At 44.1% G+C, this 288,358-nt stretch overlaps 2 protein-coding genes and 1 non-coding gene across 7 annotated transcripts; 2 read left to right on the top strand and 1 right to left on the bottom strand.

Moving 5' to 3' along the window:
- Positions 1–107,137: 107,137 nt before the first annotated feature.
- Csgalnact1 (chondroitin sulfate N-acetylgalactosaminyltransferase 1) lies at positions 107,138–283,334 on the top strand. 5 transcript variants are annotated; one of them, XM_045131863.1, is made up of 10 exons: positions 107,138–107,584; positions 107,689–107,784; positions 136,240–136,280; positions 192,825–193,769; positions 238,201–238,417; positions 254,739–254,840; positions 267,441–267,619; positions 268,772–268,866; positions 279,623–279,704; positions 281,344–283,334. In XM_045131863.1, exons 4-10 carry the CDS (start codon positions 193,136–193,138, stop codon positions 281,631–281,633), a joined length of 1,599 nt encoding a protein of 532 aa, XP_044987798.1. In that variant the 5' UTR covers positions 107,138–107,584; positions 107,689–107,784; positions 136,240–136,280; positions 192,825–193,135; the 3' UTR covers positions 281,634–283,334. The 5 variants fall into 5 exon arrangements, with proteins under 5 accessions (XP_044987798.1, XP_044987801.1, XP_044987797.1 ...); XM_045131866.1 differs by lacking the exon at positions 107,689–107,784; XM_045131862.1 differs by lacking the exon at positions 107,689–107,784 and having other exon boundaries at positions 107,138–107,608.
- On the bottom strand, positions 137,083–138,489 carry LOC123453778 (TSC22 domain family protein 1-like). Its single transcript, XM_045131867.1, has one exon. It carries the CDS (start codon positions 138,427–138,429, stop codon positions 138,169–138,171), a length of 261 nt encoding a protein of 86 aa, XP_044987802.1. The 5' UTR covers positions 138,430–138,489; the 3' UTR covers positions 137,083–138,168.
- LOC123453960 lies at positions 210,124–210,192 on the top strand. The gene has a single exon (XR_006633121.1). It is a non-coding gene; the product is annotated as a small nucleolar RNA SNORD2 (small nucleolar RNA).
- Positions 283,335–288,358: the final 5,024 nt, after the last annotated feature.

Raw genomic sequence — 288,358 nt, 5'->3', positions numbered from 1 at the left:
CACGCCCCAGCTGATCTTTCTGTCTCTGCCCTCCTCACCACTGGGGTCACTGGTATGCACAGTCACGCTTGGCTGTTTATGTGTGTGCTTGGGACTGAGCTCGGGTCTTCATGCTCGCACGAAAAGCACTGTTGTCTGCTGAGCCATCTCCCCAACTGGCCCCTCTCAATGTCCACACAGCAGAAGGGGTCCGGAGGAAGCAAGAGCCGCAGAACTGGTCTCCTGAAGATGGCTAGACTATCTTATTCCTCCTCATTTCTGGCAGAGCTGCTGAGATACATATTCCAAGAGATGCTTGCAGCCATGCAGTGAGATGAGGGAGAGTAATAGGAAACAGACAATTGAGAAGGCATCCTGCAGCGCCCTTGCTGGCTCTCAAGTATTAATATAACAGCGCAAATGCTAATGATGAACTCAAGAGCATTGCCTCGGAAACTGGCACACAGTAATGGGAAGGAGTAATTATAGGGTTTCTACCCAATTTAACACATTATCCAAGAAGTGTTAAAGAAAGATTCCCCCCCAACAGAAAAAAAATTTCTTGGATTTTTTTCCCCCTCTGGAAAAGTACAGAGAGATATACAACAGGCATTTATGTCCCACTCCTTAGAATTAATATATATTAGCATTGTGTCCTGTTTGCTATAAATTGTTTTAAAACGAAAGAAATGACATAGTCTTGATAAATGAATGCTTTGCTCTCCCTTCGTCCCTCCTTCCCAGCCTCCCTCCCTCATTCCTCCCTTCCTTCCTTTGCTCCCTCCCTCTCTAAAGACACCTGAACAATTACGTGCCGGGTGACAGAAGGCACACCAAGTTCACCACGAGGTGTCTTTCTGCAGGACATCCCTTTTACAGATGATCTTGCTGCATTATGATACATGCTCTAAAATAAACCAGATGTCTGACTGCAGCAAACTTACTGAACTGACTCTCAACTGGCAATTATTCCTGACACATAGATTAGAAACCCTGTCCACTCCCTAAATATAGTCAAACTGTGTTAATTTTTAATTTGCACTTTATGGAATGACAGAGGCAATTATAATTAATTAATGCCTTTTTGGAGGCTTTAAAAAGATAATTTAAGGGCTGGAGAGATGGCTTAGCAGTTAAGGCACTTGCTTGCAAAGCCTAAGGACCCATGTTTGACTCCCCAGATCCCATATAAGCCAGACACACAAGATGATGCATGTGCAAGGTCACAGATGTGCACAAGGTGGTTCACACATGTGGGGTTTGATTATAGTGGCTGGAGGCCCTGCTGCGCCAATGCTGTCTCCCTCTCATGTATATATGTAAGTAGAATGATTGAGATGGGGAGGGGATACGATGGAGAATGGAGTTTCAAAAGGGAAAGCTGGGGGGAGATGGAGGGTATTACCATGAGATATTTTTTTATAATCATGGAAAATGTTAATAAAAATTGAGAAAAAAATAAAAAAATAAGCCAGTCTGTTGGGCTTACCTCAAAAAAATAATTTAAAACCAGAAGTCATTGGTCATTTTCAGGGGTTATGGATTAAGTTGGCTAATTAAGATATTTTCTTAGAAGTATTCCTTATGGAGGAAGAATCAAGCCAAGGGGGCATAAATGGTTCACATTCAAGTGTCATGTCTCATTATGATCTCTAAAGGAAAATAAGAAAGGACAAGTTATTCACCTTGACTGGCGACCTCACCCAGCCCTCATTATGAATTTGGTCTGGCTGCTGGCTGGAGCACCTGTTGTCCAGAGGCCTTTACAAAAGACAGGGCTCCTCCTTGAATCCCTCACTCCCGGACTCTGTTTTAGCTTGTGTGAATTTTCACTGAGCTATGCATTCAGAATACCCAAGGAGGGCTGGAGCGATGGCCCAGCAGCTAAAGGTGCATGCTTATAAGAGATGACCTGGGTTCTATTCCCTAGTGCCCACGTAAAGCTAGATGCACAAAGTGCCACACGGGAGGTGGTTTGTACTCATTTTCTCTTACAAATAAATGAATAAAATTTAGAAAGGTAAAGTGGCTCAAAATACCAAGCAATGTTGGTGATTCCCCATGCCCAAGCCCTCCATGCGGTCAATCTGGAGTGTCTGGGGACAGACTGAACTCGGCAGGCCCCAGGTTCTCCTGGTGAGGGTGCTGAGCCCCCGGCAGGGAAGCTCTTCTTTAGGCACCCAGCCCTCTCGCCCTTCTTCCAGCTTCTTCAGTTCAGCAGGTGCTCCCCAACCTCAGGAACACTTGACCTTTCATTTAAAGGACACTCAAATCTCCTTAATTCAAACCTCATCTCGGAAAGTTTATCCCTATCTTTCTCAAATGGTCCCTACCTAGTGCTAGAGAGGTCGTAGCATTGCCCTATTGCCTTCCAGTACTAGCGTCATCCGAAATTCCTTGTTAAATTGTTTGCTTTTCTTGTTTTTTCCTGAGGGTGAGACCTTGCCTTTGGACACTATATTCCTGGCTCCTAGGATAGTACTTGGTACGATGTGCATAGTCACCCACCACAAACAGATGTTTCAGCCAGTGCGAGGCTGTGCACATGATGATGCCGTCATAGTTCTGTAACCTAATGAGGTTTATTTAGCCTTCCGAGGCTGGCTCAGTACATCAAATGATGTAGAGGTTTGTGCAACAATGAAGTCACCTAATGATGCATTTCTAGAGTAGGTCCCTGTCATGAAGGGACCCATGCCTACACATATAACACACTAGTTAAGGGAGAATGAGTAATAATATCAAGATTGTTTGAGAGGCCATCAAGCTTTCTTTCAGAGACCTAAACATGAGCTAACATCTTCCTTACAAAGGTGTATGTATATGTTTGCAAAGATTTAATCAATATATGACAACAAGCATATCCTTGAATCTATCCTGAATTCTCACTCTGTTTCCTTATCCTGTCTCCAATCTCTCTGAAAATGATGATAACAAAAACGTAGAGATCAACATGAACGCAACCACAGTCACGCCCGCTCCCCACGCTGAGACGGCGCTTCGCTCTGTAGCCCTGCGGTGTCTTCAAGCTGTGGCGCTTCGGCCTCCAGCGCCCAAGCGCTAGGATTACAAGCGTGCCGCGCCGCGCCGGGCTAATGCTTAGCTTTAACATGCAGTCTCATGCTTCCAGGCTTTCTTTCCTACGGGATGGGCATGATTGGGCCCAAAGGAAGACACAGGTCAGGCCCACTAAAAGTCACGTCCAAGTCTGCTCATGGGGAGGTGATGAAATTAGATGCTGTACTTTTGGGACACGGCACAAACAGGATGAGAGAGGGATCGCTTGCCTGCACCCCCCTCCACACTGCGTCTTTCCTCTTCAGCCTTTCTGTGTCCCTTGGTTTAGAAACATGCAGGGAAAAGAGTGAGTGGAATGGAAATGGAGGAAGGATGGGAGGTGAGGAGGGAAAATCGTCCTGAGTGTGTGTTGAACGCTCAGTTGTGACTGATTGTGACTAAGTGTTTTTGGCTTATAGGTACTCAGTACTTTTTCTTTTTTCAGTCAAGCCCAATAGACTGACTTTGTTTTTTTTTTTTTTTTTTTAAATGAGAGAGAGAGAAAGAAAGAGAGAGAGAGAATTGGCACACCAGGGCCTCCAGCCACTGCACTCAAACTCCAGACGCGTGTGCCACCCGTGTGCATGTGCCACCTTGCACGCTTGTGTAACTTTGTGTGTCTGGCTTATGTGGGACTTGGAGAGTCAAACATGGGTCCTTAGGCTTTGCAGGCCAGCGCCTTAGCCACTAAGCCATCTCTCCAGCCCATGCTCAGTACTTCTAATGCCCATGTTCACAAACACCTGTGGATGTGGCCTTCCAAACTCATTCACGAGCCAGTGGGTAACGGGTTTTGTAGCTGAGGAGTTGGAGCTGTTCAGCTTAGTTTGATTTGGTTTTCATAGGAGGAAAGCATGCCAGCCTCCTGCTGTGAGTAATCTAATAATGCTAGACCTCATTCATGTGAATTTTGGGGTGAGATTCTGAGATCTGGAGTAGTCATCAATCAGTGGTTGGCTTTCAAAGTGCTTGACTGCTGGAGATTAAGGCATCTCACCTGGACGGAATGGACCTGGTGCTGCTCTGGCTGTGTGAGGGGTGGGGGGTTATGGATGACGGATTTCACAGGATGCTTCTGGCTTTATTCTTTTCCTGTTACAATAAGAGAGTATTGTAGTTTGTTTAATTTGTGAAGGAAAGAGGGTTTCTTTGCTTATTGTTCTAGAGGCTGGACAGTTTAAAAGCATGGTGCTAGCCTGTGTGGGTATTCTGGGCTTCTGGAAAGGACCACAGCTAGGTTATAATCTGGTGTAGGACAGAATGGGGCCACGTGGAAAGAAGGAAGCAAAAATAAATAAATAAATAAATAAATAAATAAATAAATAAATAAATAACAAATAAACAGAAATCCGAGGAAGGCCTGAGGGGATTTATCACTGGATAAAGTGCTTTCCATGTAAACTTAGAGGACCTGTGTTCAGATCTGCAGAAGCCTTGTAAATTGTAGGGCGTGACGATGCATGTCTGTAATGATCCCAGGGCTGGGAGGTAGAGACAGGGGTCCCGAGGGCTTGCTGGCTAGCTAGTCTAGCACAATCAGTGAACTCTAGGTTCAGTGAGAGACCTTGCCTCAGAGTAAGAGGGGCAGCAGTCGAGGAAGACATCTGATGTTGACCTCTGACCTCCACACACATGTGCATGTGTACCTGCATACTTGTGCACCTACATGCACAGAAACACGCTCACACACATTCATGCACACCACACATGTATACACATGCAAAATAATAGAAAAGACAGCTGAACTGATATAGGCTACCCAACTGACTGTCTGCCTAAGTGAGCTAATGCCCTACCAGGAGAAGGGCGTGAGTCCCCACGTGAGAATGCAGTCATATGACCCAGACGCTGCTTGAAGTTTTCACCATCTCTTCACACTGTTACATCAGGACTAAATTTCCAAATGAGGTGTTGGGGTGACAAACCACATCCATAATTCATATCACAGCGTCTCATAGCTCATATGTATGTGCTCTGCATGCAGCAAACCATTTGCATAATTAAACTATTATAAACAAAAAAGAGAGGCATGTGAGCGGTTAGCTTGACCTCAGAGCCAAATGACCTGCTTTCCTTCAGTCCCACCTCATTTCCTTCCTCCCCAGTACATGGAACACATCTTAGTTCCTTTCTTTGTTTAAGCTTTTTCTCAGTATAGAGTTAGAGAGGACCCCACACAAGAATGATGTCTCCCCCTTCTTATTTGTAGAGAGAATGTGTGTGTGTGTGTGTGTGTGTGTGTGTGTGTGAATAAGCTTGCCTGGCTTATCTGTGGTGCCAGTGTATCTGGTATCCCAGTCCATCGCTCTTCCACCCAGTCCTGTTTGGAGCTGGAGTCTCTTTTACCGATTGCATGCTTGAAGGGCTCCAGAGATTCTCAAGGTCTCTGCTCCGCTGCAGGCCTTGGGTTACAGGCACACGTGGTCAAGCCCAGCTGCCTACCTGGGACCTGGGAATTCGAACTCTGGCTCCCAGGCACCCTTCTGGCCCTTGTGCCTTTGTACACGAAGCACACCGAGTCGCTGAGGCAAATCTGCAGCCCTGTTCTCCCTTTTGGGCAATGTCTCTTTAAGTAAAAATGAATCCCCCTTCTGATAGTATATTAGATACAGAAGAAGATTCCTTCCTAAGTTTACCTATGCTCACGCATGCTATTATCTCGCATTGGGCAATGGTAAAGGAAATAATGGGTAAATAGGTGGGCTGTTGTAACTTTATTGAGTCCCTGAGTTCACAGAGCTGTTCACTGGGATTCAACATTGTAAGTTGTTGAGCTTAATTATAACAGTGTATTTGGACAGAGAACTGCTCCATCTGTCAAGCCACCAGGAACTTCCTGGCTTCAGCACCCATATTTCCATCGACACTGATGATGTTGCCACGTCGTATTTAACCTCTTGGGAGATTTTGCTTAAGCTGTCTTCTGGGTTACCTGACTTGGCTTGTTTTGGTCCGTAGATGAGAAAGATCTCCTACAATGGAGACCCCTAGGTCCAGGCAAGATTTCCCCCGCCTCCTCCCTCTTGTCTCACACATCCTTGTTTTGTGCAATATTTTTAGCCTGGGGGCTGTCCTTTTGTTGAGAGGAAGGGGAAACGTGTCACACATGCTTCTTCTGTAGGGCTTCAAATCCTGTGACCTTGACCTCTATGTGGCCCAGCTGCCTGCCAGTGACGTTCATTACTGCGGTTAACTCGTCACCCACTAAAGTGGTTCCTCTTCTTTCCTTGTGGCTAGAGGGTCAGTTGAGGTGCTTCTAGGTGGTTTGTGGGCTTCAGGCTGAGACAAAGACGCCCCTTCAAGCCGACCCAGTACCTTCCGGCCTCTGTCTTTCACACCTGCATTTTGCAGCGTGGGCGCTCCTGCTCTGCGGTGGCCCCCCCGGGGGGGGGGGGCGGTGTTCACTGGCAACAGCAGCACTTTCCTCTCAGGAAGCAATGTTTCCCTGGAGGATGTGGAGGAAATTCTGCTGTGACAACACACACAGGGACTGAGCCAGGCTTCTGTTGCATACCACAGGGGTGAATGGCTACTGTTTTGCAGAATCCATGAAGCAGAATTCTCCTTATTTTAAATGAACTGACTGCTTTCTTTAGTTGCTCATCACTACCTAGTAATTATGGGTAATGAATTTCATTATGACACTTTCATACAGGCATATGATGTCTTCTGATCCTATTCAACCCCCATTGCCTTCTCCGACCCACCTTCCAGTCCTGACGACCCAATTCTTCCTCTTCCCACCTAGGCGTCCTCCAGTGAGCTAGCTGTTGGATCGGGGACAGGCTGATGTGCGTGAGGCAGACCCACAGCTGCCTCAGTTGGACTTCTTGCCTGTCTTCCTTCCTGCGTGAGTCCTGTGTGGCTGGGGCAGAGAAACCGTTCTGCTTTGATTTTATTGTTAATTCCTGAGTGTGAGACTTTGTAGCTTCATCACTTAGAGACATTTTGCCTTTGTTGCCATGGTGAAGGGACAACGTGAGGTTGAAGAAATTCACTTAGGACAAGGTAGTTGTTGATGATTTAGGCAGTGGAATAAAATGGAAAGCCATTAGGCTTTGCCATTCAACCCTGGACAGTATCGACATTTTGCATTGCTTCCCTGGTGATTTTATATATTGAGTGTGTAACAATGATATATAATGTATATACTTATCTATTTTATTTACTTGTGTGTGTGTGTAGTGCGGGCATGCACATGCCATGGTCCACGCGTGCAAGTCAGAGGACAACCTCCTGTGTTGGTCTTTGCCTTCTGCTGAATCTGAGGCAGGCTCTCTGTGACTCACGGTTAGGAATGCAAGGTTAGCTGGCCCACGGGCTTCCCAGAACTTTACAAGTGCGCTTATGTAGCGCACTACTGCGTCTGGCGCCCCCTGGGTCCTAAAGGTCTTAGCTCCTGCCCCCCGTGTCCGTGTGCTGAGTGCTTCCTCCGCTGAGCTATCTCCCCAAACCATAACACGCGCTTTTTGAAAACTTCCCATTAAAATTTCCTCAGGAGTTTTAAGGTTATCACATAAGCTCCTCTTTTCTACAAATTCTTCCAAATGTCCAAAAATATACCACAAAGTAGTTTTGGACATCTAAATTGTATTGTTTTCCCCAAGTCAATGGAATTCTTATATCTAAATATTAGCATAAAATGATACTTAAGATTCCACTGACTTAAATGGTCTCTCCTCCTTGTCTTCCTTCATTTCCCTTTGAACCCAGGACCTTATGTATGTAAGCATAAGCTCCACCCCCAACCCAAATACCTGCATTTCCACTTTTCTTATCCCAGCTTTATTGGGCATTATTGTCAAATAAAAATCACATATAGTTAGGATGTCTGGTGTTATGTTTCACCTGTTTATACTGTGAGCAGTGCTGTCTCAATCAAGCTAATGAATGTTCCCATCACCTCACTTAGTACCTTGTGTGTGAGATGTAGATTTTTAGATCTACCACTCTCTTAGCAGGTTTCCCATGGGCCATGTGTTACAGTTAACTGCGGTCACTACAATGTATGTCAGACCTCCAGAACTTACTCATCTGCTAATTGAGAGTTGACTCTCCTTGTCCAACATCTCATTTCCCTATCTCTGATCTCACCAGGTAACAACCTTTCTGTTTCTCATTTCTTTGAGTTTGACTCTTGGGTTCCAAATACATAAGGGCAATTATGCAGCATTGGTTGGTCTTTCTGCCCTTGGCTTGTTTCTTTTAGCATAATGTCCCTCAAGTTCATCCATGTTAGTCACGAATAGCAGAACTTCTTTCTTCTTTGCTGATAAATAATATTTTTGTTAACTGTGCATATTCCATTGTGTGTATAGACTATACTTTCCTTCTTCATTCATCTGTCCAGGGACACATATTTGTAAGTTGTATTTGTATCTTAGGTATTGCAAATAATTCTATAGTGAACCTAGGAGTATGAATTTCTTCTTTGAGCAAATATTTGATTTTATTTGAATATATACCCAGAAGTGGGAGTGCTGGATCATATGGTAGTTCTATTTTAATTTCTTGAGGACTCTTGACCTGTTTTCATTATGCCTGCCCCAGTTCCCATTTGTACCAGCAATGTGCACTAATTCCCTTTTCTTCTAGTGGACAACACGTGCTATTTGTGATTTTTTCATAATAACACCTAATAGGTATGAGGCTATTCCTCATTCTAGTTTTGACTGGCAAAAAATTTAAACGAGTATTAGTGGAATACTGAACTTTCAGGAATGCAAAAATATCCCTTTCACTTAACACTACAACAGGGCATCCAGGAGGGTGTGTGGCTCAAACGCCCTATTACATTTTCTCTCTCCTTGGTAACACATTCGCCCGGTCTTTTCAAGATTTGGGGAGAATGGGTGGAGAGGAAAGGAGAGAGGGAAGTGAATGAGAATGATGGGCCAAATGGCCTAATTAACCATGCAATGTGCTCAATTCTTTTATGCACTCAAAACTCAAAAAGAATAAAATCTCCCAGACGCAAAATAAAAACTGGCTCCAGCCGTGCGTGGTGGCACACGCCTTTAATCTCAGCACTCGGGAGGCAGAGGTAGGAGGATTGCCATGAGTTTAAGGCCACCCTGAGACTCGATGGTGAATTCCAGGTCAGCCTGGGATAGAGTGAGACCCTACCTCGAAACCACCCCCCCAAAAAAAAAGTAGCTCCAGTATAGATTCTGCCCTCGCGTGACTGATGGGCATTGGGACCGGTGAGGCGGCACATGTGTGGAAGGGGTCTGAGGGTCGTGTGCAAGCTAAGGGAAGAAGGTAAATGAATGCGTGGTTTCCCAAGGAGCACTGTTTGATAGAACTTTCCTTGGTGGAACTAAAATTAATCCTATGGACTAGCTCTGGTTTTGGATATGGCCCACGGCTTGGTTGAGAAGATTTTGTTTGGAGCAAATGAAGCAGATAACTTTGTTTCCATTAGTGAGAGGATGTCTTGGATCAGCTAAACCATCTTCCCATGCATGCTACATAGTCAGTAGTAATTAATTCTCATGGTATCTGATGCTCTTGGGAGTCTTCAAAACCAAGAAGTCAGCTCCTTTCAATGATGTAGCAATCTTGGGCCAGTTATCTTCTGGATTGATCTGGCTTGGCTCATTGTGGCCAATAGACCAGAAGGTCAGTGACCACATATTGGATGAACTCAGGCATGAAAATATTTCCCCATGGCGTCTCTTCGTCCTCCTTTTGGTGCATGTAAGTGTTTGTGTTGTGAACCATGATTTTTTTTCTTCTTTTTTGGTTTGGAAAAGTGGTCATGGGTCTCTTTTGGTCAGATGAGAGATAGGAGGAGAAAAAGCACACTGGGAAAGAGGCTGAAGGGGAGGGAGAGGTGAGGGACCCTTCCTGCCCTGACCTATGGAGAAGCTGCTCAGAGCTTAGTCTCCCTGGGGAGACCCTGAAGCCCAGCCAGTGCTTTTCCTCCTGCATAAGACCTGTGCCAGCCCAGCCTTGGTGAGTCCGAGGAGTGACTAATGGTATATGACTTCAGCTTTTCTTCATAGGAATTCCATTTTCACATTTTATTACACCATAAAAAGAATAATCATTTTAATAGGACAGTTTGAATAGCAAGTTAACTAGAAGAATGTGTTCATTTTCAGATTAAGCATTCTATTATACATTTGACATGCCCTTAATATATTGATCCAAAATAATTTTCTTCAATTTGACTTTGTAAAAAATATATTTACTTTTTAGTTGACATATAAACATTTTTACATATTTATGGGTTAACATGTGATGTTTTGATACATGTTGAGATTATGTAATGCTTATATTAGGGGAGACATATTTATCTCCTCAAAACTTCATTTTATTGTGGTGAAAACATGAAATCTTTTCTTGTCACTTCATTGTGAGTTAGCATACCAGATTTTATCTCTTTTATGTCTTTTTAAAATTTATTTTATTTATGAGAGAGAGAGAAAGAGGCAGATGGAATGGGTGGGCCAGGGCCTTTAGCCACTGCAAACAAACTCCACACACATGCGCTACCTTGTGTATCTGGCTTATGTGGGTCCTAGGGAATCAAACCTGGGTCCTTTGGCTTTGCAGGCAAGTACCTTAGCCACTAAGCCATCTCTCCAGCCCCTCTTTTATCTCTTTTATTTACCTATAACTAAGTACTTATTGACTTGAGTTTATGTATATATATTATTGACAACTTCCATAATTGTAAAAAATATCTCATGGTCATTCCCTCCCTTTCCCCACTTTCCCCTTTGGAACTCCACTCTCTATCATATCCCCTCCCCCTCTCCATCAGTCTCTCTTTTATTTTGTTGTCATGATCTTTTCCTCCTATTATGATGGTCTTGTGTAGGTAGAGTATTGACTTGAGATTTGAGGACCCATTCTGTAGTGAACAGATGGCTGGAGATGAGAGAAGAAGATGGAAGGTTCCAGGAAAGAGCAAGACACAATGACTTAAGTTGTTTGCCAGGTTTGGAATATGCAGGGAGTACTGAGAAGGTATTAGAACAGATGCAGGGTGAAGATTGCAGACTTCATTCAGGCAACAAGGACCCACAAAGGACTTTTGGGAAGGGCTGTGATGTGATCAGAGTTCTGTTGTGGTGACATTCATCTCACATCATAGGGAATATTTCAAAGTGGTGAGGAGGGACCAGAAACAAGGACTTATGTCAGGAGGCTGTGATAATGAACCAAGCAGCATTTCATGTAATGAAGCAATGAAATATTTTGTCAGGCCTACAGGAAATAATTCTTCAAATAGAAGAGCAGGGATGATGTGTAAGAATTTCCATTAATAGGCTGAGGGTTTGGGACAGTGACTAAAGGTGCTTGCTGGCCCAGGTTCAATTCCCCAGTACCCATGTAAAGCCAGATGCACAAAGTGGCCCATGAACCTGGAGTTCATTTGCAGCAGTAAGAGGCTCTGGCCAGCCCATTTTCTCTCTCTTTAGGAAATAAAAATGTTTTTTAAAATGATTTTTATTAGTAAGTCAATAAAGTCACTTTAAGATTAGTGAATTTGTGTGAAGTAGTTTGTATAGTATATATTAGCCTTTCATGTTTGTTATGATATTCTTTTTAAAAATTATTTATTTATTTATTTTGAGAGTGACAGACAGACAAAGAGAGAAAGAGGCAGATAGAGAGAAAGAGAGAGAATGGGCATGCCACGGAATCCAGCCACTGCAAACGAACTCCAGATGCATGTGCCCCCTTGTGCATCTGGCTAACGTGGGTCCTGGGGAGTCGAGCCTCGAACCAGGGTCCTTAGGCTTCACAGGCAAGTGCTTAACTGCTAAGCTATCTCTCCAGCCCATGTTATGATATTCTTACAGTTAATGAAAATGAAGGCTCTAGATCCATACTACCTGAGTTCAACTGGAGGTAGATACTTTGGTGGCTTTGATTTAGTGTCTTAGATATAAGAGGGGAGCTGACATTCTCTTGGGCTCCTTGGTTCACAGGCTCCAGACGCTGAGACAGCTGTGTTTGTTTCAGAGGCGGAAGGAAGAGGAAGCCGCCAGCTGGGTAAAGAAAAAAATTCCCATTTGGAAACCCAGCTGAAGGACTTCCTCTGACATCTTGTTGGCCATCACTGCTTTCAGTGGGATGTTGGGAAAGGTGATTTTCTCCAGAAAAATTTCTTCCAGTTTGACAACTTCTCATGGCGTAATCATTTACTCTTTAGCATATGTCGAGACTTTATAAATTTGTTCAACAAACAAAGATAGTTATACAAAGAGATGGGATCATAGGGTGTTTTAAATTAATGAATGCATTGCTTTCATTAAATTAATTCTATACAGGTAACATTGTCATCTGGTCCCTGCCCTGTTTGTTCTATCTGTAGACACGTTGACAGTAATGTGAGAACGTTCTATAGTTACCATCCTGAGATGCAGAGGAAGAAGGTGGCTAGCCTAGTTCTGAGGAGAGAAACAGCATCAGCCGCTACCACCCCATCCTTCACCCATCTCCAGAATGCTTCACCCTGCAAAACTGAAACTGTCCCCATTCAATCATAGCTCCCTCCTTTCTTCCCCCAGCCCCTGGTGACCACTGTTCTACTTCCTGACTCTTTTTAAAAAATATTTTGTTTTTATTTATTTTTTTGGGAGAGATACAGAAATAGGTAGGGAGAGATACAGAAATAGGTAGGGAGAGAGAGAAAGAATGGGTGCACCAGGGCCTCCAAGCCACTGCAAATGAACTTTAGATGCGTGCGCCTCCTTGTGTATCTGGCTTACGTGGGTCCTGGGGAGTCGAACCTGGGTCCTTTGGCTTTGAAGACAAGCACCCTAACTGCTAAGCCATTTCTCCAGCCCTACTTTCTGACTCTTTATGGCTGTGTGCCTTACATATGACACAGCGTTTGTCTTCGTGTGACTGGCTTGTTTCACTTAACACAGTGTCCTCAGAGTTTATCCATGTTGAAGCACATGTCAGAATGTCTTTCCTTTGTAAGGGTGAATGTTGTTTCATTGTATGTATCTACCACATTTTGAGTATCCACATATTTATCAACAGGTATTTCAGTGCTATGATTTAATACTGCTGTGAACTTGGATGTTTAAATATTTTGTTGAGAGAGCCTGCTTTCACTACATGTGGGTAGAATTTTGAGATTCATCGTGGTATTCATATGCTCTGTTCAAATTATGTATTGAATACCACTCAATGCTGTAGTGAACAGTGAACCTTTGAGGGCAGCCTGATTTCAGTACATTCTCACGTCTGAGGTGTGGGCAACCTACTTGTCCACTCTGTGTCCTGATGATTCCGTGAAGCACCTATGCATCTCATAGTTTTGAAAGCAGTGGAATGAACATTATTATTCACTGAATGACCTATTAGTGAAAGTATCCTAACATCTGAAGCAGTGGGCAACCAACTATGTTCCAGTCGGGTCTGTTGTCCATTGTTGAGTAGCCTACCAGCTAAGAATGGCCTTTAAGATGGGCATGTGCAATCTGACAACAGGGAACACTAATTTTGAATCCCAGTGAAGTGAAATGTTGTTCCTCCACAGAGAATCCCCTTCTTCCTCATTCATTGGCCTGTAATATAAAATATTTCACTCAGTTGTTGTTGTCTTGCATTTCATGCATAACATTTTAGGAATTTATTTGTTTTTGTTGTCTAAAGATCTATGTACAATCCTTAATTTTGCTACTTGGCCCATAAAACTTAGAATATTTGTTTTCTTTTTTTACTGGTACTCCAAAGTGTTGACCAAGTCACAGCAGTACTATCATTACTATTATGTCAAGTGACAGATCAGCAATTCCAAAAATGTAAAATTTGTAGAACCCATTTGTCTGATTAAATGGGGTATGTTTTGCAAAGCACTGCTCACAGTGGGTGCTTAACAAATGATATTTCCTCTTTCCTATTCTTAAACCCAGTTTAATGGAATGAATAGTTGTTTGGTTTGAGGGTAGTGACTTAAAATTACTCTGCTTCATTAAGTTGATAGATACTGAGGTTAGTCAGTGGACTGTAAGACAGTGTGAACTGTAAGTTGTGCTGGGGACAGAATCTATTTGACATTGTGAGGCTCCAGTATTCCTTATGATAGTAGCACAGGCCAACTAATTATTCATGATATCATAGAGAAAGGAAAACTTAACAGTTGTTATAAGCCATCCTTTTAAAAAGTTTTCTGAGAGAGAGAGAGGGAGAGAGAGAGAAACCCGAAGGGTGCATCAGGGCCTCTTTCTGCTACAGATGAAGTTCAGATACATGTGCCACTTTGTGCATCTGGCTTGATGTAAGTGCTGAGGAATCAAACCCAGACTGGCAGGCTTTGCAATAAGGTACTTTTAACTACTGAGCCATCTCCCCAGCCCAAGCCACCCTTTTTATACATTAAAAAAAGCACTATTTGTAGTCCTGGCTATGTATGTATACATATATATATATATTTTTTTTTTTTCCTACTTGTCTTGGATTTTTAAAGTCTTTCAAAATTATTATGCAGAGTGTTTTTCTGTTCATTTTTCATTTTATTAAGAAGAAACTATAAATAAAAGTTAACAGTGCCATCATTTATTATCATCACTAATGGTTTCGTGACAGCATGAAATTGTAGGCAGTGTACTGCTGGAGATTTTTTCTTCCTTGAGTGCTGTCAGGTAAGATCATTTAGAAATATCACTGATTGTGTTGTACCGGAGGAAAGAGCTTTTATTTTTTATTTATTTTTTTTTCAAATGTGCATTACATCGTGTGAGAAGTCTTAGTAACTTGTGGAGGTAATTCTGCATCATCTACTCTTTTGTCTCGTCACTGTTGTTTCTTCTTAGTTCATAATTTCTGCCCCAAACTATGGTGTGTCATCCATAAGAGACATAAATACTAGTGTTTTCATGGCATTAAATCTGCATTGCTGAGGTGAGTGTGAAATGAGTTGTGCAGTTAATTTAATCGGAGCTCTTTAAACTTGGAAGAGACCTTTGACTTTAATCCAACTTCTTCACCTTACAAGGAGAAGCTGCAGCCCGGGCAAGGAGTGAGTGGCAGAGCAGAGCTGGGACCCAGGACGAGGCTGGAGCGCGAAGCCTTTTTCCTTGAGTTGTTTCTCCCTGTGGGTGAAATCTTCTAGATCCTTGAGTGGGAAGAGGTAACAGGAGTCCAAGTTAAAGTGTGGTGGTTCCAATCATCCCTGATTGTGTGGAAATTTGAAATTAAGTCAGTGTTCTTGGGAAATTAACAATGTTGAGCCCATACTGAAATTTATACTGCTGTTTATTTAGAGAGATTTTGCTGGATCTCTACCTCACTGTGAACAATGCTAGATGCTGGTCAAGCGCTAGAACCTCTCAGCATGCAAAAGTAAAGGAGCAAAGGGATAGCAGGCTTTAGGTGGAGGATGTTTAGGGTCACTTAAGTGTCACCTTGGGTGGGGGGACTTGTTGCATAAAGGGAGTTCTGATGATTTTGCAGACTTGGTGGCTTTGTTTGCCATCTTCTCTACCCAATATTCTTGGCACAGACTCTTAGGGACCTTGTACATTTCTGCAACGAATCTTTATAAAGTGATCTGCAAATGTGACTGTTTCTCATCATTCAGTCATTTATTCTATTCATTCATTCATTCTTCTTCTTTTTTTATCCAACGGCTTTTTCATAAGGTAGGTGCCTGCATTGCCTTCAGGGGAAACTGGGAATAGCTGAGCAAGTACCTAAGGGCACGCAAGCCCACCTGAAGGTAGGGGGATTACTTCTAGCAGTTTATTTAACATTTATAGAAGCCCGTACCCCTCCCTAGTCTCGAAGATCTCATGGGATATAACTGAATATTTCCACCAGTCATAGGGCAGTGTGCACCATGTATAAACACAGAGCTGTCTGCCCAGGAAAGTGTGTGCATTTGCCAGCATTGGCTCCAGTCCCAAGTCAGCAACACCACATTCTTCATTATATGCAGTTGTCTCTATTTTTTCTTAACTTTTTGAACCATTAAAAGAGTTGAGCTTTCTAAGGTTGGTTGTTAAGGGTAATTCAACGATATATGTGTGTATGTATATATATATATATATATATATATATATATATATATTTTTTTTTTTTTTTTTTTTTTTCAGATTGAAAGACTTGAGACAGGGCCAATCTCTCCACAAAACAAGAGCCACCCAGGGAGGATTGTCATTATACTGTACTCACTGCACTTATGTGGGCAGTTGCCAAAGGCATAATCACTTTGGGGAACGCTGTGTTCTGTCTTCGTTTTATGCATCTGCTTTGTGTTTGTAGCCAAAAAGAAGTAGAAAGTTGTGAGAATATCAGGTGAGTTTGAGCCAGTTACTCGGTGTGGCAGACAGCATCAGGCTGCTGAGATGAACTTGCAAACCAGGCACAGTTATGGTAGAAGGGAATCATTGACAATAGATGGGAAGTTCCATAATGACAGAAGAAGCTGGCCTGCTTTCACGGGTCCAAGCAAAGAGAGAGAGAAACAACAAGCCCAAAAAACCCCCAAAACCACACCACACACCAACACTCGTAGGACTTCCAGGTGGAACTCAGACACTTTGCATATCATTAGATGGGAATTCCAAATCCACCACCACACCTTAGGGCTGGACCCTAAGATCAGCCCAGTGACACCTCTAGCCAGGTAGCTGGAAATCTAAGAAGCTTTTATAATACTCCTGAATCTTATTGGGGGTCATTTATTCAAACTGCCATGCTTGGTGATCTCAAAAATGTCCTGTAGTCGTTCTGTTAATGGCATGTGCTGCGCTCAAGGTGACGTGCATGGAAGATACCAGTAGGGACTGGCCTGTCCCAGGAGAGTTGGATTTGGATGGTTGTCAAGTCTGGGTGGCCAGAGCTTCGGCGGGCAGTGGGGCACGGTTGCTACTGCCAACACTGGTTGAAAATAAGCAGGAAGAACTGAAAATCTCTATGTGCACAGGGGCTCCCTGGAAGAGAGTGTAGGCTCAAGAGATGCCTGGAATGGAGAGCTGAGTCAGTTGGGTAGGTAGCAGGTAAGGTATGGTCAAGACATGATAGACAGCTATATTGGTCATGGCCTGTAGGATCAAACAGAGAAGTACCTTACAACAGATGATGAGATCACTCTTATATTATCAACTATTACCACAAAGGCTGGTGGAACAAAGAGTGTGTGTGTGTGTGTGTGTGTGTGTGTGTGTATGTGTGGTGGGGGGTTGTCACAAGAGATCAAGAGCTAGATCTGCATGGAGGGTTCCATGGAGGGGCCACTTGTCTGGTGGAGATGAAATCATGGAGAAGGCAAAGTCATTTGATTGAGTCTGTCTTGTGTCACTGTAACAGAATTTGCTATTTATCTGATGGCTCTGATAGCTGGGAAATCAAAGGTGGGGGCACTTAGTATCCTGTAATAGGAGACAGTAGAAGACCAGAAGGTGGGAGGGAGCTGAACTCAAACTTTAAGAAAATATTTTTATGTGTGTGTGTGTGTGTGTGTGTGTGTGTGTGTGTGTGTGTATGAGAGAAAGAGAGAGAGAGAGAAATAGAGCATGTATGGGTGTACCAAGGCTTTTTGCCATTGTGAATGAACTCAGATGTATGCACCACATTGTACTTCTGGATTTATGTGGGTACTGGGGATTTGACCCCAGACAGGCAGGCTTTGCAAACAAGTATCTTTAACCATTGAGATAGCTCCTCAGTCATCAATCTTAATTTTTAAAAAATTACTGACAATTTTTATACATGAATATAATGTATTCTGATCATAATCCCCTCCATTGCCTGATTTTTCCCCCCTTCTCATCACCTTTTCACCAAACCTCTTCTTCTTTCCAAGTAGTCACTCTTTTACTTTGATGTCTTCTTCCCTTCCCTTCCCTTCTCTTCCCTTCCCTTCCCTTCCCTTCCCTTCCCTTCCCTTCCCTTCCCTTCCCTTCCCTTCCCTTCCCTTCCCTTCCCTTCCCTTCCCTTCCCTTCCCTTCCCTTCCCTTCCCCTTTCCTTTAATTTCTTTTCTTTTCGTTTTTTCTCTTCTCTTTTTTTTGCCTCCTCCACCATCCATGATATAATATTGATGGGACTTATCTTGTGCAGATCTCGTACAGGAAGTGATAGTTGCTATGATGTCATGAATGCAACAGCCTGTTCATGTCCAGAAGAAAGTCTTCCAAAGTTCTCCTCCATATCCTCTGGCTCTTACATCATTTCTATTGTCTCTTCTGCAGTGTTCCTTGAGCCTTGGAGGGGGTGATCTAGGTGGGTGATTTAGCTCTCAGCACTGTATGCTCACTTGTTCTCTGCACTTTGATGGGGTTTGAGTTTCCCCAGTCGTCATCACCAACTGTAAAAGGAAACTTCACTAACTAAAGGTGAGAACAGTAGCATAAACATAAATATTTAGAGGGCAATGTGACAGACACAAAATATCCATTTAGCCAATTAGTGGTAGCTTCCTTCCTAGGGCCTATGACCTCCCCAGCCATAGACTTTTGACTTTATTTTCAGTACCAGGCATGACTTCCCACCTTTGAACCAGACCTCAATATATAATCAGATAGCACTTGGTTACCGTAATAACAATCATGGCACTATTGCAACAATGGGCGCATCTTGCCTGGCTGGTCAATTGTACAGCTTGTAGGGTCTACTGCTGGGTAAGACTGCTGATAACATTTCTCCCTTAGAGGCCTGCATAGCACTTTCTAGCATTATAACAATTTAAAGTAAACCTTTACAATGGATCCCCTGCCATGCTAATGGTATTGATCCACTACTGAGGTCTCTGACCTAATCACCTCTTAGAAACTCTGCCTCTCAGTTCATGCATTGTCGATGAAGTTTCCAGAGCAAGGACTTTGGAGCCACATTCAAACCATATGAGCTCTGTTGAAGGTCCTCTGAAGCAGAGATGGAGAGGAAGAAAGATTGTGGCTTCTTCCTGCGTGTCATCCCCCAGGCCTCAACCTGAACACAGCTGGATCTAGTTGATAAGTGAGCCTAGAAACATTGGCCTGCAGAAAAGGGATCAAAGCAAACAGACACATGAGCAGCGTATAGACACAGGGCAAGGTCAGAGGTAAGGAGATTCTTCCAAGGGTGCTTATGGGAGGAAGTGGTGCAATGGAGCTCCTTGGGACAAGGCAAGTTTTCCATGGGATGTTGAGGAACTCAGCCTGACATCCACTGGACTTTCCAAGGCTTTAGCTTGGGTCTTAGCAGTCTAGAGCCCCTCCCACGTTAGATGATTACTGACTCTGAGCTTGTTGAAAGCTCAGCTCGATTTGGGGGTGGTGGGTCCTTTACAGAATGCAGGTACTTTTTTGTGACATTCTTCCTGCCCTGTAAAGTCTCGGTGACTATGCTTTTGGCCAGATCTCCTAAATCTGCTTTAAATGACTGAAGCTTTCTGGATGAGCAATGGAAAATTCCATTACTATGAATATCAAATACAGTTCTGTATTATAGAAAGCCTCCTGTTTTATGCTTTCATGTCCTGGATGCCTTCAGAAGTGACACTTTTCTGAGTTAGTTATATAAATTTCAAGCTATGAATTAGGGCATCTTCTGCTTTCTGTCCCCGTTTCAGTCACTCTAGATAGAAAAATTGCCACGTGAGTGAGCCCCTTCGTCGTGATCACCAGTCGTACTCTTGGCCACAGACATGGAACACGCTGTGAGGAGAAGGTTGTATCACTATATCGCAGAGAAGAGACAAGGCGAGTGTAGCAGCCACCTTCATTTTCAATAAGATTCTAGGAAAATATATTTTGTTTACTTACTTATTTGCATTCATAGAGAGTGACATGGAGAAGAAGGAGAGAGAGAGAGAGAGAGAGAGAGAGAGAGAGAGAGAGAGAGAGAGAGAGAGAGGAGCACCAGCGCCTCTAGCCACACTGAAAATGAACTCCAAATATATGCGCTACTTTGTGTAGCTGGCTTTATGTGGGTGGGTACAGGGGAATTGAACCCATGTTGTTAGGCTTTGCAGGCAAGCATCTTAACCATTGAGCTGTCTCTCCAGCCTAACAGAAATCTTCATGTTGTTGTAGGAAAAAAAAAAAAAAAAACTGACCAGAAGCAGCTTATGGGAGGAAAGGGCTTATTTTTGGTTTAGTTTTGAGGGTCAGGCAGCTTCACCATGGCAAGGAAAGCCTGGCATGAACAGGAAGCTGGCGCCCTGTGTCACACATCCGCAGTGAGGGGGAATGGGCAAGCACCGCTAGCTGTGGACAGCCCGTGCGCGTGGGGAGCTGGGTGAGCAAGCCTCACGGCACACGGACACACCTCCTCCAGCAGAGCTCCGCTTCCCCAAAGCTCCAACAGCTGGCAAATAAGCTGGGGGCATAATCACAACCCTTGAAGGTGTGGGGGATATTTTACATGAAAACCACCACGGTAAGCTGGTCTAACAGTGGTAGCAAGACTTTCAAACAGCAGCAGAGTGGTTCACAAGTGTGAAATACATGAATCAGACTCACCCATATGGCTGGTAAAATCCAGATGGACATTACCCCCAGTCCTGATATCCACTTAGGACTTAGCAGGTGTATCAGTCAACTTCTAGCTGCTGGGACAAAATACTTCACAAAATTCAGTTTAAGAGAGAAAAGACATTTTTTCTTTTCTTCTCTCTCTCTCTCTCTCTCTCTTTTTTTTTTTTTTTTTGGTTTTCTGAGATAGGGTCTTACTGTGACCCAGGCTGACGTGGAATTCACTCTGTAGTCTCAGGGTGGCCTAGAACTCATAGTGATCCTCCTACCTCTGCCTTCCGAGTGCTGGGACTAAAGGCATGTGTCATCATACCCGGCAAGAGAGCAAAGGCTTCTTTTAGCTCATAATTCCATGTTGCAGTCCCTCATGGCAGAGAAGGCAGCAGGAACTTGAAGCAGAGCTGTACACGTTAACCTGCAGCGAGGCAAGATCAATCAGTGCTCTTCTGCTCGGCCAGCTCTCCCTTATGTACGGCTCAGGACCCCAGCCCGTGAAGGGTGCTGCCCCGGGTTAAGGTGGGTCTTTCCACTTGAATTCACCTAATCAAGACAATCCCTCACAAGAATGCACACAGGCTGACATAAACTACACAATCCCACCCAGATGCAGGGAAGTGCTAGCAAGCTGATAGTACTAACCATCACAGCTGGCCTTGGTGAGCCCTCAGACTTGGCATTTTACACTAGGTCACCGATGGCACCATGAGTCCAGGACACACTTAGAGAGTCACTTACGTTAGCATGTTGGCTGCTGCATTCCAGGTAAGTGCTGTTTCTGTCCTGCCATGGAGGACCCGAGGCTTCAGGAGGCCAAGTCGCTAGTTCACAGCCACATGGCTGCAAAGCAGGACTGCAAACTCATCACTATAGGATGTTGGAGTCTCTTTGCGTCATCTGGGCCTGTCAGGACTGTAATGCTCTAGGGACTGGGTGCCACCATGCTTAAGGGTCTAGGCCATGGGAAACCTGTATGATCTGTCGTTTGTAACCCCATGATTTTTTTTTAAAATTTTTATTTATTTATTTGAGAGCGACAGACAGAGAGAAAGACAGATAGGGGGAGAGAGAGAGAATGGGCACGCCAGGGCTTCCAGCCACTGCAAACGAACTCCAGACGCGTGTGCCCTCTTGTGCATCTGGCTAATGTGGGACCTGGGGAACCGAGCCTCGAACCAGGGTCCTTAGGCTTCACAGGCAAGCACTTAACTGCTAAGCCATCTCTCCAGCCCATGATTTTTTAAAAAGCGAAATGTAAACTCTGCTCTTTCCCTTTCTTCTTCCCTCCCTGCCTCCTTGCCCCCCTCCATTCCTGTCTCCCTTTCTTTGCAGTGTTGAGACAGGCCCTCGTGAAGCCAAATCTGTCCTAAACTCACAATATAGACCTGGCTAGATTTAAACTCATGGAAATCCACCTGCCTCATCCTCCTGAGTGTGGAGATTTACAGACAGGAATTACCATGCCTGGCTCTCCATGATTGTTTTTCTTGAACTGTGTGTGGGTTACGCATTTTAAAAAGTTGATCCTTTTTGTTTAGTGGTCATTTACTTCATGGTACAAGTGCGGTGATCCTGGCTGGGCTAATGGAAGCTGTGATGGAGAATCCTCACTCAGCAGTGTGCGTGTAGACAGACCTTGCACAAGGCTGGCTGAGCTGTTTGAGCCCTGCCCAGGGCCTGGCTGGACACCTGGGGACGCTCCCTGAAGTGTGCGACATTTGCCTCCAAACTCAGCTCTCTGTTCTTCCTGCTCAGGATGTGCCCACGGCATGACGTTTTGTTTTATAATAAACCATCAGAATGGCTGTAAGTCAGTTGACCACCAGTGACCTCAGCAGAGAAGAGCCTTCTCTTCATTTGTCATCTCACACCCTTACAAACCAGCCCAACTCTCCCTCACCCATTTTCCCAAATCACCCATTGAACAAGGAAAACACGCGTGAGGCTTGGCAGATAAAGTAGAAAGGGTAGGACACTGCGGGTAGCGTCCTGCCTCCTTCTCCACTGAATTTAAATCACATATTAATTATTAATTCAGAATGTTTTTATTGTTCCATCTGCAAACTGCAAATGTGAATTTTAGCCATGTATTTTTAAACACCTCTATTATGATGGAGCATATTTGAATATCTTAGGTAGTTTATTACAAGTGAGCTTTGTTTATAGAGGAAAAAAGTCTGTTTTATGTATGGTTTCTAGATTTTCATTTTTTAAAACTGTAGCCAAATTCTGAGTTAGGAGAAACATGAGCTGTTTTACTATTTAATAGCTCCATATATCACACTTGCAAAAGTTTCTATCTTGTTTGCAGAAATAGAAAATTAAGACCAAATGTAGAGGAAACTATGTCCTGGGTCTAGATTAGATTATAGAAATTGATGAATTTATAATAATACAGATTAGTTTTAGATAATTTTATCTGGATAATAAAATTTGAAAGCAGCTTTACATGGCTATCAACTCAATTAGCGTTCCCTTCTGAAAGGAATAAAGATAAACTTACATTTTCTATAATTTGAGAAAATAGTTCCAGACGCCTTCATATGTTAACTGTCTAATCAGTTTTAGGAAATATGTTAGAAAATAACTGCTTGCAACATTTACTTCAAGGTGCAGTTTTATTAAGATTCTGAAAAATTTATTCCTGCTATTTTCTAGTTTACTTTGAAATATCGTGTTCTATTTTATATGCTGTTTTCATTAAAGGGCAAAATTTCAGTCTGAGAATGGTGATTCACACCTACATAACCACAACTTGGGTTGGGGCTGAGGCCAAAGGATTGTGAGTTTGAGGCCAGCCTAAGCTTTATGGTGTGATCTTCTCTCACAAATATAGAAGCAAAAAACAAAGAATCCCCCCCCCCCACCAAACCTCACCCCCTGAACTCAATCACACATTTAGTCTAATGATATTACTGACTCTAATCAAATTACTGACTTGCGAGCTGGGAAGCATTTCTTATATAGAGTAATAGAAGGTGCTATGCTGGGCATGGCAGAACTTGTTTGGTTTTTATGAGTATCCTGAGCCACAGCAAGAAAACAGCACAATACAAAAAGTGGACTGATTAATATCGGGTCACTTCACTCTTCTTTCCTTGTGAGAGTTTAGGCAAGGGGGACTTGTCACTTTAGCCACATTGGGCTATTTGGGGTTTTGTCTGTCATCTCTCCTATTTCTGGGAAGGTCAGGTAAATAAATTTGTTTTGATTTTATAATATGGAAATTGAATACCTCTGTTTTGGTTTGGTCTGTTGGGGCCTGATGCAGGAAGTTAGTCTAAATCAATGATTTCCCATAAAGTAAATCTTGTTTAACATTTTCTCACATAACTACCTTATTTTATATAATTTGTTCTAGAAATTTTTTTTAAATAGAGTCTTGTATAACTGCCTAAACGAGTTGTCTACTGCTGCACAGCAAACTTCCCCAAAACAATGGCTCAAAACAAATGGTCAGCAAGTGCCTTTAACAGCTGAGCCATCTCTTCAGCCCCAGCAAGTCGTATGTTGAGCCCAGTTCGCTATGGAAGATGTGGGGTCTGTGTCAGGATTTAGATTACCGTGGCAACATCTCTGGTCATGTTCTTGAGGGATTTTCTCAGTTTGATTAATTAACATGGGATTTCTCACCCTACCTGTGTGTGGTGCCATTCCATAGGCTGATGTCCTAGATTGCACACAAAGAAGAGAGCTAGGCGAACCCCAGCGTTCATCACCGTGCTTCCTGACTGTGACCAAATGTGAGCAGCTGCTCCACGTTTCTGCCGCCGTGGCTTCCCCGCCATGCCTTCCCGAGCATGAGGCACTGTATCCCCTTGACCTGAAAGAAACCTCCTTTTTATTATCATTATTATTTTTGGTTTTTCGAGGTCTCACTCTGGTCCAGGCTGACCTGGAACTCACTATGTAGTCTCAGGTGGTGTCAAACTCAGGGCCATGATCCTCCTACCTCTGCCTCCCGAGTGCTGGGATTAAAGGCTTGCACCACCACACCTGGCTTAAACCTCCTTTTTATTTTTTTTTTTTAATTTGAAAGAGAGAGAGAGAGAATATGAATGGCATGCCAGAGCTGTTGCAAATGAACTGTAGACATAAGTACCACTTGGTGCATCTATACAACGTGTATAGGCTGAAGAGAGTGCTCAGTAATTAAAGGCACTTGCTGATCACTTGTTTTACACGGGTACTGGGCAATCAAACCTGGATGTCAGGCTTTGCAAGCAAGTGCATTTAACAGCTGAGCTGTTTTCCCAGCCCTAAGTTTCTTTGCTTCAAGTTGCTTTAGTGAGTTCTTTTGTCACAGTAACTAGAAAGGTAATTAACACAGGTTCCAGGTATGCTCAGTTGGGAAGTTCAGCGGGGGGGGGGGGGGGGGGAGAGGGGGGGGGGCTGGCAACTCCATTTCCAAGATGGTCACTCATATGGATATTCAGTTAGTAAAGGATGATGGCTGAGGATCAAATGGACACACCATGGGTTGCCGTGATAGCTGGGTTCTGAGAAGAACAGTTCCCAAAAACTAGGTGAAGAGATAAAATATGCCAATATATGGTAACATTTCTCCTGTGCCATATTGATGGGCCCGGATTGTGAGGGAGGGGACATTCGGCACTAGACTGAGAAACAAGTCAAAGATATTGACAGGTTCTATTTTGTAAAGACATTTTATGTATTTATTTATGAGAAGGAAAGAGAGAGAGAGAGAGGGAGGGAGAGGGAAAGAGAGAGAGGGAGAGAGAAAGAGAGAGAGAGAGAGAGTGGGAGAGCATATCTGGGCCTCCTATAAACAAACTCTAGATGTATGCACCACTTTGTGCATCTGGCTTTATGTGAATCAAACCCAGTCTGCTAGACTTTGCAAGAAAGTGCCTTTAACCTCTGACCCATCTCTCCAGCCCCGTTGATACGTTTTAAATGTCACCCTCATGAGGTGATTCTGATTAGCATTTAACAGAGCCAAACTGTGGCTTCTAAATAATGCCTCCTGACCACTGGCGGGGTGGGCAGGGTGTGGCTGCACTCCATGGAAATTTTGTAGCCTCGTCGGAGTCAGACTTGGCCTGCACAGGGAAGACTTGCAGGTGTTCATGGCGGGCATGGAGGAACGTGGCAAGGCCAGCTCCTGGGAGTAGTTGAGAGCGTGGACAGACTGTGAGCCTGCCAGGCACAATGAGAAGATGGTGAAGCGGGGGAGCGCAGGGCTAGAGAGTGCTTTGAGAAAGCTGAGTTGAGACAAGGCAGAGAAAGGGCAGTGACAAGAGGGAGGTGAGGAGAGTCTCATGTTCTTTTCTATCTCTTGCTTCTTTTTGTACAGAATGGGTGAATTTGTAGGGTAAAGGAAGGACCTACCAAAATATAAGGCAGTCGAGCGCATTACATCTGCAACCAGAAAGCATGCAGAGATGAGTGTCCGTGCAAAACTTGCTTCCTCCCTTTGATTCGTTCCAGGCACCCCAGTCCATGGAGTGATATGACCAACACACACGGAGGGTGGGTCTTCCTACCTCACCTTACTGCATCTGGAAACTCACTCACAGATAAGCCCAGAAGTTTGTGTCCACAGTGATTTTAAATCCCATTGAGTTGACAAGCAAGATTAACCATCACAGTGACTTAATATCTCTTGGATGTTTTGTTAGGTGCAGAAATCCTATCACAGTGATATGATAAGCACTTGATAAGGGTTTAATTTGCAACATGTGAGATTACTTGGTATCTTCTGTAGCCTTCCTCATTCCTCTTCAGGTTGTGGCCCCCTATCTGTCATTTTATTTCTCAAGTATCAAGAGGATTTAAAAATATTTATTTATTTGCAAAAATAGAAGAAAGGCAGAGCGGGCGAAGAGAGAGTGAGAGACAGAAAGATAGTGATAGAGATAGAGATAGAGAGAGATAGAGATAGAGAGAGATAGAGATAGAGAGAGAGAGAAAGAGAGAGAGAGAGAGAGGGAGGGAGAGAGGGAGAGAGAGAAGGTGCATTAGGGCCTCTTGCTGCTGCAAATGAACTCCAAATGCATGAGTCATTTGGTGAATCTGGTATTATGTAGGTACTGGGGAATTGAAATGGGGCCATCCAGCATTGCAAACAAGTACCTTAACTGCTGAGCTATCTCTCCAGCCCGACCAAGGAGACTGTTTTATGAAACTGATCTCCCATATTGATGGATAGATAGTATGACCTTCCCCAGTGATCTTCATACAGCTATGGATTCCTCAAATCACCCTTATTTCCAAGACCTGACCAACACACACAAAACAGCTTAGGGCTTGGAGGATTTCAAGATTTCCCTGGTGGCCCCAGGCACCAAACAGTAAATCCAGTTGGAATTGTTTGCTCTCAGAGCATCCACTGATCATCCACAAAGTACAGAGCAAACTACCTTGGAGGGATGTTCTGAGGTAAATTTGTCAGATCCTTCACTCTTTAACTCTTGATTCTCTAGCCTTCCAAGGTCTGAAATCGCTGCCATACAGACCATTCACTAAAACTGTAAAAATTGTTGATTGCAAAGGATGGAAGAAAGGGAAGGAGGTGATGATTTGTAGGTTGCTATGCCACCGCTATGAATGCTGATGCTTAATCAGAAACTTGCCTTTCCCTTTTGGACCATACGACATCTTTCTCAGCCACCCCCCCCCCTTTTTTTTTTTTTTGCTAAAATAAGAAGTTAGTTAGGAAGTGTCAGCGATTGAAAAATTACAATTATTATTATTTTTGCTTCAGGGCCTACAGCTCTAACAGACAGAGTAATAATAGAGCTTTTTTATATAGTCATTTTCTTTCTAAGGAGCGAAAGCCCCTGAGTACAGTAAATAATAAGAGTGAAGTTTCATCTCAGGAACTGTGCGTCTTCAGAAGCCACATTTTTGCTGACACATGAGGAATAATGAAAGATATTTCAGGAAATGCTTATTTTTGTGTAGAAGTGGCCTGAACCACATAGTGTGGAGAGAGGACTATAATCTAGTTTATAATGTTGCTAATTAACTGCTCTGTAAAGAGAATGTCAGCTTAGTTAATTTCATCCTCCAGTAATGTGTACCATATCTGTAGGTTACTGTGCATGTAGATTATTGCTGTAACATACCCTTATATAAAGATTTTCAGCAGGGCCCCTCTCTGCGAGTAACTGTACTATTTTTCTTAAATAAAACTTTTCATTGACAAGTTCCATAAATATAGACAACATCCCATGACCATAATGCCCTCCCACCGGCCTCTTTGTCCCTCTCTCCAAACCACTCTCCACTTTCTCCTTTCTAACTAGTCTTTTTTCTATTTTGATGTCATTATATGTTTCCTCTTTTTTTTAAAAAATTTTTTTATTTTCATTCATTTATTTGAGAGTGACAGAGCAAGAGAGAAAGAGGCAGATAGAATGGGCGCTCCAGGGCCTCCAGCCAACTGCAGACGAACTCCAGACGCATGCATCCCCTTGTGCATCTGGCTAACGTGGGTCCTGGGGAATCAAACCTGGGTCCTTTGGCTTTGCAGGCAAATTCCTTAATCGCTAAGCCATTCCTGCAGCCCATATGTTTCCTCTTATTATGCCGGTCTTATTATGCAGGTCTTGCATAGGTAGGAATAGCCATTGTAAGCTCATGAATATCGAAGCCATGTTGTGTCTGGAGAATGGTATTAAAAGCATCCCTTCCCTTCTTTTGGCTCTTATTTCTTTCCACCACCTCTTCTGCAGTGGTGTCTGAGCCTTAGAGGGTGCAACAGAGATGTCTCCATTAGAATGGCACTTTTTATTTTTGAAATAGGGTCTCACTATAGTCCAGGCTGACCCGAAACTCACTCTGTAGGCCCACACTGACCTCAAACTCACAGTAATCCTCCATCTTTGCCTCCTGAGTGCTGGGATTAAAGGTATGCACCATCATTCTTGACAGAACTCACTCTTTTTTGTTGTTTTTTATTTTTTGAGGTAAGGTCTCATTCTAGCCCAGGCTGACCTGGAATTCACTCTGCAGTCTCAGGGGTTCCTTGAACACACTGTAGGATCCTCCTACCTCTGTCTCCTGAGTGTAGGAGTTTTAAAGGTGTGTGTCACCATGGCTGGGAGAACTCATTCTTTTCTGAAGCAAAACTTACAATGGGCACAAAGAGTGAGGCTGGAATTGGGCATGTGTTTCCTCTGTCTCTACTTACTAGGTGGAATGTGTGCATACAACTGATCATATAGGGAGCTGATATCCAATATTTTGCTGAGACATTTGTCCAGGGGTGTTTAGGAAGAGCAACTAGAGATGAGTTGTTTTGAGGCTCCAATAAGTCCTATTGCTTTCTTTTACAGCAAGAGTTGCAAGCACTGTCATACTGTATACATTTTTAAAAAATATATTTATTTTTGTTTGAAACACACAGAGAGAAAGAGGAAGGGAGGGAGGGAGGAAGGGAGAGAGAGAGGAAGAGAGGGAATGGCCTTCAGTCACTGTAAAGAAACTCTCCAGACATACGCACCACCTTGTACATCTGGCTTAGGTGGGTCCCGGGAAATAGAACCCGAGTCCTTTGGCTTCACAGGCAAATGTCTTAACTACTAAGCCATCTCTCTAGTCCCCAGTGTATATTTTTTTTTCTGCAGTTCTAACTGCAAACCAAGGCTCTGGAGGCCATGATATATCCATGCAGCAGTAACATTTAAATAATACAGAGGGTATTAAAACATAGTGTTGGAGCTGGAGAAGATGGCTTAGCAGTTAAGGCACTTGCCTACAAAGCCAAAGGACCCTGGTTCAATTCCCCTGGACCCATGTAAAGCCAGATGCACAGGATGGTGTGTTTGCAGTGGCTGGAGGCCCATTCTCTCTCTCTACCTCTTTCTCTCTCTCACTAACTCAAATAAATAAGTGAATACAATATATTAAAATGTTACACAGATGCAGCATGGGAATTAACAAATATAGTGTTGCTTATGATTTTGATAGGTTACTTTTCTTGTCACTATGACAAGATACCCGATATAAATAAAGGAGGTTTGTTTGGGCCAGTTTCAGAAGGGTTTCGGTCTATGATGAGCAAGGCATGGCAACCAGAAGAGCTCTGTCCATCACGTGGGTGTGACGGCTGCTGCTCTTGTATCATGGTGGACCAAGAAGCTGAGAGCTCAGGTCCTAGTGACCTATCTTTGCTAGTCTGCAAAGTTTGTTTAACCCCCCTCTCCCAAACAGCATCACCAGCTGGGGTCCAAGTTTTCAAACATATAAGCCCATATGGGACATTTCAGATTTAAAGCATAACACTAATATATGGCTTATTCATTCCATATTATTTGGTGTCAGACAGAAATCTTTGCACCAAGTTTAAGAGGCAGACATTATGCTAGGTTAGGTAGATGCAGATCCAGAAAGGGGAAAGAGAAGTGATTGTGACTTTGCTCTAGCCACCATGATGACTTCTGTTATATTCCCTGTCATTTTCCAAGGGTTTTCACTGGAGTAGCACTATCCGTGTGTGGAGTTGTTACTTTTCTGAATGTGTTGCCCTGGATGGCATGTCTTCTCTTAGGGGATTTCAAGCCCCACCTAAGGTCTATGTGGCCAGGGCTCCCACATGAACTGTGTGGAGCATGCGCACTGCAGGGGACGCCTGTGGTGATGTTGACCATCTCTCCTTCATAGGCAGTCTTGGCACCTGCTTTAGTGGGGCACAGACATAGCCCTGAGGACAGCCAGTTGGATGCATTTCCCTGGAGTTTTTAACCATGGACAGCAAAGCAAAGAGGAAAGATGGTTACACGTTACCACTAGGAGCAGCAACAGGTCTCCTGATACTCCTAAGATGATGTGAACTTCTTTGACCCTCCAGAATGCTACCTCCTGGGGATGAAATGTGAAGATGTCTGGCTGGCTATTTGAAAGAGTTCGGAAGTCTGGCAGGTGTTCACTCCATCTGTTCTCAAAGAGGTCTGACTGACGCAGAACACCTGTAGTTGCCTCCAGAGCCTTGGTCCACTGTGCCTGGCCATCCTTGCCAGCCTCCTGGATGGGCTTCAAAGTCAAGTGTTGCCTTTTCCTGTTAGCCAAGGTTGGCTCACTGGAAGAAAGAACGGGTTGCTTTCTTGCCCTTGCTTTGAACGCCTCGCTGCAAAGGGATGCGTCACTGTAGGGTTGATGCTTGCAGCGTCCTTCACAGTTCACACGGAGCATGTATGTGCATGATGCCTTTGATGTGTGAACATCGGCAGATCCTATTACTAATTTTATAGGTAACCAGATAGCCTTAATGAATTAAGTGGCTTGCCTCAGGATGTGTGGCTATTACGTAGCAGATGGAGTGCTTTAACTCCACCCCCCCACTCCAAAACCACCTCCTCCCACTCATTCTGACTGGTGTGACAAAGTCTTAGCATGACACATACTCCACTGAAGCCCAGAAGATCTTGGCAGTGAGAGGACCAGTCGTATTACGACAGACTGCTCTGAGATCCCAGGGGCCATGTGGCTCATGTGCAGCTCCATGACCTGGGCAATGGAGGGCTGGGAGGCCGAGCATGCTTTTCTTACATGTCTGTCACGCTGAGCTCTGCACTGGTGATGAGCAAGAAGCGGGGTCTCCAGATGGTCCTTGATGGATAGCAGTTCAATGTACAAGTTCTTGACTTAACAATGGCGCACAAGCTGTTCTGTAGGCTGTTGAGGTTGGACTTTTTTCTTAAGTTTGTAATATGTGGTCTTTTCTTGTGAGGCTGGACAGTGGCCATGAGCCACAGCTCCCAGACATTCCCATGTTTCGGAGGGTCCACAAGCCACACTGCACAGTGTTCTCTGTGGTCAAGCTAGGACGTTCACTAGGATAAGTGTATTCAATCGATGTTCCGCTTGACACCATTCCTGTCTTCAACTTCCAATGGGCTCATTGGGTTGCAGCCACTTCCTGAGCCCAGGAGCGTCTGCGTCCCCAAGGGGAAGAAGAGAAGTCCTTCGTCTCTGCTGCACTCAAGAACATTAAAAGCTCACTCCCAAAATGCAATTAACGTTGTTTACTTTGAAAAGTTACTTTTTTTTTAATTAAGATCAAGTCTCATGTAGCCCAGTCTGGCCTCAAACTTAACAGTTGAGGGTCACCTTGAACTTCTAGTCCTCCGGATTTTTGGGATTACAGGCGCTCACCAGCACATCTGCTTTATAGGTGACTGTAGGTGAACCCTTGTGAATGCTCGGCAAGTGCTCTAGCTACTCACCTATATGTCCTGAAATGACTCTTTAAAACAAATATTTTCATTTATTTACTTGCAAGATGTTGCAGTCAGGTTCACTTTGCTGGCAGAAATCACCCGGCCAAAAGCAGGTTGGGGGGAAAAAAAAAGGGGTTTGTTTTGGCTTACAGACTCAAGGGAAAGCTCCATGATGGCAGGGGAAAACAATGGCATGAGTAGAGGGTGGACATCACCTCCTGACCGACATCAGGTGGACAACAGGAACAGGAGAGTGTGCCAAACACTGGCAAAGGGAAACTGACTGTAATACCTATAAGCCCACCCCCAACAATACACTTCCTTCAGGATTCATTTCCCAAGTCTCCATCATCTGGGAAACTAACGCTCAGAGCACCTAAATTTATGGGAGACACTTGAATCAAACCATCAAAGAAGGGGGGGGGGAGAGGGAGAGAGAGAGAGGGAGGGAGGGAGGGAAGAGAATGGGCTTGCCAGGATCTCCTGCCACTGCAAACCAACTCTAGACGCCTGTGCCACTTTGCTTTAAGTGGGCACTGTGGAATTGAACCAGGGCCATCAGACTTTGTAAGCAAGCACCTTTAACTGCTGAGCTCTCTCTTCTGCCCTGAAATGATACTTTTTAAAGAGCATTTAACCCCTTAGAAGAACTAACCAATCCTAATTAGGATCACCCTCATATTACTTTTCTTTTTTCCTGCTTCTCAACTTGTATGTGCTCATCGTTGGTAAGTTAGAAAACACAATAAAAATAATTAGAGGTAAAGGCTTTCATTAGGGCTGGCGAGATGGCTTAGCAGTTAAGGCATTTGCCTGTAAAGCCAAAGGATCACAGTTCGATTCTCCAGGACCCACATAAGCCAGATGCACAAAGGGGCGCATGCATCTGGTGTTCATTTGCAGTGGCTGGAGGCCCTGGCATGCCCATTCTCTCTCTCAAAATAAATTAGTATATTTACAAAAATATATTTTTTTTAATTTTTATTAACATTTTCCATGATTATATAATATATCCCATGGTAATTCCCTCCCTCCCGACCCCCACACTTTCCCGTTTGAAATTCCATTCTCCATCATATTACCTCCCCACAAAAATATTTTTTAAAGCTTTTATTAGCTTGCCACCCAGAAATAGGCACTTTAACATATACTTTTTGGACATTCTTTCTGTTAGATTTTCATGACCACCAGTTAGGTACTTTTATTACTGTGGACTAGGGGCTTTTACAACTGGATTAGGCACTCAGCATTTTTACACACCTGTCGGTAGCTGTTGTTGTGTGAAAGCAGGGTTAAGGTGAGATGAATAGAAGCTGTAAAGTCCGTGGTACACTGTAGAAAGCCAGATGAAGTGTGAGCTGGAGAGCCCGTTTCATGTCTAGACAGTCCAGCCATATGACCTGATGTTCCATTGAACTGGGTCACGGCCCTACAGTGGTGAGAGCTGCCTGTCAGCCACCATGTCTTGTTCCCTGTGGCCATTTCTGGAGACGCTGTTCTCAGGCTGGACTCGCTGTCCACGCTTTTGTTGTATGAAGTTCGCCCAGAGTCAACTGGCGACCTCAGAGCTCACCCACTGGAGGTTCCACGGAGGTTCGTGGGTTCCCTTGGCAGTCATCCGCAGCTGCAGCGGGGAGTCCCCCCTGGTGGCGAGCACACAGCAGGCCTGTGCAGAGCCGCACTGCGCTTGCAAGAAAGGCTGCTAAAACCAGCTCTGTGATGTGGGCACCCGGACAACTCCCAGGCTCAGCCACCGAGCGCACCCTGTGTTGTGCCATGGCACTGGACAGCGCAGAGCAACTGAGCCTGCGCATCCGCCCTACCTGTGGCTGAGGTGTTTTCGCTTAAATTCCGGGTCCCATCCAGGCAACAGGAGCCGTAGGCTCTAAGCCCCAGGATGCTTCTGGATGATTGCCTGGGTGGGATCTGGGGGCAGAGCAGTGAGGAGGGGTGGGATTCCTGCCCTGCAGAGGTGACGGCAGTGTCCATCTCCCACGAGGGTGTGCAACAGGGATGCTTCCCCTGACGGATCCGAAATGGGGGAATTGGCAAGCGTGGGTGGACACCTTGTTTCTAATTAAGAAAAGTCCATGGGAAGGGAAGAAAGTTAGCTTGCCAACTCATTAGTGAACTTTCCGATTCCTTTCTTGGCACACTGCCCAGTGGGGCAGAGAGAGGAGAGTTGGGCCCACTCCTAACATTTGCTGAGCCTGGGGCGAGTACCAGTGGAGACTCACATATCATGTGTCTGTGTAACTCTTTCCACTTAGAAGTCAAGCACTCTGCAAATCGGATTCTTGGCTCCCATCTTGATAAATACCTTCATAATAATCTGCCAATCCAGGTTCAAATTTAAAATCACTGGCTTTATTAAGTTTCTTATCCAAAATTCTCACCTCCTTGGGTGGGGTATGGCACGTGTACACACTTGTAGCCACAGGTCCAATTTTCTGTGCCCCTGGCTATAACTTCGCCGCTGTTCAAACTGGCGAAGTGACCTGCTCTCACAAGAAGCAACACTGGTGAAGAGCTAGAGCAGGTCTCTGGAACTGTAGTGGGGTCCCAGAGGATAGTATGGGATTGGCTGGGTTTGTCTTGGGAGCTCTGCACATTGTATGTCCCACGGACCTGATGTGGCTGGAGGAGGTATGAATGGGAGCCATTATGGATGGTGCGTGGAGCGTGGATATAATTTCTTTGCTAGTCTAAGATTTGGAGACAGAGAGGGGGAGGAAGTAAGAGGTTAGAACTGTATCTAGAAAGAGGAGAGGCTGGTGGTCCAACACTCAGGCTTAGGAGTAAGGGGCGTGCCAAAATGTGGCTTTAGAAACAAGCTTTAATTGGTTCCGGGTTTGGGCAGTATACCTATAGATTTACCACTCATCTCATGTACATCAGTCAACACATCACATACATCCTCCTCTGTTCTCTGTCCTCCTGGTCTCATAATGTTGTTCCAGCATGGGTCGTGACAGAAGTCAGCTGGGAAGAAAGGACAGGGAGGAGGAGCAGGAGGAACAGAAGGCGTCTCTCTGGTTCTCTTCCTACTGCCTTTTGGACACCTCTGGTCTCATCTTTCTTTGCCCCAACCTCCCGTCCCACCCAATTCCTATCTTTCTACTTGGATGGAGAAGTTCTCTCTTCCATTGGGCTTGGCAGAGGCAATGGGACTTTGCAGAGAGGTGGAGAAACTTGCACATCAAAGGGAGCTTATGTGAATCTATGGTGGTAGTACTATATCCAAGTTCTTCACAAGTGAGGAAGAATTTTGCAGGATCACATGCAAGCTATCTCTAATTACACACACACACACATACATGCACACACATTGACAACTTCCATAATTGTAAACAATATCCCATGGTAATTCCCTTCCTCCCCCTACTTTCCACTGTGAAACTCCACTCCATCATATCCCCTCCCCCTCTCAATCAGTCTCTCTTTTATTTTGATGTCATGATCTTTTCTTCCTATTATGATGTAGGTAGTGTCAGACACTGTGAGGTCATGGATATCCAGGCCATTTTGTGTCTGGAGGAGCACGTTGTAAGGAGTCCTACCCTTCCTTTGACTCTTACATTCTTTCCGCCACTTCTGCAATGGACCCTGAGCCATGGAAGGTCTAACTGCACTTTCTTTTTTAAAATTTTTTGTTCATTTTTATTTGAGAGCAACAGAGAGAGAAAGAGGCAGATAGAAAGAGAGAGAGAGAGAGAGAGAGAGAGAGAGAGAGAATGGGCATGCCAGGGCCTCCAGCCACTGCAAGCGAACTCCAGATGCTGTGCATCTGGCTAACGTGGGTCCTGGGGAATCGAGCCTCAAATGGAGATCTTTAGGCTTCACAGGCAAGCGCTTAACCACTAATCCATCTCTCCAGCCCTCTAATTACACTTTCTATGGAGAAGTACATTCTAGTTTCAAATAACTGACATATTAGTGACCTTTGAAATAAAATATGCTAGTCATTGTGGCTGCTGGTTTTAGAATTTTGTCCCTACAAAGCTGCATGGTTATACATCCCACTGAAGCTGCCGAGTTAATGTGTTAAGGCCACTTCCAGTTCTGAAAGGCCACAATTTTAGTCTACCTCCCTCATTTTCACAGGTGAGGAGGCAGAGACTGGAAAATGGGTAGTGATTTGTAGCGTTCTTCTTCCCCGCCCTCTTTTATTACTATGAGGACCAAAGAGTGCCAAACGCACCACCCCAAGGAGTCAGCACGACACAACACCTGCTTGTGGGTCGATAGCCCAGAGCGCGCGCGCGCGCACGCGCACGCGCGCGCGTGTGTGTGTGTGTGTGTGTGTGTGTGTGTGTGTGTTGCGCAGGAGGGCCTAGAGCCACATGCAGGGATCCATAGGATGCTGCTGGGGCTGGCCTGTGTGTGCAGGATGAAGGGATGCTTGAAGAAGAGCAGTCAGCGATAAGCTTCTCAGCGTTTCAAGGTGGATACCAGTTCATTTGATAAACCCCCATGTCTCTGTGTGTACTTGAAAATGAGATTGACCTGCACATGTATAACGTTGTTGGAGATACACACACACACACACACACACACACACACACACACACACACACACACATATATACACATACACGCACACACAAATATACATATACATCCATTTAAAGGCTTTAGGGTACTCTTGAGTTTCCTTAGCAGGGAGGTTCTGCATAGAACACTGGTGTCTGTTCCCCGGAGCTTTATGAAGCTTGTTTCCTATGGCAGCGAAGGCACAACGTCCGTGAGGCTCTTTCCACCCCTATGTAGCAGAGAGAGCGATGTGGCCTCTTTAGTCGTTTGTCAGGACTACATGATAATGGACACACAGAGCCCCAGCACAGGGCCTGGCTTCTGGAAGGATCACTAAGTGCTGTGTTTCTGTTGTTGTAGTGACCTTGTAAGCAAAGGTTCCTTTACAGGCCTCCCTGCCCTTCCTGGAAAGAGCTCCTCCTTCACCAGGGAGAGGTTTCCCTTCTGGAATCAAACGCTACAGAATGAGCCCAGCAGGGCATCCAGCCCCTGCAAATGAACTCCAGGTGCATGCACCATGTTGTGCATCTGGCTTTATGTGGGTCCTGAGGAATTAAACTGTGCTAGTTAGGCTTTGCAGACCACTGCCTCAACTGCTGAGCCATCTCTCCAGTTCCTTGTTTTTTTTTTTTAAAGTATTTTATTGTTAAGAAGCACACACACACACACACACACACACACACACACAGAGAGAGAGAGAGAGAGAGAGAGAGAGACAGACAGACAGAGAGAGAGAGAGAGAGAGGAGAGACAGACAGACACAGATAGACACAGAGAGAATTAGCACTCCAGGGCCTCTAGCCACTGCAAATGAACTCCAGACTCATATGCCACCTTGTGCATCTGGCTTATGTGGGTCCTAGTTCTTTTGGCTTTGCAGACAAGCACCTTAACAGCTAAGCCATCTCTCCAGCCTCTTCTAGGTACTTTAAAAACATTTTTGATCTGTTACATGGTAGGAAGCATATCAGCTTCTTCTCTGATGCCTTTGAACCCTTTCCTAGTTTTCTTTTTCTTTTTAAAAAGTATTTATTTGTTTCTTTTGTGAGAGAGAAAGTGGCAGAGGGATAGAGAGAATTGGTATACTAAGGCCTCTAGCCACTGCAACAAACAAACTCTAGACACATGTGTCATCTTGTGCATTTTGCTATACTTGGGTAATGGGGAATTTAACTGGAGTCCTTTGGCTTTGCAGATAAACACCTTAACTGCTGAACCATCTCTCCAGCCTTCCTCCTCCTCCTCCTTCTTTTTTTTTTTTATTTTTTCTGATGTAACATTTGTCTTGGACTGTCTTTCCTTGATCTGTCAGTGCACAGGGAATCCTTAAGCTTTCTTCCCTTTTCTAGTAAATGCTTAACTCACGTCTACTTCAGCCATAACCAGCTCAGCTATGAGGATGGGCATTTCGTGTGGTGGAGTGTCTTCTCAGATAATTTGGAGACTTTGGTCCTTTTGATATTCTCTGCAGGAGTATCCTACTTAAACCCCTGGGGAGTTTCTGTCTCACTGCCCCAATCTTGACCTTGCCATGCTTCATTTTCCTCGTTCTGAAGCTTCCAGCATCTCCTCACCCTTCCCTTACGTCAGTGGTGGCCTTGCTTTGTATTTCACTGATGAAGAGAAAACACTTTGAAGGCCATCAGGGTATCCGCGCAGCATTCACCTGCGGCCCTCTTGCCAGATGCGCTTTCCTTCCTGCGAGGTTTCCCCTTCTCTCCGAGGTCTGCCCTGTTGTCCTGCGCTGGGTCCTGTTCTCTCACTCACACTGGCTCTGCTCTCCCCTCTCCATCTCTTTCTTCTTTGCTGGATCAGTCCCTTTAGCACACATAGCTTTTTTTTTACCTGAGAAAGCAGTTGTTAAGCCCACTTCTGTCTAAACAACTCCCTTTCCCTTCACTGCAAAACATTTACCGAGGTGGTGCGCCCCTCGCCCCCTCTCCTTTTTCTTGGATTCTCTTTAGCTTGGTTGCGAACCCTGCCACTTTAACAAGCAGTCTTGTCGCTGAGGCTTACTCTTGCATTGTCAAAACCAATCATTGGTTGGCAGTTTTCATTTTATTTGGTTCTTTCATAACATATGGCTTTTCTCTTGTTTTTCTTCCGGTGTTTCCTGGACCAAACCTTAGGTTTTCTACCTGTCCTGTCTCCCCTTTGGTCCGTGTTTATGGTTTCGCTTTCCCTTGTTAAAGCTAACAGCCCAGGCTCGGTTGAGATGTTCTGTTCTCTATTCACTTGCTTGAAAGCTGATCTGATCTAACTGTAGGATTTATTTATTTATTTTGGTTTTTCGAGGTAGGGTCTCACTCTGGTCCCGGCTGACCTGGAATTAACTCTGTAGTCTCAGGGTGTCCTTGAACTCATGGCAATCCTCCTACCTCTGCCTCCCGAGTGCTGGGATTAAAGGCGTGTGCCACCATGCTCGGCTCTAGCTGTAGGATTTTTATTTCAAGTTTTAATTTTTTAATACTGCTGTTAGTGGCGGTGGGAGGGAGCTAGGATCACAGCTTCATGCTGCTACCTACAGCGGCCTGAGCAGTTCTTTTCAGAGAATTCTCCTCAACTGAAGCCAATATTCTTATTTAATTATTATTTAAAATATTTATTTATTTATTTGAGAGAGGAAGAGGCAGAGGAGAGAGAAAAGAGAATGGGTGCACCAGGGCCTCCAGCCACTGCAAACGAACTCAGATGCATGCGCCCCCTTGTGAATCTGGCTTGTGTGGGTTCTGGGGAATGGAACCTGGGTCCTTTGGCTTTGTAGGCAAGTGCCTTAACCACTGATCCATCTCCTCAGCCCATGGAGTTAATATTCTTGACTCTACTGCAGAAAAGAATTTCAGGCCTAGCTGGTATGAAGCCAAGTTGGAAAAGGTTTTCACACAGGTTAAAGCCTGGGGTTAATAGAAAGAGAGGTGCTGAGAGAAATGAAAATGTGCCCCCATGTGTGGATGTGGACTTCTCTGGAGAGAGCTGCAACCAAGCGTCCTCATAGTGACCACACATGCCATTTCGATGGCTTCTAAAGTTACGTCAGTAAGGGTTGCTAAGGAGCTTAGCTGAGATTATGGGGAGGTTCCTGAGTTCACTGGATGGGACTGCAGTGGATAAGGTAAAAACTGGGGTTACAAGCTTTTCACGGGAAATCATGATGTCTTTACTGTGAACAACAGTTTATACCACTGTTTGCGAGATTTCTAGAAAACATTTATGGAAGGAGTAAGGCTATCTTTGCAGGTATCTACTTAGGCATTAAGATGGTTAATTGTTATTTTAACATTCTTATTTGAAAATATCTGTATATAACAGCAATATTGTCACTCCATATTTAGCATTCTCAGAAATTTTTAAAAATTTTATTGGAAGCTTTTAAGCTGGTGAGACACTCCTTGTGCCTGCTGCATTCCCTGCGTTTTTCTGCCCTGTCTCGGTTCTTCTGGGCTGGTGTGTGTAGGTCTTTTGTTTTTGTTCTTCGATTCCTGAGGCTGTTAAAATGCCAGAGAGGTTTGTGTTTATTTGCTTACTTTTGTTTTTGGTGTGTGTGAATCGCACCTTGCCATTTCTCCATTTCCTTGCCAGCATCATCTCTTACCCGCAGAGCCACAGCTGCCTCCTCCTGCCTTTCACTGTGTGAAAGAACCGAGTGCTCGCAGTGACTCACAAGGTTGGAGGTGATCCCTAACCATCCTCCATTCCTACAGTTCCCCATTTCTGCCCTGCTCACCATGGTGGTTTAAGTGTAAAATGTCCTCCCCTCATGGCCTCGGGTGTTTGCGATTAAGTTTTCCTACTTAGTCCTCAGCTGCGGGGGCCTGTGGGAGGTGGGGTCTTGCTGGAGGAGGGGTGTGACTGGGGGTGGACCTTGGGCTTGATTGACCCAGCCCACTGGGTATTTACGAGTTGGTGCTAGCTTCTCTCTCCTGCAGATGTATACTATGAAACCCACCAAGCCTTCTGAAATCCCCATCACCTTGGTTCTTTGTACCCGAGTCCACTTTCAGAGCAGTAGATGGATGGCCAGCTGGTCATACACAAAGGACAGCCACCCTCCCAGGCCTCGTACACCTTGTAAAGGCTAAGGACCCATGTTCAACTCCCCAGATCCCACATGCATGCAGAATCAAGAGGACGTTTGCTTCTTGCTTCTTCTAAGACTACACTGTAGACTAAGGGAATATCTTCAGATGGATTGCTGAGTTCACTTCTGGCTTCTGAAAGTTAGCATTATGTCGTAGGATTCTGAGGATGTTCGAAGCATAACATATAGTGCTTACCACTCAGAGTCCCCCATGGCTCTCAACAGTGAGAGTGTTCTTAGTGGTGAGTAGCAAAGCTCCCGAATGCAGCAGCTTAGGTGACAAACACTGATGCATTGTTCTTTTGTAAAAGCATTTTTGAAGTGCGGCATTATTTTGTTTGCCAAGTGTTGCGTAATTCATTCTTAGGCTGTTTTCTTTTTTCTTTTGTGATAGCATAAAGTCTTTATTTTTTTTTATAACAATGCTCTGATTGGAATTTAAGATGATTAGTTTAAGATACTGTTAAAATATATTTCTCATTCAGGTTTCAGGACCAAGGCATTGTGTAATTGTCATCTTTTTTTTTTGTTGTTGTCATCTTTAGGTGGCTAGAAAATAGGAAGGTAATGGAGGTGTTTTTCTGCATTCATTATCTCTCTATGCTGCTCAGTATTTACTTAGTCGCCTCCTTTAGCTGTGTAGATTACATGGTGACTTCTAGTATCTTAAAGGCATTAGAAGAGAGACTTTGCCACCTTGTTAAGAAGGTACTAAATATGTCTGAGATATGACTCACTCCTCTTGGTGGAAGGAAGCCTTAGTGGGAGGGGAAAATCTCCAAGAATCTCCCAGGTGGTATGAAAGGCAGAATGTTTTATGAACACTCATTCATCTTTTGTGCATTTATTAATCCAGTGAGTATGTAGTGCACATTTCTCTTGGTGCCAGTCTCTGCACTGGGTAGGCGTCTCGGGAAGACTTCTCTGCTCTAGACAGCATTTCTGATACACGGAGAAGCTGACTGCAGAGAGATGGGGAAGCCAGAGCAGCCCTGTAAGGCTGATACAGAGATTGGCATTCGTGGGTGGTTAAGAACTAAGATAGAAAGAAAGAGAAAGAGTCTGAGCACTGCTTCAAGACACTTCCATCCCGTGCGCTTAAAATGTATAAGGAGCCTCAGAGAACAGAACAGTTAAATAGTATGCTACACTCATGAGTGGAATTCTCCATAGTCATTAAAAATCATATTAGGAAAGAACATTTGATGGCTTGGGGATGCACTCTTCATGGAAGTGGGACCTTCTGTGGAACACTACACGTTCGGATTGCTGGTGCGACATTTGTGGTTTGACTGACCCTGAGGACTGTAGGAGAAATGAAGCTCTCCCCACTGCCCGCACCCCCAGAGCACTTGCCATCCTGTGCCCCGCGTCTTTTTGTCCTGCCTGTCACCTCCTAACATGCTATCCAGTTCACTTGTTTCTACCATTCCTTACTTTACTGATGGTATAAGTTATTAAAGACGGATTTTTTTCACTTTTTCTTCTTCACTGTGGTACTTGCCAGAGCCTTCCACAGTGTCTAATTGCTTCTAATGGACTGTCAAACAAATGAATGAAGGAAATGTGGTTAAATTATAATATGGGCAGACATGTATTTTACTTTTCTGAATTTTATGTTTTTTTTACAGTAAACGTATATTTCCTCTGGAGATAGGAAAAGTTGAAAGATATTACTGTACATGAATTACTCATATAACATAAGTAGGTGGTCTGTGGGACACAGTTGAAGGTGTGATTGAAGGGGCAGGATGTAAGCCTTCTGGTTGAAGGAAGGCAGCAATTTCAGAGACATCTTAGATCTGGGTCAGGTCTGAGGCACTGGGTTTGTCCACTGTTGGGTTTTAGATCTCGCTTCACCTTCTCTACCAGCCGTCTCCACCATCAGCTTCCTGTCCTCACGAGGGCTCGACCCCTGACTTATTTCTGCCACACTCCGTGTGATCACAGTATGGCTTACTCCAAACTTTGCTTCTATTTCTGCATGACTAACTTATGGCCCCCCCATAACCATTTCAGTTTCTATATTTTCTTCAGATGCCAGCTTGAGCCCTGCTCTTTTTCCATGCTTTCTTTTCACAGATAACTGTACCTTTGGCCTTTTCTGCCCTGTGTTGCCATGGCACCTGTGGCATGCACCAGGTCCTCAGTGCATGTCTCCCAGCTTCAGGGCGGCCATGTTTGCCAGTGACATTAGCCAAGAGGCCAAACGCTCCCACTGCTAGGAGCCAAGTGGAATCTGCCTCAGTCTATTTTAAGAGAGGAACCATAGAAATACTCCAAGCACATATGCTCTACTTGTCTCATGTGTTATCTTTTTTTTTTCTGCAAGCAAATGACAAGCTGTTTGAGGAAAAAAACGTCTATATTCTATTTTTCTTATCTTCAGTATTTCAGAAGTACTTTTGGTCTTAGGTTGTCATCCCATGCTTGATAGTTGATCCTTACATTCCTATACATAAAACAAATGTTGTTTCTGACCTTTCACACATGGCATGAAAATAATATAGGTCAGTGATATGAGTGCCTTAGAAGGCATTATATATGTATACACATACATATTTAATGACAGTTTCTTATTAATATTTTAAAGGCTAATAAACTAAAGGGAAGTGTTCAGGATATAACTTGGCTGCAGTGACCTTCTGCTATTGAGAGTGTAGAGCTTTTACTCAGAGGTATAGATTGATTTTTAGGAAGCTGGGTATAACATAACAGATTATTCAGTCTAATAAGTGCTTATTGAAATTCTACTGTTTGTTACTGCGTAGGTCATGAAAGGAATTGTAGTTATCAGCTAAAGATGGCTTGCAAGATCTCATAGGGGAGTGGTAAGTGCAGAAGCAGTGCCTAAGAAAAGTAATAAAGGCCTATTTTTGAAATAAGACGTTTATTTAAACGAGGAGGTGGTCCCACGGCAGCAGGTGACCAGGCACAGAGAGCATAGTGAGCACAGAGTGATGACAGCATTGGCAGTTGTGATGAGAGACACAGGCGAAGGGAAGGGTTCGACATGGGAGCAAGAGAGTCAGAACAAGCGGCTGGGGAGGAGATATCTCGGGGAGACAGCACGTTGCTATGGGCAGGACTGGGAACCCACAGGTATGGTGGGTGGGAGAGGAAGCTGAAAGACAGGTTGAGGTAACATATGGAGGGTGTTAGGACCAGGATGAGAACCTACCAAGGGACATTTGGATGTTCAGTATAGAAATGAGGTTTGAGATACAAGGTTCATGGTTTTCATTGATTTGACCCGTAGAGAGTAACTCTATGCTTTCAATGTTTTTGGTATTTTTTTTTTTTTTTGACAGTGCCCCTCTCTTTACAATGAAATGTATTAAGCAAGGGCACATAAAATCAAGGAGAAAGCTGCTGTACCAAAAATAGAGGATTTTCTTTTACTTCTTGTGTTCACATCCACATGGTTGGATGAGAGCCTGCATTTGCAAATTTATTCAAACTACTGTTGAGGAAATGGAGACAAATCTTAAGTGGTGATGTTCTCAGTCATAGAACAAATTATTAAGATGCTTTTCAATAGAATCAGGAGTCTGGACTCTTAAGAAGCTTATACCGCTGAGACTGGGCGATGATTTCTAGACTGTTATCAATAAGATTGACACAATATGTACGTGCAGGTGGCGTTCTGGCTTTTACACTAGCTGCTGCTCTCTGCAGAAATTGTTTCATAGACAATAAGCAGTCAGCTATATCATTTTAAAAACTAATGTTTTGGAGCAAAGTCTAAACATGGCTACTAGAAATCTTAAATTATTTTTATACTATTCAATTTTACATAATACTTCATCAGATACTTCACATGATTTATATCATTTTCATATTTAAAGTACATTAGTAGTTTAGATATACACAGCAGGTCTCTTTGGGTTTTGGGTTTACTTAGGAGGCTTTTAGTTTATCCTATGTTTATTTAGACATGATTTTATTTATTTATTTATTTTTCGAGGTAGGGTCTCGCTCTAGCTGAGGCTCACCTGGAGTTTACTACGTAGTCTCAGGTTTGCCTCGAACTCATGACGATCCTCCTACCTCTGCCTCCCGAGTCCTGTGATTAAAAGTCTGAGCCACCATGGGCTGGCTCTATCCTGCGTTTATTTAAAGACTGAATTTATACCTCACCTTTTGAGTATAAAATATATTTAGATAAAATAATATGAGGACTTATGCTAAATGTCTGATTATTTGTTTATTTTGTAAGTATGTGTATGAGAAAGATAGAGAGAGAAAGAGATAGATAGATAGATAGATAGATAGATAGATAGATAGATAGATAGATAGATGATAGATAAATGGGGGGGGTCTATGTGAGTGGAGAAACAAGCTGAGATCTAGTCACCCTCAAACTGCATCTTGGGGTATTTCTAGAGAAGAGGTAGGGTTGAAGGCATAGAGAAGGAGCCGTCACTTCTTATTTTAAAAATTTAAAGAGAAATGGTGAGACTTTCTCCTCTCATTTTCACATTTCTAAATAGAAGAATATACTTGTCAAACTAATTTGCATTGTGTAGGTTACCATGTTTCATACCTTGCAAGCTGCTTTTTCCTCCTGTGCTGAAAAAACAAAGCAAAACAAAACAAATAAATAAAAATAAAATGAAAGGGCACATATGCACTGGCGGGGCTTTTACTTTCCTAATGTACTTTGAACTTCGTTTTCTCATATTTGAACTCTCACAGCTGAACTTAACTCTATTCAGTTTTCAAAAGAGCTATGATCTGTGCTTTAATTATATTTCCTTTAAAAATATTTAGTTGGAGGAAACCCCATGATTGTTCATAGAGTTTAATGCTTTTTTACACATGCTTTGTCAAATGTTTGAACTCACACCAATATTCAATACTGCTGTAATGAAAATATATGGATGGCATAATCCTCCATTCCTTACTCCGTGCTGTGAATTGTCGTGATTTATGGCCTATGATTTCCACATTCCGGCTGATGAATCAGTAAATGATCTTTTCAGCTTCCCAAAAGTGCTCCTCCTCTGAGGGGGAGACACTAGGCTTTGAGTTTCAAATACCTTTCCTTACTGTCATTTTGTGGCCACACTGCAATAAGGGCCCTGACCTGCTGCTGCCTCAATCAGATGTGGTTCAAAGGAGATGTATCCAAAGTGACTCTCACTGCCATTCATTACTGCTCTCCCATACTGACAATTAAAGTTAACTCCCTTCATACATAGCATTCTGATGTGGACTAGAAAACAATGTGCTTTGAGGAGAAAATGCTAGCAAACAAATGGAGTCAAGGAGCTGAATAGAATGGGAAAAACTTGAAGAGATTTTGTTTCACGGGACCTGGCACATGTCATTTGATTTCTCTGGGGCTCTGTTTCCTTGCTTGTGAGTTGAGCATGACAGATGGAATGCTTTAATCCCCCACACCACGTGCTATGGCTTGGTTACTGACATCCAGGATCTAGAGCTTTGGTGGGGGCCCTTAGCACCATATCCTCCTCCAGCAAGGAGACCTGATTCTATAGCTTTGGAAGGTCAGCAAGCACTTTTGTATACTAACTTGTTCACAAGAACATAGGGAAGGATGGTAAAGACCACATGGAATTAGACTAAACAACCTGAAATGACTCCCGGAGGAATTGAAGCAGTCCACATCTGGACTGCCATGGGAGTGCTATCATGGAGAAAATCTGAAGGGATGGGGCAATGGTGAAGGTGGGGGAGTAAGTCTGGTAAGCCATCGAGAAGGGGACAAGGTGACCAGGGGCTCTGTTGACCTCGTCCTGGGAGGCGAGAATGTGGGGAAGTTGAAATCTTGAGTTCAAGTGGCTAGAAGGTGGACTCTTTCTGTCTGTGGGATGTTCATTGTTCCAAATGTCATGAAGCCACACCACTACATAATGTCCAGAGGACTGAGTTTTGGGAGAAAACTATGTCCTTTGTAGGTAGAGCAGGGGAGAGAGCGCGTCTTCCTGAACTACTGGCTCACGCTTTGTTTCTCATGGTAGGGCTGAATGAAAGACCAGATGCACTGTGGGGTTTCTGTTGTTTGCCTCTGGGCTGTAAGTCTGTGATGATGTCCGCAAGAGCTCGGGTGAGTCACCCCCAGGCAGGGAGATTTCGACACTGGTCATGAGTTAAGAGTATCCACTCGTCATCGGAGCATCTTTGAGTCAGATGCCTTCTCTTGTTCCTTCTGAGTTTTGACTTCTCAGGAGCAAACTGTTTATAAATACACATCTTATACCCAAATACTACCTGAAATACTATACTAAAAGCATGAAAGAATGATTTTTAAGGCAAAATTTAGCTGTGAATACTCTCACAATTAATTTGTTTTATTTCTAAAATTCTCAAATTGATCCATCTAGGTGATTTGAAGCTGAATAAAAATTCTGTTTCTTTATCTCGCTAAGCCAGTAAACCAGTCATGTCTTCACTCTATTCTTAAGATTTATAGCCTTTCAAAATAACCCAAATAGAGAATGTGTCTGAGGAACTTTCGAGGAGAACGGATCTGTAGCAAGATGTAATAGAACAGCATAGCTCCATTTCCTAGGACCTAGTTGGAGACATTGTGCAGGGACCTTGTAGAGCGCAAAGCATGTCCTGACCCTAACCTTCCCTTGTCAGCTGGAAGTAGCCCTTAGTTGGAAATGGAAAACAAACAAACAAAAAACCCAAACCAAAAAACATCTTCATGGTGAGGAGTAGCATTTCTTGTCTTGTATAAAAACTGACATTTACCTAATGTTTTAGAATTGACTATATCTGGTCAAACTGGAATCTCAAAGCTATGTCAGGAACTTATGGGATACTAGAAGAGAATTGTCTTCGTGGGATGGAGGAGGAGGAGAAAGAGGGGAAGCAGGGGAAAGAGGAGGAGAATAACGCGCGGGAAGACCGCATTGCCGGGTACGCAGCAGTTCTCATACCTAAGGTTCCTTCCTGATGAACTGGTACTTCGGCACCACAGAAATGTAATGTTCCACTTTTCTCAAGTTGTTTTCCCTCTCCTATTCCCAACTGTCAGCCATCCGTTAAACCTTCAGCCGAGGTCGCAGCTGCAGGAGCTTAGGAAAGGGTGACCAGCCCTGGCCATGCACGTCTGGCTCGTCAGTAAGGCCTTTGACAGTCTTCAGGACTGTTTCTCACCGGCATGGGGAAGTAGTTGCTATGCCATTTGGAAGAGATCCCAATATTGGAAGCCCTCATTAGAGGGAGAAAGGAAAAATAGGGTGTTTAGTCATTGACTATTTTAAATTCAAGATTTTCTCTGACTGTATTTACTTATAGTGAGCATTTTGTTGTTGTTGTTTTTAGGTTTTAAAGATAAGGAGTTAAAGAAATCACCTGGAGTCATAGTAGGAGATAAACTTACCACTATTATTTTTCAAAATTAGCATCGAAAGTAATTAGTTTCATCAAGACATTTCCATGCATACTTTGTCCTTCCCAAGGCCCTCTCTCGATACCCAACTCCTTCTTGCTATTCTTCTTCCTCCCAATAGTTCCCCTTCCGCTTTCATGCCTGATCCCCCCACTTAAGATGTCTTTTTCCCTATCCCATAGTCCCCCTCCGAGTTACTTGATCCCCAAAATACACATGTGTATAAATTAAAATCCAGGATCTGCATATAAGAAAAGCATGCATGCAGCATCTGTCTTTGTGAGTCTGGCTTCATTTACTTAACATCATAATTTTCAGTTCCATTAATTTTCCTACAAATGTCATGACTTCATTTTTCTTTACAGCTGGATAAAGTTTCCTGGTGTCTCTGTACTGCAATTTCTTTATCCATTTATCCATTGATGCATACATCTAGGCTGGTTCCTTTTTTTTTAAAGCTATTGTAAACAGTGCAGCAATAAACATAGATGTCCAAATCTCTGTGGAAGGACGTACTCTATTGGGTATAAAACCTGGAGTGTATAGCTGGGTTAAGTGGTAGCTCTGATTTTACAGTGGCTACATAAGTACAAATTTCCATTAGAAGTGAATAAGGGCTCCACTTTCTCTACGTCCTAGCTAACATTTGTTGTAGAGTAGGAGCATAAACATGAGATCCAGTAAGCATAGGCCTGATTCTAAGTCGTGGGAGACGGAAAAAAAGAAATCTGTCTTCAGGACTATCGTCTCTTCAGGATGCTGACAGAGCCTGCTGGGAACCTCTTGCTACCTGTGGGGTCATTTGTGTGGTGTTGTGGAGGCAGTGGTCGTGATTCATAAGAAGTGTAACAGGTGCATAGAGAGCTCCCACTCTCTTTGCCCCCCCCCCCCCCCCGTGTTGTAGTCAGCTCCACGTTGCCGGGGTGAGCTTCCAAACAGACACAGTTTATGGGAGGAACAAGGTATATTTCAGGCTCACAGATGCAGGGCAAGATCCAAAATGGCAGAAAAAGCTGTCCTCGGGCTGGAGAGATGGCTTAGCAGTTAAACGCTTGCCTGTGAAGCCTAAGGACTCCGGTTCGAGGCTCGGTTCCCCAGGTCCCACGTTAGCCAGATGCACAAGGGGGCGCACACGTCTGGAGTTTGTTTGCAGAGACTGGAAGCCCTGGCATGCCCATTCTCTCTCTCTCTCCCTCTATCTGTCTTTCTCTCTGTGTCTGTCGCTCTCAAATAAATAAATTTAAAAAAATTAAAAAAAAATTAAAAAGCTGTCCTCCTTTCACAGGTCCAAGCAGAGAGAGACCACCCCCAGCCAGCGCCCACCAAAACCAACAGCAACAACACACACACAGGGACCCAGGCAACAAGCAGCAGGGATCTCCCAGAGCTCAGATCTCTCTGCGTATTTTGGGCTAAAATCAGATCTGTCCCAAATACAACTTAGGCCTAGATCCCAGGATCCACCTCTTCTAGCCAGGTGGAAGAAAATCCAGGTTAGCTAGAAATCCGAGGGTTTTTTTTTTTTTTTTTTTTTTTTTTTTTTTTCTTATTTATTTAAGAGAGAGAGAGAGAATGGGCAAGCCAGGGCCTCCAGCCACTGCAAACAAGCCCCAGATGCAAGTGCCATCATGTGTATTTGGCTTCATGTGGATCCTGGGAAATAGAACCTGGGTCCTTAGGCTACACAGGCAAGTGCCTTAACTGCTAAGCCATCTCTCCAGCCCCAGAAATCTAAGCTTTGATAAAACACCCGAGTCTTTTGGGAGACATACATTCGAACTACCACATCCTTCCAGGTTATTTGCAAAAGTGGCATTTTCCTTGCATTGTTATAGATGTGCCCAACACTGCTGGCAGATGTTTGGGTTTCTGTCTCAGGACAGCTGACTTCTTCCTTGGGAGTGGTCAAGTCCTGTGTCCCCCTGTATGGGACCATGGCGTGGCAGCTTTCTTGATCCACATAGGTGGTCTTGCCACTTCGCTTTTGTTCACAGGGGATGGTGATGGAGCCAAGCATGAGCGCTGCTGCTATTGGGGTCATTGTCACCAAAGGCTGGAAACAAAGCATCCTCAGATATGTTTACTGCATGTACCTCAGCAGCCACCTAGCAAACACAGCTGCCTCACATCAGGACTTAGGCTCCCCTGGGGCATCTTTAGGTAATGGTGGAAAGGAGGAAATCTCAGAACGTCTAATCTCTCAGTAAGTCTTAGGAAGGGGGATACAGATTTGGAATACGACCCCGTTTACAGACAGTGAAATAATCAGGATGGATAACAGACTTTGGTCAAAATAAGTTCAAGTGGCCTATGAAGAGACATGTCACCCGGAAGCCCGGGGGCTGATGGAGGTGGAAAGCAACGCACAGCCCAAGTGTCGTGTGAGTGGCAGATCCACAGCTTCTTAGGAAAGTAGAGATGCACCTGCCATTTTAGTTTCATGGGAAGGAATAGCCAGATGAGCAAATTGTCTCTTGCTAACAAAATAGATCGTGTCTCTTTCATATGGAGCACCACACGAGAATAGATCAGAGATGAACATCCTTCAGTCCCTTACAGTTCAGACTCTGTTACCTTAAAGCCTCTATATAGCAGTAGTAGTTCTATATTAAAGGACACTTAAAAGTGCTGGCATAAACACGATCCTTGGTCTTCCCACAAGTAGTGTTAGATGGTGGCATTCCTTAGCTTATAGGTAGTTTTTTTTTTTTTTTCATTTTATAAACAGCTTACTTGGTGCTGTACGCTGAGTACTTAGTAGGAACTTGCAGCATGCCACAGAGACCGTGGGCTTGTGTGATAGATAACCAGAGGGACTGTCCACTGGTGACTCATCTTCGCTTGCTGTGAGCAGAGCCTTCAATCAAGTCTCCAGGACGCGTAGAGCTGATGGAATGAAAGTCTCAAAGGTTTGCAGCTCCTGAGTGGTAGACGTGAACCATCCTCTCCCTGCGGAATAAAGTCTTTCCAGGATGTTGTAGGGAGGACACATGCTATGTAAGGACCTCATGTTTTCCTGTGTGTAAGAGTGTGTTCTGGACCAAGTATATAATAATGTCCCTGGCTGATAATTCTTATCTCCAGTGCTATCCCCATTGACATCAAGAGGTTTTTGCCGTGTGTGTGTGTGTGTGTGTGTGTGTGTGTGTGTGTGTGTGTGTGTTGGTTTTTGTTTTTGGTTTTGTTTTGTTTTTTTGAGGTGGGGTCTCACTCTAGCCCAGGCTGAGCTGGAATTCAATATGTAGTTTCAGGCTGGCCTCAAATCCACAGCGATCCTCCTAGCTCAGCCTCCCAAGTATTGGGATTAAAGGTGTGCACCACCATGCTTCGTGGTGTCCAGGGTTTTAGGGAAGTAAGCTAGCTGGAGCCCTTCCTGAGTGAGAAGACAGCCTTTCCTTGCTACCAAATGTATTATGATTAATTCAGAACTCCAAACCTTTTACTTGTGGTAGGACCAGAAGATTCTGCTTTGGGGTTCAGTTTTCCCCCAGGCAGCTGACAAAAGGGCAGCGCTGGTGTTTCCCACAATTTTGAAAGATGATGATCTTCTGGGGGATGTGGTACTGGAATGTTACAGAAAGATTATGGGGTTGAGCCCTACTTTTTTTTTTAACTCGTCAGCAGTAATGGAAGCTTATAATTATCCCCAATTTACAGATGAAGAAATTAAGGCTTAGGGAGATTAAGCAATTTGCCAGAGGTTGCATAGCTAAGAGCCTAGGCCTGTAACCTGAGCCTATCCAGTGCCCAGCCTGGACTCCTAGATGCCGTGTACTTTCTCATCTTTGCACTCCTTTATCTCTTGGATCTCCTGGGAGGATGCATGTGACAGCATAGTATGTCCTTTACAGATGTGCGCACGGATAAGAACACGCGCTCCAGAGGTCAGCAGATGGACCATTTCTGAGGCCTCACCTGGCCTCATCGCCGCTGTGAGACTGGGCAAGTTATTTAATGCCTCAGCCAGTCCCTCAGTTTCCCCATCTACAGTAGAGGGATAAGTCTCGTGCTTACCATGAAGTTGCTTAAGTCTCCAGGGAAGCACTGCACAGGAAGCAATTAGAACAGAGCCAAGTATTAATTTTGCCATAACTTGCCGTGAATTAATGGCAAGCACAGGTGGATGCTCTGTGGACGGCAAGAAGTATCCCTGTTGTCCCCGTTGGAGGGACCCTGCTGGAGGGGTTATGGGCTTTGCTAGTCACAGCCAGGTTAAGGCAGCTCTCCAAGCTGCTTCTCACACAGGTGTCCTCAAGCTGCCCATAGCAGGAGGAACTGGACCTGTCAGTCTTTATTTAGCCCACAGGCAGACCCTAGCAGTATGTGTGTTCTCTCTTATTATACGAAGGAAAATTATCATTGGAACTGATATTTAATTTTGTTGAAAGACACTTCCATAGTAATTGATAACATCCAGGAAGATTCTGTTCAAATATTTTTAGAGTCATTACCAGTACAGAGATCCAAGTTCTGGGAATTCATATGACTAAGTGTCTGCTCCCGGGGAACGTTCAGTTTTGTTGGAAATGTAGTTTGTCGTAGAAGGCTTTGTAGAAGAGATGATTGGTAATGAGAATTAGTGGCTTAGACTGGGGCGGCGACCTTGAAGTTTACTTGTCCAGCCCATGAATGACTGTTCAGCGCTAGCTCACTCAGACTACTTCCTTCACCTGTTGCTGTGCCAAGATGTGACAGTGCCGACTCTTCACTGCCATGGTGCAGCTTCTTCTAGAGGCTGGAAGATGAAGTAAGCCTTTTCCTCCATGAGCTGCTTTGTCTGGTTTTATGCTTTGTCCCAGCAATGAGAAGGTAACTACTACACACCCAGTTCCCAGGGCCTCAGATAACCCTAGTTACTGCCCAAAGGTCCCGTCTCACAATACCATCACATTAAAGATTAGGATTTCAACATATGAGTTTTAAGAGTGTGCTTAGTTCAGGCCAATAGTTAAGCAAAATTTTATCACCATTCCACCTGAATAAGTATTTCAAGGTAGAAAGAGTGGCTCAAAGATCTGTTCGTTATACCACAGAGCAGATACCTGAGTCTTCTGTACAAAACGTTGTGTAGCCAGTGCTTGAGAAATCTCAGTGTGGGATGCAGCTCAACTGTCTGTTGTACCTCTGATGACTTCTCTGGTGGAAGAGTCAAGTTTCTTGAAGCGGCTTATCAAGACTCATAGATAGTAATCTCTAAGCACCTATGAGAAATTTGTTCAAGGACTCCCAAAGATACCCCAATCCATGAGTATACTCAGGATCCTCATAGAAAATATTTGAATATTTGTATATAACCTAAGTAATCCTCCCTGATACTTTCAATCATGTCCAGGCCCTGTGAATATATATACATACATACACACACATGTATACATATACATATTACTATTATATAGTATAAATGCTACATAAATAATTGTCAAACTATACTGAGTAGGAAATAATAATCAGGAGCAGGTCCAGTACAAAGATTCAATTTGTTTTTGGAGTTTTAAAATATGAGACTTGTGGACTGTGGATACAAACCCACAGATATGAGGGTTCACTGTGATTTGCCCCCCTTGCTATCTGTGGCCCTCATCTTCCACCACTGCTCCCTATTCATGCCATCTAGAAATTCCTTTATTAGGTAAATTTATTTTGCCCCATTCTCAAGATGCTTTCTCGGGCAGTTCTTTGGACATTGGATGTGTTTTCCATTGAATTTGGGCTTCAGGAATCAGCTACTTTTTCCTTAAAGATAATTTTCCTTTTTATTCTGCCCATTTAAAAGATTTCCTTGGGCTGGAGAGATGGCTTAGCAGTTAAGTGCTTGCCTGTGCAGCCTAAGGACCCCAGTTCAAGGTTTGATTTCCCAGGACCCATGTTAGCCAGATGCACAAGGGGGCGCACACCTGTGGAGTTGGTTTGCAGTGGTTGAAGGCCCTGGCCTGCCCCTTCTCTCTCTCTCTCTCTCTTTCTCTCTATCTGCCTCTTTGTGTCCCTGTCACTCTCAAATAAATAAATAAAAATAAACAAAAAATTAAAACAAAAAGATTTCCTTAAGCCGGGCGCAGTGGCGCATGCCTTTAATCCCAGCACTCGGGAGGCAGAGGTAGGAGGATCGCTGTGAGTTCGAGGCCACCCTGAGACTCCTTAGTGAATTCTAGGTCAGTCTGGACTGGAGTGAGACCCTACCTCGAAAAAAACCCCAAAAAATTAAAAAAAAAAAAAAAAAAACGATTTCCTTGTCTTTGGTATTCCGTGGTGTGTCTATTACATGCTAAGTGTGGAGATCTCTGAGTGTTTCATTTATGAACTTACTGGGCCGTTTGCAATGTTAGGTCATGTCTTTCATCATTTCTATAAAACACCAGCAATTATTATTTCATATGTTGTCTGTGATCCATTTTTTTTTGTATTTTTATCATTGAAACCCAACTGGATCTGTTGATATTTTTAAAAAGTTTTTATTGACAGCTACCATAATTATGGACAATACGCCATGATAATTCCCTCCCTTCTTCCACTTTCTTCTTCACATAGCCACCCTCCATCCTATCCCTTCCCCCTCTCAATTAGTCTCTCCTTTATTTTGATATTTCAACATCCTCATATCTTTTAACTTTTCTCACTCAGTTTCCCAACTGTGTCATTCTCTGCTTTATTTTGGATAATTCCTACAACTCCAGCATCAAGTTCACAGCTGATCTCTTCAACTGTGGCTGGTCTGTTAATAAAATCATGTTTTAGCTTTTGGTTAATTTATGTGCTTTTATTTCTGAAACTTCCAGTTACTTACAAAATCTTCTGTTTTAAAACCTTTCTGTTTCTGATAGTGTTCTATTCCATACTGTTTTTAAATTTACATATATATATATATATATATATATATATATATATATATATATGTATATATTTAACCAAATGTAAACTAGTCCAGCCAGTATGGAAAACAGTGTGGAGGTTACCCGACCCCCTGCAAAAAAACCCTGAAAATAGAACTGCCATGTAGTTCAGCTGTGCTACCCCTGGATATGTACTGGAACCACTGTACATCAGCACATCACAGAGGTGCGCGCTGCGCTGTTCACGATAGCTGAGACACGGGAACAGCCTGGCTGTCCATGCGCAGATGGATGGACGAAGAAAATGGAGTACGTATGCGCAACAGAATTATATCCAGCTGTAATGAAGGATGAAATTACACCATTTGCAGGAAAATAGATGGGGCCATACTAAGTGAAATAAACCAGAATTGGAAAGACAAATAGTGTATTTTTTTTTTTTTTGTCCTCATATGTGGAATATAACCATGAAAGTGAAATGGGGGACTGTGAGAGGGAAGAAGGAAATGCAAATGGACGGGGAGAGAGCCAGAAAGAGCAATGGCCACCTGTGACGTGAAAGCAGAGGCACTTCTTAGGGCGAGGAAGGTGACCAGCAAGGGCAGGGATGACAGGTGGCAGGGAGGGGTCAATAAGAGCTAATGATACGTGTGTGTGAAGATCTCATAAGGAAGCCCATTGCTTTGTATTCTAACCAATCATTAGTAAAGGGGAGGTGGATCAGCAGTTAAAGGTGCTCGCTTGCAAAGCTTGTCTGCCTGGGTTCAATTCCCTGTAACACATGTAAAGCCAGATAAACAAAGTGGCCTATACATCTGGAGTTAGTTTTCAGGGGCAAGAGGCCCTGGCATGCCCATGCATTTACTCTCCTCATAAATGAATAAATAAATAAGTAAATAAAATATTTTAAAAGATTTTTAAAGAAACCACTCTTTCATATTTGACTCTGATGATATACCTGAAACCATTGGTCACCTGGGATGCTTTGACACGTAGATTCTGCTGGGCCTTAGCTTGTGTCCACTGTGGCTTTGTAAGTGTGAATTTTGGTTCTTGAATATTTTTCTGTGGAACAGCATGAGCTCTAGACTGAAGTAGATTCCTCTTTGGAAAATTGATTTTTTTTTTTTGCTAGTTCTGCTTTCTTGGGACATTAGCATCGTGGGGTGATTCTCAAACAATTTTGGGGCCTAGGCATATAGCTCAGTGGTAGAGTGCTTGCCAGAGCACATTCAAGGATTTGGGCTCAGTCCCCAGATCAAAAAAAAACCAGGCCACACAGATACTATAAATTGCATGAGAGGTCCCATATGACAGCTAAATTTTGATTACAGATATTTTCCCCCCTCTACTCATTTACAAGTGTTTGAAATAGTCAGGTTTTTTTTTGTCCAGTCTTTGCTAGGCAGCTAGACAGCATTGTGAAGTTTTGAAAGACGCACTCTAGTCTCAAGTAGTTTCTTGCTATTTGCCAGAAAAGTTTTTCCACGATAGCATTAAAAAATCCAAAATGACTGTGAAGTGACCATGAAGCTGTGTGAAGCACAATTTATTCCTTTGATTGAAATGGCCCCGCCTCCATCTGCCTCACCAAATCTTGTCCAGTCCTCACCATCGAACTCAAATCACCTGTCATCTGAGCATTCCTCAACTTGTTACTTGTTACTTGCATGTTTTGTATTTGTTCTCCATCCACAGAGTTGCACATTTCATTCATATTTCTTTGTGTGTGTGTGTGTGTGTGTGTGTGTGTGTGTGTGTGTGTGTGATGGCTCTAATGTATCATGTTCTTGTGTGTGTGGGTACATGCGTGTGCAGAGGAATGTGCACATGTGTGCATTTGCATGTGGAGGTCAGAGGTGGATATTGGGTGTCTCCCACGATATTGATTTATGGAGACCGAACCTCCTCTTGAACCCAGAACATACCAGTTTGGCTAGTCTAGCTTGCCAGTGTTCTGGAAGGAGGGGTGTGCCCTGTCTCTGTCTCCTAAACCCTGGGGTTATGGTTGCAGGGGGCATCATGCCCATCTGGCATTCGTGTGGGTGCTTGGGCTCCAACTAAGACTTTTCCACTTGAGCATCAAACACTATATCCCACGTCACCTCCCGGCACTCACCCACATTCCTATATCCCATAACCTTAAAGAGATAGTTGGTCAATAACTAAATGGAAAAATTAATTCAATAATACTATTTGAGTGTATTAAGCGAAGAATTGGGAAGGAATAGCAATTGAGATGTATAAAGGTTCTGTAAGTTTTAGAGTGTCCTTTGGAAAGGCCAGAGGGGCCCCAACAGCCTCTGATGATGATGGGCTGTGTCACAGAGGGCTGAGACCTCCTGGAGCATTACGACACCAAGGAGCAGTTTGGCAACGCTTCATTCCTCTCCTGAGGGGGCGTGTGCTTCTCAGGAAACTCTTTGTACCATTCCAAGAAAATGATTTCCACCAATCATTATATTTCAAAGAGGAATTGCACCATTCTGGTCGACAAAAATTGTTACCCTCAAGTTTATTTGATTCTCGCTCAACATGTTTTACTCAATCAGTTAGATGAATGGTTGCATGTCGCATTCTGTTTTCTTTTTCATTCTTTTCCACCCTTAGGTGATTTAAAAAGATGTTTTTTTTTTTTTTTTTTTTTTTTTTTTTTTACTTTACAAAACGTTTTAAATGAAAGTTTTGGTACATGTACCTAAAGTATTTTGATTATAATCCACTCCCACTGTCTTTATTTTTAATTGTCACTTTAAAAAATTTTAATGACAACTTCCATAAATCTAGTCAATAAACCATGATAATAATCCCCACGCTACTCTCCCGTTTTTCTATCCCAAATTCCCCATCTTGGAATACCATCTTTTCAACTAGTCACTTTTCTATTTTGATGTCATCATCTTCTTTTCCCTCCTCTTGTGCGGGTCTGGTGTAGGCAGCATCAGCCACTGTGAGGTCACGGCGGGCATGGCTACTTTGTGTCTGGGATGCAGGATTGTAAGCGTGCCTCCCCTTCCTTTGGCTCTTACATTCTTTCAGCCACCTCTTTTGCAGTGGCCCCTGGGCTTTGGAAGGTGTGATAGCGATGTCTCGCATAGTAGGGAACCTCTGCTTGTCACTTCTCAGCACTTAGTGAGTTTTGAGTCACCTCAGTGGTCACCACCATCTGAAAAGAGAAACTTTTCTAACCAAAAGTGAGAGAAGCATTAATATAAGGGCATAAACACAAATATGTAGTAGTTTGGTGGACATTATACATATACATTTAGCCAGAAAACAGTAGCAATTTCACCACTTGGGCTTATGATCTCCCCAGCCATAGAGTTTTGATTAGGTTTTCAGTGCCAGGCGGAAATTCCCACCCAAGCAGTGGGCCTCAAGTCCCGTCAGAAAGCTGCTGGTTTCCCCGTGACAGACATGCCACTGATGCGCCAGTTGTTACATTTGGTCTGGCTGGTCAGGCACGAAGCTTTCAGGGTCCACTGCTGGTTATGACCTTTGAAGACTTTTCTCTCTCAACAGGCTGTGTAGGGCTTCCCAGAATCTTGCCAGCTACTCAACAGAGAGAAGGCTTCCAGCTGAGCCCCAGTTTGACTTCTCAGTGACCTGCTGCTCAGACACGTGGGGTCTTTAACAACAGGCTCTTACTAGTTCTGGTGGGCAGCTAAGTGCCTTGACAAGATCCTGTAATGTTTTGGGACATCAGAAGCCCCCCTGGTCAACAACTCACTGGAAGGCTTCCCATTCCTAAGACTAAAAGTTTTCTCATAATAACCTTTGGCATTGTCCAACTCCACAGGACATTTCTGCCCAAACTGGACTTTTTTTTTTTTTTTTCCTCTAATGGAACTATGGAAATACTTTCTTTAAACTCTCCATCTTGATCACAGTTTGCTTTTTTATTTAATGCTTATGAAAAATTGAGTTTGCACTTTTCACAAGTGTGTGTTTTTGTATGTGCAGGTGCATGTGTGTTTGTGGGTGCCCACATGTGTGGCTACATGTGCCCATGGCAACCTCAAGTGTCTTTCCTCAAGAATACTATTCTCCTTAATTTCTTTTTCTTTTTGTGAGAAAAGCCCTCTCGTTGGCCTGGAGCTCACCAGGTAGGCCGGGCTGGCTCCCAGTGCCCGGAATCTTCCAGTCCCTGCTTTTACGGCACTGGGATTAAAAGCACAGGCCACTGCGCTGACATTTTCACTTCTAGGGACCTAACCCAGGTCCTCATATGCTTGCGAGGCAAGCACTTTACCAATCGAGATATATCCTCAATCCCGTGTATGCCACATTTTATAAATTATCTGCTTGAAACTCTTGAAGATCCTTTAAGAGCTCCATTTTAAAGATGCAGAAACGGAAGCAAAGTACTTTATCCTGCTCGCTTCTGGCTGCTTAAACACGAAAAGGCGGGACTGTCGTGATTGGACCTATGTTCACCTGACCGGGAAGTTTTGCTGTCTTTCCAGTACAACTCACATTCACTAATTAAATTTATGGCACAATCTGGTTATATTTGAATTTTTTTTTAATTTATTTATTTGAGAGCGATAGACACAGAGAGAAAGACAGATAGAGGGAGGGAGAGAGAATGGGCGCGCCAGGGCTTCCAGCCTCTGCAAACGAACTCCAGACGCGTGCGCCCCCTTGTGCATCTGGCTAACGTGGGACCTGGGGAACCGAGCCTCGAACCGGGGTCCTTAGGCTTCACAGGCAAGCGCTTAACCGCTAAGCCATCTCTCCAGCCCTATATTTGAAATTTTAATTTTTAAATATATTTAAATGCTTGCCCTCTTTTTGAAATTACAATTTCACTATTATATTCATGGAGCATGTCCCTGTAGGAAAGTGATTGAGCATTTCCAGTTTCTTTTTTTTTTTTTTATTTTGAGAAACAGCTGGAAAACATTATGTCCAGTGACTATTACTGACTTGCTGACTCACGTTTATATCATAGTCTGGGGGTTCCCAGGCTCTCTCAAAGTCATCAGGAGACGCGCTTCTGGAGACTGCTGAACAAGGCAGGTTTTTGTGAAAGGAGCATACCCAGGGGTTCCAGAACTCAGTGCTCACACTAGGGGTTATATCCCTGTGGAGAAATCCTGGGGCTTGTCCCGTGTAACCATCTTTCTCAGAAGGGAGCAGAGATCCCACCGAGAGGAAGGAGAGGCGTGGAATTGTGTCATCTGTCAAAACCCATAGCCATTTGTGTATTTCAGATGACTACGTGGAGGTGGGTGGTTGGATCAACAACTCAGAGGCTGAGGAGAAAAAAAAAAAAAAAAAAAGCAAGGCTGAAGACTTTAATTTGCTTCTAAGAGCATTTAGAAGAAACTAAAGCAACGGGCTGTATGAGGCAGTACCCAGAGGCACGTGACAGGCCAGGCCATAAATGTAGAGCCTTCAAAACAGAGAATGGGACTTTAAAACTCAAACGTTGTGGGGGGGTGGGGGGTGGAGGGATTGCTTAGTGGTTAAGGCATTTGCCTGCAAAGCCAAAGGACCCAGGTTCAATTCCCCAGGACCCACGTAAGCCAGATGCACAAGGGGCACATGTGTCTGGAATTCGTTTGCAGTGGTTGGAGACCCTGGCATGTCCAGTGTCTCTCTATCTGTCTACCTTTTCTTTTCTCTCTACTTGCTAATAAATAAAATTTTTTAAAAAACTCAAAAGTTGGGAGGGCTTGTTCCCAAGAGAATCTTCAGCATGTTCACCTTGCAAGAGCACCTACTCTGGTAAAACCAAAAAGTATTTGTTGGGTTGGAGAGATGGCTTAGTGGTTAAGGCGCTTGTCTACGGAGCCTAAAGACTCATGTTTGACTCTCCAGGTCCCACATAAGCCAGATGCGCAAAGTGGTGCAAGGCCGCATAGGCGCACAAGGCGGCACACAAGTCTGGAGGGTGATCGCAGTGGCTGCTGGCCCTGGCTTGCTGATTCTCTCCTTTCCCCATCCCCCCCCCCCCCACACACACACATAAAAAAAGGCCAGTCTGTTGGGCTTGACTCAAAAGAAAAAGGTATTTACTGCATACATTTAGCAAGATATGAGGAAACTGCAAATGACAGGAGATGACAATTGACTGGACATGTGAAGTGAGAAATAAACAAATTAGAGAGCAAAATATCCTGGCTTGGGTAAGTAGCAGTACTCTTGGTTTCATCATGAGTGGGCAGGGAATTTGGAAGACTGTATGGGCTCCATTGCCATCAGTTCATAACTTCTTTCTGTGGCAAGAATTAAAATAGTGAGCTTAGGAATCTACAACTGCATTATATAGCTTATTACACACAGAGAGAAGCTCAGGGCAGAAAGATGGGTGATGGTCACAGTGGAGGGTGGAGGAGGAGAAGGGGCCCATGTGAGAATGACTGGGGTGACCGGAAGGCTAGAGGGACAATAGACAGCTAGTGTCGTCTACTGAGCCAGGTGGGGAGACAGTTTGGAGGAAAACCAGTAAGTCACATTGGTAAACAAGAGGAATCTAGTTAGCCAACAACTGACAAAATTCCATTGATTTTACCCAGACTATTACTGGAGAGTGATAGGGTCAAAATTCAAAGAGCACAGGGATGTGAAGTGGAGAAAGCTGGCACTGATAGTGAATAAAGGAGGGGTGGACAAAAGCATATGGTCAGGTGATGGTGATTGCTTTTATTTATTTTTATTTATTTATTTATTTTTTGTTATTTTTCAAGGTAGGGTCTCACTCTAGCCCAGGCTGACCTGGAACTCAGTATGTAGTCTCAGGGTGGCTTCGAACTCACGGCGATCCTCCTACCTCTGCCTCCCGAGTACTGGGATTAAAGACATGCACAACCATGCCTGCCTTTTATTGTTATTACTACTACTAATAATATTGCTTTTGTTTGTTTTTACATGGGTACTGGGGAATCAAACTCAGCTTTTCAGGCATTGCTGAGCTATCACTGCATTCCTCTTATATCTGGCAGTGATAGAGGAAATAGAGAAAGAAAGAGATTAGATAGTAGTGAGGGAGTAATTTAAGGAGTGAGACCCCACAGTGGGGAAGGAAGTGAGTAGCAGGAGTGAATTCAGAGGGATGGAGTAATGGCTGATGGGATGCCCCCACTTCTGGAGGTAATACCTGCGGTCACAGTCAAGGGGAATCTGATTTGGTATCCAGTGTCACAAGTTATGTCAATTCCTTCCCTTTGACCTTGCCTTCTACCTACTTGACGTTGGAAAAGCCATTGCTACTCCCTTTTGTTCTTATAGTGAAAGTCTATTGCACGTTTTTAATGTATGTGTTGTATGTTGGGGTGTATAGGCATATATGTTTTTGCACATGTGTGTGCAAATGTGCATGTTCCATGAGCAGGTGCAGAGACCAGAGGTGGGTATTAGGAGGTGTTCTGTATGATTTTTCCATCGTATTTTCCCAAACCACAATTTTTCAGTAATCCTGGAGCTCACCATGTGTAGGTCAGAGTGGCTGACGTGTGAGTCCCAGGGACGCTCCTGTCTCATCCCCTTCACTGTGGAGATGTGCACAGTCGCCCCGCTTTTTACATGCAGCTCCTCATGCCTGGACAGCAAGCGCTCTTACCTGTGAGCCATCTTCACAGCCCTGATTGTTTGTACTGGGCCATGACTTGTGCCTGATTTTTTGGCTACAAGAGCAAACCTAAATAGTTCTCCATCTCACCCTTTTCAGAGAAGGTTTTTTTTTTTTTTTTTTTTTTTTTTTATTGACTCCAATTCACTTGACAAAACTGAGAGACAGAGGGAGCACTGACTTCTGAGTACTCCACTTCCTGCCCGGCCCTGAGACCTCTTTTCCCTCTGCGCTCCTTGACGCCGTGAACTCTGTTTGTTTCATCCGGAGTCCCCCTTGACTCAAGAACTTTCAGCAGTTCCGTTTCAGTGGACAATGTTATGTCCACATGAATTCACACCTATCCTAACCATGCACTCCATACTCAACTTTGTTGCAGGACTCACTGGAGAGATCCAAGCTAAGTGCAGAGACGCAAGTCATCATTCTGGTGGGCCCTGTCTCCCCGTGTCCTGGGTTGTGCTTGTTTAGGCTGTTTTTACTCACATGGAGTTGCTTCACCTTCTCCAAGAAGCCAGACTCCTCAGGTTCTCCACCCCCAGCCCCACACTGCTCTTCCTCGCTCGTCTCTCAGTGCTGGTCCCTTTGCTGTGAATTCCCTCAGCATTTCAGTGCATGGTTTCTAGCCCTTCACGTGTGCTCTCCAATATAGCTGGTCCTACGGGGGAGTGCTCCTGGTCAACTCTGACCCCATCGTTGACATCTTGTGTCCCCCAGTTCCAAGGGCATTATTGGTGCTCATCTGCTGAATTTTTTGAGTTGGAAAATGTAGGTGCCTCAAAAGTGGTCTTGTCATAAAATGATGTTTTGATTCCTAGCCCTTCTCACCACTCTAGAAATGAGAATCCCTCCTGGACCCTCTGACATCTGCTTTCAACTATTGACCAGATGTGAAAGTGAAGGACTTAACGGCACCTTGCCTCTCTCCTTTTTTTTTTTTTTGAGGTAGGATCTCACTCTAGCTCAGGCTGACCTGGAATTCACTATGTAGTCTCAGGGTGGCCTTGAACTCATGGCAATCCTCCTACCTCTGCCTTCTGAGTGCTGGGATTAAAGGCGTGAGCCACCACACCTGGCCTATCTTACCTGTCTTTACTACACACTGCTCACAGTTTTTCTTTTTTTTTAAAATTATTTATTTATTTATTTGAGAGTGACAGACACAGAGAGAAAGACAGAGGGAGAGAGAGAGAGAATGGGCGCGCCAGGGCTTCCAGCCTCTGCAAACGAACTCCAGACGCGTGCGCCCCCTTGTGCATCTGGCTAACGTGGGACCTGGGGAACCGAGCCTCGAACTGGGGTCCTTAGGCTTCACAGGCAAGCGCTTAACCGCTAAGCCATCTCTCCAGCCCACAGTTTTTCTTTTTAAGGAAAAGTAGAAATTTATTGCTTTGCCTGGTTTTAAAAATGCATCTGAAAGGGTTAAAAGACTTTACCAATTACAATTAAGTTCTTCAACTTGGTTCCTCAGATTAGAGCTGTGTTTAATTAGATGCATCGTGTAGCACCTTGCTGCTCAGACTGTGGCCTGTTCACCGTTAGTGTCAGCATCACTTGGGAGTTCTCTAGAAATACAGAGTCTTGGTGTCCAACAGAAACCTACTGAATCATAATCTGCCTTTTAATAGGATCCGTGGTGATGTGTGTCCACACTACAGTGTGAGAAGCTCTGCTCTGCGCTACGAGTTCTGTGCTTCAGAGAAAGCACAAGACACAAGCCTCCACCACACAGACCTTGGATGTTGGACATTTGATGGTGATTTGCTTTTGTGTTTTAGGGAAAATCTTTTCCTCATCAGGGACATTATGCTGTATTTCTTGTTATGGTTGGAAATACATCACCATTGAGAGATAGGTCAACTGGGCTTTTATTCTCTCTCTCTCTCTCTTTTTGCTGCCTGGAAAGCTTGTAATTTCTTCCTTTATGTAGAAATAAAGTCCAAGACTTCCTCTGTCTTTGGCAAGAGCTCTGGGGTAATCTGCCAACCACTATAGGCTTAGTGCTGGTGTGTGTGTGTGTGTGTGTGTGTGTGTGTGTGTGTGTGTGTGTATCTACCCATCCATGTTCATGTATGTATGTATGGCCATATTTTATCATTCCTCTTTAATTATTTTAGAAATTGCTTATGCTCACAACTGTGGATTCCAATAGGGATAAAGTTCTATTTCTCATTTTAAGTCCTCGAAAAACAGAGGGATTAATTATCCAAGTAAATATAGGAATGAAATTATACTTCCTTAAAAAATCATTATTCATACATAGCATTACTCATCTTGTCCTTTGTGACAATTAATCTAAGCAAACAGTTAAAAAAATAGTGGATTTATTTATTTTTATACAGGTCATGCCCTTGACAGAATACCAAGGATTTGGGTAAAAGCAAGTCTCTCAGCTTTCACTTCTCAGCTGCTATCTCCTTCCTTTCTTCTCTTCCCTTCCTTTCTCTTTCCTTCTCCTCCCTTTATTCTGTTCAATTAGTATATGCTAGTAAAAATCCTGACAAAAATAATACCCATGCCTATTTGGAAGTTTAATTAGGGTTTCTTAATTCACTGAAGCAGATTAGTGCATAGGAATCGGAAGCTAGCTCTCTATTAAGTGTTACAATGAACAGCCTCTGGCATGGAGACGCATTTTAGAGAAACTACATGACATGTGCACGTCCTTGTATTCACTAACTCTTAACATGTTCTTGGGCTGTGAAAACCAAGCAGAGATCTCAGAACCACATCACTTCAGTTTGCATCAGAACTTGGCCTCTCAGTGGCCCTTGACTTTGCCTGGCCAAGCAGAACTAGCTGTTGGTTCCATTTCTAAGGACCAATACAGAGAGTCTTTATTTTCCTCAAAAGTCTCATTGTGCAGTTCTTGCTTCCATCCTATCTGACCATATAGCTTTTGTCTAGGGTGTGGGTAAACTGTTTCTTCTAACCACTTTAAAATATTTTAAAAAACCCCATCTCATTCAGTATCTTATATGATATGACCACATGACCATTACTTTGTAATTTTGGGGAAATTCAAAAGTTTTTAAGCCTGTTCCCATGTAGTTTACATTTCATAACAAATTCAGTCATTGCATTTTACAGAGTTCATGCTTTTGACACATAACTCTGGTCTTGTAGTGAGAATCAGGAGTTGCCTTGAGATACACGTTGACTTTCTTCTTATGGGTCATCATGAGGCTGTGTATTTGAATATACAGATAAGCTGAGGGATTGAAAGAAGAGAAACAAAAGAAAAAATAGCATTCCAAGAGGCAGCTAAGCACATATCTGCTTTCAGTTCACCAGCAGCATATCAAAGCAGAAATCCGTAAGTTTCCGAGAGCGCCACACTAATGTAGATGTATAATACACCTACTAAGGTTCAGGGAACATTTGCAGCAGAGGGGGAGGAAAGATTGTAAGAGCCACGGGGTGGGAAGGAGCATCCAGAGGCATTGCTCCTCCCACCGTGCCTGACTGCTGCATTCACACCCTACAACCCCGTGGAGAACACCACTAACCCCTCTGAGAAGGGCCCTCAATGGAATGGGGGTGACCTGGAGGGCATGTAATAGGATAATACAAGGGGAAAAGGACCAACACCTGATTTGTCCATGAAACAAGATCTCGAATTATGAAAAACAGAAAGCAAAATAAAACATAAAAAAGAGGGAGAGGGAGGAGAAATGGTTGTCTGCTGTCAGGTGTGTTGGACATGGTGCCTGGTCAAGGTGCAAAGCACAGTGCTGTCCTCTCTGGATCTAGGAATGACCTCACTGCTTCAGCACTGCAGCAACTGACCTCTAGGGGGAGCTGTGCTGCGGAGCTTGTTCCCTGTGGACTTACAAGGGGCACCCTGGGATTTGCACTCAGCTTGAGTGAACTTCTTATTTAGGGGACCAATAGACAGGTAGGGTTCCCATGTGTTTGGGGTGAAGCATTCAACCACCTAGAACTTACCATGTTTTGAAGACCAAAGGAAGTCATGAGTATGTTCTCTGAGGAGCTGAACACCCCGTAAGTATGAACCAGTATGGGGGGGCAGTCCTTCTCAGCAGCCTGATAGGACCTCAGCAGACACCGAGGGCTCATGCCTTCTCCACGGTTTAGAATCTATTTCAAACACTGGATGGTGAAAAGCATCGTAGTAGCTGCCATTTATGTAGCTCTTGCTGTGCCCTAGGTGTTTAGGTATCTTGTCAGTTAAATATGAGTGATCATACCCGTTAAGATAGATGCCACGGCTGGAGAGGTGGCTTAGTGATTAAGGCACTTGCCAACAGAGCCAAATGACTCAGGTTCTATTCCTCAGTACCCACGTAAAGCCAGTTGCACAAGGTGGTACACGTGTCCAGAGTCGGTTTGCCATGGGTGGAGGCCCTGGTGCACTCATTCTTTCCATATATATCTGCCCCTTTTTCTTTCTCTGTCTTTCTCATAAATAAATAAATATAAATAAAAAAGAAGATAGATATCTATATGTTTAGATGTACCTTTAATAAATGTAATGGTGTTGGACTCTTTTTTTTTAAAAAAAAATTTGTTTATTTATTTATATATTTGAGAGCAACAGAGAAGGAGGCAGAGAGAGAGAGAAAGAGAGAATGGGTGTGCCAGAGCTTTCCACCTCTGTAAACGAACTTCAGATGCGTGCGCCCCCTTGTGCATCTGGCTAACGTGGGTCCTGGGGAATTGAGCCTCGAACCTGGATCCTTAGGCTTCACAGGCAAGCGCTTAACCGCTAAGCCATCTCTCCAGCCTGGTGTTAGACTCTTGAGAGTCACTCCCAGGTTTTTCTCTCTTGCTGCCAGCTGAAAATAAAGGTGCCTTTAATAATTTTGGGGTACCATCACACCTGTTAATACAGTTCTTTCTTCTAAGTAAGGACTCATTAGTACTCCAAGTTTAAATACCCTTAATGTAATTACAATCAATTTTAACGCTGTTAAGGATTTTAAGCATCTCTATAAATTATCATCATTACTTATCCGAAAACTGAGGCTTGATTCATTGACAAGCTGTCAGGCTGCCGTTTTAATTCCGGGGACCACCAGTACCATTCAGGCTCTTCCCTCAGTGTCTGGTGACGGCTGGAGCAAGGTCTAATTCTCTATGGATTCTGATGAGTACCATGCAGCTTCCTCGTGTAGCACACGCTTATCATGTCATTCTAGCATTTCCCTCTTATCTTGCTACTGAGTAATATTGACTTTTGTCTTCATTAATGCTTCCCGGCACTGTCAATTTTCTTTCCCCTTTGTTTGCAACATCTCTTGTAAAGTAGCATTCAATGGACTTATGCTACATTTGTTGAGTTCTCACTCGATTTATTTCTGATTATTTTTCTTTTACTTAGGAAGTTTATTGCATTTTCTAAATGTGCCTACCCTTCCATTCTTACTTTGTTCCTGCTCGGATGGGATGCTTACTGCTATTTTCTCCTTTTCTTCATCCCCAGTTCTGTCCGAGACTGAGATTGAGGTATGGTAGACATAATTCAGGCCTGCAATGCCTTAAGGGTGACCCCAGACACCGCCAGCGTTACTTCTTTGGTTACTGCCATGCCATTCTCCTGCCTGGTCAGCTCCCTCTTTCATTGTGCCCTCCAGAAAGGGAAACTGATGTCAGTAGTATCTGGGACTCGTGACTGGCCTCCAAGACCTTGACATTTCTTGACAGATTTCTAGGTAGTTGGGCAGGTCTTCCATTACTGTTTCTGAGGCTATTTTTGTTGACTTCAGATAGAAAAGGCAACAACAGAACAAAGAAGGAATTGTATGTGAGTCCAGCCTGGTGAACTGATGAGTTCATTGGGGTGACTTACAGGAGCCGAGATGACTCAAAGACAGCTGTGTCATTGAAAAGCCCAGCCGAGCATGAGTGAGGACTCACCAAATCTCCATTATCTGAGTTCCCTGTGCAACTTGCAGACCACTCCACCACTAAAAGTCTCCATCCTCTCAGCAATTGTTTGCTGCTTATAGAGCCCAGGGGGGGAGCCTGGGAGCTTCACAAGCCTTGGGAATCTCTTCCTCCTTCTATCAAGGAATGTTTCAGCCCAGAAGCAACAGCCACATGACAGCATTCCATGATATTCGTCGTGAAGCACATTGCGCTCAGAACCAGACATCCTATATCTACCATCTCCCATTTACATTCAGCCCTCAAGGTTAACTATAGTTGGGTTTGACAGTAGAGGAGGAGGTGGATCTTGTGGGAGGTTAAGGATCTCACACGTCTGTCTTCTAAGTGGCTGGATTGGATTGGATGGTTCTGCCTGTTGTCTCCATGACTCCATGGCAATTCTCTGTCAAAAGCTATTTGGTACTTAAGGTTTATATATATGTATATTTAGTTATCTTCTGTTGAATTATCTCCTTCATGTCCTAATTAAAGGGTGTCCAATTAGAGAGTTATTCCCTACTGCTGTGTCTTAATATTCTTGCATCATACTCCCTAGAGTTATTCATTTCTCCCTGTTTGATTTGCTAATACTCCTGGTACATTGTTTCCTTTGTTCATTGTTTTAGAATCAAATAACTGGAGAGTCCTGTTTCCCAGCTTCTTGCCTCCACGAGAACAGGCCACCCTCATTGTTACAATGGTTTGCTGTGACAATCTAATCCTATCAAAATTGAAGTTATCATTTTCAATTTAATAAATGTAAGTTCTCTGCTTATAGAAATTTTATAAATGGGTCCTTTCATGATCATATAAAGCGGATATTTTTACTCTTAAGCCTTCATGAACATTGTACTGATGTTTATGTCCAGGTTATCACTTCCTGGTTGGCTTGTGTTGGGTTAGGACTTTGATAAATTTAGGATATGCCTTTATTTCATAAGATACTGATGCTTATTTTTTTTTTGTTTTTGTTTTTGTTTTTGTTTTTGTTTTTGTTTTTGTTTTTCGAGGTAGGGTTTCACTGTAGTCCAGGCTTACCGGAATTCACTATGTAGTCTCAGGGTGGCCTCGAACTCATGGCGATCCTCCTACCTCTGCCTCCCGAGTGCTGGGATTAAAGGCGTGCGCCACCACGCCCAGCTCCTGATGCTTATTTTTAATCTGCACTATGACATCTTAAGATCAGATGTCAGCAGTCATTCTCGGTTCTGCAACTTTGGCTCAGGATGGCTGTTGGGAGTGTCAGTAGCTCTTTTCCTCCAGTTTTGTGCTGAGAGGCTGAGGGCTGTCACCCACGTTTACTTACTTCTCCTCAGGAAATCAGTTGTCGCTCATTGTGTGAAAGGTGACAAAAGCAGATGTATACCAATGATAAAATAACCGTGACCTATCACCCACTTTCTGGAGGGATTTATTCTGTTAACTACTATTGACCATTTGGACATATTTTCTTTTTTAAAAATATTTTTATTTATTTGACAGAGAAAGAGAGAGAGAGAAAGAGAGAAAGTGGGTGTGCCAGAGCCTCCAGCCACTGCAAATGAACTCCAGACACCTGCACCCTCTTGTGTTTCTGGCTAACATGGGTCTTCGGGAATTGAACCTGGGTCCCTTGGCTTTGCAGGCAAACACCTTAACTGCTAAGCCATCCCTCCAGCCCACAGACATATTTTCTCTGAATACTATATGTGTGTATGTGTGGGATATGTGTGCATGTAATTTTGTATGCCTGAAATGCCAACATATTTAATGTATATCAGCATAAAGCCTCTAAGATTTACAAACTCTTCCTAAGCATAATTGAAATAGTGATATATTTGATAATGTGTACATGCCATAACTTATTAACCACTCTTCAGTGTTAGGTCTTTGTCTCTAGTTTTAGGAGTCATGGTCCCATGTATATCTTAGTGCATGTATATCTTTGTATCTATTCATGATTATTTCAGATAGATTGATTCCTTGAAGGAAAGTAGGCTAAGAAAAAGCAAGGCCTCTTGAAGGAGCTTGATAAGTAGCATTGGCCAAATTATTTACTGCAGTAATTTTCTGCTCAATCCAGAGGTGGTCTGGATCCTGGATCCAGTACCCACCAAGAAGCTTTGAATGCTGGTGGGCTATTTGCCCAGTAAAATTTAATGACTTTTTAATTTACATTATTACCAGTGAAGCTCAACATTTTAATTTGCATATTAACTTTTTTCTTCTTAAAAAAAATTTTAATCATCTTTTAATCTGTCAAAGTGACGTATCTTCCTACAATTTTGAGGGATTTTTACATATTAAGGAAATTGACCTTTTCCCTATTTTATTTGATGAAAATATTTTTCTAAGTACTTGTATACTTTCAAAAAAAATATTGTTGACATTTTTATGTGGTGTTTTAAATTACTGTATTTGCCTTTAGCATACTCCATATGATTCTAAGTTTGTATAACATATAATCCTAAGTTTATAATATCAACATTGTTATCATTATTTGTTTCAGTGCTGCTGGGGATTGAACCCTGAGCCCCGAGCAGCCTCCACCAGCGCTTTGTCATGGCACTGCAATGCTAGACTGAAACATTGTCAGTTGAATTTACTGATTTTTATTTTGTGCAGCCGTGCATGTTTTGTGTATGTGGATCATTGCAGTTTCCGAAAGTCCATGAAGAGAGAAGACAAATATTTTACTATGTTCCTTTGGGCTTCTCTAATGGAAATTATAAACCTCATGACTTTCTTAGAATTTATTTTGCAATCTATTCTAAGATGAAAAAAAATCTAGCTAGCTTTTCCTCCTATAGATAATCAGTTGACCTGCGGACTTGTTTCAACACATCACCATCATTTACTCACGCTTTCCTACAGCTCAGGCTCTGATTGTATGCTATTTTGTTCTGCTGAACTGTGTTTTATTTATGCTCTTAATTATTGTGATTTTTGTCATATGCTTCACTTATTTGGGGCGCTAGATTTCCCCTTCTGTAATTTTTTCTAGAAGTTATTGCAACCTTTAAAATCATCTTTAGATAAATCAGAATCATTTTGCCCAATTTTTTTATCCCCTAACACTCATGGCCACCTGTTTATGCCCTAAGGCGAAAACAAAAAATAAATAATAAAATGAAACCCAAACAGCTCTGGGATTCTGCAAAAACAATATAATGACGTAGGGCAAGATCCAACTCAGTTTTAGTGACTTTCTTGCAAGGTATTTTTCTTCCAAGCATAAGTTTTTTAGCTTCCTGTATTTTAGTAATTTTGTCTGTTTGGGTGGTCAGTGTGCCTGACTGTCTGGACCCCAGGGTGTGCTGAGGCAAGAACGTGTTCTACGGTACAGGCACTGAAGGAGAATATGCAGTAGGAACATTATACTGCCCACAATGCCTAAAATATTTAACTCTCTGGTCCTTTTATTGGCTTGGGCTGGGAATAGAGTTATAGATAGCATCTCACTCTCTATCTCAGGCTGGTCTTCAACTTATGTCCCTCAGCCTTGTGGGCGCTAAGATTATAAGCTCGTGCCACCAAATCCAACTTTTCTCTGGCCTTTTTCAGAAAAAGTTCGTTCAGGGTATGGGGTCCCCAAAATTGGGGCAGGGGTGTAAAAGGCAACTTGAGGTCACAAGTTAATTATAATCATCATTTATCATTCAGTTTCTACCTCTGCAGTACTGTATCTAGGAAGGCTTTTACTTCCCGAATGCATGTAGGGTAATCTTTTATAAAGATATGAGTGAATGCCCCCCAAATTGTATGCCTTTCTACCTTTGTGTCTCAGTGATATTTCATAATACTGTTTCATACACTGAAAAGTGTCTTGAATATACATTTGAAAATTCTTTTTGGTGTGAGGGGAGGTAAGAGGTCAACATCAGATGTCTTCCTCCAGTCACTTTCCACCTTGATTTTACATTTTATTTTATTTTATTTTTTGAGACCGTGTCTCTTTCTGAACCTGGAGTACACGAATTCAGCTAGAGCAGCGAGTCAGCAGACCTAGCGCTCCTGCTTTGTCCGCCTCCCCTGTGCTGGGATCGCAGGCGAGTGCTACCACACCTGCCTTTTCTACACGGGTGCTAAGGGTAAAGACTCAGGTCTTCATGTATAAGCACTTCTCCACACTTTACTGACCGAGCCATCTTCCCAGGCCCATAGAACATTTAAAAAAAAATGTGCATCTTTCATGAGAGGGCCATTTCCTCTCATGAAAAACTCAATTTAATGACTTGTCCCATACAGCTGGGCTGCTGTGGTCAGCAGCTGTTCAAATAGAAACATAGGCTTTGAAAGTTGCTTCCTTCCAGGGTCGGCCTAATGCTCTAAGGGCGGGGCCGTGCTGTGCCATAGATGTCTTCTGAAGTAGATTGAAGCATTTTTTAAAACCTAATGTGATCTCTGGCTTATTATCCAATTACCTCCCATCTGGTGTCACTGGACAAAGTCAAAACTCCCAGGGACAGGGCATAAGGGTCCTATGAATGTAGGGTCTGGTGAGAGGAACCCAGGGGAATAGCTGTGGGTAACTTGCAGGAGCCCAAGCCTTCTCCAAGATTGTGTTGTGAGGTAGAGTCAAGAAAGAGGCTGGAAGAGATAGGAAGGATCTCAAAGTCTTCTCGACCAATAACACCGGAGGATTTCATGTCTTTGGAACCTGCCAACTTCACAGGAGGAAAAACAGGAGATCCGAGCCAGAAAATGACCCTGCTTTATGTTGAAGTTGTAATCTCACAGGATGGGTTTCATCGAAGATTCTTTCCTATGTCTTAGAAAATATCATTGTTCTAGTATTGAACTAGCATTTTGGATAATCTGGAAGGGAAGACCACCAAACCTTAATTCTTAACCTCCTAAATTTACTTTCTGAAAAATGGAAGGTGTTGTGTTGTCTAGAGGGCTCAGTCTTTTTATGTTATTAGGCATAGAATGATTCAAGAGGAGCATATGGTTTTTTGGGGTTTGGTTATAGAATTTACAACAGATAAGCTGGGCAAAGACCAAATTTTATGTAAAAATACTTAAAGAAAAGTGGAAAATTTAAAATCAATTTGAAGGTGACAGATCAACTACTAAGAAATACTGTAGTGTCTCACTATTCTATGGGAATCTTATTAAAATTACTATTGGTGCTTCTTTGGTACATTTGGATAGTGAATTTGAGTTTTGAGTTCCATTATGTACATTTTCCATATGTCATCATTTTACACACATAAAGCAAAAGATGGCCGTCTTAGGCAATCAAAGCTTTCACGCTGAGAATGTGTCTGGCTTCAGCTTGATATTCATTCAAAAGTAGTCTAGCAGCTCAGCTCCAGAGTCCTCAAGGGAATTTTCTGTTCACAAAAAGTTTAGTGTCAGGAATCAAGGAGAAAATGACACAATTACAAAGTTGGGAGATTTACATATGTGAGACCATGTACTTTAATTTTTAAAAAATCTTTAAAAATTAAAAAGTATATATATTTATTTATTTGAGGGAGAGAAAGAGGGAGAGAGAGAGGAAGAAAACAGGTATACCAGGGCCTGCAGTCATTGTAAACGAACTCCAGATGCATGTGCCACCTTGTGTATCTGGCTTACCTGGGTATTGGGGAATCAAACTGGTATTCTTTTGGCTTTTCAGGCAAGCACCTTAACTGCTAAGCCATCTCTCCAGCCACAACTAGAAAGCACCACAGGAGTGTGAGGTGACGTGCCAATGCATATCAGCCATCTGTTTGGTAGGATGTCAGTGGTAATAATGAAAAAAAAATAATATATTAAAAATTTTTTTGTTATTTATTTATTTATTTGAGAGTGACAGACAGAGAGAGAGAGAAGGAGATAGAAAGAGAGAGAGAGAATGGGCTTGCCAGGGCCTCCAGCCACTGCAAACAAACTCCAGACAAATGAACCACCTTGTGTATCTGGCTAATGTGGGTCCTGGGGAACCGAACCTCGAACCAGAGTCCTTAGGCTTGATAGGCAAGTGCTTAACCACTAAGCCATCTCTCCAGCCCAATATTTTTTATTTTTATTTATTTTCTTTAAAGAGAAAGAGAGAGAGTGGGGGGGAGAGAGAGAACAGGCACACCAGGGTCTCCAGCCACTGCAAACGAGCTCCAAACAAATGTACCACCTTGTGCATCTGGCTAATGTGGGTCCTGGGGAATCAAACCTGGGTTCTTTGGCTTTTCAGGCAAGCACCTTAACTGCTAAGCCATCCCTCTAGCCCAGTAATGAAAATTTTTGCATCTTTTCATATCGCAGCAGATTCTTTGCATCTTAGAAATTCTCATCAGCAGGTGGGAGGGTTCAGTGAGACCTGTGTGTGGACAGAGGTGAGGCAGACCGTCACTTCAGGAGATTCTGATGGATGCTGCTACAATTTCAGCAGTACTTGCTGGGGCAGTGTTTCATTCCCTTCTATGTCACGAGCATATAACCCTACATATTTGTGAAGAATTGCACTTGAACATCCTCAGACACAGAAGACCTTAGTGGTTTTTAAAGTCATTACTTATGTCTTGGAGTCTATATGATCCTCCTGGGTACCTTCATCATAATAACATATTCGACTCTTAGCATTGTTCCTTGTACATGGTGGCAACTCAGTAAACATAAGTCAGAGGAACTAATGAACTATCAATTTGTCATCTTGAGATCATGACTTTAGTTCCCAGATTTAGCCATTGTACACTGATAAAAATGGGGGGAGTTTGGTGATGATATTTACAAACTGCTAGCTGTACCTGCTGCTAAATCAAGAACTTCATTTGTTTGCTTTTTTTTTTAATTTATTTTGAGTCAGGGTCTCATGTCAAGAACTTCTGTTATAACAGCATTTAATTTTTACCCAAACTCATGAGTTAGTCAAATGGTTGTGGTGCGGTTCCCACCCCGCTGTCCTAATGGTTACACCCAACAGCCAAAGCTCCCTGTTATTTGTCCAAAAGGACTAGAGATGCTCCAAACTGTGTTGGTTTCAGTGTGGCTCTGCCATCTTGCCCCTGGGAAAGGCCAGAGAGATGACAGAGCATCACATGTAGATTTCCCACTGTCAGCAGCACCTGGAAGTAACCTCCCAGCATCTCCTATCCCGTTGGTTAGAATCAGACACAGGCCACAGCCAGGGGCAGGAAGCCTGAGAGGTGCCACCCTCTGAGTGCTGGCAGAGATGTTTGTGGCTGCTGTGGGTTAATTATACAGTCACCCCCCTTTTATGGGTGATAAATCTCAGGTCCAGAGCGTGTATGCTATTGTCCTAAGTTATACAACTTACAAATGACGTAGCAAATTCTGTATTTTCAAAGTCCACACTCTTAGTCAACCCTTCTTAAGGAAATTACTTTCTTTGACCTTAATGACAGGGAGACTAATAACATCATCGCTATCTTGAGTTGGAGCTGGAAGAACGTGGTTTTACAAGGTTGGGTTCCATCACTGACTTACTTGTCCAAGTTGCTGAGCAACTCCTCATATGAGATTAGTAGCCGCTGTAATGGTGAGATAAAGTGATGCATGGAATGGCGCCTTGAGCGGAAGAGACGTATTTGAGGATGGGGGTAGCATTCACATCTGCTTTCTGCATTGGCCATGTGCAGCTTTTCCATAGCTTTGTGAACCTTACAGGATCTTCTCATGTGAAACGCAAACCTCTCAAATCATCTTGGTTCATGTAGTTGCCTCCCTTGCAAACTTCGTGCTATAAAAATTACAATTCATTCATTCCTTTGGCATACACTGTTTCATTAGACCATACTACTAAGTTTTGATTAGATTTATCAGCTCTCATCTTCTATTTTCCTTTCTTCTCATTTTGTAGTACTTTAAATAGATATTATTAAAAATGTTTTCATTGGGCTAGAGTGATGGTTTAGCAGTTAAGGTGCATGACTGCGAAGCCTAAGGACCTAGGTTTGATTCTCCAGGTCCTACGTAAGCCAGATGCACAAGGTGGCACATGCATCTGGGGAGTTTGTTTGCAGTGGCTAGAGGCCCTGGAATACCCATTCTCACTCACTCACTTTCTCTCTGTCTCCCTCCCTCTGTCTCAAATAAATAAATAAAAGTAAAATCTTAAAAAAAATGTTTTTATTGGCAACCTCCATTGTTATGCACAATGTACCCTGATCATAGTCAGCTTCTGTCACCCTCTTTTGTGCCTCCTCTTGTACCCTCCTTCAATGAGCCTCTTCTTCTTTCCAACTTACAAATCTTCCATTGTTATGTTATCAAGTTACTTTGCCCTATTTTATGGATATCTTGTGTAGATAGTGACAGGCACTATGAGGCTATGAATGCAACAGACACGTTGTGTCTTCAAGACAGGGTTCCAAAGCCCTCATCCCCATCCTGTGGCTCTTACCTTCTTTCCGCCACCTCTTCCTCAATGGTCCCTGAACCTTGGAGGCTGTGATAGGGTTGTTTCTCAGCGCTGAACATGCCACTGTCACTTCTCAGCCCTTTGGTGAGTTTTGAGTCATCCCAAGTGGTCACCACCATCTGAAAAGAGAAGCTTCTCTCACCCAAAGATATATGGGCATAAACATAAATATTTAGAGGGCAATTTGGTAAGCTTATCATATCCATTTAGCCAAAGAACAAGGCTGGGCGTGGTGACGCACACCTTTAATCCCAACACTTGGGAGGCAGAGGCAGGAGGATTGTGGCTGTGAATTCAAGGCCACCCTGAGATTACACAGTGAATTCCAAGCCAGCTTGGGCTACAGTGAGATGCTGTCTTGAAAGACCAACCAAACCAACAAGCAATAGTAGTAGTTTACCTTTAGGGCTTATGATCTCCCCGGCCAGGAACAAATTCTCCCCCTTAGAGCAGAACTCAAAGCCTCTCAGAGAACCGCTAATTCCCACCATTAACAGACATGCTACCTTTGTACCAGTTGGTACATTTTACCTGGTTGACCAGCTATGTAGCCTGCAGGATCTACCACTGGTTAAGCCCCCTGATATAAAAAAATATATTCCTAAAAGTAAATGTTCACAGAGTACTGTGATATATGTTGATATATCACTATATCTGGGAAACACTTAAAATTTTTCTGTTTGTTTAGTTGTGGATTGCCTATGACTTCACTGAGCTTTACTTCTTGGAGGAGGGAGAGACAGAAAACATTTTTATTAAATATGCTGTTTCCAGCCTGCTCTTCCCATCTTCCCAAACAAAGTGTGGTACTGTGGTTCTCAGGGCTGGTCTCCTGTCTGGAGTGTCTCCCCGGCTCCATGTCTTGAGTCATCGTCCTCCGCAGCTCTGCCCAGGAGCTCTCACTCAGGCTCCCCTGGCCCCTAGGTGCTCTGATTTTATGCACTTCGACTCCTGCATTGCTTCCGATGTGCTGTCATGGGTTTAACAGCTTCTTTCTGGCAGGGTTACCAGTGCCAGAACTTAGAAGATTTGAGAAGGAACATTTCTGTAGAAATTTGGGAGCAAAACTCCCATTAATTAAAAAAAAAAAAAAAAACAGGATATTTTTCTCAGGCCTCATTTTTTGTTTGGACATGCACACCCCCATTATTTAAATACAACCTTCCTTATCAAGGGCAGGCTTGCTACGCCTTTCTGCTCTGCTCCCACTTGGACATAAAGCCTGTTATTGTTGATTGTTCTGCAGTTGGTTCTCTCACAAATGAGATTTCACTTAAGAGGAACATTTTCATTACTGGATAGTGGTCCTCTTTTAATTTTATCTTTTTAGAGAGACCAGGAAAACATTTACATTTACTCCCAATTTTTCCTTTCCAGAGTTATAAAGAGACAGGGGAGACTCATTAGAGAGTAGATTACCACGATACACCTCTTTATTGGTGAACCATAAAACACAGGAGGGAAAGGTAGACATTTATGGTATTAAAAGCATTTGCCAAATCACATATGTGCTGATTTTAACTGACCTTGGAAGTCACTACCTAAGTCTTTTTATGTGCTTCCCTCGCAGTCTGTGGTCTCTGAAAACTATGATAATCTATTGAATTTACAAAGTACCTTCTCAGAGGCTCCTAGCTCAATTTTTTTTTTCTTTGTAATGGTGAGCAGTGGATGGGCCCTTGGCTTGCTGAATGAAGTAGACATTCAGTAGCACTTCCCTCTCTCTCTGTCTTTTTCAGCTCACTTATGCAATCCCTTCTTGCAAAGGTCTAAAAAAAAACGATTTAAATTGCAGATGGGCCAGTGTGTTGTGCATTTACATTTGCTTCAGTTTCTGCTTGGCTGTTCTTTTTCCTATTGTTCCCATCTCAATTCTTCCACTTCTTTTTTTACTGTATAACATTTTTTAAATATTTTAAAATATTTATTACTTATGTGTGTGTGTGAGAGAGAGAGAGAAAAGTAGGCAGATACATATGTATATAGAGAGAAGGGTGTGCCAGGGCTTCTGGCCGCTGCAAATAAAGTCCAGACACATGTACTCCCTTGAACATATGGCTTATGTGGGTCCTGGGAAGTCAAACTGGAGTCCTTAGCCTTTGCTGGCAAGTACCTTAACTGTTAAGCCATCTCTCCAGTCCTACTCTATAACATTTTTTTTTAAATTTTGTGCTACTGAGAATCAGAATTAATTAGGGCGATGGAACAAAAGAGGTCAGAAACCTTACAGGCCAAGAAAAACTAGGGTGAGTTGGTTGAATCCAGAAACAAGTCAGGAGACAGTGGTGGGAAGGACTGTTGCCCTGTGCATTGTCCGCCTTGCTCGTTGGAGCCGTGGGCACAGACAGGTCAGAGCTGGTAAGGGATATCTCTCTTAGAAAAGGACCTCTGAGCTGAGACCTGAAGTGTGGCGTGGAGTGAACGCAGTGGCTGGTACAGAGTGGTTTAACTCATTTCGTGGCCAGGGAGCTAGACATGGATCTGATGTTGATAGTTCTTCAACTCTGGAAACTGACAGCTTAGGGTGGTTGCCAAGGTTTCGCTGTACATTCATCTAAAGCTTCCTCACAGAAGATGACAGGAACCACTGAGATCTGGCTTTTTCCATTTTACCAAATGTTTGCTTCAACCTGTGATCTGGTTTCTGAAGGAAGCTATGTGACCCTCTCTTGCCAATTCCAGCTAATCTCTGCACAAGGCACTCAGTTACAGGTATGTTTGTTAAGAAACAATAGCGAGGGGCTGGAGAGATGGCTTAGCAGTTAAGGCACTTGCCTGCAAAGCCAAAGGGCCTTGGTTCGATTCTCCAGAACCCACGTAAGCCAGGTGCACAATGTGGCACATGCATCTGGAGTTCGTTTGCAGTGGCTGGAGGTGTGGGGTTCCCCAGAGGGGTCCCTGCTCAGGGCTGTCTACGCGACCCCAGGAACACTCACGCAGGACACTCTCAATGCAAACCGCACGAGGTTTATTGAATCCGATGCATCGGGGCTCATCACAGACTCCTCTCGCAGGAGGGGGGGTGAAGAGCCACTAGCCACATGTTTGGTCAGCTTATAAAGGCTAAAATTGCAGAGTCATAGGGGCTTTTCAGCCGTGGATCCCTCTGATTGGGTGGGGGCCCACGGGGTGGGCTCGTGTGGGTCCTTCTGATTGGGTGGGGCCCACGGGGTAGGCTTGTGTGGGTCCCTCTGATTGGGTAGGGCGTACAAAAGGTCAGGTCCTCATGGTATACTTTCTACAAAATGGAGGCAGTTGCATACTTTTTACAAAATGGAGGCAGTTGCAAAATGGCAGTTCTGTGATTCAGTGCAGTAGCAAGCAAGTCATATTACAGAAGCTTAAAAAGGCAGGTTAGCAGAGCAGCTAGAAAATGGGGCAGCAGACATAGGGCAACTTTTATCCTTTCAGAGGCCCATGTAGACCTGCATCACATTGCCTTCATCAATCCCTCCATGGATGGACACGTAGGTCAGTTTCATCTCTTAGCTACTCCACTGTTGTAATAAACATGAGAATGCACATGGCTGTTTGTTATGCTGATATAATTTCCTGTGGATTGCTAGATTATTCAGTAGTTTCATTTTCAATTTTTTTTGAGGAACCCCAGTAGTATTTCCCATGATGACTCAACTTAGAATCCCACCGACAGTCTGTGAGAATCTGCCTTTCTAGGCATGCTACGGTTTTGTTTGTGAGTATGTCTGTCTATCTGTTTGAGGCAGGGTCTCACTTTGTAGCCTGTGCTAGCTTGGAGCTTGATAAATAGCCAGGTTGGCTTCAACCTTCAAGCAATCTTCCTTCCTTAGCCTACCAAGTGCTGAAATTACAGGCATGAACCAACATGTCTGGCTCAGCATTTAAAAATTTTATTTTATTGATTTATTTTACTTTATTGTCTTTTTTTATGACATGTTATAATTGTAGTGTTCTCTCATTGTGATTTTGATCTGTAGCTCCCTAATGGTTGATGATGCTAAGCATTTTTTCCACAAGATATCTATTGGCTATTTATGCATGTCTTTTTTTTTGAGAAATATATTTCAAGTATTAGGCTAGTTTTTGACTGAATTGTGTGTTTTTTTTGACATTAAATAGCACACAATGTATGAATGATTCAAAACACCACACTTGTATCCTATGAATATGTATTACCATTATGTCAATGACAAAACTAACTAGTAAAAATTGAACAGGTTAATTTAGCATTGACTCTTATGTAATGGGTAGAACTCTGAGGTTGTAATTTTTCCTATCAGATGCAGATGGGCCTTGGAAGTCAAACCTGCTGCAGCAGTGACAAGCTGGCTCTGATTTGTCGTTCCTCTTGTTACCTTTAAAAACAAAGGCTTAGCTTTACAATTAGATCAACCGGGAAGGGAAGCTCCTGTCTGGATGGGCTGCATTAGACTCAATTTGCATGGGATAATATTAACAGTATCTTGTAGGCTTATTTTGCCATCTCTGTCTGCCTGTGATCACATAACTGTTCTGCCTACATAAAGTTTTAAATGCTTGTATTTCAAATATCAGCCTGTGGGGAAAATCATCAAGGCCTAACAGAAGGGAAAATTAGGCTTATGACATTATCATAGAAAAAAAAAAAAAAAGAGAGAGAACATTATCATAAACTGGAAATAAAAATCATAAAATAAAAACCCTGCCAACTGTGTATGGTAAATAAAAAGGAATGATTGTAACTATTATTGAGTACTAAAACCACCACCAAGTCTAGATGGAGAGGACAAAAGTTTCCATGGGCAGAGAAAGGCCGGGCTTGGGTCATCTGTCAACCCGGGGGAGGAGGGTGTTTCCGGTGGAGCCGCTTCCGGTCCGCAGCGAACCTGGCTGACAGGACCTGCGTGGTCGCTTTCCTTCAGGAGTCACGCCCTTGACCCAGCTGTCTCCAGGGCTCCAACCAGGGTGTGTGAGGCATCACAGGCCACCTTTCGTGTTCCGGTTCCGGAAGGACGGCAGCGGGGCTTCAGTGACTCCCGTCGGGGAGAGCTGAGAGCCGCGGGCGGAGTTCACGGAGACGGCAGGTGAGGCCTCCGCTGCCGACTTTGTCCACATGTGTAAAAACAGTAAACCCATCACGTCCGTCTGGGGCCTGTCAGCATTTTATATGCTTTAATTTTTTTTTAAAATATTTTATTTATTTATTTGAGAGCGACAGACACAGAGAGAAAGACAGATAGAGGGAGAGAGAGAGAATGGGCGCGCCAGGGCTTCCAGCCTCTGCAAACGAACTCCAGACGCGTGCGCCCCCTTGTGCATCTGGCTAACGTGGGACCTGGGGAACCGAGCCTCGAACCGGGGTCCTTAGGCTTCACAGGCAAGCGCTTAACCGCTAAGCCATCTCTCCAGCCCTGCTTTAATTTTTTTATTGATAACCTCTATCGATACACAAAATGTACCCTGATCCTAATTCCCTCCCACCACCACGTCTGTCCTCCAGCCTCCTCTTCACTCAATCCCTTCTTCAGGCCAACTAGTTACTCCTCCTTTTTGAGGTCACCATTTTTATTTATTTGTATTTATTTTTACCCTCATACTATGCGGGCATCAGCCACTGGGAGGTCCTGCAATGCAAGGCCACCTTGTGTCTGGAAGACTGGCATTACAAAGCACTCCCCCCATCCTTTGGCTCGCACATTCTTTCTGCTGCCACCTTTTCCACAGTGGGACCTATCAATACGTTGTAGTCACGGAGAAATGCAGGACATAACGAGTCAGCCCTTCCCTGTGAAGTGATCCCCAACTGTACCAAAGCAGTACGGATGTCAGAGGTATGGGATTGTTTTTCTGGGGATCTGGCATCTTTGTATATTGTTAATGAGAATACTTCCATGAAACTTTTGAGATAACGTGTGAGGAAGCCTTTAAATAAGGAAGGGAAAAGCTGAATGACCTCCCGAAGGCCCGTATCCACATAGTGTCACATGGGGACTTAGAATTTCACACGTGTGAACTTGCGGGCAGGCAACAGCTGTTGTTCATGGCAACCGCTTTTAGGCTAAAGCTATCGTATGTACAAAAGTAACAAGGCATATTTTATGAGCAATAAATCTGACGTATAAGTTGTCCTAAGTGGGTCTTCATTTTAGAGTCAAAATAAATGTCCCAGGGGCTGGAGAGATGGCTCTGAGACTGAAGTGCTTGCTACCCAAACATGAGGACCCCAGTTTCCGATTGTCAAGACCTGTGTGCAAGGCAGTGTTTATAATACCAGCACAGGGAGGGGGCGGGGGACGGGGGGGGGAGGGGGCGGGGGAGGGGGCGGGGTCATAAGGCTCCCTTGGGGCTTGCCGACAAGCTAGCCTACTTGAATCAGTGAGCTTTAGGTTCGGTGAGCGGTGTTGTCTCTAAAAATGCGGAGGAGGGTAAGTGAGGAGGACTAATGTCAACCTCTCACCTCCGCACACATGTGCACATGCACCCACATGAGCACCCGTATTTCGAGTGGACATGCATACACGGCACACACGTACCCACATCCCCTCCCCAAAGTACAATGGAAACAAACCCTCACCCCTGCTCTGTGCAGGGTTCCGTGGGTCCTGCCCAAAGGCCTCTGGGCACTATCCCTAGTGCCCTCAGCAAGAAGATTCTTGTCCCTGAAGAGGGAGTCACCACAGCAAGGCTGGGTCCCCGTCCCAGGGGCATATTCAACGCCATGAGAATTTCAGCCCTTGACACCCGAGCCCATTTTTATTTATTGATCTATTTTAATTTTTATTGATTTTTTAATAGAAAGGTTGTACTCTTAGATCTTCCCCTCCCCTGACCCAATTCTGCTGAGGATCTTAATTGGTGGAGTTATTGGTATTCATTGCTCCATGGGAATAGCCCGAGGCACCATGTTTTCCATCCTCCTGAAGAGCCCTTTTTAAAAGTTAAAATGTTTTATATATTTATTTGAAAGGAGAGAGAGAGAGAGAGAGAGAGGGTGAGAAGAAAGAAAGTGAGTGAACATGGGCACACTAGGGCCTCCAGCCACTGGCAAAAGAACTCCAGATGTATGCACTGCCTTGTGCATCTGGCTTTATGTGAGTATGAGGAATTGAACCCAGGTCATTGGGCTTTGCAGGCAAGTACCTTAACCACTGTGCAGTCTCTCCAGACCATAAGTGAATGATTTAAAAAAAAAAACTTTTAAATCATTTTTTATTATGAATATACTTTGTGTGGACACATCATGTGTTGGCACCCTCATTTTCCTTCCAGCCCTCACTAAAGGGGGTATGTGTACTAGCATCACAGGGATGCCACATAAATTGCTATGACCTGGGTGATTTAAGCAATAAAATGTAATGTCTCACGGGTCTGCAGAATGAAAATACGAGATCTGAAAGTCTGAGAGGTGTGGAAGGGCTGCACCCTTTGTCAACTGGAAGGGAGAACCCAGCCTTGCTGTGTCCTGGCTTCTGGTAGTGGCCTACCTCTCCCTCCATCTGACTTTCTACGATCTGCATTTCTCTTATCATGTTTTCACATTATCTTTGTGACAGAAGGGATTACAAATGTCCCCCTACAGGCTCACGTGTTAACGACTTAATCCCCAGCTTGCATCTATTAAGAGGTGTAATGGTTTGGATCTGAAATGTCCCTAAAGACTCCTGTGCTGAAGGATTGATTCCCAGTGCAGAAGTGTTTAGTCATGAGGCGGTGAGAAAGTTATTGGGTTACAAGGACTCCGATCCTATAAGTGGATTAATCTATCGATGGAGTCATAATTTGATGGGCTACTGGGAAGTGAGAGAAATTTAGAGCTGGGACCCAGAAAATAGGTCCTTGAGTACCATATCTTGGGCCTAGTCTCTTTTCTCTTTGTTTACTGGTTGCCATGAAGTGAGCAACCTCTTCTGGCTGCTGCTAGAATATTGTACTTGGCCTTGGGTACAAAGTGAATGTGAACCTGGAACGAAATCTCTGAAATAATTTGTGTAAATATATCTTATCTCTAATTTATCTTGGGTATTTTGTCACTGTGACTGAAAGTTGATTAGCTTGGTGAAAACTTTAGACCTCATAGGAGGCCTTCTAGTCTTTGAGGATATGTCCTTGAAGGTGATAGCATGGGCAGTGTACCTTCTCCTTGCTCTCATTTTAGTCTAAGCCATGAAGTAACACCATGTGCATGCCACCATGATGCACTGCCTTACCTCAGGCCCAAGAGCAGTGGGTCTGCCTGACTATGGGAACCTCCAAACCTGTGAGCCAAAAATGAACTTTACCTCCTCACAAATAAATGACCTCAGGTATTTTGTTATAGTAATGGAAAGCTGGCTAACAATTACCTTATAAGGGTATTAGTCATAAAGATTAGGGACCCTCTTCCAATATGGTTTAATCCTAGCTAATTATATCTTCAACTATCTTTATTTCCCAGTGAGGATATATTATGGGATACTAGGGATTGGTATTTCAACATAAATGTCTTTTTTTTTTTTTTTTTTTTGCAGGGATACTATTCAGCACATAATAGACATCTTTACTAAAGGTAGGGATTGGTATATTTATAAAGCTATAGAGTGATAAAGAACAACAAAATGGTCCATTTCCCTCTTCTGCATTAGATACTTAGAACTCTATGTTTTGGAGACATCACAAGGCAATGAGTTAAAGCAATGGCAGGATGAGAAAGGCGCCTCCGGTTCAACAGTGAGAGCCAAGCGCCCACTGAGCTTGAGGCCCCTCACTGGAAACTTTTACCAGCCCTGAAGCTCCGTTTTACAAAAGCTTTTAGCAGAACACACGTCGCTGTGCTTAGAATGACAGGAGAGTGAAGGAGAGCATTTCCTCAGTGCTGTCGAGGTGTGGGCACTGTAGATTTTACCTTCTTGTTCCCAAGACAAAACATCCAGCCAGAAGCAGCTCATGGGAGGAAAGAGTTTATTCTGGTTTATAGTTTCAAGGGGAAGCTTCATCCTGGCTGGGAAAGTGTGACCAGCAGCTGGACGTCACTGTTTGTCACATCAGCAGGGAAGAAGCAGCAAGAGTAAGCTAACTGTGACCAACCCCAGGGCTGCACCGATAAATCTCAGGTCCTCAGTGAGACACCCCTCCTCCAGCAAGGCTGCAGCTCCCAAAGGCCCCACCCGCTCGGGATGGAGTGTGAGTTTCAATCACAAGCATGTGAGGCTGAGGGCACACCCCACATTCAAGCCAGCATAGATGTTTCTCATACTAGTGGAAGTTCCATGTGAAATGCAGGGATGCTTACATGTGCTTTCTTTCTGAACAAAGGTATTGGAATGTCCTCTGCAAAGTGCAGTGATTGGAAACCAAGGCAAGGTATTGAAAATGTCCTGCATAGTCCTGATTAATGCCTTTTGGATACTTGCCTTAAATGCTTTGCCATTTGGTTCGGGAAATCTTTCAGGCATCTTTTCCACCTAATTATGGGCTCTTTCTAGAGCTTTTGAAGGGCTGCCATATACAACAGATATGCAGCTGAGGAGAAAGACTTGGTTTATAGGGTTTGATCTTGCTCGTTAAGAATGGGCACGTAAAACGGGCCATTTTAAAACCCACAATCTCTGCCAATATTGGATGTGTTCTGTGACTTTTGATTGTGTTAACTTTCATAGACATGAAGTCATGACTGTGGAAAGTTCATTTGTTTAAAAAAAAAAGTGAAACTGAATGACTTCAGCATCTTTTATGCACATTATTTCCCAAATCTTTGTAGAGTTAATGAGCATCAAAATCATTCTGCAAACACACAAGTGTGAAATGCAGCCTGGAAAGGCACTAAGAAACACGTCACTACTTGAAAAGTTATAGCAGGTCTAATAATGCACAGCACACGGTCTTCCCATGACTCCGTCACGCAGTTTCCACTGAAAAGCGTGAGAGAGTGTCTGGATAAGCTATAGAATAAAGGAGAGCACAGACTCCCTTCCCCTGGCCTCACCCACATCCAGTGTCCTACAAATAGTATGAAGGAATTTAGGATGTCACAGATGTTTCTTTAAATCTCAGACCAGCTTTGTAAAACAAAGTCAACTTCAAAAGTGCCCAAGCAAGTGACTTTATGAAGCTGGGGATCATGAGGACAGTTTTTATCTCTGCATTGCAGGTGTCTGCATGCCACTGAAAGTTCATTTTAGTATGTTAGCCATGAAGGGCCATATTTGATTTGGCTCTTTGAAGCTCACTGTATTTCAGCTGCTAAGAAATACCAGCCCTGCCTCCAGCCATAGGAATTAATTGGTTTAAAAAGTTTTGTGCTCACAACAGAGACGGAATTTCTGAGGGTAAGCATTGTGCGATGCATCCTGGCAGCTTTAAAAAATTTGCTTTAGACAGTTGCACTGTGTGTTTTAGAAAAGATACCCTTAGTTGAAAATAAGACACTACTACTCACCTATTAGAAGGGCTGTAATCAACAACTGACAGTACCAAATGCTCTCACTTTTCTTAGAAATTTGGACTTATACACACCCTTTTGCTTGGAGAACTTTGGTGGCACACCCATTCTGGCACCCTAACCATGTCCACTCTGCAGCCGCTGCAAAGGAGGAGGCTGGGAGGCCAGAGTCCTCCTTTGGAGCCATGGTTGATCTGGATAAAAAGAGCCTTTTCAATTGAACAGCTACTGCTTCATGGCTTTGGCTGCACTTGCCTAGTTTTGTTATGAAATTTGAGGAATGTGGGCTCCCTAGCAGCCTGAGTATCTATTCACTCCTACCCACTTTCTCTCTTTTTAAAAAAATTTTATTTATTTCTTAGAGAGAGAGAGAGAGACAGAGAGAGAGAGAGAGAGAAGGAATGAATTGGTGCACCTGGGCCTCTAGCTACTGCAAACAAACTGTAGAAGCAAGTGCCACCATGTGCATCTGGCTTACTTGGGATCTAGAGAATTGAACCTGGGTCCTTAGGCTTTACAGGCAAGTACCTTAATCATTAAGCCATCTCACCAGCCTGCTCCTACCCACTTTTTCTTCTGCTCCTGGCTTGCTGGGAAAGTTGGACTCTCATCTGTCCTATAGGAAGCATGTGCCCACTCTTCTTTCTCCATTTCTCCTAATTGAATTTGTCATTCCCCATGGGGATATCCTATGGAGAATGAGACCATGGAAGCAGGGTAACTTACTGGACCAAATTCAGGTCCCTTACCAGGCTTAACAGAGATGACTGGAGGGGGAGCTGATAAAGTCAGGTCAGTAGCATTGTGAGACATAGGCATCTTTAAAGCTGGAAGAGACCATGAATGTATCATTTGATGCCATTTTATACCCAATAAGCAGAGGCATCTCCAAATCCTTAAGTCCCCAAGTGTCACAGTGTGTGTATTATAGTAGAAAGATCTAGGCAGTGAACACAGATAGAATAGGTTTGAATCTTCCCTGTCGGTGGCTGGGTGGCCTAGCCTTGGGCAGGCTCATCTGTAAAATGGAAATGGCCACATCTACATTACTGGCAGCTCGCAGATAACGTGTGTAAAGTGTCTTAGATGGGGCCTGACATGGCATGTGTGCTGTACCTTCCCTGTGCATTTAATTTCCTTCTTTTCTTTTTTATAATTTTCTTTCAGTGCTGGGAATTGAACCCAATACCTTGCCCATGATAGGCAGATTCTCTATTGCTGAGCTATAATCCCAGCACTTATTCTTTCCTTTTCCTTCTTAATGTCTTAAATGAAGGAGTCCAATCTGGCCTAGTTTTATCCCCTGCTCAGAAGGTTGTATGTGTGTGTGTGTGTGTGTGTGTGTGTGTGTATTGTTTGTTTTGTTTTGTTTTGTTTTAGGTAGTGTTTCACTCTTGCCCAGGCTGACCTGGAATTCACTCTGTGGTCTCAGGGTGGCCTGTAACTCATGGTGATCCTCCTATCTCGGCCTTCCAAGTACTAGGATTAAAGAAGGTGTCTGTCACCACGTCCAGCCCCAAACTAGTTTTTAGTGTCAAACTAAACTCTATTTTTTTCCCAGTTCACTTTCCTATATTGTCCTATATCCTCTAGACATACACTCAAAAGCTGTCACACAAGGTGGCAATTAAACCACCTTCCTGACTTTCCCTAGATGAAATAGTTCCAATTACTCTGACTTACTCAAACAGAAATTGCACAGAATTCCTGTGAAAAATGGTTCCCACCTTTCTGTGACCACTCTGTGGCTCCTGTGGGACTGACTGATACAGATGTCACAATGAGTGTTTCCCCAGGCTGCCATGCTCTGTGTGTTTTGTCATTTTCTGTTCTCCCTCGACCCATCTTCTGTATTAATACACCCTACTCCAACCTTTTCTGTACCCTGCCTTTAATTTATCTTTAAAGATGCTGATTTCAGCCTGGCAAAGCAGTGCATGCCTGCAATCTAGCACTTGAGGGTGACAGGAGTTCACAGCCAGCCTGTGCTCCACACTGACTTTGAGGCTAGCTATGGCTACATGAGACCATGTCACAAACAAAGAAATACAACAAGAAAACATTTCTAAATAACTCACCTGGCAAAATGTGCATCAGGAGATATAAAGAATTCTCTATATTCAATAATGAGAAAAATAATCCATTTTTTAAAATAGGTAAAAAAAAAAAAAAAGAATGTTTGACCATCTCTTCCCTACAGAGAATACGGATGGCTAATACTTATGGCCACTAGAGAAATGAAAGGGAAGCCACAGTGCCATATAACTGCGCAGTTATTGGAAGGAAGATGTAAGTGTTGGTAGCACCAGATGCTGGCAAGACGCAGAGACCGTGGGTCTGGTGCGCAATGCTGGTGAGGACATAAACTTAGAGAGCGCTCAGTGTAGTGTTGCTTCGATCCCCATAGCTTGGCTTTGGTGGAGTCAGAGGTCTCTCACTGTGGCCCAGGCTGACCTGGAGCTCACTGTGTCGCCGAAGGCTGGCACCAAACTCTCAGCAATCCTTCTGCCTGAGCCTCCAAAACGCTGGGATTGCAGACGTAAGCCTCCGTGTGCAACCGTCCAAAGGCAGCTTTCTTCGTTGAAGTGAAACATACACTGTTAGCCACAGTTAGTACTCTACAGTAGCCCAGGAGAACATTCCTGCTCCCTTCACTGTCTCTTTCTCCCCGTGGCCAACCTGGCCCAGTGCCTGCTTCCTCCCTGCTCTGCACTCAGTTCCTATGACATCCATTTCTTAAAATTCCATACACAAATAACGGATTGCGTATTTCAAAATAGCTAGGAAAGATTCTGAATGTTCTTACCCCAAAGCACTGGTAAACATTTAAGGTGAAGGATGTGCTAATTACCCCGTCTGACTCATTATATAAACATATACACTTATGGGAACATTATTATATTCCATAAGTGTGTGTAATTATTATGCCTCAATCAAAAATAAAATATAACCAAAAATAGCCAATAAAATAACCAAAAACCCAAACATTTACAAGTAAATTTAACACTTATCTTTGTTTGAGAGAATGCTTCATTATCCTGTCCAGTTGGCCTTGAACTTATGTTGGCAATGCTCTTGCCTAGATTTCCTGTGTAATGAGTCTGTAGAACCATAGTGAGCTGCAAGAGCTTTAAATCTTTCCAAAGATATTTTGGAGTACTTTTGGAGTTATCCAGTTGGATTCCAGGCCTGTACCCTGAAGCAATGGCAGTCTTTCTGTAGAATAGCCCCAGTGAGGTTATGTGACTGGGCACCTCGAGGGGTTAGCAGTTTCAGATTGGTGTCTGTGGCCCCTGACTCCTTACTCTGTAAGATTTTCAATATGCCCGGATATTACCTGTTTTCCCTACATTTTCTAGTTTATTGAAAGGAATTATTCAGAGTTTAATTGCTGAATTTTGAGGGAGTATGGGTATGGTAGGATAATGTCACCTTGGAAACATTGAAGGTGCTGGTTCCTGTGCCCCAGCTCTGGAGACTGTTTACCCAGCATGATTTGGGGTGCACATGCCTCAAACGCCTCTGATGCAGATGGGCTGTGGGGATGCTGGGAGAAATCCTGAGTGGGTACAAGAAGAAGCAGTGACCTTGGGTCAGTCAGGTTTCTGAGTTTCAAGATGACTCACTTACCACCTCTATGCTCTGTTTCCTTGTAGGTCATTTATACTAGGGAGTGGGCCACTCATGTTTTCTTTCTGGTTGAATATGGTCTGTATAAAGCTCTTGCCATGAAATGTGGTACTTCCAAGTCAGCAATGGAATCTTCCTTTCTTTATCTCCTTAATAGACTGAGAAGTTTGAGAGGGATTTGAAGTAGACATGGTGTGACACACTTCACAGATCATTTATCCTTCCCTTAATCACTGGAAAAACTATCCAGTGACCCAGGACCCTCCTCTGACACCCATCTCCATGAATGGTCAAGTGGGATAGTGTTTGGATATATTCCCCTGTATATATGCATAATCACTGGATTGCTTCTAATGTCTAACATAAATGCTTTGTAAGTAGTCATTACACTTCAATGTGTAGAGAACAGTGACAAGCAAACATGTCTGTATACACTCAGTTTAAGCAACCTTCATAGTCTTAAGTACGTAAAATCGATCAGCAATGACAGAACTTTTTCAAATATTTTTTGGCTCATTCCTGGTTGAGCCTACAGATGTAGAATCTTTATGTTTGGAGGGAAGACTGGACTCCTAGCTCCTCTGCATCTGGGTAGGGTCATGTCATAGTTCTGGTCAACGGAGTTGAGTGGAGCTGACATGTGTCATTCCTAGATGAAGATAACCTTTGATTTGGTCTTCCTTTGTGCACCTCTGCTTTTGCTGCTTGGATTGTTATGGGGTGCTGGTGTTCTAACCCCCAGCCCTGAGTTCATGTCTGCTTTATTATTATTATTAAGTAGAAACTTTGTATGGACACACCATGCATGTCTTGGTTGCTACTATCATTTCCCTCCTCTTTGCCCCCGCTCCACTGAGGGCCCTCCTTAGGGGGATTGCTGGTATTCACCGTGGAGTTGAGGGTTATGAGTTGTGACAGCAGCAGTCAGTCATTGTGGAGGGGCCAATGTCTCTGGATATTGAACATTCCCTCACGTCCTGTGGCTCTTACAGTCTTTCTGCCCCTCTTCTGCAGAGTTCCCTGAGCTGTGTGGTGTGCTGCAAGTCTGCTTTGGTGCTGAGTTCTCAGCGGCTCCTGCATTTCTGCTTTGGTGCGTTTTGAGTATCTTCAGTGTATGTCTCTTTCACCCTGGCGGAGGTTGTCAGGCTGACCGTGGAAGCAGCACTCTTGCTCCTCTCACCAGTTCCTCTATGGTTTCTCCTGGGCCCTAACTGCTGTGCTAGGGGTTGTTTAATCTCCTGCCAGGGAGTCGGCTATCTATTGTTGTCTTGTTGATAGATTTTGGTTGTCCTTGGTTCTTGCTGCTTTCTGTAAAAGAAACAACAGGTTCTCCAGCAGAGAGTGAGATCAGGATAGTGTGTCTGCTTTTAACCAAAGAATTGGATAAGTCAAACTGAGAAGGATAATTTATTAAACATTCCATTTTATTCAGGAATATATGAGGGGAAAGGGAGGGTCTGAAAACCAAAGAAGGGAAAATGGTATGCCCACATGCTCCATGAGCCCATGTGGGAGAACAATCGAACATGCAAAAGGATTTAGATAGGAAAAAGGATGTGCAGAGAACTCCTGCCAGGTAGGAGGCAGGAGCGAGTAGAGAGCTGTAGGAGAGTGGGCGGGGGGGGGGGGGGGGGAGGTTGTCTTCCCTTCTGGCTGAGATTAGGGGAGGTTTAAGTTCAGGAGACATGAACAGCCAGCGAGGAGAACCCTCCCACGTGGGAAGCAATTACTTCTAACCTTACTGGGGAGAGCCTCACCTTCAGCTCAGATGAGCTAGAGTGAGGGCTGAATGGTCTGGGCCCAGGACTCAAGAAGACATCACCCATGAAGCCAAGTTTTGGGGCTGAACATCACCAACCACAATGCCAGAATCAGATTGAATTCTAGAACAGGGCAACTTACTCTGAGGACGGGCTCAGACTGTTTATAGAAAACCAAATCTAGGTAATTCCTTTTGTGAAGAGGTGAGGAGTAGGGAGATTCTTCTCTTGATTTCTAGTAAAGTAGAGATTGCAAAAGCAGACTTAAGGATATTTCTGCTTTTTACTTTCGAGGGCCCAGTCACCTTAATCTACTTAACAAAGCTACCTGACTCCTTCTCAGGATGACACCACATTGATACTGAAGCAAGAAGATGACAAAACCATAGCATGAAAGCATTCTGATTTCCTGAGTAATCATTTGGAAGAAACTGCAGACTTCATTAGCTATGTGAGACTGTGATTCAAAGACAACTAAATGTTTGTTGTTTTCAAGTAAGGCAATTTGGGGAAATGTGTTAACACACTGGATGCTATTCCAATCAATATGCTGTTGTAATTCTTTAAAAAATTGCCTTTTAAGTAGTATTTTTATAAGTGTTCTAAGTACATTTTGATTTACATGAGCCACAGGAATGAAACCATGTATGTAGTTCACCAGAAGGCAATAGCTTGTGGAGATCTTCATTTTTAGTGAATACAAATTTTTTTTCAACCTAGAATATTGTTGTGAGTATTATGTGTATAATCTGAAACATCAGGGAAGATCTCTTTATCAGGTAAAAGTCCAGCTAATAGTCCTGAGAAAGAACACCAGTAACAGGGGTGACAGAGAATATAGATTCTCAGAAGGTCTACATTACTAAGGAGTGGCCCACATACTCTAAGTGAGACAGGATTCCCTCCATTGGGAGAATAGAATGGGGCAGCACCAGGAAAGGGAAAGTCTGAAGCAAATTGTTCATGACACCATCTCTTATTATATAATGACCCTTGTACTTGGGGTAGTTGCCCAGGATCAAGATATAAAATTATTAAACCTTTACTTCAAATGCCTCTTAGACCTGTGGTCATATGGACTTCCATTCTTGTGTACAGGCTTGAATAAATGGCTGTTAATAAAAAAGAGAAAGATATTTCAGGTCAGTACATCATTGAGGAGAAGCAGATACTCAATCACTTTCAGTGACTCAGCTTAGAAGTTTTCTTCTGAAAGAACTTACATTCTTTTTTTTTAAATTTATTTATTTATTTGAGAGTGATAGAGAGAGAGAGAGAGAGAGAGAGAGAATGGATGCACCAGGGCCTCCAGCCACTGGAAACGAACTCCAGACACGTGCGCCCTCTTGTGCGTCTGGCTACTGGCTAACGTGGGTCCTGGAGAATCCAGCCTCGAACCGGGGTCCTTAGGCTTCACAGGCAAGCGCTTAACTGCTAAGCCATCTCTCCAGCCCAGAACTTACATTCTTATTATCATTAAATTCCAAATAGGTTTTGATTCATGAATTATTTAAAAGTTCCTTGGTTAATACCCAACACCTGGGAATATCCAGTTATCTTTCTGTTAATGGATTTCTGGCTTAATTTTGCTGAGTTCAGTGAACCCACTCTGTATAAAATTCAGTCTTTAGAGATGTGTTGAGACCTGCTTTTTGACCCTGCATGTAATCAATTGTTGTAAAGATTCCATTATTCTTAAAAAATAATGCATGTTCTGTACTTACATAGTATAATGTTTGTGGATTTTAATAGTAACAATCAATTAAAAAACACAATGGGTCACCTTTATAGTGCTTATGAGATAGGCTTCCTAAATGAAGAATATAAAGAAGTTAAAAAGCATAGAAAAGTTGTGTTCCAAACTTCTGTAATACCTACTATTTTTTTTCTAGTTTATTTATCATTAGTCCCTGAGTGGTAGATTAAAATATCTGTGATTATGAATTATTAATATTGATATCTCTTCCATTAGTTTCCTTAACTTTTCATTTCATCTGTTTCCAGGCTATGTTGTTAGGTGCATACACATTTATAATTGCTATGTTTGTGTGATGACAGTGGCTTTTTCCCTTCAAGTCCAATTTGATTGTCTCCCAGGTTCCTTTTGGTTGGTGTTTACAGTGCCATGTCTTGTTTGCTTCTTATTGTCATGCATCCCATCATGTTCACTATGTCTCTGAAGGTGCCATAGTTAAATTTGACTGCTTTATGTAACCTGTCAATCTTTGTTTTCTAATTAAGATATCTATCTGTTTGCTTTTACTGAGACCACAGATTGGTGTTTATCTAACAGTTCTATATAAGATTTCTACTTATTTCACCTGTTCTTATTCACTTATTCTCTCCTTTGTTATTTTCAATAAGAGTTTTTTTTTTTCCTTTCCAGCATTTTCCCTTCTTTTCCATTGCTTTTAGGTTACGTGCTGTTTTAAATTCCTTCAGGACCATTCAACTTGGACTTATAAAATACAATATGTCCTGGGCTGGAAAGATGAACTTAGTGGTTAGGGTGTTTGCCAGCAAAGCCAAGGGATCAGTGTTCAATTCCCCTGTACCAACGTGAAGCCGGATAAACAGGGTGGTGCATGCATCTGGAGAGTTTGTTTGCAGTGCCCTGGCATGCCCACTTTCTCTCTTAACTGGCTTTCTTTCTCTCCCTCTGTCTCTCACTCTCAAATAAATAAAAAAAATAAACTAGTACTTTTACCACTTCTTGGGCATTGCAGAGGGCTTAGAATATTTGAAGTCCACTTTGACCCCCTCCCAAACTTACATATTACTATTTTGAGTAACTTAAGGTCATGAAGAATAAAATAGTACCATGAGTAGGATGTGTTGAATGTTAAGTAGTTAATGTCTTGTTTGAAATATAATTTACTCAATTCTAAGTATATAAACTTATTTATTTATTTAAATGTTTTCCTTTTTTATTTTTATTTATTTATTTATTTGACAGAGAAAGAGAGAGAGAGAGAGAGAGAGAGAGAGAGAGAGAGAGAGAGAGAGAGAGGGAGAGAAAGAGAATGGGTGTGCCAGGGCCTCCATCCACTGTAAACGAACTCCAGACATGCTCCTGGCCCTTTGCCTTTGCAGGCAAATGCCTTAACCACTAAGCCATCCCTCCAGCCCTATAAACTCTATTTCTAACAACAGTTGCTATTAAGAACTATTTCAAGTATAGCACAGAATGACATCTTTCTTAGAATTGTAGTAAAGCTTAATTATTAAAAACTTGGAATTCTAAATTTCTAAGGACATAAACATGGATACTTAAGATCCCTAAACAGTAAAACAACAAACATTTTACGTCAAGTTCTGCAAACACGAGAACATCCGTGTTGGTATTGGCGACTATAACCACAATGGTGAAGTGGATAACAACTGCACAGGAGAACAGTACAAACAGGGGGCGCTGTTGTGGGCTTCTTGTAACCTCTGAGTTAAGCAGACACGTAGCTTAAAATTATCCACACTGGTCTATGTACTTCAGGAGGGATTGTTTTGTTATCTAGATTTAAGTAAATGATGAAGAATATTAAAGATTAAAGTTAATAGTATCTTCTGTATACCACACAACATCATGAAGAGCACAATTTTATGAATTTTTAAAAATGATTACCAGACTTAGCAAGGTGACTTTTGAAATCTTGAGGGAATGATGTGTTGTTTTTTTCTCAATATGGAAGCTTTGGCCACATCTACATTAGAGCCACACTTGTTCATTCATTTCAACCATAGGTCTTCAATAAATAGAATTCAGGTAAAGACTTGCCAAATTAGTTGGCTATTGGAACTTAGGGTAAAGATGTTATACGTTTTATCATTCATAGTTCACTACACATTGGTTATATTAATATTTGTAATCCACATGTTTACATAGCAAGAGACGTGCATACGTGTTTTTCCCATTGACCGACTGTTACACATTTATCCGCACACTGCCGTTCTTACACCCCCAACACTGAAGGTAGAATTCATGTTATATTTTATCTAATGACCTACCCGTTAAAATTCTGTAATCTCGTAGTACCTGGGAACCAAACCTTTAACACATGGACTTTGGGGGAACATTCTGTTTCTAAACCATACAATGCCGTTATTCTCTTATTTTAAGAAGTAAACTAAAAGTGAAAAGGGAAACTTGCCCAAGGTCTCCCGTGGCCCAGCTGGGCCTTGAATCCAGGATCATCTGTTCCTCTCATCACTATGTTGCATTGTTTCTTGTTAAAAATTGGTGCTGTCTATCTATTTATTCTCTCTCAAGTGACTTTACTGGCCTGTGCTTTACTTTGTAGTACCAGTATTTTGTCAGTATTCCTTAAAACTCAGAGGCTATGACATGGATGTGGTAAATGATTTTAAAAAATAAGAACATAGAATCCTTTGACAGCCCCCTGTCCCTCAGCCCACAGGAACATGGCCACCAAGCCTGACTCCATGTACCCGGCATCTCCTCAGCCTGTTCGTTGCCTGCCACCAACTTTCTTTAGGTCAGGCCCTCCTGGAGCCTTCTGGTTGTCTCACCTTCAATTGTTACCTCCCCAGCTTTGCCTCATCTTAGAACCAGAAATGAGAATTCAAACGTACGTGACCATTGGCCTGTCTCACATTCTTTTCGTAGTGCCATTGCTTTGAGAATGTGGTTTTCCTCTGGGTGGTGGGCTCCAGCCTTCTCTGTTGACTTAATCTGCAACTCTAGCTCCTTATGTATGCCAAACTCTACCATGCTTTCTCTTATCTGTGTTTTATTTGGGCCTTGTACTTCCATCTCCCATTTCTTCCCTCATCTGCATTTCCACCTGCCTTCTATGACTCCTGTTTGAGACGGATCAGCCGACTTTGAAAACATGCTGTTTCCCTCCACATGCCTTCTCACAGGCCCTGTTCTTCCAAATTATAGACCATACAGATATCAATCTTTTCCCCTCCTTGTTTCTAATAGTGGGGAGACAATCTGTGAGCTCCTGAGGAAGAGATGGAGGCTAGGCGTCCTTGTTAGAGGAGTGATGTTTGGAAACCTTCAGTGTGTTTCTCTTGAATGAATGGGCATGAGATTTTCCTCATCGTCATCACTGTGAGACTCTAAAATAAAAATGATAATTGTACATCGTTAGCTGGGACTCTGCCTCTGTTTTACATGGTGCCTTCTTTGTCATTGCTCACTATGTGATTGATATCATGATTGGGCTTGAGGGCGGCAGGGGATGTTAGAAATGTCTCGGACTCACTAGACCCTGGAAAAATATCTTTCCTTCTTAGCTTCAGTTTTACATCTGAAGGTTTAAGAGTTTGGAACATAATCTCTACTGTCATTTCTAGTTTCAATCTTTTATGATCAAATGGCTTACTAAGCACTTACTTAAAGTGTGTCGAGGACAACCCTGTGCGGAACGAGAGGTACAAAGCCGATGTGTGTTTTAAAAAGAAAAGGAAGTAAAAGATCTTATGCTGATCAGAGATTTAATACTTTGGTCTTTATGGCAAATATAAACATATGTAAAACTTCAGTGAGCTCCGCCCTGATTTTTGCTTTCAACACCTGTGGATTTATACCCTGATAAATAGGGAGACTTGAAAACTGGACCAAAAAGAAAAGGAACAAAAAGAAACTGGCAAGATGTTTCAAGGTTGTGTGTGTTACGGGGCTGGATGGTCTAATGGAAAACCCACAGGCAGTGGTGAGTAAGACAGAATCCTGGCGACATCCCATGTATTATTTTACCCCAGGGATCTCATGTATGTTACTTCCCCTTGTGAGCAGAATGTATGATGTCTACTTGATGGAGCAGTCAGAAGTATTACATGAGTTACCGGGCCCGGCAAACCCCCAGGAGCAGGTGATCAATAAGGATTTCTTAAGAGTCGGAAAGACATGAGTCAGAGCCATATAACTAAAAAGACCTCATGTGATTCTCTTAAAATTGACCAAGATAAATTAAAGCCCACGAATCCACTGGCAAAGAGACTAGGAAGGAAAAGGTAGGCTTGTATTTTATTGGTGACATTGCAAATTGCTAATACCATTTTGTGGAGAACCACCTGGTAATTTGTAATAAAAGTCATAGTAGATTGCAGTTTTTTAAGCTGCTAATCCCACATTTCAGTCCAAAAAAGAAATGCAAGTTTTATTTATATAAAAAATGCTTGACTGGGTTATAATAAAGCGTGGAAACAACTAGCTAAAAGATGGCTAATTAAACAGTGTTTTAACAACACAGTGAGGTAGTGCCCCATTTAAAATGACAGATATATGGACTAGAGAGATATGTGGGGAAGTCAAGCAAAAAATTAGAAAGCAGTGTGCCCATAGTGAATATTAGCACATAAAACATTCTCCTACAAAGAAAAAGGTTGTCAGTGACTTGTAAATCTTTTGTTTAATGTGGGAAAGGTGTGATCCATATTTTAATGCTTGGTTTATGATAGCATAATGATTCCTAAATGAGTCAATAAAATAAATATAAAAACATCAATTATATGTGCAGAGACAGAACCATGTTTATGAAAATAGTATGTAAATATAGAATAATATATTTGTATAGGTAGAGCTGTAGAAAAATAGAAATTATTTTTCTTGTAATTTTTAAAAGTTTGGCCCAACAATGCATTGTGAAAATAGTTACCACATATAAGAAATACTTTGCCCAGAAATAATTTTCAGTTCGACTAAAACCCTAAAATAGGGAGATGAAAATTCATGAGAGAAGTTGTTCTTAAAGATAGCAAGTTCCCTGTCAGCTTAGTGGATTTTTCCAGCTGCTTTTCCTTCCTTCCTTTCTCTTGTGAGGAAGGGGGAGGTCTTCTAGAGGCTGAGCTGTTTTACAATTGCTGTATTTAGTTGCTTTTATTTCTTTTATGTGTCCCTAAAGGGTCACATAATCTATCCACTTAAAAAGAGAAAATGATGGGTTCTTAGTGCAAAGACAGAATAGAGACCGAACAGGAATGGAAATCAATGCACTGTGGTGACCACAGCCACACCCTCCTAATCACCTGGGATCCTCCCTATGTCAGGCTCTGGAAAGGGAACTAGAATGAGCTGCTGGGCAGGAGGTGTCTCTTATCCCCAGAAGGTCCAGATAGACCTTTGAGCAATTCTGAAGTGAGCTTTGATAGAGAACCCAGGAGAAGACTGTGGTCCCCGGGGGCATCACCCTTTTCCTTCTTGCTGGGTCTTCCTTAGCAGGGATGTTTCTTGGGAACAGACTCCCTTTGGCAAATGAGGAGGAATCTCACTAGGTATGGGAGGCCTCTGGGTCTTTCAGGGAATGAAGGAAGTTTTGAACTTACAATGTACTGGTCTCATGGAGAAGTTCTGACCCAAGTATCGAATGTAGGCAGTATTCCCCAGAAAACAACTGAAAGGAGTTTGGCTCTATTACTCAAAACCTTTAGTTTTGCTAAAGAAACAGACCCACACTTACAGTCAGGGCTTAGGACATGGCCAACACCATGGTGTGGATTTCTGCCCATTCTGTTGCTGCCATATCTTTTTTTTTAAAACATTTTAAAAAAATATTTATTTGACTGAGAAAGAAGGAGAGAGAATGAGCACCCCAGGGCCTCCAGCCACTGTAAACGAACTCCAGACGCTTGTGCCCCCTTGTGCATCTGGCTAACGTGGGTCCTGGGGAATCAAACCTGGGTCCTTTGGCTTTGCAGGCAAATGCCTTAACTGCTAAGCCATCTCTCCAGCCCTGTTGCCACCATATCTTGCTATAGTGCCCTGGTCTTCCCTTCATTAGGGCATCACCATCAACCTTTTCTTCTGCAACCATGCCCATACTTAGCTTCAGGCTCTCCAGTAGCTGTTTCCTGCACAGGGAGCCTCTTGAAGCCCTTAGAGGCATGACTCAGCAAGTCCCGACACCCGGCATCATTCCAGGATCCTGCCTTTTTTTCTTTTCTTGTGGAGGGGATGCCAGGGACCCAGCCCAGAGCCTCGCACATGTAGACCAATGCTCGGGGGAACTGCATCCTCTTTCCCAACATCCTGTTGTCTACCAAAGGGGAAATTTTGAAGTCCAAAACCGAGCTCTAGAAACGTACCACATGGGGTGGTGCGTGACCCTAAGCAAGTGATCTAATCTCTCTGAACCTCAGAATCCTCATCTGTAAAATGGAGTACCACAACCCCCCTTACTTCTGAGAGTCCCCAGTGTATATAGAATTATCCTTTAGCTTAATGTTCTTAAGTACAAGTACTTAATGAATATGAGCTCGCTGTTACTATGCCTTTGAAGGCAGATAGAACTATTTCTACCCAAATCCTAAGAAAATGGGTACTGTGTGTTTGTGTGGGCTGAGTATTATCTAGGCATAATCCTTTGGTGCTTATTTTTATTTATTTTATTTTATTTTAATGTGTGTGTGTGTGTGTGTGTGTGTGCACGCGCGCACCTTCTAGGGTCTCTTCCCACTGCAGAAGAACACCACAGCACTAGATACTTGTGCCACCTTTTGCATCTGGCTTATGTGGGTGGCTTGGAACTGAAACTAGATTGGTAGGCTTTATAAACCAGTGCCTTTAACCACTGCGCTGTCTTCCCATCCCTATTTATTTTATTTTAAGTTAGGCGTGAGTGTGTGCATGTAAGTGTGCATGTACATGATATGTGTGTGTGTGTAGTTCACTGTTACCTCATCTTCTTCCTGGATAGCATATGAAATGAAAACATGCTTTATTTCATGGCTTATTTTGTGTTAGTATGTGTGTGCGGTGTGCATGCATGTTCACATGTGTGTGCACATGTGTGGAGACAAGAGTCATGTATTGAACTTATAGCGCACCACTCTGCAAGCCAGCCCGCAAAGCCTGGGGAACTTCCTGTCGCCTCCTCCTCCCCAGCACTGGGGTTATAGGCTGAGGATCCAAATTTAAGCCTTCTTACTTGCATGAGAAATACTTTACCTATTAAGCATCTGTCCCTGAAAACATATTTTAATGATTTTAAAAGTTATTGATTAAACATCCACGTTGCCTGTTCTATTTAATTTCATCACTATCTAGTATACATAATAGACAGCATACAGAAGTTATAGGTTTCCTGAGGGCAACATTCATTTGCATTTTATGTACATAGTTTTAATTAAATGTTGTCTACAAGCAACATAACTGCTTATTTATTTGGATCCTGAGATTAAATTTTTCTCCTGCCTCCCTGGTGTACCCTCCATATATGAATCTTTCTATCAGTCTAACCCAACGGTTTGATTGAGCAAATTCAATTATATAAATATTTATGCAAGGTTTTTATGTTCATGATGAAATGTTTATTCTGTTAGTGTCACAGCCAGCTTTTTTTTAAATGTGGATGGTATGTTCTCAATTCCCTTGCAGTTGGAGCATAACATGAAATAAACCTTTTAAAAAATTGATACAGCAAAAATAATACATTTGCAAGATAATGGGAATCATTTGGGAGCAAGTCCATTTCTGCAGTGACTTTTTACTGTCATCGCGGCATCTCTTAACTGTTGGCACGCCTGCATCTGGGAAGGAGGACCAAAATTACCACTCAAAATAAAAGTGCCTGTCTTAGTTTGGTTGGTGACGATTTAATTTCCTCATCAATCACAGTGTCGCCAGCCCTGTGAATGCTATAGATCAGGCCGTGGTGCCAGAAGTAGAGTCTTGGCAATGTGTAGAGGGTGGAATTTAGTTAGCCAGAGGGGATTATGAAGAAGGCAGAGAAAACAAACTTTACCCATTCCAACTTATGTTCTGGGCAGTTGTCCTGAGTGTTCTCTGCCCGAGAAGGCTGGGACTGCAGCAAGTTAAAAACGCCGAGCCAGTGATAGAGATGTATGTGGTGATGTTGGGGAAGCAGGAAGGATCCTAGCAGCAGATAGATTTTTATGGAGAGCCATAAACAGTAAGTGCTGCTTCTGCCCTGGGAAGTAACTTGGGGATGATCTGTTCCAGATTTTATATCGCAAGTGACTCGCTCAAGGTCATACGATGACCTGACGACAGAACTGGGTCCGCCCTGGTATTCTGACGTTTTTGCACTGCAGTCCCATGCCCTCTCCCTGTGGTGCCTCCTGTTGGCTGGGGTTGTACTGGTGCGCAAGTGTCAGGATGAGTCACGTGTTCTCTGTGGGCCGTCCCTTTGTCTGGGATGTTGTCTAGCTGTTTTTGATCAGTTTGTTTCCCGTGAGGTGACATGACTTTGCTGAATGGGGGGTTGCGCTTGCCTACCTCTGCCAGCCAGCGATGGGCAGGCCAGAACGAGAGCTGCATTTGGTGTATGGACAGTCTTGCACTGATTGCCTACTCTGTTCCAGTGAATGTGACAAAATCCTTATACTCAACAAGTCTGTAGCTTCAGTATCCAAAGCCTGTGCTCAGGTTATGCCTCCCCCCACCCCCGCCCCCCCAGTGCTGCCCTCGGAGGCCCGATGCTGTCCTCTGTCTTCATTATTTGTGCATGAAGCTTCTCCCTTCTGTAACTCATCCTTAGGTGAGGCTTCCGGATGGAGTGGGGATCACTCATATAGTCCACACTTTTTAGATCTTCAACGGCCATTCAGTCATAGATGTTTAGACCTTGCCTATGCTCTCCTTGAACTCTCTGTTGAAGAGGAGAAGCCAGGTCTCTCTGGTCTCAATTAGACTCTCTTCATGCTCTGAAAACCAATTATTTGTATTTCTGGTTGGCATGTGATGTGAGTCATTGCAGTTTGTTATCATGTTAGAGATTCATTCTCATGTTGGCAATTGGGAGATGGTCCACATCGGGAGCTCATGGGATCCCTGTGCAAATAATCCTGCTTATTTTCAAAGGATATTTACCAACCTAATTGTGATACATGATTATTTCCATTTATCAGAGTGAAAAACTGAACTGGAGAAAGTAAGTGTGACCCTCTTCAGCAGAGTGATGAGAACTAAGATGTTTTCTCACTTAGTCTGCATCTGTGCTTTCTGGACCAGGACACAACGTTCTTCCTGTTTTTCCTTTCACAGAATGACAGAAGAGTAACCTTCGGGGGAAAGGAAATCATAGCTCTTAAAATCAGATGTGCCCCAAAATATACTATTTGCAGTCAAATTATTTAATGTGGAAGGAATGTGGCTCAGAATATGGTAGCATGCCACTTCCAATGCTGAACATCCAAGGGTGCTTTCTTTTCTAAAACAGATTTTTGAGAAATATGCTAATTTTGGAAGCTGGCCACACAGTGCCTGACCCTGTCCCAGCTCTGGCTCCTAGTACTGGCAGGCAGAGGCGTGCTCCACTGACTTATACAAATAATAATAATAATAATAATGATAATAATAATAAAAAATAATAAGTGGTCAGGCCTTAAAGTACAAGCCACTACCCATCTGTGCAGCAAAGGAGTCTCTGCGGAAGCTCGAGAAGGTGCATCTGTCTTGGTACATTTCTTTTGGTACATTTCTTTTGCTGTTTGGGGCATGCTGAGGGAAAGAGCCTGGTGAGTCCTTCCTCCTTATCATTACATTGTACCTTTACCTATCAGTGGATCTTCCCCATGCATGGTTTAGATGAATGGAAGATTTGAACACTTCAATTGAAGAAGAGAGAGAAAAGTAAGAACGGCTTGGAACTTAAAACTGCTGAGCGGCCATGTTCACGTGACTGGGCCCATCATGTTTGTTAAGATCTTTGGAAATTATAAAAAGAAACAGGCTTTCACTTACAAATTGTACATTGACTAAAATGTTCCCCAAGTTGTTAAAATATTACTGACCTCAGTGTAGTCATGTTCACCATTTCTCATGGCTTTTTTTTTTTTTTTTAGTAGATGACTTTTGGTATTCTTCTTGTAACAGGATTAAGAGCTGGCTGTTTAGGGAGGAGTGCTAATTAATGGATGCATGATGCTAGTCCCATGGGTATGATAGGCTGGACTTGTGACCTTTAGAGTACTAACTGGAAAACTTTCAAAACCCACCTATGTGTCCTTCTCCCAGACACTATCATGTCCACACAGCCTTCTCGCCATGACCTACATGTGGTTAAGAATGTGCAGTCGGGCTGGAGGGATGGCTTAGAGGTTAAGGTGTTTGCCTGCAAAGCCAAAGGACCCAGGTTTGATTCTCCAGGACCCACGCAAGCCAGATGCACAAGGGTCGCATGTGTCTGGAGTTTCTTTGCAGTGACTGGAGGCCCTGGCTTGCCATTCTCTTCCTCTCCCTCCTCCCGCCTCTCTCTCTGCCTCTTTCTCTCTCAAATAAATAAAACACTTTTTTAAAAAAAAATCATGTGCAAAGTCACATGAGGTGACCCCCTTTCTCTGTGCTGAACTCCAAGAACACAGTGGCTATCAGAGGACAGAGGAGGAGGACTCCAACCCAGACTCAGGTGTGAAGATGCCTGATGCTTCCCTGTCAGGTTCTGAGTTGCACCAAGCCAGCCCTTGCGTCTTCTCTGCGCTTCACAGACTCCTAGCGTGTCCTCATTCTCGACTGCTTATTTTACATTAAGGAAGGCTTACCCAGTGGTGTGTTTTGTCATTGAGATTTCCTCTTCCTCCTTCCTTCCCTTCTTTCCTTCCTTCCTGCTTTATTCTTTTTTTTTTAAGTAGATTTTTTTATTTTATTTCCTTATGAGAGAGAGGGTGCAACAGGGCCTCCTGCCTTCTTTTTTCTTTCTTTCTCATTCTTTCACTCTTTCTCCTTCCTTTCCTTTCCCTGTCTCCCTTTCTTTTCTCTCTTCCTTTCCTCCCTCCTTTCCTTTCTTCCTTTTATTCTTTCCTTTTTATTTCTTTCTCATTCTCTCACTTTCTCCTTCCTTCCTTTCCTTTCCCTATCTCCCTTTCTCTTCTCTCTTCCTTTCCTCCCTCCTTCCTTCCTTTCCTCCTTTTTCCCCTTCCTCCCTCCATCCCTCTGTCCCTCCCTCCTTCCCTCCCTTCCTTCCTATATGTAGTTGGGGCTGGGTTTAAGCTCCTGATCCCCTGCTTCCACCAGCCCCTGCCCCAAGTGCTATGCCTTTGAGATTTCTTAGGAGACAAGTCTGGAGGTCCCAGAAGGTCATGTTCCGAAGCTTCGGTGACAGCTTTTGGGCACTGGCAGCATGCCTTCTTGGCCATTGTTCTCCTACAGCTCTCTCTCTTCCCATGGGCCCCATCCTTAACCTGGAAGACCCGTGCATAAAGCTTGGCATCTGCACATAAGGAAGTTTCTGATAGTGGAAAGAAGGCTTGCTTTTCTTTTTTGGAATTGCAGCTCTGAATGTGTCTTAACTCTTCTGCCCCTTTGTAAGAACATGAATATGAACACACACACACACACACACACACACACACACACACACACACATCTGCAGCATCATCATGGGCACTGAATGAACTCTACCCAATGCAGTTATGTGGTGGAGGGCATGCTGCTTGTGTCTTGTTGAACACGGCCACATCTCGTTAGCAATCCTGCTGTCCATTTTCTGTAATTTTCCCTGGTGCTGGTCTCTTCCATCCTTTCCACTAAGGGGGGTGGGGGGCTCTTGTAGGTGATTCTGTTTTCTTGTACTTTTCCTTTTCTCTTACTAGCTATAGCCTACTTCCCTCTGACAGGAGAGGAGGCTGGAACTGCTAAGGAGATCCAGCAGCAGAGTTTTAATGGGCTCTTTCACTGGGAAGAGAGGCAGGGTGGAGACAACTTGTCCATCCAATCTGCAGCTTGGTCTTTCCAGCAGCCACTGCCCTAACCTGGCTGAATGTAGGCGACTGTGTAGATGAAACACTGAACATTTCTGCTCCAGTGGCTGGAGGGAAAAGCACCACCAAGCTTACTGATGATCCTGTGGAGCTATGAGGTGATGGACTTTTCATCATGAATGCAACCATGTTTGGGGGACAGGAGATCTCCCCGCTTTCATTTAGAAGGCAAAGACTTGAGAACTCAGGGTATCAATAAAGGCCATGCCAGTGATGGAGTCCCCAAAGCTGCACCGTGCGCGCTAAACGTCAGCAAACCTCAGGGGTTGAGAACGAGAATGAGGGATTGATTGGAGAGCAAATTGTAGGCCCGTTTCAACTTTTGGCCTGCAGGCTGAGAAGTACCATCGTTTGTCATCAAGGATGGAAAACAACTCAGGTTTGGGTCCAAGTGATTATGCCACGTTGGCACTGCTGTTTTCTGCCAACCGCAGCTCCATCTAGACATAGATTAATTAGCCTGGCAGAGGCGGAAGTGAGCCCGCTAAAGCTGCGCCAAGGAAGGCAGCCTGATAGTCGGTGGGTGGGGGGAGGCTCTGAGTTGGGGTCTGGAGACTCAGCCCCTTGGCTAATGGCAGTCACTATCATTGTTCACCCCAAAGCAAACTGGGGTGAGAAAGTGTGGATACAGAACACACCCCAAACTTCTAGCATCTATTGACCTTGTTAATGCCAGTGAGTTAGAGAAAGCCTTCAAAGGTAGTCTCCAGTCCCCATGGAGACTGGGTGGTGAGGCGCGGGGGGGGGGGGGGAGCGGGTGGGGGGGTAGGATGCAAGCTATGCAGATTTGATTGGTTTATCAACCTTCCCTTTGGCCTTGTGTAAACTTGCACGTGCAACAAAGCACAGTCGTGTCCACACACAACTATGTGCCTGTTACTTAAAGTTATGAGGACAGATGGTATACCAATGATGAAAACTCTTGGGCAAGAGAGTCCTGTGATAGTTAATTGAAAATAACACTTAGCATTAACACACTTAGTATCTTTCCAGAATATTTCCCATGCCAATGTATTTGGCCTGAACCTCTCTTTCGTATCCTGTTTTTATTTCAGGGGACACTTCTTTTTTTTTTTTCCTCCAGTGAAATTCCTCAAAGGCAAGGACATTGTGTGTGTGTTGGGGCGGGGGGAGCGGTCATCAGTGCCTCTCCCTACCTCCCCTGCCTTCCTGGGGATGAGATGAGCTTGGAGAGCGGGGCTGCCCGCGGTGACGATCACCAGCACCCAGCCCACCGTCTCCGGGGCGCTCGTGTCCGTGTGGGGCGCGCAGCACGTCCTAGCGCAGGGCTCCGGTCCGGCTCCGCAGCACCGCACGCTGCCTCCGGGGGGCGGCGGCTCCGGGGCGCTGCGCTGCGGGCGGAGGGCGCGGGCGTCTCCGGACAGCGCGGGGCGCAGGGCAGCGCGCTCCCGGGGGCGCTGGGCAGGGGAAGCCCTTGCCCACTTGCCCAGCGTGGATTCTCTGCTTCCCTCCAGGAAAACTTAGATGAGGATTTTTTTTTTTTTTTAAACATTTCCTTGCATGGATTTTTTTTGTTTCTAAGTGGTGGCGCTGCTCGCCGGAGCTCGCAGACCCGGGGAGGCACCTTCAATCCGGACGCCGACTTGTAAATCGCCCACCCGCGGGAGCAGAGGTGCGAGTGGCGAGCGGGGTCCGGCCAGGTGAGCTCGCGTCCACCGGGGAGCGCGCCGCCCTGCCCTCCGCCGGCCTCGCTGGCCCTCCCCTCCCTGCTGCGAGCCTGGTTCCATTTTTGCAACCACCTCCGAGGTCTGTGGAGTTGGAGAGGGGCTGCCGGTCCTGTCTGCTAGGGCAGCGCCTTCGGATGAACTGCGTTGCGCACTGAATCATGCACGGCTTGACCGGTTGGTATCCCACCTTCATTTAAGGTATGGAAAATTACGGGGTTCGCCTTCTAATTTTCTCCTCTCCTCCTCTCTTCTTCTCGCTCTCTCTCTTTGCATTTTAGATTCCTCTTCATTTCGAGGAGAGAAGCCAAGATAATTTTTTATTTTTTTCCTCGTGGGGGAATGGTGTAGCTCTTTTGCTTCTCTTCCACTTCCAGGTAAGGGAGCCTGCTTATCATAAATAACTTTAAAAACAAACACTGTGAGGTCTGCGTTGTGTCTGCCTTCTGGGTATGTATGGAACGTGTTAAATTTCATTTTACTTTCAACAGCTTGGCCATTGACAAGTTATTGCAAGGTGTTGGTACTTTTTCCAAGTAGCGCAATGACTTGGCATTGAATCCTGTCATTCACTTCCTTAAGCCACTATTTAACTTTCCACCCGCTCTTCACTCCTTATCTCTTCTTAGAGAGGCAAGGGTTTAAAATGAGCAAGATGGAAGACCTATGCAACTCTTTTTAAAAGTGTCCATTTAAACAGGCCCGTTCATTCTCCCTTTGGCAGAGGGACAGAATAGTCGCCTTTCAAAAAGAGTCACTCTGGGGCTGGAGAGATGGCTTAGCGGTTAAGTGCTTGCCTGTGAAGCCTAAGGACCCCGGTTCGAGGCTCGGTTCCCCAGGTCCCACTTTAGCCAGATGCACAAGGGGGCGCACGCGTCTGGAGTTCGTTTGCAGAGGCTGGAAGCCCTGGCGCGCCCATTCTCTCTGTCTCCCTCTATCTGTCTTTCTCTCTGTGTCTGTCGCTCTCAAAAAAAAAAAAAAAAATGAACACAAGTTCAAACAGGTGAGCTGTGCTCAGCATATCTTTGAAAAGCTATCCTTTATTGTCCTCTTTAGCAAATTTCTTGTTTCCATCATCTTATATTTGACAATTTCATACAATGCTTTTTAACCATATTCACCTCTTATCCCCTCCCACTAAACCCTTTCTTCACAACTATTCTTTCTACTGTTACATCTTTTTGTTTGTTTGCTTTTTGTTATTTAACCAATGTCTGTAGAGGCTTTGTTCATGATTTTGCATTTGTTGTTGCTGTTTCTGTTATCTTGATTACGATAAAACAGTTGGGGTTTAAGTTCTTACTTTGATTTTACATTAAACAATTGCCTTGTGCTGAAATGAAATGTGTGTGTGGAGTTTAAAAAGGGAACACCCTTGACTTAGAATTCATAATGAAGAACATAAACCCAACCTTGGCTCAAAGTTAGTAACACAAGTAAGGATAATGAGAGAATACTTCACAAATTCTTTCCTGAGTGGAAAGTCAAAGGTCTCTGAGGACAAAGTGATTCAGGGCCAACTGGAGAGGCATAGGGAATTGTTCTCATCTTGAGTCTTACGATGTTTAACATGTTTTCAAGAATGGCTTAGAAGGTGTTAAAGAGAATGATGTCATTTGCACATTGTGTAGGCCACAACTGTTAAAACCTTGAGATAATATTAGAAAGGAGTCAAAGTAAACTTAACAAGAGAAAGGCGGGGTGAAGAGGGAGGGAAGGAGGGGCAGTCAAAAGCTGACTAAAGTCTACTTGGGCCAATGCAAGCTTATAGCATATTTACGATCTAAACCTATTACATTATTAAGACAATGTGTAGCGTGAACACTTTTCTGAGGAGAAGCTGAGGAGCACTTGCTCCCCCAGACAGGGTACCCCTGACAGACTAAAAGGTGTTTCTAGCAGAGTTGCGAACCGATGGGTTTACTGAATTCACTCACAGAGCTTTGGGGCGGGGTTACTGACGGGCGTGTGGAGACCTGAAAGCGGCATGGCGTGCACAGATCTCGTCCCAGCAGGGATGACGCCCCCATAACTGCGTAGATGAAGCTACCATCCTTTGGTCTTCCACCATCTCTCTCCACCCTCTGTCTCCCTGGAAGCCATAAGACCTCACGTGTCATTACAGTAGCTTGTGCAGGGGTGCCCGGCATCTTGGGTGAGGGTCCTGTGACCGTTCCCACCCGCTCTTTCCTGAGGAAAGGCTCAGCAGCAGGCCCAACCTCTAGAGGTCTTCCCGAGCAGTTGCAGCTGCTTCTGACCAAGATGGCAGTCATAGGATTTTCTCAGAGGACCATGTCACACAACTCCAGGCAATGCTTGGGTGGCAGAGACTAGGCGTGAACCCTGTACATTGCATATGAGTGATAGTCACAAGTTTGCTAAAGCCAAGTTCAGAGGCAAAAGGCATTGCCAGGGAGCCAAAAGGCCCCTTGAGGCGAGCACTAGCTGGGGAGAGTCATCTTTGGCCAGGAACTTCTCTTCACAGCTACTGATGCAGGCACGGAGCACCCTGCAGTCGCCCCTTCTGCAGAAGGACCGAGCTGTGAACCCGGGAGAGAGTGCATGGCTGGGTGTCCCGCGCACAGGCAGGCCACACCCTGCGAGGCTGTCCGTCGTGGACGCCCACGCCATGGGGCGTATGGTTCTTCAGAAATTTCACAGCAGTAGGCCATGGCTGTTTAATAGTAGGGACAGCCCTGTGTCCTTGCATGTGTCACTTCTCTTGTTGCCGTGACAGGATGCCTCTGAGCGTGTCTTTGGGGAAGAAGGGTTTCTCCCGGCTCATGGTCAGGCACCGTGGTGGGGAAGACATGGTGGGGGGAGGTGCTCAGGCTGTGGAAGCAGGAGGCTGTTTCCATCCCATGAGCAATCAGGAGGCAAAGGGCTCTGGCAGGAACCAGGGGTGTATGTGTGTTGGGGGGGGTCTGTAACCCATAAGCTCCTACCCTAAGGACCCAAGTCTAGGCCCCATAGCCAGAAGATTTCGCAATCTCCCAAACTAGTGCCACCATCTGGGGGTCAACTGTTCAAACACAGGAGCCTTTGGGGGGCCACTTGGTACTCAGATCATGACATGCCCTAAACACATCCTTCCCAGAGTCTGTCCCAGCAGGGGTTCTTCATAGTGGATCGCCAATCACCAGAGTTTTAATCTTCCCTACGCTGAGATTCATTCACCCTGTTTGTCATTTCTACCCTCCTGTCCAGGAAGAGACCTGTTGCCCCCACCTCTTCCCCACCACGCCCCACTCTTGGTCCCCTCGGCTCCTCTCTTGTCCCCCATTCGCTGTGCTTATCTGAAACTGTGCTGTTCTCCACACACACTTCTTTTGACAGGGACCGCTCTTATCTTGTCCCTCCTCAGAGAAATTCCCTCTCAGACTCTGACTCACCTCCACAGCAATCCATGCCATGAAGCGTTCCTCCGCTGCATTGCTTCACCATAAGAGCCAGGCCGAAGGGCTGCTGTAAGGTGCGGCAGATACGAAGGAGCGAGTGAGTGGGAAAGTGGGGAAGTGGATGACGGGACGGCTTATGCCTGAAGGGGCCTCTTCTCGTGACAGTCGCTTCACCTTCTAGTTGTGAGGCTTTTCTGGGGGAGACATGAACGAGCTTCTAGTCACCCCACATAGGGCACCCATGACTAGCCAAGAACTCAAGTCTACTCATGTATAGCTTGATGGGCCCGTGTGTTTATTGGAGTTATTTCAGGAGAATAGATGGGGAGGGGTTACCTTCCAGGATCATAGGTGACGTCGAGGCAGCTGTGACACCAAAGGCCACAGTAGTATGAGCGATGGCTCATGGAACTTGCACCCCTAGATCTCCCCGCCCAACCTGCAGGTAAGGCCGCTGCAGAGTGTCCTCTCCCCCAGCGACCCACTATTGCTCATGTGACCTTGGGCGAATCTTATAACTTTCTGAGACGGCTAGCTTCCCGTTGCTGCTAGAGTCTCTGGAACCCGTCTCCTCTCCCTGGAGAGAGGGCTTCAATTCAGAGGCAATCACTACGTTCTATACTTTCACATCTTTTGCAGAGACAGGTCATCATCCCACTGTCATTACTGTTTGCGCAACTGTCTTCTGACCTCATCCTAAGCAGATGCACATGAGTCTTTTCTTCTATCAGTGGTCCAGAGCTTCCAGAAGTGTCTTGAGGATAGAGATTATGTTTGAAAACATATAACCTTGTGAGTCTTTTGCTATTTTTCAAAATCGTGAAATATGAATAGCAAATGACCACATGATGTAAGATTGTTGCCGAGCCAACTTTTTTTCTGGAAACAAAGCAAGTGTTATATGTAAATACAGCCATGCACTATGTCATGATGTTTACACTAATGACGGTGGTCATTAGTATAAGATGACATCACCTAGTGATGTCACCAGGTGACAGTTTACCTTCTGTGATGTTTGTACAACACTGAAATCACCTAAGGATACATCCCTCAGAACATGCCTGGGTCACTAAGTGACACATACCTTTGTAATAACGCACAGCTATCACGGAGTAACCTGGCCAGTTGCTCCTGTTTGGAACGCTGAAGAATTCAGTGGAGCAGCTCGCATTGATGGAGTAGCCTGCTTTGGGTGTGTTTTGGAGCTGTAAGATTTTTTCACCTAATGAAATGAGGTGTGCCACGGAGTCTGGAAGCTTTTCAGGACTGTCAGCTTCAACTGCCTCAATGCACATGATGCTCCCAAGCTTCGGTTTCTCTTCTGCACCGGAGGCAAACCTGGCACGTTTGTATTGGCACCAGTGAGGCGATGCGGTGACACAGACCTTCTGCTAAGCCCTCCTCTCTCTGTTCGTACTTCATGGGGAATGGTTTCTTCTTTCCTGTTTTGTTTTGGATGACGATTTCCTTTCCATCAAGGCAATTTCTTGCCCCCGAGTCTCTGCTTCGGCCTCTCTCCTCCAGAGCTTGTGGTGATGTCCCGTATCCACACGCTCTTGTCACGGCTGTCCTCCTGCCTCTCCGTCCTGCCCTGGCATTCAGCTGGGAGTGGCGTAGCAGTGTGCTGAAGTCTTTTCCTTTCCTTCCTTCCTTCCTTCCTTCCTTCCTTCCTTCCTTCCTTCCTTCCTTCCTTCCTTCCTTCCTTCCTTCCTTCCTCCCTTTCTTTGTGGGTGTGATGTAGTGTGGTGCTGGTGGTGGATGTGTGTGTATGATGTAGTATGGCAGGTGTGGGGTGATGTGGTGTGTATGGTGCAGTGCCCCAAATGCTCACCTGCAGTTGAGGGCGCTTGCCTATCGTGAGCAGAGCAGAATGTTGGGAATGTTGAGTGGCCTACTCCATCTCTCTTCCACCAAGTCTTTTGTTTTTTGAGCCAGAGCCTCTTTACTGTTTCTGGAGCTTGTGAGACTCTCTGGTTTCCTGCCTGTAGGGCTGAGGCTATAGAGGCATGTTGCAATGCCCAGCTGCTTGCTAGAGATCTGGGATCTGAACTCTGGCAGTGTCAGGCCCCCTTAGGCCTCGTGCTGGGGCAGGAAGTGCACTTAACAGCTGAGCTCTCTCTAGCTCCACCCAGCCTGGACTGGGTGGGTCAGTGTTCTTCTCTGTACTCTTGTGTTCTCCATTGTTGATGATTCTTTACCTGTTAGACAGCATCATGTGGCCATCATGATCCTCAGAAGAGACATGATCGTTTATTCACATTTGGTGGGTGTCTGTTCATATTCATATTAGAATGAAGTTTTGCTATCTGAAAACCGTCATCGGAACACAGCACCATCAACGTTTCCGTTTGCTGGGTTTGGAAGTGTACCTTCCTGCCCCTGACTTCCTCCTTTCTTTTTAGCCTGTGTGTGTGTGTGTATGTCTGCACACGCATGTGCATGCTGCCTTGGAGGCAAAGGATTTGCACCGGTCAACCCACTTCTAGCACCCAAGCCTGATTAGTTACATTGTTTAAAAGGAAACAATAAACAATGTCTGTCTCTATATTGTGATATTATTCAATGCTAAAATGGGTGTGAATTCTGATGCATGCCTAGATTTGAACCTTGAAGACAATATGCTAGGTGAAATAAGCCAGTGGCAGTTTCTATGGATTCCACTTATATGAAATGCCTAGAATAGCCATTGACAGACAGAAAAGAGAATGGGAGTTGCCAGAGGAGAATGAGGTCCTCTTCGTCAGGATGAAATTCCAGGTTGGCCAGATGTGAGGAGCTCTGGAGCTTGATTTTGCGGCACTGAATGCCCTTGGCACCTTGAACTGGGACCATGTGAGCTGAGAGGATAACCCAGGGAAGAACGTGATCAGGTGGTGTGGGAGGCTCTGGGACAGGAACCAGCTGCACGTTCACCTATGGCTCAGATGGTAAGCTTAACACTCCAGGTACTTAATGATTTAACAGTGAAAGAAAATCGAAGCATTTCCTGTAATAAAGGTATTTGACCATTAAGAGAAAAAAAATGGAAAGGAATTTCTTTGCATTTGGGTCCTTTTTTATTTTTATTCATTTATTTGAGAGAGAGAGAGAGAGAAAGAGAATGGGTGCAGATGAACTCCAGATGCATGCTCCCCCTTATGCATCTGGCTCACGTGGGTCCTGGGGAATTGAACCAGGGTCCTTTAGCTTTGCAGGCTGATGCCTTAACCGCTAAGCCATCCCTCCAGCCCCATTTGTGTCCTTTTTATTCCATGAGCTTTCCTTTTCTTTTCCTCATGTTTAAGTCACACCTTATTTAAACATAAATAAATATGTCTTTGAATTTAAATGTATTATATATAAAATTATAGTTACATTGGTAAGATCTTTGGAATTTAATTTTAGACCTTGTTATTCCCTTTCTTATTTTTACCTAATTTTTGCAGTAAAAATGTGACTCAGAATTACTCACTTCCTCACCTGTTTTTCTTCAGCACAGATAATAGGATCTTAGTGTTCATCCAGAAATACTTGCATGACACTAAAAAAAAATTACTTTTCTAAATGAAGTAAGCCAGCTTGAAAGACAAATACCACATATTTTCCTTAATATTAGAATATAGACTTAAATTAGTGTGTGTATGTTGGAAATAGAAAGAGGGTCAGGAGATGAGCAGAAGAGCTCTTAGCGAGTGCGTATGATGAAATGCATGTGACATGAGAAGTAGAAGGGGCCACTTGAGAGGAAGAAGGGACTAGCAAGGGGGAGGCAGAGCCAATGGGAGTAGGAAAGGGTGGTGAGTAAGAATATATATATGTATGTATATGTATTGTATGTATATACATATATGTACATTTATACATGTATACTATACATTGCTAGAATGAAACTCATCACTTTTTTTGCTAACTAAAAATTGCTGAAAATACCTTTGTGATTAAGAGCAAAAATACTTGTTCTGTCACCAGCACAGGGCATAATAGGGTCCAGAATGGGACTTGATCACCCATAGGAAGCCAGCTGCTTCAGTCTTTCTTTTTGTTCCCCCCCCCCTCCAGTCATGTTACTGGACCCTTTCTGTGGAAGGTCATACCTGAACGTGTGAGGAATACTCTCCTGTTTGAGATTTCACAATGTTCAGTGACCCTTGGGAAACCATTCTCTTTTTACTCAAGGGTTCTGACCCACCATGCGCTGTCTTTCCTGTAGAACTTAAAATGAAACAGGAACCACATCAGCCTGGGACCATGTGAGCTGAGAGGACAACCCAGGGAAGAACGTGATTGGGTGGCGTGGGAGGCTCTGGGACAGGAGAGTGCAGGGTGCGTGACAGAAACACTCAGTAGTTGCTGTTCGGTCTACGGTAGTCCTCCTCTTTACCAGAGGGTCTGTCAGAGGGTGTGGAGAACTACTCCTTCCTTGCCAGATGTTACTTGGGGCTTTGATTACTTATGTACGTGCATGAGTGTGGGCATGCAGGTGTTGCCTGCCTGCGTGTACTTGGTTGCCAGCCTTGGGAACATTGTTGAATTTATTTTCTATTTCTTCGTTTTTTTTGGGGGGGGGCTCTAATTCCCTGAAGCATACCAATCAGGCTAGACTGGCAGGCCTGTCAACACCAGGGAGCCACCTGCCTCTGACTCCCCGGCACCTGGGTGACAGGACCACGCACCCACTCCCTTCTTTGTGTGGGTTCTGGAGATCCCACTCGTGCTGGCACCAAGCACTTTACACCCTGACCTGTCTCGCCCCTCTCCTGACTTAGGGATTTTTTTTTAAATTATTTATTTATTTATTTATTTGAGAGCTGCAGACACAGAGAGAAAGACAGATAGAGGGAGAGAGAGAGAATGGGCACGCCAGGGCTTCCAGCCTCTGCAAACGAACTCCAGACGCGTGCACTCCCTTGTGCATCTGGCTAACGTGGGACCTGGGGAACCGAGCCTCGAACCCGGGTCCTTAGGCTTCACAGGCAAGCGCTTAACCGCTAAGCCATCTCTCCAGCCCCCTGACTTAGGGATTTTAACATTACAAACATCATTAAGGCAAGCCCGCCGATCCCCTGATCCCACCAAAAACTCACAGAAAACTATATTTCCTTCTTTTGGTTTTTCAAAGTAGGGTCTCGCTCTAGCCCAGGCTGACCTGGAATTCACTACGTAGTCTCAGGGTGGCCTTAAACTCACGGCGATCCTCCTACCTCTGCCTCCTGAGTGCTGGGATGAGAGGCATGCGCCCAGATAAAATTTTTATCTTTTCTATTAAGCTAATATCTAATGCACCGTGAGATTCATTTCTTTTTCTAAAGATTTTTAAAAATATGCTACAGTTAGGAATATTATCTCATGCTTATACTTAGCTGTTTTTAACAAGGTCTTATGTATTTTCTACCCCATCAACATGTATACCTGTGTTGCAGTCAGGTTCGCATTGCTGGTAGAAATCACCCAATCAAGAGCAGTTTGTGGGAAAAAAAAGATTTATTTTGGCTTATAGGCTCGAGGGGAAGCTCCACGATGGCAGGGGAAAACAATGGCATGAGCAGAGGGTGGACATCACCCCCTGACCCATATAAAGTAGACAACAGGAACAGGAGAGTGTGCCAAACACTGGCATGGGGAAACTGGCTATAACACCCATAAGCCCGCCCCCAACAATACATTCCCTCCAGGAAGTGTCAATCCCCAAATCTTCATCAGCTGTGAACCTAGCATTGAGAGCGCCTAAGTTTACGGGGGACACACGAATGAAACCATCACAACACTCTTACTGTGTACATCGTGGTTACCAAGAGCTGACTCTGGATTAGATCCCCTCTGTGCTAAAGGTCTGAACCCCTGTGCGAGTAGGAAAAGTGAGATGTTTTCCAGAGAGCCAATGTTCACCTTAATGGAATAATTTTTACGTTAAGATTTGAACCTATTTTCTTAATTGTTACAATTTGAAATTTCTTTTTCAGATGGCTAGTTAAGTAAAAAATTCTTAGGTATTGGTAATATAAAATGTTATTATTATTTAGCATCCTTTAAAAATATTTATTTATTTATTAGAGAGTGAGAGAGAGGTGAGAGAATAGGAGCACCAGGGCCTCTGTCCACTGCAAGCGACCTCCAGATGCATGAGCCATTTTGCGCGTCTGGGTTTACGTGGGCACTAGGGAACTGAACCCTGGTTCTTAGGCTCTGCAGGCAAGCACCCTAATTGCTAAGCCACCTTTCTAGCTCCTATTTAGCATTCTTTGTTACAAGGCACAGAAATCAACTACTCTCACTTTAGCAAGTATGGGATCTATTAGAAAAATGTCCCACATAATTGATGGGAAAGCTAGAAAAATCAAAATCTTATATATAAACAAAATTTGTAAAAAAAAAAAAAAATAAGCTGGGCATGGAGGCACAAACCTTTCATCCCAGCACTCAGAAGGCAGAGGTAGGAGGATCACTGTGAGTTTGAGGCCAGTCAGACTACATTGTGAATTCCAGCTCAGCCTGAGTGAGACCGTACCTCAAAAAACCAATATATATATATATATTGGTTTTTTGAGGCATATATATATATATTTTGAGGAATATATATATACACATACATACACACACACACATACATATGTATGTGTATATATATATATATATATATATATATATATATATATATGTATGTATGTATGTGTGTGTGTATATATATATATATATACTAATACTGCTAACATATAAATATATACTAATAATTAGTATACATATATACTACTAATAATTGTTTCATCATTTTTTTTTATCTTTCAAAAGCAAGTCAATAGACAACCTTGCCCCAAGTATACAGGCTCTCTGCCTATGAGTAGAAACCTTAACACAGCATTGTGGGGGATGATTGTGCTAAAATTGAATCTTATTTTATGATTTATGACATTTGACTTTTATGCTAATTTTCTTGAAGCAAAGTGAATTAAATCTCTTCCTTGGCGCCTTGGAAAATTCATAGCTGTGCTAACTTGAGTCATAGCCTGGCACTGGAATGAGGACTGTACCTGGGTGTGGGCGAGCTGAATGCATGGGTGCTTCTTCCTTGTGGTAAAGGGCCCAACTAAATCGATACTACTAAGCCCAAACTGGCAGTAACTAAGCCCAAGGCAGTAAGCTGGAAGGGATTTTCCTGAGAAAGACATTGTCCGGAAGGAAAGAGGGCCAGTGTGAGGGAATGGCGTGGGATTCAGTATGGTCGTGGCATGCCAGAGCACACAGGAAGAGACTGGACAGAACGGGTTCATGATGACCATGGGGGGGGGGCACCAGCCTAGATTCTCACAGGGAGCACATGAGCAAAGACATCCTCTGTAAATGCCACCTTTGGGATGGGGAGATGGCTCCACAGAGGGTTAAGCGCTTGATGCAGAAGCACGAGGACTTGAGTTTGGATTCGTAGAATCCATGTAGAGGGCGGGGCAAACTTAACACACATAGAAGGCAGAACGGTCCCGTTTGGCAGCAGACCTCCTAGGCCCACTTGCCCATTAAAGGGAATTACAAAGTGGTGTGGTCACCATTTGGTTTAAAGGAACCCAAATGAAATAGAAAATAGCCTATCAGCTGTGATTTCTTAAGGGCGAGTGGACCCTGCCGAGTGTCGCCTTGTCTCCTCACGGCTAGCAGGACGCCCGGCCCGTGGCAGGTGCTCCACAAACGTTGACTGTGTGGATGATGTGTAGCTATAACGAGAGGGACCTTCAGCTCTTCCATAGGGAAGTTAATAAAATGCACCACAAATATGAGAACCTTCAACAATTTGAAATAGTATCTGTTTGTCTTCATTCTTTTATTAAAATATTATTTATTTATTTATTTTCAAGCAGAGAGAGGTAGAGGGAAGAGAGACAGACAGAGAAAATGGGCACTCCAGGGCCTCTAGCCACTTGAAAAGAACTCCAGAAACATGCTCCACTTTGTGCGTGTGGCTTTACATGGGCACTGAGGAATTGAACCTGGGTCGTTAAGTGTTGCAGGCCAGCACCTTAACCAAAGAAACATCTCTCCAGCCTTCTTCACTCTCTTTTAAACAATTTTTCACTGTCAACCTCAATATGGACACACAGTATACTATGATCATACTCCCTTCCCATGACTCTCCTTTGTTCTCCCGTCTGACTTCATTCTTCTGCTAATTTCTATCTTTCATCTCAAAAGAAGTCTCTTTTTTATTTTCTTGAATAAAATCATGGGAGAAAGAAAGTAGTTAACCTTGAGAGAGAGAGAGAGAGTGCAAAAAATGCATTAGGAAATAATTTTTGGCTATCCTGTTAACTACATTTCTAATTCCCTGTTACTACATCATTTCATTTTTGCTTGAATAACAGAACTGGAAATGTATGGACAGCCAGCATGGTTCCCCTAATGGTCTTTGTGAGGTGCATGGACAACAGGTGTTTCACATTCATGGACAACAGGTGTTATACGTTCATGGACAACAGGTGTTACACGTTCATGGACAACAGGTGTTTCACATTCATGGACAACAGGTGTCACATGTTCATGGACAACAGGTGTTTCACGTTCATGGACAACAGGTGTTACACGTTCATCTACTGGTGTTCCCCAGATGTGTTCAGATAGTTTTCTTCCCTTGAGAGTCAGACTGAAATTTTATGTAGGCATTTTGCTTGCACTGAATGTTTTGCTTCTTTAATGTTGGGACATATGAGGTCATATCCATAGTCTGTTGCCCTCCAGTGCTTCAGCAGTTCGGTGCTATGGCCATTGCTGGGTTATTCTAGATGAGAGGAAGGTGACCTCCCAAGCATTCTGGGAATGTTTGTGCAATCCCATCTTCCCCGTCAGCCCTCCACACTTCATTTTCACCATCTGTAGAACCTTCCAGAGTGGTAAGGTTTGAGATTTGTGACTGAGAAATATCTTATGGGAACAAAGTAGGCATGTAATAAACTGTTAGCAATATTAACTAAATACAAACTTTTTTACTGCTCCCAAATGAAAAAAAAGAGGTCCCTAGTGACTAGTTCCTCCTCTGTCCTTTCCTGGCCTACATAACTGAAATAATTCAATCGCCTGTTAGGAACAGATCAAACAATTTCTTGGGTGTCAATATAATCCAATATCTTAGATGCTAGAGAGTTGGAGAGGGTGTAAATGGGGCCAATCCTTATCTTCAAGGAGCAGTTTGGAGGGAGAAAAGGCAGTTTTGGCATAAGATTGAGAAATGTCATGAGATACAGTCTTGGGCGGAAGACAGAGGGGGTTTCCACCAAGCCTGGCAGGAAAGAATTCAGGGACCAATTCCCAAAGGATGCTTGGGAAGTATGTAGTAGTGAGCCAGGCAAATCAGCCATTGTACTTTTGCATGGGGCTTTGGGAGTTCCAGCTTCCCAGCGTGGGAAGGGCAAGCTGGAACCAGCAGTCCATAAGTGTGTACTCTGAGGCAATCTCAGGAACTCTGGCTGAGCTCCATACCCACATCACAGGGTCTCTGGGGAGCTCATGTTGCAGCTCTACCCACAGGAATATCCCAGTGATCCTGACTTGACTTCCGCATGGCAAGCCTCAGCCATCAGGGCTCCTTTTAGCATTGTTGCTTCAGGCTGGTCATCTCCAGTGCTTTTCACTAGTCCTGCATCTCGTGTGCCGTAGACCCTGCGGCCGATGGGTCAGTAAGTACATCCTTTATGTGGATCAGAGCCACCATACTGCGTCATCCCGTTCCTGTCTGTCATACGACCATTTCTGACTCATACCTGCTTGGTATGAGGCAAAGAGACCCTGTTAAGTCAGTTAAGTTCTTGGCTTCTTGTGCCCCAATGTGATACACACAGTACTTTGCTTTTTGAAAATATTTTCTTTGGGAGATAATATTAAGTTTTAGGAAAGTTGTGAAAATAAGAAGAGTGCAAAGGGTATGTGCGCAGTCTTCGCCCAGGCGATCTGCCGTGAGCATTGTGTGTCATTTGATTTTCATCTCTTTCCTTCCTCCATCTCTGCACATGTTATGTACACGCACAGAAATAAGTATGCATATTATTTTCTTGGAACCATGTGAGAATAAATGCATATATCACAGACATTTACCCTTAAGCAATTCAGCGTGTCTATCCTAAAACATAAGGCTACTCTCACGTTTAACAACAGTATCGGTACATTTACCATTTATTTGCATCTCTCTGATGTCCTCTGCCTGGATTTCTCCAGTTCTGAAGATTGACCTAATAATGACCTTGTGGTAGCTATTTCCTCTTCCAGTCCCCGAATAAGAATTGGATTTAATTATTATGAATGTAATTATGTTCCTTTAATTTGAAACATTTTCATAGCTTTGCTTTGTCATTGTGGAAACGTTTGTGAGGAGCACAATCTCTTGTTCTTCTAAAGAGTGGTCCTCGGTTTGGAACAGATGAATAGTTTTCCTGGTTGGGTTCAGGCTGCACATTCCTGGCAGGCAAACTCACCAGCGACTGTGTGCTTGTATCTGGGTGTCACATGGTGTCATGTGTCTCTTGTTTGTGACATTATTGTGACTTATCAAAGTAATGCTTTATTTCTTCAGTACGTAGCTATAGTTTGATCCTTAAGCTAATGGGAAATAGGTTGCTTTTATCCTCCCTCCATCTTTTGATACTTTTCTGTCAATTATGAGCCCACAGTGAACTTTGCATTCTGAAAGCCTCCTCTCTGCCATTAAGATGTCTGGCTTATAGTGAAGCCCCCACCTCATCTTCCTGTATGGCCGGTGCTTCCGGTGGGTACGTTGAAGATGCGTGAATAGCAAGGGCTGAAAGGGAACTAACGCGGACATCGCTGCTGTTTCGCTGAATGCTCATATCTGCATCTGTGATTGACTCCGAAGAGCCCACACTTTAGGTCTGTCATGAAAACCTGTAGCCACATGACTGTTTCATAGCTTCTTCGTTCCCCACCCGGCACCTTCCATAAACACAGGTAGCTGTAGCCACACAGGCTGGGGCGGTACTGATCGGTGGTTCTGACCCCTCTAATGGTTATGGGGCTTCTATAGCTGTTGATGCTGCTGGTGAAGTGCTCATGGGGGCGGGGGCATGAGCACGTCTCCTTCTTCAGGTGTCTGCTCTTCAATAGGGAGATCTTCTCGTTCCCTGTCCTACTTGGGCATTGACCAAGAGGTTTTACAGGTCAAAGATTCTTCAGTGTTCTTGGTTCATGCTACTCTTAGCATTTTATTAACATTTTCTGTGTTCCTGGACCAAAAGGATTATAGGTTTTGAAAATCAAGTATTTAGGTCTATCAGCTATGAGATTTTATGTCCTAACAGTTTAGTAGCTGTTAGAAAAAAAATAAAGTAAAAAAAAATAATAGTTTTACTTCATTTTTTAGTTACCACAATTGCTTAACAATGAGATGTTGGGTATCTCTTGGAAATGGTACATCCCAAATCTTAGAATGAAATTAGACATTATTACTTCGTTTTGTATAGTTGTTGCTTTTTAAATCTTTTAAAAAGTTTTTAAAAATGATTGTGTGTGTGTGTGTGTGTGTGTGTGTGAGAGAGAGAGAGAGAGAGAGAGAGGGAGGGAGGGAGAGAGAGAGAGAGAGAGAAAGGGCATCCCAGGGCCTCCCGCTCCTGCAAATGAACTCCAAATGCATGTGCCACTTTGTACATCTGGCTTTATGTGGGTACTGGGGAATCAAACCTGGATCATTAGGTTTTGCAAGCAAGCACTTTTAACTGTTGAGCCATCTCTATAGTCCTGTGGCTGCTTTTTACTATAGCAACCACTTAAACAAACAGACAGACAGACAGACAAACCAGAGTTTGGAGGCTGGGGAGATTTCTCAGTGGTTAGTAGCACTTTCTCTGCAAGCCTACCCACATGAATTCAATTCTCAGAGCCCACATAAAGCTAGAAATAAGGTGGCACACAACATACCTGTAATCCCAATACATCCTCAGCAATGGGAGGTAGAGCCATGAGAATCTCAAAGCCTGTAGGCCAGCTAGACTGGCATGCCCAGAAGCAAAACAGAGAGACCATGTCTTTAAAGAAGGTGGAAGGCGAGAACCAACGCACCACGGTCCTCTGACCTCCACACATGCACTGCGGCGTGTCCTTGCCTCCTATACACACCCACACACACATCCCAAAGATAGAAAATAAAAATAAATGAATAATTTAGAAGCAAACCATTTTGCCATGCTGTCAAGCCATCACAGGAGTGTAGTTCACGCTAATCCCACTGTGTGAACTGCCCTGAGCTGGTAGTTTGCATGATACCCAGTAGATGCCCAGCATCATTATATCTTTCTCAGAACTGGAGAGATCCTTAAGCACTACTATGTCACCTCAAAGGCACCTTGGTGGACCACTGGCTACCCTAGTGCACAGTCGGGGAGTCACTTATGAAAAAAAAAAAATTCAGGGCATGTTTTATGTGTCTTTCAGCCAGTCAAATATATATCAGGTTAGGGAATAGATAACTGTGAGGAGAGATAAGCTAACACTACTACACAAAGGCAGGAGGCAGAGGTATTAAATAATATTGTCTATTGAAGAGGTAATGAGATGATATTTCCACTTAATTAATGAAAGGTGGAAATTCTGTCTTCCCCATGTGCTAGAGAGGCCTGGCTACAATATCTCTGGCAGAACTGCGCCATATCTGGTCTGCCAGGGGAGATACAGGGAGCTGTTTCACTACATGGTTGTTAGGCATTAAGATTTTCTTTAATTTTTTTTTTTTGTTGTTTGTTTGTTTTTCAAGGTAGGGTCTCACTCTAGCTCAGGATGACCTGGAATTCACTCTGTATTCTCAGGGTGGTCTCGAACTCACGGCATTCCTCTTACCTCCTAGCCGGGCGTGGTGGTTCATGCCTTTAATCCGAGCACTCAGGAGGCAGAGGTAGGAGGATCGCCATGAGTTTGAGGCCACCCCTGAGACTACAGAGTGAATTCCAGGTCAGCTAGAGTTAGAGTGAGAACCTACCCTGAAAAATCAAACCCCCAAAAAAAGAAAAGAAAAAGGATTTTCTTACTTAGCCTTTTTAGTTTGGTTTACATATTATCACCCCCTCAAACTACTTCTTTTCTCTAAATTAATGATTTGTTTGTAAAATATCTCAGTATAATCCACTTCAGGATATGGACAAATACTATAAAATCTTCTGAAAACTAGTACGGTAGTTAAGATTTATGAGTTTTTATAACAAGATAGAATAGCTGTGTAAATTAGGTAAGTGCTACTAGAAATTAGATCTGGTTGACATGATATTTATAATTTTATGGATCTGAGTTTGAGCTATGAAAGGACTTTGCTGAAAGACAGTTTAGAACCAATGGAGCTCCCTGCTCTTCCTCCTTCCAGTGAAGCAGCTCACTGCACGACCCAGAGAGCAGGAACTCAGGTAGCAGGAGGCCCTAGGGACGTTTAAAAGGATGCAGTGGTCTGATGTCCAGACAAAGGACAGTGGACTGTCAGCAGATCTTGGCTCTCACAAGCTCTGTGACTCTTAACTCTGGGCTTGTCGTGTGCCACATAGAATTTTCCAGCATTCCTGGGCCACATGCTGTCAAGTCATTCAGAAAGCCCTTCCTTTTCCTTCTTTACATCTCTAAACTCCACCTAACTCCTGCACCAGCTTCAAAGTCTAATTCACCCTTGATTAACAAATGGGGAAACTGAGGGTCAGAGATGGAAAGGATCACCTGAGGTCTTGTGTAAGCTCAGCTACTGTCTGGGAAGCCTGTCACCTGTCTGGAACTCATGTCCTGCATGAGATCCCATCCTTTCAGCTCTCACAGTACAAGATATTTTTCTGTCATGACCGGAATCATGACAGTGACCCTGCAAGAAACCTGAAGTGGCAATGGTTAAAGGTTTGGATTTCTTAATATGGAGTAAAGACTTCATGAGAAGTCTTCTTCTTGAGAAGAGGGGATTTTAATCTCTTGTTCATTGCCATTCCAGAAACACTTTCACATGCCTAGGAAACTCAGCAAGTATGTTGACTGAATAGATGGCATACTATAGTTTTTTTTTTTTTTATTTATTTTGGGTGATGTTTGTGGGAAATGTTTACATTTAGATAGTCAATAGGATATAAATTACTGGCTTCTTTGCAAGGCTCTACAGATGAATTTTCTATTAGTGAGATTCAAATAACAATCTCCAAAAATAGGAATACCTGTAATGAATTCCCACTGGTGAGAAAATTGAATTGAGGGTACAATTTTGATATTAGTAATTCTGTAAATCGTCATCTGAATATCCCACGTCTGATGCATCTTCTCATCCTTGTGTCTCTTCATTACAGGCCCCATGGACAGTAAAAGTCTGAGGTGAATCAGAGGTAGAGGTCTAGCATGCTTGTGTTGAACATTTAAAACTCTGACTCCTCAGAGGGGAGGACACAAGCGGGTAGCCTCGTCCTTGGCGACTCTGTGAGGTCTGGGATGGGACGCTGCTTCTTATGGCATTCTGCTGGGCATCAGGGACGCAGTGGGATGTCGTCACCTTCATGTCGGGAGGGATGTTCAGGTTTGTAGTTCTTTTGAGAACATGAGTGTTTGGGGCAACTTTAATCCAAAAAAGAAGTCAGTGATGTGTTTCTCGTATTTAATTATTTATTTTAAAATATTTATTTACTTATTTTGGAAAGTGAGAGAGAAAGGGAGAGAGAGAGAGAGAGAGAGAGAGCATGGGCGCTCCAGGGCCTCCAGCCACTGCAAAAGAACTCCAGATGCATGTGCCCCCTTGTGCATCTGTCTTATGTGGGTCCTGAGGAATCAAACCAAGGTCCTCTGGCTTTGCAGGCAAAGGCCTTAACCTCTAAGCCATCTCTCCAGCCTCTCTCATTTTTATTTGTATTGACAACTTTATGCTTGTTTCTGTCAGGACCAAGTGAGAAAAGCACGGTTTTGTTTGGAGTAGCATCACAGGTGGGGTGTGGGGAACAAGACCCTCACTCCATGGTTATGAGCTACATACAGGTGGAGGAAGTGCCCATGATTCCTTGAACTTCAGCAACGCATGGTCCAAAGGGCAAGAATAGGAACATGATTTTAAACCAGTATTTTCAGATGCCATCCTTAGTTAATGAAGGGTCATTAAGAGTTATCATCAAACAAGCTTGGGAATTCCATATAATGGATTTTCTTCTTTTTACATGTTTTTGATAATGAAATCTAATCCCTTTAAAAATACTTTTATTATTTTCAGTAAGACAGAGAAGAAAGAATGGGCATGACAGGGCATGACACTGCAGATGAGCTCCATGTACAGTGCCAGTTTGTGCACCTGGCTTTACGTGGGTACTGGGGAATTGAACCTAGGTAGTTATGCTTTGCAAGCAAGTGCCTTTAACTGCTGAGCCATCACTCTGTATTCACATGTGCACACAGATATGCAGATGTCAGAGGAAAATATTCCTTAGCAGTCCTCCATGGAATCTTTTATGGAACCCAGAGCTATCATTTTCAGTCAGTCTGGCTGACCAGCACACCCCAGCAATTGCCCTGCCTTCGTTCCTCTAAGGACTGGAGTCACAGGAGTGCATGGCCATATCTGGATTTTGATGTGGGTCCTGGGTGGAACTCAGAAGGTCTGTGGCCCTCTCAGGCACTCTTGGCTAGGTAACAAGTGCTCTTACCCACTGAGCCATGTCCCCAGCCCCAGAGTCACTTCTTGCGGAATGTGATGTACCTTATGTAGACATTGAGTTTCCAGCTTTTATCTTCACAGACTTGTAGCAAGACAGCTGTCTCTTCACAGTCTTAACAACCTCCCGCCCAGCAGCTTTGGGGACTCACTGTCCACAGTGACTCTTGGGGAACCGTGGTTTTCAGTTGATCTACGCTTCTTCCCAGGTAGCCATAGACTAAAGCAGCATTTCTCTTCCAGGCCCACGTCAAGTCTAAAGTCTCCATATGTCCAGGGCTACTGCCAGCTCTCTGTGGTTTTGATGAGCACTGCAGGGGGTCTGCGTTCTAAGAGATGAGAATCACTATATTTGGAATTGGTTCTGGGTTTTCTTTCTTTCTTACAAGGCTGCGGTGCGTAGGTGTCTTCTTTTTGGTCTCATGGAGGTCTTTTGCCTCCTGCTGCTTCTTTGTACTGATCTGGGCTCGGGCAAGATTCTGTGTCAAGCCTGAACTTGCAGGCTTCCTTCAGGGTATAAAGAAGTGGGTAAGAGGGAGAGCGGCGTTGAGGGGCTTTCCTGAGCTCACAGCAGGTGCTCTGAGGCCCGGGGCTCGGCCTTGTAGGTGGGGGTAATGGGGAGAGGCAGAGGCAGAGGCAGACAGGATGTTCCGTTAGAGGGATCGGCTTTGTTGTGGTTCTTCTCATCTTAAGCCTCACACTCTGATACTCTTTAGACTTGCTCTTCCTGGTCTAATGCCATGAGAAGCCAGGGAGGAAGCAGCTTATATAACTAGCCAGTCTTCATAGCCACCCATCACACAAAAAGCCAAGCAGGAAATAGGTTATATAAGCAGCAGGTTTTCTAGTACAGTACTTGGTCTGATTGCTGTCCTTCTTTCCATCAAAGGGCTCACGTGAGCTCATAGGGCACTGGCAGGGTCAAAGGAATCTATCTGTGTTGGGAAACGTGTTAGCCTTTTGGAGAATGTACATGTAGCTAAATTGTCCCCTGGGGGCAGAGGACGAGCTGGTGATTGGATGCCAGGCATGTGCTTCGCCGAGGACCATCTCTGCTGCTCCTCCTTAACTATCTGCCATTGTTGGAGTGTGTCCCCACAAGTTCATGTTTTGAAAAGTTAGTCCCCCAAGACACGTGTGAAAGATATTTGGACGTGGGCCTCTGGGGCTGGAGAGATTGCGTAGTGGTTAAGGGCACTCGCTTACAAAGCCTGATGGCCCCCGTTCCAGTCCCCAGTACCTATGTAAAGTACAAAAGTGGTGGAATGTGCATCTGGAGTTTATTTGCAGTGGCAGGAGGCCCTGGCAAACTCATTCTCTCTCTCTCTTTCTCGTAAGTAAATATTTTAGAAAGTTGAGATACAAGCAGAAATGAGGCCTTCGGAGAGTCTTGAGATTAGATGTGAGTATGAGGTTAGGATTCTCATGATGACGTTAGTGACTTTATAAGAAGAGGCAGAGACCTGAGCAAGTATGCTGCCTCTGTATGTAGAATGCCATTCATTATGTTATGACACAGCAAGAAAGTCCTCCCTAGATGCTGACATCATTCTCTTGGCCTTCCCACCACCCTATACCTCCTCCTCTTCCTTCTCCTCCTACTCCTTCTTCTATTCCTCCTTTTTCCTCTTCTTCTCCCTCCTCCTTCTTGGAATTAGTGTGTGTAGAGCATGTGCGGCGAGGAACGTGATGTTTTACATAGGCTGCATATGTGTATGTGTGTGCACAGAAGTGTGCAACCTGTGCGTGAGTGCAGAGGCCAGAGGAGAATGTTTGGGTGTCCTCAATCACTCATCTCTGTGTTTCCTTGAGAAGTCTCAGAGCTGACATTTTGGTCAATGAGCCCCAGCAATTGCTTGGACTCTAGCCCCTGTGGACTGGGGTTATAGACACGTTTGGCCTCAAAACAGCATTTTACATGGGTTTTGGGGAATCAAACCTAAGTGGTCTCTGGCCCTCTCAGGCCCTCAGGTCTACGCAGCAAGCACACTCACCCTCTGAGCCATCGCCTCAGCCCCCTATGTTGTTTTTTCTTTCAAGTTGCTTGGCCTCAGGTATTTTGTTACACAACAGAAAATGGCCTAAGATCGTGACCTTGCCACAGAAAATTATGCCAGTACTTCCTCGAGAAAGTCAACACAAAGAGAAAGAAGCCTTTCTTGTAAACATATAGTTTGAGGAAAGAACCTTTCTAAGTTTCTGTTCTCTTAGGGGGCTTCTGTAGCGACTTACCTAAGGATGGCCCAGAAGACGAGGACAAAGCACTGGACAATTTGTGTAGAGTGTTTCACTATGTAATCTGTTTCACACATACAATTCCCTCCTTTATCCTCTTCAACAACCCAGGGAAATGCACTTCTGGTGCATAAATAAAGATGACATACAAAGGCTCAGAGAGATCACATAACTTGCCCAAGGGTCCGTAGCTAGAAATTGGTAGGAATAGAATTCAAATTAAAATCTACTTCATTCCAGAGCCAACTTTATGTCCCCCTACCCTGTCTTGCTGTCTGTGGTTGGCATACATCTGTGTTATCATCTTGCTTCAGGTCTTTGAAGTGGAGCTGCATGGAAAGTTCATAATTCTGGTAGAAAAAAAAGGAATGTAATGCGTAATCAGTCCCCTCATGTTTATTGTATATTGTGAACAGCCATGGACTGAGTCCGTTTTCTGCTTGTGGTATGGGACAACTTTTAGAAGAAAACAAGATGCGGTGACAAGCCAGAGGCTCTATTCATTTCTTTCCACTGAGAATATTTAGGAGACACTTACTTCGATTTTTGAACAGGCAGTGAATGGTGTTCATTAGTGCTGTGTCTGGAACCTAGAATTTAGTAGCCTTGACTTGAGTTTTATAATGGCATAAACAAGTCCCTGGAGGAAATAAAATAGCATCAGATGATATAAAGCTAATATTAATAAAGTAAGTATTAACCTATTAGTCTAAGCTTTCTCTCCTTCAAATTCTGGGCTTGTGTGTGTGTGTGTGTACTTGTGGTATATGCACATATGTATGCAGATGTGTTTTCCACCTATGTAAATGTGGACTCCAAAGGAGGTTGTCTTTTCTATTAATCTTCCACCTTATTTCCTCTAGAGGAAATAAGTTCAGTAAGGGTTTCTCACTGAATGTGGAGCTCATGCCATTTTTTGCAAAGACTGGCTGACCACTGGGCCACAGTGATCCTCCTGTCTCTGCCCTCAGGGCTGGGGCTTGTATGTGTGCATGGCCACACCTAGCTTTCTACACGGGTGCTAGGGATTGAACTTGTGACCTTGTGCTTGAGCACCTAGCGCTGTTGTTACTCACTGCGCAATCTCCCCAGTTCCAAGCTAAGTCTGATCTGTCAAAAATCACTTTATTTCAGATATGCCTGCTACTCTTAATATGAAAATCACCATAAGCATGCAAAAGTACATTGTGAGGGCTGGGGAGATGGCTTAGAGGTTAAGGTCCTTGACTGTGAAACCTAAAGATCCAGGTTCAATTCCCTAGGACCCATGTGAGCCAGATGCACAAGGTAGCACATGCATCTGGAGTTCATTTGCAGTGGCCAGAGGCCCTGGCACACCCATTCTCTCTCTCCCTCTCTCTCTCTTTGCCTCTTTCTTTCTCTCTGTCTCTCTCAAATAAATAAATAGAAATAAAAATATTTTAAGAGCATAGAATAAGTAACATTAACTGGCCCTGAAACTTTGTTACTAGACAGCAGATGACATTGCTTGAGGTGAACATAACTTGAAACACCCAGGTTTAGAAAGCACAAGACTTCCCAAATGTCAGCTCTGAGAGGTGATACTGGCTTCTAGAGAGTGCTGGAGAGGAAACAGTTGAAGTGGGTAAATGAGCTCTCCAGTCTCCTCAAGCTGGTAGATGGTAGAAATGCTTCTTCCTTTGTTTTCTGCTGTAGGTTGGGTTATGTTGGAGCATTTTTTAAACTTTTATGTTAGTTGTATATTTATATTTATTTCATTTATTTGAGGCAGAGAGAGAGAGAGAGAAGGGGTGCACCAGGGCCTTTAGCCACTGTAAACGAACTCCAGACACATGTCACCTTGTGCTTACATAGGTCCTGGGGAATTGAACCAGGGTCCTTTAAAAATCAGTTCAGCCAAGCCTATTCCTGTGCAGGCTGTGAGGCTTGTCCAGGCTCATGCTTCTCACATGTCAGGTAATCACAGGCAAGCTACCTAGACACACACAGCCCGAAGCTTCAGGCCACAGTGGAGGAGGGTGTCCATATTCATTCAGACTCATTTTCCCAAGTCCTCTCAAACTTGGTGTGAGGCAGGTGGCTGACTGGCTTTGGAAGCCTTTGAAATGTTATTTCCGTTACTACAGAGCAAAAACCAGCTCTTGGTTGGTGCCTCTAACCTGAATGTGGAGGCTTTGTGGCTTGTGCAAGGTAGGAGGAGGAGACTGGAGGATTCAAATATGTGGCTACTGGGTGACTGTGAAAGAGCCTAATCCGAAGCAAGGTCTATCATCAAAGCAATTAGACTTATAGTAATTGATAGCTTTAATGAAAGTTGAGTGTAGTTCTTTGCTGTTGTATTTTTCTGAATTACTTGCTTATTGTTGTTACAGGGAAGTGAGAAAATTGGTATCCAAGTATTCAGGAGGCTGTTCTGGCACCATTTATAGAGCCAATAGTTTTTGTCAGGTCTAATGCACCTTAGAATGTTTTCTTTTCACTAAAACATATCTTCCTGTTTGAGGGTCCCTATGCAGTTGTAACCTGGCTCTCAAAGCACCTAAAATATTATTATAATGCTACCAAAAGTAACACAGTAAATGACCATTTTATTGAGATTCTGCCATTCTTCAGTGTTAGCATATGCCAAAGGACTTTTTTTTTCTTGTTTTTTTTTTTTTTTTTTTTGGTTTTTCGAGGTAGGGTCTCACTCTAGCCCAGGCTGACCTGGAATTCACTATGGAGTCTCAGGGTGGCCTCGAACTCTCGGCAACCCTCCTACTTCTGCCTCCCAAATGCTGGGATTAAAGGCGTGCGCCACCACGCCCGGCCCACCAAAGGACTTTTTTTTCTTTTGAGGCAAGCCCAACAAACTTGCCTTTTTTTTTTCCATGACAGAGAGCGATCAAGCGAAAGAGGGAATTGGTATACCAGGGTGTCCAGCCACTGCCATCGAACTCCAGACATGTACGACACCCTGTGTACATGTGCAACCTTGCACATGCGTCTGGCTTACATGGGACCTGGGGAATTGAATATGGGTCTGTAGGCTTTGCAGGCAAGCACCTTAACTGCTAAGCCATCTCTCCAGCCCAAAGAACTTTTTTTTTTTTTTTTTTTAACACAAGTGACAGAGAACCAATTTAATACCAAGTCAAGACATAAGGGAGTATTTTGGCTTATGTAAGCATGTAAGGAAACCTGGCTTCCAGAAGGCCTTGGTCTTAGACCTTAGATCTCTCAGCTATGTTCTTCATGCTGACTTCACTTTTAGAAGTAGAAAGGGCTTAGACTCCAACCCAGCTGCAGGGTGAGCATGCCTACCTCTTGCTCAGTCTTACTAGCAGAGCCTAAGACTGACTCTCCCTGGCTATGATGGGGTTACGTGTCCATATCTGAGCCAATCATCATGACCATGGGTATTAGATGGCTCAGCTGACAAGGACTTGAGGTGTGTCTCATTCCTAAAGCAGATTATTTCCTCCACACAGAAAATGTTAGCTTTCGTAGATGCTTTCAGACTCTAAAAGGTCTAGCCTTTTATGGAAAATCAGCAATGGGATACTGCTTTTCTTCAGTCTCATATTATTGAGTTGCTAATGGACATTTCAGATGTGAATGGTCTAAAGTAGTCTGTCTCCCAATAGAGGTATTGATTTTTATGAATCCCCTGCACCCTTTAATAAGATTATTCCAGTGTGTTCTCATTCATCTGGATAGCGCCTAATGTAGCAAGCACTTATGTGCTAAGGACTTGGAGAAAAGGGAAACTCAGAATACATGAGCTTTAGGGTTTGGGCACTTCTTTTTTCTTGGTTTTCTGAGGAAGGGTCTCACACTAGCTCAGGCTGACCTGGAATTCACTATGTAGTGTAAGGGTGGTCTCGGACTCCTGGTGATCCTCCTACCTCTGCCTCCCGAGTGCTGGGATTAAAGGTGTGTGCCACCACGCTCGGTTCAGTTTGGGCACTTTTTATTGTTTAGGCTGATTACTTATGCCATTATGTGGATATTGTATTAGATTCTGCAGAACTGAAATAGGACCTACCAACTATGGTAGTTTTAATAAATGCCATCCAATCCATTCAGTAATTTTATTCAGGCTTGCAACTTGGTTCCCGGGGTATATATCTCAGCGTTCAACCCTGAAGTGTGGAGGTGTATTTGGAATTCCACTCTAAAGACATTCGAAGTGCTTGGGCTTTGCCTGCAATTCCTAAATTGTGTTTGTGTGCTTTTGGGTGGTAGCTTTTTCTCTGTCCGCTTGGACCTGTGAAAGCAGGCCAGTTTCTTCTGCCATTATGGACCTGCCTCTGGATTTGGATCAATAAAACATCCCCTCCTCCATAACCGTGTCTGGTTTGGAAGTTCATCAAGTGACCCAAGGCTGCCTACTACAGCAACTATCTGGTGGTTTGAAGGAAAAATGCCCCACCATAGAGTCTTATGCTTAATTCCAACTTGTGGCACTGTTTGAGAAGGTTGGGGGGTTTGGAGAAGTGGAACCTTGTAGAGGAAGTATGTCACAGGGAGCAGGCATTGAGGACTTCATAATGCATCCACATCTGCTGTTCTGTTGTACTTTCTTCCTGACCGGTGTGAAGATGTGGGGCCCAGCTTCCTGCCTGCCATGTTTTCCCTGTCATGGTGTACTCTAGCCTCAAAATCACAAGCTGAAAATAAACCCTGTTCTTCTTTAACCTGCTTTTGATCAAATATGTAGTCCCAGTAATGAGAAAGTAACCATTGGAAATGATTGTATCGGTCTATGGCCATACCACCCAGAATGTGCCCAGTCTCGTCTGATCTTGGAAGCTAAGCAGTGTCGGGCCTGGTTAGTACTTGGAGGAGAGAAATTATTGTATCAGACATTGCAATGGCCTATGCAATGAGGGGGGATGGGTTTGACTGGGATGACGACAGGATAGAGTGAGCCAATAAACCCTGGGATTGGAATCGGCAGAGGGGAGTGAGAGTGAATGGGGTCCAAGGACCATGCCCTGCTTTCTGCAGGGAAGCCTAGGTGACTGCATTCGTGACTTTGCATTGCTGTGACAAAATGCCCGACAGAAACGACTTAAAGGAGAGAGGACTTGTTTGGGCTCGGGTTTTCTAAGGTGTGTTGACTCTGTGTTCATGAACCTGTTGTGAGATATAATGTGATGGTGGAGAAAGCATGTGACAGGGAAGCCTCTTCACCTCACTGAGCTCCAGAATGAAGGAAAGAAGGATGGGAAAAAAAAAGACAGAAAGGATGGGTGTACTACAAACAAAATTTATCTAAAGACCTATGACCTACTTCCTCCAGCTAAGTTCTACCTCTTAAAGTTTCCACAACCTCCCCAAATAGCACCGTCATCTAGGGATTGAGCCCGTGGAAAATATTTCATATTCAAATCATAACAGTGGCTGTTATGCACCAGAGAATGCAAAGGGCAGGGGGACTTGTCAGCAAGGGTCAGGAGTCCTGTTTGGGTTTGTTTATTCTATTGAGCATCTAAATCCAAAAGTGAAGCAGGGGCTGGAGAGATGGCTTAGCGGTTAAGCGCTTGCCTGCGAAGCCTAAGGACCCCGGTTTGAGGCTCGGTTCCCCAGGTCCCACGTTAGCCAGATGCACAAGGGGGGGCACACGTCTGGAGTTCGTTTACAGAGGCTGGAAGCCCTGGCGCGCCCATTCTCTCTCTCTCCCTCTATCTGTCTTTCTCTCTGTGTCTGTCACTCTCAAATAAATAAATAAATAAAAATCCATTTAAAAAAAAGTGAAGCAGGAGATTGGGTAAATGTCAGAGAAAAGTATAGGTAGGCTTAGGTTTATAGAGGGTTCGAACGACGCATAAACCAGTGAATGAATATAGGAGGGCTTGGTTAGGAAGAGAAGAGGGCTCAGTCTGTCTTGGTGACTAGCCATGAAGTCACTGTCTGGCGGAGGAGCTGAGATCTGGCAGAAGCTTGAGAAGGAGCAGCTCCAGTGTCTGGGGCCTTCAGGGGAGGGAAGGTCGCAAAAGCCCAGAGCAAATACAGTATAAGGAAAGAGGAAGTAACTGGAAATGTGGGCCCTAAGTTGAGATCAGGTAAGATAAGAACTCAAACATATCTTTGGGATTTGGCAATATGGAGATCACAAGTGACCTTTGGAAGGGTAGTTTGAACTGAGAAATGGAGATAGAGCCCGAAGTCAGACTGAGGAATGTAGAGATGAGAAAATGGAAAAAGTTAAGAATTGCACACTTGTGAGAAACTTGGCTATAAACAGTGAGGTTTTTTAACAGTTTGGTGTTTGTAATATTATGTACACAGAGGTCCGTAGATAATAGTAGGATGTGCAGTTCTGCCACACAGAACCTGTTCATGTACCCCCGAATATAATAACTGTGTGTGTGTGTTGCCATAAAGAATGTAGATGTTGTAACCCCACAATTTAGGAGGTGGAGGCAGGAAGATCAGGTTTGAGGACAGCTTTGAGGCGGCCAGCCAGGGCAACATGACTCCCTGTCTCACAAAAACAAACAAATTTTAAAAGTGTAGATAATGGGTTCGTTGTAAATGCAAGAGAAGCTAGAAGCTAGGATAGTAATGGCTTCTTCCTGGGAGAGGTGGTTGGTTCCAGAAAAGAGGGAGGGTTTACAGGAAGCTCCGCACCTCAGAGCAGGATGCGTGCTTGATGCACTCAGTCATCCTTTAGAACTCAATGTTGACTGTCCTGACATAAGAAGGCTGTGATTTTGAAGGACACCACAGGAATTATGTTAAAATTTTCTTCTTCTTTTTTGTAAATTTGTTTTTCCTAGGCAGGGTCTCATTGAAGCTCAGGCTGACCTGGAATTCACTCTGTAGTCTCATTTTGGCCTCGAACTCATGGTGGTCCTCTGCCTCCTGAGTGCTGGGCAACGGCAGATTCAAGACCCACACCCGTTCCATGTTACTTCAAATCCAGTGGGAGTGTGGCCTACTTGCTTTTGTATTGTCATTGCCTGCCATGGAAACTTTATCCTAGAAGATGCAACGGGGTGGTTGGAGTTGCTAACTGCATGCTCATGTTATTTTTCTCCTTTCTGTGACCAAACATCTACCAAGAAGAGACTTAAGGGTAGAAGGGATTGTTTTGGCTCAAGGGTTGAGAGTATAATCCATCATGGTAGAAATGGCACGATATCAGAAACATGAAGTGGCTGGTCGCATTGTGTCTACAGGCATAAAGCACAGAGAGATGAATGCTACCGTTCAGTTTGTTTCCCCCTGTTGTTTATTTCGTCCAGGACCCCCGCCATCTTAACACCTGGGAAGTAGGAGATTCATCAGGTGAAAGAGTGGCATGCTTAAGAAGATGAAGACCAGCGACTCAGGGGGAATTCTCTGCTGTCCTGGCTCTCCTCCATCATCAGAGGAGGGCAGGGTGGAGAGAACTCTGTATCACTTCCTTTTCCTCTGCTCATTCACCTTCCATCGGGGCAGTTAGACCAATAGCATGGCCTGCTCTGCACAACAGTGGAGATAGACATCAGCTTGAGATTGAAATATGGACGTTTTGTGAAAATATTCTATTAAGTTCTTTATATATACACAATTAGAATATAATGAAGTACCCTGAACTCATCACCTGGTTTCAACAAATGTCAACTTTTTTTTTCCAGTTTGTCACATCTGTCCATACCCAGCTTCTACTGGAAAACACGTGAGTAGGAATCACTTAAAGACAGTTGCCGCCCATTCTCTCTCTCTCCTTCTATCTGTCTTTCTCTCTGTGTCTGTCGCTCTCAAATAAATAAATAAAATAAAATTAAAAAATTAAAAAATAAATAAATAAAGGGCTGGAGAGATGGCTTAGCAGTTAAGCGCTTGCCTGTGAAGCCTAAGGACCCTGGTTCGAGGCTCGGTTCCCCAGGTCCCACGTTAGCCAGATGCACAAGGGGGCGCATGCGTCTGGAGTTCGTTTGCAGAGGCTGGAAGCCCTGGCGCGCCCATTCTCTCTCTCTCCCTCTATCTGTCTTTCTCTCTGTGTCTGTCGCTCTCTAATAAATAAATTAAATTAAATTAAAAAAATTTTTAAAAAAAGCCAGTTGCCAGGCATGCCTCATTTCACCAGTAAAGATTTCCATATACGTTGCTAATAGGGAAGGACTTTTATTTTCAAAACTAATATGCCATTATTGTTCCTAACAAAATTACCTTTAATTCATTCTACCATGTGGTACCCAATTTCCCTGATGGTTTTCAAAAGTATCTTTTGATTGTTTTCATTCAAATTTATATGTGCATCACCCAAATCTTTGCATTTGATTACTATATCTTGGAAATTTATTTTATTATGTAGTCAGTCCCTTGCTCCTCTCTTCTTTTTAACTTCGTGTGTGTGTGTGTGTGTGTGTAGATGTAGGCATGCGGTTTCTGTGTTTATGAGCACACATGGCGTGACATCTGTATGGGGGTCAGAGGGCAGCTTGAGGGGGGCGTGTCCTCTTGTTCCACCCTCTTTTTTTTTTATCAACATTTTATATGCTTTATTGAAAGTTGACAGGTACAACCGTTAAATACAGCGACACAACTGTGTAGAGAACATGCACAGAAACGTATGCATATATAACTACTGTACAGGAAATATGCAAAAACACCTACTGGGAAGTCCATTTTCTTAGCAGAACTGATCATTTTTCAAAGTATTCAACCAGCTCAATCAAAAGACTTCAATGAACAGGAATTTACTTCAAGATTCAGCAGCTAGATTTCAGATTACACAAAGTGACTAATGGTGCCAAATTCTTAAAATTTCTTCAGGTGTGGCTTTTGTCATGGAGCAATTTTTATGTAGATTTCTATATAAAAGACACTCCACACCTCTTCAAACAGCCAATGAGACATCTAAATTGCAATCTGTACAACCTAAACAGTAGCTATGGTCCTCTACTGTACAAAATAGTTACACTACATACACAAATATACACTAAGCACAACAACCTTCATGTAAGATCGCCTAGGTCCCAGCTACCTATCACCGTTGTCAACAACAGTTTTCTATTATCAGCTGTCTCAGAAAAGAGGGACAGTACTATTATGTTTTATGAGCTTTGGTGACAACTGTCATTTGTATAAGGACTGTGTCCCGTCCCCCCCTCATTTCAGTCTTGTCTCTGGCCTCTCATTTCCTCACCGGGAAGGAGAGGAGAGCAAAGTCCAGGAGGAGCCCCAGCGCTTCCTGGCCCCACGCAGGCAAGCAGGAGAGCGAACTCTGGGAAGCAGTAAGTGGCAGGGAAGGGATGGAAAGGCACACGGCTCCTCAGCATCCACTAAACCATTCCTCAGATGTCTGTCAAGTTGCACAGGATCCATCCATGCTAGTTCTCTGGTTAACCTTTAATTCACCCAACTAATAATTTTTTCAAGCCAAAAGCATATGAGTGTTTAATACTGGAAAAAAGAGATAATGGCATGTGTCAGTCTCACATCTCTTTTGCAGCTAGCAATGAAATGGGTGGCTTCGCGACTGTGGAGGTGGTCTCTCTCTAGCACATCTTCTTGTCTGTTCAGTTCAGAAAGCAGCAGCCAGTTCTGCGGGGCATAGGAGGCTATGCGGTTGATCCTGAGCCCTGGGACGCTGGCTGGGCAGGGGGCTGTGTGGTCCCCTGTGGCTGCGTGGTGGCAGGCGGGGAGCCAGTCTGCAGCTGGGCCTGGAACTGGGCAAGCTGCTCTGGACTGGCCAGTGTCTTCAAGAGATTGTTTTCCTGCTCCAGCTGGGAGTTTTTCTCTATTAGTTCTTTGATTTGCTCTTTCAGAACCTCCACTTCCTCTCTAACGGCATACATCAAATGGCTTTTCACCAGATCCATAGCTTGTTCGATTTTGTTGTTGATAGCTACCACACTTGCACCAGAGGAAGTTTCTAGGAGTCAGACCCCGTCTCCCGGAGCCGCGCCGAGCCCCGCGCCGAGCCGAGCGAGCGGAGCGCCCGTCCCCGCGGAGCTTCAGAGTGGCGGCCAGAACCCGGGCCGTTCCACCCTCTTTTTAAGACGTGGTCTCTCATTTTGATGTTGTTTGCATATCCATCTCGCTGGCTCTCCTGGCTCTGCTTCCCATTGCTGCGGGCGCGTTGGCATCACAGATCTGTTCACCATTTTGCATTTAGCTTTTTGTGGGTGCTGGGGAATCGAATGTGGGCCAGCAGGTTGTAAGCAGGCATCTTTAATTGCTGAGTCGTCTTCACAGCCCCACTCTCTTTAACCCCCAGTCGTCTCCGCAGCGCCCCTCCCCCACCCTCTTTCTTCTTTGTGCCATTTCTTTGATGGAGAAGCAGGTTCATTTTCCTGTAGAAATTTTACTTGACCAGTTGCTTCGGAGTGGAGTCGTTGACTTGTTTCTCTCACTTAGTATAGCCTGTAATCTGGTGTGTTATCTCAGCAACTTGATTAGGTTAGATTTAGTGCAATTATTTTTAGACAAGAATACTTGTCTAAGTAGCGTTATGCACCCTGCACTAGTTTAATCATCAAAATTGAATAAAATGTTTTGGGATGGCCTGGGAACTAAGGTCATTTACTTTCTAGGGGAAAACAAAGGTATCCAGAGTATAGCCAGGAATAGCAATTGCTGGGGAGAAAAGAGAAGACTTCTGGGTTTAATAGTCAGCAGAGGCTCTGGGATGCTCTGCTTGTAGAGAAGTGTAATGGAATTTTAGAATTTCATTTCCCACCAGGGATCCAAACTCCATCCATGTGTGAGTTGGCAGACATGGCTATTTTGAAAATTAGCCCACAGCTATGAAATAGTCAGACTGTGGACAAGAGACAGGCCTTTAAGGGGAAGATTCTGGATGCAGCCTGTCCTCTCCTTAAGCTTTCAGGATGGGCTTGGAGTTTCTCCAGTATGCTGTGATGCTTCCTTCGGCCTCAGGGCACCTAGCAGGGGGGATAGCTTGAGCTTAGGTGCCGAGAGGTGGGCATCACAAGGGAAGATATCCTGTCCACCTGCTCTGCTGAGCACAGGAATGGGAAGTGGTGGCTTGCTGCCCATGCACCAGAGGTGAGCTGCCACCAAGAATACAATAAAGCAAAGCAAGGCTTCTCAGCTAGACCTCATAAACTGAGGCCCATGGAGGAATGCCAGGGAGCCAGAAGCTGGAAATGGATGCCAGATACCAAGGGGCCATGAGATTGTTGCAAGAGAACATGGCACTGAGTTGCCTTTTTCAAGACTAGGTATAGAAGACTCCAGGATTTCTGAGTTGTTTACACCATGGTGTTAGGGATGGAATCCATAGTCGTGTGCATGTTAGGCAAGAGCTTGTCCACTCAGTTACCACTCCAACCCCCCCTCTGCGATGGACATACTCAAGGCTGCATCCAGCAGTCAGTACAGGATAGACAGTTTTCAGCAACCTCCAGGAACAGAGACCTGATAGCTACTTATGATGGCACCAGCTCCTGGAAGAGCTGACTCCTTCCTGCCTTCCTTAATTCTTCTTCCTTAATATCCCCAACACCCGAGGGGATGAGCAGCTATCAACAAAGAAGCTGACAGGCATGCTGCCCCAAGACTTGGTCTGAAATCAACCTACTCCTAGACAGGAGGAATGCAACTCAAGTATTTTATGACTTAGAAAAAAAAATTTAAAAGTTTATCCATGCATGTGTATATGTGATGTTTATATATGTGTATGTGTGTGTCCACATGCAAATGGAGGCCAGAGGTACATGTCAGGGGTATTTCTCAGTCACCTTATACCTTGTTCTTTTGTTGTTCTGTTTTTTTGAGGTAGGGTCTCACTGTAGCCCAGGATGACCAGGAATTCACTATGTAGTCTCAGGGTGGCCTCAAACTCTTGGTGATCCTCCTACCTCTGCCTCCCGAGTGCTGGGATTAAAGGCATGTGCCACCACGCCTGGCATAGCTTCCATCTTACTCTGTGAGACAGGGTCTCTCACTGAACCGAGAGCTTATGGATTCAGCTTCCGTTAGGTACCCAGTGAGTCCCAGGGATTTCCTGTCTTTGCCTCCCAGTATGGGGATTGCAACTGTGAGTTGCCATGCCTAGCTTGTCACATGGGTGCTGGGGATCCAAACTCAGGTTCTCATACCTGTGTGGCAAACACCTTGACCACTGAGCCAACTCCTTAACCCATGTTTTATGACTTTAAGTGACTCAGTAACCTTATAATGAGCAGGAAGGCCCAGGCACCTGCTGAAGTTCTTATCCAGAGCAAGGAAAGTCTACTCCCCACTTTGTTGGGTTTTCCAAAGGGCACAGTGTGCTTCGATCCCATTTTCACATTTTGGCTAGCTCAGCCTTCTCCTTACTTACACCAGGTAAAGCTTGAATGAAGGAATGACTAGGGGCTATCTTGCTCAGTACAGCCAGGTAAGGAGAGGATGAACCAAGCTAACTTCATCATTTTCATGTCATGAAATCAAAGGGAAACTTCTGAATGCTGCAGACAGAGGGCAGTTCCTTTGGATGATCTGCCAGGGGAAGTGAAAATCCCACCCTTGGTTCATTTCATTCTTTGCTCCCAGTGTCATTTAGCGTCACCCACTGGTCATCACAAGTGCAGTTTAGCTGAGAATCCCTCATGCTGTCTTCTCTCCCTTTAATATGACTTTTAGCACTGTGGCAGTCGTCAACTCTATCATTATAGGATATTTATGTTCACTGAGCCAGAATGAACCTGTGTTTTATGGACTTCCATGAAAATATTTATTGTGACTTTTTGTTAGAGGCATGAATCATAAACAAGTATGTATAAATTAGTTTTGCATTACTATATCCAAAATAACTTAAAAAAAAAAGTAAGGGAAGAAAAGTTCATTTTAACTCATGGTTTCAAAAGGTCTATCAGTCCACGGTAGTGGGGACAGCCCAGCCTGTGGTGGCAGGAGGGCATGGTGGAATCTCTTCACATCACAGCAAACCAGGAAGCACGGAGAAGTCAGACCTAGGGCTGGCAAATACCCTTCAAAGGCCTACCCCTAGTGACCAGCTTCTACCAACTAAGCCCCACTTCCTAAAAGTTCCATAGCCTCTCAAGATAGCACAGCTCATTGGGGAATAGCATTCAGGACATGGGTCTGGGGGGGCATTTAATATGCAAATCATAAAAGGATGTGTGTCAATTGCCTTCTTATTGCTGTGACAAAATACCCATTAATTATTAATTTTGGATGTTGCGTATGGCTGACTGGCAGATTCTGTTTACAGAATATATAAAAAGCGCTTGATGGTGGATGATTGTACTCTAGCTGTATGAAATACAAAGTTATCATGTAAGGGAGGAAGGGTTTGTTTGGGCTCCGAGTTTGAGGGTACAGTACAGTCCATCATGGTGGGGAAGGCGTGGTGGCTGGAGCATCAAGCAGCTGCACTTTGCATCCTCAGTCAGAAAGCAGAGAGAGATGGATGTTGGAGCTCAGCTGCCTGTTCTTTTTTATTCTGTCCAGGACTCTAGTCCATGGAATGGTGCCACCCATTTAGTGTGAGTCTTCTCTTATCAGTAAACCTAATCTAGAAACTGTCTCAGAGACATGCCCAGAGATTTTTCTCCCAGGTGATTCTAGACCCTGCCAATCTGACACTCAGTATTAACTAGCATAGTATGTGTATAATGATCCTGATAAAATTCCTTTTTTTTTGGCATATTTAAATCTTTCTCCCTTATGCATAGGAAGCATGCCTTGCAGTATTATACAATCAAAGGGTGTAATAATCCATGATGTTATTTATAGCTGGGCAGAAGGAAATACTTTGTATTATAGGAATAACTTCATATGTGTGCTGAGCTAAAGCTTTTTTTGATGTAGGAGGTATATTCGAGTTAAGTGATTTCTTTTGTTGGCCAAAGGAACTTCTGTTCGTTGACTAGTGTTGGAGTCCTAATCATCAGGAAGCTACTTTTCCTGAAGAGACTGGAATCTTGAAGCTGCCTTAATTTCCTCTGCCAAGCCCTCTGAAACATACTGTGATTTTGCTCTGAGAATCCCTGCTAAACCTAGGACACACTTCTTGCATTGAACCATATGCGCAAAAAATTATGAGAAGAGGAGAAAATTAAGTGCATGAATTTTAAAGTTTTCATGCATGTGATCGAGGGAGATGCAATTTCATAAGCATTTAGGTCTTCTTGGAGAAGAAAGTGAGTGCTAAAACATAGGGTGATGGAGCTCAATAATGGAAGAAAAGCACTTGGAAACTTCCTTAAGGGAAAAATGCCCAATTTCTCCTTAAAAATGTTTATTTATTTATTTGCAAGGAGAAATGTATGTTTGAATGTATGTGTGCATGTATGTATGTAGAGAGAGTGAGAGAGAGAAAGAATGGGTGTCCCAGGGCTTCCTGCCACTGCAAATGACCTCCAGATGCATGTGCCACTTTATCCGTCTGGCTTTATATGGATACTGGGAAATCAAACTCCGGCTGACAGGACTTACAAGCAAATGCTTTTAACTGTTGAACCATCCATCTTCCCAGCCTGAAAGTATTAATTTCTGATGTTGCTTATGGCTGACTGGCAGATTCTGTTTACAGAATGCATTAAAAAATGCTTGATGGTGGATGATTTTATTCTAGCTGTATTAAATGCAAAATTATCATGCAATTTATGAGGGGTATTCTCCTTCGTGGCAGCAGTAAGAATGATGAGCCTGGATAGTAATGAGTTCCTGGTGAAAGTGAGGCAGGCAGTTTGACTCCAAATATATTGAAATGAATTATCAAACTAATCTATGCAAGTCCCATAGGAACCTACGGTGTTAACTTTTAAGAGACTGTCGATGGTTTTGTGACCACTGTTTGGGGGCGAATGGGAAAGGTTTCTATTGCCAGGTTGCCAATGGACTGTGGGTTTTCTTCAGAGAGCCATGAAAGCTTTTTAGCTAACATGGCCCAGGCCACTTTCCAAGAGGCTTTGTTGCAAAAGCTGAATGCTAATACCTTTCTCTATGACTTTCTAGTACATTTTTTTTTTCCCTCAAATACTGGCAATTTTCATCTGGAGAGTCTTTAAAAATAAAAAGACACACTTCATTTCTGCTTTGGTCATTAACATATGTTTAGTGCCCCTTTTAATGCAAATGCCACATTTATCATAATAGTCCCTAGAGGTAAAAGGAGAGTGGCTGGGGTCTTCCCTGCCTGGGGTCTGAGTGGCAGCTGCTCCTGGTTGTCTTTGGGACTTTAAACACAGAGACTTCAGGTTGATGTCAGTGATGATTCTCCAGTGCCTAGACTTCTGAGGCCTTTGGTGACAGCCCTGCAGTTTGGTTAGGGATGGGCTCAGTCTGAGCATGTCAGACACGGGGCCTTCAAGAATCAGAGACTTCCCTGCGCCTGTCTCACACCGAAGAAAACCACTATTCTGACCTCTAACCTAAGTCAGCATCTTGAAGGGGTTTCTCCTTTTCTCTAACTCCATACAAATGGCTGCAGTGGGTCTGGGGTCACTCAGAGATTCACCAGTCCAACATGAATATGATATTAAAAAATAGAGGCATTTATTTCTGGCCGGGAACTCAAGATTGCAGCCTTGAGTTCCCTCTGGTCAGGAGTTATACAGACAAAGTTTACGTCACATTGCTAAACAAGTACTTGACAACAGTCACAAGCTGAGCCTAGTCAAAAAAGCAGAGCAAAAAGAAACGGTTAGTGGTTATCTCACTCAAGTAGATGGCCTGGTGTCATTTTGCATACCAAAGGTAACATCTCCTTATACATCCCATCCCCTTGTCCATCACAATGACATCATCGAGTCTATCCGCCTGTGTGTCCAAGTTCTTGAACTGTGTCGGTGAAAGTGATCTGGGCAGGGTTTGGTTGCGGTCTAGTCAGTCATCCATTGAATCCATTGGGAGGTAGTTTTCCATAATAGTGCTGATAGACAGTTTTCCAGTTGTTTTTGTTATTTTGAATAAAGTGTCTGGGAATATATTTGTACATGTTTTCTGGAAGACCTGTCTGTTACTGGGTTATAGTGGAGACCTCGGTTTACTTTCAGAACTCATTACTAAACAACTTCCCAAAGTGTATCCATCAGGTAGGACTCTACCAAAAACTCTACCAAATGACTTCTAGTTCATTTACAAACTTGCCAATACATGGTGTTGACAACAGGCAACTTAAAAAAACATGTTCTATTTAGCCCGGCATGGTGGTGCACGCCTTTAATCCCAGCACTTGGGAGATAGAAGTAGAAGGGTTGCCGTGAGTTCGAGGCCACCCTGAGACTCCATAGTGAATTCCAGGTCAGCCTGGGCTAGAGTGACACTCTACCTCTAAAAACAAACAAAAAATTCTACTTATTTGTAAGCGGGGAGGAGGAATGGGTATGCCAGGGCCTGTTTGCCACTGTGAATTCCAGAGGTATCACCACATTGTGCATCCAGCTTAATGTGGGGAATTGAACCTGGGCACTCAGACTTTGCAACCATACCCAATTATAGACAATAATATGTGATCCCTTCTTTCATGAGTTTGGTGTGTTTCTAGGGTGCTATGAAGAGCACCCCTTGGCAGAGCAAGTGAGAGCAGGTTTCATGGCCATCTGTCAAGCGTGTCTTGATAGCAGGCCTGTGACTGAACGTCACCTCGTGCATGCTGCTTGTTTCCAGCACCCTCCCGCTTTTCCTTTAGCGCTGCGAGACCGCTAAGTGTGCTCGCTGGGATTCCTCCCCGCGTCACTCACCTGGCTGATTAGAGCACCATGTCTCCCTGAAAGCCTTCTCCTCTCCCCTCTCGGGACCGATTTCTCCCAAATCTTGCTTGTGAGTCAAGTAAATTAAATCGTAATATTAAACCTGGATGGTGGCTCATATGTGTTAACTCTTTCCAGAGGTACTTTCATTTTAATCATGGATTCTAGGAGACAGTGTCTTGGCTCCACAATTTTTTTATTTTTACCTTTATTGTTTCTAGGCTAATTGAGAATTTTGAGAAGTTTTTTTTTTTTCCCCCCTTTTAAGTGTTGCCATAAATTATGTTATTACATATACATTTAAAAGTAATATCAATGGGAGAATGACTAAAAACAAAGGCAGAAATTTTAAAGAATTCCAATATAAGAATGAATTTATATGGACATGTGTGTGTTGGTCTTAAACATTTAATTCTGAATGGATTGACTGAAGTGAATCTAAGATTTGTTAAAGTTTTATATATATTACCAGTTTTAATTTTATATCCCAATCAATTCTCCTGTATGATCATCCTATTTAAGCCTTTTTGAATTTCATCATTAACATAGTACTTAATATGGAAATTCAAATTAGTGAAATGGCTTTGAAGTCCTTTAACTGGAGAGATGTGATCTGACTTGTGATTTTGAAGGTCATCCTGCCTTCTGGATGGAGAAAGTGAGGGGATGCTGAGTGAAAGCAGAGGGCGGGCACAGGCCACATGGCCATGACCCAAGGGGCAGTGCAGCAGTGGCACCGGGGAGAAGTCATCAGTTTATCTCAAGTTTGAGGTAGTGCTGACAGGCTGGCTAGTGGACTAGAGAAATAGCAAGGACAGAAAGGATTCAGGGAAGAGTCCTGGCTTTGTGATCTGAGCAGTCAGGTGGGTGGTTCTTCGTTTTCTGAATTGTGAAGGTCTTGGGAAGGGAGGCTTGGGAAAGAAAGTTAAAAATTTTATTGTAAATCTGTTGGGCACAAAAGGTGCTCTATCTGACTCTTCATCCAAGTCTTGTGAGGACAGCAGAGGCAGAAGGGCCTGATGGGAAGCCCCAGTATGTTTGAAGCTGTACTGACGTTGTGTGGAGCAGCACAGGCAGACTTTCTGGGCTCGAAGTCAGTTGCTGGGTGAAGTTGTGTTGATGAGGCAAGCTTGGCAGAGGAAGAGGAGGGCAATGTGGTAGCAGTCTGGGGTGTGGCCAGAGAGAGAGAGAGAGAGGCTGGGAGAGTAGGTTAGAACCTTTGGTTATTATGTAAGAAAACATAACGGTCTTTATGAGCTACTGGGAGTTCCTGAAGACTTCTGAAGGTTAGAGAGATATAAGCAGATCTATGGCTAGGAGGCAGATGGGTAGATTAAAGATATGAATGGAGGCAGGGAGACCTTTAGGAAGCTACTGTGCTAAGTCACAGTGCAAGTCTAAAGTTGGGCAGTGGCACTGGGCATAGAAGCAAGCAGGCAGAGTTTAGGACATGGTAGTGACAACTGGGCCAGGCTCTAACTCTTTTTGCACAGACAAGAAGAGGAGGAGGACTGTTTACAGCCTGCGAGCAGTTACGGGTGACTCCAGGCTAGCTATGGACAGCTCGAGGCTGGTGTATACTTAGATCATTTCTTTCCCGTCTTCAAAATCATGTTCAATTTTTTCTTTTTTTGGTTTCTTACAGTCCTAAAGATTTTAAAAAATATTTTATTTTCATTTATTTATTTGAGAGAGAGAGAGAGATCGAGAGTGGGCATGCCAGGGCTTCTAGCCACCGCAGAGGAACTCCAGACGCATGTGCCAACTTGTACATCTGGCTTAGGTGGGTCCTGGGGAGTTGAACCTGGTTCCTTAGGAATCACAGGCAAGTGCCTTAACCGCTTAACCAACTCTCCAGCCCAAGAGTTTTAAAACATTATTATCATTAACAACATATTTTGTATGGTTATATCGTGTGTTAGCACTCGTTTTTCCCTCATCTCTGTCCCGGTCTGCTGGGCACCTGCCTCAGTGGGGTTGCAGGTATTCCCCATGGGGTTGAGGTTTTGTATAATGGGAGCAACAGTCACGTTTTGGGGGGAAGGGAATGCCTCTGGGCATGATATCTTAATCTGTGGCTTCCCTGAGCCGTGGGGCTGAGTTTTAAGTTTACCTCAGTGATGAGCTCTTAGGAGTCTCTGGACCCATGTTTTAGTAACTGTTGAGTATCCTCAGGGGAGATTTTTTTTCTTATGAAATATATCATCCTAAAAAGAAAACATGCTTTCAGTGACCAGAAAGGACCTTTTCAAGGTTGAAAATTGCACAAATATTCTGATATTGGGTAAGTGTAGGATACAGCTGCTCAGGGTCCCAGCTCCTGACCTGCCTGTGGGAAGACTGAGAATTAAAGTCAATGGCAGAGTTCAGAGTGAGCCCATAGCTGTTCACCCTGTGACCCACATTTGACAGGGGATGCCTCCCTGCAGGAGAGCCAAGGAGAAGAGGCCCAGGGTGGACAATGAGGGAAGGGCTAGACCCATGGCGGATCAGAGGTGAAAGATGTGGGAATGGAGAGGCCCCCGGGGAGAAGCCACCCTTCGTCAACCCGCCTGGGTCGTGCTGCAGCTGAAACGCTCCTCACCTGTCTCTTTGCCCTTGAACCCATGGGCACTATGTCTTCTGTACTCCCTGTAGCCATCCATTGCTGCCAGTGTCTGCCTGAATCTTGGCTCATTGCCTGAAAAAAACAGCTTCACTGCTTTCTTGCTTACTTATTATTTATTTATTTGCTCTTGGTCTTGTGATAATTGCTCACACAAGGCAAACAGGGTTAGAGAGTCCTTCATGAGTCCTGCCCTTCCCTGGATTATCTATTCACCCTGCAAAGGAAAGCAAGCCCTTCACATCTGTTCTCATGCCCGGACCTTCAGAGCCATGGAGCTCTGGGATTTCAACAGCTGGTCAAGGCAGCACTCAGAGGTGGCGGTTTTCACAAGCTCTGGGACTAGGCGGAGCAGAAGGGCTCTTGAGGGAAGAGCCCAGCAAAGCCAACAGGGGCTGATAGAGGACAGCCACCATGCTATTTTTAGTGCTTATTAGTGTTCTCTGGTCTTACTGAGTTTGTCTTTGTTAATGAAACACTTATACCAGACATTCCCAAATACAGTTCTGAAATTTACACTTTTATTTTAGTTACTTTCATTATAACATTATAACTCTTGCCAAAAAAACAAAACAAAACAAAAAAAGAAACAAAATCAACTCCATAGACCATAGACTATGAGATGAGAATGTCAACATTTGAGTGACCAGAACATCCTCAGCTGAGGAGGCCTCCCGTGGGCTCCTTCCTAGCTACTCTTCCTACCTGACTCTAATTTTTTTTTTAATTTATTTGAGAACGACAGACACAGAGAGAAAGACAGATAGAGGGATAGAGAGAGAATGGGCGCACCAGGGCTTCCAGCCTCTGCAAACGAACTCCAGACGCGTGCGCCCCCTTGTGCATCTGGCTAATGTGGGACCTGGGGAAACGAGCCTCGAACCGGGGTCCTTAGGCTTCACAGGCAAGTGCTTAACCGCTAAGCCATCTCTCCAGCCCCTGACTCTAATTTTTATGATAGAAATTTTTTTCTATATAAATAATCTCACAGCTCCTTAGTTTCATTTTGGTTGATTTGGTATTGTATTGGTGGAACCGGGTACATATGCTTTTGTGTGTGTGTGTCTTGATTCTTCTTGACTATTCCTAATTCTTTACATTCTCATATGAAATTTTAGGATCCACTTGGTAAGATTCTACAACCCCCACATAAAGTTTTGAGACTCTGATTGGAATTATGTTGAACGTGTAAATTAATTTGGAAAGAACTGACATTTTTACAGGACTGAGTCCTTGTTTAATTCTTGTTAAATGTCTTATAAAGTTTTATAAGTTCTTTTTCCTCACAGGCTTTGCATATCTTTTGTTAAATTTATTGCGAAGCACTCCATACTTTGGGATGTTACTGCAAATGGTATCTTTTTTTTTTTTTGGATTTAATTTTCTGTTTGAAGTTATTCAGAAATTTAGTTGGTTTTCTACATTATTAAATTCTGTTATTGTAGCAGCTTCTCTGTAAACAGCTTTGGATGTTCTTTGAACAGAGTCTTATGTGCGTATGTGAATAATGAGTGTGTTTCCTGTTTTCTTATCCTAATAGCACTTACTTGTGCTTTACTATTGTGGTCCCCTGGGAATGTTGAAGATCTGATGGCAAGACTCCTTCAAATTGCCCATGCTAACATTTTACATGTTATGAGATTGAGTTTGCTAACATTAAAAATATTTGTATTTATTTGTATGTGTGTACATGGGCATGCCAGGGCCTATTGCCCCTGCAAACTAACACCCGATGTACGCACCGCTTTTGCATATGGCTTTATGTGAATGCTGGGTAACCCTAACCCAAGTCAATAAGTTTTACAAGAAAGTATCTTTAACAACTGAGGCATCTCCCCAGTCCATGTTTTCTAAAATTTGAAGTGAGGTTTTTGTATCTGTCTTCATGAGAGAAATTATTATGTAATTTCCATTCTCATGATATTTTTGTCGTTAAAATAGGGCATTGTAATAATACAGCTCATTCTGAAGCTTCCTGAAGAATAAGAAATTAAGGTTTTCCAGTGTTACAGACACAGTTGAATTGATACAAAACTATTTGCCTATGTATGTAGTTCAAGGGCTATCAGATATTTGGAAACTGTCTTTCTTTGGAAAAATTCAAATCATGTTCAGAATTTTTTTACTTTAATAGTATGAAATTTATTTTTTATCAATTGTTTCATGAAAAAAAGTGTGTCCTTTTTAAAATATCTTCAAAAAATGCTGGTGACATAGATCTAATGACCATAACCTTTGACGAAACATCTTTTTTGGAAGGATAATTAGATTTATAAGCTTTTCAATACTCTATTCCAATCTCTAAGTTAAATGTCAATGTGGAAAGAATTTTTCTCATGTTGGGTAACACATGACACTAATAGTTTGAGAATTGAGTCAGTATTTGAGGGATGTATTTTCCAAAACTAGCTTTCACTTTTGGAAGCAAAAGACAAATATTTTGACTTAAAAAAATAAAAATTAGCTAGCTGGGCGTAGTGGTACATGCTTTTAATCCCAGCACTTTGGAGGCAGAAGTAGGAGGATTGCTGTGAGTTTGAGGCCATCCTAAGACTACATAGTGAATTCCAGGTCAGCCTGGACTAGAATGAGACCCTATCTCAGAAAACCAAAAAAAAAAAAAAAAAAAAAAAATTAGGTAAAAGCCACATTAGTAAAATATATAATTCTGATTGCATGCAAAATATATAATTTTAGTTATATTCCAGATCTGTCTATATCTACCATTTATCTATATGTAACTATACATAGATGACATGGAAACATCTATATCTATATTATAGATAAGCATATATATGTATCTTTTTCTGTAGTAACATGTTCTTTTCAAGAATATTCAGAAGTCACCCCAGACTTCTTATGGTGCAACCTTCTCAGACATAGGGGTCCTTAAGTCCATAATTATAAAAAACAAATGTGTTTGGTGAGGATTGAGCCCAGGGCCTCACATATACAAGGTAACTGCTCTGCTACAGGACCATTCACCCAGCTCCCACAGTCATATCCCTGAGAGAGTGCTGAGAAAGGCAAAGAGCTAAGTAGCTAGCTTAAGAAAGGAGGTTTTCCTATCTCAAAGGAGCAGTACTTTAGTGTTGCAGTCCGGTTCACATTGCTGGTAGAAATCACCCAACCAAGAGCAGCTTCTGGGAAAAAGAGGTTTATTCTGGCTTACAGGCTCAAGGGAAAACTCCACGATGGCAGGGAAAATGATGGCATGAGCAGAGGGTGGACATCACCCCCTGGCCAACATAAGGTGGGCCACAGTAACAGGAGGGTGTGCCAAACACTGGCATGGGGAAACTGGCTTTAGCACCCATAAGCCCAACCCCAACAATACACTTACTCCTGGGAATCTACCATTTAGAACACCTAAGTTTATGGGGGACACCTGAATCAAACCACCACACTGTGCATTTGACAGTATAGAAATCTGTAAATCATGATAATTGAGCCAAATGGCATATTAATTTTTGTCAATGAACTGTGAATCCATAGAAAAGAAAAGCTTGAAAAAGACAAAAAACAAACAAACAAAAAAGATAAGCCGGGCATCTGCCTTTAATCCCAGCACTCGGGAGGCAGAGGTAGGAGGATCGCCATGAGTTCAAGGCCACCCTGAGACTACATAGTGAATTCTAGGTCAGTCTGGCCCAGAGTGAGACCCTACCTCGACAACACCAACAACAAGCTGACAAGCTTTTTAGGGAAATTTTAGAGTTGTAGAATGATGTGAGACATTAGCATCTAAGCAGCCTAATTTTCTTGGCCAAGGAATGGGACCAGAGATGTCCCTGTAATAGAGTGAAGAACAAAGAACGTCTGTCCCAGAGCAGGAGATTGACAGAAAACAAAGAATTGTGTAATGAACAGCAGATGTTTGAGAACTGATGTCTTCGAATGTTATTGCTGTGGCTAAAACAAAATATCCAAGGCTAGGCATTTTATGTAGAGAGGGGGTTTAATTATTAGCTCATGGTTTTGGGAGGTCCAAATGCATATAATGCTGGCATCTGTTCATCTCTGATGAGAGCCTTCTGATGGATGGTGGATAACATCCTGGTGGGAGTGCATGTAAGAGGGAGAAGTCACATGGCAAGACAGAAGCCAAACTCCCCTCTTAACAACTAATTCTCATGGGAACTAATCCATTTTGAGGGGTCCTCACTGATTCTTTGTGAGGGCAATGTCCTACCTCCTACAGGTCTCACCACCTCCGTACCATTATGCTGGGGGACCAAGCCTCCAGCATGTGAACCTTTGGGGAGAACCTCCACCTGTCCCAAAGTGGTGCTAAGAAGAAGCCAGGGAAGGAACAGGGTGTGTTGCATTGGGCAGCATGGGTAAGAACAGGACAGGAGGGGCATGACTTTTGTGCCAAACCTGAATGAAACAAATGAAAAAGCCCCTGGGCTATTTTGAGGAAGGATGTTCTGAACAAAGAGAACAGATAGTTCGTATGCCCAGCGTCCCCCAAGCACGCACACTTCTCTGAAGCCAGCAGGGGGACTGTGTGGCTAAAGCAAGGTTAGCACAGGGAGAGTACGGGTTTCAAGGTGGGAGGTGGCACAAGGTACCGGGTCACTTAGGGGTCAAGATCAAGAAGTTGGGATTTATTCTAAGTATGATGGGAATACACTGGGGAGCTTGGTCCAGGGATGTCATAGTCCGATTTCTGTTAAGTCCCATCGAATAGACTGCCGTAGAGAGATCTGAGGAAAGACAGCCACGGAAGAGGGACACCAGTGAGGGGCCCTTTGTGGTTTTACAGAGAGGGACCGAAGATGGGAGAATTCAGGGTCGTGAGCAAAATGATGACAGCTTGATGATGGCTCCCCAACTCTGCCTATGTTAAAATTTAATGTTTAAAGTTAATATTAAAAAAGCAGTGCTTTCATTATTGATAACTTCTTGACATGTCTTGAAGGTGAGGACAAATGATGGAAGAGAAATTCTAGACATCTCACTGACTGTAAACCCTTGCTCTCCTGGTTCAGCGTATCATGCTATTTCTTCTGCGTCCCCTTCTTCCCTGAAGGTTGTTCAAGTCTGCGTTCACAGTTTTCCAGACAGATGAACACTCTCATCTGTGCTGGTATGGGTTGTATATATCGCCCCCCCCCCCCACGATCAATGTCAGTAACTTTGATTCTCATTTACTTAAAATGTGCACACCTGGTTCAGTTTTAGTTTACATCAGGAAACTTCATACTATCTTGCTTTCATCTCTGTGTTGACCTGAAAATGGCTAAGTCAGTGATGGCTAGATTTGCTGCAAGATCAGTGGTACACTGATATGGTCATGGTGTCTCTCTAGCTATTGGTTCTGATGGAATTATCCTGGACAAATAATTTTAAAAAGAGAGAGAGAGGAAGAGAGAGAGACAGAGAATCTGTTAGTGGCTGCTTGCAGTGGGTAGGAGCTTGCATACAGAACAGTCCCAATAATGCCGGATTCTCACGGTGCCAGCTCATTAAGTCGCCTAGAGAACAGCGCATTGCTCAGCAGCCCCCGTTGCCGTGGTGCGGGGACACTGGATATTGACTCTGCATTGATACCAAAGGCAAGTCCATTGGATTTCAATAGTGCTGATTGTCATTCATTTTTCCCTTCCTAAAACAAAAAGGACCACATGTGAAAGTGGGATTTTATTCAGTAATAAAATATGCTTTGTCATGGAAATTGTTAATGAAGCATGTTATGCTTGCTTATATTACAGTTTCAGAATTACCATTGTTCTTATCTTTGAGGGTAAAATATACCAAGATATACACATTCCTGATGGAGCTTTTGAAAATGGGACCCCAAAGGCAGGTGACATTGGACCTCTTACTGCTGCAGTCTCTATGACTCTCTCTTGTGGCCACGTTACCAAGGGAATGAATGTGAGGGGCTGGTGGGTTTCCAGAGAAATTGTGTTTTGAGTACTTTACACACAGGTTGATTATTCTCTGTAAAATAGACACAGCATAGTTTAGAAAAAGGCTGTGTAGGTGACCACAGAGTTCGTTTCATCAGCGAATATGAAGAGCCCGTTGTCGGTTCTCTTGGAGTGTGGCCACCTCTAACATGTTCCGTCCAGTGTGAAAGGAAAGATTTGGGAGCTCTGTATAACATTACCAATGCAGAGATGTACTTGGATGGCCACAGATATTTCCTGTGGAGCCAAGGTCAAGGTCTTGCTTGATTTTTCCTTTATAGTAGATATGTCAGGAATCATGCTTACTTTAATTGGATGGACTTCCAGTACTATAGGCAGAGGGCTCAGCTTGACCTCTGTGTGAGTTCTGACCCTCTCGAGGGGACTTCTGCTGTAGCTTGAGGTCCTATGGTTCTTCTCCAGCCTTTACCTGAAGACCACCCACCCTGCTTATTTTGCAAACTCCACCCTGCCTTCGGCACCGAGTGTGGTTCCATCCTTGACTCACACTTCAATCCCACCGCGTACTCTGCCTAGATAAGCTATGGACAGATGGCTGTTGACTCTGCTGCCTGGGGCCGGGGAGATGGCTCAGAGGGGAAGTGCCTGCCATGCAAGCGCCAGTACCTGAGTTTGGACCCTCAGCACCCACATAAAGCCAGATGCTGTGTGGGCACCTGTAAACCCAGCACACCCATGGCAAGCAGGAAGGTGGAGACAGGAGGATGGCACAGAAACTCTCAGAACAGACAGCTGGGTGAATGGAGCAATAATCAACGAGAGACCCTGCCTCAACTGAGGCCAAAGGTGAGGAGTGACAGCTGAGCATTTTTCTTCACGCAGTAGCGTGTCTGTGCCTGCACTCACACACAGGAGCCTGGATTCACACACACACCACAAGGGAAAAAAGAAAAACTATCGCCCGCATGCCGAATCTCTTCCATCAGCGTCCTCCCTGTGCACTGGAGCCATACCACTTAGTCAGTCTTCCTCCCTGCGCATGTCAGGCTTGGCAGCAGGGCACTTGCTCTCCTCGCTCTGATCCCTCAGCCCGCTCTCGCTCCCCTGCGTGTGCCGAGATGATTGGTGGCTTCACTTGTCACTCATAGTCTTATGCACAAGAGCAAAATAATACAGCATCCTGTTTTTCTTTCTAAATGCATTTTAATTTTTTTCATTTGTTTTTATTGATCTATTTGAGAGCAACAGACAGAGAGAGAAAGAGGGAGAGAGAGAGAGAGAGAGAGAGAGAGAGAGAGAGAGAGAGAGAGAGAGAATGGGCATGCCAGGGCCTGCAGCCACTGTAAATGACCTCCAGACGCGTGCACCCCCTTGTGCATCTGGCTAACGTGGGTCCTGGGGAAATCGAGCCTCGAACTGGGGTCCATAGGCTTCACAGGCAAGTGCTTAACTGCCAAACCATCTCTCCAGCCCGAAATTATTTTTTAGATGACTGTATTTTCTTATTTTTCTATATGCTGCAAGATTTTTTCCAATTCTGTCTTCCATCGTATCTTTCAATCTTTTATTTGTTTATTTATCTTTCTATATGTTGGGGGTGGCATTCCACTGATTTTTCTTCCTCTGTAGTTGTTTTTTCCATATTTTATAATTAGGAATACAATCTTTTCTCACTCCTTGCAGAATAATATTTACAGTTTTAAAAGTTATTGCTTGGGCTGGAGAGATGGCTCAGCAGTTAAGGCACTTGCCTGCAAAGCTCTAGGACCCTGGTTTGATTCCTCAATACCCACGTTCAGCCAGATACACAGTGGAACATACATCTGGAGCCGTTTGCAGTTGTTGGAGGCCCTGGCATGCCCATTCTCTCTTGTCTTTTCTCTCACTCTGCTTGCAAATAAATTAATGAAAATATTTTAAAAATTGTTGCCCAACTTTTTTTGTAATTTTCTACTATCTTTGGAATCCCAATTGGTTCTCTTGGCTTTCTCTTTCCTGTTGTTATTGAGTTCCTTTACTGTTTTCTGCCCTAATTGTGCTAGGACATTTCCTCATACATAAGAAAACAGTAGAAAGGCCAAGTATGAGCTAGCTCTGGGTTAGTGATTTGAAGTTGGGGCTGGCAGGGTTCGCTTTTGAGAGGTTGAAGTCCTTTCTTTGGGATCCCTCATTGGTGGACTATACATGTTTCCTTCTGAGATGTCCAGTCCCTGCTGACTGTGCACTGAGTGAAGATTTTGTTCACACTGTTGTCATTCTGGCTTGCTACAATGATATGCATGTGCCGCCAAAAGTTCTGGTGCTGCGACCTTAATTCCTTACTTAGTGTGACAGTGTTGTGAGCCAGGGCGTGGGGAAGTTTTTCCTCATGAGGATGGAGTCTTTGTGAGTGAGTTAGTGCCTTTCTTGTAGAAATAGATTTACTGTCCAGGAAGTTTGGTTCTCGTTTCTCTGGTTTTGCAGACATCCACACTTGCCGAGCCCCTCCCCCTACTTTCTTGCATTGAAGCAGCTGCAGAAGCTAAGTAGATGCTGGCACCGTGCGCTTGAGTTTCTGGCAAAATGAGCCAAAAGACAGCGTTATCCTTTACAAATCATCTAGCCTCAGGTATTCTGTTGTAGCACCAGAAAAAAATGGACTAAGACACTCACCTTTGACTTCATATAGGGTATAATCTGATAAACACACTTTTCTTTTTTTTTAATATGACCCAGTGGATCAGTCTCCATGTTTAGGGCTTTTTCCATCTTGTTAGAGGAATATGTTTTCCAACTTGAAGTCAAAGTGACACTGTGTCGCCTATTGTTCTCTTTGTCCTTTTTTCAGTCTTGCTTTGTTTCTGCACTTAGTCGTCTGGATGATCTAGAGTTGATTTCCACGTGTGGTGTGAAGTCAGAGTCAAAGCTCTCCATTCAAATAAATGCAGCCCTAAATTTTCTCCACAACCACCACCACATACATATCAAGCAGGTGGTGGGGGCAGGCAGGCACTGAGTGGTCCTCACAGGGACTTCCTTCTATTCTACGGGCTCTTTCCCTCCATGTCTGTCCCTGTGGCCTCTGATTAGCTGTCATGTCCTGCTCTCAGAGCCAGGGCTTCTGAGGGGGACACAGCTTTTGCTCTTCACTTAAGGGTATGAGCGGGAATAGCAACTATACAACTTGTTTTTTTTTTTTTTTTAAGAGTACAACTTATTGCAAAGAAAAATCTGCAACATCAGCTGTTTTCACTTCTTTCTCAACATTGAAGTGTCACCCACATTTTAAATGCAGTTACGCTTTTTATGCCCCGAAAGTTAACCTATAATTTCCCTGAAAGGTTATTGGAACTTGCAAGTGTGAATCTTGAAACGGAACTAACTTTCCTTTAGGACTGCTCTTTAGTATTCACAGAAGAATGTTTCTATTAGAAAAAAAAATTAAATAAGGAGCTTGGAACAGCAGTGATTATTTCTTGCATGCAAATACATTGGAAAGAAAAGAAACATACAGCTGGAAGGAATTTGAGATGTTATTGTGCAGTATATTTTACCTCAAAAATGGACCATTTTCAGTTTTAATATGATTCCAGAAGAAAAAATTACATGATCTCTTGGTAATACTTAATGTACCTCACTGTCAGTGAGCATTTCTTATTCTGCATATTAAGTCCATTTTCCTATTCTGTTTGAAACATGAAAATCGGGTGGGCCATCTTGTGAAGGGTAATAATTCATCTACTTGATGGTGATTATTAAACATTCCTCCAGCTTACTCTTCATTCTATAATCTGTTCTTTTTGCTCTTTCCCTTAAGCCAGTTTCCAAGACCTCTAATTACTATTTTTACCCCATTCAAATTCCTTCCACTTCATTTATAAATTATGAGCTATAGCCTCAGAAATTGAATGTAATATTTTAACCAAACTATGATTAGATGCCAGATAACCTATTGAGATGATGCTTTAGGAATCTCCAACTTTCTAATCTAAATTTTTCTCCATTACAAAAAAAAATATTTTTCAGACTTATGGTTACAGATGGCAGTTTGTCCACAGTTGTTTATCTTTGCTTCCTCCTAACATTGCTCAAAATCACAGGTATGAAATAAATAAGATACAAGTCCACAAGGACAAATAAAACAGGCTTGGGAGATGGGGACAAAACACATGGAGAAGTTTTCTTTTTGGAAGACGGAAAGTAAGTGGCTGCGTGGAGCACATGCTAGAAGAGGAGAGGAAGCCGCAAGCTCAGTGCCCACAGGAAGGAAAGACAGTCCGAAGCGACTGATAAGGACTTAGAAGCAGAACAGCCCAGACTTGGAGCCACCAGTTATGCCAAAAGACAGGTGTGATGGGGAGGCCAACACCCAGGGCCTGTTGGGATGTCTACGTACCCCATCCCATCCCAAATAGCTAAATAAATATCTCAATGTAGGTGTTTTCCACAAAAATTAGATAGAGAATCTTGGGCTTGGGGACAACAGAAACAGTTGGGAACATGGGTAAGGCCTTGAAGGAAACAGACTATGTATATAAAAATCAACATAAGAAGATCCACCTTCCCTTCTGCATTCCAGAACTCTGACAACCTTTCCCATCGATGTGGTCCTCTCTGTCAGGATTAGAGGGTTGGAGAGCCTGGAGTGGGAAATGAATTGGCTGAAATAATAATAAAAAAAAGACATTTGAAAGCCCCTCATAACATGGGTGGATTGCCACTTAATCCTACCACTTCAGCTCAGCTGTTTCATTTAGGTCTCATGGTACACAGTAGCACCATGCCCAGGAGGATTGTCTCCAGGAGCGACGAATGAGAATGAATCAAGTACGCGTTCGCAATCGAGATCGGTTCAACGGCAACGGGAAGAACACTTGAGAAACTATTATTGATATCCTTTGAGAGATCAGGGGCGAGAGTACATCTGTGAAAAAGAACTAGAGAATTGAAAGTATGATAATTAAAATTAAAATCTCATGAGGAGTTCGAATGTTGATGAACTAGTTCAGGGAACAGAGCAAAAGAAACGAAAGGAAAAAAAGTAAGAAAGAAAGCAGAGGAAATAAGAGGCTCTCTTACAAAGCACTAACTCTGATTAGCTGGATTTTCAGAAAAACTAAGAAATGGAAGAAACGATATCAAATGTGCTCCCAGTTTCACAGACCGTTACTGTGCACATGGAGAGGCACATTTGGTGTCTGGCACAAAGAATGATGCTAGGAACCAACTCCAAGGAACATTTGATAAAGTCTGTGTAAAAAAAAAAAAAATCCTAAAAGTTTTAAGAGGGAAAAGTAGGTCACAAAGCAAGAGGCTAACAAGTGCCTGACGCCACTCAGAGCAGCAGTAGGTGCCAGAGGAAACAGAGCTCTTCCTCGAGGCATGGCTCCTGCCTTTCAGTCTGAGGGAAAACAGTGTCCTCCTGGAGTCCTAGGCCTGGTTACACTGTCAATCAAATCCAAGGGCGAAACAATCATAGTTTGAGACAGACAAGAAAGCTGTCAAAAAGATCCTCCCAAGAGCTTTCCCGGGGCATCTCTGGAAGAGCTCCTCTCCCCAAAGGCCAAAACCCACGCAGGATGCTGTTGAAAGTGAGGGAGCCCGGCGTGCAGAGGCTGAGAACCTAGGAAGCTGATGGGGAGGGGCTCACTCCCTGTGCCAGCCTGGAAGGCCTGAGGTCCTTAGTGCGCTGAAGTGCAGGCATGGGGGAAAGGTTTTCTATTTCCAGAAGAGACAAGGGCAATTCCACTTTCTGCTGCCTTTGTTCCAGGTGGGCACTGAACTGGGTGAAAGGTGCTCACCCACTCTGGGGTGAGGGTGAGGCTTTCTTACAGGGACCACTAACGCAGACGCTGCCGGGGTTCTTCAGAATCACGGTGGCAGACACACCCCCAAACTGCCTCATCAGCCCTTTGCATGCCCCTTCGTCCACCATCAAAAGAGGGAATGGGAAGTTTCAGGGTGACACCTGGACATTCTGCGCCCCAAACCTCGAGCAGGATCCTTCTAGATGGAACAGGAGCACATAGAAGTCAAGAGGATGCGCTAAGGAAGCAAAACAGTAAATTAGAATGATCACCGGATGTACTCATCTGTGCTAGGATTATTTTTCTAGGTCTGTATTAAAGTATGGGCAAAATAAGTGTTAGATACCTTAAAAAATCAATCAAATGAGACAATTATTAACGTGAGTAAAAAGGACAGGACATAGTGTAACATTCGGTTCAGTTATGAGCAATGTTTAATACATTGCAATGTAAGGCCAGTACTGACTTATTATAACTAAAAGTTGCAATGGGTCTAATTGAGAGAATTGGTCCTCCACAAGCGAAGCCAATAGAAACTGAAGGGTCTAAGAGAGGGTGAAGACTATTTGAAATCAAAATAAATACTGAAACAAGCATCTGAAAGCATTGAGGTTACTGCCTTTTGACTCTGGGACTCTAGAATGAGTGGGTGTGGTAGACAAAGAAATGATTTTGGAAGTCTTGCAGTTATCATTTGACTTTAAATTATGTACCTATTCTTTTTGATGAAAGTGAAACCAATATATGTATAGGAAATATGTTTTATATGTAAAATGTTTATGTATTTCACAGAATATTTTGTAATTAATATTTGAGGACAATGACAATAAGTTTTTGGAACCTTCTGAAAAGGTGACATGTTGGAAATATTTTTTATTAGGAGAGAAAGAGAGAGAAATACACACACACACACACACACACACACACACACACACGGAGAGAGAGAGAGAGAATGGGCATGCCAAAGTTCCAACCACTGCAAACAAATGCCAAATGCATATGCCATCATGTCCATCTGGCTCTTGTGGATACCGGGGAACCAGGGTCCTTAGGCTTCACAGGCAAGAGCCTTAATGGCTAAGGCATCTCTCCAGCCCATCACATATGTTTTAGCTTGTTGTGAATCATAAGTTCAGAGTCATGGTTAGCTTGATATTTGACACTGGAATTTGTGAGAGCATAGTATTGTTCCCACATGTAGTACCTAACGTTTCTTTAACACTTATTTGGTTCTAGAAAGAAGAGTTAGAACCGTTGGAATTCAAATTTGACTTCCTCCGCCACAGAAACCGAGACACTCGAATGCAAAAGCAACAGGTTTCTTTATTGCAAGCCTAGGCCTGGGCTCCGTCCCTACAATCCAGATCAGCGGTAGTGAGGGTAGTGAGGGAGAGAGCCCCTTTCTTTTGGGGGAAGGGGTTCATATAGGAATTCAAACAAAGAAGTAAGGGATAGATACATGATTGGTTGATTTAAACAGTTCTGATTGGCTTGGGGTTTCAGCGGGCAAAGTTGGGGGCAGGAGCTAGGTGCACTCCAGGCAGATGAAGTCATCTCCATTGTCCTTGAAGTTGAGATTCCTCAGTTTCCTATCTAAGCAGGTGGTCAGAGGGCCCGCCCCCACAGTGGAGTGTTTCTGCAATGTCCTTGAAGTGGAGATTCCTCAGAAATGTTAGGGGAAAGGCAGCAATTAAGCAAGCAAAGTTTACAGAAGCAAAAGGTCAGCACATTGGCAAGCTAGTTCTCTAAGTCAGGCCTGGGCCTTTTTTTTAATTGTTATATTTGATCTCACAAGGTCTGATTGGTGTGTGGCTAGAATCTAATCCAAGTGCAATGTCTACTTGAAACATTTAATTCTCTATCTTGTTATAACCTTCCAGCTTTATATGCTTCCAGCTTTGGGACTTTCAATCTCACATTTAGTATGAAAATTGTGTTATAGCATGCAGATGAGTTTCTTAATATGGTGCTTGGAGTATGGTGAAAACTTAGTAAAATGGAAAGGAAAGGAGAACAGCTACTATTTTAATTATAATTTTATTTTTTTCATTATCATCATCCTTAGGCCACACCTCATGCCCCCAGGGGTCCAGCATTGTCTTGACCTGATTGCCCATTGCATTAAGCCACTGTTTACTTCACTTCTCAGCTATGTCTTACCAGGTTTACTTTACAAACCACTGATCTCATCTCCAGCAAGTTTTAAGTATTATTCTTGATACAGGTGAAAATCCCTAGAACAGTCCATTTCATCTAAGCACTGATATACATTTTCTTCTTCTTCTTCCTCTTCTTCTTCCTCTTCTTCTTCTTCCTCCTCCTCCTCCTCCTCTTCTTCTTCCTCTCCTCCTCCTCCTCCTTCTTCTCCTTCTTCTCCTTCTCCTCCTCCTTCTCTTCCTCCTCCTCTTCTTCTTCTTCTTCTTCTTCTCCTTCTTCTTCTTCTTCTTCTTCTTCTTCTTCTTCTTCTTCTTCTTCTTCTTCTTCTTCTTCTTCTTCTCCTCCTCCTCCTCCTCCTCCTCCTCCTCCTCCTCCTCCTCCTCCTCCTCCTTCTTCTTCTTTTTACAAAAGAAATTATTTGTGTGTGTGTGAGAGAAAGAAAATGCCAGGGCCTCTAGCCACTGTAAACAAACACAGGTACAACCTGTGCATCTGCCTTTACATGGGTACTGGGAAATCAAACGCAGGTCACTAGGCTTTGCTGGCAAGCACCTTAAACATTGAGCCATTTCTCCAGCCCATGGGATGCATTTCTGATCCCACATGGTGATTAGGTAAAGACCATTAGGAGTTGGAGACTTTGCCTCTGTCCCTTTTGGGGGTTTGTGTTAGGTTACATCTCAGAAAGACCTGCCATCGCTGAGCAGTCTTCCAGCTTGCATTGTGATATCACTCTTGGCATGCTTGTCAGAGCCCTTCATCTCATGGCTGCTTTTTTTTTTTCCTGCTAGTAGGAATAGGGATATATTTTTCTGTCTGTCTAGTGTGTGTGTGTGTGTGTGTGTGTGTGTGTGTGTGTGTGTGTGTGTCTCTATATTGTTGTTGTTGTTGTTTTTTGAGGTAGGGTCTTGCTCTAGCCCAAGCTGACCTGGAATTCATTATGTAGTCTCAGGGTGGCCTTGAACTCATGGAGATCCTCCTACCTCTGCCTTTAGAATGGTGGGATTAAAGGTGTGTGCCACCATATCCGGCTTGTCTATTATATTTTTTTAGAGACTGCTCTGAGACATTGGTAAGTTCTTAAAAGCTGTTACTAGAAAATCTCTGTCTGATCTTTCTAGAGAAAAGGCTTTTGCACAGTTATGAGGCCATATTCCATATTTGGCTAAGAAATATAACAGTATTTGAATAAGGCCATTTCAGATGCCCTCTGACATTTTCAGCATCAGAGAGGTTATTAGAGCAAGAGAGTTAGTCATTCAGGTGCATATCTATTAGGAATTAGCTTTGGTCTGGGTTTATGTATTTATAAAGTACTTGAAAAACAAAATTAGGTTTTCTTCTTCCATAACAACCAAACAGCTAAACAGTTATTTCCCTTCAACAGTGGAGAAAGATATAAATTTTTATCTTCTCATGTGAAATGTCCATGTTTTCTTGTTTAATATGCCCAGCATTTCAGTAATAAATGTTATTTGATGATAATTTGCTCCCAATATCTTTCAAGCTATATATAATTTTAAAAAGTGGAGTTGAGGGCTATTAAATTGTATTTTGTTAAAATTGAGTTTGAGAAATACCATCCGAGTCTCCTCAGCCGTAGCAAATTCCAGCTGTCTGCTTCGCGTTACTTTGTCGCCTCTGGCAAAGAGCAGATTTATTATTTGGGCTGTTTAAATTTATAGTTTGACAGCCATGTCCTTGTGGTCAACAAACTATTCTTTTTCCATTAACTAAATAGCAGCAAAACAACCCATAAAAACAGCTACAGTGTGTCTCCATAATAGAAAAGTTGTCGTGTTAGTAGCATTAGTTTATAATGTGCAAGTACCTCTCTGTCTCCCACAAGTCCAAAGAGATGAGGCACAGTTTAATATTGGACACTTTCACCCCTTGGAAAAATTAACAGTTTACCTAGTAAGAAGTAGTATTGTGCTTCATTTAGCTCTTGTGTGGAGGAAGAAGTAAGAGCATTCATACATTCTCAGTGATTCACTAGGACTCAAGATCAGAATCTAGTTATATTTGCTGATAAGGCTAGTTGCAGGGTAATAGCAAGTGGAGTTGGGAGCATCTGTGTGACATTCTGTATGGGAAGGGCACATGGAGAACAAACCCACCCTGCCCTGAAAGGTGCCACAGGGGTGGCAGAATAGTAGGAGGGGGTGGAAAGATGTAAGAGGCAACAGGGAAGAGAGATGGAAGAGAAGAGGTTTAATCAAAAGTAAAGATGTGTTTTTAAGGAAAAGAGATGCCAAATTAAAGAGCAACAACATCGAAAAATGCAACCACATGCCTGCAGTATTTCTGCCCAGCCAAACCCATTGAGACTCAGCGAAGAAGACCTCATAGGCCTTCTCTGCCTACCAACTCCTGCTAAGCACCAGGGTTTCAGAAAAAAAGCAGATGGCCACCATCCATCATATTGTTTGTACAGACAACACGGGTGCAGCAAAACAACCTATGAGTTAGGCAACCCTTCTTATCTGCCTAGGAAACTGCCTTTCTGAGGATAGTTTTAGGCCTGCAGGGTTAACACTTTCCTGCATGAGTTTGCATTTTGCTTGTGTCAACAGTCTGCAGACATGCACTGAACCCTGAGGAGGGACGGGAGTGTGCTCTAGGCGATCATCCAGGTCAGACCTTGTATTCAGTAAAGGCATTTGAAGCAAAAAGAAGAAAATTTGAGAATCTTTCTATAAAAATATACTTTAAAAAAGGCAGCTTGGTTTTTCTGTCAATGCTGATAAAGTCATCCTCTGTATTACACTTAGTAAATGCAGATGACAGCTTCTGCAATGCTCAGACCTAGTTACTGTATAGTTGAAATTTGGGTCGTGGTTCCAACAGTTTAGATAAGGCCATGTTATCCATCTGCTTGCTGCTGAGCGATTATACCTGTGGCAGAATATTCTTGGAATAGCTCATACCTATCTGATATTTAATTATTGCACATATGAACAGCAAATTGGATTTATCCAGAAACAAGTAGAATCCATCTTATCATAAAATTAACCCAGCCACTTTAGAACCAGGTAGCCAATCGCAGCAATTTAGAAATTAATTACATCATCGCTGTTGGGGTTTTCTTACTATTTTGTTTTTGTGTTTACTTGTGAGGAGAGAGAAAGAGAATGGGACCTCTTGCTGTTGTAAACACACTCCAGATGCATGCTCCTCTTTGTGCATCTGGCTTTGTGTGGGAATTGGAGACTTGAACCTGGGCTGAACCCAGGCCAGCAGGCTGCTCGAAACCAAGCACTTTTAACTGATGAGTCATCACCCAAGCCCCTCCCTCTCATTGTGAAAAATACCTTTGCTTAAAAAAAAATCAAAAGAATTAAAAGATTTTAGGGACTTTATTTTCTTTTAGAAAAGGTATTATGATAAAAAAAAAAACAATGGCTACAAGAGTCCACCTATTTCCTTCATCTTAAAAGACATGCATGTGCAAATTGACCATCACTTCTATCAGGATTTCTCGGGGTGTCATCCCAAACCTCGGGAGACCAGCAATGCTTATGGAGAGAAGAGGGGAAATAGGTTGACAAGCTCTGGGGCTCAGCCTAGGGAAGAACGGCGTTGAACTATTTAATGATCTCTTGCCCACTAGCCCAGCTTTGGTCTTCGGTGAGATGAGCCTCCTTCCCTTCAGTGAATCCCTTCCTCCCATAAAACTGCGTCTGGTGTGAGAATTCATCCCAGCAACGCGGAGCTCACTGCAACAGGCACCATATACCTTTTTTGAGACCAGGTCTCACTGGTCTGAAGGTTGCCAAGGAAGCGAGAATCTGCCCGTCTCTCCCTCCCAGTTGCTGGTTTGACTGGAGGTGTTTGCTTGTGGAGAATTTAAATACCTTTCCTTTGGGTTCAGCTAATATGCACCAGTGAACAAAACACTGTGTGTTCCTTGCACTGTCTCCTCTCTCCCTGTGCCTGGAGTGAAATTCTTGTCAAAGGCAAGTAGCCGAGTAGAAGAGAACACTTAGAAAATAAGTCCTTGTCACTGATTCCTTTTCCTTCCATCAAAAACTAGACAATCTCTTAGGGGAGAATATGGTTTCCATAACAAGATCTATCCGTGCCTCAGTCCCTTCTTCTTTTGTATAAACATGTCTTGTCTGCATTCCAGTTCTTTGCTGATAACTGAAGACCTTTTCTGTCAAATTCTATGAGACTCAAATAAAAACTGCCAGGAACAATGCTTGATGGGAGCCTGAAGGGGCTTGTTTAATAGTGGTCCTGTGCTTCTCCATGGCTGACACTTACAGAAATGGGAAATAGAAACATTCAAGCATATAATCTCTTATTCTGAAGTATGTACTTATTAAACATTGAAAGTTTACAATAGCAGAATAAACAAAAGTAAAAGTTGTTTAATAGTGCTGGGAAGATAGCTCAGGTAGTAAAGTACTTGCCTTATAAGTGTGAGAACCTGAAGTCAGTCCTTAGAAGCTACATTAAAAAATAGCTAAGCATAAATGGTACACGCATATAATCCCAGCAACTGGGAGGGAGAGACAGGCGGATTCTTGCTTCCTTGGCAACCTTCAAACCAGTGAGACCTGGTCTCAAAAAAGGTATATGGTGCCTATTGCAGTGAGCTCTGTGTTGCTGGGATGAATTCTCATACCAGGCACAGTTTTATGGGAGGAAGGGATTCATTTGGAGCTAACAGACCCAGGGGTAGTTCCTCAGTGATAAGAGAGGCCGGCCTCCTTTCATGGGTCAGAGGGAGACACGACCACAAGCCAGCACCACCAGCAAGAGCAGAACCACCAGGCAGACAGCAGGGAACCCAGGCAGTAGGCATGCCTGTAGAAGGGAGATCAGATCCACCCCCAAGCACACCTTTGGCCTGGCTCCCAGGATCTTCTCCCCACCCCCCTAAGTGACACAGGTGGCTGCTGGAAATCCAAGTTACAAGCTTTTTAATAAAGACGCCTGAGTCTTCTGGGGGAAATTCAAACTACCAGAGAACCTAAAGAAAGACACCTGAGTTGTTCTTTTCCCCTGCCCCCCGATATACATGCATGCTTATGGAAGTAAACATGAACCTGTACACACAAATAGCAACACTTATTATTTAATAAATGATCCACTGGCCAGAGAAAACATACAGACTTGCTTCATATATACTCGAGGCAAATGGGATATGACAGGATTCTTGATTAAGGTAACTTCCATGGTGGGGCCAGAGGAGAGGGGAGATCATGAGGATTGACTGAACAGTCATCAGTACTTCTGTGAAGGAAGGGCTGGTGGACTTTGAACCTGGAGCCAGGCCAGCCTTCCTGGAAAGTGATGTTCACACCAGTGCACGGACGCTGACCTTGCATAGGGATTGCTCAGGCAAAGGGAGCCCAGTTCTTAGTCAGAAAGAGGGGCCCAGGGAACAGAGCTGTGTGGGCAAGGATCACAGGACACACTGGTAGACCTACGGAGCCTTAAGCAGGGAGGTGCGTTCGGAGACTGCGGAGTGAGGAAGAGCACTGGAGTAGGTGATGGAAGAGGTGTACTCACAAAGACGGAAGAGGTTTCCTCTGACCCACCACGTTCAGTCTTGACACTTCTCACCTTGTTGTTTTTCTTTTCCATTCTTCCAATCATGCTTAAGGGTCTCTAGTTGTAATCATGGTGGAGACATATTCAAGATAACAATCTGCAAACATGAACCATGTGCCAGAAACTAAGATCCCAAACATCTACATAGTGAGCCAATATGGCAGATCTCTCAGGAGTGGTGGGGGCGGAGACAGAGGGCACACTGGCTTGCAGTATATTCTCTGAGCATCTTAACGGATTCCTGTTTCCAAGTACATGTTAAGTCTCTTAACACTGCCTGGAGTCCTCAGATAACATACTTACCAAAATCACTGTTATCTTTAGTTATTTTATTTCTTTTTGTATGTATTTATTTATTTATTTTTATTTTTTTATTTTTATTTTTTTTAAATTTTAATTTATTTATTTGAGAGGGACAGACACAGAGAGAAAGACAGATAGAGGGAGAGAGAGAGATTTTGAGAGGGACAGACACAGAGAGAAAGACAGATAGAGGGAGAGAGAGAGAGAATGGGCACGCCAGGGCTTCCAGCCACTGCAAACGAACTCCAGATGCATGCGCCCCCTTGTGCATCTGGCTAACGTGGGACCTGGGGAACCGAGCCTCGAACCGGGGTCCTTAGGCTTCACAGGCAAGCACTTAACTGCTAAGCCATCTCTCCAGCCCTATTTATTTATTTTTAAGGTAGGGTTTCACTCTTGTCCAGACTGGAATTCACTATGGAGTCTCAGGCTGGCCTCAAACTCTTGACGATCCTCCTACCTCTGCCTTCTGAATGCTGGGATTAAAGGCGTGCGCCACAATGCCTGGCTTACTTTATTATTTTTAAGTTTAATTTTGTTTTAAAAACTGATACATAAAATATAAACTTGGTACATATTTATAAGATGCCATACATGTATACCTTGTATGATGTTAGAATCAGAACACAATTGTTGTTTATTATTGGTTTGGTATTCTTGCTGATTTTCTACTATGGGGAAATGCCTATTTGTGGTTTTTGCCCACCTTCTGATCGAAGAGTGCATGTGTGCACATGTGTGCATGTTTTCCATCCAGTCTTGTGTGTATGTGTGTATATATATATATATATATATATATATATATATATATATATATTCTTGACACTAGTACTTTGTCAGATATATGGTTTGCAAATATTTTCCCTAGTTGGTACCTGACTTTACATTCTTGTCACAGTATTTTGAATATTAAAAGTTTTCAATTTTTTTCTCAATTTTTATTAACATTTTCCATGATTATGAAAAATAACCCATGGTAATACCCTCCCTTACCCCCACTTTCCCCTTTGAAATTCCATTCTCCATCATATCCCCTCCCCATCTCAATCAGTCTCTCTCTTATTTTGATGTCATGATCTTTTCCTCCTCTTACGATGGTCTTGTGTAGGTAGTGTCAGGCACTGTGAGGTCATGGATATCCAGGCCATTTAGTGTCTGTAGGGAGAACGTTGTAAGGAGTCCTACCCTTCCTTTGGCTCTTACATTCTTTCTGCCACCTCTTCTGCTTTAGACCCTGAGCCTTGGAAGGTGTGATAGCACTCTGTGCTCCATTTGATGAAGTCTCATTTATCAACTTTTTCTTTTGATCATGCTTCTGGTGTCTTGTTGAAGAACAGTTTGACTACTTACCTCACAGATATTTTCTGAATGTTTCATAAGCTTAACATCATACATTCAACCCTATAATACATTTTGAATTAGAGTAAGCCTTTTCTTTTTATCAATTGGATGTTTGATTGTTCTAATACGGTATCATTTGTCTAAAAGGTTTTCTAGCCCTAGTAAAATTACTCCTGCATCCTTGAGAAAAATCAATGGGGCCTAGCAGTCTATTTCTAGGGTCTCTATTCTAAATCATTGGTCCATATGTCCATAGTTTTTCCAATACCACACAATCCTGCTTACGGCAGCTATGTAATAGTCCCTGGAGGGAATGAGCTGGCTCCTCCCACTTTATTCTTCTTTATCAAATTCTTTTAGGTATTGTGATTTCTTTTTTTCTAATGTTTCTAAATTTAGAATGATTTTATCTACATAAAAAAAAAAACAATTTCAGGGCTGGAGAGATGGCTTAGTGGTTAAGGTGTTTGCCTGCAAAGCCCAAAGATCCCAGTTCAATTCTCCAGGACCCACGTAAGCCAGACACACAAGAGGGTGCATCCATCTAGAGTTTGTTTACAGTGGCTGGAGGCCCTGGAATGCCCATTCTCTCCCTCTCCCTCCCTCCCTCTCTCTTTCCCTCTTTCTGGCTCTCATAAATAAATAAATAAATAAATAAATAAATGAATGAATAAATAAATAAATAAAATATACTTAAAAGAAGAAAAGCATGCTGGAGAGATGGCTTAGCACTTAAGGCACATGCCTGGAAAGCCTAAGAACTGAGGTTTGATTCTCCAGTGCCCACGTAAGCCAGATGCACATGGTGGCACATGCGTCTGGAGTTCATTTGTAGTGGCTAGAGGCTCTGGTGTGCCTATTCTCTCTCTATGTGTCTCTAATAAATAAATAAATAAAAATAAATCTTAAAAAAAGGAAAGCAAGCTCAGTTTTTTAAAAAAACAATTTCATAGGAGTTCTATTAAATCTGTATGCTAATCTGGAGACAAATTTTATATTCCTATGTTGAGTTTTCTAATTGATGAGGACATCTTCCCATCAGTCCATTTAGCTGGAACTTTGAATTCTTTCACCAGTGTTTTTCAGTTTTCAGGACATAAATCATTCACATATTTTGTAAGTTCCTATGTATTCCAATTTTTAAAAGGCTAATGTTTTTTAAATATTTTATTTATTTATTTATTTGAGAGAGAGGGAGAAAGGGGGAGACAGAGAGAGAGAAAGAGAGACAGAGAGAGACACAGAGAGAACACCAAGGCCTCCAGTCACTGCAAACAAACTCCAGATGCATGCTCCACCTTGTGCATCTGGCTTACGTGGGTCCTGGGGAGTCGAACTGGGACCCTTTGGCTTTTCAGGCAAACACCTTAACTGCTAAGCCATCTCTCCAGTCCTGATTTTGTAGTTTTTGATGATGCTGATTTCACTTATTTTCTCTTGTTAATGGGGGTTCTTGGAGATTAGTTGGTATTATCTATAGAGATACTTTTATCATCTGCAAATACACTTTAATTTCTTCATTTCCAAATTGTATACCATTTATTTCTATTTCTTTGCTGTAGCACTGGTAGATTTTCCTGCATAAGGTCAAATAGGAGTTGGGAGAAGGAATGTCCTTGCTTTATTTCTAATCTCACAAGGCAAGTGTTCAGTATCTTGGCATTAAGTATAAATTAGTTGCAGGGTTGTTATAGGTATTCTTTATAAAGTTGCAAAAACTTCTCTGTATTCTTAGTATCCTAAGAGTTTTCAGCCAAGAGTGAGTATTGACTTTTACAAAATTACTTGTACATAAATTTATAAGATCATATGATGTTTAATTCATAGACTACTAATATAGTAAATTGTATTAGAGACTAAAAGCATGAGTCAATTCATTGCAATGATATTGGAATAGTTCTTAGTTTTTTTCCCAGTAAATGAACTGGAACATTGTTCTTGTCTAGAATTTTAAAAAGTCCTGCCTTTACATTGTTAATGAGTCTATTAAACATTGCTTAAGTGATTTCAAATGTTTAAAATTTTATGGTTCATATTAATGGATATTTAATTGAAGAAGTGATTTTGAGCATAAGATGTACAGTTTTTTCCTCAACCTTCCTTAGTTTATTTTTTGTTTTGTTTTTCAAGGTAGTGTCTCACTCTGCTCCAGGCTGACCTGGAATTTACTATGTAGACTCAGGGTGGCCTCTAATGACAATCCTCCTACCTCTGCCTCCCGAGTGCTGGGATTAAAGGCATGTGCCACCATGCCCGGCTTCAACCTTAGTTTTAATCAGGAGGATTTGCTGAAGAATCACCCATTTCAGGAGGCCCACTTTAAGTAGTAATCAATTTTCATCCCATTTGTGTTGCCGTCATTGGGACAGAAGTTACAAATTATGGTTAACTTGGACCATCAGTTTGAGTGTAATTTAATTGGTGTCTTGAATGATGAATCCTTCTGTAAGGAGCTGGAATAATGCCCTTAATTGTTATGATTTTTTTCTTGAAGGTTCGTTAAGGAGCCGAAAAATATCACTGATTATTCCATAAAATGAAACATGGGAGATGATGTGTTTTTTAGTAGTCTGATGTAGTCTACATGTTGGCAGCTGGCATGGGAGTTATAATTAGAAAATAGGTTAAAAACCTTAAAATGTGTGAAAAGTCTGTCTCATTTCTCATCCTTCCAGGATCGCAGATGGTTTAACTCTTCAGGGCTCCGTGGGTCTTCCTGTGATCCTAGTTACTAATCCGATGTTCTCATTGAGTTCAAAATGAGCAACACCTTTTGGCCATGCTAGCCACTGTAGATGAATTGGCAATTTGAGGGGATTCCTACTTCTGAAGGAAATTCTGTGAAGGGCAGAGGGATATATACACAAAATATATTACTTTAATCACCAGGACTCTGAAGTACAAATTCCCACATTTGAGCCAAACAGGAGAAAATATTGTTAGATGCAGGATAAGACCTAATGAACTGCTTATGATCACTATTTGATTTCTCCCGGGCAGGTTTTTTATGTTTCTTTAAATTGCCATTCCCTGAGCATTTTAGACATGTGCGAGAGAGTTTAGGTCACTTGGGGCCTTTCCATTTCAGATTCAATTTTCTATTCCTTCTGGTTTTAGTCTTGCCAAGAAATAGTTCTGGGTAGATTTCGTTTTATCTTCCCCAGCCCCTGGCTTAACGGCTTCCCAGGGTTCACAATGGGGATGTAACTTTTATCCTATATTTTTTTTCTCCGTTCTTGGAGAAGATACTTTTTTTGAGGTAGGGTCTTGTGCTAGCCCAGGCTGACCTGTTATTTACTATGTAGTCTCAGGGTGGCCTCGAACTCATGGTGATCCTCCTACCTCTGCCTTTAAGTGCTAGGATTAGAGGCATGTACCACTATGCTCAGCCCGTTAAATTCTGGTGTCACAGAAGGCAAGAAGTGACTCAGAAAATTTTGAGGCTTTGTTTGGGTAGAATAATTCTGATTTTCTTTTTCATGTCCTCAAGGATTGAATATCTTATCCTTTGGGCCCTTGAAGAAGCTTTAAGCTTTGTTTTCTTGTATGTAATTTACTCTCCCTATCTTGATTACATATTCTGTTTTGTTTTCCTTTTCCTTTTTTCTTTAATACTTTATTTTATTTTTAAAAAGGGTTTTTTGCTCTCATTCCAGTGAGGGCCCTCCTCAGTGATATGACTGGTCTTATCTGTGGAGTCAAGAAGGCCTCAGTCCACCTCTGTGGGGGAGGCCTGCCTCTGGGTACTCCTTTCCACCTGGGGCCTTTACAGTATTTCCAGCCCCTCTTCCACATGACTCCTGAGCCCTGGCGCTCATGTTAGCAGGGTGATCTCTCTGCTGACTCATGACTTCTGCTCTGATGAGTTTTGAGTATATTCTTTTTAAAAATGCAATGTTGATTCTGATTGTGCATGTGCTGTGTGCAGTGCGGTTGCATGTGTGGAGTGTGCGTGCACAGTGTAAGTACGCGCGCGTGCAGAGGCCACAGCAGGAGTCTTCTCTATTGCGCTTCCACTTTTTCTTCTTCAGATGGAGTCCCTCACTGAACCTAGAGCTGCCCTATTCCATCAGACTGATCACTGAGCCCCGCTGATTCTCCTGTTTCCACGCCCTACAGAACTCGTGTTTTAGTTATATACAGCCATTACTAGCTTTTTTGTGTGTGTGGGTACTGGGGCCTGAGCTCAGCCTCTTATGCTTATGCATCAAGCACTCTTCCACTGACTCTTTTCCCTCGCTGTATGGTTCTGGAAGGAGACAATGTAGGTGACACTTCACACTCCACACACCTCTATTGGAAGTTTAATCATCCTATATATATATTCCATCGAACAGAGCTGAGCGTCTGGGTTCCTGTGCAGTGTTAGGAGATGGTGGGAGGCAGGGCGTGGCCCTGTGGAATCATCTCAGATCCTCTGAAACAAGATTAATACAGAACTGCTTCCTCAGTTCCTCTCACTCTCCTTGCACACCCTCTCCTTTTCTTGGCCATGATCTTCCCATTCCTACACACTGAGAACCATCCCCACTGGCTCATTCAGGCTCCTGCTGTGAAGGCTGCCAACGTGCCAGTGACCTTGAATCTCTCTAGGTGTAACTCTTATACACGGCTCCTCCATTTCCACCTAGATATCTTGAGGCAGTTCCGCTAAAGCTGTCAAACGCGAACTCCTAATCTCCTCCCTGAGTTTGATGTTTCCAGTCCCCAGAGCCCAGTCGGCTGGTCCAGCTCAGCATCACCTCGGCAGGTCTCCTGACCTGACTGCTGGCTCTTCAGGTACAATGTTGTGAATCCTCCTAGATGCTGCTATGAGCTTATTCTTGCCAGAAATGGTCTTTCTTTCCTTTCTAATCTGTAAACTGAAATATTGTCTCCTATAGAGAACCTTCTGTAAACTAGGTTAGGGTGAATGTCAGACCTTCATATCCCCATCAGCCCTTTTGTTTCCCCCTTGTCACAATTACCTCATTCATTTATTTACCCCTTATGGGTCTGTTTTCAACAGTACACTTCAAATTCCCAAGAATATCAACTTATTCATCTGTATGTACTCAGATCTATGTATCTGCCCATAAACAGACTGATAAAGATATGTAGATGCATACATAGAGGCATCTTCAGAGGTAAGTACATAGTAGCTCCTTAGCCAATACTTGTTAAACCACTTGAGGTCTACAGGGTTTTGTTAGCATTTTTTCTTCTAGTCCTTGAGTGAACAAGCTATGATCATTATTGTCTTGAAAATTATTAGCTAAGTATTCTGTTTGTATTCTGCTTTACTTAAAATATATGTTTTTATTTATTTTTCCAGGAGGGAGGGAGGGAGGGAGGGAGGGAGGGAGAGAGAGAGAGAGAGAGAGAGAGAGAATGGGTGCACCAGGACCTCAGCAACTGCAATTATTTAGAAATAGTTCTGGAGTCACAGGAAGTTGCAGCTTGCTAGTCTTGCGCATCCCTCACGTAGCTTCCCTATTCCTAGACACACGAAATAGCACTACAAACACAACATATGTCCTGGGTCTGGTGTTGTAGGGTAACTTTATAATTCGTGAACAATAGAGCTGTTTTAATAAGGGCTGGCGGTATTCCTCGGCAGGCACAGCAGGCAGGTAAGAAGAGAACACGGTGCATACTGGGTATTTCCAAGGGGACTGGGCATCCCGAAAGGAGTCAGGTTGTCTGGCCCGAGATTGCATCACCATTTGCGCTGTAATTCCTGTGTGAAGAAAGACTTTTCTCTCTGGTTATCACCTCTCATTTGCTTTTCTCAAGCTAAACTCCTTTGAGATGTCTGCAGATTCTCAGTGCCAGTCATAACAAAGATAAAAGCAGGAATGGTGCCTGCCACTCATCGTGAGGGCAGACTTTCTTCTCTGCAAAGCATTTGCACATTTGTTTAAAGAAAACTGACATGATTTTATTTTTCATCAGATTTACAACTAAGAGGGCTGGGAGTGTGGGTCAGTGGCAGAGTGCTTGCTTAGCATACAGGAGGTCCTGAGTTCAGTCCCCAGTACTGCCAATACAAAACACAGCCCTCAGATTTGTAACTGAGACCAGATGTCCTGGAACAAGAGCCTGGCCTTCCCAATACATTGAACAACAACAAAAAGAATAATAAAACAGCTTCCATACTAAGAGGCATGCCACCTTTAAAAATATATTTATTTATTTGACATAGAAAGAGGAGGAGAGAATGAGAGAGAGTGAATGGGCGCACCAGGGTCTCCAGCTACTGCAAACAAACTCTAGGTGCATGCGCCCCTTTGTGCAGGTGGCTAAGGTGGGCCCTGGGGAATCGAACCTGGGTCCTTTGGCTTTGCAGGCAAATGCCTCAACTGCTAAGCCATCCCTCTAGCCCCATGTCACCTTTATTGCAATGCTGAGGTCTATGATATGGTCCATTTGTGTTTTGCACCATTTCCACCTTTACTTGGTCCTCTCAGGGCACAGCTGGTGGCTACAAGTATCACAGTTGTTTTCTTTTCAACACCTCTTGTCTGGGTCCTAAGCCAGGGCTATAGGATGTCTGACTGTGGTACAATCAGCTTGGTTTTTGCTTATGTCAGTCACGTCACTGAGCTAGAATACTGGAAATTAACAAGTGAGAGAATCTCCAGCAAGCATTCCCCTTAGCCTCTGATAGCTAAAGAAACTGCTTAAAACATGATCCCACTGTAGTAAGGCTTTCCATGGACCTAAGTCAGTGTTCGTTAAAAGCTTAACCCTCTTTAGTCACAGTTCCGTAGTATCATTGCATTTATATTAATATTGAGACCCACTGACTTGGTCTTAAGAAAAAAAACATACCATCTTTTCTGGCTGCATAGAAGCAGATGATTGTCACATGGGTGGGGAGATGGCAGAAATGCTCGTCTTGCAAGTATGAAGACCCGAGTTTAATCAGCAGTACTCATGTAAATATGCCAGTTGGTGTGTTATGTGTGCCTATAATGATATGTTGAGGGATAGAAATGGAAAGACCCCTGGGACTCACTAGACAGTCACGCTAGTGGAATCAGTAAGCTCCAGGCCCGTGGGAGACACAATCAAGAAGAAGGGAGAAGGAGTTCTTGACCGTGGCACCCAAGGCTGTCTTCTGGCCTTCACATGCATTCATTACAAAATAAAATATAATAAAACTAACTAAAGGGACTATGATAAGCCCCATTGTATCTTTACCTATCCTGGTGCATATACAAAGGTTTGAGAGCTAAGAGATACAGTTAAGATAGAAAAAAAAACTAGAAAAAAATTTGACCTGGTCAATAAAATAAATTTATAGATGTTCTCATTTTTTAATCAAGAAAATATGCATACTTTTTTTTTGAAGCAAGCCCAACGGACTGGCCTTTATATATATATATAAGAGAGAGAGAATTGGCATGCCTCCAGTCAGTGCTGTCGACCTCCAGAGGTTGTACCTCCTTGTGCACATGAGTGACATTCTACACTTGCATCACTGGGCATTTGGCTTATGTGGGACCTAGAGAGTCAAACATGAGTCCTTTGGCTTTGCAGGCGAGTGCCTTAACCACTAAGCCATCTCTCCAGCTCAATGTGTATCCTTAATAGTGGAATTGGAGGGACATGGAAAAAAGTAATTATAACTCCAGAATATTCTATGTCCATATGATTTAGATATTCTACCAGTGTCCTCATCTCTATGTTACCAAAGCAAGCACCTTGGGAAGGCCTGCAGGACCATCTCTGATACTCTAACCAAAAGCAGTGTTTCCCCTGTGTAGTGGAATTTTGCTGATGTCAATAGCAATTAATCCCATTCCTTGGAAGTCATAGTCTTAAGTCTATCCCTCCCATGGCACATACCTTTGTGGAGACAGGGACCTTGTCTGACTCTTGTTTGAGCTTTCTATGGTAGGTCCCCTGGTCACTTTTTATGTAATCATCATTTAAAACATAAGTGATGGTTAGGTGGGTAAACTTCATGTGAGCTGTACATCAACTTGGTTCGAGAAGAGTTTGCACATACTCCATGTGCGCTTTCACACGTACATCCCACATACAGCCTTTGGAGAGGTGGTGGCAGCCGTGAGCATGTGGTTGCCTCAAAGGCTTTTGGCTCTTGTCTTCCCAAGCTGCCTGCTGTAAAGACCAGGATGGAGCTCTTCATTATTTCATTCCCAAGAGATAATTGTAATACAGCTGTAGGATTTTCACCAAGTGTTGCAAGTTCACATGTGTAATCAAAAGGATCATTTTTCAATTTACCTTCCAGGTGGAGGAATTTATGTCTGTCCTGAACAGCCTTGAACTGAGAACCAATATCTTCCAGGAAAATGATGTATTGTCAGAAGAAGAGACAAGGAACCCCTTCTTTTCCTCACACCTCTGGAAGCTTAGTGGGGAATGCATCTTTTATTAGTATCTAAAGTTGCTTTGAACCCCAGGAAAATGTCATGTAGCAGCAGCCAAAATTAAAACACTGATGTATTAAGTCATCTCATTTTGAGCTGCTGAGAAGTTACCGTTCAGAAATATAATATGTTAGGAGGTCTTGAGATTTCTCCCAGGTGGTACTTCCTGTCCATTTTAATAATGACTTTATAGGACAGAATTTAGTGGAGCCATGGCCCAGGCTCTTTGTGGTAAACTTTAAGGTACAGAAAAATGTGTTTGCTGCTTGCAGTCTCAAATCCCCAACCACGAACTGTGCTGTCCTGAGGCCCAGTATGTCCACCTCCATGCCAGAAAACTGAGCAGGAGCTTTCACACACAAGGCTTTTTTTTATCCTCCAGCAGTCCTGGAGAGAACTGTGCCACTCTGTTCAAGTGGGAGTTTGGGGAGAGCTTTTCAGATTAACCACTGCTTCACCGCTCTTCTCCGCCTCACATTCTGCACCTCCCCTCCTCGCTGCACTTTAAGAGGCTCACTAAAACCTGCTCCAATTCTCTAACCAAAGTCGGTCTTCCCTTCCCTTCTCCCCTCCCCTCCTATTCCTTTGTTTTCTCCTTTTACTGTTTAACTAAACTGGGGTTTGGGGAGATGATAAGGATGTGTCATAGTTGCCCCTCAAAGTCCCTAGGGTGTGGGTCCCAGGACCCTGGCTTATGCCAAAATTTATGGATTTTCATGTCCATTGTATACAATTGCATAGTATTTACATATAAGGTATATAACCTCCCACATTCTTTGAATAATTTGTAGGTTATTCATAATACCAAATGCAATGCGATATATATATATATATATATATATATATATATATATATATATATATATATATACACACACATGTGTATATATATATGATATCACATATATATGATATATATATGCATATTTTTGTATTCTTAGGGAATAAGAATAGGTTAAACTATCTGTATATGTTAAATGCATAGTATTTTCAACCTATTGTTGGCTAAATTTGCAAACGTGGAACCAGTAAATCAGTGGACATGGAAAGCCAAGTGTACTTTGATTTAAATTCTGGGAGACTTGGAGTCTTGAGCTCAGGTTTCTAATATTCATTGTGCTTTTAATCAACTCTGTCACTTTTCACAACCATCAGTCTATATTTTGGTGAATTTGTCTCATCCTTAAAGTGATGATAGTGCCATGCTTACCTCTGATATAGTTCATGCTTCATACCATCTCACAGTGGTGAGAAATCCACTTTGCCATAGGCACTCTGCTGAGACATTCATGTGGACCATCTTATTTGTCTGCACAGGGCTCCACAGGGTAGGAGCATTTGGATCTGGGAGACAAAGGCTGGGAGAAACCGAATAAGGCATGTCTGAAGTGCCTTTCCTTAGGACTTCTGCTCTCAACCCCTGAACTATATTATGAAAATAAGAACAGATGTGATAGTTATATGACGGAACTGACCTAGGTATCCAGCACTAGAAAAAAGTGATATGTATACACAATGGATTTTTTTTTTTTTTTTGGCCATAAAAAGGAATGAAATTACATCAGTTGCCAGAAAATTGATGCAAATGGAGAAAGCCCTGCCACACCCAGTCTCTCTCTCTCTCTCTCTCTCTCTCTCTCTCTCACACACACACACACACACACACACACAAATAAAATAAAAGTTTTAAAAATCTGATGTTTCTAGTGCCAGTCTCTCCCCTCCAATCTACCTTAACACTGTGCTAGAATTCAGTTCTGATCATTTGGACTCTCTTGTTTTCATGAATACAGATTTGCAGCTAGAGAGATGACTCACTGTACAAAAGAGGACTAGAGTTAGATCCACAGCACCCACACAAGGAAGCCTGGCTTGGCCATGTGTACCCGTGATCTGAACAGTGGGGACAGGAAGAGGAGGATTGCTGGGGCTCCTTGGACAGAAAGCCTAGAGCAAGATTCTGCCTCTGGAAAATAAGACAGAGAAGCCACAGGGAAGGACACTCTCAGTCCTCCTCTGGTCTCTGTGCACACAGACTTATACACACATACACAGCAATTCACTCCACACATCCCTGTGTGCACACGCAGACATATTTACACCACAGATCCTCCAAACACCTAGTAAACCAAAACAAAGAGATTAAATAAGAGCTTTCTACCATCTCTCTGTGTCTATAAAATTAGAACAGCTTATATTGCAGATAACTCTTTAGAGCCATACTATCCTGCAATAGTTTCAGCTAATGCTTCAGTTATCAGTCAGCCCCTGAGCAGAGATATCTGACCCCACACATCACCAGCAGGTGTCTGCTATAAGACCCCGGAGCAAGGGGAGGGGATGGCAGTTAGGACATTCACACACTGGGTGGGCTGGAAACAGGAATTTACAAATAACTGTTGGCAATATTTGCCTTTAATTTTGTCACAGTAACAATATATCCAACATTTATTTGGGTCTCCATTGTTAGAGTTTTAATATAATTTCCGTTCTGTTTCCATACTCAGAGAGATGGTACAAAGAGTAGAGGCTTTGTTGATTTAGCTTCACGGTGTTCCTAAAATAATTCTGCACAACACTTTCTCTCCTTTGGCCTGTTACATAATCACCACTTTCTGAAAGAAAACCCCTTATTTGTGTGCTGATGTCGGCCTTGTAGGTGGGGAAGGAAGATGAGGGATGTTAGGCTGGTTATTTTGTCTCACTGAAGGCAGCAATTTCATTCTTTTTTTTTAAAAGAAATATTTTACTTTTATTTATTTATTTGAGAAAGAGAGAGGGAGAGAGAGAGAAAGAGGCAGAGGGAGAGAATGGACGCATCAGGACCTCCATCCATTGCAAATGAACTCCAGACGCATGCACCCTTTTGTGCATCTGGCTTACGTGGGTCCTGGGGAGGTGAACCTGGGTTCTTTGGCTTTGCAGGCAAGCGCCTTACCGCTAAGCCATGGCTCCAGCCCAGCAATTCGTTTTTAAGCTCTCACCCTCTTGCAGCCAGCAAAACCCATCTAGGTACCCAGCAGCTTGGGTGTGGCCTCCCTCAGCGTGGGACGATCCCCGATTCCCTTCTCCCATGGAAGCAGGAACCATCTGGCTAACTACTGCCCGGGGCTGGTAGAGGAGGGACAGAGGCCACTCCTGGAGAAGGAACATAAACCAGCCCTTTGGTGGCTTCAGATGCCCGAGAAGGCAGGATTTCCACGAAGAGTCATTGTTTATGCCATGAAACATGTTCCACCTTGGGGTGCCTGAGATGGAGGTGAGGCCATGCTCCCCTCCCATGAGTCTTCCTCTGCCATGTGTGCAGATCTCTTCCGAGGAGTGGTCCCTGCTTCACGGGGCAGCGCCTCCCCCTTTACTTCTTCTCTTTGACTCCGTTCATGCTGAGCTGGTCTCTGTGCACTGGAAAATGTACAACTAATACAGAAGGCCTCTGGGGTGGTGTTGTAGGATTCGAGGGCCCTCCACAGATGTGGGCAACAGTGGCAGCCAGATTCCTGCAACTATGACAAATATTTGAGATCATCTACTTCCGAAGAGAAAAGGTCAGTTTGGGCTCAGAGCTTGGGTAGCTTCAGGTCTGTGATCAACTGGCCCATTGCTCTGGACCGGTGGTAAGACAGCTCATCGTGGCAGAAGCACTGGGTGGAGTAAAACCACAAAACTAGTGGCTAGAATGCAAAGGAGAGAGAGAAGCAGTCAGGCCTTCACTGTCCCCTTCTAGGGTTCACCCGTAGTAACCTGAAGACTTCCCACTAGAACTCCAGCCTCTTCAAGTTGACTCCCCGACCCCCGTAGTAATCTCAAGCTGGAACCCATCATCTTAACACTTAGGCTTTGTGAAGCATGCCAGATCCAAACTGTGGCAGTGGGTCCCTGGAGCCCTCCCGAAACCTGGTTTCCTTGTCTTTAAGCATTGAGAGCAGTGGCTTATCACGGAGGTTATTGTGAGGGTCAAGTAAGCCTACTGAAGCAGTCCTTTGTGAAGAACCCTTGGGTCTGCCCAAGAGTGTTCTTTTCCTCTGAGAGAGCACCCTTCCCTTAATATTAGTGCAGTGTGCTCTTCAATCTGCTTTGTGCTTGCAGATCTGAGGCCTTTGATGTACCCTGGTTCCCATTTCTCACCTTCCTGCTGGCAAGGCAGGAGGCTTATTTTATCAGGAAGAGTCAAGCTCAGTTTTTCTTCTCTCTGCGCTGCTTTTCAGTGTAAGTGCAGCTGAACCATTTCACCCAGAGCCAGCCGACCCCGCACAGCCCAGGGTGGTGTGATTCACACTTCTGACCTCACCTCCTTGCTGTATTTGCCACTCGGCAGCTCTGCCTGCAGCCTGTGTAGGACACTGTCTTTATTGTACAACTGCAAGGTACTTGGCCAGGAAGCATCACTCTCTTTTTAATTAGCCCCCCCCCCCTTTTGTTAACTAACAGCACTCATTTTCCTGGCAGCTGTACTGTGTGACCTCCAGACAGGATCCACCCCATCCCTTCAGGCACTCGCTTCCCTGCATTGTCCACGATGCCAGGCTGGGCTTTAGCTGCACAGAAGATGCTGGCGTGATGGACAGCACATGGCCGTGGCCATCAGTTTTGCAGTGGTCCTGAGTGTAGAACAGAGCTTAGTGCTTGACAGGAGAGAATCCTCAGTGCTGCCAGCCGGGATACTCACTGACCTAGAGATGCTCTTTCATTGTCCTCCTTGCAAAGAAGAACATCACTCAGTTGATTAAAGATTCCACTTGCCATACCTTTTAATTAGGATGTCGTAAACTCGATATTTATCTGTGAGCTCCTGGCCTCTATTCAGAAGTGCTTGAATGCTTCCGAGATGTTCTGTCCTGAGACCAACTGTGGATCCAGAGCAAGGTGCATACCCTCGCTGCTGGAAGAGAAATCATTTCTCAGAATAGTGTGAGTTTGCATAGCCAGGGACAGGTGTGCCAATGCCCAGCACAGCTAAAAGGGAAGCAAAAATTAAAGCTGTCGAAGCAGAGTGTCATGCCATGTGCAGAAACTAGAAAACTTGATGCGTTGGGTACAGCAGGAGGAGCAGGTCTCAGCAAGCTGCTGGAATTATCAGAGCTGCCGGCCAGTATAGGCTAGTGGGCAGAGACAGCTGGAGCTGGGTGAGGAGCGGAGCTCGGCCTTTTGCCAGCTGGGTACCCTGGGCAAGTTACGTCACTGTTCTAAGCCTCCATTTCCTTATCTTTAATGGGGCTAGTAAGATTTAACTCATGGGATTAAATGAGATAATGCTTGCAAAATGCTTAGCCTGATGCCTGACCCAAAGTAAGTGCTCGCTAAGTGGGTGTAATTGTGAGTACCAAGAGGGTGTAGGAAGCCTGCTTTTAAGGGTTCTCCCTTCATGGTGCCAGGGTGGCTCCCTGAGCTCCTCAGCACTGGAGGAGAGGTAATCCGAGCAGGCGATCTGCAGGGAGTGAGCAGCCGAGTCAGCCTGCCTCTGTGCCTCAGATGCCTTGTTGCTAAGGAAGTGTGCAGTTCTAACCAGACTGCTTGGGTTGTTCCCTGTTACTCCATCTCTGCACCCTCTGGGTTCCACGTCTGCCACTGATGCAGACCCAGTGCCTCAGAACTTCTTGAAGCCAGGGTGGAGGTGACGAGGGGAATGGATGGCACTTGCATAAAGAGGCTCCCTGCATCGTGTTTTCTCTTCTAAGGTTTACCAGTAAATGAAAAAGCACAGGCAAACAGAAGAGTATTTTCTGCTTTCTCGGTGTGTGCTGTTGTGATTAATCTCTGTGCCTTCATTTTCTGATCAGCTGACCCCAATTTATTTTTATGCCACATTTCTCTTGCCCTACATCCACATGAGGAAACATTGATTATTTTAAGAGGCCACCTTGCAGTGAAGGGGCTCGAAAGCACCTCCCAGCTCTGAAATCCCTGACTGAGAAGTAATTGTAAGTGGGCTCCACTGAGCTGTGCGTGTGCTGTGCTTTGGAGAACAAGCTCTAAGCTCTTACAGCTTAGGTAGAGGAGTCTTCACAGTGGAGACCCTCGCGTACCACCTTGAAGCCAAGTCCCATGCTCTCCCAGTGAAGAAGGTAGGGAAGTGAACTCCTGACCTTGGTCTGGGTCTGTGATGTTGGGTCTCCTGTATGGAGACAGTGGGGTTCTGAGGTAGGAACATCACCCTGAGCTTGAAGTCCTGAGGAGTCAGAGAGCAAGGCAGGGGTCCAGTGTCAGGGCCCTGGAAAGACATATGTCCTGTTGAAACTTGCAGTACAATCACCTAAAACAGAGTCTCTGGGGATAGTTGGCCCATCAGGGTGAGAAAATATTATTTTCAAGCATTTTGTATTGCATCATTTTAAGGGTAATATGTTTATAAACACACAATACAATAGTATTGTGAAACTTGATTGTTACTTATCAATGAGTATTACTCATTTAAAAGTTATTTACTGCCTAGAATGTGCTACTTATGTTTAGTAAGTTTAGGGGCAGCTGATCTCAAGTAGGGGGTGTGAAGATCCTTCTCTGGGTGAGGCCTGAGCCACTGCTCTGTGTTAAGCAGCCTGAAAGCACTAGACTAATGACCAAGGCAGAGGGCGTGGGCTTTGACTGTTGATTTACTTCAGGAAGTCCGCGTCTCGCTGGGATTTGTCTTAAGCACCTCGGCTATTCACAGTGACGGCTGCCGTGCTTCCTTCCTTCTCTGAAGTTCTTCATCACTCAAAAACACATCTAGGGCTAAAGCGCTTGGCGCACACGTAGATGCTAATGCTTTAATGGAGTATAGCTACCCATATTCCGCAAAGAGCAGGGACATCTGAGGAGCCCTCAGTGAGCCTCCCAGGTAGAAGTGGACTGGGGACACAATGGGGTATTATGTTCATTTCCAGGCTCTGGAAGTATCCTTGGCCCTAAACAAATTAAGTAAGCATAACATGTAAATTACGATCGACAAAATGTAGCAATGTATATCATCTACATTTATCTATGTATCTATCATCTTTCTACCTATCATCCGTCTACCTAGATGTTCGTGGATAGCATGTAGGACCTGAGAGCTCTGAGGTCTTTCGACACTCATAGGGGGTTTTTTTCTGACTTGAGTTGAATTTTGGAGCATTTTTCTTTATGGAGACTTCTGGCATCTTTTGCTGCAGCACAGCGAACCCCGCTCCTGGGTCTCACAGACCTCTTTCTGTCACATACTCAGTGGCTGTTGCATTGCCCCAGCAGGAGATGGAGGGGACTTGGCTAGAGTAGTGGTGAATGGAGGGAACCCTACGGGGGGAGCTATTTTGACATGCATGATAAAGTGGAGTCATGTTTCCTCAGTGACGTGTTGATGGAAAAGGTGGTAGAGCAGAATGGTCCCCTTGTATGTCACTGAGCGCCTGGTGGACGGTGGTGGTGCGGGTTGCCAGGGGAGAGGCGGCGCTGGGACACTGCACCAGTCCTGATGATGGGTCCTGTATCTTCGTGTAGTCACCATCTTCTTAATGCGACTCTGTGGTTGACTCTGGGCTTGTGGCCAGGACACCCCTAGTACCTAATTATTTTTTTAATTTAATTTTACTAATTTCCAAATGCCTTTGACATTAGTACAAAAAATAGCTTTCAATAAATGTCTATTGTTTGAGAGTAAAATCTCGGACAGCGTGGGTGGCAGGCACTGTGGAGGAAGGTTGTAGTAAAGAAGGGGTTGGGTCTGAGATCTGTAACTTTAGGTTGTGTGGGGCAAGTCCACGAGCCTCAGTTTCCCAAACTGAGGTATGATTATAGTAACATCTTTCTGTCTTTAACAGTATCATTATATCACAGGAGACAAGGCATCTTGAAATGTATTGTAAATTGGAAAATATATTATTTGGGAGATAGCATATGTGAATCTAAAGTTTGCAACCCAAGGCTGGAAAGACAGCTCAGTGAGTAAGAAAAGTGCTGGAACTCATGGGCTTGCCAGTTTTGCCTAACTGGTGAGTCCAGCCAATGAGAGACCGTTCTTAAAAACGAGGTGGACGGTGTTACTAAGGATAACACCTGAGGTTGTCCTCTGGCCTCCACATTCACATGCATGTGCACGAACGCCCCTCCCCACAGCTGTTCCACAGATGTCTGCTCGCACACATATGAACATGAACACACACACATTCCACATACTCATACATGTTTACATGTGCAAAATAAATCACTTAGAACTTGACAGTCAAATATACTAATTATCTAATTCTATATAACAAATAATCCCAAAATATAGGGGTCTATAACCTTAAATATTCCTTGTCTCCCAGGAGCTCCGGATCATCCAGAAATGACTTAACTGAAGGGTTCTGGTGCACGGACTGTCATGAGTTTGCGCTCCCCACCGTCACAGCCCTGTCATTTCAAGGCTTGGCTATGTCTGCAGAACCCATTTCCAGACTTTTTGGCATGTGTGCCTCAGTTCCCTGCTGGCAGTTGGCTGGAGGCTTGAGGCTTCAGTTTCTCACCACATAGGCTTCTCCATAGGGCTGTTCATATGTGGGGGGGGGGAGAGGAAGAAGGAGGGGAAGAAGAAGTAGCAAGAGGAGAAAGCAGAGCACGGGAGAGGAGAAGACTGGAAGGGCAAGGAGAGGAGAGGACAGGAGATAAGAGAGAGAAAAGAAGAGAAAGAGGAGAAGAGAGAGGAGAGGAGAGGAGATAGAGAAAAGAGAAGAGGAGAGGAGAAAAAGGGGAAGAAAAGGAGAGAAAAGAGAAGAAAAAGGAGGGAAGAGAAGAGAAGAGGAAGGGAGAGACGAGAGAAGGGAGAGGAGAGGAAGAGGAAGAAAGAGAAAGGGAAAGAGAAAGAGAGAGCACTCAAGGCGGAAGCTGCCGTCCTTCTTCACACACACCTCAAGTGCCACCTCGCCTCTACTGCCCCGTGCTGCCACTCACAGCAAGCCCCTGGCACATGTGGGCAAGCATACAGTGGTGTGACAGCTAGGAGGCAGGACCATTTAAGGGCCATACTGGAAGCTGCCTAGCAAGTCCTGTGCCCAGGAACTACGTGCTGAGGAGAAGGGGATGCTGGCTCTCTGTATACAGTCAACACTGTTAGCTATATATTCATTTTGGAGAGCATTCAAGAACTCTGGATAAGCATCCTTGCACGACACCCTTTCCACACCCACCCAGCAGGGTGTTTATCCATGAAATGTGGCTTCGGTGCGTGTTCTATCCGCACAGTGATCCTTTGACTGGAGGTCCGCCTGCTCCCTTGAAGTCAAAGAGCTCGCTGTGTGTGCCTGCGTGGAGGTGACTCGCACGGCAGCGGTGGAGCTTTGGTCTACCACTTCCTGGCCCAGCAGACACTGCCTGCCTCTCTCCTCCATGTCTTGGCTTGCCTGCACATGAGGCGGAGAGGTCTTGCAGAATTTACTGCATCTCTTGAATAGTTTTCTTTATCGCTCACAAGGCCTGTTATTGTATAGCGCTGTCTGACCCGGTCTTTCTGGGAAGCCACTGTCTCTTCTAGCTACGGCTGAGCCTGACGTTTTTCATCTGCAGGGCTTGTCCTACAGTTCTTCCTGATTCGTGGGCTTCTTGCGGACATGAATAGATACATCTTGGCAGGTTATCTGTCACACAGTGCACAGCTCTCTTGAACAAAATGACCACTGGGAGTGAAATGCCGACACCCTTCCAGACAGAGCAACCTCCATCCTAGGCGCAAAATTTTTAATGTTGGTCCGGGAAGATGGCTGGGTTAGAAATGGTCTTTCCTCATAAGACGAAGACCTGAGTTAGATCCCCAGAACTCATGTAAGGAAAGAACAATAAGGTAGGCTCGGTGGTGCGTGACTATAATCCCATTGCTAAGAAGGTGTAGACAGCTCCATAGGTCTCACTGGCCAGCCAGTGAGAAACCCTGTTTAAAACAACGTGGATAGTTCTCAAGAGGAATAACACCCGATGTTGTACTCTGGTTTACAAAACACATGTGTGTGTTCACACACACACACACACACACACACACACCACATACAAAATCAAGAAAGGATTATGATATTCACTGATTACGGTATGGACTAAACTTGGTCTTTTCTTGGTCTCATCTTCTACAAGCTTCCTTCCACTTGAAGTGAAGTGATAAGCATGGTCTCTGATACTGGCATGTACAACACATACTGATGTTTTATATTGTGTGTGTTATCCTTCATTTTTTTTTTCAATTTCATCTGTTTTTTTCTCTCCTTAAACCCTCCCCTTCCCTGCTGTTACCCACATAATGGGACATGAGGACATGGAATTCATACTTTATATCACTTTTGATGGCATTTGTCTGTTTGTGATTCAAATTACTATTGTAGGGCAAGATGGAGTCCGTATGCATGCTTATAAGGATGATTGAATTCATACTGTTCACCATTCTTCTGTAACTTTTTAGGTTGCACTGAACATAGACATGCATGACCAAAGATGGAATCCTAGGAGGAAGGAAGCATGTCGGGTCACTACTGTGTCCCTTGGAAGGTTGGGGAAGTCCTGGGCATTCCTATTCTGGGTGGTATGTCAGAGCTGAGGCCTACCTCACCTTCCACTTGACATCTTGAGAAATGCACTCCTCTGCTGGATCCCTGGCACAGCCCGCTATGACTAGATCCCTTGCTTTCAAAGCTCAGGAGAGCTGATGAATTCCCTGAGCACACTCGATCTCTGTGTTCCAATGAAAGGGTATGTTTGGCATTGTTTAGATGTGACAAGGATGGAACCCCATCCTCACTGGAACACCTCTTAATAGTCTGAGTGTCCTTGATCCTTGGCCATGGATAAAGTGCTACAAAGCATGGCTCTGCAGCCATGTTCTGTCTCCGCAGGGCGAACATGGATAAGCCCCCCACCCATTGGGTTGCTGCCCAGAGGTCATAAAAAAGAATGGCAGTGAAAAGAGGTGGAGTCTGAACTTGGTCAGTACAAGAACAGGGTCTGAGTTTGGATCCCTGGCACACACAGAAAATCTGGGCGTCTTGGTGTACCCCTGTACTCCTAGCACTGAGGAGAGTTCTCATGGGTACTGGCTAGTTTGACTACCATGATTACTGAACTCCAGGTTTGTTAAAATACAACCCAAAAAATAATAATAAAATGGATAACAATTGAGAAAGACACATGACAACTAGACATCGACTTCTGGCCTCCACATGCATGTAGACACGTATGCACATGCATACTACCACACAAATAAACATGCAAAAAATCATGGTAGTGAAGCCATTGTGCCACACATCTCCTTCAGGCCAGTCAGTAAGCCCAGTGGTCCAGATGTGGTGCATCACAGGCTCATCCTGGAGGTGTGTGCAGGGGTGTGAGGAATATCATGCCGGTCAGTCAGGGAGGAGAAATGTATATAATCCTAAGTGGTTGGGGGTGTCTCTGCAGATGGCTCAGAAGGGGGTGTCTTCTGTGCAAGCATGAGGACCTGAGCTTTAGTCTCAGCGTCCACAAAAAGCTGGTCCCACATGCCGGTGATGCCTGTCCTGAGGGAGGCTGAGATAGGAGAATCACGAGGCCCTGCTAGTCAGGCAGAATGAAAAGAAACAGCAGCTCTGGGTTCAGTGAAGAATGTCTCAAGCAAATAACCCAAAAGAGCAATACAAAGGGCTCCCAGCATGCTCCTCTGGCCTCCACGCAGTGTACAGAGCGTGCGCACACACACACACGCATCCCACGTTCTCCAGCCTCCGCACATCTGCACACACTGCACACACACACACCACATCCATACACACAAAAACGCTAGTGGCAAGAAGCCTGAGAAACACAAGGATTGTCCGTAATTATAAAACAGCAATGTTGCGAATGGCAGCATCTTCTTCCTCTCGTTCCCTCACTGACCCTCAAATTCCCCGAGAGACTTAGAGACTAAAAACCTGAGTACATTTCCCAAATTTTCTAAAATAGTACCAGAGTGCTACTGTGTTCCTACAAAGCTATATTTTCACTGTCATCTTGAGCCTGTCGTGGTGCTTCGTAATTACACGGTGCTTTCCATCGGCAAGGCAGTAAACACTTTATTAACGTTAAATCTAATCTCCAGTAAACACTTTATAAATGTTAAATCTAAAAATCTCCAGCCAAGGCAGGAGGTTGCACCGTGCCTTCATGGCTCCATCGGCCCACCAGTCTCATTGAGGTGTCCTTTCTGAAGGTGACGAAGCAGGTAAAGTGACACCCATTCCTATGAATGACATGCTAGACATGCAAATCAAAGGCCTGGCTGGGTTCTCCGTAGAGCTAAGAATCCAGAGAAGCCAAATAGCAGAAGCAATGTCTTCTGACCTCAGCAAGAAGATACCCATCCACAATGTATTAGACTCTACACTATTGCCAGCTATGATTTTTTAAGTATTTTATTCATTTTTTATTTGCAAGCAGAATGATACAGAGAGAGAGAGAGGGAGAGAGAGGGCATCTGGCCACTGCAAATTCCAGATGTATTTACATGGCTATTGAGGAATCAAGACCAGGTTGTCAGGCTTTGCAGGCAAGTGCCTTAACTGCTGAGCCATCTTTCCAGGCCTCCCCTCCAGCTATCTGATTAGAGATTAGATTGCTGGAAACTACGAAATATTTTTGTCCATTAAAGGATGTGGGATTTTGTTTCTGACATATTATCTGCTCCAACATTTTTATATTAGAATTTGTATTTTATTTTACTTATTTGAGATAGAAAGGGAGAGAGGGAAAGAGAGACGGGGAGAATACTCATGCCAGGACCTTCAGATGCACGCACCACCTTGTATATTTGGCTTACATGAGTCCTGAGGAATTGAACCTGGGTCCTTTGGCTTTGCAGGCAAGTGCCTTAACACTAACACATCTCTCCAGCCCTGCCCCAACTTCCAAAAGGACAAATTTATCAATGCTCTTTTGGTACCACTTTTTGTCTTTTTATTATTTCTTTTGAAAAATCTATTTTTCCCAAATATTTGGGGGTTCCCACTTTTTTTCCTCCCATCCTCTGAATAGTGGAATACTAAATAACCTTCAAATTTATACTATTGAATTTCTAAATCCAGTCTAGACTTTTATGAGATGCACCAAACAAAACAAAACGATAGTCTAAAGTTTTGATTTTTAAAACCAGTTTTAATACATTGCATTAGTTAACCCACATGATTTCCTTCTATTACACAAATATAACATTTATTCCATTAAGAAATCAGTTAGCAAGATTACATAACTCAAGTTTTCATAGGATACATTGTGGTCAAAATTGCAATTTTGTTTCTTTGGTTTGCTTATTTTGTTTGTAATGACAAACCAGTTAAAATAAAAGTCTTTCCAATGGCAGAATAACGTGATGACATGTCTTCACTGGAAATTTAATACTTGCTTATAATGAGTTCATCTGAGAGATTTCATTAAATCAGCAAGGTGCCTGAACACCAAAGCTAAGATGGTTTTAATCACAAAATTATAGTAATTATACAAATTCCTAGATTTTCATCAGACAGAAAAGGCTTCCAGGGGTAAGCACACACACAAAACTTTGCACTAATAACTGTGTATTGTTCTAAATGATAGGAGAGACTCCTTAGGCAAAAGAAATACTTTAGAGACTATTATAGAGAAAATGCTATGTATGGAACTTTGAAGGAAAATGGGGAAATTTATGATTTTGGGGGTGTAGCGGCATTGGTAAGAGGTCAATCTCCTGGATGACAGAAGGGGAACTCCTGCTTGCGCACAGAACGGAGCCGGTGCATATTCAGCTCAGACTAGCGAGCCTGGATCACTACCATGACCTGAGCATTGAAAACAACAGTAGAACCTCTTCTCTCTAGGAGACCTGGAGGGGCAGATGGACTGGACTCTTTTTTTTCTCCATCTATAACGAGGATTGGAGTGATGGGCGTAACGGTCCCTCTTTTCCTTGAGTGTGTCCCCATCAACGCCTGTGCCTGCATGTTTGAACATGTGAGCGTTCCCCCAGTTTCTCATCTGAAAAGTTGGAAGTCATCCAGATGGTTCTCAGGCTCACTTGTGTCATGTGACTTCACCGCAGCCTCACTTCTCAACGCAGAACATGCACCCTTTGCACAGCGCATATCTTTATGCCACGCAAACACCCTTAAATTGCTACCTGAAACATCTTGACTCAGAGTCCAGAGCACTGTGTGAGATGAATTTCAGCACAAAGTTTTCTGCTCATATAGAAACATAATAGCTTAACCATAGGAAACAAACAATATTTTCTTATGCCCTTCTCAGCATGTATCAAGGTAGCATTTCTTTGGATTGCATGGTGTTGGAATTTTTTATTTTAAAAATTGCTTTATGAGTTGGTGTCTTGAGTTTCATAAATAATGGTTAAATGCATGTTATCTTGGGATTAAGATAGCATTTCCAGCAGTTTCTGAGATGGTCGTACACATATGTCTGCCGCCATTGATGCAGTACATATTATTTAAAATGATGTTCTCAGCATTGAAGATTATAAAATCAAACATTGATCATCTTTGACACACACTGAAGGTGCTCTGTGTCCTACAGCCTGGAATATTCAGCAAGGATTTAATTCTTCATATTAAATGAATAACCATGCCCATCTCTTTAATATACACATTTGCTTTCATCTTTCTAAGTTATTCATTTTATTATAATGGGCTATATAAGGTCATTTCATGCAAGTGTGTATATAATGTCCTTGAAATATCCTCTCCTTGATATGGGAATTTTGTGGTATTTTTAAGAGTGACAGAGCCTTCCTCAACTCTGCAGGGCCATGCCTGAGGGGTTAGGGTACTGGGCTTTCCTAGTCACTCAAAGCCTCTGGGTTCTTGTCTCATGGATTTGAAGAGTGGCCATACAGAGTTAAATTTAGAAAGATTTGATTATAGAAACTATCGTGCGTATGATAAAGAAGGGATATAGAGCTCCTGTATAGCAGGAGGTGGTTTCCAGAAAATGGGAAAACCCACCTAGAATCACAGATTTGGGTCTTCTATGGGAGTTTATTGGATGGAGCTGAACTGATCGATCCAGCCCAATTCCAGGTGTACAGGTGATGGCAGGTTTCAGGAAGGGAGGTGATCTCATCTTTCAATTTTCTCCTCTAGGAAAGAAAGAAATAAGGGAAAACCAGATGTCTCCCCTTATGTTCCTGGCCTCTAGCAAAGTCGAGGTTACAAAGGTTCCTTTAGAGGGAAGGAGATAAGCATGACTCAGATTTGGTCCCTACAGGCTCAAGGGCATTGTTTGCTTCTACTCTGAGTGTGTGTGTGTGTGTGTGTATAATTTTACCATGTATTGAAATCAAAGGGAGTGAGGCAGTTTAGGGATAACCTGCACCCAACACACACACACACACACACACACACACACACACACACACACACACACATATGAACGAATTGTTTTAACATTGATTTTTAGGTAAAAAATGGAATGTTTGACTTTATCTATTTTATATACGAATGTATTCTGAGTTGCATAAACAGTGCTCAGACACCTGGGGTCCTGGGTAGGAGATATTTGAGAGCCCCTGGATGGAAACAGGGCTCTGTTGTCTTAAGGGTCCCTGTCCTTTGTATCTTTCCAGGTCCCCTGCTGACTGTGTCTCATCAGGAAGGCTATGATGGGAATGCATGGGAGAGCTTCCTGGAGGTTGTGTCTAACTCATTGCCTCAAGCCCGGAAGACCTTCCCTTAGAAGCAGGAGAGCCGTCCAGTGGGGCGTTTGACTCCCCAACCTCAGGCCGCGTCCTGGAAGCGGAAGGAAATGGATGAAGGCCGCGCAGGGGTCCCCAGAGGCGCGCTTCCCGCGGAGTAACGGAGGGAGGCCTGCGTGGGGCGCGGGGCGCGGGGCGCGGGGCGCTGGCATGCTGGACGCATGGCCCTGGCCTGAGCGACGATGGTCCGCCGCGGGCTGCTGGCCTGGATCTCTCGGGTGGTGCTGCTGCTGGTGCTGCTCTGCTGTGCCGTGTCCGTTCTCTACATGCTGGCCTGCACCCCGCGAGGTGACCAGGAGCAGCTGGGGCTGCCCCGGGCCCACGGCCCCACGGGCAAGGAGGGCTACCAGGCGGTGCTGCAGGAGCGCGAGGAGCAGCACCGCAGCTACGTGAGCAGCCTCAAGCGCCAGATCGCCCAGCTGCAGGACGAGCTGCAAGCGCGCGGCGCCGCCGCCCAGGACCTGGACCAAGACCGGGCCGGTGGTGGCACGGCCAGCCTGCGCCCCGCCTGGGGCCCGGCCGCCGGAGCCCAGGCCGACCTGCTGGCCTTCCTGCGGGCACAGGTGCACAAGGCCGAGGTGCACGCCGGCGTCAAGCTGGCCACGGAGTACGCGGCGGTGCCCTTCGATAGCTTCACCCTGCAGAAGGTGTACCAGCTGGAGACGGGCCTGACCCGCCACCCCGAGGAGAAGCCCGTGAGGAAGGACAAGCGCGACGAACTGGTGGAAGCCATCGAGCTGGCCTTGGAGAGCCTCAACAGCCCCGCGGAGAGCAGCCCAGATCAGCGGCCCTACACGGCTGCCGACTTCATAGAAGGTGCTGGCGCGTGCAGGGCGGGGGCGTCCGGGAAAGGCATCTGGGGGTATCCCCAAGCCCAGCTCGAGGGCAGCTCCAGGAACCCAACCTGGCGCATGGGCCCTGGGATGGCTAGCAGAGTGTTTTATAGAAAACAAAAAGTACCGAAGGTGTGTTGTAGACGTTTCTAGAGCCATCTGGTTCCACTTAACCATTTCTTGGAAACCACTCTGGGCGCAGTCTCATTGTTCCTTGGCAGAAGAAAGCGTAAGTTCATGCTGTCATTAAAAAAATAAAGAAGGGAGAAAATATAAAGATAAAACTTTGAAATCCAAATAGAACAGGCTAGTTCGTATTCACTCTGCCCCTTCTCCCCAGACACTGCTAGAAATCGGGCTTGGTTATGAGTCCTGGGAACAGGCGTACAAGCAGAGCATTTGCACGTGCCTGGCCATGTTTGAGAATCTGCGCGCTTACTCTCTTTTCTCCCACGAAGGCTCTGTTAGTGACTGAACAAATGCAGCTACGCATTAAGTCAGTGAAAGTCTGAAATTGTGCAGATCAACATGGCAGAGCCAGGATTTGGACCCAGGAAGTCTGAGCCCCAAGTGCATGTCCTTAATGCCGTATTATGACTCACACATTGTGAGCTCCCCGCAAAAAATGCACACGTAACTTGGCTTTTCCTTTAAGGCCACAAGACTGTATGGGATGAATTTGCATTTTTAGCTGATTTGTAGAGGATTACAGTCTTGTTCAGGTTTTCCTCTTATTAGTTGGCATGCGGATATTAGTTCAGCGGCACCTCCTTCCTTTCCCTGTGGTTGGGTATTGAAGCGCAGCTAAACCTACTTCCTTCTCTGCAAGGATGCGGGCTCACGGCCCACGGGCAGCACAGCTTCCCCATAGTCGAATCAGAAACCCTCCTGCTGCTGCTTTTGCCTTTGAGAACTTGGCTATTTTGTGATTCCCCCCCCCCCCACACTTTATATGTGAAGCGTAAATCCATGCAGTTTTAATGTAGCATTGTTTTATATCTACTGGGAGCCAGGTAAAGAAGTCATTTATAAATGAATTGTGTGTGTGGGTATGCATGATCCTGTGTGTGTGTGCATGTGTGTGTGCATATGTCCATTTAGTGTGCATATGGAGGCCAGAGGTTGATTTCAGATGTCTTCCTCCGTCACTTGTCCTCTTACTGTTGTTTTGTTTTCTTTTGTTTTGAGACAAGTCCTGCCACTGAACTCAGGTCTCTGATTAAGCTAGACTCCTGGCTCTGACTCCCCAGCACTGGAATTACAGGCGCGCACTGCCATGCCTGGCTTTATGAGAGTGTTGGGAATCCGAACTCGGACCCTCATACTTGTGTGAAAGCACTTTACCTATTGAGCCATCTCCTTAGTTCCAAGATAGTATGCTTTTTGCTCATTTATATGAGCTACAAAAGATGCACAGCATCTCCAGCCACTAATTTGTATAAAATAATAAGCAAACGGGGATGGCTCGGCAAGAGTTCAAAACACAATCGCCATGCGGCATCTCATCTTAGGGTGCTTTGTAGTTTATGAAGCATTTCCACACATCTTGCTCGCTGACCCTCAGGGAATATCATTAACTATCATTAAACAGAAAGCCGGAGCTGCAGCTCTCCCTGGAGTATGCTGCGTCAAGCTGCCCACACACAACGCCACTTGAAAAGAACTTGATTACAAATCAATGCCTGCAGTTTGGAAGGTTTGCCCTTGTGATTTTCCGCCAGCCTCCATGTGGGAAATCTCCATCTGTTGTTCTGTGTACGGGGTCTTAATCTCTAAGGCCCAGCTTTCTCAGTCAGCAGTGGCGTAAGCCTGTGGTGCCTGAGTTTACTTGCTCTGAGATCTGGCCAAATTTCTCTTAGAGATGGTCTCGTCGGAATTGCTCACTGGTGGTCTCACATAAAAAACACGGCAAATATTTCAAGGCATCTTCTAGATTTAGTAAAAGTCTGGTCATCTGTATTCATCTGATTAGTAAATAAAGACAAGACACTTCAAGTTTATTTATACATATTTGACAGTCACAAGCAGCATATGTTATTTATTTTTTAAATTCCTATCCCTAAAAAGGGACTATGGAGTAGATCTTTCTTTTCTTTGTTAGTTATGTACATATTCAGTGTGTAAACAGCCATGTTGGTGCCATCGTTAGCCTCCTCCCTGTCCTCCCCCCTCCAAGGGACCCTCCTCGCTGGGGATCGTGGGTGATGCATTGTGGGGTAGCCATCAGTCATGGGGAAGAGGTAATGTCTTTGTGCATAATGTCCCAACTTGTGGCTCTAACAATCTTACCGTCCCTCTTCTGCGAATTTCCCTGAGCCATGTGGGGTTTGTTTTAGGTCTATTACGGTGATGAGGTCTCAATGTCTCTGGATCTCTCATTTGGAAGGAGTTGAGTCTGGGGTAGATCTTTAATAGTCACGGGAAGTGGGGTATTTTGAAAGCCTGTCAGAAGAAGCGGCGGGAACTTGAATTTAAGTTCAATATCATGACAAACTTTGAAAATAGCAAGGCTTTCAGAACTAAGTGGTACACTGTTACTACATGACTTCTGTCATCAACTGGAATTCCACTGGACTAGGAGGTGATAAATCACGCTATTGTATCAAGATGGGTTTGGACTGAATTATATTCGCAGACCTTTTCAAACTTACTTTTCTATCTGCACCTAGTTAAGATGAAAGAAGGGAAGGGAAAAGGTCTAATTTGAGGTCTGTTCTCTATCTTGAGTTAGAACGAGACGTAGGGAACTATTGAAGCTTTGAATGAATATTTTCATGTGTAAACAATTGTTGAGAGTAGGCTGGGGAGATATCTCAGCAAATAATAGCACTTACTATACGTATGAGGACCTGTGTTTGATATCTAAAAAAGAAGGTATGATCAGACATTCCTATAATGCTAGTACTCCCTAGTCCACCGTTTTATCAGTAGAAGAGCGCTCGCAGTTCATTAAGAAACCCTTTCTCGGGGTAACAGGACGGATAGGGAAGAAGAGTGACCGAGGTGGGTGTGAGGGGCCTCCCTACATGTGAGCACAGGGTACATGTATCTACAACACGCATGTGCACGCATGCGCGACACACACACACACACACACACACACACACACACACAACTGTCAAAGGGATGATTTTGACTGGTGAATGAGTTTTTCTGTAGTCTAATGCCGGAGTAATTTAGTAAAAAAGTATATGGGATCATTTTGTCCAACAGAAATATTCCACATGCTCGGAAGACTCCAAGTGAAGGCAACACGTTTGCTCACCCTGAAATACTACTGTGACGATGGGAGTTCTCTGTGCTTGTGTCTGACAGTTTTCTTGTGGCAAACACTTAACAAGAAGCAACTTGTGGGAAGGGTTTGTTTGGGCTCACAGCTTGAAGGGCTGTGCGCTCTGTCATGGGGGGAAGGCACTGGGGCAGGAGGGTGCAGCTGGGCAGCCTCCCTTCACATCTTGCTGGAACAGGAAGCAGAGAGTAGACAGCAAATGGAGTTAGGTGATAAAACCTCACGGGCCACTCACAGACACGCACTTTCCCCAGGCAAGCTGAGTCTCCTAGATGCCCCCCACATAACACTATCAGCTGGAGACCAAGTGTTGAAACGCATTAACTTTTGAGAGGCGTTTTACGTTCAAACCACAAATAATGAAATAAAATAAAAGGATAAAAGAAATAATAATAAAATCCCATGGGGTACTTCCAGGTAGTAACAGTAATGTACAGCTGAATGCCAGCTGTGAAGCAGGTGGCATGATGGGCTCCGTGTGACATATGACAAGGCCTTACGGTCCTTAGTTTGCCCTTCTATTAACAAGAAACTCATGTGTACCCTTGCCCCTGCCAGCCCCAGGTCTGACCTGTCTTTATCCACTGCAACTCTTTCTCTTTCATCTTTGCCAAACTGCCGTCACTGAGATAGGCCCACCATCAACTCTGCTGGGTGACCCAAATTAGCCACCTGGGCATGGCAGCTCTCTACATATCGACAGAGCTTGCCATCTTTCTGTCAAGATGATTTGATGTTTTGTCCCTAAAACTCAGAGAGAGCAATCTTTGCCTCCTTTCCCTTGTTGTTTCATTGGTACTGAGTTCTGCTTTGGATTCTTACACAGAGCATTGATAAATGTGTGCGTGTGTGTGTGTGTGTGTGTGTGTGTGTGTGTGTGCAGGCCAGAGGAAAATTTCTGCTGTCTTCCTCACCTTATTTTTAAGACAGGATCTTACCGATTTAGCCTGACTATTGGAATTCAGGCACATGCCACCACAACACAACTTGGAGGTCGTGCTGAGGATCTGAACATCGGCACTCATTCCCATGTCACAAGCACTTTCTTAACCAAGCCATCTCCTCAGCACCGGTAACATAAATGCTTCCAACCATCTGCGAAGAGAAGAGAGGAGGGCAGACCGCTGTGACCAAGTCCCGTGCCTCAGGGTGTCTGCTGATACCTCCAGTGGACAGAATGGCCCTTTCTTTATGCCTTCCCGGAAAGGATTTACACACCAGAGTCACATCTTTTGCCTTTGACTTCATGTGTTTCAAGACAATGTTAGGACGTGAGTTTGACATTATTTTATAATGCAGTTTAGCTTTCCAAATCATGGCTATGGCTCTTTTGCAAGCCACATATCGGACGGAGACTTCCATGTGAGCCCTGAGGTTGAGCTGTGCCCGTGGCATTGTTGCGCGCAGCCATAGCAGGGCGAGTGTGTGGCCAGAGGGCCTGAGTGCCAAGTGAGCTTGCAGTGAGAGGGAGCCAAGCTGCGAAAGGGAGGGATTACCTGCTCATTGCCAATGTGGCTGCCTTCGTGGTTGGGTGTTTAAGGAGTGCCTAATCCTGTGAATGGGGCTAAGGCCCTTTATAAGAAAGGCTTCCTTCACCAGTCAGTAACTTGCCCTCTACCTTTCACCATGTGCGGGGCTCCCAGTGAGCTTAGAATTAGTCGGGTGGCCAGTTAGAGGGAAACAAAATGCTGTAAGGCTGCCTGCCTTTACTTTCTCCCCTGTCCTTCTCTCAATCTAACAAAGTCTCTCCAAACCTTACACTCTGGTCTATGGATTTCAATTCTTTAAGTTCATAATATAAGAATCATCACTATCCTAAACTTACTGGTGTGTTGTATCTTGGCAAGAATCCCCAAATTCCCATTTCTCTCCTTTTTCACCTTGCTTTCTCCTGTCCCTCCTCACCTTTTTCTTCTTCTTAATGCAAATCATTCTTGTCCCACCTTAGTGTTTTGACCTTCCCCCTTTGTAGATTGCCCCATCGGAGAAGATGTCTGTCTGCCTGTCTGTCTGTCTGTCTCTATGCTGCTTTCTGTCTGTAATCTTCTGCGAGTCTTCCATCTGGAAGTCCTTTCTCATGCTTTCCAAAGTAGCATCTTGTTCCTGACAACACTGCTCATTTCCATGGGACTTTGCTTAAATTTAACTGACGTTTATTGATAAGTTCTAGAAGCAGTACTTAAAAGATTGCTTCCCCTGTTCACTGGCGGCACAGCTCTCCTAACAATCTCTGTAGGCCTGTTATCCCATTTTTGGAGCTGAACTAAATGAGGATTTGAGAAGCTCAACTTGCCGACGTCTAAGTGCTCAGAGCAGAGGAGCCTGGTCTAGTGTTCCTGCTTTTCAGGGTCCTCTTTTGGGGATGGGGACCCACGTCTCCCCCAGTTTATGTCGCACCTTCCCTCTGTAGGAAATGCTTGCATCTCTGGAAGAAACATTTGTGTAACTTCAAGAGCACACAGGGTACTCCTGTTACCAATCTGCTCTGCTCTTACAGTTCTATTGAAAGTGAGTTGTTTGGTTGCAGGGGAGGATATTTTCCACAGAAGCAAGCCTAGAAATAGGTTTTTGGTTAAACCACAAATCTGAAAATACAAACTCAAAATACTGAGGGATAGGAATAGGTGGGAGTGGAAAAGTAGCTTTCTTAGAAAATGACTTTCTTTTTCTGTCCTAGGCATTTCTAGTTCACTCTTGACATAGACTCTAATAATTAGGCCTCTTTTTAAAGACTTTGATTTGAAATAGTTTTAGAATTGTGGAAGAGTTGCAAAATAGTGCAGAGTTTCTATACAGCCCCATCTAGCTTCCTCGAATGTCAGCACTCACAGGATCACAGCACAGAGATCAAAGGTAGGAAAACGCGCTGGTTGGGTAGTCCCTCCTTAGCTGAGGTTTCCTTGCTGAAGTTTCAGTTAATTGCAGTCAATCATAGTCTAGCGATTTTGAGGAGAAAAATTCTAGAAATAAGTCATCATAAATTTTAAATAAATTTCATATTCTAATCTATTCTATTTTATTTTATTATCACTTACTGTGTCTAATTTATCAGTACAACCTTCTCATAAATCATATGCATATGTAAGAAAAACAAACATATATGGACTTCTATGTTATTACTCCAAGATATCTGGTAACATATCCCTTAACAGTCAAGGATGAATTACTGTGCAATGGTTTTAACTAAATTAAAGATTTTCTTTTTTAACTATTTATTTATGCACATACTTCATTTTTCTCTTTTTTTCTATTTACCTTACTTGGTGCTCTGACTGTCTTAGATTTGCCTTTTGGTGCCTACAATTCATGATGAGAAATTCTCTGCCAGTATTTCTTTTATTTTTCTTTATTTTTTGATTTTCTGAGATAGGGTCTCACTCTAGCTCAGGCTGTCCTGGAATTCACTCTGTAGTCTCAGGGTGGCCTTGAACTCACAGTGATCCTCCTACCTCTGCCTCCTGAGTGCTGGAATTAAAGGTGTGTGCCACCACGCCCTACTGGTATTTCTTTAAGTATTTCTTATCTCTGCTCAGGTCTTCTAGAATTTCAGTTATGACTGCGTCATACTACTTGACATTTTCTCACATTTATTGACTGTTTCTTTGTTTATTTTTACTTTTTCTGTGTTTCAGTCATAGCAATTTTTATTGACCTATCTCTAGCCAATTGAGCCTTCGCTGAGTGAAAGAATGAGGCATTGCTTATCAGTACATGTTTGGCATTTCTGATTGATTCTCAGAATTTCCACCTCTCTGCTGAAGTGACTGACAGGATTGTGCATGCCTATTTTTCCACTGGAGCGTTGAACAGGAAACACGCTGGCGGATGGCTCCAGTGCCTGTAGTAGTCCTGAGTCTAGTTCTGATTGATGGCTACATGTGAAGGATTGATATTTTTTTCCCCTTGCCTTTCCAATGCCTCACAGTTTTTGCTAAAAGTCAGAAATTTTGTATGGATAGTTAAAAACTGGGGTAAATAGTGTTTATACCTGGAAGCAGCTTTTCCTCCTCCCAGGTCTTTCGTGAATGTGAGGGGAAGGGCACGAGCTCGTGCACGGATGTTCTGCACCCTAGGATATGGTTATATCCAGGAAACCCATCACAAAAGTTGAAAATATCAGAAGTTGAAAGTGATTGCATTTAACACGTCTACCAAAATCATATCTTATTCTGGCTTATCTTAGACATGTTCAAAAGACTTCTGTTAGCCTGAAATTGGGCAAAATCTTTTATTTTATAATAAAGTATTGAATATTTCATCTAGGTAATTAAATCTTGTGCTGAAAGTAGAAGGCAGAATGGTTGTATGGGCATACTTTCCGACCTGGGCAGGGCAAAAATGGGTGAGTTGAGCTATTGTAGTTCAGGGACTAGACCCTCTAAAGTCAGGAGATAGGTGGGTTTGAGGTTTGTTGTGGTGGTGGTTGCCTTTAAGACAGCATGGGTTTCAAATCTCTTAGTGGTACCTTGTGTTTAGGGTGAGGGTTGTTTTGTCTACACACTGTCTACCACGCACTGTAATTTAAGTGTACCTTTGCTCTGTCCCTTGGAGAAGATCTCTTTGTACTTAGCTTTTGTGTAGCAAGCTGCCATCAAAACTGAGCTATGTTATGCAATATTCCCAAAGCTGGTTAGCTTGGTTGTGGGGTTGCTGCTGGTGTTTTGATTAAATCTCAATCCCAAGCAAACACCATGTGGCACTGTGTTTTGGGGTACTCCACGATCCCAAAGAGGAAGGCGCTTTCACCCTTTTCTTCCTCTGCTGCCTGCACAAGCAAGAGGTTGTTTGGTATCCTTTCCGCTGCCATTAAGGCTTTTGTCCCCTGGGGATCATGCAGGAGAAGGGTCTGGGGAGGGAGGGGAGCTTTCTGTCCCTCTCCTGTGGCTGCACTTCTCTCACCAGTCTGCATGGTGTGGACTCTTATTTTTAATTAATTAATTTATTTTTATTAGTTAGTTTTGTACTCAGTGAATACAGTCAAGTTGGTACCATTGCTAGGCTCATTCATGTCCTACCCCTTCCCCTTGGACCCTCCTTGTTGAGGTATATGGGTCATGCGTTGTGGAGTTAGCCCACAGGTATGGGTAGGAGGAATGTCTCTGCGTATCATGACCCAATGTGTGGCTATGACATTCTTTCCGCCCCCTCTTCCACAAAATTTCCCTGAGCCACGTTCATTTTTGGTCTGCTTCCATGATGAGGTGTTGGGGGCCTCTGGGTCTCTGGATATCTGATTTGGTAGGAGTTGATTGTTCTCTGTGTTGACCCCCTTCACCCTTGTACTGGTACCCGGTTCACCAAGAAAACGGCAGCCTTGCTTGTTTCACCACTTATTCTTAGTTTCAGCCGAGGCCCTTTTGAGGGATGGTCCCTTCTGGTCCTTTCTGTGAACAGCTCATAGAGCTCCGGGAGAAAAGGCACGCGCAGGGTGTAGGCTCCTCCATAGCTGTCAAAGTCCCGTTGGGCTTCGCCAGTTGGCTGGCCTCTGCTGGACCTTCGTCGTCTTGATCGTTTCTTCCAGTGGTTTCGTTACATCCAGTCCACAAAACGAGGGCTCATGTTCCAACTTATGATTAAGAGCCAGCTATTTGCTCTGTGATATCAGCTTTCCCACAACATTTAGAAATAAAAAAGTCTTGCATTCAAAGTTAGTCTGGCTCTCTCTTTGCTGTAAGAAATTGACTTCTTTCAGCTTGTTGTATCCTAAAGGGGAAATGGACGTCTGAACCTACGCTGCTTTTGATGCGTGGGTGTGTGTACGGGTGCATGCCTGGGAGCATGCATGGGTGCACACTCGAGTCTGTGTCTGTAGGGAAGAGGACAGCCTTAAAAGTGCTTTCAGCAGCTCACATTAGGACAGCTTGGGAGCAAAGAAAGAAAATTTTCATGATTTTAGGGGCATCCTCCATTTTCCATTTTATACTAGCTCACAAGATGGTGCCACACAAATTCATAGTTGGTCTTCCCCCATTTAGTTAATCCTCTCTAGAAAGGCCTTTAGAGACACAGCCAGGAGTATGCTTTCGTAGTCTCCTGGGTACTTCTTAATTTAATCAAGTTGGCAATCAGCATTTTAACCATCACATTTTAAAGACATTTTCCTACTCTCTCTTTTCTCTTGAACTCTTCTTTGTGTTTATTTTTCTATTATGAAACATCATTTCTGTTCTTCCTTTGTTTTAACTTTTTTATTGGTGACTTCCATCATTATAGACAATAAGCCATGATAATTCCTCCTCAGCTCCTGACCCTTTCTCTGCATGGCCCCTCCTTGCGTAGGTTGAATACATACCAGTGACTGAAATGGCTGCCTGCTTCCATTCTCTTTATCTTCACCCTGCACAAACACTTGGACGGGAAATGAAGCCAAGACTTTAAAACCTTAGAAGGCGTTACCTTGCTTACAAATCTTGTCATCCTTCTTCTATGAGGTCTCTGATGTCATGTGATAGGGGCGTCACCTCTACTTCCTTTCTTTCCCTCTATCCGTCCCATATTTTGGTGTCTGAGCCTCAGAGAGCCTTTACTGGGAACTTAGCACTGACTTTTCTGTACATGCCTGCAAGCCCATAGAGGGATATTGTCCCTGTCTCAGTACCCCTTGTGGGATGTCATCCTGGTGCCCCCATTTATAACTATAGATGGGTTTCACAGTTATGTGCTTGGGTGGATTTAATAAAGCATTATAAATGTCATGCCTTGAGCACACCGTGGATTGAAGGAGTGTCTGCAGGATGATCTGAGGCGCTCCTCACAAAAGTTGAGCTTGCTTTTGTACTTTCTGTGTGACTTAGAAATAAAGTTTCGAAAGCAACCCACTTATAAACAGAGGGCAGGTCCCTGTATTGTACATGCCACTGTGAGCAGCAGCCAGTGTCTTCTTGCCCTCTAAGTCAGAATCTGCCTAATTTCCCCTAGAGAAAGAAAACCCAGGGCTGGAAATAGTGAGATGGTTTTTGGCTGTTGGTAAGAGCCTGGGTCTGTGTGACACATTGCTCCTAGTCCGTCTCTTTCTACTGAGGTTGCCTATCGGGAGTGGAAAGCTATGGAGGGCATATTTGTCAGCTTTATGTCACGATGACAAAATACCTAAGAGAAAAATGTCAAAAGAAGAAAAGACTTTGTTTGGCCACCAGTACCAGAGGTTTCAGTCGCTGCTCCCTTGGCTGCATGGTTCCTGGGGCCCTGGTGCTGGGGAAGCAGGGCATTGTGGTGGAGTGCGCTCAGATGAGCGGAGCTGCTCACTTCACAGCAGACAGGAAGCAGAGAAGATGCGAAGGGGTCCAGGTCCCATTATATTCTTTCAGAGCATGTCTCCAGTGACCCATTTCTCCCAAGTAGATCTCTCTTCCTAAAGGTTCCAGTGACACCACCACTGGCTGAGAAACAAGCCTTCGACACATGAGTCCTTGAGGGACATTCTGAATTCAATCTGTAACGGAGGATTTGGGGTTCATTCTTCCCCAGAGTGAAAGCACTGCTGGACCTTGTGCCCGGATGGATTTCTCTCCATCACAGGGCCTGTGGGAGTTAACTGGGAGAGGGGTAAACCAAGAGACAGGCCCAATCTCAGAGGTGCTTCTTTAAGTCTTATTTGCCTCTCTTTCTGCCCCCAATTTCTCATTTATATTGTGGACATCCATAAAGGGAAGAAATAGACCTTTCCAACCTTGGAGGATTCCATTTGATTTATCAGCTCATATGGAAAATATAATTCTAAGAGATGACTTTATGTGAAAGCTCTTAGAGGAAGTAAACCTACAGCAGAGAACAGAGCCAGGGGAAATTAAATTGCAGGAGGATGTTGAGGTTAAGTCCCACTTGAAACTTCATACTAGCTAAAATGTAAGAATAGACATGCAGTTGGATATAGTGAGATTTATATGTTTTTATATCTCAAGATCTGGATAGTCAGTATTCTCCATTCCCCAGATGTATGTGAGACATTATCAGTGCTAAGAATAGACAAGTGAGGCAATATAATACCTGAACCTGTCATGTCCCAGAGGTCAGTGGGATTAAAACCCAAGTGCATGAGTAACGACAGCCCTGGCACGCACAGTGACCAACTGGTGCAGAGGGGATAGTGTACCATATGTAGGGTAGATGGTCAGAGAAGATGCTAAAAAGAAGGATGCCCATAGATACGGTGCTGGAAGATGAGTATGAACTCACTGAGACTGAGGGAATGTGTGTGTGGAGGCGGGGAATGTTGTAGTGAGAACCATGCATGCAGAACATGGATGTGCACAACAGCGCAGAGTGTGCACAGAGCCCTGCAAGCAGTCACGATGCTCTAAGCGGGATGGGGTGGCAGAGGAGACCGTGGCAAGATGGCGCCCTGAAGAATTAGGCCAGGCTGGGACCACCGGGTACGTCTGTGGTGTGGCTATTGCTCTTCATCCCGCAGTACTGGGAATAAGGCAAGGCCCAGTCTACACGCCAAGTCAGACTCCCATTCCAGCTGGGTCATTCTGATAACAGGGCAGAGGTACACTTGAGGGGGTGAGAGAGGAGCCAGGGTTGGAAAGCAATCTGGAAGTCTCCAAAATGTTAAATGTACAGCAATCACGTGATGTAACAGTTACCCTCTTAGGTTTTTGCCCAAGACATTGAAAACATGCATCTACCCCCAGCAGTAGTACAAGAATGTTCATAGTAGAAGTTTTCCGAATTGTTAAAAGGTAAAACAACCCCAGCGTTCATCAGTGGAGGGATAGGTAAATGCAAATATGGCATCGCAGCATAACAGAAAAATTCTTTGGCCTTAGAAATTAAGTGCTGGTCTTTACCCCGACTGTGGATTGCATTAAAATTGTATTAAAAGTAAGTAAATTGTATTTAAAGCATTATGCAATGCAGAAGAAACTAGACATGAAAGGCCACACACTTTACACTGCCAGGTGCAGGAAATATCTAGAATTGGCAAATCTATTGGGGCAGAGAGTAGATCAGTGACTGATGGAGTGACTGGTGGGTGGGCGGGTAAGTTGGCATGCAAAGGAGGGTGATGTTAGGTGTCGTTTCCATCAGAAGAGATAGAGGAAGGAAGATCGCTATGAGCTCGAGGCCACCCTGAGACTACACAGTGAGTTGCAGGTCAGCCTTGGCTAGAGTGAGACTCTACCTTGACAAAACAAATTTCAAAAGTTAAGCTGTGAAGATGTATACATAGCTCTGAATATGCTAAAACAACTGACTTGCATGCTTTAAATGGTGAAGTTACATGGTAAATGAATTACGAAATTAAAAGATATAATTTCTATCCTCAAGGGAATTTCAAAAAAAGAGAGAGAAGAATTAAAATGTTTTAAAAGAGCTGATGTGGGCTTGGGGAGATGACTCAGCACAGGGAAAGGTACTTATTTCAAAGCCTTGGAGCCCAGGTTCAATTCCCCAGCACCCATGTAAGGCTAGATGCATTGTGTCACATGCATCTGTGATCTCAAGGGACTTGTGACAATGGAAGGCAGAGCCAGGAGAATCTGAGGCCTGTGGGCCATCTAGCCTGATGGCAAGCTGGCGGTTGGTTTGTAACAGCAAGAGGCCCTGTCTCAAAGAAGGTGGACAGACACCTTGAAGTTGTCCTCTGACCTCCACACGCACACTGTGATGCATGTGCATGTGCACACACGTGAACACACACACGCAAAATTAAAATAGTTTAAAATAGAGTTGAAGTGACTGGAAGTCTTGTTAGCAGATAGCAGAGGAGGAAGGTTAGTAAATACTTTCAGAGGAGTAGAAAAGAGAAAAAAGAAATTTCATAAGAGTGTTTAACAGAGAAGCTAACACACTTATTTACATAAGGTCTTTTTCAAAAAAAAAAAGAGTTTAAGATGACTATAAAATATATTGATGCCAAGTTTCTTCCCCACTTATATAATTTCTAAATTATCATTTCATCTATAAGATACAAATGTGAGAGGGGGAGTTGGGGTTTAAAGAAGGGAGATTCAAACCTTGTTTTTGCTATAAGATTAATTCAGAGACAAAATGATGAGAAAAAAAAATCTTTGTTTATATTATTTCAGATAATACTCAACTGATTACCATAAAGAGGAATTTTTGACTTGGAAATAACTTTTCCAATATGCTATCACCAGCTAGAGCTGAAACATCCCAACATAATAACCCAAAGCACACGTGCCATTACCCAGCCAATAGCTGTTGGCACCAAGGCCCAAGAGCTGGGCTGGCAGAATGGAACGGCCATAAAACCAAAGCACAGCTGGGCCTACAACTGCTGCTGGAGTATCACGATGCCATCACCATCAAAGCCTTTCGAGCAAAACCTATGTCATCTGGGGGCACTAAGCCCATGGGGTAGTTTGAATGAAATGTCCCTCATGGACTTAAGTGCTGGTGGCAGTTTGTGAAAGTGGTGGAGCCCCTGGGAGGTGGAGGTGTGTCACTGAGGGTGGACCTTAAGGTTTATCAGTCCAGCCCAGTGGGTGCTTGGTGCTAGCTTACTCTGCATACTGACTTCCTGGTGCTGTGACCAACACGATTTTAACCCCTCTCCCCCACTGCCTGCTCTGCCACGCTTTCTCCACACAGTGAAACTTCTCCTCTAAGCTGTGAGAGGAAACAAACCCTTTCCTCCCCTAAGTTGCTTCTGGTTGGGTGTTTTTTTGTCCAAACAAGGAGAAATTAAATGCTACAGAGCAGCCTAGGCTAAACTTGGTCCCAATATCCCGGTGGGGCTGGTGACATATATTTCAATGACCAATATGGAGGGAGGCTTAAGCTTCAAACTGTGTAGTAGGAGATAAATAGCAGATGTGATCCCAACAGCGAGAACAGCAGCAATGTGCTAAAACCTGGAGACAAAACGGAATTCACTCTTCAGTTGGCAGATGTTTACTGAGTCCCACAGCATGTTGGTTGGGGGTGGGGTGTGTTGACCCCAGCATGAGGCCTGTGTTCTCATGGCCTTGGATGAGCACGTCTCTAAAAGGAGCCTTTATTGTTCTCATATAGTTGGCATCTTGTTCCGTAAGTACTATTCATTTCTAGATATTTTCTAAAGATTCTCATAAGTGGGCTGGAGAGATGGCTTAGCGGTTAAGTGCTTGCCTGTAAAGCCTAAGGACCCCAGTTCGAGGCTTGATTCCCCAGGACCCACGTTAGCCAGATGCACAAGGGGGCGCACACATCTGGTTCGTTTACAGTGGTTGGAAGCCCTGGTGCGCCCATTCTCGCTCTCTCTATCTATCTGCCTCTTTCTCTCTCTGCCACTCTCAAATAAATAAATAATTTAAAAAGATTCCCATAAGTTAATGATGGCATAAAGCAACAGTGTAAACCCAGAGTTAATTTTCAAGTACAAAGTTTGATTCTCCTTGAATTTTGAATGTGTTTACGGGCAGTAAGTCGAGTTCATGAATAGTGCAGTGTGTACTTTGGCCTTCCCTCCCTGTTTAATGAAATCATAAATCTCCAGAACTTCTGCCCACAAACGGCAATGCACTGGAATTCATGAAAAACTGCAGATTAAGTGCTCTAATAGAAAGTGTGTGCAGTGTAAATGTGTGTCTTAGTACCATCAATAGGGCACCAAAATTACTTAAATGAATCAAATTATTGAACAACACAGAAAGGCTGGGAATGAAAGGTTAAGCATGCACGTGAGTTTCTGAGTTAAACCAGGACGAACATCATTCAAGATAAATGGAGTAAAGTTAAGTAGGAGCCGATCACAAAAGAAGAGACAGGAGTATCTGAAATATGCATGAGAGAGTTGAATTTCTTCCTGAGAAGTAAAGAAAATTAAATCATAAATTGAACTAAATGGCCACAATTAAAAATATAAACAATAAGCCAGGCATGGTGGCACATGCCTTTAATCCCAGCATTCAGGATGCAGAAGTAGGAGGATTGCTATGAGTTTGAGCTAGAGTGAATTCCAGGTCAGGCTGGGTTAGTGTGAAACCCTACCTTGAAAAATCAAAAAAAAAGAAAAAAAAAAAGAACAATAGATGATACTGGCAGGGATGGGTGGCATAAAAATTTATATTTAATAATGAGAGCATAAATTGTCATAAACATTATCTTAGGTAATTTATAGCAAGAGCCTTCAAAATGTCATTACCCTTTCCTAGTCTTGTCATTCCTGAAAGTATATTATGAGAGACACTGTGAATATTTATGTCAACAGTGCTCATCATAATTAGACGAAATCCAGATGTCTAACAGTAGGAGACTTTAAAATAAATGCAGCATCTGGAAAGTGAGATGTTCAACTAAAAGTTCTTTATGCAGATTAAGTATTAAGTAACATGGGACAAAGCTTTATGGTGAGAGAAGCTGTAATTATACTTGTGAAAATGAGAATAAAGCTTATACCTACATAAACCAAAACCAAGGTGGATGGCTGGGGAGAGGGCTCAGTTGGTAAGGTGCTTGCTGTGCAAGTGGGAGGACCCAAGTTCCATCCTCAGCGCTCACGTAGTCCTGCATCCTGCCGTCTGTCCCAGCCCTGAAGAGGCGGAGACAGGTGCTTCCTGGAGCTTACTGGCCAGCCAGTGAACCTCAGTGAGTTCTAGGCCAGTGAGAAAGATCCTGTCTCGAAAACAAACCAACAAACAAAAAAAAGATGAGGGGGAATGTGTCTAAAGACACTCAACGTTGTCCTTTGTCCTCTACACACGCATGCTTATGCAGAAATACATACACACACACACACACACACACACACACACACACACACGCACACGCAAAATGATTGAGGGACTGGGGATGTAGCTGAGTTAGTAGAATGCTTGCTTATGTGAAGCCCTGAGTTCAATCCTCAGCAATACTTAAACTAGGCATGACTATAAGCACATGCCTATAATCTCAGCATTTGGGACATGGAGGCAAGAGGATGAGAAGTTCAAAGCCACTCCTGACTGCATAGCACATTGAAGGGCAGCCTGGACCACATGGGATGCTGTCTTGAAAAGGATAGAAGAAAGAAGGAAGAAAGGGAGGGAAGGATGGAGAGAGAGAAGAGAGAAGGGAGGGAAGGAAAAGAGGGAGAGAAGGAAGACTGAAAATATAACATCAGTGAAATGACGGTGATCATCTTTCAGGACTGACCTGAAATGAAGAGAATGCTCATTGCTGACTACTTAAAAAAATACAACATCAAAGCACATAGGGTTTTTTTTTTGGTATATGGTAAATTATGGCTAATCCTGGATTTTCCAGACATTCCACTTTGAAAAAACTGTGTTCATACTCTGCAAGATGATAGGCAAATGTTTGAATTATATTGATAAAATGAAAATGAAAATAATGTTTGATTCACTAAAAATGACAAAATGGCATATGGGGAACACATACAGAATTGTGGGGTTCTGTCCTGAGTCTTCCCTGCTGCCTCACGCATCTGGACACCCTAGAGAGAAAAACAAAACTACAGGTCATCTCTCTGTCCTGACCAGTCTTCACCCTTCGTTCCAAGACTGGGGAGAGAGCCTGCAGAGGCGAAGTTGTTCACAGAAACATGATCACCATCTTATTGGAAGAAGTTTGACCAAAGCTTCCTTGCGCCCTCAGCCTCACCTCTGCTTTGCTCCCAGGTCTAGAGCTGGAGAGAAATCTCAGCGTGCAGTTCTCGGGTGGCCAGGTTTCCACGTTAACTCTACAGGAGATCCTTTAGGCCGGACCAGCAGCTCTGGTCTCCCATCACATTCCCTTTCTTTTTTTTTTTTTTTTTAATTTATTTATTTGAGAGCGACAGACACAGAGAGAAAGACAGATAGAGGGAGAGAGAGAGAGAATGGGCGCGCCAGGGCCTCCAGCCACTGCAAACGAACTCCAGACGCGTGCGCCCCCTTGTGCATCTGGCTAACGTGGGACCTGGGGAACCGAGCCTCGAACCGGGGTCCTTAGGCTTCACAGGCAAGCGCTTAACCGCTAAGCCATCTCTCCAGCCCACATTCCCTTTCTTGAGACACCTTCCACTGCTTCTGTTTCTGGCCTTCTAAGATTCTCGTGAGATCAAGAGTTTTAAGTGGCAACAGAGAAAAACTTAAACACTTCTTCTTGCCCTTCAAAATAAGAGACCCTTCTGTCAACAACACCTTTTTATCTTTATTTTTACAACATGTCTCCTCTTTTTCCCTTCCTTCCCCAAAACATGTTTCACAGTCAATTTATAAAAACCATCGTGAGCCACCGCCGCCGCCGCCTGTCCTGTGCTGTCTTCCATCTGTGGCCCAGGCTGTCCTCAGTGCCATATATTTAGAATGTCTCAATTAGTAGTGTTTTGTGTGCCATTTCAAGAAGGGCTGGAAAGTCAGAGGGAAGAGCAGAGCCATTGATCAGGACTCACTACTGAGAATGGCTGGCTCTTAGCCTCCCATCCCAGAAGTTAGACATATTTTGGGGACATCAAGAGAACCAGATGGCCAGTAAAGGCAGCTGGCCCATGTGGTAATTAGTCCACAAAGACAATTGGTCATTTTTTGAGCTTGGAGCAGAATTTAACTTGCATGTGCCACTCAAGGAGGAGAAAGATACTTGGTTCAGAATGCATATGGCTGGAAAATGTACGTGAACGTGTCATCATAGCTGATAGATACCAGTCCCGCCGACTACCAATTTACCAGAGTTCTTTGCAAAAGGGTTGAATTAGAGATTATGGTTTTCAATTTTTCAGTCATATAAATTTAGGTTAAATCAGCTATATTTAATAGGGCTAGAGAAACACGTCAGTGTGAGTGGAGCCAGTGAAACTACAAGAATGAGACACTTGAAGGTAGCAAGACCCCACACATTGCCCTCCCATTGCATGTGTGCCCTGTGATTGTGGATTGAGGTATCTGGGTTCCTTGCTGGGTCTGGATGAGGCACAATTTCTCCCATCACTTTTTAGCTCTAACAAGAAACGAAGTCCCTGGTAGATACATGTCACTAAAGTATGGAACGAGTAAGTGAATGTGCCGAGGGTGTGGGAATGGGAGAGCGTGGGTAGAGACCAGTCTCAGGGAAGGAGGAGGACAGCGCCTCACTGACACCCTGCGGGGTCTTTTTGTTGTCACTGTGGAGAGAAAGAGGGCGCAGAGTCCAAACCATGAACCCAGTCACCTCAATAGTTACTCATCGCCTGTTGGCTAACGTTCGCTTTGCGTGGCAGCCTTCTTCATCTTCTGTCACTCTATGTATTTCAATCGGACTCTTTGGGGGATGCTGAAAACAAAAAAACAAACCAGTGTTTTTGATTTAGATCAAAATTTGGAATTTGATGCTCTCACTTGGCTCACTTTCCATCGCATGTCTCTCTTCAAACGGCGCCTGACACAATTCCCCTCTGGGTGTTCACGCTGTTCCTGGCTGTGAACCTGTCGTAGAGGAATCCTAGCCTCCCTAGCTTTCTGCCTGGAGTAAACACATCTTCTGCCCTTCTGATTGGGAGAAGCTGGTATTACTCCTGGGGCTTCTTTGCACACCAGCATCACTGATCCATGTAAAAGAAGACCTCCTCTTGAGACTCATGGGAAGGGAGTGTTTGCTGGATGATGCCCCCATCTCCATGCCACCTCTCCTCTTAGGTTTAGTTTAGAATCAGCCTTCCTGAATTCAAATCTCAGTGGAACCATTGAAACAACTTCTGTGTATTCGGGGAGGTTAGTTAACACCTTAGCTGCTTAGCCTCTCTGCCCCTCAGTTTAACTATAAGAGTCGCGTCATCAGTATGTAACTCATGGGATTGTTGTGACATAACACGGATAATGCCTGTGAGGCAGCACATGGTGCAATTTATCAGTAATTTTTGTTACTGCTTTTTTTTGTTGTTGTTATTTATTGTTAAGCTTTGGGAGGAGGTCAATTTTATAGCCTCAGAGTTGTTTTTTTTTTTTTCCAGTACTCTGGAGAAGTTTGTGCTCACTGTTAAGTTTTCACACCTCATTGCCTCATAGTTGATTTTCTCTGATATTTCATTGACTAGTGGACAGTTCATTTCTCTTTCTGGACTAATCTCCAAAATACCCCTTAACACAAACAAAATTAAACATCTTAGTGAAGAAATTAGATTCTGATCTAACCCTTTGTTCATGTTACAATAATCAGTGGTTACAATGAAAATAAATACAATGAAAGTGCATTGTATTTATTTTATTTTTATAAAATTTATTCATTTATTGGCAAGCACAGAGAGATAGAAGGGAGTCAGACAGAGAGACAATGGGCATGCCAGGGCCTCCAGCCACTGCAAACAAATTCCAGGCACACATGTGCCCCTTTTGCATATGGCTTACGTGGGTCCTGGGGAACTGAACCTGGGTCCTTTGGCTTCACAGGCAAATGCCTTCATCACTAAGCCATCTCTGCAGCCCTATTTTAGTTTATTTTTTAATTTAGCAGTTTTTTGGCATACAGAGATTTGGATATAATTCACTCAGGCATTTTCAAAGACAATTTATTTCTGTTGATGCCCATCCCCTCATGTCCCTAACTCCCTTCTCCCCACAAGAACCCTCCCTCAATACCTTCCCCATTCTCTTTCCATCTCACGTGTATCCTTTCTCCCTTCCCTCACGCCTCTTCCAGATCAGCTTTTCATCCTCACTTTTGGTTATGGTTCAACTTTCACAGACTTTACTCTTATCTATCTCCCTTGCTATACACATTTATAATCATTGCAAGCTAAGCCCCGCACACCAGAGAAAATATGTGGTTTTAGTCTTTCTGAGTCTGTATCACGTCACTGGATATGATTCCTTCCAAGTCCAGTTGTTTTTTGTTTTGTTTTGTTTTTGTTTTCGCCAATTCCATGGCTTAATATTTGGTACTGCTGAACAGAGTTCCACTGTGCACGTGTACCACATGAGCACGTGTACCACATGAGCACGTGTACCACATGTGCACGTGTACCACATGAGCACGTGTACCACATGAGCACGTGTACCACATGAGCACGTGTACCACATGTGCACGTGTACCACTGTGCACTGCCTGCTCACCTGTTCACAGTCGTCTCAGCTGCTGCCAGTTCTTATCTCCCATAAGCAGAGCAGCAATGAACATGTGTTGCCAATGCCTCTGTAGTAGAGAGGTTTAGTGGAGTCCTTCAGGTATGTGCCCAAGAATGGATCTCATGGGAATTCCAGTTCTATTTGTTTGTTTATTTATTTACTTATTTAAGAGAGAGAGAGAGAAAGTAGGCACACCAGGGACTCTAGCCACTGCAAATGAACTCCAGATGCTTGTGCCACCTTGTGCATCTGGCTTTATATGGGTACTGGGGAATTGAACCAAGGTCCTTTGACTTCACAGGCAAGCGCCTTAACCACCAAGCCATCTCTGCAGCCCTCTAGTTCAATTTTTTTGAGAAACTGCTATGCTGATTTCCATAATGGTTATATTATTTTACATTCCCACCGACGGTAGATGAGGCTTCCTCTTTCTGTGTCCTCACCAGTATTTGTAGTCTGTTTTCTTGACAATAGCTATTCTGACTGGTGTAAGTTGGTATCTCAAAACTGTTTTGATTTGCATTTTCTTGTTGGGTAGGGATGTTGAACATTTGTTAAAGTACTTACTGGCCACTTGTGTTCCTTCTTTTGTGAACTGTCTATTCATTTGATTAGCCCATTTGGTTATTGAAAATATTTTTGGCATTAAATTCTTAAGTGCATAGTATATTAATCACATTTTTGTTACAGAGTATTTGTTTGAATGAGAAGGTGCTCAGGAAGGCTGTGATAAAGAGATTTTGGATTTAGGATAAATATCAGTATCCATTTGCATTTATTTCAACACCTCCTGGAATGTGTTTTGTTTTGTTTTCTTGGATAATTTTTTGAACTCTCAATGCTATTTGGAAACCCTAAGCCACACTGGAGTCCAAGAGTCCAGCGGTATCATGAACCCTCTGGTGTTTTTCTAACTAGAATTCCCCAGTGAGAGACACATGGTTTAGGAAAGTTGCCCCATGGGTACTTCTATGCTGAGAAGCACTTTGAGAAGCAGACCTACCTGTCCCAGTTGGATACTTTAATGGCTCACAGGAGACTTCAGGGCCATGGCTTCTCACCTACTGGGGTTCATCAATAGTTGGCCTTTCAGAGCCTAGCCATGTTGCTCCTGGAAGTCTACATCATTCTTATTGACTTTCCACCCATCATGTTGATTGCTGCTAGATTCCAGTTTTTCTGTCTCACCTCTTCTTCTTTTATTATTATTTATTTGAGAGAGATAAGGACACAGGGAGAGAGAGAGAGAGAGAGAGGGAAGGAGAGAGAGAGAAAAAAATGGGTATGCCAGGGCCTCCAGCCACTACAAACAAACTCCAGACACATGCACCACCTTATGTATTTGGCTTACGTGGGTACTGATTGAACTGAGGTCCTTTGGCTTTGCAGGCAAGCACCTTAACTGCTAAGCCATCTCTCCAGCCCTCACCTGTTCTTCTTAACTGGAGGCTCCACCATGATTTTGACATGTGGTGACCCTCTCCTGCTCTGTGGGCTGTGTTCTGAGACTGGCCTGTCTGTCATGGAGACAAAATGTTCAGAATACTTTAGATAAATCCTGTTTGACTAAGAAAATGGTAGTAAAAGATGACTGTTCTTTTATTTCTATACTGCTAGGCTGTGAAATGTTCTTGTTGGGATGTTGGTTGGAGTAAAAAGTGTTTGTCTTTCTAAAAGCAACACTTTGTTTTAGAATACTAACAAGACCAATGAGTCTCTGGGGTAGAGTCTGAGCAAATGTTAAGGCAAAAGCTTTTAGGAATAAAATTTAAGCTTTTTAGAGTTGCCATTTGGAGAAAACATTGAGGTAATCCCTCAAAAGGGAGTGATGTATAAAAGTGCAAGTTGACACCTGAATGTAGGTTAAATCTCTTCTCCAAAATTAATGGATAAAAGATTTCTTTTTGCCGTTGCTTCTTGACAGGAAACACAGTAAATCCTGGGTCCTTTTATACTGGCTTTAAGCAATAGGGTTGCATTTTTTTCTGTTATACTTCCTTCAACGATTATTGATTTCTGACTGTGTGCCTGTCCCAGTCATTAGGGATCCAGGAGTGAAACTCTCAGAAAGCCTGGCTCTTGGAGTATATGATTGCTTTTCTAATTGCAATGACAAAATACCTGGCAAAGACAAGAGAAGGGAAGGCTTATTTTATCTCATGAGTTCATGGAATTTCAGGAAGGCATGGTGATAAGAGTGGACTAGTATTATCAAGTTAATGTGAGGCAGCTGGTTATGTCATGGTGACCCACCAGAAAGCAAGGAGTGGGAACAGAATCAGACATGGGTACAACCTCCAAAGGCCTTCCCTTAGTGGCCAAAGTCCATCAGTTGGGCTTCTGTGTCCCAGGGAAAGTACCTTCCCAAATAGCGTCACTGAAAACCAGAATGTTCAGTGTCCTGTGGGTGGGGGTGATGGAGCTTTTCAGAGTCCTACCCCAGAACATAGAGTTGGTGGAAGGTATTGCCTATAACCATAGAAGTCAGGTCACATAGACTGAGAAAAGCAAAGCTCTTTGTAGAGGAAAAACATAAAGGAGTTTAAGAGATGTGAGGGTGCTGGGGACAGTATTACAATCTTTATTTAAATTATTTAATTTGTTTATTTATTTGAATGAAAGAGAGAAAGAGGCAGATCGAGAGAGAGAATGGGGGCACAAGGGCATCTAGTCACTGCAAATGAACTCCAGATGCATGTGCCCCCTTGTGCATCTGGCTTACATGGGTCCTGGGAAATCAAACCAGGGTCCTTAGGCTTCACAGGCAAGCACCTTAACCACTAAGCCATTTCTGCAGCCCAATATTACATTCTTAAGTGAGACGCGCCAGACTGGGCTTCATTGAGAAGTTGACATCTAAGCAAGAACTTGAAGACCGTGGGAGTGGGTCCTTCATGTGTCTGCAAGGAAGACATTTCTGGATGGGAAGAATGACTGCTCGACAAGTTCTGGGCAGGGGTGTGGCTGCCACGCTAGATGGAAGGTGACATGTGCCAGTGTGCTAGAGTAGGGATCTAGGGAGAGGAGAGGTGGAGGGCCAATCAGGGACATGGGGAGGACCACACCATGTGGCTTTGGAGGCCTGAAGGGGTTGTTGTTTCTACTGTCAGTGAGAGGAACGTTCTGGTTGGTGTTAAGAGAAAGGATAGCAAGATCTGACTTCAGACTGTGTTGAGAATTGACTATGCGGACAGAGGGTAGATGCAGAGACCCTAGGAGGTGGCTTGGACGGGTACCTGGCCACAACCAGTTTTAGTGTGGGAGCAGAGGGGGTGTTTAGAAGGGGTTGAGGTGTTTTTCTACCTATTGAGTAGCTGTAGTATGTAGAAAAATTACGTTGCCTCCAGGCCTGCGAGCAATGTCCAACTCTTACCAAGGGAAGGTGTTTCATCTTGGACAGCTCCATCATTTCTAGCTTTTCACATAAAATGGGTTTGGTACATGCTTGTTAGTTTAATCTCTGAATCACTTTGGGGAAGCAAAGTTTTTATTTTTTATTGATTGATTGATTGCTTTGGTTTATTGAGGTAGGGTTTCACTCTAGCTCGGGCCAACCTGGAATTCACTATGGAGTCTCAGGATGGCCTCGAGCTCAAAGTGATCCTCCTACCTCTACCTCCTGCGTGCTGGGATTAAAGGCGTGCACCACCACGCCTGGCTTGGAAGCAAAGTTTTAAGGATGTAAAGCACTGTACACTTACCTTACACCAGTACATTTGTTTTTTGTGCTTTAGCTACTGTGCTGGCCATTGAGGCCATCGGAGTGATAGCACACTCTTGACTGTACCATTGTGACTATAAGCATACATGGTTGTGTGTGTGCATGTGTGTGTGTGAGTGTGCTCATGCCATGTCCTCCAGGTGGAGGTCAGAGAACCTCGGATGTTGGTTCTCGCCCTCCACCTTGTTTGCTACAGGGCCTCTTACTGTTTACCGCCACATTCGCTAGGCTAGCTGTTCCATGAGCTTCAGGAGATTTCCTTTCTCTTACTGTCATGTGGTAGGTGTGCTGCTATTGAAGACACTCATGCTTCTGCACCTGGCTTGATGTGGGTGAGCTCCTGGCTTTGGTACTTACATTTGCTCTGCCAGCGATTGGTCTGCGGCACCCTCTCCCCTGCTCCATGCTTGTGATTGGGATTCCCTTTCTCCAGAGATTCTCTATGATTTTCACAGGTGTGCCCTACACTATAATTTTGGGGTTTAGAAGTGTATATATATATATATATATATATATATATATATATATATTTTTTTTTTTTTGGTTTTACAAGGTAGGGTCTCACTCTAGCCCAGTCTGTCCTGGAATTCACTATGTATTCTCAAGGTGGCCTCGAACTCATGGTGATCCTCCTACCTCTGCTCCCAAGTGCTGGGATGATGAAGATGTTGTCAGCCAGAGACCTGTGACGTTTATTTTCTAAACTATATAGCAGTCGTTGAGATCAAACCCTTCCACAGGTGGTTTTTTAAATAACGTTTCTTTAATTGTTTGTATTATCCCATTGGGTATTTACCCATTTGAAGAACCTCAGGTATAGACAAAAAGAAAATAAGGGGGGCTGGAGAAATGGCTCAGCAGTTAAGCTTTCCCGTGTAGCCTAAGGACCCAACTTTGATTCCCCAGGACCCACATGCACGCATCTGGAGTCCACTTGCTGTGGCTAAAGGCCCTGGCATGCCCATTCTCTCAAATAAATTTAAAAAAATTAAATTCAATTAATGTTTTTTTAAAGAAGAAAAAAGATGCAAACCTTACTGTTGTTGGAAAAATGCTACATCTAGATACATGAAAATAATAACAAAACACAGGTGTGTAAGAGACTGACTGAAGACAGACACTCAAAGGCAGAGGTTACATGGACACAAAGCTCTGAGGGGATGAGAAGAAGTCTAATAGTTTGGCAATACTAGCCAATCAGGCTGGGTCAAGTAACTAATTGCCACCAGAAAGAGTATGTTTTCATTAGCCACATATGAGTAGTCACCTTAGAAGGCTAAAGTTTGATTAAATACAGCCTTTGGAAATTGGAAAAAGTATTTCAGCATGTTTCCAGCACTGGGGAACATTTTATGTACTTGTGCAGACAACTGACCTGCTGCAAATCAAGGGTTTTGCTAAGTGCATGGGCCCACACTTCTTCCCTTGAGTAAGAGACCCAGAACTGCAGCTGTGAAGTGGGGGGCTACACTGATCTTGCCTGCAGTGCAAACTTGCTGTGTGAAGAATTTAGAGTGACTTCATTGGAACTAATGTTTCTTTCTCTTTCTGCCCATATTGTTCTTGTTGGCTCTAACTGCAAAGCATGCTTTCCTAGGGTAAGCTTGATGGGTTTGTGAAGCAAAAGAAACAAGACCTGTTTCTAAATACACATTTAGCACAAGACTCCAGATCCCAGAGCCCCGGAGAATTAGACTTGCTCAGGATGCTTCAGCACCTGGGCCCCAGGCTTTGCTTTTGTGCAGTATGATCTTCATATTCAAAATTTAAGTGTGGAGGCAACTGAAATATGCATGGCTGGTGTTATTTATAATTCAAACCTAAGATAAGCGGACCTTATTGAGAAGTGTTATTCTGGAGTTCGGTCTGCTACAAAGAGGGATCTGTCAACCCACTGCTTTTTTTAAAAAAAAATACATAATCCCAGTGTGCAGGGGTTGGGGGTAAAGGTCTCTCCTAAAGTGAGGTATTCATTGCCCCTCGGAGCAGAACCTTAATCTGAGACAAGAAATATGGTGTTTTGGTCAGCTCCTTGTTACTGGGACAACCAGACATACTTTATGGGAGGAATTGGTTTAGTTCAGGCTTACAGATCTAGGCAAAGTTCCATCAATGGCAGGAGAAGCTGGCTCCCTTCCACAGGTCCAAGCAGAGAAAAAACACCAAACAGTCAAGCACCACAAGCAAACAGAATCCTCCAGAGTTCAAACTGCTCTCTCCACATCTTTGAGCTATGATCAAGATCGGGCCCCCAAACCCACCTTAGAGTTGGACCCGCCCCCAGCTACTCCAGCCAGGCACTGGAGACTGAAGCAGGAAGCTTAACCTTAATCAAAACCGCCTGAGGCTATGGGAGACATACATTTGCATTCAAACTACCACAAAGGGCTTTCTTTTCCGTCCTTGTTGTCTCACAGCTTCTGAAGGTACTTAGTGAGGAACACTGACCATCCGGGACTTAGGTATCTACAGCAGCATGAAGATCCCTTAATTTTAGGTAGTTACCTGGCTAGAAAAGGAATTATGACACTCTTCTGGTGGCACTAAAATTTTTCACAGACTTTTTAATCCCATAGTTAAAACATAATACATGGAGAAGAATAAGACACAACTAATGAGAAAGTAAAGTGCTGTCCATATTTTAGAGTATAATAATGGATAAAAACCAGCTGAGCTGTATCACATTATTAACACTGATAGAACCACACAGAAAAGCAGCCAGCGAGGCCTTGAGACGAGTGGCCGTAGGGTGGTACCTTTAAGAGCCTGGTTCTCACCATGGACTAAGAGTTCTAGTCACCAAGTGACATCTTGCCCTCACTTAATGCTTGGAGGCTCAACTTTCAGTTGGTGGAGCAGTTTGGGAATGTTGTGGAACCTTTGGGGAATGGAGCCTTGCTGGAGGAAGTATGTCACTGTGGGTAGGCGTTGTGGAATCACAGCCCTGCCCCAGTTATACTCATGATTCCTGCTTCCACCCTGCTGATGTGAGGATGTGATGCCTGGCTGTCAGCTCCTGACATGCTTTCCCCGTCGTGATGAAGCTTCCCTTCAAAGCTGCAAGCCAGACATAAACTGTTTCCTTCCATCAGCTACTTCTGGTCAGGCAAATTATCCAAGGAGCAAGATAGTCTGCTAAGAGAGCACGCTCAACGAAGGGACAGACACTGTTTGTTTCAAAATGCGCCTTCCTGGGGCTTTGTGTTGGTGACAGCTGCCAAGACTCCTCAGGTACATGAACACATGGGACCCTGCTCTCAGAAGACAGTTTCACCCAAGTTATCCACATGAATCCCTGCCCTGAAGTGTGTTCCTTCCTCATGCCTGCCAGCTCCATCTCCTCACATCATAATAACCCACATCTCATAATAGACATCACTCATAAAACCATTTATACTTTGAGGTTTTAAATTAACATTCTGCCATCAAGTCAGACTTTCCAGCATTTCCTCTATATGATCGTCTCATAGAAATTCCCATCAGCTGAATATTAAAAACCTAACATGACAAGGATTTTATGTCGGGGGAAACTAGAGCCTAAGACCATTATTGTTACACACAAAAGGAAAAATGCAGAATGCATTTGCAGATGCCTCTAAGGAGAATAATGAATGCAGAGATCTGGATGCACTTCTTGATTTCAATGCTGTTTATGCCTGTTTCATTTGAATACTAGCCTTCATAGGTCAAATGTTCCTGTCACATGAGGCCTTGGCAACATTAACACTGCTTTGCCGACGCAGTCCACAGTAATAGAGCAATTTGGTGGAAGAGAAAGGGGAGGCATTATTTTTGCCATTGCTTAACTGCTAGACTTGCTTTGAAGAGTTAGAATATGTTACTGGCCAAGTCCCAGTACCCCAGACTGCCTGGAAGTGAGTTTGCCTGCATATGGAAGTCACTAGATTATGGAAGCACTGAATTCATAGTCTTTGAAGCAATGCCTTCCAACGTTAGCTGCACTTTACAGCCTCCTGGGGAGCCAGGGCCATACTGTGAAGTAATTAAATCAGAATCTGTGTTAGCGGGGACAGGGTATCAATGTTTTTAAAGCTCCCCAGGTGACTCCACTGACCAGACACAGTTGTGAACTGCTACTTAAAAAAATTTACCAGATGTAGAGTTGGAAAACCATACAGTTTATAGTGCCTGAGCCTGTGAATGTCAGGGAAGTGGAGACCTGGAAACCATCAAACATCATGAAATACAGTTGATCATGTCTGTTTAACAAGTACACGGCTTCAGACCATTTTAGCTGGGGGGAAGAAGGACTGAAGTCTTTCTAACATCCTAAAATAATATTTTAGCTGACACTTATCAAGGGCTTCAGATATTTTGTGCACTAAGTGCTACATAGATCTATAGCTCAGTTCTAGAAATTGCCGTATAAGATAGCTATTTTATTAGGAATTTTTTATTATTAGGTGTGAGAACATAGAAACAAAGAATCATTCCATGCCCAAGATTAACCAGCTGGGATTTGAACCCTGTACTTGCTGAGGGCTCGTGTTTCATGACTTTCCCATGAAAAGAGAGAATGTCAAGCATTGTTTCATGCAACACATATTTTCTAAGTAAGCACAGTGCTGTGCCAAACAGGGCTCTCGGGTGTCCAGGCACATTTTTTCACACTTTTGCTCTTATGAATTAGGGGTGCTTTGCAGGCAACATGCCCATGGACTCAGAGACAGAAATGTAATTTAAAATTATTGTTTAAAATAATTAGTTTGGGCATATGTCCTACTATATAGCCGAGGATGACCTTGAACATCTAGTCCTTCTGCCTTCATCTCCCAAGTGCTTAGATTGCAGCTATGCATCACCCATTGCAGTTTTATGTGGTGTTGGGGATAGAACTCAGGACTTTATACATGCTAGACAAGCACTCTAACAACCAAAATATATCCCCAGCCCCAAAATCAACTCTTCTAAATTTTGTATAGAAAATTAACTATTCAGTTAAGTGCATGGATATATGTAGTGTGTGTGTGTGTGTGTGTGTGTGTGTGTGTGTGTGTGTGTGTGTATGTGTGTGTGTGTGTATTAATTTCCTTTATGGCTACCTTTTTGACCCATGAGTTATTTAAAAGTATGCTGTTTAGGTGCTGAGGAGATGGTTCAATGGTTAAAGGCACTTGCTTGCAAAGCCTGCTAGTATGGATTCAATTCCTCAACACCCATGCAAAAAGCTGCTTGCAGGCCAAACTCATTTGCAGAAGCAAGAAACCATGTCTTAAAGATGGGGCACAAACAACTCCTCTGGCTTCCACACATGTGTGCCCATACACATAATAAATAAATATGTAGAATTTTTTCTGTCCTTCTGTTTGGGGTTTCGTGTGTGTGTTATGTGTATATGCAAGTTGGTATGCATGTGAGCTCACATGTGTTGGTGTAGAGGCCAGAGATTGACTTTGAGGATCTTTCTCGATGGCTGTCTTTATTTTACTGAGGTGGGATCCCCTAGCTGAGCTCTCAGTTCGCTAACTGAGCTAATAAACTAGTCACCCGGTCCCAGAGAGTCTGTTCATGATGCCTGCATGCTAGGATAACAAGTGCCTTCCATGCCCACGCAGCGTTTGTGTGGGTACTGGGGCATCTAAATTCTGGTCTTCAGCACACGTTTTATCCATGGAACCATCTCCCAGCCTTCTGCTCTGGGTTTCTGATAGGACACTGTTGTGATCAGATAATACATGATTTATATTTCCATTCTTTAAAAATTGTTGATTTGTTTTACGGCCCAAGTCGTAGTTCCCAGAGTGCCTGAAGACGTGTCTAACATGCTGTTTGGTGGCAAGGCATTTTTCAAATGTTGGTTGGTCCTATTGGTCAGCTGGGATGCTCCCGTCTCCTGAGCCCTTCCTCACTTGGTGCCCGCCGGTTCCATCCGCTGCTGAGAGGGTGGTGATGTTCCCAGGCATGACTGTGCTCTTGTATATTTCTTCTTCCGGTTCTGGAGCATCAACCGGGATTCTTTGGCTTTACAGGCAAATGCCTTAACCGCAAAGCCATCTCTCCAGGCCCATGCATTGATCTTTTTTTTTTTTTAATTATTTATTTATTTATTTGAGAGCGACAGACACAGAGAGAAAGACAGATAGAGGGAGAGAGAGAATGGGCGTGCCAGGGCTTCCAGCCTCTGCAAACGAACTCCAGACGCGTGCGCCCCCTTGTGCATCTGGCTAACGTGGGACCTGGGGAACCGAGCCTCGAACCAGGGTCCTTAGGCATCACAGGCAAGCGCTTAACCGCTATGCCATCTCTCCAGCCCTGATCTTTTTATTATTTTAAAAAACATAAATTTTGTCTGCCTCTACTAACTTCCTTTAGTCTAAAGTTTATTCTATATGTTAATTTAACCACTCTGACTTTTAAAAAATAAGTGTTTTATGACATATTGTCCTGCAATACCTTTTTTCTAAAATACCTGTGTCACTGGATTTGAAGTAAGTTTCTTATAATCAACCTGTAGTTGGGATATATTTTATTTTTTAATCCAGTGTGCCTCTCTTCCTTTTTATTGGTACGTTTATACCATTTATAATGAAAATAATTATTGCTATGTTAGAATTTATGTATCTCAGGTCAACTAACTACATAAATAAAAAGCATGTTTTGAGATCTCCCCAAGAGATTCAAATAAAAATACCTGTCAATGGAAACTTGACCAAAGAACCGTCTTTGCTGTTGATCTCTAGCCAGAGTGTGAGTTCAGTATTAATCTTCACTAAAGCAATTGTGGCCAGGCTTAACTGTGTGGATTGTTGGAGGGGGAGGGATATAAAAGCCTTTTTAGAAAAGTCTTTGAGGTTAATGTTTTAGCATTTTCAGTTGATGTTATATATTGAAAATAGATCTCATAGGCAGTACCTTAAAAATTGAATTTTGTTATTGTTAAATGTCATCTTGAGTAAAATATTAAATATGCCAATGCTGACACTATAACACTATTTACAAAACAGTAAAAAATTTAACCATAATAAGAGTAAGAACCTCTAGGTTCCCAGTGGGCATGTTTAAAGAATCAGTAATTGGATCCTACTTTCTATTATCTTTTTTAAAAATTTAGCTGTGCGTGGTGGCGCACGCCTTTAATCCCAGCACTAGGGAAGCAGAGGTAGGAGGATTGCAGTTAGTTCGAGGCCACCCTGAGACTATAGAGTGAATTTCAGGTCAACCTGAGCTAGAGTGAGATGCTGCTTTGAAAAACAAAAAGATAAAAATTAAAAAAATTAAGAATATGCTTTGTATGGACACATCATGAGTTAGTATCATCATTTCCCTCCCTCCTGCCCCCAGCAGCTGAGGGCCCACATCAGTGGTCTTGCTGGTATTCACCAGGGGCTTATGGGTTATGCATTGTGAAAGCAAAAGTCAGTCATTGGGGAGGGGGGCAATGCCTCTGGTATGCCCTCCCGAACTGTGGCCCTTACAGTCTTTCCACCTCCTCTTCTGCAAAATTCCCTGAGCTGTGGTGGGTGTGTTTTAGGTCTACTTCAATGCTGAGCTCTCAGGAGCTCTGGATTCCTGCTTTGGTACGTGTTGAGCATCCTCGGCATCTGTCTCCTTCACCCTGGCGCAGACTGTCAGGCTGGCAATGGAGGTGGCACTTTGTTCAACTCCCCAAGTCCTCTGTGGTTTCACGTGGGCCTCGGCTGCAGTGCAAGGGCTGGATTCCCTCCTCTAGCCTCGCTACCTTCTGGAAAGGAACAGATTCTCTAATGGAGAATGAAGCCAGCATAGTTAAATGCAGTAAGATTTATTAATTTAGAGAGATTTTGATGTATGTAGCCCTTATTTTGGCTAAAGACTAGTGGGAGCTTATCACTGGAGACCGTAATCTTGGTTTCCATGGGATTCTGACCTGGTTCCCAGTTCTAACTATGGGTTCCTTTCCACTGTGCAGACCTCTTAGCCAGTCAGAAAGCCATTGGTTATCCACAAAGGATGCGTGCCACCATCGCACAAGTGAGTACACCTTTTCAGGCTGGTTGCTTTGAGTAGCTGTGACCCCTGCTTGCTCACCACGTTGTTGGCCACTTCCCACCAGTAGTCCATGTAGTACCTTATAGCACCAAATGGGATAGTTATCTGGGGACTGGCTCCTGGTTACTCAGAGTTCTATGTCGGCAGCATATGGTGTCTTCAGCAATAGGGTCTTACCTTTTTATCTCAGGTGGATAATCAAGTGCTTTGACCGAAGCCCGTCTTGTTTGAGAGACCTCGTGGGTCTCTCCGATCAACAGCTCAATGTGAGTAGCAGCCAGTTTCTGGTCCTGGGGGTTACAGGCCAGGGTCAAGTATCTTAAGGTCTGGTTTCACCCCACCCTCTCCAGGCCCCTTCGTACCAGATGACCCATCATACTGCCATGCAGACTTACGTCTTTTAGTCATCTATCAAAAAGAAAGGTTTCCATGGTGCCAGTTCATTTCAGGTTTCGTTCTGTGGTTATTTGCCCGTGACCTCCCACTTTCTAGCGTTTTTAATGCCAACGCAGCAAGGAGGTGTGCTTGCTCTAGAGTCCTGACCCGTGTGGCTGAGAGCAGTGGGGCATTCAGTGAGTCGTGGGCACATCGGAACGGCAGGGTGATAATAGGAATGGTGATTATTACTGCAATGGCTAACACCACTCAACTTCTTGTCCAGCTATGCACATTTCATACTTACTGATTTATTTAATCTTCACAATAGCCCTAAGAAGGAGGAAATGTGACTTTTCATATCTGGAGAACAATGAAATTGATTTCAGTGAAATAGATAATACATTAGTATTTTCTCTTTCTTTTCAAGGATAAGTCTTAACACTGACTTATCTGACACCCTTTGAAAGTGAGTTAGCTTTTTTTTTTTTTTTTTTTTGCCCAAGATAGGGTCTCACTCTAGCCCAGACTAACCTGAAATTCACTATGTAGTCTCAGGGTGGCCTCCAACTCTCGGCGATCCTCCTAACTGCCTCCTGAGTACTAGGGTTAAAGGCATAAGCCACCACATCCAGCTTAAAGTGGGTTAGCATTTTGAATCATCTTCATGTCTTTTCTAGACTCAAAAGTCAGTTTGGAAGATAAAAGAAGAATACATGAGTTATAAACATCCTTTTATGGTAAAGTTAATCTACCTGGAAAGAGCATAACTATGATTTTGATGTCAAATTCATGATCATATGCCCATCCTCTGTAAATGTATCAAGTATAACAGGGAGTAAGTTACATATGTAAATTCTCCCAAGGCCTGTATTCACCCGCCTGTAGCAGGGAATGTCTTACCTCTTTGGGTTAAAGCCAAGATAATATTCATGAACATAATTTGAAAAAAAAAAAGAAAAAGAGACCCAAGTCAAGGGAAGTGAAATGTTCGGTTAGGTTGTTGATTTTCTATTTTGATGGCAAGTTGGTTAGATAGGACAAGGTCAATATGAGCCAAAGATAATAGCTTTGTCACACATCCTTTCCGTCTTTGATCTTTTAACTCCGGCTTGTCGCTACTGCCTGTATCTTACGTTTCCTGTACTTCCCCAGCATCCTGAGTAGATGCTCCACTGTGTTTGACAGGAAATCTTGGCGGCTGTTTGGAAGTGGCCGAGATAAAGACCCACTGGCTTCCCTTGCTCAGATGTTGATTCCGGAATCCCAGCAGAACCGCCTACTGTTTTCACTTCTACCTTCGCAATGGGACTCCTTAAACTCTAGTTAGTCTGGGTCCTCGTCATCAGCTATAATTTCTAATCACTTTTTTTTTAAAAAACTAAGGCTGTAGAGAAGTTGTGGAGATGGCTAAGAGGTTAAAGGCTCTTGCTTGAAAAGCCTGCTGACCCAGGTTCAGTTTTACACACACACACACACACACACACACACACGTGCACACACGGAAATAGAAAAAAAAATAAAAATAAAGCTGTAGAAGGAGATGGATCTTCCGTTTCTTCATAAGAAATGCATAACTCTCAAATAATAGAAACGAAGATTAAAAACACAAAGATCTTAGGGTCTTACATAGCCTGTTGTGTATGTCTGGACAACTGAAGCAATGAGATCAAAATGTGAAAATGCCCAATTTCCAGGACAGTCATCTCCTTAGCCCATGTTTTTCCTGGAATGGGTTAAACTAAAACATCCTCAGAATCCATTCCCTCCCCTTCCCTTCTGTTACTGTTTCTTTGATCACTTTCTTACTATTGTTTTCCATGTGCACTTTGGCCCTTCCCTGTTCTGGAACTCTGCCTTTCCTTGGACTTTCCTGGTGTCCTCCGCATCCTGGACCCCACAGTGTATTCCTTTTTCCTCTCGCTTTGCATCGCGGGACTCCCACGCTCTTCACACCTGTGAAGTTCCTCCTAGCTCAGGGAGACACCCTCCGGCCCGCTCCTCTACCAGTGCATTTCTCGCTGGGAAACGTCCCCTAAGCCGTGTGTGCGGGTGTCAGGGCGGCGTGCACTCTCCTCCCAGCTACGTGTGTCTTGCTTTTCCCACACGCCCACCTTCCTTCCTCAGCTCCACCACCCATCCCAGCTCCACCACACTTCCTCAGCTCCACCACCCATCCCAGTTCCACCACCCTTCCTCAGCTCCACCACCCTTCCTCAGCTCCACCACCCATCCCAGCTCCACCACCCATCCCAGCTCCACCACCCATCCCAGCTCCACCACCCTTCCTCAGCTCCACCTCCCTTCCTCAGCTCCACCACCCTTCCTCAGCTCCACCACCCTTCCTCAGCTCCACCTCCCTTCCTCAGCTCCACCACCCTTCCTCAGCTCCACCACCCTTCCTCAGCTCCACCACCCTTCCTCAGCTCCACCACCCTTCCTCAGCTCCACCACCCTTCCTCAGCTCCACCACCCATCCCAGCTCCACCACCCTTCCTCAGCTCCACCTCCCTTCCTCAGCTCCACCTCCCTTCCTCAGCTCCACCACCCTTCCTCAGCTACACCACCCTTCCTCAGCTCCACCACCCTTCCTCAGCTCCACCACCCTTCCTCGGCTCCACCTCCCTTCCTCAGCTCCACCTCCCTTCCTCAGCTCCACCTCCCTTCCTCAGCTCCACCACCCTTCCTCAGCTCCACCTCCCTTCCTCAGCTCCACCACCCTTCCTCAGCTCCACCACCCTTCCTCAGCTCCACCACCCTTCCTCAGCTCCACCACCCTTCCTCAGCTCCACCTCCCTTCCTCAGCTCCACCACCCTTCCTCAGCTCCACCACCCATCCCAGCTCCACCACCCTTCCTCAGCTCCACCACCCTTCCTCAGCTCCACCACCCATCCCAGCTCCACCACCCTTCCTCAGCTCCACCACCCTTCCTCAGCTCAACCTCCCTTCCTCAGCTCCACCACCCTTCCTCAGCTCCACCATCCCATCCCAGCTGTCACCATTCCTGCCCTTTCAAAGCCCATTATAACATTCTTAATTCCTCACTCTGCTGCCCCAACATCTGAACCTCTTTTCGACCTGCTTTGGGGTCAGGATGATTTTCCCTGTCCACACTATGCCCTTCTCTGGGCTATAGATTCCATCTTCCTCTCACATCCTCATTTCATCAAGGAGCCCTCATTGTCTATTCTGTTTGTTCCTTCCTCTCAACATAAGAAGTTGTTTCTCTGTGTATCTTTGTGGGGTGTATGTGTGTGTGTGCGCGCGCGTGCATATGGAGACCAGAGGACAGTCTTGGGTGTCAGTCTTCAGGTACACTGTGTATCTCTTTTTATTCTTTTAGACTTACTTATTTATTTATTTATTGGTTTTTCAAGGTAGGGTCTCACTGTAGCTCAGGCTGACCTGGAATTCACTATGTAGTGTCAGGGTGGCCTTGAACTCATGGCAGTCCTCCTACCTCTGCCTCCCAAGTGCTGGGTAAATTCATTATTTCTAAATTTATTTATTTTATTTATTTGGGGGGGGGACAGATAGAAAGAATGGGCATGCAAAGGTCTTCATCCACTGTAAACAAACTCCAGACGTATGTACCACCTTGTGCATCTGGCTTACGTGGGTCTTGGGGAATCAAACCTGGGTCCTTTGGTTTTGCAGGCAAATGCCTCAACTGATAAGCCATCCCTCCAGTGTCTTTTTAATTTTATTTAAATTTTTAAATTTATTTATGAGAGAGAGAGAGAATGGGTACAACAGAGACTCTAGTCACTGCAAAATCCAGATACGTGTGCTACCCTGTACATCTGGCTTACGTGGGTTGCGGGTGCTTAGGCTTTGCAGGCAGACTCCTTAACTACTAAGCCTTCTTTACAGCCCTATGTATCTCTTTGGGACAGAGTTTCTTACTGGTTTTATCAATTAGTCCAGACCAGCTGTCTTGTGAGTTCCAGCAGTCCCTGTCTTCCCTTTCCCACTGCTGGGATGGTAGGCATGTGCCACTAAGCCCAGCATTTTACGTGGGCTCTGGTTATCAAATTCAAGTCAGCATGCTTCCAGAGGAAGTTCTTACCAATGGAGCTCCCTCCCGGGCCTTCCACCTGTCATCTCAAAGACACTTTTTCACGTTTGTCACTTCCTCGAGCTTCTGTCGTGTATTCTTATTCTCTGTTTAGTCAAGAGCATTCTCTTTCTTTACTGTCTCTTCTGCACAACTATTCGCCGGGTTGTGGAAGCAGAGCCTTGGTGTTTGGGGAGCTGACCTGCCAGTGGAGGGAGAGTAGTGAGCAAGCAGGTGGGTGAAGCCATTCAGAGAGAGCGCAGTGAAGAAAGGAGGACGAGCTTATGCGGACGGACGAGGTGGCAGAGCGGCTGGAGTGGGCGTAGGGGGCGACGTGGAGGAGGCCACTGTGGGGAGGTAGCTTTTGAGTTGAGACCCTGCATAGTGAGAAGGCTCTAGCAATGCTTAAACTTGGGGGAAAGATACCCCAGGCCGAGGGAAGAAGAGAACAAAGGTCTTGAGGCAAGAATACACATAGCAGTTGTGAGGAGATGAAAGTAACTCAGCCCTCTACTTTCACCGTAGTTCTTATCCGCATTTGAATCAAATACAGACTGGCTGGCTTGTAGGCCTGCCATGTCCCTAAAGCCATGGTTAGCATGCCCTCTTGTGACTGCCTTCTTGTCTCATTCACAAGGCCAACTTTGCCCACACCTTATGCACTGTTGAGCAAGCCCTGTCTCTCACCTCTGATCTCCCTGATGTTGGGGCCTTCTGCCTCTGGGCATCCTGTCATTGAGACTTGGCAGCCTCTTTTGCAGATCCATAAGCTCTGTGACCGAAGGGTTGCATAACCCAGTCTCCATCCTAGGTTCTCACCTCTGTCATTGTATCTATCCATCATTCCATCCATGCATCTTGAAGTGACCAATAATAAACATGTATATTCTATTACAGAATGTGATATTTTGATCCTTGTATGCATATGGATTCAATTAAGCTAATTAATATGCTCAGCACCTCACTAGTTTATCTTGTGTGTGTGTGTGTGTGTGTGCATGTGTTGACGGCATTAAAAATCCTATTTTAACAATGTTGTACTATATGTTATGATTGATCATGGTCACTATACACAGCACTAGGTCACTAAAACTTCTCTAGTCTGAGACTTCATACAAGTTGACACTCACCTTCCCTTTTCCCATCCCTTCCCATCTTCTTGCCCATGGGAATCACCATCCTGCTGTCTGCCCCTATGAATTACTGATGTAGATACCATGAGTGAATATTTGCAACATGTGTCTTTCTGCGTTGACTGACTTTACTTAGCATCACCATCTCCAGCTACATCCATGTCGTCACAAATGATAGAATTTCTTCCTTTTAAAGGCTGAATAGTACTCTATTTTGTATGTAACACACTCCACATATTTTTATCCACTCATCCATTGGAAGACATTGATTCTGCTTCTGCATCTTGGCTTTGTGAACATTGTCTCAATGATGTGAGCGAAGACAGCTCTTGGACATACTAGGCTCCTTCTTGATCTAAAGACTCTTGTTGGCTGATTTGTCTATACCTGCAGCTCTAATTTATATGGTGAGCATTCCCAAACCAATATGCCTTTACCAAGCCTATCTGGTGACCTCAAACCTACTCACCCACTGCTCAAGTCAGCATGTCAAAGCATCACTCAAAGCCCTTTCTTTCCCCGTAGCTAGAATCATACTACATACCTTACCTGCCTCCACCCCTGTGCCGGTCACAAACTAGCTACTTCCCAGTCTCTCTCCCTCATCATAGTGCCATTTCCTGTTACCCCAGATGGCTCCCTCCTCATTGTTCCTGATCTCATTCCTTGTCATCCACCCATGCTCTGCACCGCTGGGAAGGGATTATCCAAAGATCTCATCTCTTATACCAGACTGGCTCCGCTGTGGTCCAAGACAACGGCACACCTTCCAGGATGACGTGGCATGGCCCTCCTGGACTCCCCAGCTTCCCTCCCACACTTACCTGCCTCTTGCCCTTTAGCCTTGCTTGACTGTTTCAGGTCTGCCTAACACAACAAGCTTGTTATGTTGTCACTATCTTATGCTGTTATCTCTCTTCAGCATGCCCTCTGTGAATTTGTAGTCATAAATTACTCTCTTAGTCTCCAAGCTGGTGACACATCGGTCAGACTGTCCGTGCCCTCCGCCAGCTGGACATGCCCGCCCCCTTCAGAAGCTCTTATGCCTCGGCTGGTCCCGCTGTGTGCTTATCATAATACTTTTACTTATGTTGCTTACCTGCACATCTAGGTTGAAATCAGAAGCCAAGTTCTTGCATGCCTCCATCTTGAGAGTTCTATTACAGAACATGATCCATGGTAAGTAATATCCATCAGAAAGGCCATTAAATATAAAACTGACATTTGAATATGAACTATGTGAGGCTGAGAGGCCCATTGAAAGGAGCCCAGCCTGCTGCAACACCAAATTGCCACAGGCCTTCATTTTCTGCTTAGTGCCCAATACCTGACAGCCTTCGTAACCTGGCGAGCACATTGCGGTTCTGTAGGCATGACGAAGTGAAAAACAGCTCTATGTGAATGAGGTTCTCAGAAAATGTTGTTAGACTGAGACCCAGCTATTAGACTTATCTTTTTGGCTCTAGGAGATGAATAGCACACAGCAAATGAGATATATAGGCCTGAGAAAAAGATGAATTGTGAATTTCCCCAGCAAGTACATCAGTCAGTGAAAACACGTTTTATCAAGTGAAAGAATCTTTTAATGAAAGCGGGGATGAAGATAAACTTGAGTCAGGGTATGCTCAGAAGCTGCTGCGGGCTGTGTGTGTGTGGTACAAGGGATGGTAAGGAATATTCCAAGGTCCAGCGAAGGAGGCAGAGCCCCACGGTGGGTACCTTGTTACCGTTTTCTGAGTGGAGCCAGGACTTCCCTGTGCCCTGGGATGCAGGCCATTTCCTGCTTCTCCGTCCCAGCGGCCATGGGCTTCTCCTTTACCTGCAGAAACAGAGCCAAGAGACAGCTGCAGCACAGTGATGTCTCATTTGTCTACTTAGTCTGCAAATGACATATGTTCTCTGAGCAGAATTTTCTAGATAATTGAAGGAATAAATAGCAAAAGGAAAAAAAATATTATTTTAGAATAAAATCATTCTCAGGCACTTACCTATTTTTCTTTCTGAATATAATATGCTGTTCTAGAAACACAGAGAAAAAAAAAGGTTCATTCTCACAGTGATGTCTTCACAGGGATGGGTTCTTACAGGAAATGAACCTGGATATCTATATTTTTAAAAATAAAATGTTCTGCCTGGTCCTCTACTTTCAGTTTACAACTATTTACTACTGTCAGCATTTCTGCCCATGCAGATTTTTCCCCCCAAATAGTCACCTCTCCACATTGACAGTTTTTTGTACATTCACCAAGTCCACCATAGGCCATAAAGATTTTTAAAAACTTACAGGTGCTTTGAACATGTTTAATGTCAGTATTTCCTAAAAAATAACAACCAATTCTGTGAAATGTGCTTTGTATTTGGTACTTATTAGAAGTGATTTAGAGTATACCGGGAACTGTATGCAGATTATATGCAAATACTATGTCATTTAATGTAAAGGATTTGAGCACCTTCCTCTGACATTAGAATTCCATTGGGATACTAAGCCCATTCCCTTGGTGACACTGAAAACTCTACTCTTATTTTACTTGTGAATGGCAACCTTGTTTCCTCATTAAAATTACACTTGTCAACATTTACTCTTTCCATGGGGGGGGGGAATCATATAGCTCACTTAGCAGCTGTAAAAATTATTCGATAAAGGGGACTACACACACACACACACACAACACATGTACACACACGAGTCTCACTGGTAGGTAACTGAGCCACGTACAGTGCGTTTTACCACAAGCTTTGCTGTGTATTCTGCTGTCTCAGATGATGTTTTCCACATCCTGCTTGCCAGCGTTGCATATGAAGAGCGACTCTAGGGGCAGCCCTCCAGCAGGACTGTGGCCCAGGCAGCCATTTACAAGCAAGCTGAGGCAGATCGGAGACAGCAGCTCTGGGTGGCAGATGCCCATCAGTCTGGACTAGATGATCTCCAAGGTCCTTGTATATTCTCAGGTGCTAGAAAAGTAGTTCTGAAAATGAACACTTAAAGACTGCCAGATAAAAGTGTCAGAAAGGGTCAAGAGTCATCTTGGATTGCAAATGTGATAGGAATTGATAGGTAGAGATTGAGCTGTTTGTGTGCGGCCGGTGGGGGTGAGGGGGAGGAGAAAGCATAAGATCTTTCCAGAGAACAGTGTGCTGGGAAAATATACATACCGTAAAAATGACCATCACGGACCAGCTCAGGAATGTTAAGCATGTTCACATACGGCCATCACAATGCTGCATCCTCAGGATATTTATGTCATCCCTGATAAAAACTCTGGGGCTTGGGAAGTAGTTTTGTGGTAGATTGCTTGTCATATATATACATAATCTTGGGTATATCCCCAGTGCTACAAAAGAAACTACTCCATACCCATTAGCCACATAACCCCCCCTCCCATTCCCTGAGCCCCTGGTCACCTCCATTCTATGTTCTATGACTTAAACTACTCTGAGAACTTCATATAGGTGAAATTATGTGATGTTTGCCATTGTGCGGCCCTAAAAACCCATCCTTGTTGCGGCGCGTGGCAGAATATTTCTTTTTTAAGTTGCGTAATATTCTATTGTATGAATGTACCACGTTTTCTTTGCTCACATTAGTGTTTCTGTCTGAACTGTGCCAAATGACATGGCTGTGAACACGTGGCTGGCTTTTGAGGAACTGCCAGGCTGTTTTCCACAGCAGCTGTGCTGCTTCACATCCACCAGCAGTGAGCGAGGACCCCCGCTTCTCCACGGGGAGGTGTGGGTGCGTGTGCTCAGTGGAAACCACTTTGCCCGCAGCGCAGACCTCACCTGAGCCAATAAATGACGAGATGTCCGGTCTTGAGGCCATTCTGATGGCCATTGGAAGCTGGCAAGGGCTAGAGCTGGATAAGAGTAGTGCTACCAAAGGCAGCTCAATGGCCACAAGGACACCTGCGGTGTGAGTTGGAGGCTGGAACGTTGGTCAACCTTTGATTGCAGCTAGCTATCCAGCTGGGACACGGACTCCCTGTGGAAAGGTTGAAAGGCCGGGGTGAATGTAGAGACGATGAACAGGGATGGGTGGGACTCTCGAGAGTGCAGATAGTGTTACACATGGGAGACTCGAGGGCTCAGGCAGCCCTGTGAAGCTTAGCTGCATCTGGTGTGCATTTGTGTTGAGTGAGGGTAAAGAGTGGTACATTACTTCTCCATCCATCATCCTGGTTTCCAAAGTAAGGACAGCACATAGACAGAGAAGCAGGCCGGGTTAGCTCCTGGACTGCAAAAGGAATAGGCTTTGCCTCAGGGCTGGGGATTAGCCTCGGTAATAGAAAACTCTCCCAGCATCAAGAGATCCTGCGTTGCCATCTCTATCACTAGAGAGGAAGAAAGGGAGAGTGGTGGGGAGAGAGAGACAGGCGGACTGACTGCCCTATAGAACTGTGTTCCCAGAGATGTTCCCAGTCAGCACTGGGTCCCACAGTACACCCCTGAGTAAGAGAGACAGGAATGAAGATGCCGCCGCCGGCAGCCAAAACACTGAACTCAGTAAGGCAAGCATCGGTGGAGGAAAAGAAGGGAATGCAGATGCCAGTGAGTTGTCTGAGAAAAATCTAAGCTCACTGCAGTCTCATCTAGATATTTAAATTGCATAGTAAGACAATGAAGCCGGGCGTGGTGGCGCACACCTTTAATCCCCGCTCTGGGGAGGCAGAGGTAGGAGGATCGCTGGACGTTCAAGGCCACCCTGAGACTACATAGTGAATTCCAGGTCAGCCTGGGGCTAAAATGAGACCCTACCACACACCAAAAAAAAAAAAAAAAAGAAAGAAAGAAAGGAGAAAAGAAAATGATAGCTATTTTAAAATATTGTAAGAAACAGATCCTTTATCTTAGGTGACTGCTGTCCAGAAATGTTTCAGATTTTGTAGTTTTTTTTTACAATTGGGAACATTTGCATACATGTTTTTTTCCAGATGAAGCAGAAATTATGAAATCTAAAATGCTGTAAAATTCAAAACTATGTAAGCATCATGTCTGTGCACAAGCTTTGGATTTCATATTTTCCAATTAGAGATGCTCAACCTGCTCAGCAGAGGCGTTTGCGTAGCACAGCTGGTCTGGTTTGGCATGTGCTATGACACCTTGCAGGCTAAACCACTCTTGCCTCGGAGTGCTCCTGTTCCACCTTCTCCCCATTCCTCTGTGTCCCCATGTCGAAGGTGCCTGAAGAAGGAGCTGTCCCCTATGTCAGCAGAAGACCTCCTGCGAGAGCCTTCTCTGGGCAGGTGTGCAAGGGTGGGTGCTTGCCCATGGTGGCTGGGTGGTAGGTGTGGGTTTTGGTGAGCCATCGTAAGAGGGTTTTAAATAACTTACATTGCAGATGGCATGATTCTAAACATAAGTGACCTGAAAGACTCCACCCCCCAAAAAAGAGAAAAACTCCTAGATGTGAAAAATTCTTTCAGCAAAGTGGTAGGATATAAAATCAACATATGAAAATCAGTAACCTCGTGTATACCAATGACAATCATGGAAAAAGAAATCAGGGAAGCAGTACCACATACAAAAGCTACCAAAAAAAAAAAAAATTAAATATATTGGAATGTCCCTAACAAAAGAAGTGAAAGAGCTGTACAATGAAGATGTCAAAGCACTGAAGAAAGAAATTGAGGGCATGGGAAGATGAAAAGACCTCCCATGCTCATGGATTGGGAGAATCGATATTGTGAAAACTGCTATCTTATTAAAAGCAATATATAGATGCCATGCAATTCTAATCAAAATTCCAACAATATTCTTCACAAAGTTAGAAAAAAAAAGTCCCAAAATTCATATGGAAGTACAGAAGGCCTCAAATAGCCAGAAATATCCTCAGCCATGGTAATAAAAAGACAATGACACTGGCACAAAAGCAGACACACAGATCTATGGGATAGGCTAACCCAGGTCCAAGCACTAGTAGTGACAGCCACCTGATCTTTGATGAAGGGGTCAAAAATGCACACTGGAGAAATTGCAGTATCTTCAGCAAGTGGTGTTGGAGAAACTGGATATCCACATTGGAAGGATGAATCTAGATTCACTTCTCTCACCCTCCATGAAAATCAACTCCAAGTAGATCAAGGAACTCACTAACAGTCATGAAATTCTTAAAATGACTAGAAGAAAAAATTGGGAGAACACTCTTAAGACTCAGGTGTAGGTAAAGACTCTGAATAAGACCCCAGTAGCCCAGGGAGTTAGACAAATACTGAACCATTGGATCTCATGAAACTAAAGAGCTCTTGTACAGATAAGAAAATTATGTACAGAGTCAATAGACAACCTAAGAATGGGAGAAAATCTTCACCAGCTATTCATCTGACAAACGTTTAATAGGGAGAATATATAAAGAACTCAAAACACTAAGCCATACAAAAAGACAAGAACCCATGCCAAAAACAAAATGGGCAAGTTTTCAAAAGAAGAAATATAAATGGTCCATAAACACCTAAAACATGAAATTAAGAGATGTGAAATCAGATTTAGATGACATAATTAAAATAATTAGGTGGCCTATGGAGAAATAGGCTACAAAGTTGATGTAACAACCATTTAAATGCATAGTATGTGGGCAACAGTGAGAAAGACTTTCCTGATGGGAGACTATCATGCCTGAAAGCAAGAACTACCCCAAATGCACAGCGTGGGACTACTGTCACACTGGGCTGACGTGGGGACCACAGACGCAGCTATGAAGGCTTTGTAAGTGTGACCTTTAAGCTGATGGAATTTTGATTTCTGTTGGCATGCTAATTACATTTTGAGTTTTCAAATCATTATTGGATGTGACTTAATACTAATTTTTCAAGACATTTTGAGGTAGATCATGTTGATAAAAATGGCTCCCGTTTTTAAAACTGTTTTTCCTGGTCTTTCCGTTCCCAGGGATCTACCGAACAGAAAAAGATAAAGGCACTTTGTATGAGCTCACCTTCAAAGGGGACCACAAACACGAATTCAAACGCCTTGTCCTATTTCGACCATTTGGCCCTATCATGAAAGTGAAACAAGAAAAACTCAACATGGCTCACACGCTTATCAACGTTATAGTCCCCCTGGCAAGAAGAGTGGACAAGTTCCGGCAATTCATGCAGAATTTCAGGTTGGTTTGTTTGCACGTGATGTTTATGGTGCATGTTAAACCTCTGATGTCATTTCCCACCATCATCTTCGTTTCTCTACAAAGTGCAAAGGCCCGTTCTCTCTGTGCGCTCCACCCTGGGTTCTCCATACGAAGTTTACTGTTTGTTTCTGCCTTTCCCCAAGCAATTAGAAAACTCCTGAGAAGCGCACTTCCTTTCAGAAGTGAAAATAAGGCCACACAGGCGTTCCTTCCATTAGGACCTAGTGCATGTTATGTTCGCTTCTAATTTGAGGCGGAGCTCACATTTGGGAACAGCAAGAGCTGAGACTCTTAAAGGCAAGTCAGTGACATTCTAAATCTTTGGAGCAGGAGGAGCTGGCCTGTGGTGACAGGAGAATGGCCCGGGGCTAGGAGCGGCCAAGATGGGCTTCCTTTGTTATCCTGCTCCAGCTGCGGCTGGCGTAGGTTGGATCACAGTCTATTTTTTTGTTCTATGTTACATCCTCTTAGAGATAAAATTTGGAACCAAGCCAGGAAGGTTTCAAGGACTCATTTCTGTAGCTATTCACTAAGCCCAAGTGGACTTTTACTGTCACCTGAACTAGTGGAGTTTTTACGTGCACAACTTAAAACCCCTGACTGAGCAAAAGCGGATCTTGGCATCTTTCATATCTAAGTTAGCATTCTGTCTGAGGTTAACCAAGCACATGAGTTAGTCAGCTTCTCGTAGAGAAACCAGTTTATGGGGCTCGTGGCCGGGGAGATGACTCAGGGTTAAAGGCTCTTGCTTGCAAGTCTGCTGACCTGACTTTGATCCTCAGCACCCAGGTAAAGCCAGACAGAGAGTGGCGCATGTGTCTGCAATCCAGACACATCTATGCATTGGGAGGTGCAGCCAGGGGAAACCAGAAAATGGACAGTATTGTCTAACACACACACACACACACACACACACACACACACACGCAAATGCACATGGGGCTGGAGAGACAGCTCAGTTGGCAACATGCCTATCTTGCAAGCATGAAAACCTGAGTTTAATCCTCAGAACAATTGTAAAACGAGGCCAGCGTGGTGGCATGTGTTTGTAATCCCTGCTTTGGGGAGGGGCTTGCTAGCCAGCCAATGCAGCCTAATTAGCAAACTCCAGGTCAGTGAGAAACTCTATCTCCAGAAAGGTAGGTAGAGGTCCTGCGAAACAACACCGGAGGTTGTCCTCTGGCCTCCACACACATCTGCTTACATGAGCACACGCACCCACATACTCACACAGGTATGAACGTGCATACACACACATGCCCAAAACTGCACCCACGCACGTATGCATACAAATCTGAAGGCATGACATTTTGGTTTCCACTAGGCATGTGTTCATCATTGCATATACACAGGAAGTAAGAGTGGAAGACCGCTTCTCAGATAAGATGTTTTTATAGGGTGAGTGTGTGTGTGTGTGTGAGAGAGAGAGAGAGAGAGAGAGACTCCACTCATATGTGAAAGGTAAGAATCTGACACTTTCATGGAGAAAGGAGCTATTAACTCAGAGTCGGATGGAGCAAGAGACACTGGGCACAAAGACAGTCTAGTCTCCTAGAGCAAATGACAAGGGCTTGTAGAGAGGCTAAACGGAGCATTTTTACTAAGACCAAAGAGTTTCTGAGCATGTGGAGTGTCTGAAAAGGTGCAGTGTGGAGTACCTAAGGGGACCTAAGGGTGTTTAATTGCAGGAAAGAACATAGTAAAAATGTGATATTTCCAATCAGTCAAAAAGGGATTATTTAAAGACAAGGGGTTAGGACAATTAGCCAACGTAGCAGAAAGAAAAAACAGTTATTATTTTGCACTGGGCGATTAAATATTTAGATGTGCTTAATATGACTTTGAATTTACTGGGAGAAGAGATGAGGACCGTTTGCTAAATACTAGATGTTGTGTGTGAAGTCCTTTCCAACTCAAACCTGGAAACTATTAGCTCTGAAATGACATTATGGGGCTGGAGAGATGGCTTAGTGGTTAAGGCACTTACCTGCAAAGCCCAAGGATCCATTTTCAGTTCCGCAGAATCCATGTAAGCCAGGTGCACATGGTAGTGCATGTGTCTGGAGTTCGTTTGCAGTGGCTAGAGGCCTTGGAGTGCCCATTCTGTCTCTCTGTCTCTTTGTCTCTTTCTCCCTCCCTCCCTCCCTCCCTCCCTCCCTCCCTCCCTCCCTCCCTTTCTCTCTCTCTCTCTCTCTCTCTCCCTTCCTTCCTTCCTTCCTTCCTTCCTTCCTTCCTTCCTTCCTCCCTCCCTCCCTCCCTCCCTCCCTCCCTCCCTCCCTCCCTCCCTCCCTCTCTCTCTCTCTCTTTCTTTCTTTCTTTCTTTTTTTTTAAGTAGGGTCTTACTCTAGCCCAAACTGAGCTGGAATTAGTCTCAGGCTGACCTCAAACTCACAAAGATCCTCCTACCTCTGCTTCCTGAGTGTTGGGATTAAAGGTATGCACCACCACGCCTGGCTCTTTCTTTTTCCCTGTTTTGTACATTTTGATACAACTAGCCTATGTTTTACATTTTGTTTAAAAATTCAATGAGCCAGGCATGGTGGTGCATGCCTTTAATTCCAGCACTTAGGAGGCCACCCTGAGACTATATAGTGAATTCCAGGTCAGCCTGAGCTAGAGCGAGACCCTACCTCAAAAAAAAAAAAAAAAATTCAATGAAATATCATTTTGGAGCTTATAATTTGTGTAATATATCTTGCTATTATATGATGTTTAGGCAAGTAATAAACTATTTTCTTGCGTGTGCAGATGCGTGCCCCTGTGTGCACGTGTAAGGAGGCCAGAGGACGTTCAGTCTACTTATCTAGTCCTCTTCTGGTTTATTTCCAGGAATAAGATCTCTCTCACTGCAACTGGAGCTCTGCATTTCTTTTTTTTTTTTCTTTTTCCGAGGTAGGGTCTCACTCTAGCTCGGGCTGACCTGGAATTCACTATGTAGTCTCAGGGTTGCCTCGAACTCATGGTGATCATCCTGCCTCCCTCCAGAGTGCTGGGATTAAAGGCAGGCGCCACCACGCCCTGCTGAGCTCTGCATTTTTTTTTTCCTGGGCATGGTGGTGCACGCCTTTTTTTTTTTTTTTTTTTTTTTTTTAGCGACAGACACAGAAAGACAGGTAGAGGGAGAGAGAGAGAATGGGCACGCCAGGGCTTCCAGCCTCTGCAAACGAACTCCAGACGTGTGCGCCCCCTTGTGCATCTGGCTAACGTGGGACCTGGGGAACCGAGCCTCGAACCGGGGTCCTTAGGCTTCACAGGCAAGCGCTTAACCGCTAAGCCATCTCTCCAGCCCATGAGCTCTGCATTTTTAAGTCAGACTGGCTTAACAATGAGCCCGAGTAGTCCTCCTATCTCTGCCTCCGCCAGTACTGGAGTGACGGGCATGCGGGCCATGTCCTGCTTTCCCTTGGGTCCTGGTGAGTGGACTCTTGTCACCGGGCACTCCCACTGAGACATCTTCCCAGTTCCTAGAGAACAAATTACTCAAAAAGTGGCTGGAGTTCCCACCACAAACCACTGTGAACATGAAACGAACCATTTCACATCCCGTTCTTTACATAGATGCAGAGAGGATATTTCACTGGCTAGCAAAAAATTTAATGCCACACGAGATATCCTTTAATGCTGTTCCTAATTAATCAATTAAGTTTTACTTGGCTCAAATTTATGGTAGAGAATCTGAAATATAATAGCAATAGTTGCTGAACTTTTATAAATTCCATCGCCGTGAGAGATACTAGCTCCTAAGAGATATCTCTATTGCTTTAAAACAAAATGATTTTGTAAAACAAAATATGGTTGGAATTAGTACATATTTTTAAAACAGCTTTTAGTTGCAGACAAACTGACAAATTACAGTTAACAAAGAGGATCAGTACAGACTGCACATTCAAGTTCCTCAGCCATCTGCTGTTGTACCTTGCTAGGGGTATGTGGCCCTTACAATGCTTTGCAAAGGCCTAGTTTTGTGCTTACATGGATCTGGTGTGTTTATCTGATTTCTTAAAATAGCACATCCATTCCTCGGTTGTTAGTCATACTCAATGGGCAAAAGGTTTTGTCAAGAAGTGCCTTAAAGTGCTTGAACATGGAGCTGTTACCTGTCCCCTTTACAGTTTAAGGAAAGCTTGTCTGGGAAAGTACTTGGGCATACTTAGGGTGTGAAAACCATGCAGACACCTTAGGACATTTTAATTTTTTCTCCTAAAAAGGACTTACTTTTGCCTGAGGGCCTGAAAGGATCCCTTCTTTAGTCTTGAATCATAATAACTTAATAGGATAGGTCACCTTTTGCCGTCTATTGCTGTCCAGCCGTTTGTCTGGAATATACTCGCGGTATTGATTTGTGGGTTCTTCCAGTTCAAAGAGACTTTGTGGTTATTTATTTATTTGAGAGAGAGAAAGAGAAAGAGGCAGATAGAGAATGGGCATGCCAAGGCCTCCAGCCAATGCAAATGAATTCCAGATGCATGTGCCACCTCGTGCATCTGGCTTATGTCGGTCCTGGGGAATCAAACCTAGGTCCTTGGGCTTTGCAGGCAAGCACTGTAACCACTAAACCATTTCTCCAGCCCCTTCTCTCTGAGTTCGAATGCCTTCATCTTTTAGATGCATCCACTTAAGCTTTAACTCAATGTCAATAATTTGATTTTTCAGTATGAATACTCTATATCTAGCTATTTCCAACTCAATACTTCTGTTATTTTGCCAACAATTTATTTCTTGGGGCAACAATCTATCTGGTTTTACTTTAAATTTTTTTTCTTCATTTAATGTTTTTTATTGAATTCACATTTTTGTTAAAGTGTGAAATCTTTGTAAGAAATTTTATTTTCATCAAGTCATATTTTCTTTCAGAGTAGGTTTACTTGGGCTTCAATTACCATTTCACAAATCAATCTCTCTCTGTTTCTATTTCTCTTTCTTTCTCTCTCTCTCTCTCTCTCTCTCTCTCTCTCTCGCTCCTGAGGTATATAGCTGCTGTGCTGTTTCCTTCCATCTTTCCTCGTGTGACTCAGATCTAACCAGAGGTTTGCTTTGACATGGAATCTAGCTTCTCCTTAGTTCACTTTGTATCTTTTATTTTTTTCCTTTTTTCTTTTTTATTGACAATTTCCATAATTATAATAATAAAGCATGGTAATTCTTTCCTCCAACTTTCTCCTTTGAAACTCCACTTCCCATCATACCCCTCCCTCTCTCAATTAGCCCCTCTTTTATTTTGATGTCATCATCTTTTCCTCCTATTCTGATGGTCTTGTGTAGGTAGTGTTAGTGAGGTTATGGATATCCAGGGCATTTTGTGTCTGGAGGAGCATACTGTAAGGAGTCCTACCCTTCCTTTGGCTCTTACATTCTTTTTGTCACCTCTTCCGCAATGGACCCTGAGCCATGGAAGGTGTGGTAGAGATATTGCAGTGCTGAGCACTCCTCTGTCACTTCTTCCCAGCACCATGAAGCCTTCTAAGTCATCCCAAGGTCAACACCATCTTAAAAGAAAAGTTTTCTAACCAAAAGTAAGAGTAGCATTAATAAAAGGGTATGAACATTAAGAGAATTGCTTACTGGGCAATTTGGTGAGCATAGTATATACATTTAGCCAGATAGCAGCAGACATTGCACCCCTAGGGTATATGACTTCCCCTGTTATAGGGTTTCAATACCAGGCATATATTCCCTCCCATGGACTGGGCCTGATGGCCAGTTAGAGAGTGGCTGGTTTCCCCCATAACAGACATTCCACTATTGCACCCATTGGCTCTTTTGGCCTGGCTGGCCAAATTTAAGGCCAAATTTAAGGCTTGCAGTGTCCACTGTTGAGTATCTTCACTGGTGATTTCTCTCCCTCCCGTGGAACTGCATGAAGCATAGCTTTTTCCAGCTTTCTCTCAGCTGGTCTGTAGAGAAGTTTTCAGCTCAGTTCCAGCAGGATTTCTCAGAGACCTTGCAGCCTAAGTATGTGGAGTCTTCAGCAATAGGGTCTTACTATCTATTCCTGGTGGGAAATCAAGAGCCTTGGCAAATGGTGTATAATGTTTTGGGGGCCATCAGGTTCCTCCCTGGCCAACAACTCACTGAAAGGTATCCCATCCCCGGCACTGAAAATTTTCTAGTGACAACCTGTGGCTTCAGAATGTGCTATTGTCCAAAAAAGTAGGTTTCCATATGACTTATTCATACCCTCTTAGATTTTGATTAGCTCCCCCAGCCCAGCCACCTTTCCTTTACTCAGTCTCTTTCCCTGACCTCACTTAGGCCTTTCTACCCCCAGTAATCTCTTATTCTACTTACATATACAATCCCATTTACACTCCTGTCTGTCTGTATTTTGAGGACAGAATTTTATTTTATATGTATTTTCTTTTGTGTGCATATGTGTGTGGTGTGTGTGCATCTGTGTGTGTTATATGTGGTATACATGTATGTGTATATGCATGTTTGTATGCATGTGGACTCACATGTGTATATGAGTATGCATGCATGTGTTTGTGTGCATGTTTAATGGCCAGATGTTAATATCTGGTGTCTTCCTCAATCACTCTCCCCTTTACTTATCAAAGCAGAGTCTCTCAGCTGCACCCATAGCTCACTGATCACTAGTCAACTTGCCCCAGGTCTTGTCCCTGTTTTGGGAACTACAGGTAGTTGCCATACCTACCCAGAGCCTAACTAGGCACTGGGGATCTGAACTTGGTGTTTATATGACATGTCTGATGTACTAATCCATCTCCCAGCCCCTCCGTTTGCTTTGTTTGCGGTGTGAAAGAGTGAGCGGAGAAGGTGCGTAGCTGGGCTGTGTATGTAGTGTGTGGGAGATTCCCAGTTTGCTTGACTCTTCTGAGCCAGGGATAGGGAACTATGCGGGCTCACCTTCTGGTTGGGATGGATGCTTTCTCAGAGAGCACATGCATTTGGCTGTCACAGTGGACCTTCTGGTGCGGCTTGGAACTAATAATCAGCCTTGCTGGGTTACTGCTCTCCCTCCCTCACTGACCTCTGCTTGTGCAAGTGAGCAGAGGGGTCCGAGCTGCTGGCTGGGCATTTAACAGTTCTGGGGTGGGGTGGGGGAGTGGCATAAGATACTTCATTTGGCCTTAGTATTGCTCATCCCTTCTATTTGTGCTCTGACAAATGTCATGAAGCATTCTTTCTTTGCTTCTGTTGCATCCACTTTTTTGTTAGGTCTGTGTGTGTTTGGGTATGAGTGTGGACACATGAATCATGCGTGGAGGTCAGAGGCCAACCTCGGGTATTGGTCCTCGTTTTCCACTTTCTCTGAGACAGGGTCTCTGCTTCACCACGGTCCCTTCTGTAGTGCTGCTTGTCCCTGGATAGCTTGCCCATGAACTTCTGGAAATGCTGTCTTCGCCTCCCTTCTCCATCTCACCATAGGAACCCTAGGATTACAGACGTGAGCTACTGTGTTTGGCTTTAGGTGGGGCCTGGGGATCTGACTCACTCAGGTACTCACACCGGCACAGAAAGTCACTTTACTGGGCTGGAGAGATGGCTTACCACTTACCGGTTAAGGCGCCTGCCTGCAAAGCCCAAGGACCCACATTCGACTCTCCAGGTCCCACTTAAGCCAGGTGCACAGTGACACAAACACACAAGGTCACATATGTGCACAAGAGGGCACACACCTCTGGAGTTTGATGTCAGTGGCTGGGGGGCCTGGTGCACCAATTCTCCCTCTCTCTGCCTGGTTCTCTCTCTCTTTCTCTCTCCCTCTCTCTCTCTCTCTCTCTCTCTCTCTGTGTGTGTGTGTGTGTGTGTCTCACTCTCACATAAAAAAGGCAGCCTGTTGGACTTGCCTAAAAAAAAGTCATCTTACCAAGTAACCATTTCCCCAGCACTGTATCCTCTCTTTCTCTCTCTCTCTCTCTTTTTTAATGTTTGGTCAGATCAGAAATCCTAATTAGGATGGAACATCCTTCATTCTCCCCTTTCATTGAGGAAAGATGGAAGCATCCTGCTGAAACATTCTTCCTGCCAGACATTGCAGGATCCTGACATGGAAGACTGAGATCCTGAGGCTTCTGTGTGACCCCCACATTCCTTCTTGATACCTCCACTTCCTCGTCATGTGGTCATTGAACTTGTGATGCTTCCCCTTGTGATAGCATCACCCTTTCCTCTGATACCAATGGACTCATACCAATAACCTTATTGATATTTTCTTTCTGTTGTTATTATAGTCATATTAACTAACCTTAAATGTTACTTGCACTGGCAGAAATGAAAGGTTAATGAAACCATTTTTACAAGGGTCAGTCCCAATGTGGGAAAGAAAGAAATATCCCTGGAAGATCTGACTACAGGACACAGTCAGAACTCCACGTAGATACGAGTTTCTGAACTTCCTCCAAGACAAGGAGAAAGGGGGAAAACAAAAGCTGCTTTATGTCAGCCATTAGTGTTAAACAAACAGGAGCCTGTGGTAGGTGAGGCAAACTCGTTTCCAGCAGCAGACCCCATGGGCCTCAGTGTAAGAGACACTGAGCACCAAATGAATGGTATTTCTGCGAGGCGCAAGCATTTTGATAGCAAAGCATGGATACCACCGTCTTCACGAGAAGCAGAACCCCATTGTACCTTTGGGAGTGCGTGGAACGCTCTGGTCTTGGTGGCGCCCCCCAGCTCAGGCACTGGGTAACCCCATCTTGGGTTCTAGATTGTCTCCTAAACAAGGAGACACACTCCTTGTTGCCACTGTCTATAGGCTCACAGTCCATTTTCCCTCCCATGAGTATCTCCCACCCCTTGGGATGCTCAGATTCCTTTACCTGTGGCCAGGGACTGAGGGGGCTTTCTCAGGGGGCTGGAATCCAGGCCCGTTTCACGTGCACCCCCTGGCTCAGCAGTGTACTGGCTTACCCTGCCTCCTCTCTACTTATGTCCAGCACCTCGTTTTGACTTTGAAACTATCTTCAGGTTTGCTCTGGGCTGCTGGGTTTCCATCAGCTTCTGTGGTTGGGATTTCAAGCTCTCTCTGTTATTTCTTTGCATATTTTGTTTATTAACAGGAAGAATATCATACTAACAAAGTGATAAGTCTTTGGTTCTTCATTGCTGAGCCTCTCCTAGGAAAAAAAAAGGGGGGGGGAAGGTTTTTATGGAAAAATTCTTCATGATTCTTTAAAACAAACCTTTTCTTTAGATTTTCCGAGTTTGCTTGCATTTTATTTTGGTGACTTCCAGCTAGACTGAGAACCCTTCTTTTTGTTGGTTTGCTTTTTAAGTTGGTGAGTTATATTTGTTTTAATGTATTCTTTTGTTTCCTTCTTCTGGCTCTTCTCATCCCCATCAAGCATTGACAATATCTTTTTATTTTATTTTATTTATTTGAGAGAGTGAGAGGGAAAGAGGCAGACACACACACAGAGAAAGACAGAGAGATAGAATGGGCACGTCAGGGCCTCCAGCCAATGCAAACGAACTCCAGATGCATGTACCACCTTGTGCATCTGGCTTACATGGGTGCTGGGCAAATGCCCTAACTGCTAAGACATCTCTCCAGCCCCTGCATTGACAATATCTTAGTGCGGCATCAAGGAAAGCTTTTCCTTGAATTTTCTTTAGAAAATCTCTTTTATATTTTGTGACCTAGAACCTTTAAAACAGTTATGGAAATTTCAGGAAAAAAATTTAAAGGAGGAGTGACTATGAAATGTCTAGCTGAAATCAGCCTTCAACATTTGGCTAGTTTAATATAGGTGGCAATAAGTCCACATACCACCAAATGTTGGGTTGTAATAGAGATGGATTCTTATTTTTATTCATTTACCTATTATTTTTGTATGCGTATGTGTGTGGTGTATATGTATCAATGTTTGTTTACATGTGAATGGATGCACTTGCATGTGGAGGCTAGAGGTTGACATTTGGCGTCTTTGTCAATCACTCTCCACTTTAGTTTTTGAGACAGGGTCTTGCATTGAGCCTAAAGTTTATCAATTCAACTAGGCTAGCTATCCAACAAATCCTAGGGTTCTTCTTATCTCTGCCTTGCCGCTCTGGGATTACATGCACACACCACTGTGCCTGGCCTTTATGTGAGTAATGGAGTTCTGAACTTGGGTCATGGTTGCATGGCAAGCACTTTGCCAACTGAGCCATATCCCTATCCCTGGATTCCTATTTTTCTCTGTGCTTCCCCAAAAGAAAGCATTCTGTTTTGCATGGTGCCGTCCTCCCACCCTACCCAAGCTCCATCCACTATTCCTTGTGAACTATTTCACTATTCAAATATGAGGGTCTCACCAAGGTCATATGACCAACATACTTGAGAAATACCAGTCTTTATCATCTAGCTTACTTGCATAAGGGTATTTCTTTGAGGAATAGAATCTGGCTTTTAGTTCAAACTTACAGATCACTGACTGAGAAACATTTATCCCAGAGGAAAACATGGTCAGTTGGTGCCTGATCTCATTTTCTGTTTTGCAATGGATGACCTGGAGAGTAACTCCCAATTTCCTCAATGAGGCTCAGAATTCATTGTCATTTCTTAGCAGTGAAGTGACTGTCCAAATAATAGGAGAATTGTCTATTAGTTCATGCGGTGGAAGGGGTAGGGGAAGAACCCACCAAACCAAAAACAGAAAACTGTTGCTACCGCCAGATTTCAGATCCCCCCCCCCCCCGCCCTAACACACACCTTATAACTCTCTCCAGGGTAAAACCTGTCCTTTCCAGTATTTCCCAACTCCCCTGTGGCTGGGAAATTTCCTTCCTGTTGTGTCAGCAAACACAGGTAGATTTGGGCAATTGTGTACCATTTCATTTGCATGGAACACTCTTTAAAGCAAAGCAGATTTCCTTCCCATTCCTGCCACGTTAGTTGAGTAGGAAATTGCCTTAGAAAATAACGGTGATGTGGTTTTCTCATAGCTAAGCTTTTTATTAGCTGTGAAAGTGGTTCTCTCCTCCCCATCTGTGTGGAGCCTTCTGACCTGGGGTGCTATCTCCCCCACATACCCTTGAACTCATCACCCATGAGAAGTTAGCCACCCTTTCTTGGCATCCTCTGGGCTCCTTATCCTCTGTTACCCAATTATAACACGCTCATCCTGTACTACATTATTTGTCTTTAACTCCCCATTCCTTCTGATAAACTGAAAAATCCCCACAGAAGCCAGATTGATCCCTTGTCCCAGTGGTCTGGCACTGAAAGATCTCCTTTCCCTGTGAGATTCCCACTGCTAAAACCTGGAAAGTCTTGAGCAACCCTGGATGACTATCCTCCCGGAGGAACTTTTGTTAATGTCACTCAGCTGATAATAATGCACTGTGTAACTCACTGAATGTATGTGCAACATTGAATTTGTGTATCATTCTGATTTATGTTGCTATAATAAGATACCTGAGGGTAAGTATATATAAACAAAAGTTTACTAAGCCAAGTATGGTGGCTCGCACTTATAATCCTGGCACTTGGAAGGCTGAGGCTAGAGGATTAAGGCAAGTTTAAGGCTACAGAGTGAAGTTCTAGACTAGCCTGAGCTACAGAGTAAGGTGCTGCCTCAAAATAAAACAAAAACGTTTATCTAAGTCATAGTTTTCGAGGTTTACTCAGATGCAAACCTCATGGTGAGAGTCCATCAGAGAGAGATTTCATCATGAAACTTGAGCCAGAGGGAAGGACAGGGGAAGAACAATCTTGTGCTTTTTTTCTTCTTTCCTTTCTTTTCCCCTCCCCTCCCTTTCCTTTTTATTTTTCTTCCTTTTTTTCCTCTCCTCCGCTTCCCCGACTCCTTCACACTCTTTTTCTAGGACCTGGTCTTGCCACAAAGACAATGCAGTCTAGCCTGGAACTTGCCATGGAGCCGAAGCTGGCTTTGAGCTCAACCCTGTGCCTCCACCTCCCGCGTGCTGGGTTCCAGGCATGTGCGACGATGCCCGAGTTAGTCCTCGACTTTTATAACCAGCCGTGTGAAACACCTAAGGTCTCGTAGACTAAACAAATTCCTCCAGTGGCCCAGTTATCTTGCACAATACGCCACCTCTTCAAGGTTACGCTGCCTCCCTATGTCCTTACGACTGAAGGCCATGGTACCAACATACAAATTCTTAGGTGAAAAACTTCACTCAAACCATAGCAGGATGCTTCCATATGCCACTGCTCGGCATAAGCTATAAAAACAGGTCTCCATAACTGCAATAAACATAGTTTTCCTGCTTTCATTCATTATGAGACCACCAGCCTTCTTTGAACCTCCTAGTCTTTCTTGGTATCTTCAGCAATGTCTCATGCATGTTCAGACATATTTAGCATTCATTGCCTACCAAGGTATTGCAACAAGAAGCAATATTTATCTTTCTGATAATAGCAGAGGTTGTGGCATTTGCTAATCCCACAGAGGATGCTGCCATCGCTGTACCCATCACTGGTGCCCCACACTGTGCCAACACTGAATTCCCCAAAGTCCTGGCTTGGGGCTTGCCAACACCCCTCATAGTTTTATAGTTTGTAAAGGAAGATTCTTTGTCTTTCTCTAGTCCCAGGAATGGTTTCTCAAACTCATCAATGAATTGCATTTGGTCTTTCCAGTTCCTTATGCGGTTCAACTCTTTCTTCCCCCAGGACTCATGTGAGAGTTCCCAAAAGTGGCCTGGTGTGCAGAACAGGCCTCAGAGATGTGCACTGTTCCTACAACCAAGCTGCCTCTTTCATGAATAAAGTGTTGTTACAGGTCCTGATTCTTAGAATGGTTCAGAACTGAATCTATTTTACACCCTTCCTTCTTCTATCCTGGGGTGCTTGGCAAGGTGTGGAGACATTTTTGGTTGTCATCACTGGGCTGGGTAAGGAAGGATGCTATTGTCCAGTGATGCTGCTGAACACTGGGCTGCCCTTCCCTCATAGGAAACTGCCAAGACCAAATGAAATTCAGTGATGAGTTTGAGAAACCATACCTAGGCCTGGAGACATGGCTCAGTGGTTAAGATGCTTCCTTGCAAAGCCTAATGGCCTGGGATTCATTCTCTACTACCCATAAAGCCAGATACACAAAGTGGCGCATGTTTCTGGAGTTTCTAGCTCATTTACAGTGGCTAGAGGTCCTGGCACACCATTCTCTCTCTCTCTCCTTACAGGCTAACAGAGGCAGGGCTGCCCCCTGAGCAATCTGGGCAGCATTGTCCAGGTACAGATCATTAACAGCACAAAGCCAGGAGTGTATATTTGTCATGAATCAGAATTTCCTCCCCTCTCATCCTGGTGACTGCTTTTTAACCTTTATCTCCACAGCGTGGTCATGGCCACGTGCACTGTCGCCAGCGAATGCACCCTCTTACTCATACCTTTGTGGAAAGGGAACCAGGTGAGAAGGATTTTGAAAAGAGCAGAACTTATTCAGAACACAGTAGTGGAGCCTGCACAGTTCCACGTCCTCAGGGAGCCCCGAGTGATCTCACTGTGGACACATAGCATTAATCTTGCCTGAAAGATGGAGAACCTCTTAAGGGCAAACAGGTCTGTCTCGCACATTTTTAAAGATCCCCTGGTAAGGTGTCTGACACATGGTGAGTCATCAACAAAGGCCTGTTGAGTGAATGAAGGGAAAAGAGCACACAACAGCTAGGATGTAGAATGGAATGCTGGGGGCAGACATCAGAGCAAATTCTGCCTCTCCGAGAAGCCTCAACCCCATTGTGAAGTGTCCGGAGGGACACATCTCCGTCTCATTGCTCACAAACAGGAAGTGATTTGAAAAGACTTAAAAATACCTGAGAGGTAGATAGCCAAGGTTATACTGGAAAGATGAGAATGCTTTTTTTTTTTTTTAATTCAGGGTCTGTGGGCGACCCCTCCTCATTCTGGAATGGATATTTTCCACCTGCACACGAAATATTAAATCACAGTTGCTCTTGCGTCTGGACGTTTGGCACATTTTCCAAGGGGATTATTTGGGTGCACAGACATTTTTGTCAAGCTACAGGAACTGTCCTCTTGAGGGAACCCTCTTTTGAAGTACCTTGCTGTACTTAAGGGCTGTTCATCTGATTTTCTGAGCACCACCATGACTCTGGGCTCCCAAGGAACTTTTCGTCACAGGAAGGACCTGGAATTCTCAGAACCATAGCTGAAGCCAGGCCTCTGGCCCAGGGTCAGGAGAGCCTTCCCTGTGGGTTCTGCCGCCCCCTTCTCTGTCTTCTGCACACCTTTCTGAAGCCAGTGTCTTTTCTGTTTTGCTTGTGTGTGAGAGGTGTGGTGTGGTGTACGCACGCGTGTGTGTCCTTGCATCGCTCCATACGACTGCTGGCCTGCGGTGGCTGAAGTGGAATGCCGGGTGTCCCGCTCCGTTGCTTTCCCACCTAGTCTTACTTTTGAGCCTGAGTCAATCTCTCTCTCATTCTCTCTCTCGACTGTTTCTGGAGCTTTTGGGGGCTCCATTGATTCTCTGGTCTCTGCTCCCCTACAGGGCTGGGGCTAAGGGTATGTGGGGCCATGGCCAGCTGATTTGTGGGATCTGGAGATTAGAACTCACACTTAGGCCCCCTCAAGCTTGCACAGGAAGTACAACTGACCACTGTACCATCTTTCCAGCCCACCTGTGGTTATTTAAGGGCCCAGCCATTCCATTCAGAGGACTCACTATCCTTTCCAAATTTCAAGCGTCTGATTACTTTATTTGAGCTCTTTGTTTCCTAAGTACGTTTTGCCAGGGCAGAATCCATACCTTCTAGTGCCTTGGATGTATTCCAGCAATCCCAGGCATGTGGGGGGGGGGCGGGGGTTGCTCCTTTGATGTTATCATAAAAGCATCAGGTAATCTAACCTCCTTGAGTAGAGCCTAGCGATTTCTATAAAGCTATGATGTGCATATTATTTTGGGGGGATTAAGAAATGATGAAGAAACAAAATGGAAGAAAGACATAGTTAATAAAATATAACAAAATGCCATCCTACCAACAGAATGGTTCCATTATTTTTCTTCCAGAAAACACCTGCTAAAATTATGCGATACACATATGTGTTTGTGAACACATAAACAAATATTTATGCATGATTATATGCATATATGTATTTACATGCCTATATACATACATTCACGCCTGCACACATACGTTTGTGGAGTAAACGCTCAGCAGAGGAACTTTATCAATCTAGCTAGGGATGATGTTGAGAGAATGGGACAGGGCGAACAACGCATAAACTTTGGTGAAAAGCAGGTCTAGACCAGCCCAGAGCCAGAGGCCTGGCCCCGGGATGGCTGAGCCAAATGGTTGTTTTCTGAGCACCTAGAGATGAGGATGATGGCAGTCACCGAGAACGGTGGTGGGCAGTGGTATCTTTTGTGACATTCGGTGGGGGGCTGTTGTGTGCAGACCTTTGTTGCCTGTAGATAAAGATTCAGTTCATAAGAGACTGGCTCAAAGACAGCTCTCAGTTTGGAAACTGTGGAGAATACCTCAGGCACTTGTCTGTTTCCAGTTGAACAGAAATTATTAACCAAAACCTTTAACCCAGGGTTGTATATTTTCACCTTACTTGACCAGCCACAGGGGAGTATGTTTCCTTTCTCCCACTGGGAAGAGTGGCGTGCAACCACGGGACTGCTGTGTCATCCCCGTGACCATCCTGATGAGGTCTAAAACCATAAACAGAACCATGACTGCTCCCTTTTTATCATTTGGTATCGAACACAATTTGTGTTTGTCATATTTAAAAAGAGAGCCATCAATAAGGGGTCCAGTCTTACCCTCTGTGGATCTTAACTCCCTCACTATAACATGGAGCCCTTGTCTTGGACCCCGTTGACTTCCTAGCATCTCTTCTATGACACTTTGCTGGGCTACATGGGTGGCAAAGTGAATCTATGTTGCCTTGCACCAGATTTATTATTTTCCAGGTTTACGTATTTAAATTTCTTTATATTCCTAAAAAATAAGATAAACAAAAATTCTATATATTGGTTTGTTCAACCAGAAATGTGTTGAATGTGCAGCACTGCTCTCTTGTCAAATTACTTAGCTTACTTTAAGGCCTTTTGTGCTAGAAGAAAGAAAGAAAGAAAGAAAGAAAGAAAGAAAGAAAGAAAGAAAGAAAGAAAGAAGGAAGGAAGGAAGGAAGGAAGGAAGGAAGGAAGGAAGGAAGGAAGGAAGGAAGGAAGGAAGGAAGGAGAGAGGGAGGGAGGGAGGGAGGAAAGAAGGAAAGAAGGAAGGAAGGAAGGAAGAAAGAGAAAGAAAGAATAGAAAGAGGGAAGGTTGGAAAGAAGGAAGAGAGAGTAAGAAGGAGTATTGCTTTGTGTCTTCCTTTTAATGTGAAAACAGCATCAGCTATGTGTTTCTTTTTCAGGGAGATATGTATCCAACAGGATGGGAGAATTCATCTCACTGTTGTTTACTTTGGGAAAGAAGAAATGAATGAAGTCAAGGGAATACTTGAGAACACTTCCAAGTGAGTATGTCTGGGAGCTAAGCAAGGAGTCATGGCAACTAGGCTGGAAGTACACACCCCAGACTCGAATTTCTGCCTACTTTTACTTTCCTCAACACTGTGTGCAACCTGGGAGACTGTTGGCTGTGCATAAGAGACTGAAGCACCCTCCATCCCCAAGAGACCACCAGGGCTAACCTCAGTCTTTGTGGTACCGGGTGATGGCTTTGACAAGGGAGATAAGCGTCCTGTACAACAAGGGTAGGAACCGTGGTTGCTGGTGCATAACTGGAGGTGACCACTCTCAGGCCCATAGATCCAGGCCTGTAGGTTTAAGGGGAGCCCAGCTGTGCAGTGAGCTCTACCCAGCCACAGATTGACAGTCTAAGAGCGATATCCAGTCTCAGGTGCCATCCATACAGCAAATGGTCTCACTGTTTTGCCCTTCATTTATTATGTATGTGGAAACATTGGGGGTAGCTGGAAGGGATGGTTTGTGAAGGATGCTTGATCAAACCTTCCCTGTTGTACAGAAGTTACTTAACCAAAACCTTTAGTCCCGAGGTTGTATATTTGTACCTCAGTGATCAATTGCAGGGGGAATAAATGTATTCAAAAGCAGCATAGGTGGATGTTTTTCCATCTACCAAAATGAATCAATACCCCATGGCATTCTGTACCGGTGAGGAAGCCAGCCTGGCACTGTCTTGCTCTACTTTGGGTTGCCTTGATAGTTTATGGGGCTTAGCTGTGAAGTCAGGTAGCTAGCTTCTATGTCAGTGATGCCTTTAGGGTTAGCATAGTAGTCAGTGGCTGAGCTAGTCTGAAACAATCTATATGGATTAGGCGTTAATAAAGCCCTATGTTTGGAGTTTCTGGTAAATGATAATAGAATGATAATTGAAAGATTAGATTCTAAGACTGAGAGCATGTTCTGTATATTTTTATACTTTGTTTCTAGCTTTGTTTAAAAGGCCACAATTACAGTTTTTCACACATTCTCTAAGAAGGCATCATAAACTAACATTCACTGGCCACTTTATGTCTGCCCCTTGTTTATGCAAATGCCTTGTATTAGAGTGTAGGCAGGCCCATTTATTTACATGTTATCTAAGGCCAGAAGACTCACAAAGCAAAACATTTATTATTTGATCTCTTATTGGAAAAAGAGCTCATCCCTATTCTATAGCAATAAGAAGAGTTTATCACTAGTTAATAGGCTAAAGCTAAGGCCCAAGTCTGAGGTAGATCAAAAAGAACAAAATCATCGAATACTCTAAATGTAAGTGAAATAGAAATCTCTCTCAAGTCCGACATGTTGCAGCGCCCTTCTCTCCTCTGCTCAGCAATAAGCACAACTCATATTCTCTCCCAGTGGATAGACTGAGCACAGACGATAGTATCCATTCCTGGACACAGATTTTTGTAAATTTCTCAGGTGTCTCAAAAGCAGATAGATGACCATGGTAAGAAAAGCCGGTGCACCCCTAGGGGCTATCCTGGACAATCACAGTGTAGACAGAATCAACAAACTCCATCCTGTTGGGTCTGGCACCTATTCAGTACATCACAGGACGGTGGTACACTTGCTTATGGTTACACAGGTTCAAATTTATCAAGTCTGATGGATAAGTAGAAAGCTAGTTTAGACATGTTATGGGCAGTATCCTTTCTCATGACTGGAATGCTTAAGAACTTTTATCAGATGATTGTTCTTCATATCAGATGACCTGGGAAGCAGGGTTCTGCGGCAAACGGTTGTTTGATGAGCAGAGAACACAAAGAATCTAAGCGAGAGAAGGAAACACATTTGAGTAATAGGGGAAGGCTTTCCTAAAACTCTGGAAAACCTTTCCTACTGAATCTTCCCTATATTAAAAAGGGGAGGGGGGCTGGAGAGATGGCTTGGCAGTTAAGCACTTGCCTATGAAGCCTATGGGCACCAGCTCGAGGCTCGATTCACCAGGCCCTACGTTAGCCAGATGCACAAGGGGCGCACGCATCTGGAGTTCCTTTGCAGTGGCTGGAGGCCCTGGTGCGCCCATTCTGTCTGTCCATTTGCCTCTTTCAATGTCTGTCACTCTCAAATAAATAAATAAAATTTAAAAAATCAACCAAACAAAACAAAACAGAAAACTCCATGCCAAAGACTGCTTAGATCCATGTTTTGAAGGAATACTACATGTATTTTTAGTAAATTATTTTGAAGCCTGTTTTTCTGTGAGGATACCCTCAATTTGTTAATGGATGATGTTGTCTACTATGTAGATGCTACTGATGCTTTGGGATGAACCCTGCCTCTGTCCTATGGATCAAGCAACCCCTTGTATGAATGCCTAGACCTCTTTAGTTAGCCTAGGTACACACACACACACACACACACACACACACCCTCTGTATTTCAGGTAGGTGTAGTATACACACACACACATACACACACTCCCTCTGTATTCCTCATAGGTGTGGTGGTTTGAATGTAAAATCTCCTCTGTTGGCTCACGTGCTGGAATACGTAACCCACAGCTGGCGGTGCTGTTTTGGAAGGTTGTAACCTTAGGAAGTAGAGACTTGCTGGAGGAACTGTGTCACTGGGCACTGGCGCTTGAGATGTTACAGCTGGCCTTATATGCTGTTTCTCTCTCTCTCTTTCTCTTTTCTTCACCCCCTCCCTCTTTCCTGTCTGCCAGTGTGGCCATATGATGCCACTGGCTTCCCACTATAGCCTGACACATCTTTTTCACCATGATGGACTCTACCCTTTGGAACTGTAAGCCAAATTAAACCCTTTCCTTCCATGAGCTGCTTCTGGTCCAGCTGTTGTCCCAGCAGTGAGAAAGGAATTCATGCAGTGGACCTGCCAGCATCAGGTGCTGCCTTAGCCTGCTACCCAATGGGCTCTTAGTTCTAACCTTGCCTTGACTTAGTGCTCTCCAGCCAAATCAGAGCCACAGTCTGCACCTCTCCTCACTGGCACTTGGGTTACTTATATCTCCGTACACTTTCATCTCTACAAAGACTCCTCTGTGGGGGGATGGGGGTCTGTTCTTGACTTCTATCTCTCTCCTTACTGAACTCGAGAGTATCACTTATGCTCAGCACATGGCCTATGGCTTGACGACTGACATTTCTATCATTCTAATGTTGCAAGTAGATTATAAGCTGCTTGGTAAGTGGTATTATGTCTCACAACTCTTGGTAACTTCAGCACTTAATACTAATAAATCACTCCAAGTGTGTTCAACAGGGGAAAGATAGTACCAGGAAATTACTAAATTTGCATATATGGTAATGTATATAAACTTATATCTGCGGGTTTTTTTTTTTTTTTTGGCTTTCTGTGGTAGGGTCTTGCTCTAGCCCAGGCTGACCTGGACTTAACTCTGTAGTCTCAGAGTGTCCTTGAACTCACGGTGATCCTCTTACCTCTTTCTCCTGAGTGCTGAGATTAAAGGCATGCACTTGTGTCGCTGTGCATCTGGCTATGGGGGACCTGGAGATTCAAACATGGGTTCTTAGGCTTTGCAGGCGAGTGCCTTAACCACTAAACCATCTCTCCAGCCCTTGAGGCTTTATAATTTAATTTTATCATTCATTTAAGGTGCTAAAACTTTTGCTCAATAGTATTTTTTTTGTTTATTTTATTTATTTGTTTGAGAGCAACAGAGAGAAAGAGGCAGAGAGAGAGAGAGAATGGGCATGCCAGGGCCTGTAGCCATTGCAAATGAACTCCAGACGCATGCACCCCCATGTGCATCTGGCTAACGTGGGTTCTGGGGAATCAAACCTCGAACTAGGGGCCTTAGGCTTCACGGGCAAGCACTTAGCCACTAAGCCATCTCTCCAGCCCTAGCATTTTATTTGTGAGTAATAATAATTATTATTTGTCTAATTATCTGATGTTCACAGCATCTTTTCAGGTAGGTGTTGTTTAGCACTCTGGCAGAATGAGTAAACAGGGGTTTATATGTAGCATTTGCTCCTTGGGCTGTAACCCTAGGCACACGGGAGAGTCAAGTGCTGACTTCTGCCACCTAAGGTTCAGGTCTCACAGCCTTAGCATAGCACCAAATTTTAATTCCTATGTGCCCCTTCCTAAGATTTATAATTGCTAGTTGAAGGTAACAGGATTTGTAATCAGGATAAATGAAATTTACTTCATTTGGAGATTAGTATTATAATTAAACTGTCCTAAATCCAGATAAATGCAAACATTTTGAGAATACCTAAAAATAAAATCTTGTTTAATGACTAGTGTGCAATGTTTTATGCTCTTTCCTTAGGTTTACACTTATTCAATTGAGCTTTATATCTCAGTTGATTGCTACAGATCAGTGTTTTTCCTGTTGGTGATTCATTCATTGAAGGATTATGAAACTGATTCAGTGGGTTTTTTCCAATGTTTATGAAAAGTGAAACAGAATAGGTTATACAATTCTAGAACAAATCACACATAATAAGGATAAATAGTGTTTTGTGTGTGAAACATTAAGTTCTGTGTGTGTGTGTATAGGCATGTGCACACATGTGGGAGTGCACACATGTGTGTGTACATGTGTGTGTACAGTGATGAGATGCAACAGTGTCTTCCGTGGCAAGGATTGTGTTTAAAATACTTATGAGCCACTGTCTTAGCCAACAATGCAAATCAGTTCTCAATTCTCGATTCTTCATCTACAGATTTATGGAAGCCCAGCTCAATGGCTCTCAAATACCCATATAATTTGGAGTAACCTGAGATGCTTTGTAACATGCAGATTCCTGGGAGCCTGCCCCAGGGAGTCTGAGTCTGCAGGATAGAGAGCAAATGTTTCCTGTTGTTTCCACATACAGTGCTATGAGTGGTCTATGGGTCATACTTTGGGGAGTGCTGGCCTAGGTCGACATATGATTTGAGCTGCGTATTGGGGATTTTTTAAGTATAAGTAGATAAATTGTCATATGCTGATAGCTAATCTTTGCCCAGTCATGAGAACACAGAAGCAGTTTTCAAAGGAATAATGTCTGAAATTTGAGGTATCAGAATAGAGACATTGCTCCACTGCATTGTGTGCTGGGAAGAGAAGCCTGTTTGTTGTTGCTGCTGTTATCACTGTAGACTTGCCATACCATGGCTTGTATGAGCATGTCATGCCCCTTTGAAGTAATTATAGGAAGATTTCATCAGGGCATTGTAGTGGCTTAAATGTATGGACCCATAGACTCAGGTTTGAACCTTGAGTCTCTAGTGGGAAGAGCCCTACTGGGGAAGAGTTACATCACTGGGGCGGATCTCGAGTCCAGTCCTAAGGTGTGTGGAGAGCAGCTGAAGCTCTGGCAGTTTTCTTAGCTGGCTGTTGATGGTGTCTCTCTGCTATGCATCTATGGAAGGGAGCTGGCTTCTTCTACCGTTGATGGTGTTTCCTTTGGATACTGTAAGCCTGAAATAAACCCTTTCCTCCCATATGCTGTTTTTGGTTGGGTGTCTCTCCCAGCAAGAAGCTGACTATAACAGGCCTCCTAGAAGAAAGTTCTTTGTGTCTTCTGCCTTCTTCTAAAATTTAAGCAGCAGTGTTGTTTTGTATGTATTTTATTTTTCCTCATTTTTCTTAAGCAATGAACCTTAGATAGCAGTCTCATCTGTTAAAGAGAAATATCTGCACAGTGAACCCCTCCCAAGTGGATAAAGCTCATAGATTTTTGATGTTCAACAAGGGACCTAGACAATTATATGAGTAAGGAATAACTGGGGCTGAGAACGTATCTCAGTGGGTAAGAGCACTTGCCATGCAAGCATGAGAGCCTAAGAGGGCCTGAGTTTTGTTCCCAGCACTCACGTAGAAAGACAGTCATGGCTACACACACCTGTAATCCCGGCTCTGTGGTAGACAGGGACAGGGTGATGAGGGGCTCACTGGTCAAGCAGTCTGACCAAAAGAAACTGGCATCTCCAGGTTCTAAGAGAGACTGTCTCAAGGAAACAAGGCAGAAGAGTGATAGGAAAAGGCACTCAGGCTGGGGAGATGGCTTAGCAGTTAAGGCATTTTCCTGCAAAGCCTAAGAACCCAAGTTCGATTCCCCAGGACCTCATAAACCAGATGCATAAGGTAGCACATGCATCTGGAGTATGTTTGCAGTGGCTGGAGGCCTATCTTCCCCATTCTCTCTCTTTATCTCTCTTCCTGCCCCCCCCAAATAAATACTTAAAAATTTAAAAGACATATGAGTCATATATGAGTGGGCACATGTGTGTGCACATGAATGTGGAGCCCAGGTCAATGTCAGGTGTCTTATTTGGTTGCTGTCCACCTTCCTTTTTGAGACGTGGTCTGTCACTGACCCTGGAGTTCACCAACTGGGCTAGACAAGGTAGCTGGCCTGCAACTAGGGCACTGTGTCATTGCCTCCCCAGCGCTGGGCTTTCAGGCGTGCACCACCATTCCTTGCATTTCACATGGGTGCCAGGGATCCAAATTCAGGTCTTCATGTTTGCGCAGTAAGCACTTTATCCAATGAGTCATTTGCCCAGCTCCTATGGGTTTATTTGTTTTCCCTGATCACTGTCACATTCTTTCTTTATCCCCTGCATAGCTAGGGTTACTTTTTCTTTTTTTATTAAATATTTTATTTATTTATTTGACAGAGAAAGAGGGAGAAAGAGAGAAAGAGGGATGGACAGAGAATGGGAACACCAGGGCTTCTAGCCACTGCAAACGAACTCCAGGTGCATGTGCCCCCTTCTGCATCTGGCTAACGTGGGCCCTGGGGAATCAAACCTGGGTCCTTTGGCTTTGCAGGCAAACGCCTTAACCGCTAAGCCATCTCTCTGGCCCTAGGGTTACCTTTTCTGTGATATGGAATTGAATAGTGAACGCACCGCTGTGCGACGTCTCATGAGCACAGTGCCCACTGTGAGCCAGGCGCTGCGCTAGCAAAGTTTGCCCCGGGCCTTGTAGGAAGCGCCCAGACGCTGTTGTCCACATGGATGGCGCGCAGGGCAGGACAAGTACGCCTCAGGAGTTATGACCATGGAATTATGGAATTATGCCCATGTTTGCAGAGCAAGGAGAGGCTGCAGGTACGTGGGCGGAGTCTATGGATGGAGCTTCACGCGAGAAGTCAGAAAGGAGACAGGAGGAGCTATGGACTGACTCCTGGAGGTCACAGCCTTCTAAGTTCCATGTGACTGTTGTCCGACACTTGCCCGGAACTGCTCCCTTCATGGCAAGGGATAAGGACTCCCTGGGCGGGAAATAAATCTCTTTCCTCCTTGGCTTGTACTCACGGCCCCACCCACTGCCTATTAGCAAAGGAACAATGCTTGGTGCCCCATTCATAAGGCTGGCTGCCCTCCAGATTTCAATAAAAACTCCATGACAGGGCCTCCTGCCAGACCTTTGAATCTCATAATTTGTTTCTGTGTATCAGTCAATTTGTTTAGTACCTACCACACCTGGCTTTGATCTCCCCATCCAAAGCCACACAAACCTTGCAAAGGAAACCCCATTGTTTGACCTGGAAGAGGGTGAGTCCCGATTGGCTGCAGCCCTGGAAGAGGGTGAGTCCCGATTGGCTGCGGCCCTGGAAGAGGGTGAGTCCCGATTGGCTGCCGCTTGTCTTGCAACCACCCGGAGGCTCAGGGTTTTAGACCCTTTGCTCTTCTTCGTGGTCACAGACTCTTTTTCTCATGAAATTTTAGAAGCAGTTTGGAAAGGCAAACAGGAGTTCTCTAAAGAAACTGGCTAAATTCAATTTGTGTAAGCTCAGGATCTAGGGAGTTCTACATTAATTGTTGAAAGTGCTTACTGTGAAAAATGCAGGCGGTCACACATTTAGTTTTCAGTTCTCTACTAGGTTCAAGCGTCTTCCCTAAGTAGAGCTCATAAAACATTTTGATATTTCAGATATAAGATGTAAAGTTTTAAATTATGCATTTGTTATGATACTAGTTTCTATGGAAATGTACGTGTGTTTTTTACAATAAAGGCCTATCATGGAAGTGACACATTAAGAGAATTTCCTTGCAGTTGTAGGAAAGTGTCTGTATTACAGTAAGTAATATTCAACATCAAGAGGTTTTTCTAAAATATTATTTTTAATCTAGCAGTTCTGGGAAATGCATGTCAATTAGGGAAATTAAAAGCAGTAGAAACAGTAACTTTTTCAGGTCATTGTAACCGCTACAAAAACGACTGCCTGTGGCCAAGGAGTCCCCACGGACCAGATGTATGATACTAAAGAAAGAATTTGAGTGTGAAATTCAAGAGGTTCATAAGATGTTAATAAATAAAATTCATGAAGAATAAAAGGAAGAAATAATTATGAGTAAATCATGTGTTCTCTAAGTACTGAGTGCTCAGCTGCATCATAAGAAGTTATATGATATTAAGATCGAGTGACTCCTTTCTATCATGATAAATGCTCATTTCTTCTCAGCCATGATTATGGGCATGTCACTGAATATTGCATTTCATTGTATGAGTAAATATTTAAAAACATATTGCATCTCCATTTTTCTCAGCTCCGTTTTGCAGTTATTCTGTAATTTTTATCTTAAAATTTAGGGTTCATGCCCACCCTTCTGAATCCACTGGTCCCAGCCTCTTTCTGATGTGGGAAGTGGCTATGAAATAAGGAAGGGCATCCTGATGCCCACCTGAGTGGGCTGGGCGCTCCTGGGCAGCAGGTTCTTTAGGACAGAATGTGCCTCAGTGTTTTCTACGTACTCATCTCTTGGTTCATCATGTGTGTATTGGTCACCCCTGTGTTCCTGTGTGCACCATTTATTAAGCAGTGGTGTGTAGAGAAAAAGGAAGGAAGGAAGGAAGGTAGGCAGGAAGGATGGAAGGAAGAAAATCAGTGGCTGCCGTGAAAGGCTTAGAGTCTTGCAAAGCCTCTCATGCATTTGGTACTGCTAAGACACAAGAATGCACTAGGACCAGAAATGCTCCTTTTTCTCCAGTGGCAGGAATGGATAGAGCATCTAGCGCTACACCCAGTAGGGTTCTTTGGTTTATGTGAATGTCAGTGGCTTTGGGAAATGGCTTTGAAGATCTTGAAGAATGTAGCAGTTACTTTCTCATTGCTGGTACAAAACTCCCAATAAGAAGCAGCTTGTGGAAGGAAAGAGTTTATTTTGGGCTTACAGTTTCAAGGGGACGCTTCATGGAAGAGGATCCACAGGTGACTGGCTCAAGTCTGGCCATGCAGCGGGAAGGAATTGGTCTGAGGGACTAGGTCTGAACATCCAGTGGGCTGATGCATAAGCCTCAAGTTCTGCCCTCAGAGACACACCTCGTCTAGCAAGGGCCCGCCTCCCAGGGGCTGTACTGGATGGTGACTCGATAGGAAGCTTCATCACAAACATTTGAGGCTATGGGGGACATTTAACATTAAAACCACCACAAAGAATGGATGCCTTTTGTTCACATGAACACATGAAGATAGTGTGCTATGGCAAGAGAAAACACCCAGATAGTTGGCCCAGCCACATGCACACCTTGGCGACTAGACATGAGCATCTACTGGATTGTCACCAGGACGTGGGGGTGGAGGGAGATGGCACACCAAACAGGGTGGTTCCCTGTGAATCTCTAGGTTTCGAACTCAGGGTCATAGCCTTGTGGGCGTGTTGTGCACGTCCCAACCCACTCCTAAGGGCAAATCAGTGTGTTGAGCTGAAATGTGTTATTGTTTTCGCACAGTCTTGCTGCCTTTTACTGTCCTGCTGAGCAGGACACTCTGATCTAGGGGCCAAGAGCCCCTGCCTAGTAAGCAGTGTTTCTGCATGAAAGCAGGAGGCCAGAGGAGCTGGCTGGCTTGCAGAAGCCAGCACTTCTTCACCCTGTGGCATCCTTTGCCACAGAGCCACCTGGCTATGCTGATAAGTATTATATGAAGGGGTGTCACACTTCTAAACCCAGAAGGATCAAGTACTCATCTCTCTGCTCTGGAGAAGACAGGATATGAAAAATGTCCTGGTTCTTTCTCTGCTGTTTCCAGCTTGTTTCTCATTCTTAGCAGAGAATGCTTGACAACAGTGAGAGGTCTGGGAGAAGAAGGAGGGACCGTTTCAGGACACAGGATAGTTAACCCTTGGGTTAAGGAATCAGAAGGGGAAATAGTGACATTATCCATCTTTCAAATGGGCTACAAGGCCTGCATAGCCTGGCAGCCATGGGTGACCACATATGGATGACTAAGTTGGCACCACTGCCCTTTCCGAAGCCTCTCACTGGCTAATGGCGCTACTCGGGCCATTGGTGACTCTGTCCCCATCCTGCGTTTTTGTGCACCCCATCCCACTGTGCAAGGGCTGGTGAGTTGTGAGGGCTTCAGAGAGAAGCCAGAGGCACGCTGCTCTTGACTTGCACGCTCCGGGCCGATGAAGGTGCCACACAGCACAGTAGAGGCAGAGGCTGTGGCCTGGCCTGGGTATAAACTTCTGGTGCTGTGTGTACTACGGGCCCGCATAGCGCCCTGCACTGGAGACAGCGCATGCAGCGAGGAGGCCCCTCCTTGAGGCTGCACATTTCAGGTATCGATGGGGGACACTGTACCCATTGAGGGTGCACACTTTGCAGACTGATTGCAATGTACATTGGGAATGCGCAATACTATGGAAACGGGGAAAATCCCTCCTTCTAGACAGGTTGAAGAGAAGCAAGTTGCCTTTTATGTCATCAGATGAAGGACCCACTTTCCGGAATTCCCTTTTTCTAGAAGTCCCCCATGGAAGCATAGGGGCTAATGCTTAAATACGTTTCTCTTTAATAAGTCCTTTCTAAATAAGATCAGCTCAAACACCAGTGCCTTGAACGATGCTCCTGTTCGTCCAGCGCCCGTCATGCAAGCTGGGTTCCTCCCCCAGCTCCCAGCTCCCGCACAGCAGCTGGCATGGTTTATAAGGGTGACAGGGCGGGCAGAATTTGAGTGTGGAAGAAGGTTGATTTATGCGTGTGCGGAGTAGGCAGATGCACCCGGTTTTCATTCTCCCCTCACGCTTTGTAGCATCCAACTGTCTCTTTATTATGTGTTGGTCATATTAATGACCAAAGACTGTCCTGTCTTTTACACCGCTAGCTCAGTTCATCATGCTGCCCGGCTTGTATCCTTTACTCTTCAGTGTGATTTAAATGCCATGAATATTTGAAGCATCTATGCAAATGGGCTCAAGGAGGGGGAAATCGTAGTGTCACTGTCCTTTAAATGTGCATAATTAAGGAAAATATGTCTCCTAGCAAAAGTGTCTTGCTATTCCTCAAATAACAAGTATTTTTTAAAGTGAATAATTTTATTACTACTACCAATGTCTACTTGAACTCTTTAACAATGAAAATTATAAACTATAAAATATAGTATATAGATACTTTCCCTAAGAGGGGTAACTTGGCTCAGTGGCCAGAGCTGTAATGCTGAGGCCTGACCTTTTATTTTTATTTATTTATTTTTTTTGTTTTGTTTTTTTGAGATAGGCCTGACATTCTTAATTGTCAACATCTGGTATGTTCCAAAGCGAATCTGGTTCTGACTGTGCTGTTGTAGCTTGATGTACCTTCACAGGGGCTGCTTTGCCTGCCCCCAAAGATGGAGCAGTGCTGGTGCAGGCAGAGGCTGATCTAGACAATGATCCACCGAGAGGGACTTGAGCTGAAGTACTTGGAGTCATGACGAGCGGTGGACAAGATCTCTCACTGGAGTCAGCTCCAGAAGCCTAGATGGATGCGGGGTTGAGGCTTAGAAGGGCTTCCTGGAGATAGTGCCTTTTCCTAACTATTTTCAAAGGCACAAAACACTCCTTCCCAAGAGAATCCCAGTCCATGTCCCCACAACAGGACACCTCACAAGACTGAGGCCCACCTGTGATTGTCCCCTTGCTCAATGGCTTTATTTGGGTGGCTCAGGAAATATGAAGATACCCCTATTTTTGTTTCTACTTCCCACTAATTCAAAAACTCCATCACAGGGCTGGAGGGATGGATTAGTGGTTAAGGCATTTGCATGCAAAGCCAAAGGATCCAGGTTCGATTTCCCAGGACCCACATTAGCCAGATGCACAAGGGGCCACATGTGTCTGGAGTTCATTTGCAGTGGCTGGAGGCCCTGGTGCTCCCATTCTCTCTCTCTTTCTCTCTCCTTTCTCTGTCAAATCAACAAAACAAACAAATAAATAATAAAACATTTTAAAAACTCCATCACAGAGAGTATTCATTAGTGACAACCATACAGGTTTCAAACTGGGATAAGTACCAGAGAAGGCAAAAAAATGAATTCAAAATAAAAATTTGCTATGAGCAGGGCATGGTAGCACGTGCCGATAAGGCCAGCACTCTGGAGGCTGAGGCCAGAGGATCATGAGTTCAAGGTAAGCCTCGGCTGCACAGCAAGACCCTGTCATGAAATAAAGCACATCAACAATGAGAGTTTGCCAAGTGTCCTTTTGCCCTTGAACCCCAATGGTTTCTATCCAATGAAAGCCATTCTGCCCCTGCCTGTGTGGTCTCGTCGCCCTCAGAGTGACAGAATTTCTTCATTTCTCATGTTGAGGTGGATAGCCCTGGTCGCGTGCATTCCGGGGTCGTCTGTCGTCATGGGCAGTGTGGCAGTAATGGCTCTGTCTGACCATGGCCTCCCCCTTCCTTCTAGGGCTGCCAACTTCAGAAACTTCACCTTCATTCAGCTGAGCGGTGAGTTTTCTCGAGGTAAAGGTCTGGATGTCGGAGCCCGATTCTGGAAGGGAGGCAATGTGCTTCTCTTCTTCTGTGACGTGGACATCTACTTCACCTCAGAGTTCCTCAACACATGCAGGCTGAACACACAGCCAGGTTTGTGTCACCTCTGCCTCACCCCGGGGTCGGGCTCAGGGTTCTCAGCCACTCCGGCCCCCTTCGCACAGTTCCTGTGATGTACCATTTCAGAATGAGCCTCACTGAGCCCCAGTGGCAAAATAAAGGAAGGTCACCACCTTGTTTTCATTCATGCTTGGGTGTGGCATAGCCCTCCTGTCTGGCCTGGGACCCTCTACCAACTCCCTGTTTATAACCCCTTTCCATTTCTCACGGTCAGGTCAGAGTAATGGGTAACACAGGAGAGAGCGTGGAGGGAGGACAGAGGCCTTGGAAAAGTTGCTTGAATCCATAGGGGTGGGAAAAAAGGAGCTCTATGAGCTGGAGAGATGGCTTAGTGGCTAAGGCACTTGCCTGCACAGCCTACGGATCCATGTTCAACTCTCCAGATCCCATGTAAGCCAGACACACAAAGGTGAGGCAAGTGCAAGGTCACACATGCCCACTAGGTGGCACAGGTGTCTGGAGTTCACTTGCAGAGGTTGAGGCCCTGGAGCACCTATTCTCTCTCTTCTCTTTCTCTGTCTCATTCAATCTCTCTAAAATTAAAAAAAAAAATCAATAAAAAAGTAGCTATGAGCAGTAAGCAAGGGAGGGGGTGTGGCTATCACCAGAAGGAACTCCAACACACACAAAGACTTTTGGCTCAAGCAGGGCTGAAGATCAGCTGAGAATCACTACCATTGTCATTGACATAGTCACTTACTTGTTAAACTGTGGCAATGATTCCATTTATATTGGTAAGGAACAGTTGCTCTGGCCTGTCTGAAGTCTAGCCCCATAGCTCAGAGTCACCCTGGCCTCCCTGCCAACCTCTGAGGCAGCCCCAGGAGACAGAGCTTATAGCATCCATGTGTTAAGGGCAGAGACACCAGGCTGTTCTTTCACTCCCACCCCACTGGTGGGTCCCACGTCAGCCACTGACCATCCGTGTCTGTCATATGTCAGTATCTCCATGTGCTAGTAGGGCAGATAGAGCCAGCACATGTAAGATCGAGTCCAGAGTGAAGGGAGGAGCAGAGGATGCAAGTATCTGGTCTGTTTCAGGTGGCTAAATGACAGTGAAATGAACAAACCCAGTCATGGAAAGACCCACTTTCCCTGAGCGGATGTTTGCTTTCTGATTTGCAGGCAAGAAGGTGTTTTATCCCGTCCTTTTCAGTCAGTACAACCCTGGCATAATCTACGGCCATCACGATGCAGTCCCTCCCTTAGAGCAGCAGCTGGTGAGTAATTACCTGGCAGACGCCCGTGTGGGGCTGTTTCATGTCGTTCATTACTGGGAGCACCTGACCGCGAGGAAAGGCGGGTGGATTCTGGACATCAGTTGTTAAGTTTGGCAGACGTTCTGCCCTCTGCTTTCCCAGTGCCTTGTTGATTAAAAGCGCTTGCAATATTTAAAAGTGGAAAATAAATGGGAACTGTGCCATACTGGAGGGCAATTTCACACCTTTATAGTTTTCTATGAGTTTTTTCGGGGGGGGGGAGCTGGTAGTATTGCATTATGACTAGAACGTACTGCCTCTTCGTTATTACAAAAGTCTCGGCAGGGCAGAGAGTTGAAATCAGTGCTCCCTTTGGCTAGTGGGAAGCAGATGTTAGAAGGGCGTTATACTAGAGGGCACACAGCCAGGAGTGTGAGGGCACCACTCAGTTCTCTGGCCCTTGGCCCCTCCCATCACATCACCATTCCTGTGCACCTCTACTGGGGTGGACGTTGGCATCAGGAGTGTCCTGGGGAAAGTGGCTGTCAAATGAATGATGGGCTTTCTTGCTAAGATCTTGGCTGAACCAGCAACGGAGGCAAAGCTACACAGCCTTCCTAAACCCATTGTGTCTCCAACATCTGAAGCAGAGCAGATAATGGAGAGACAAGGGAATGAAGAGCATTTTTGTGCCCCTCCAGTGCTAAATTCCCCCTTCCGGTGGCTCCTGTTACCCACATGGTATAATACTTCAAGACCCTCAGTGGGTGCTTGAAATCATGAATAGTACCAAACCTTGAGTAGACTGCTTTTTTCCCTGTAGTTGTACACTGTCACTTGAAACCTAAAGTTTAAATAATCAATTAGCGCATGAGAGATGAACAGTCATGGCTAATTATAAACTTACCTGTAATAAGCATTTCTGATACTTACAACTAGTTTATTTCTGCAGTTTTCCACTTCATGTTTTCAGACCTTAGTGGACAGTAGTGACTGAAACACAAAACGTGGACCTGGCTGTGAAGGGGGACACTGCGGTACACGACGGTACAGGCTCGGAGCAGGCGCTCCCCCTGCTCTGCCCTGGGCTGCGGTCTCCTTGCAAGGAGATCGGCCGACTGGGTACTGTGCCCTCCTCCTTGTTTTGCGCAGCTCTGCCTCCCGTTGATACAGAGGTGTGCTTCTAACCACTGAGCATCCTGGAGGTGGGGGGAGGCAACGGAACATAGACATGCAGATCTGATAGAACCAAGTCTCCTGTGCTCTGTAGAACATGCAAGCAAATGGATTTCCACTGAAAAGATGTGTCTGTGACATCCTTTCAGGAGGCTGATTCTGTGTTATGCTTCCATTAGTCACAAAACTGGCCTATCTTGCCCTTCACCCTCTCGCCCAAACTAACTTTGAACAGCTAATTTGGCGGTCTTTTCAAGAACACTGAAGCCTTGGGCATGGTCAGGGTCCACTTGTTCCGTCTGCCCCAGCCACGGTTCAAGCCAGGAGGCACAAATGGTACTCACCTCCTCCGTGAAGTGTTAGCACCACGGGCGTCATGTGTGAGCTTGTCTTTTTGTGCTGTATGCACTGGTGAGTTGAACATGAAAACAATGCTTCTTCATACCTAAAGAACAGGTTTTCATCTAGTTACAAGAGATGAATCTTCCATGGAGACAGAAACTTCGTGTTTCCTTTCCTGAGAATATGAAGCTACTCTTGGAGCTTTAAAGGGCAACTGAACAGAGCATTTATTCTCTCTCAGCCATTCCGAATACAACTTCCTTTTGTTTTAAGTCAAGTACTGTTCTGCATTTGACATTGCACTTCATTAATGTTCCTAGTTCAGTTGTGCAGAGAACTTATTTGCTTGTGAAGAATTCTTTGCATCTCAGAATCCGAAGGTTTATTCTTTTATTGTTCTTCCCACAGAGAAGCAGGTAGAATGGGAAGTTAGAGAGACCACAGGTAAGCAGATCTCCTAGAGCCACAGAAACACAAGTGGATCTGGCAGAAACAAAACCAGATCCCGCATAGCCACAGCTAGAGACTCTGAATTTCCCAGCATCTTTTGAAATTCACCTTCAAAAACACTTATGACCTCTCCCACAGGACATGAACCTGCTACTCAGTCTTTAGGACTATTTAGTTCAATGAAACAAAAAAGCCCCCCCACCCCCCACACACAAGAAGCTCCTCATCCCCAAGAGAAAAATATGATTGTATTTTTTATTGGAGAGATGATGTCTTAATCACTTCCTTCCTAGCAAGGTAGTCAAAAGAACTACTTGGTATTTCATATACTTAAGAGGAATTTGTGAGAATCTGGGGTGATGGTTCAATGGTTAGAGGTGCTCGCTTGCAAAATGTGCTGGCTGACGTTCATTTCCCCATCACCCATGTAAATGAAGACATAACAAGTGTTCCAAGCATCTGACATCCATTTGCAGTGACAAAGAGATCCTAACAGGCATGCGCACGCACGCGCACGCACACACACACACATGCAAACAAATAAATAAAAATATTTTTAAAAGGATTTGTGGGGCTGGAGAGATGGCTTAGTGGTTAAGGCATTTGCCTGCAAAGCCTAAGTACCCAGGTTCAATTCCCTAGTACCAATGTAAGCCAGATGTACAAGGTGGCGCATGTGTCTAGAGTTGGTTTGTAGTGGCCGGAGACCCTTGCACACCCATTATATCTGCCTCTGTCTGTCGTTCTCTCTCTCTCTCAAGTAAATAAAAAGAAAAACACTAAATTAAAACAAAAAAATCTGTGAAAGGTTTCGCTAAGTCCCTTGTGTTTATGGAAGTAGAAAGAAGGACTGGTCTGAGATTGCATTGTTAGGAAGAGGCAGAGCCCAGACCACACCAGGCTGTCCCTTCTTCTAGTACAGCAGAAATAGATTTACTGATAATCTCCATGAGACCTGAAGTGTTAAGAAAGTGGGATGACATAAATTCCAAAGGAGATCATCAGACTACAGAAATTAATGTAATGGAGACAGAGTGTGTAGGTGGTGAGACGGTATAAACTAAAAAGCAATGACTGGAGATGGGTAAATGAGCAAAGATTTCCTCCTGAGGGTGCATTTGGGCTTAGTCTCTAAAGAGTTGTGCATATCATAACAAATTCTTGATAGCCTTCCTGAGACACCTCAGTACCCCAGCCAAGCGGGGCACACAGATCCAGAATGAGGCTGTAATTAAAGTGACTTGTGCAAACAGGAGACCACCTTTCCCAGTGAGTGGCCTGCAAATCAAACCTCTTCCATCAATGTGCCGTTATCACTGTTCATGGCTGTAACTACTGCCATTTCACATTCTGTCTGTAGATAAATGCAAGGAGACAAATGGATGATTTTGTGTGTTCAGATGAGTATTTTTTTAACCTTTCCATAGGAACCACTACTAATAAAAGTGACATCATGGATTTTGTTCTATTATATAAGTTTTGAGTTTTAAACCATAATATGAAACTTGCTGATGCTTTAATGTTGAAACAGCATACTAAGAAAGGAATGACCCTAATTGAAATCAATGTGCACTTTCGACATTCCATTTTTCTGGCTCAGGCCTTATCAGTTACTGCTTAGGCCTGTGCAGGAGGCTCCTACCTCTTCTAGCATTAGCTCCCAGCCCATTTCCACACTCTTGTCTTTCTTCCGCCCTCTGCCATCGACTGGTTTTGAATAAACATGGATTGATTCTGTTTCTAAAAAATATTTATTTATTGGAGAGAAAGAATATGAATGCACCACTGCTTCCTACCACTGCAAACAAACTCCAGATGCATGTGCCACTTTGTGCATCTGGCTTTATGTGGGTACTAGGGAATCAAACCCAGGCTGACAGGGTTTGTAAGCAAGTGTTTTTTTAAAAAATTTATTTTCAATATATTTATTTGAAAGCGACAGAGAGAGAAAGAGGCAGAGAGAGGAGAGAGAAAGAATGGGCACGCCAGGGCCTCCAGCCACTGCAAATGAACTCCAGATGTGTGCACCCCCTTGTGCATCTGGCTAACGTGGGTTTTAGGGAATCGAGCCTTGAACTGGGGTCCTTAGGCTTCACAGGCAAGTGCTTAACCGCTAAGCCATCTCCAGCACAGCAAGTGCTTTTAACCACTGAGCCATATCTCCAGTCCTAATTCCACTTTTTTTTTTTTTAATTTACAAAGTCTTTTATGGCAAAGCGCTAGCAATCCATGTTCTTAAAGAGTGTGGGGAACCCTAGTTGATGGATGGCGTCTGCCCATTTTTGTGGTGTAAATATTCCCACCATGGCTCGTTTTGGGCTCTCACTGCACATAGAGCTGGGAAGGGAAGTGCGCCTGGTGAGCTGGCTGGCTCCCGGACAGCAGCGCACAGTGTCCTTTCTGGTTGGGATGAATTGTTTTCCACAAACTGACTCAACCTGGTTATGGAGAAAATGTCACCAGTCCTCCCACTTGGAACATGATAATAGCTCCAAGGACACCTGACCCTCCCTGCTGCCGTGTAGCGTACCTGCCCACAGTCCCCGTGGGCTGTCCTTCCACTTGCGGACCACCTTCTCACCATGTTAGTGCCCTGTGTGTTTGCTGCAGGCATCTTGGTCTGCCATGAAGTGGTACCTGTCATTTAAACCTGGTGGCCTTGTGCCGCTTTGGTTCATGTGTGTGGAATATGCCACCTCCTAACCCTCTCTTACCTGCCTTCAAGGACATTGTCAGCGCTGACTTGACCTGTGTGTGTGATGTATCTATGTGTACATGCGTTCAGATGTGTGTGGGTACACATGTATGCTCATGTGAATGTGGAGACCCAAGATCAATGTTAAGTGACCTTCTCAATTGCTGTCCACCTTGTTTTTTGAGAGAGGGTCTCTCACCTCACCTATTTGGCTACACTAGTTAACGAGAGCAAGCTCTAGGGATCCTCCTGTCTCTGTTTACCAGTTAGGGGATTACATGTGCAAACTGCCATGCCTGGCTGTTCCATGCATGCTGGAATCCAAGCTCACGTTCTCAGGCTCACACAGCCAAGAGCTGACCTACAGAGCCGCCTACCCAGCCCTGCAGTTCAGGGTTTGAACTTTGCCTACCCAGCACAGAACAGCAGTGTGTCTTTGTGTCCTATTTTTATTTATTCAGGAGCACACACTCACTAGTTAACAAAAATAATGTAAAGGGCTGGAGAGATGGCTTAGCGGTTAAGCACTTGCCTGTGAAGCCTAAGGACCCCGGTTCGAGGCTCAGTTCCCCAGGTCCCACGTTAGCCAGATGCACAAGGGGGCGCACACGTCTGGAGTTTGTTTGCAGAGGCTGGAAGCCCTGGTGCGCCCATTCTCTCTCTCCCTCTATTTGTCTTTCTCTCTGTGTCTGTCGCTCTCAAATAAATAAATAAATAATTTTAAAAAATAAATAATGTAAAGAGGGCTGGAGAAATGGCTTAGAGGTTAAGCAATTTCCTGTGACACCTAAGGACCCCAATTCGAGGCTCAATTCCCCAGGACCCACATTAGCCAGATGCACAAGGGGGTGCACATATCTGGAGTTGTTTTGCAATGGCTGGAGGCCTTGGCATGCCCATTCTCTCTCTCTCTCCCTCTCTCTATCTGCCTCTTTCTCTCTCTGTCTGTTCTCAAATAAATAAAAATAAACAAAAAATTTAAAAATAATGCAAAGAGATGCCCTTTGATAATCCCACACTGCGCCCGCACCATCTCCTGTTAACGCCAACAAAGGTCAGGGAGCTTTGTCATTTCCGTTCACAGATGGGGCTCTGGAGCTTGGGGGCTGCGTCTCTAGCTCACACTCCCCCAAATACTGAATGGCAGAAGGCACGGGTGCTGAGCTGAGAATGCTGAGTGGTGGAAGGTCATTCTTTATCCCCTCTTCAAGGAGGGCCAAGAGTCTGGATCCTGGAGACTGCAGAACCTGGGGCACCCTTGTCCAGCCTAATGCACTCACAGGACACAATTATCACAGCCATGTTTGGTTCAGATTCCAATAAAAGAAGAGTTGGATGACAATGTGAGCAGGTGCAGAGCTTGAAAGAGATGAGAGATAACAGTTCAGTCCCCCCCCCCTTTGCACCTGTGGTATACGTGTGTATGTGTTTGTTTTTATGTGTGGGTGGGCACATGTGTGTGTGAGTGCATGTGCCCATGTTTGTCAACACCAGAGGCCAGTGTTCAGTCTTTACTGGACTGCTCTTGCACATTATTCTCTGAGATGGTCTCTCATCGAACCCAGAGCTCACCCACTCAATTAGACTGGCCAGCCAGTACGCCCTAAGGACCCCTCGTCTTTGCTTCCCCAGTGCTGGGATTGCAGACATTCCTCACTGTGCCTGGCATTTATGTAGGTTCTAGGGATCTAAACCTAGCTCCTCATGCTTACAGGGCAAGCCCTTGATCCGCTGAGCCATCTCCCCAGCACTTGAGTCCCTCCCTTTTTTAATAAAATATTTTATTTATTTATTTACTTGAGAGAGAGAGAATGGGCATTCCAGGACCTCTGGCCACTGTAAACTCCGGGACACGTGTACCACCTGGTGCATCTGGCTTACGTGGCTACTGGGGAATTGAGCCTGGGTCCTTAGGCTTCATAGGCAAGTGCCTTAACTGCTAAGCCATCTCTCTGGCCCCCTTGAGTCCATTCTTAAAGGAAATGTAGGAATCCTCTGGCTCCAGAACCTTATTTCTCAGGAAATGGAAATAGTATTGTCATAGCAAACCTAGAATTGCTCTGAGCTCAGCTGCAGCGCACTGAATGACCTTGGGCAAGTCATTCTGAGAGGTCATAGCAAAGAAGACATGCATGACTCTCTCTCTCTCTCTCTCTCCTGTTCCCCCCACACATATCCAGTGTGAGCACTGACCCTTCAGTGCCTAAATAATAAATAACTTACAATGTTGGGTCAGGGGACCTAACCCACTCACCACAGTTCAGTAAGTAGAGTGTCCTAGAGCAAAGTAAAAATGGAAAATATTGTTCTTTCATGAAGAATTTTAAGATGGCAGTAACAAGCCCTGGGCCTTCATGGAGCCCTGTGTGAATCTTTGTCTAGCTCATGGACATTTTTGGTGTGGGGAAGGCTGGTTAGAAACGGCTTTGGTTCTTGGGAGACTCTGACTTAGAGGCCTGGATTTTTGTCATTTCCTTTAATTCACAGTCCAGATCGCATCTGGCGCAGCCGTTCAGCACAGCACCATTAAAACAAGCAGGTGCCGCTGCCTTCCTGATGAGCCGGGCACCCACCTCCCAGCGGCTCTAGAAGGAGGCACTGGTTTGTGCTTTGTGTTTTGGTCTTAATAAAAAATAATCAACCTTGGGCTGGAGAGATGGCTTAGCGGTTAAGCACTTGCCTGTGAAGCCTAAGGACCCCAGTTTGAGGCTCGGTTCCCCAGGTCCCACATTAGCCAGATGCACAAGGGGGCGCACGCGTCTGGAGTTCGTTTGCAGAGGCTGGAAGCCCTGGCGCACCCATTCTCTCTCTCTCCCTCTATTTGTTTTTCCTCTCTGTGTCTGTCACTCTCAAATAAATAAATAAAAAAAATTAAAAAAATAATCACCCTTGTCACATGAATTAACCTCAGAACTATGATTCTAGAAACTTGCCACCCAAGCGCTAGGATTCAAGGCGTGCGCCACCAAGCCCGGCTTCTTTCTGGTTCTTAACCTTTACCTCGGGCGAGCATTGCAACAGGTACCCCGGTGTACACATGTTAAAGTTTCAACAGGGTGGCACTGCTCCTTACGTTGGAGCCAGAGCTTTTAAGAAGTCATACCCCCTGCCTCAGGTCCCAGGAAGGTGAGGGCGTTTTTGCATGTTGGCAGCTAGAGCCACACAGTCCCTAAGAGTTGTCACCTCTGGACCTCTTCCTGCCTTTGCTGAGCCACTTGAAGACATGTACCTCCCGCCCGAAGCATGTCTGCTTCCACTGTCGGGGAGCCACGACCTCCCCAGAACGACTCCTCTTTCATTCGCCAAAGCCCTGACCACTGAGTGCTCGCGCCGGAGCTGGCGGTACAAGGAGATCAGGACCGGAGCTGAGGTGCACCAGCTGCGTGTGAAGAGGGAGACGGTTGGCAAACAGAGAAACAGACAGGGTCATTTCGGAAGCCATGCTAGAGAGACGAGAAGCAGGACGTGTGGAGGAGACAAGGAAGCTGGCAAGCATGTTGGCGCTGGCCAGGATGACCGCTGTGAGGAGTGGCCTGGAGCAGAACCCAGTTGGAGAGCAAGAGAAGGCTTGGGTTGGGGTCCGGAAGCGAGCCTGTTTGGACATGAGAAAATGTGTCCAGAGGAGGAAGGCGAGGCCTGCCGGCTGAGCAGTGGAATGGGAGCTTTTGCAAGTCTTCAGTAGTAACAGGACACCGTGCTGTTGGAGGAGGACTTCAGAGCATTCAATCCTTCCAGACTGATCCTTGGGGACACCATTCCAGTTAGCAACGAGGCTCGGCTGTGGTGGCAAAACCTCTCATCAGTGAAATCCATCTTGCCCTAAAATTATACACTGTGGCATGACCAAGTCGGTTTCCACGAAGGCCTACGTTTCAACGAACTGTTCCCAGAGCGGCTTTCTGTGGCTTGCCAAACTTTAAAACCCCTGGGGTCGTAAATCAGTTTGTCATTGTCACACTGCCCCAGGTGAGGATCACCTTTCACCTAGCTGAATGCCTGGGGGTGGGGGGTGAATTCTCCCACTTCATCCAAAGATCCCGTTGCTCTTCCCTTGTGGGACTTTCTCATTTTTAACTTATATGGACCCCACTACCACACGGTTGGTGACTGAACGCTAGTACGTCTCCACTGCCATTTCCGACAGAAGCATAGAAACCTTGCCTACATCCTGGCCAGCAAAAGGGATAACAGAAATCATCTACCTGAGATGGGACAACATCCATTTTAAGAAATGACACTGCGGAGATTTTTCTAGACTCTCCTACCTTGGACAATCTTCCCAGCCGATACCAGTGAAAATACTCTATCATCTGGGAGAGGTGTTGCCTGATGGCCCTCTGTCTCGAGGTGGGTTTGGAGGAGAACATCCGCTGGGGGCAGTCTGAAGATACAGAAGCTTCCTGGGTCCTGGTTTTCCCCAGGCGGGCTTGGTGCATGTGAAGAATCGTTCAGGTGACACTTATCCTTAGGATGCCATTCAAGTAAGATGGTCTCCTATGATCCAGGGTAAAAGAATTTTTAAGATTCTTCAACCATTTTGTGAAAGAGTTGTCGAATATAATTTAAGCTCTGGGGGAGCTTCCAGAATGTAGAATAACACTGCTGTAATGGGAGCAGAGGAGCTGATTCAGGTGTTCTAAGGTGTCTGCTGCTCATGCGTGAGGACCAAAGTTTGGCTCCCCAACAGCCACGCCAAACGCCCAGTGCAGGTGTTCACGGCCCTGTCACCTCAGCACTGGGGGAGCGGAGACGGGAGGACCCACGGGGCTTGCTGGCTTAGCCTAGTCCAGCTGAATCGGTGAGCTCTAGGTTCAGAGAGAGAGAGAGCCTCTCTCAAAAAGTGTGGTAGTGTGTGATTGAAGATGTCTGCCCTTGGCTCCTGGCCTCCATCCACAGGCACACGGGTGTTCTTACCCGTATAAACACACGTACTGCACACGCACATCCGTGCATGTAAAAACCCCTAACGGTGATCTTGTAAGTGAGCTGAGAGAATCCTGAAGATGAAGTGTTGAGAGGCGTTTTAGCTCAACCCCTTCATCACACAGGCAAGAAAATGGAGAAAATTAAGAAACGAAGAGGCTTATCCAAGGTGGGAAAACCTTCCAGTAGGCAAGGGACAAGAGTTTTCTATTCCTCCCCTTTGGCAGACTTTCAAGTTAATGACCAAGAGAGCCACATGCCCCCCGTGGTGACCCCTTCAGCTTTCCTCTGCCTCCTCCCAAGGGAGGGGATTTCCTTTCTGTTAAGTACCTATGTGACCTGCAAGCCTCCATCACGAAAACAACTATTAATACCTCAAAACCAGTCCTAGACTTACTTCCAACAGAAAAGTATAAATATTTTTTTTTTAAGTTTGCTGCTTCAGCAAACATGTTGGAAGTTTACTTCAAAGTCGGAGGCAGAGCAGAGCCAGGTCCTGCTGTTTTCATAGACAAGTCGCTGCTTGGACGGCCTCTCAGCCACCCCGCAGGCTGGCACCTCCCAGCGCATGGGCTCTCAGGAGCAGCGACGTTCTAAACCAGCGTCTTCAGAACCCACCTTCCCACCAGCCCTTTCCTTAGCAAGCCAGAGGCCGCAGGGTGGAGAGCTGGCCGTGACTAAAGCCTCCCCGGTGGGGCATTTCTGTGTGTTCCCTGACTGCGTCCTGTTAGTGGGCTATGAGTTCCAAGTCGTTCTGTCTTTTCTCAACCTCCCGAGCCCTTGGCTGGCTCTGCTCCCAGGCCCGTGTGAAGGGCCCAGATCTCAGCTTCTGCCCAGCACTGGGGCTGGCTCAGTCATGTAGGTGGCTTTTCCATGGCATTGCTTAAAAAACTTGTTCTGCCAGATTGTTTTTGGTATGTGTGTGTGTGTGTGTGTGTGTGTGTGTGTGTGTGTGTGTATGTGTGTTTTCATGCCCACACCCTAGCACCGTTCCAGCCAGAGGTGCCAAAAATTACAAGGCCTCGCTGTGGGCCCAGTGACTTGACTACACTCCTATGAGGCCCCATCTTTGCCTCCTCCCTGACAGGCTGTGGCTGTCAGCTATGGAAGGAGCTCTGGGTTGAGCAGCCGTCACCCGAGTGTGTGAATACTCTGTGTTTTGTGCCATATGTGACAGTACTTTCTTTGCAGGTCATCAAGAAGGAAACTGGATTCTGGAGGGACTTTGGATTTGGGATGACCTGTCAGTACCGGTCAGACTTCATCAACATAGGTGAGACAAAGCTGGGTCTCTACCGCCACCTGGAGGCCACAGCTGCCCAGGCCTTGGGCAACTCGTGCAGGGTCTCTGGAAAGGGGGCAGCGTGTCCAAAGCAACAGGTTGGGCAAGACCTGCAGGCGGGCGAGGGAGCGGCAGCACTTTGAACCCCAGTAATCTTCACCACACCCTCTGGGGCACCCCAAGTGACACTCAGTGTGGCCCAAAGGAAGCTTTAAGGCAAGTTCTGTGGCATCTCCTCCCATATGGGTTTCTGCCGAGGAGCCCTCCAATGGGGACATGATGACTCCAGTCAGGGAGGGTAAAGTGGGGTGCCCGGGGAAAGCCCACGTTAGAGAAGACCCCTTTCTCTTGGCTGAGTCTCTAAAGGTCCAGGTGACACTCTAAGCCTGGAGTGTGCACTTGTCATTAACACGAGCACACATTCAAACATAGACGCACATGCACACAGACAGACACACTCACCTACAGACATGCAGACACACATGCACAGACAAGACACACAGAGACACATGCATGTACTTATATGCAGACACATGTGTACAAATAAAAAAAACATATCAGCACACAAAGACATGCTGACACACGCACACACACAGATTCACATATACACATGTATTGACACACACAAATATACCCGTGGGGTTGCGGAAGACAGAAATGAAAAGCCAACAGGTTTCAGCACAGCAGACCAAGGCTCTCCAAGGCAAAGGAGCCTCTCCGGGCCTCACAGTAAGTGGGAGACACAGTCAGGAAGAGACAGAGGGTCTCCCGTCACCTTTGGAGATCCCCCACCTCCTCCCCTGGACCATCCTCATGTGTATGCTGCTGAGGGAAATGACCCTGCACTGTGTAGGATTACAGCAGGCAGGGCCAGCCCCAAAATCTTGAGGTGGGTGCTGAGAGGCCACGGAGGCCCTGTGCTCAGGGGTGATGGAGCAGGTGCTATCTTCACCTCCCTGCCCAGGCCCAGGCCCAGGCTTCTCATCTTGACATCAGGGAGTAGGAACAGGCCCAGGCTTGTTTTGTTCTGTGCAGTATAAAGACCATAGAACTCCGTGGGAATCACTGGGTCTAAAAAAAAAAATAGGTAAAAAGAAAAAAATAGTCAAACAACTTGGAGTCAGTCACGTCCCCTATGAAGCAGTGGATGGCCAGAGCGGGTCTTGGGTGGGGGCTGAGCCGAGAACCTTCAGCAGCTGACAACAGGTGTCCCTTGACGTGTCTATGGGAAATATTCCCAAATGACTACGTGAAAGTCAAATTCAACCAAAGTTAACATTGGAAAACGTCTTCCAAAGATTGTTTTCATTTCTCAAAATACCCATTTCCTTGCTCATTATATGGAGAAAGGTAATTTTTTGATGGCCCATTCACCTAGAAAAATTGGATTCATATTATACTGGAGTCTTCTAAAGAAAGATGGGTGCCACTATAAATTCACAGGGGGCCATGGAAGGTGGTTTTCCTCAGGAAACCACTTCCGTACCCTTGGGTCCCCTGTGTCCCCTTGGACACCATTCTTTGCAATGTAGTGCTTGTTTTAAGTCCTGCACTTGGGCAGCCCAGGGAGGGCAGGTCAGGAGACGGAAGTGCATGCCACAGGATTCAACCGCAGGCTCTCTCCCGGCAGGTGGGTTTGATCTGGACATCAGAGGCTGGGGCGGAGAGGACGTGCACCTGTACCGCAAGTACCTGCACAGCAACCTCGTCGTGGTGCGCACGCCCGTGCGGGGCCTCTTCCACCTCTGGCACGAGAAGCGCTGCGTGGACGAGCTGACCCCCGAGCAGTACAAGATGTGCATGCAGTCCAAGGCCATGAACGAGGCGTCCCACGGGCAGCTGGGGATGTTGGTCTTCCGGCACGAGATTGAGGCTCATCTCCGCAAGCAGAAACACAAGACAAGCAGCAAAACGTCATGAACGCCTGGGCGAGGATCTGGAGAGATATTTCTTTTCTTTTTTTTTTTTTTTTTTTTTACAATTATTGAAAAGGTGGGTGCAAGAAGAAATAGACTTCCATTTAAAAAATGGGAGAAAAATGTATCTGTTGAATAAAAGAGAGAAGAGAGCCTTCCATTTGCATCTGGCTCTGTGTGGGGATGAAAACCTTCACCTTGCCTATCCCTGATGCACAGCAGGGAGTGGTGGTGAGATGCTTTGGGACGGTGTTTACAGCAAAATGAGATCTCCCTGAAGTGTTCGTGACTTCAGACCCATTTTCTAGAAGGTTCATTCGGATGGAAGGTGAGCATGATTTTCCTCACATGTGGGATCCATAGAAGAGCTGCAGTTTCCAAGGACGCTGAAAAATCAGAAGGCAGTGAGAGACCCGTGTGAAATGGGCCAGTGTGTCATCATGCCACAACACCCCCCCCCCCGCCACCCCGGGACACTAAGCAAACAAAGGGACCGGGAACAAACTATAAACATTGTGTCAATTTACCCTCAAGACTAACCAAAAATAATCATCTCATCTATTTTTTATCATCTAAACATCTCCATTCATTGAAAAAAATGCACTTTTTTTGTTTCTGGGATATATTCTGCTTGAGTTCTCACTTGCAAGCCTTCATAAGAGCACAATATAGCATAATCATTTTTATATATTTTTTAAAGAGTCTTCTCTTCCTCCTCTTTTGCAGAGTTTCTCTATTGAGCCCAGGCTGGCCTTGAACTTGGGATCCTCCTGACTCAGCCTCCTGAGTGGCTAGGATTGCAGGTGAGCACCACCAGGCTTAGTTAAGAAGAGATTTCCATGCACATCATCATGAGAACTTTCAGCTACAAGTATCTGACTGACAGCACACTTGAGGACTTGCCGAACATGGATGAACCAGTTCTGGAAACCCAGATAAAGCTCAGCGTGGGGCTACTGAATGTGCCTTAGGGGCGCTTTACCTGAAGACTGTCTGAAGGAACAGCTAAACACTGGAGAAAAGGAAAAGACACTTCCATCTTAACTGAAAGGGAAAAACACTCAAACTGACAATACCTGGTTATATTTAATAGAGAAATACTTTCTCCTCAGAAGACATGGGGGGCCACTTTCTTACCTGTTTAAAATAAGCCAAAGTTACGAACCAAACAATCACTTTTCAAAGCAGGGTGCTCTTCCTGGCTTCTGGCTTCCATAAGAAGACATGCAGAAAAAAATATATATTTTGTGAATAATCAATCCATCATTCTGGTGAGATGGAAGATTTTGCTACATGTTCACTAACTCTAGGGTAGGTGGAAGTAACTTAATTATTTTTAAAATTAAGTCGCTCTACTCAGTCACCAAGATGCTTCTGAAAATTGCATTTTATTACACTTTCAAGCTATTTTTTAAAAATAAATACAGTTAACATTGAGTGGTTTCCATATCCATGTGAGAATTATTTATTTATTAGCTAGCACCAGATGCATGAACTAATTATGTCTCCTGATTCCTTGCTTTCTGTTTGCCCACAGTAAGCTCATTATTTAAAGGCTTCAAGATCATTCAAGCTGCTTGTGTGCTTTTCTAAAAAAGGCATTGTATTGATTTGTTCTGGTAGTTCATAAAATTTAATTAAAACGCAAGACATGAATGAAAGGTGGCTTTGCACAGCTAATAAAAAGTATGATTTGTGGATTTTATTTCTTCTTGGAGTAAAGAAAGTTATGTCTTTACTTTGGCAAAACATTTTGTACATAGCTAGGACTTCTCCATCTTCATACTACTGTCTTTTGAGCTCCCTCACTCAGCTAAAGGAGGGGCTGGTACTGCATACCCCCACAAAATCGCATAATTAGGAGGATCCCTAGCTTCCTTTACCTACTAAATGTCAGGGGAGTCTCCCACTCAGTTTTGACAAGAGTATCTCCAGTCATTGCCAAATTCTCCTCAAAACAGGGTGATCTCTAGTTAAGAACCACAGGTCTACATGGAGGAGCGTACCATAATGAAAGCTTCAAACCGTTTATATAATTTACTTGTGCTCATATAGGAAAGTGAGAAATGGTTTCAAAACACCCCTTTCACTCTGCACTTAAAATCTTCATAGTACTAGGCATAGTACTGACTTGCTCACTCTTACCCATGTTCCACTAGTCTGGAGGCTCATTACCAACCAGGCTAGTAGCACTTTGCAAACACCTTGACGGTGGGATGAGGCAGGCCTGGGAGTCTCTGGGGTTCTGCAGTCCTGGGTTGAGTGAGAGCTAATCAGACATTGAACCTGATCAACATTTCCCTGATGCCCAGGGTGGTGGGTAAGGATGGTTTTGTTGTTGAATTGGTTTGGTCTCTTGAAACAGGGTCTCCCTGTGTAGCCTTGAACTTTGGGCGATCTTCTAGCCTCAGTCTCCCAAATGCTGGCATGATAAGGTGTGTGCCATTATACTCTGCTAAGAATTGGTTTTAACAGTTGCTGAGAGCAAACAGGAACAGAAAACATTTTTTTTTTTTAAGCTTATCCAGGTGGTACAGTCTGAGTGTGAAAACTGCTCTAAAGATTTATGGCTTGAACTTGAGGTTGTCAGCTGTTGGGCTTTGGAGAAGTGATTAGATTCTGAGGGCTCCAGCCCAATCAGTGGATCGATCCCTTCACAAGTTCCTGACTTGATGGCACTATTGGGAGGTAGCGGAAGGCTAGGGGTGGGGCTGTTTGGAGGAAGCAGGTCACTGGAGGTGTACTCTGGAAAGGTCCACCTTGCCTCCATCCTCTTCCTAGCTCTTTCTGCTCCTTGCCCACCAGGTAGTGAGGAGCTGTACTCTTCCACAGCCTCTTGGCTTCCCGCCCCACCAGCTCATAAACAAAGGCAGTCAGTACCAAAAGACTCGAGATTCTGAAACCAAGAGGCCAAATCAATTTTTCCTCTTCAATTGTCTTTTTGGAATTTGTCATACTGACTTAAAACTAGCACACTGTGGAAAAAAAATTAGTTTTATCAAAGGGCAGAGGCTTTCTCAAGGGACTTATAAGAGCTCTGGCAGCTTTGCCTACCCAAGGCTTACGTAAAAGGTTGGTGAGGCTCAAGTGAAGCCTAACTGTGGAGCTAGAATTCAAGCATGAAGCAGTAATAAACATGTGATTTGCAAGACTCAGGAACATCAATTCTTCCAAAGGCCTTCAAAGGAAAGATGCCATCAGAGGACCCTTCTAATACTCTGCGTTCTCCATCTGTTCCAAATGCCTATCAGTTGCCTGGTAGCTAGCCCAGAGCTCTCCTAATACACTTGGGGTCTTATAGGCAGTATTACTGACGTAGCTGTGTGAAAGCCAGTTGGTGACTCTTTCCAATCCTTCCTTGACAGACTGGTTGGTCTTGACATCACTGAAATGGGAGTCATTGGTAAATGCCACAGATCGAGCCTCTCACCCTCTAGCCACCATTCTGACTGAACCTGTTGTCAAATATTTACCAACAAACATTGCTTCCAAATGGCGTACCTTAACCTTGTGCTGATTCCCTTCTGTCCTCTACTTTCCAGCCCCTCTTTTTGTTCATAAATGTGGTCAACTTACCTTCTTCCACACATCTGTGAAGAAGAATTGGGCGTAGGGAAGTAACTACCAAGAATCATGACTGTACTTTTTTGTTTCAGGAACAAGCCTTGGTTATACTATCCAATCATAATGAGGGCTCAGTACTGCATGTTTGTGGCTTCTGCATTAAGACCACCAGGATCCACATTCACTTGCGACTTACATGATTTTAGATGCATATTGCTAAATATCTCTGTACTTAAGTTTCTTCCTTCATGGCAATGAATGCAATCAGGAAAATTAAATGAGTTGAGATAGATGCTGAACCTAGGACCTGGCAGGCGCGTAGCAGGTGTTCACACCTTCTTATTAGAATTCAACATACAGTTTCTTGTTGATGACTGTGTCTCTGAAAATGCCTGTTGGGCTTTTCAGTATGCCCAGCACTTCCTGGATATAATCAGGGAGCTACTGATGCTGGGCATCAGAAATATGAGGCCACCTTGAGCTGTAGTCCCTTACTTTGTCAGTCTGAAAACTATGTGAAAGAGAACTCCCTTAGAATGTAAAATATAATGGATAGTTACTCCCTTATATTTGCTGATCAATAATCTGGAGTTGATGAGGAAGGTGGGAAAAGAATCTTAAATTCATCATATCAGCTTTTAGTTAAGTAATATCATTACTTTCATGTTTCCAGAACTGGCTGGATTTGGGGTTCCATGTGATCATCCCATCACCTGAGCATCCGCCAGATAGCTGTGAAGATCTGAGGAAATGATCTTTGACCAGGGCACATCTAGAGCCAATGCCCACTCCTCTTTTTTCTTTTTCTTTTTTCTTTTTTTTTTTTTTTGGTTTTTTGAGGTAGGGTCTCACTCTGGCTCAGGCTGACCTGGAATTCACTATGTAGTCTCAGGGTGGCCTCGAACTCTTGATGATCCTCCTACCTCTGCCTCCAGAGTGCTGGGATTAAAGGTGTGCGCCACCACGCCCGGCAACTCCTCTTTTTTCTTTTCCCACCACTTACCTGTTCCTGGCCCCACCTGGGAAACCCAGAGGGAGTACAGGAACCTGTTTAACACACAATCAAGAAACCAGCCAGTAGCCAGCCCGGACACCTGCATCTCTCTCCAGCAGCGTTGTAATTACCAGTGGGGTCCAGGCCTCTTTTTTTCAACTGTAGTCTCCATCAAGCTCTACAGCAAGGATCCCAAGGGGCAAAATTTAAAGACCATCTTGAGTTACAGGAGTGAGACGGCCCCTGAGAGTTGCTTCCTGGAAAAAATGACCTTGGGCAGCTAGGTCCTGAAGGATGCAGGTGTGTTTTGCTCCCAGCACCCCATCAGATCCTGGCAGCTTTGTTTGATCTATATTCTGATTAGCTTTATATTTTAATTTAAAGCTGTCACTCCTGGCAGGACTCAGCCTTTGTTGCTGCTGCCAAAACCTATGGGGACTGTGCCAATTGATTGGGGGGGAGGTTGGGGTGATAGCTTTTTGTTTTCTTTTTTAACCAACACATGGAATATGTTCTTTCCTGTCTACAGAGGTGCCTTTCAGAATGAAGCTGTCTATTGGCAAATCTACATGGGGGTGGTGGCAGAGAGGGGAGCTGTGGAGATGGTCATAGCCTGGGAGGGGACACCACTGGGCAGAGAAGTGAGGTCAGGCTCTCACCTCTACTATCACCCCAGATTCACGAGGGCCAGGCTTCCTCGGTGATCTCTTCCAAGATCCAGCAAATGTCCCTCAGGCTGGTGTGGGTCATTGTGTGACCTGAATTTATGCCTCTTTTACCAGCTGCACTGAATGCTGGAATGAGAGAAGGGCTCTTGGCAGCTTGATGCACCTCAATCCCACGAATTCCTGAAGCTTCCAAAACTACCAGCAAAGCACGTCTCCAGCCTGTGTTGGAACCCACAATAATCACCTTATCTTCAGGGGAGGGGGGTTAAGTCCTATTTGAAACAGATTTTAAAAGATAGATTTTTTTTTTTTAATGCTGAAGTTAACAACCAAAGCTTAAGGAAAACTTTTATAATTTCATCTTTCCAGTTACTACCCTCAAACAGAGCTGTGTAAACATCATACCCACACTGTGCCTGGCTGTCAGAAATGGCAGGAGTGACCTGGATGAAAGGCTTGCCTAGCGCTCACTCGCGCTATTGAGAGACTCCCGAGGAGAAGGCAGTTGCCGTTTTATTTCGCTCTTGAGGCACAGAAGTTGTGTGGCCCTGACTCGGTAGGCTTCACAAAAGAACTGGAGAAAAGCCAAAGCTGATACGGATGCACATGTGCGAAGGGCCCATAACGCTTCATGAGCACTTAGCAAGGAGACAGAGTACGGCCCAAAGTCACAAGTTGACTGTTCTAACAAGGAGGCAGGTATCTGGGGATGTGTGATCAGGAATGCCTCAACAGCAGTCAGTGTGCAGTGGCTAGTTTGGGAATAAAAATTGGCTATTGATGAACTTTGGGTTGTCAAAATTGTGACAAAATGCCTCCTGTGCCCCTATGCCACTTTGGACTAAATGAGGCATTTCTCAGTGGGTCAACTAGCTAGTGCATTGTATGGGTTGTAATAGGGACTTTAACTCTTCAAAAGTTCTGCTTTCCACCTTAAAATTACCCCAGAAACTCTAGGAAACTGGTCACTAAGATACAGGGCCCATTAGTTATCTATACTGAGTTAATAAAGAGATCCAGAATGAGCTGTTATATGCTGGCTTTGTAGGATCCAAGATTCATAGGGAGTAATTACCATTTATTGAAAGCTGTCTTTACACCAGGTACTTACTGTATTTCTTTTCTAATCAGCTCCCTGGAGACCTGAAAACTCTGTTTAGAGATGAGGAAGCTTGTTTAGTTCAGACAGGCTTACTATGCTGTTTTCTTAACAATCCATGTGGACAGTTGTGGCATAGGCAGGAAACAAACTCAAGCCTGCTGGGCTCTTTCTCTACCATGGCAAGCTACCTCATTATCAGATAGTGTGTTTTTCCCACACATTAATAGAACTGTTGTCATTTAAGTCCCTTGGCCGGCTTTCAATCTAGAGGAGCAGCAGGAAGGCTCAAGAGCCCCCTAGAGAGGGAAGTAAACAGGAAGTATGATGGTGTAGAGAGGGAAGTAAATAGGAAGTATGATGGTGGAACTACAGTGCGTAGGAGAGGCAACAGGGAACAGCAT

This window comes from Jaculus jaculus, chromosome 12 (assembly GCF_020740685.1).
Source record: "Jaculus jaculus isolate mJacJac1 chromosome 12, mJacJac1.mat.Y.cur, whole genome shotgun sequence".
In the NCBI taxonomy this organism is placed as follows: domain Eukaryota; kingdom Metazoa; phylum Chordata; class Mammalia; order Rodentia; family Dipodidae; genus Jaculus; species Jaculus jaculus.
Note: the sequence above shows the minus strand (reverse complement) of the source record. Positions and strands in the feature narration are given on the sequence as shown.

What these genes read in the sequence shown, in the direction of transcription:
- LOC123453778 (XM_045131867.1), bottom strand. Translation starts at nt 138,429, where the DNA reads ATGGATCTGGTGAAAAGCCATTTGATGTATGCCGTTAGAGAGGAAGTG.
- Csgalnact1 (XM_045131866.1), top strand. Translation starts at nt 193,136, where the DNA reads ATGGTCCGCCGCGGGCTGCTGGCCTGGATCTCTCGGGTGGTGCTGCTG. An exon ending in CAATTCATGCAGAATTTCAG is followed by an intron (nt 238,418 to 254,738) that starts GTTGGTTTGTTT and finishes TTTCTTTTTCAG; the next exon opens with GGAGATATGTATCCAACAGG. An exon ending in CAGGCTGAACACACAGCCAG is followed by an intron (nt 267,620 to 268,771) that starts GTTTGTGTCACC and finishes TCTGATTTGCAG; the next exon opens with GCAAGAAGGTGTTTTATCCC.